Genomic DNA, 245,733 nt, shown 5'->3' with positions numbered 1-245,733 from the left:
GGAACCAGTGTCTAAAGTAGTGACAATTATCTTTACGTTTATTTTCCGGTTCAGCGGATAAATCCTTTAGAAGCTTTGACACCCTATTGCAAAAATATCTATCCCTTTCATTGCTTTTTTCTAAGCTATTACAGAAAGTAATTCCACCATTCGAAACTTTTACACTATCCAATTCTTTATATTTTTTATATGAAGGCAAATCTGGTAATTTTTCCTCCTATTAAGCAGGAAAAGATAATTGCATATATAATTATATGCCATCTTAAAAGAAATAATCTTTATTATTCTAAAAGTACATATTGTGTCAAATTAATAATCGATCTCAAAATGTGTATTATAAAAAATTAATGGTACCCATTTATTTTCTCCCGAAAGGGCCATCGTAATTTAAAGCATTTTTATGATATGTAATTATATAATTTTTTTTATATCACGTGTATTTACACGTTAGAAGATAATAATGCGTATTCCACTAATATAAGTGTGCATTTCTTTGTACTACTTTTCCAAATAAAGGATTAATTATTAGCAACAGCGCCGCTTTTTTAAGCCTTTCAAATCAATCTACTATTGTGCTAATAACACAAAATGAGCACTTTTAATTATAGGTAAATGCACAGAAAAATTGAAGAGCATGAAAACCTATATAGTACGTGAATATTGTGAGACATATTAATTTATAACATTCTAATTTAGTGAAATACCTACAATTTTTTTCATTAATAATTAATAATTCGCATTCCCCACAAGCATAAACAGTAATTCGCGTTGGAATATTTCCTCTACTACACTTTTTTACTTTCTAAAATTGGTTTATACAAAAATTATATTTTTTCTAATGAGAATATTTTCTTTTACTAAATCGTGAAGCGGTACTTTCTCATCTAATAGGATCACATTTTAATTATCGTACTAATTTGTTTTTTCACGAATTAATTTCAGTGGCACCTACGTTTACAATTTTAACAGTACAGAAGCTATGCCCTTTCCATTTCGAATAAATTCTGGTAAAACAACAATTTTTTTTAAAACATATCCCTCAATAATATCATGCAGTTACTTTTATCAATCTTTCTTTTTTTACTTCAAATTAAAATGACACTTTCAGAACTACCTCCAATTTTTTGTGATAAAAATGTATAAATAACGAATATATAAATAGCAGAAAAAAACGTCAAATATTTTAACGGTTTGTTGGAAAATCATGGTATACAAATTATTACAACAATTATTTGAAACCGTGAATTTTTTTCACATTTTTTCTCATGCTATTCAGTAATGCGGAGTGGCTTTATTATGAAAGTTCCGATTATTTTGCATTTTTTAGTGCTGTAAATATTAATTCTCTGGTAGCTTTTACAAATTAACATTTAAAAAAAATTAAATAATAAATTCTTTATATATTATTTTTAAGTAGAAATTATTTGAATCGTTTGTTTGATTGCAAATGCTTCCTCCTAATGATTTAATGTATCAAAAAAATAAAATTCTTATACGAAGAGGAAAAAATCCTTGGGACATGCAAATTATCACATATTTAATTAAGCCATTTAGGGGTATAATTTTCTATCGCAAGTATGTTCCAAATATATAGAAGCACTTAATATTCAAACGGTACAGATATGCAATTTATTTTAAGCTTAAAATAGACAATTATACGGAAAATGTTTTTGCAATTGTAAGGTCAATTCAGCATCAATTCAAATAATATATATTCGTAAAAAATTTACAGTACTATTATAAAAACCTGATGAATATGTCAACATGATAAGAGCAAAGATCAGTATTGATAAATATGTAAAGAATTATTTGTAACAGAAATAAAATGGCACTAATTAGAAATAATAGTATTTCTAAAAGGTACATTATTGCAGAAACTGAATATGACAGGGTTATGCAAGTAAATATACCTAATAAGTAATTTGTGTCTAAATATCAACAGCGAAAAAAACAAATTTGTTAAAATAAATAATAATTTAAAGAAGATTTTTTTTTAATTTATTATCAATACTAAAAGGAACATTTCAACTTTCATTGTTTTATTTGTTATTTTAAAGGATAAGCCCATTTTGCATTATTTAATTTTAAAATAACATCTTGATGTATCGCCATCTATGATGTACTCATATAATACATAAAAACGTTACTAAAGGTTCAAATCTATATTAACAAATTCAGCTCCTTTATAGCTTCGCATTTTTTTATTTCAATAGATACACATATTTATACACTCAAATGACTGGTTAAAACATACCTATTTATACCTCTCAATAGTGTTGCTACTTAAACAGAACAACATGTAACTTTTTAAGGTCATATTCTGCAGAGGTAAAATTATACATTTCAGATGTCTCTACCTATGTGAACAGATTATTTACCGAATTATTAAGGAAAAACTGCTACAATAACTAATAATGGTTAAACCATGGCTGAAGTATATTTTGAGGTTTCTAAGAGAAAAGAAAAATTGGATCAGGATGGTTGTATAGAGTTATTTTTTGATATTGAAGAAGAGATTAAAAAAAAAATTGGTGAATTAGAGATAACACAGGGAGAAAATCACATTCACCCAAAATGTCAAGAGATAGATAAATATTTACAAGAACAAAAAAATAGTCATAATGAATGTTATCAAGGTTCATTCAAAAGTTATGTCACAGATATTGAGAAAAAAACTAACGCCTTATTATCACAGTCTAGCGTATATTCTAAATATTGTATAAGTTCGACATCTAAGGGTGAAGAACATACTAAACCAAAAGTTGCAACAGAGGAATTAGGGGAAGAAAAAGGAAAGCCTGCATCAGAAAGAACACCTGTCAAAAATCCCAGTCAAAGAACATCAAGTTGCAGTGGTAAACCATGTAAAGACGAATCTTCAGAAAATCCACCGTTACCCGTAGCAAATCAAACAGATGGCCCTGGATCTTCAACAGGTAGTGCAACAATTACATCAAGACCCTCAGAAGGAAGAACCGTAACAGTTAATTCTCCTTCTGCTGAGTCTACTACGTATGAAATTGAAAAGGAACCTTCTGGTACATGTAAAGAAAAAGGTTGTCCTTCGGAAGACCTACCATCTCCAGGCCATTCCACAACTGAAGGAAGTGAAGCTCGTCCAACTGTTCCTTCTTCAGTAAGTGGTTCTGTTAACGAATATAATTCCGCATTTATCCCTCAAAAATATGTAGCAGGATTGAAAACTATTCATAGTAAAACTCATAATCGTGAAAATACTCAATGTGAGGCTACTGAAGATCAATATACAACTAATGGGAGTGATGACCCTGTTATTATTAAGCTTCATGATTGTAAAAATGAAAATATTGAATATACCATTTTAGAAAATCCTAATAATAAAACTCAGAGCGCTCTAGATAATTCTCAAATTATTCTTCAACCGGATGCTCTTCTTCTTCAAAGTCCTAGACGACAACAAACAATTTCTGAAAAATCGACATTCCCTGAAAAACAAAAATTTCCAGAACCAATCCAAACTAAAGATAAATTAGGATATGCTCTACCGCAGTTATCGGATTATGGTAAATTGAATATTGAAGAATTACCTGATTTACAGATAACATCAGATCATCACGTAACAGTGAAACAATCGGGAAATTCCTTTCCTCATGTTCTAGAAGGCTCTAAAAGTCCTTTAAAAAGTGTTCACACACGTGATGACACGGACTACGAAGAATCAAATTTATATATCAACGAAGATGGAAGTGGTCATCCTAATGGAGAATACCAGCAGAACAATGCATTTACCAGAAATAGTTTAGGTGAAACTTTAAATTCAGGCAACGGAATTGTAAGTAGTGAAGGTTCAATGTTTGAAGCAGCTGATGCATCACTTGAAGGACCTTCCCTAAAAAATTATATCACAATGATTGCAATGATATTGGGAGGAATTCTATTCTGTGCTCTTCTTTCAAAAGTAAAAATAAATCTTTTATATTGAAAATATGATTAAGATTTTTTTTAAGTATATAGTATAACTAAAACTTAATTTCATTTATTTACTCTTTCCTACATTACAGTTCACGCCTTTGGGGACGTTGTTCAGTAGAAAAAAAAAGAAAAAAAAAAAAGAAATTGAAAAAAAATTGCAGAGAATACTATCAGGAGAAGCAAGCATTGAAGAAAGAAATGTCTACATGCCGTACGGCCAATTACGATATTAACAATGTGGTGAAAACATATAAGTAACGTATGAAAATGTATTAACAAAATGTGGTGCACATTACAAGTTTGATGAGAGAAAAGAATGTGTTCATGATTTTGCCCTACAGATACAATATGAATAATTCAAATTTCAGAAAAAATTAAAGGAAAAATAGGTGTAAATAATCTGGATACACTAATAAAGCATCTTCCTAAATTGCTAGAAAAATGTGAATAATAAGCAAAATAGAAAAGTTGATAATAAAAATAGAGCTGGAAAAAATTAACTGAATTTAGAATAATATAAACGAAATCCAATTTTTAAATTGATTTATTTAAATATGAAGATAAATAATAGGGATATTAACTTATCAATACTGTCACTTTAAAATGAAGGCGAAATAGTCATGACATTTTCATGTCTAACTGCTATGATTTGTTATTTTCCCCCTACTTTTTTAAAATTTTTGATAAAAAAGAAATTTACATATGTGTTTATTCATACACATTACACGATCTTGATTTATTTAAACCAGACGCTGAATTTTTTTTGTTCTTTTTATATTACACATGAAAATATATTATATTAAGTATAAACATTTTATAGTGGCGTATACCAATTTTTTTAGTAAAATAAAAACCGTGATAAAGCTAATTTATCACGTTTTGGTTAATGTGCCAATAGTGCTTCTTACATGTATTACACTCATGCAAATAGTTATTCTACAAAATATAATTTTCCAAAGTCAGTTGTGTAACTTTGTGTCAATTATTTTTTTTTGTTTTTTTTTTTTAGTTATTACGTTTCAACATATTTTAACCATATAAACCTTATTAAAGAGAACATTATTAAAAATATACGTAATTTTTAAATACACATCTTTATGAAGCGTTTTATAATTATTGACAGAATTAATGTATTTGTTTAAAAGAAAACATTTCCTTGTAACATTTAAGTCTGCTCCTTTATCAGTAGTTCCTTCATAGTAGAAAGAAAAAATTACATTATATTTGCACATCCACAAAAAAGCTGATTTTTCCTGCTTTCGTAAATATAAAACAACGTTAAAATATGGAGTTAATTAAAACATAAAATTTATTAAATATATATAATGTAAAAAATGACTTAACACGATCAGTAATGGGAGAATGTACGAGTAGTATAATTATTAATAGCGTTTTACCCTTTTTAAAAAAAACGTTGCTATATTTATATAGTGTGGTAAGTAAAAAAAGGTGTTTCACTAACATGCAAATGTTTATGTTCATATTGACCAACATAATAATACAACTCTTAACAAATGCGTTAGTAATTTCAAAAAGAAACAATAAAATCGGAATAATGAACGCATTTAAAATATAATTTATTTATGTGCATTAAATGAGCATATACTATTCGTGCCTAAATTATGCTTCTTATTCTTCGAATGTAATAAGTGCGATTGTCGCTTGTAATATATATACCCCTTTTATAATGACAAAAATGTGCCTTTTCTAAAATGTATATTATTAAGTGTATATTATCCTTTAATATACCGTTTCTACATTTCATTATTTTCACCCTTATTTGTTTACATTTTACGTTGTAATAGCAGTAATTTGAACTAACAGGTAACGCTAACTTTTCTATAGGACAATGCAGATATTTTAGAACGTGAAATTTTTCCAAATGTAAGAAGTAATCAATTAGTACATAAATAAATAATTATAAAGCAATTTGTTTCTAAATAAATTCATTATAGTAAAAAGGGGGGTTATTTTCATAAAGGTTTTTTTTTTTTTTTCAATGTATATCATCCTATTAGTTAAGTTTTTACTAGAGCAACACTCCATAATATAGGGATGTGAAAAAAGGTGCTCAAATGAATAGCTGCTAGAGAAAAAGGAATTGTAAACGTAACTGCTGCAACAGAAATTTTATAGAAAAATCATATATAGATGAAAAGCTTCATTATACTTTTTACACAATCTTGTAAACTTGCTTTTGAAAAATATTTATAAAGTGATAAATGTATATATACAACTATGTTAATAATAATTGCACATATATCAGTTATCCCTAGTTTATTTTATTAGTGTAAATGTTAAATCGTTGTACATGCGTCATAAAAATGGTGATACAACTATATAACGTTTTGCCATGTTTTATTTAAAACATAGTAATACGTTTTTCTGTGTAATTTTTTTCTAAATAAAAATGATGGCCTTATGCTAATTGTGATGCCTTAATAGTTAGCTACATTTTCAATAAATTTATTGCAAAAAGGATCCACTAAAAGTTTTAAAAATAATCAGTAGCTATATATAACACATTAGCCTATTACATCATTCAAACTAACATGTGTGTATATTAAGAACCACACAAATTCTGTTACCCCACGTGATGCAAACTTTTACAAATATCACTCTCGTAACTCCAATGCACCTGGGGAAATGTATGCACATTTTATTATATAAAAATCTATTAAATATAAATTACATAACACGTTATAATCGTAATCGCATGTAGAAACTATGTTGTTCCAGAATTTGGCACATAACATATGTTTTAATTATTCTATCACCTTTTTGTAGTTCCCTTTATTGCACACTTCGCCCTTATGCAAATTTTATCATGAATTAAAAATTAAACCTTAAGAACCTAAAAATACCTGTAAATGTGAACAGTTTAATTCAGACTGTCGTTTATATGCTCTTTGTAGAAATGTTGAGACGGCAGTAGATACATTAAACGCTAGTGCAACCGTAGCAGATGAAAATAATTATGAAAATAATAAGCTTTCCACTTATTTAAATTATTGGATGCAAGAAAACGTAGCAAGACAATCGTATAGTAGCCATATTTTGGATTCGTTGTACACATTAATAAATAATTAAATGCTTTCAAAAATATAGAGCAAACATGCGAATCTATAAAATATTCTACTGATGACACTGCTACTAATAAAAATTGTTTTATTATTATGCTGAAAAAATATTTTTAGTTAAAATCAAATTCAGCGATATAAAAAATTTTGGAAAAGCACCATTCATTGAGTTAATTAAGAGCTATTCTGATTACCATGTTTCCATTTTAAGTACAGGTATTTACAAACAAAATAGAGATTATTTAACAAAATTAGAAAATTTTATGATGGCATTATCTCGTATGCCAGCACTTTTAAATTATTCACTAGAAGGTATCTTAGTACATTCTTTATTAGGCAAAAGTGAAGCTAAAGAAAAAAAATTGGAAGAACAGAAACCACAAAAATTATTAGACCATTTGAAATTGAAGCCATCAACACTATATACAATTTCTATAATAGCTTTTTTTTTATTTTTAATTTTTATATTTGGGGTTAATAAAAATATATTTTTTTTATATATATGTATAATATATAAAACATTTCCCCTATAATTATCATAAAATTAAATGCAATAAATGCATCATTTTAAATTCATAATATATTTTTATTTTTACTTCACATTAGTGTACCCCACTTGGATTTACATTAGGTTGTCGAAGAAAAAAAAAGAAAAAGGTGTATAAATACGAGCATAATACGAACTACAAATCTTTATCACACTCTCCCAATACAGAAGACCTACGATCACATAAGACTCCTTATCATATAGAATACCAGTCAGCATGAAATTAGCAATTAAAGTGTATTTTTCTATAAAAAAAATGTTTTAATGGCAATCATTAAAAGGGTTAATTTTGCTAAAAAATGAAAAACTATTATCAGAGAGTCAAACGAAAAATAATACAAGAAAATATAAAATGTAAGTCACAATACTATGATAATAATGCGTAATGGATATCCTAATTTAAAGCAATGATTTTAATTCTTTATTGTCATATATTATGAAAAATAGTAGAACCTATATTAAAAATAGCTAATACAGTATCGTAAAGGGCATTTCATAATATATCCTAAAGTTATTACAACATATTTAAATTAAAAATATTCTTCTTGATAAATAGATTTACGGAAATTTGTGTCACAGAAGCTAAATAAAAATGGCATATTTATAAAATTAATAAACGCTATAAATATATATAAAATGGAATTATCGTAAACGTAAAACATAGAAAAAATGAGCAATTATGCAAATAATGAGTAAATGCGATACGAAATTAAATAACTATCTAAATAATAAATATACTATAATATAACATGGTACGCGTTGTATTCCTTTTATTTTAATCAGGATTTTATAAAAAATCAGCTCATATCATAGCTCAAAAAAAGAACTACTTGCTGTATTAATGGATTAAAATTTTTGATTTTAAAAGTTGAATCATTTAAATGAGTGATTCTAGTGCACCCAAGCCTATATATCTTATTAATCATAGTATCTGGTAACCATTTTATAACATTTCCTCAAGGAAATTGTGCTTCCGTAGGCATATTCTGTTCTTTTATAAGGAAAAACTTGTATAAGTTATACGTGCATTATAGTTGTTGTAAAACACGTATTAATATGGACAAGTACATATAAGTCGACATTTTTTGACATGATATTTTAAGTTATATGTGGCCAATTATTTACATATGGAATGGTTTATTTTTAATTATCAAGAAGTATTCGCTTACAAAGCATGATGTGTTATATTTTTTCTAATTAAGCAGCTATGAAAAATTATAAAGATTGTAATTACTATTTTTTCTTTTTTTTTTTGTTATTAGTTCTACATATCTTTTTTTTTGTGCAATCGTTTCATTAAAGGGGTAAAATGTTACTGCAAAATTTTATTTGTTTCATATTACAATACGTATATTAGCCATATAAATGAAATCACAAGAAAAATTGATACATCATCCCGCTTACATATGCTATATTATTTGTTTTGCTATGATTTAAATTCGCAATTAATACATTTTACATTGTTTTATCATTTTTTTTTTGTATAACCTATTAACATTAAAGTATTACATGACATGTAAAAATATGTTACTAATTTTACATGCAACTTATACAATATAGTGCAGTAATGCTGTATTTATGAATTATATGATGTCTTTTAAAAAAATGAAAAATGATTATCCGCATATTTTTCATTACTGCCATATATCATTTGTAAAACACAATCATTTTGTTTTACCTATTAGTAATGACTCATTTTAAGGCACTTATAATAATTAAATTTAGCATATTTGTCAATTAAAAAATTTAAATTCATAATAATAGCTAGCAAGGTAAATCTTCACCTATTAGGTATACTAGTGCAAACATTAATCTACAACATTTATATAAAGCGTGAAATAAGGGATAACGCAAAATATTCTTTTAGCAATTTCTCACAAATAATAATTATCAAATTAGTATTATTACTTTATTAATTCGCACATATTTGTATGACAATTCTACTTTTGTTTCATATTCTGTAAACGTCACTGATTAAAAATAAAATGCCATCTTTTCGTGCATATTATCAGAAATGATGTAAAATGTAATTTATTATAGTTCTTTCTCAAATTCTATTATCAAAAAAATATGTTATTAAGTGTTACTAATTAAAATATATATGACAATTATTAATTACGCATTCAATATTAGAAACATAAAATTAACATACAGTATTATAAACCCCAAATTTGCTATGGAACAAAAGCTAATATTTTTACAGGAAAAAAATAAAGGACAAAAAAGTTAAATTCCATAATAAATATATACTTTTTAACATCAAATATATTTACAATACTACAATTATATAAAAATTTTCTATGATTAATTTCTAAGGGAAATTTTTTCATCAAACTATAATTTTATTTATCAAAAATTTTATTCATCTATTAATGTAACTGCTATTTAGGAACATTTTTCACATACAACTAATGTAATTCTATGCATTATTTTTATGAATAAAAATTTATAAAACATGTTCGATCATTTATATGATGTACAATGTAGCGTTTATTCCATATAGACATCTGAATAATAATAAAGCATTAGAGTTTTTTTTTATATATTTCTATTCCCGTTTACGACATTGAAATAATTAACTTATGGCTATATTATTAAAATATGTATACATAAATAATTCCGTTAAGTTGTTAAAAATGATTTACTTCAGATATTTTTGTGCAATATGTGAAATATTTGATAATTCCATTTTTGATAATCCCTCTGTGAAATATGTATTATAATATTACGATTCTAAACATGGGATGGATAAATAAATTATAAAAAAGGATAACCTAATTCGATGTTATAGCGACATTAATTTTTATGACGATTTTTTAATTTTCTGTAAAAATTTAAATAACAAAATAAAAATAAAGATATACATTTGTTTACTAAATTTGAAAATTTTTGTTTAATTAATATTGTTATTTTTAAGTCAATTCTAGAAGGGGGTTCAATTATTTAAAGTGTGAAAATATATCCATTCTATCTTATTTACGTTTATATTATGATCATTTAGGTTGACATATACAAAATATTTTATTATTTAAGTAATTAAATACTTTCATTTACGCATTTTAAAAAAGTTGAAAAATTAGCATTCTTACCATATAGAAATAAGTATAATGTATGACGCAACAATGCCATAATTTTCAGGTATTTAAACATATACCAAAATGTATGTATTGTTTTATGTGTTACGCTATATAACAAATTATAGAAAAAAAAGAGTTTTAACAATAATGTGATAATACACATGTATAATGTAATAAAAGCGACTACTTCAATAAAACTTTTTCTGAACAATTCAATAATTTTCATATTTCGTTTATGTACGTTTAAAGAGCATTTATATTTATATCTATATTTATATTTATACTTCCCCATTCTAACATGACATATTGTGTGTTATTATAACCATTCAGTGTCGTAAAAAATGTAAGAAAAACCTATATTATTAACTCTTCAATGAATATTTATGACTAACCAAAATATGAATTATTATTTTTATGAGAAAACTTATTCACAATTTGAGAGTAGTACTAACGCGAATCAGGACTGCATAAATAAAATTTTCACTTAAAATTTACTATTATGTGTACCTATATTAACTATAATTGTTTCTACTTTGTACTGTATTAAAAAATCTATATTATGTTTATTTTAATGAAAAATAAAAAAAAATAATTTATCATGTAATATGACAATTTGTGGGTTATAACACATACTTTCACTTTATTTTTCGCATATTTAATTATACTTATATAATGTGCATAAAAAAAAATTAATTATAAACTAAAAATAAGTTATCTTTTTTTACTAAGTTCTACTTATTATATCTTAGCATAATTACCTACCTTAACATATATGTAACACTTTGTACCTTTTATAAAATATATATGCGCAAATACCTTTACTATACTTACAATTACACTTAATAAACATGTCAACAAGTTTAGAAGATATAGATTTTGACAAGTTAAAAAAAAAGGTACAATTCGACAATTTATGAGAATATGTATATGTATAACTTCTATTAAATATTTCATTATTCCTGAAACTAAATGACAAAACTAACCTCAGAAAGATACTATAATCATCTATGAATTATTTAATTTTTTCTTATTCTTTAGTTCCATTTCTTGATGAATTTACCATTAAAAGAATTGTATGAGTTATTTTCTACATACGGTAGTTTTCCATCTAATGGAGATTTTTTGTGTAAGGGTCTTCCAAATATAAATGCTCCTAATACCTGTAATGTTCTTTCTCCCTGTATAAGTGTTCAAAATGTTCTTCCAAAATTAAACCGTATGTTTCCAGATAAACAAATAGATAATAAAATTAAGGTATGTGAACATTTAAACTACTGGATATATGATAATATAAAAAATATTGCCGACTGCAAAGAAGTTGAAAATTTTTATAATAAATTAAACACAATGAAGTCATCTTTTCTAACAGATATTCATAACTGTGAAATAAAAAATTTTGCAATTAGTAAAGACCAATTCATTATAAAGGAAAAATTATTCCTACATGCTGAAATTTTACACTGGATTAAAGAGGAAACAAAGTTTATTTATCCTAACGAACACAATTTGTACAATGAATACATTGATGAATGTGTTAATTTTTATAAGGCTCATATATGCAAGAATATTAGCACAATACAGGAAGAGCATACTAAAGAGTTGGCGATTTTTAAAAGTAATTTTGAAAGCGCAGTATCATTTTTAGGGGAAAAGGGAGTAAGCATAAATCAAGGCAAATTAGAGTGCCAAACGGTTTTGCAAAATCAGCAAGCTAGAGAAAGAAGTGCAAAAGAGGGAAAACAACAAGAAGGAGGACCAGAAGAACTAGCAGAAGATGGACAACGAGGAGCAGCAGGACCTAGTGAACGAGTAGAAGAACTACGTGGACCACCAGGACCAGAAATGCCACTACCCGTAGTAGGAAACAATCCAACTGACCAAGTTACTACAGATACGGCTGTTAGTGGAGATCTTCTTAAACCATCTATAACAGGAAAAGTAGGTACAATTGGCACTACACTTGCAGGATCTTCATTATTTCTAGTAATGATGTATAAGGTGAAAAAACATATTTAAAAAACATCATCATTATGTATGAATATTCATATTAGCTTGTGATGATAAGTTATTAAAACGAAATAATTACATTTTCAAATATGCCTACTCTTTCTAACATTAGTATACTCCTTTTGGATCATGGATAAATACAAGAGTACTAAAGAAAGATAAATTAATGGAAAATATGAACAAAAATAATTACGAATTACTACTAAACGATGTTGGAAATGATAAGACAAGTTTAAACGATCCGATGTATCACATAAGATATAATTCTTTAACAAATCAGTAATTTTTGCTTACCTCAAAATAGATATCTGCTTTCCAAAGCGTAATCATATTATTGAAATGCCGATTAAATGGTAATAAAATTATTAAACTTTATAGAAAAATAAACTGCATATTACTCGTATTATTTACTAACCAAAACATATCACAATGAATGATGTAGGATATGCTACAAAAATGTTAACACTTTGAAACAAATACATACGATTAAAACGTGAATTGCACTTCCATTAAAGATACTAATGATGATATATCATGTTGAAAATAGAATCATATACAATAAAATATACATGGTTAATAATAAATAGAGTTATAGATAATCGATAAGTATGATGTTCACCCCATCTTTCAAGCTTAAAACTAAATTAACAGACAAAGTATGTCAAAAGGAATTAATAAATGTTAAATAATAATGCAGCATTTATGATGTTTTACAAAAATTATGTGCATTTTTCATCTTTATTAAAAGAAATCAAACACTTTTATAATAAAATCGTATTAAAAATGTTAAATTAAATGGTAAGATAATGTCGATAAATTTAGCTATACTTAGATATTCTATAAATCCTATATTTATCAACCTCTAAAGTTTAAATGATTGAAATAATTACACAAAAATATATTGAAGATGTATCCAACTGTAATATTCGGATTATACATTAAAGGGCACAATAATAATTTATATAATACGAATACAAATAAAGTTTTATTTCCGATTCTGTAAAAAATGAAATAATAAAATATACTGTAGCTAAGGGATAGTGTACATTCGCTAACCAATAAATTGCAAAAAATAAAAATTACAGATACCTTTCCGCATGAGTGTAAAAAGTCATATTATTACTAAGGGTAAATAATATAATTAATAATAGTACTGTACCCTTTCTTAAAATGTTTTTCATCTAAACATATTTTAACATATATATATAGTAAAAAAAAATAGAAAATGTTCTCATTTATGCATATAATTTCAATAAATTAACCTCTTTGCACTTAAATATAAATTATGATAAATCATATATTTTTTCCGTAACATATATTTTATATATTAATTCTTTTAATCCATATTCATAATAGCAACATTTATTAATTTTACCTTTTTGCTATGTTCTATTACTAATTTTTATTGCTTTCGAACTTTTAAAATGTTAAAAATAATTGTAAATATCTTTTGCATGCAAAACTTAGAAACTTAGACCAAGCACATAATTATAACATAGATTAATACACTGTTGGCGATAAAAACGCAGTTATAATTTCTTTTCTTTTTTATATCATTATGTAGTTAATTCTTCTAAATTATTTACCACTACCCTTTTTAACGTCGAAGTAAAATAAAACTGAATAGTGATTATTGTAAAAAATTGAGCATTCTATTTAAAATGTAATAAAAGCATTTTTGTGAAAATAATTTTTTTGGTTAACTTGAAATATTTGCTGGATCTGCAATACATATATGTGACATTTCATAAACATTCACTAAATACGATTGGATAATGCGTCATCTCAAGCATAAATTGTAATTTTCTCCCTTATTATGCTATTCTTTGTAATCGAATAATAACACATAACCCACTAATATGTATCGCTAATTAATATATAAATAAATTTTTGTTTTTTTTTTTAAAATAATTAAATAATGCACAGTATAAGTAACAGCTATAATTGGTTATCATAGCAAGCGTAATATAATTTATTCAGAATGGAATCGTAATTCATTTAATAGGACAATTGTGAAATAAATTTTTAAGATTCCAGGAAAATTCTATATTGCATGCATATATCAATTACTATGTGCCGCCTTTTCATTTAATTTTTAAGAACATTTCTGAAATGTATTTAGCTTAAATTCTAAGCAAGCGCTATTTTTCAAATATGGAATACAATAATGATGTTTTCATACGATGTATAATAATTTAAATAATTCAAATCAAGTTTAAATTGTAGAAAAAGGTTGCAATTTCTTGATTATTAGTATGATCATAAAAATTTATAATGAGGTAATATCATTGCGTAAGGCTACCTAACAGTATATAAGAAATAAATAACATGTCAATGATATGTACAAAATAGAACAATGCTATATTTTTTTATCGTCTATTTGTTATACTATAAAGTGATATTTTTCTAAAGTGCACATAATTATTTTCAAAAAATATGTAATATGCTCGTATAACTTTTTTTACACAAAAATATTTTTTTTTATGACGCAAAGTTAATAACATGATAGTTACCCCTCTTTACACCATTTAAAATGGTTAACTTCATCAACACTCAGAATATTAAGGTATATTAACTATTTTATTGTTTTATCTTCTCCTAAATTTTATGTATTTATTTATAAAGAATATATTCCTAATTATATTACAACTGTTATCAATGGGTATATATATATGTGTGTTCCCCCGGAGGTATATTGGAGAGATATGCCAAATGCACACAAAACATAAATTATCCACTATTTACATATGTAGATTTTAAACTTATTTTTAAGTTATTTTACTGATAAAGAGATATTTACCTTTAGAGATATATACATCTATTTTAAGGCAAAACCAATATGTTTAGAATTATATGGCCTAACATACCATGCATATAAAGGTCACAAATATGTAAACTTTCATGCCAAATTGTTATAATTATTCTGAAATGAAAAAAATTATTATTTTATAACATTGAATTTATCCCCCGAACACATTTAAAAAGCGTTCCATGGATAAATCCCAAAATAAATAATAACCATCTTATCATCACTAGTTTATCCTTTTGGATGCAAAAATAATATTATCATTTATTTTATTTTTTATATTAATATTCTCATAAAAAATGCTTATCATATGCATAATGTAACATTCTATATACCGCTTTACATTTCATACTTTTCAATATGCATTAGATCTTCTCCCACACTCTTTATATGCTTTTTTTTAACATATTTTTAAAGTTAACATTTTTAACCTCAAATGGCAATAATTAAACCATTAAAATTTAAACATAAAAAAAGTCAATTCCTAAGTAGTAAAAAATATATATAATTTTAAAAATGTTAAACACTTTTTAATAATATATTCTATGAACATAATTCTCGAATTAAATGTGCAATTAATAAATACTTAGAATATAGAGTCAGTTATCCCCTCACAAATTTTGGTTTTTCTTCGAATAATACAACAAATATATTAAATATTCCTGAATTATAAAAATGTCTTAAATGATAATAAATTATTTATTAGGGGTTAACTATATTTATTTTTTATATAAAAAAATACATAATAAAATCGAAATAGCTTTATCTGTTTCAACATGTCTGTCCTTGTAGTAGCGTCAGTAATTTCCTCCTTCATTTATTAAATTGGTTATTCTTAATTATTATAATAAAATTGCCACGTTTTTAATTTTATTATTACCTTAATTATATGTATAAGCAATATACTTTTTTCAAGTGATAATAACGCAAAAGTGTATAAGTTAAATATTTTATTAGTAAAACACACCAAACAAAAAAATGCAGGTTTGCACACTTTCACAATTTAACATTTATACATCTTTAACCGTTATTATAGTGTCAAAAAAAAGATTTTTTTTTTTTTCTTCTACGAATTAGATATAATATTAACTAATTTTCTAAATATAATTTACAAAAAGAATGATAATATATATATTGAGCAGCTATGTGGAGAAACTTTTAACTAAATTAGAAAAATTAAAAAAAAACCTTTTTTTAAAACAAATATGTTATTCTACATTTAAAAAAAATAGAATATACACATAATGGTAATATTTTTAAAAGCTAATATAAATTATAGAACTAATTTTTACTACTCATTTTCTCCTTATTAAAAATGATTAAACATGACAACCATTGATAATGTCCCTTATTGTAGCTTTTTCATACGAGTAATTGTTTCGTCCCTATTTTATGAATAAACCTCACGCCCCTTGGTAAGCTACGCGTATCCGCTTCCTTTGAGTAGGTACTTCCTCATGTTCAAATTCTCGATATGGTAATCTCTGCTTGTGCTTAATATAAGTTTCTTCAACATTCTTTTTTCCCCTCCTTCTATTTCTTATCCAGGATCCAAATGGGGTAAACTAGTTTTCATAAAAGTAGTAAAAAATTTTGTATGACGCACATATTGTATTTATTTCTTAGCCAATGTAGTGCATCAGTAAAGAAACATAAATTGAGACATATATCGAGACGTAAAATACTTATACTAAAAAATAACAAAAAAGAAACTATGCCTACCTTATAGTAAATAAAAAAAATCAACAATGCTCCCAGCGCTAGTATAAATACCACAGCTATCCTTGTATAGTTGTTCTCCAACACATCTGCTTCCATTCCTAGGTCACTATCATAAATACTCCCTTTCACAGTTGTTATAAGAGGTATTCGTTCTGGCTCTTCATGGATTGGATTATCTCGTATCTTGCATAGTACATTCTTTCCATTTCCATTTGTTTCATATGGGCATTCAAGATATTTCTTCTTTCTGTATGCCTTACGTACTTCCCGTGGTACTTCAGTAAAAAGAGTCATCATTTCTGATGTTGGCCTGTCAGAATTACGCTGATTTTTATTATTCTGAATTTTTATTTCTGAAACTTTTTTGTAGGATGACATGTCAATTACAGATATATACTTGCCTAAATTGACTTTTTTAGGAGAATCTCTATGTGAAGTATTTTCTTCTGATTGTTCTGTGTACTCTGGAAGCAAACAGCTATAACCTTCGTGCTCATTGGTTGCATTATAAGTTTTGACACACCTTGCAGGCTTTACAATCATGCTATTTTCTAATGGAAATATTTTAGAGTCTACTTGTTTAATGCTTTTGGCGAAACGTTCCACTTCCGGGTCATCCCTAGCTTTCTTATTATCACAGTCTCTTTTAAGTATAATTTTATTAGGATTATAGATATCGTGGCATTTAAAATAGTCACAGTAGTCCCAATAATGGATATGATAATTATTGCAGCATTCTTCCTCCTTTACATGCTTGTCATATATTTTTCTTATAAAGTCAATATATCGATTATACTTTTGGCATTTATCTTTACTGGATGAATCTTTGAATTTAATTTTATCATAATTTCTAAAATAATCGTGCAGGACTTTCTGTTCTTTCCATTTATCCAAAGTATCATCAAAATAAATTTTGCAGTAATATTCTTTCTTACCTTCTTCATAGATCTTCGTTTGCACATCGCGAAATTTAGATATAAAGTCTGCATTTGTAAATTTTTGATTTCCTTTATTAATTATTTTCCTTGCTTCTTCATAAATCCAGTAAATAAAATGTAAACACATATCCTTACGGGTTCTTTCATCCTTCATTTTAGATATTTTTCTTAGATTTCTTTCAAATTTTTCGCAAAGCTTGTACTCGTCTCTATTGACATCATCTGAATTAAATGTAGCAGCACAATATTTTTTATCAACCTGTTCACCCGATTTAACATTTGAGCTTTCAACGACTCTATCCAATTCTTCATAAATACTGTATGAAGTTTCATCATTTGAAAGGACTTCCTGAATTTTGGAAAGGTAAACATAATTATATAAATGAATACCTGCTTCTATAAATGAAACTTTGTTCTATTTTTATATAGGCGTAATATAATATTTAAAATGTATCCCATTCATAATAACTCATTTAATACTAAATGTGAATATACCTCTTTTGCGAGGGTATAAAAATCCAAATCTTCATCAGACATCTTGGTATAATCCCAAAATATAATACATGATCACTTAAGCAGATATACATGTACGAAATATAAGTGCATGTTCTATTGAAACATATTAGGTAATCATTAATGTTAAGTTTAAGGACAAAAGTTAACTCTCTTCAGGATTAATCTTTATTTATCAGCATATATCTAATAACATTATTATATAAAGTAAACATTTTTAATTACAAACACATTAAATGTAATTTGGGCTTATACACCGAACCATGAAATGTAGCAAATATATGTTAAAATAATTATTTTATATGATATTCGGTTCGTGCGTATCCCATATGTTAATGTTTTAAAAAAAAAATTTTATGAAAATGTTCATAAAAGCAAAGTTCACAAACACGTTTTTATGTTTCCATCATCCCTTAACATATTGACCTATTCATCGATGTACATGTTATAGAGATATACCCATTATTCGATTTCACTTTTAAAAGCTTTATTTTTTATATTACTCTACGTAATTTTTTAAAATGGAAAAGTATCATTTACATTCGCTTTTATCAGAAGTTATCAATTTATTGAAAATATAAAAATTTTGATAAAGGAACATCTATGCAACGTAAGAGTATATACCCCCTGGAAAGAAAAGCTTTGTCACTAAAATAAAAATGTTTATTGTTCGATAAATATTACATCCATAATTGTGTTATTCAGTAAAGGTATACATAAATAATTCTAACCGCATTCCCCCTGTATTCTATTATCATTTCTCAGTAAGATAATAAATTCCTTTTACCAATGTTATATATTTTATCAGAAAGCATAAAAAGTGAATATTATTGCAAATCGTATTAAAAATTAACTCTTAAAAATGAAGTAAAAATATCTATTTGATAAGTAGATTTGTCATCACCGTCGAACTTACTATCCTAAAATAAAAAGGAAAAAATAATTTTCACCGTTTCGAATACCACAAAATTGTACTGTACATAACGGAGTAAAAAATTTATATTAAATGCAATATAAATTAAAGTTTCAATAAACAAAATAACGCGTTTTTTCATTTTTTAAATCATAAAACGTATGGGGAAAGTAAAATGTCATAATATGTAGTGCAAATCGAATTCTTTTTCCTTCATTGCATTTATTTCTTTTTTTTTTCCCTGCTAACTCTACTACGGAGTTATATCCTTTCTTAAAAAAAAAAAATAATAGAAAAATCAAATGTACATTTTTTATTCTTACAAATTTGAATGCTGAAATATGCAAACCCATTTGTGCATTTAACATTATATCAGCAGCATATTATATCATATTATAACATTTTAAACTGTTAATTATTTTATACCATACATAAAATACCTTTTGAAAAACGCTTTTAAGTAAAATGAATAATCATTTCTATTATAAAAAATTGTTTGATTTAAATTTTAATGAGCATGCCCATTTTTTGCATAACGATTTAATGGCTATTGTATTCCATTTTAAAATCGTCTACGAGGAATTGTGAACGTAACAACTTGTTATCTTCCTGCCTGAAATAATTGGAGATATGGCATAAGCAATGTACATAAATATAATTATAAATGCATGCATTCGAATGGCGACTTAATAATGTGTGAATCCCCCTTGTCATCATTTTGTTTATCATGCCATTCTTTATTTTTCACCCTCTATAAAAATGATGCATGCTTATGAAGAGAAGCGTCTAAACTGTAAAGGCACATTGCCACACAGTATATTTCATTGTAAACGCTTCGACGTTTCCTATTTTAAATTTGATTTTATCAATGTGCCTGCATTGATTAACTATTTTGTGTGTCACTTTGCGCATGTAAAAAATAGTAATGCATGCCAACAAGCTAGCTTTTTAAGTGAAACAAATTGGAAAATAAGAAATTATGGGAAAAAAAAAATGTGCCTATATAAATATTCATTATTACATTTTAAATGTACTAAAATGAGTATGCTAAGATGAATGGCCTAAATGTAAAATAAGTAGGGAAAGAAAACTTCTTATACATTAATTGGTATTTAAAATTTTCATAGGGAGCAATGTTTTCCCGTACATTTTATACTTATAATTTGGGGCGCCCACTTTCGTTGCTATAAATCAGTTCGGATTTTACGTGACATTAACAAAATTGATCCTCTTTATTACCTATTTGGAAAGGCTATGCACAATCTCCCTTTTTTGCGAATTTGAATACGCACATTCTGGGGTACCCGCTGGTATATCCTTACTAATCTCAATGCGAAGATTTCCCCTAAATTTTTTTTTTTTCCCTATCTTTTTACCTGACCATCCTCCGAATAATTTAAACTAAGTAGCAAAAATAAAACAAATAGCCATTTCTAATGGTCAGATAAGTAGCGACACTACACCCATGCGATATATAAAGCGTTTCCTCTGGTTTGGGGTCTTTTGGCAAGAATTTACATCCTGCGGTGGCTTCTTCAACTGCTTCTTCTATTCTTTTATGGGGGTACTTCTCTCCATTTTGAGCTTACAACCATGCGGGTGATTTATTAATGCATGGATATACGCAATGACATGATGAATAATCTGTATCGTTGCACCTGAACCAAGCTTGATGTAATAATTAAGAAATCGTCATGGTCACCCCCGATTCTGAAGCCTAAGAACCCACTGCTTCGTTAATGATTATGCTTTTCCTCACTTTTTACAGTCCTTCAGATGGTCCCAACATATGACAGTATACGTTTGACTGCTCCTCATATGAAATGCACATTACACCCATGGTCATAACAGCACTTCGCCTCATAATCTTTGCATATATCAGCTGTGCAACTTAAAAATTGTCTAAATTTATCTTCTCTATTTGCTGTTACAATTAATACCACTTTTTAAAATGCTATCATTTTTAAAATAACCACCCAAGCGTTTCCGTTGCGCTATCTTCTCCTTCAGTTGTTAAAAACCTTTAACATAGAAAAGAATCTGTAAACCATTCTTTTTCTTTTTTGTGCTCCCCTTAACAGTCTCCATATCTACCTTCAATTTTTTCGTCAATGACACTTTTTTAGCCACACCCTTTCGCGCATCCAATATTTGTAATATAGCCAGTTGTCCGCACTTGCTTTCTCATCAGCGACACGATTTAAACGTTTTATATTTCTCCTAATTAGGTTAAACTTTCTCTAGTAATGGGAGTTTCACTACTATTTTAGCGTTCCCCATGCAGTGTGCGTGCTTACTCTCCCTTCGTTTCGATATCGTGCAATTTTTCACATTTACCGTGCAAACTGGGCTTTCCTAAATGCGAACGCTTCTAATTTGTAATGACAAATAAAATAATAGAAAAGTTTACGAGTAAAATTTATTCACCTCATCTGAGTGGAGAACAAAGGAATTACATTTTCCTACTACTAACCCACTGCCCCAACTTAAATGTTATTAACTTATGGCTGGCATGGTGAAGCGAGATGGTATGCTGCCCAGCATGCGCCTCACTAAGTTTTATTCATTTTATAGAATGAAAAATATTTCATAAAGAGTAATTATTATACATAAGCTTAAAACTATGAGCGACTTGTAAGAATATGCCCAATGCTCACAGCTTTATCCTTCACTGTGCGAAAGATAACCTTTCATTTTATTAGCAAATTTAATAGGCATAGGTTAATAATGAAAATCCGGCAAATTGAAACCCTCTATATTGGGAACTCAAAGTACACAAAAAGGAAGTAAAAAGAAAAAAAAAGGGACAAATGTATAAAATGACTACTCCATTTTTTGACGAAAAATTTGCCGTATTTTTTCCTATTTAATAAGCGCGAATAGTCCGAACTATTCTGCGAATAAAAAAAAAAAATTTTTCACATCTGTAATTTTTAACCAGAATGAGTGCAACTCCGCACAAGGACACATCAGTATTAATAAAAATTTATCTACCTTTTGCGTAAAACTATTTTTCAAATATGCTTAATTTATCCCCGCACATATTATTAACATCATCGTAAGAAGCGTTTTGGCGGTAAAATTCGAAACACAAAAACTGCAATTTTGCAACATTCTTTTTATGGTAATAAAATTTGAGTAAAGCGTATGGAACATGTGACCAGCCATTCTGTCACTTTTTTTTAAAGAATTCCTTTACGGAGGTGAACCCTCGCGAAAAAGAATGACTCCAAAATGCGGCAAAAGAAATATGCAAAAAGTATAAAAATGTAGTAGGGCCCCTGCTACGTGTTAATCTACTTGGCCAAATTTGTACAGTCAAATAAATCCATTTTTACAGTTTTTAGGATTAACCGTCCACGAAATGTTAATTATTTTTAATGTTGATGAAAAAATGAATTTTTATTACCAGGATAGGTAGATAAAATGATACATCCCCGTTGTCTTTTTCGTCATTTAATCACCACAACGTTGAATTTTTTTAATGCGTGTTTTTCCATCCGTCCAAAAAGTGGAATATTTTTTTTTAATTTCTTCCACAGATTTAATCTCATTAAAAATAAACTTAAAAATGAATGCTGTCTAAGTTGAAAAAAAAAAAAATACCAAGTTACCCTTGTTAACATATATGCGCATCCAATTTTTAAGCAGCACCGTTACCACAGTTGCGAATAATTTTTAATCATAACAATTTTTTTAGCATAACGCGATAAAAGTTACATACCCCGCATGTTGCATTCTTCCTAATAGTATTTTTTGTACGCTCAGATTTTACCTTTTCCGATGTAAATATTCATATTTATTTATCCCCTGAACGTGTTAATCTCTTCAAGGTGGAATAAAAAAAAATATATAAAACCGTTGCAACGGCATGTTTTTAACTTGCGAAACGGAATAATTCTATGCTAGGAAAAAAAGTCCATAATTTTTACAAAAATAATGGTTCTTTATAGAAACATTTACAGATAACGCTGCTAAGCAAATCGCACTTTAGGAATCACCAAAATTGCGAAAAAAAATTATGCCACTCATCGGAGTTGTAAAAAGAACCATGTGACGATCATGTTCACTTGAATTCGATCGGATGTCTCATCGCTACATAATTGTAATTGTTTTTCTAGCAACCCTGCTATTGAAAGCGACCCCAATTTTTGCTGAACATTTCAAGGTGCTCATTCCTCCCCACATTGACAAAAAACCAGTTAGCCATGCGCGAAAAAGCTTTCTATGCTCAACTGCACCCTTTAATTATAGCAAAGCAGTAGGTACCATATAGACATATGAAGTCCTGCCATTTTTTCAGCGAAATACATGCCACCCCCATCTTAATTTCCCCCTTCCGATGATGCAACTCGCGCGAGGATGTCACACGAACCGGACGTAAGGGCACAACGTCGCCGATTAAAATATGCGTTCATGAGCCTTTACTTCCTACTATTCCTCAGCGCATCTGCGAATTTGCTCGCTTTTACATTTTCTCACTCCCCCGTTTAACGCTCTTTCCTCCAACCTTCATAGTACGAAATCTTCCAAAACCTGACGGAGTACCGAAAAAATGAAGGCCTCATCGATTTGAAAGAGTACACAGCGGAGACTTCCTTCTGCGGTGATCCGAAGTCACCCTTGAAGTCAAATTCTGGCGCGGTAGATATTTGCAAAAGGTTTGTAATACTCTTTAAGCGTTTAAACCCTAGCGAAGGCACCACTGCTGAAAGATCTGACGGCCACCCCGCTTCTTCAATTTCTAGCGCCACCCCCAAACACGCAGCCTTCTTGAACTACTGGTTGAGCACCCAATTGAGGGATAAAAACATCCCTGAAAATCTGAGGCCCCTTCTTTACCTACACCTGAAGACGCACTACGATAAGTTTAAAGGCAAATACAAATTAACGGACCAATTCCACCCCATTGAAAGTGCCCACTTGGAAAAACTTGACATACTGCACGAGCTGTATAGACAATACTACGAATTAAAAAATAACAAACTGGGAGGAGGAGAAAAAAAAGAAGGCGATAGGGATGAGGGGTGTCTGAATTTTCTCCAGAACTGCAAGGATAATTATAATAAGGGGCTGGAAAAATGCCTCCCCCAAGCTGATAACCAGTTCTGCATAGCATTAAACCGTTTTAGAAACTTATATGAAGAAGATAAGGCCTCCTTCTCAGCCGCCTGTCACAATAAAACGTTGCCTTCTCTGCCAGAAATAGCATCACTTCGGTTACCCAAGGCAGTAACTGGGGGAACTCCCAAAATAGGGGGTGACTTAGTTCAGGCGGAGCAAAGCAGTTCCACCCATCAACTCCCCAAAATAGTGGACGACGTGGTATTCTCATCATTTTTCTTTAACAAAAATACACAAATTATTGTCAGACCATCATCATTTTCCTTACAAAGCGTGGTCAGACCCCACCATCCTCTTCCTCACAAGCATGCATCACACTAGACACATTATATTCCCCCACACACCCCTCCTTCCTCTTAGTACCCCAACCTGTATAAGCTCCTACTTCTGCAATACACTTCCCTCTTTGAGTACGACGAGGAGAAGATAAAAAACAACTTAATGGAGGTTCTGCACGAATTTCTTAAATATTACAATCTGAATAGAGGGAATTCCAGCGTAGATTTATTTATAAAGGAATTCTTCTACGATTATTATAAAAACAAAAAGGAGGAATATGAAAAAATATACGCAGAATGTTCCAACAAAAAACCGCTAACCTCCTACTGCAAGTTGTACTATAGATGTAACGACCAGCTGAGGGACGACCTCTTTTCCATCAAAGAAGATGTTGCCAAGTACCTTGGAGACAAAGCTAAATCATATCAGCAGGCGCTTTCTGGAAATCCCCCAACTGAAACAGAGATGCATAAAATAGGAAGAAGTTCGCTTATATCATTACACAGATTCGCGATCGTGTCCACAGTGATAGGAGTGTTTTTCTTTCTATTCTCTATATATGAGGTTTGTAAAAATTGCCTTAAAATGTATATACTCTTCATGTGCATGTTATAAAACGTTGCTTGTGAGATTGTTCCTCCAAAGGGATGGTCACGAAAAGGGACACTTCTAATCGATTGACTTTTTTTTTTTCTTTCTTCAGTTCACCCCCCTTGGATGCTGGTTCCGAAGAAAATTCAACAAGACCAAACGGGTTGCTTATAATTTTTACATGCAACAGATTCGTTATATAATGGAAATGAATTCTCCATTTGAGGATGTTAGGCTGGATAGCAGGGAAGCCAACATAGGCTACCAATCCACGTGAGAGTTCCTTTGCGAGGGTGCAACGTGCAAAGAGAACAGCTCGAAAAGGAGTGTGGTCAGTGCCTTACCCATTCCCATAACTAATAACGTAAATACAGTACGTTACTAAAAATGTGGGTACATATAGCCCTCTTAAAAACGCTACACCAATTTTATTTCATCTTTATAATTTCCCTTTTTTTTGTAACGTTAAAATGTTGCTTATATTTTAACACACTTTTGTTTCCCCTTGGAGGGACTATCCCTTTTTGCCTTGACACATTTCTTACTGATAACACTTAAAATTTATACATTAAAATTCCGATTGACATTTGCAAAAGGCTCCATTTGGGGCTTAGCCTGGTGGATAAAATTATGCAGGCTAATTTTTTTGCCAAAATTTGATGCCACATCTATGCGGCATATCGCTCCAAACTCACTTTTCGCATCACCGTAAAATTAAAATTGTGAAATCTGCGCCACTCGCAGTTAATACTTAAACGAATAATCATTACTAATTTAGCGCCCTTCTTTTGAATGGGTTCATCTTGTGCAGCGGTCCAATCTGCATGCATTTTTCAGACGCACCAATCGTATAATATGCATCCTCATTTCGCTTTCCAATTGCTCCTTCTAAAGAGGATCACACCTTTACGTTGTTATAAAACCGACACAGCTTTGGTTTGATAAGTATGAGAACACTTCCTTACGCTCCCTTCAAACGGTAGAAAGGCAGAATGCCATCTTAAAACATCCATCGTGTTAAATGGCTACCAATGGTACCTTCCCCTGATACGAAATACACATCGCATGCACAATGGGAGCACCTTCTTACCTTCTAAATGTAGCACGTTTTGCCATAATGTATTGCACCATGTAGATAACCTGAATAGCCATATGTGAAAAGCCCCATCATTAGATCATCCTGTGAATGCACTCGTACCAATTTATGCCCACTTCGCTGGACCAAAGCTGTACCCCCCAACAATTACATTTAGCATATATACACTGGGTGATAGATATGCCGCGAATTATAAAAGCAAAAAAATGGCAAGAAAATCATCCTAAACGTATAAGCACTGTGCGTATGTCCCCACGAACGTATTGACACCAAATATTGTTCCCATTTATTGCACTAGCCAATTTCCACGTCATGACAAAAAAAAAAAATAAAAATGGCGCACCTGGTGAGCAGCCCGCGTGTTCACCGCAGCCACGCTGCGAATTCAATTTAAGAAGGTTATGTCACAAATTGTGCTTACTAAAAAATTGATAAAATAAAATTGAAACACATATTTTTTTTAAATTACAAAAATGATACACGATCGGTTGAGAGAAAAATTCGCAAATGCGCACCTGCATTTGTAAAAAAAAGTTCATTCGCACTTCTACAACTTAGCAATACTTCACGTTTAAATTGTGCGGTACTGAACACATTAACGCAATTCAAAATGGCCTTCCACCTCACGTCAAACTGTGCAACACATCCTCAAATGGAATGATAAGCCACGCGTAACCGCCTATTTTCAGCGTTAGCACTTCCCGGTCCTGGTATAGCTTCCCCCGGTATACCTTGTCCGAAATGATGCATAGCCATCCCACCATGTCCATTAAAGTGTTTTTTTCCTTGGAACTTCCTACTCATCCAGGACCCAACGGGGGTAAACTGATGTGGAAAGGAAAAGTACACAGCATGTATAACGTCCCTAATGTGTAGTTATAAATCCGTTATAAACGTGAAATACTGGTAGGAAAAAAGCTATATAAATTTTTTAAATCGAATCTCCTAATTACTTTATAATAGACGAACAGGGTCATCAGCACTCCCATTGATAAAGCACCACCCGTGGCAAAGCGGAACGTGTTCTTCTTTACCATGGTATCATCAATACCAAATAAATTCTTAAGACTAAAACTTCTAATCTCTTCTATTTCGGCCTGTGTGGGATACCTGCCTTCCCACTTTTTTCCAACAGCAGTACCAAAGCGCACATCTGGTTCTACACATTCTCCATTGAGACCCATTGCTATTTCTCCAGTAGGACATATTTTTGGTTCTTTATCGTTTTTTTGGATAGTAACTGCTACTTCCGTTTTAGGTTCTTCATTATCCACTTCTGCATCAGATTCTTCTCCTTCTTCCTCTTCTGTGTCTATTGGGGAACTATCATAATTTCCTTGACTTACATCGGGATAATAAGAACTTCGAAAGGAATTCGGGGATGATGGGTATACAGCACATCTTGCAACTCCACTACTATCATTTTCGTCTCTTTCTACATAATTACATACCAAATTATTGTATCCTAGTCTATTCACTAGATTGGAAGTTTCAGATTCAGCTTCATTTGGCAATGCGGGAATTTCGGCAGCTTCTTCGGTGGACTGATTACCATTGCATTTTAATTTAGACAGGATAACATCAGGATCGTATTTATCTTCACATTTAAAATAATCTTCACAGACTAAAAAGTTAGAAGAACAACAGTATTCCTCTTCCTTTTTTTTCTTATATAATTCTTTAATACTATTAAGGTACGTATAATAATCTGTGCATCCGTTTTTGTCCTTTTTCTTAGCATTTTCAACAATACTATCACAATTTTGGAAATAATCATATAAAATTTTTTCATCCCTCAACTCGTCGAAGTTACCTTCAATATTTATACGGCAACCATGAATTGAATGCATTAATGAACTAAAAATGTTAGAAGAAGCTTCATTGAATTCCTTAATAATTGACTTTCGATCATTCTCATAAGAGATGTTATTTAATTTTTTCCTAATTTCGTCATATATCCAATAAGTTAAATAAGAACAACGAGCACCTAGATTTACATTATTTACCACTAATGTACCTAATTCTTTAGAATTCTTTTCAAATTTTTTACAAAGATTTTTAACCTCATCATTGCCGTTATAAGATTTCACACCTGCACAGTTACCATCAGAGTTGTCAGTATTATTATTGTCATTAAATTTTTTATATATTTTGCTCGAAGGTAAATCCTTTAGAGAATTCTGAAAATAAAGTGATAAATTTTGTTTTTTTTTTACATAGCAAAATGCTTATCGAGAAAGTAAAAATGTTACGTTTTTTTTCTTAAAAATGCTACATTTTTTTTTCTTAAAAATGGAATGTACAAATAGCTCTACACTTAACAATTTTATTTTAGTGATGTAAGAAGACGTACTCCTATATCTGATAATTCTAAGAAGTCCAATCCATATTCAGACATGTTAATCAAACGAAAAAGTATTCGGCAAAAGAATATTTGTAAATGTAAAAGAAGAATAGCAAAAAAGCTAATCAAACTTCATTTGTTACTACGAACAAATTTGAAGATGTAAAAATATATTTGTCCGTGGTGATCGCTCGTTAATTCTTCTTAATGGCCACCGTGATTCAATTAATTCGTTATGATAAAAATATAGGAAGAAAGATTTAAACAGTAATGTCGCACTTACACATAAGTGTAATCCTTAAAGTGTGTAATATATTATGTAATAAGGGGTGAAAAAAAATTCAAGAGAAAGTGATACATGTGACGTAAAGACCATTTCGCTATGAACAAAATAGACGCTTTCGCAAAAATGGATCATTCGCTATATCATTGAAAAAGTGAAAGTGCTCATCATAGTAACATCATTTTAATTGCATTTTTTTTGTTGAAGAATTTATAAATTCTCTCAAGCAAATGTGTTATCTGGTATTCCCCTTATTTTACGCTATCGCGATTGTTTAACGAGTTTTGCGTAATAATTTAGCACTTTTTCCCTCTTAAAAAAGAATATTCTGCGTATTATTTTTTGCACACCGCGCAAATGTATGCGTCCAATTTGTGAGATTCACCATGTCTAATGAAATCGCCCATGCGGGAGGAATGAGGCACACTTGGAATTTTTACAGGGAGGGTAATTTTCCTCTTATTATATCAGAAAAATAATTAAAAATTCAAACGAAATGAAGTTAGCATAATTAATTTGCACACGTAAATTTGGGAAAACATACCTACGCAGGTATTTTTACAGTGCTCATAATGTGCAGATAAGGCAGGTCCATAAAACCCTGCGATAAATCCGACAAATCCGATAAATCCAATAAAATGGATGAATCTTCCCCTACATTTCACTTAAAAATGAACTGACAAATTATATGTTGTTTCAAAGTGCCAAGAAAAGCATAACGAATAATTCTTTCACATTTAATTAGACGCCTTTTTCCAGTACCACAAAAAAAAAGTGTGTGCAAAATGCAGCGAGCGCAACATTGTTAAGCTGTCAGTATATTTTATCCAATTTAACATTTTGCGGCTTCGTTAAAGATGCTTTTGAAAGGATAGGCAAATCATGAAGGGAACACTTTCTAGTGTCATTAACGCGTAGATGGAGTATGTACCTTACCCATTTCGACACACAATTGGGGGAAAAAATAAAAAAATAACATCGCAGTGCATCCCTTTTGAAAGTACTCCACGAAGGGACATACCCAACCGGCCTAAAAATGTAGATTGCACATTTCTGTTGTGCTAAATGTTTATTTTTTCCCTTTAAAAAAATTGTCATTTTAAGCTTTTTAAAAAGTTCAATTTTTTTCCACCTTTCGAATGTGTAATAAATTTGTTTCCACCACAATGGTGTAAAATTTTACACCTTATCTGATGTTGTCACTCCTGGAAATGAATTCAGCACGCACACTTCCCCCCCCCTTAAAAAATAAAATTTTACGCTTATTTGGGAATTTATTTTGTTCCTCCATGAAATGACTTATCAAGCAAAGGGTGCTTCCTACGCGGATAACACACCCTCTTGTCATAAACCTTTTTTGTGGCCGTGTACATCCCCTATCGGCAAAACTGACCATGTTATATATCACTGCGCAGGTATAGCTTCACCGCTTTGCCGCTCTGGGCGAAAAAAATAATTTCCCAATTTTTCATGAAGCAAATATGATCACCCACGAAAATTTATTTTACGTGCATAGCGAAATACGCGTGTTTTTACTTCATATTTTTACAGGTCACTCATAGCAATTTTTTACAAAATGTAATTTGAGCCATTAAGCTAATACAACGAAAATAAATCTTCAAACTTTTGCTAAAATGGCTGTTTATTTTTTTTATTACTCCGCAATTGAGCTAACCCAATTTGATCGACGCACGGGGGTTAGAAGCAATACATTCATGCTGAGCAAAGGTAAACTACGTTTTAATGGAAATATGTAGGCTTTAAATTTTCGCCTCATATAGCGGGGAAATAAGCCTACACATCCTCAATCAGAAATATCTGCAACATCCTAGTTGTTCTTAATAACACTTCGCCAGCATGTAGGCCTTACATATTCAGATGTACACATATGCAGAAAAAAAAAAATAACGTCAATATAGCATAAGGTAAAAACGAAACCTTTGTAGTAAATACAATGAGAACATTTTCCCTCCGCGTAATTGACAAAATGTAGCTTCCCAAATTAATTATGCTGTCGAATAAATTCCCGAGCATTTCCCCCGTAGTTAACATGATTATCATATTTTCCCTTTTTAAAAATGTACAGGAAATATATCTTCCAATTAATGTTGGTCATTCCTTCGCGTTTTTTTTTTACAATAAAAATATAATTTTTTTTTTTTTTTTTTTACATACCGGCCTGTCGTACCATTTATATGCGTTATAAAACAAGCAAATCAGAGGGACATTTTGGACTCATTTTTTTTTTCTTTCTTTCTATACATACTACCATTTCAATATTAAAATGAAAATACAAGTGTTTCCTTTTTCGTGTTAATTTTTTTAATTTACATTCTTCGCATCCATAATTTTTCCGTTTTTTTAAAAATGTGCCGTTTGTTCATTTTCTCCATTTTGCTGCCATAAAATTAATTTTTTTTTCTGCCTCATCTTTTTTGTCAAGTAGCTGATGATTTTTAAAAATTTACGAGCACAAATGTCCGTTTGGCATAAGCAACAATTTACGCAGTAATCATTTTTTTCAATTACCTCTTCGCTGTAGCGATTGAAGCATGCACATAACAAAGTTAATCGATGTAGTAAAAAACTTTTCACGTATGCATAAATCATGCGTTCGAAGGATCTATCCCTTGGCAGCTTCTTACAACGTGCACGTAGAGGGGAAAAGTTTAACTAATTAACTTTGCAGCAGCGCGGACAGGCAACTTCTAAGCAGCGAATAGACTTTTTTAAGCAAAAATATCTTTTAAAATTGTGCAGAAAATTCACTTTCAAGTTGTGAAAAATTTTCCCGTCATCTTTATATGCAATAATGTAAAGCGTAAAAAAGGGAAGGCATACTTAACAGAGCCAGGACAGATGAAAAAATGTTAAATTAAATATTTATTTGCCAGAATATCGAGGCACAGTTTTCTACAAATTACCGTGCTTATAAAAAATAAACCGCATTGGTATAAGACTGCAAATAAAAAGAGTTATGCTCTTATTTATAATGATATATGTGCGCTCTGCCCTGCCATTAAACGAAACAGAACAGACACACACATAAGCAAATGGAAACAGCCGTAACGAGTTCTGTCCGATGTGCTAATTCCAATTAAGTGGTGCATCGTTCCTCATTTTATTCATTTTTGTGTAGCATATGCGGGCTTACAGTTTGTATTTTTTTACCACCCATCTCTCTTAAAGACGCCCATTTGGACGTATGCCCATCTACGGCATACCTCCGTAATTCGTGAAAATACTGCAAAGGGTTTAACTCTACCTTTGCCAATTTGTTTATCTTTAAACTTTCATTTTTTTTTATCACTTCAGAAGACTGGCGCATTCACTGTTAAGCCATTCCAATGATATGTTAAAATTTATTTATTTATTTTTTTTTTGAGTACTTTTTTCAATAGTGTGATGTTTGCTTGCGTAAAGGTCATAACCCAACGCCGCGGTGCAAATTTGTCTACCGATGTTCAAAAATATTTTCCCAAATTATTCTTTAAAAGGGAGAGAAAAAAAGTGCAATTATAGAAAATAATTTAAGCAAAATGGGGAGAATACAAATTCAAAATTATGATCGGAAGCAAATTTTAAATGAACAGGAATGTCTAAATAGATATGATGAATTGGTAAAAGAAATTGAACCTATAATTGCCGAAGTTAATATAAATGATCCTGACGGTTTCGACAAATGGGAAGAAGTAAATAAACAAATACAGGAGAAAGAAAAGGAATTAAATCCATGCCGTGAAAAAGGATTCTTATCAATTTATTTATATGGTGATGAAGACATACAGGTTTTTAATAAAAAATGTACTGAAAATCCGGAATGTCCTAGTAGTCCATTAAATCCCAAAAATATACCTGCTCCATTAAAAAGCAAAAGTGTAGGTCCTTGTGAAGAAGGTGATCGGTGTAATGAAGGAGAACTAAAAACAACTGCACATGAAGTTAAAGCTGAATCAAGAGATGGTGCACTTACCTCTAACGCTGTAAAATTGGAAGGGCAAGACTCTGTAGAACCAGGTCCAAACATAGCTGAAGGGGAAGAATCAAAACAAGAACAAGTACTTACACAGACCCAAGTGGGGTCAAATACTCACGGGAGCGATGCTGGACCTGATAATAAAGCATCTGATGCAATGGTTGGTCAACCTTCTGATAAACCTGGAGAGAGAGAGGATCAACCACAAGTTCAATCCGCCGCAGCTCCTCCCGAAAATGGTGAGTTAGATGATCCTCCAAGTTCTGCTTCAGCACAATGTAGCTCTAAAGGGGATAATGATTTGACTTGTGCTCCTGAAGAAACAACAGTAGATGCAAACCCCTTTCTGATTAATCCACACCGTAATAATTCTTTAGGTAGTAGCCTTCCTGGTGATAAAGCAGTTGTTACGGAAACTTCTGGTGGTGCATCCTCTACTGAAGAAGGTTCTGCTTCTGGAGAAATGAGTGATTCAAATTCTTCTCCTACAGGTATTAAAAGTGAAACCTACAGATCGTGGTGATGCTGATGAGCAACATAATTCCGACACAGTTGGTGTTAAAGCAGCAGATCATGGTGAAAGAAATAGCCGTTGTCCTACTCGTAGTGAAAATGTTGGTTATGAAGCACCTGCTGGTGAAACTTCTTGTAGTGAAGAGCAAGTTAATGCATTAGCTTCTCCCCCTGATGGTGGCACCTTACTAGATATTATTATGCAATTTTTCAGTCAAACACCACAGAGAGAATACATCATGATGGGGTTAGCCCCCGTGGCACTCATCCTCCTATTGACGTTTCTCTTTAAAGTAAAGCAAAATTCGTTGCATTAAAAAAAGTGAATCGCCTTTTTTTAATTATATGTAGCAGTTATGTGACCGCTTTGCAATTCTTTTTTTCCTCACAGTACACCCCCATGAAGATGCTTTTTAGACAGAAAAAGAGCAAGAACAAAAAAATAGGGCAGAAAAAATGCAAAGGGTATTAACGGAACCTTCGTTTTCTAGGCAAGAAAAGAGTATCCCCTTTTCGTACAGCGCATTTGAATACTCTAGATAATTCCCAATTGAAGTGTTAAGCGGTGCAGCGAGAAGAAAATAAAAATTAAGCAAAGTGACAAAATGTGCCCATGTACCAAACAGATAAAAAGGAAACGCTCCAAATGTGTAGTGGCGGAGGTGCGCCGGCAAAGTGGATCAATAATGATATATATTCCACTTACATAAGGAGAGCTATACATAGATATGTATCCTTCCTCCATTATAATAGCAAATGATGACTAGGAAGATGTCACCTGGTTATGCAGTGCGCCCATTGCGAGATATGCACTTATTGTGCCTGTCCCTTTCACATTGTTAGCTTATAAAAAAAAAGGGAGGGAAAAAAGAAACTCTTATTTTTCTTATCCCGGGTTTATATTCACAAAAGATAGCACAAAATCGAATTGCTCTACCTTGCAACGATTTCTACATATGCGGTGAGACTCGCACTGTGGACGTTTCTCAATTGCCATCCTTTGAAACCTCCAGTATGTAACACATCCCACGAAATAGATTCATCACTCAGAAGTTAACAGCACATTTACGAATCAGACGATTGCATAGGCTCTGCAGGGTGCATAATGAAGGGATTTACCTTAACGAAAATGTGTTAATTTGTTTTTTTTTCCCTTTTTTTTGTGCTAATGTAGACCCCTTCGGAGTAGCCTATTTGACCCCTTTCCAAAACGTTTTCCTTTTTTTTTTTTTTTTTTTTTTTTGTAATTTTTGTCAAAGTTGTGCACATTTCTTCAATTTATTTTTCTTTCCAAAAAGTAAATGCTCATTAGAAAGGTCTTTCCCCTTTTTCCTGACTTGCTTATTTTGTTCCTCCAAAAATGTGAATGCATCTAAGGAGAGGCATCGCTGCGTAAGTTTTTCCCCATTTTTTAAGTACTTCTACAATTCGTTCCAAGCGAAGAGGCGTTACTCCCTCGTGGTAGCATCTCAAATGTTTATTTACACTTCTTGGCGTTTTTCAACATGTGCATGCTCATATGGGGGGGTTAACAAGCCTCCCACCAGAGCAACCCAGCACAGTAGTAACCCTTCAGTTACGTCAATGCAAATTTTTTAAGTTACACATTTGCACCATTATCATGGTCATTCATAATGTTCATTACGCTTTAGTGGACCCTTCTGGGGCGAAACTTTTAACTTATATGCGCTATAAAAGATGAAGAATGCGAAACAAAAAAGTTCAAAGGGATACAAACCGCTTATTTTACATTTGCAAATTTAACAACGGATCAGCCGCTGCAGAGGGGGGTCGCCCCATATCGAATGCGCAATAAGCTGAGTGGCACAAAAAAAAAATAAATAAATAAAATAATAATTCCCAAATGAGGGATTGACAGAGAATATACAGACATAACTGCATGCGATTAGGCCTTCGAGAAAAGGCACAATCCATAACGTGTGCGCTTCTAAGGCTAAACGCGGTTAATGTCTATGGCGCATTTGCCACAAAATGGGCAGGACGAATATATTTATTATATCGTTAATTAAAAAAAAAAAAAACACACATTTTTGCGGTTTTATATGCAGCAGGAGATGCTCTTATATTTTTTTTTTAGAATGATGCCTCTCCCTTTGTTCATTTATGAACTACTGCCGATGCAGACGGACACACAGATTCGGTGGCATTGCAGCAAGGGTCTCTTTACGCATCACTTCTTTTCATGCCCACGAATCGGGAAAAGGGCTCACAGATGAAGGTGACGGATGTATCGGTAAAATGCACACATGAATTCACACGCAGAGGTAAAGGACAAATTAACATGAAAAATTAGGATGAAATATTTCTACTACTCCTTATTTTATTAGCCAAACGGAGAAGGAGCAAACCATCACAATTAACCAATGTGAATTAAATTAAACAATTGCTGCTGTTTGGGACGAATCTATTTTGTGGGAAAATGGGGGGAAACTAACTGGAGCTTATTTTCCTTCCCTTTTCGTATTGTCTCTTCATTTTCTTTTCGCTTTCTTTATCAAGATAAAAACAATGCCTAAGCTAAATAACTTAATCAATATAATAGAAAGAGGACACCACGAAGTAGGTACTCCTCCAGCCACCATAGCGGGTATAGCGCTTATCACTCCTAAAATCAGCAATAAACCCAAAATGATGTAATAGATGGGAGATTTCTTCGAGCACTTTCTTTTTGGGCACTTCTTGCAAAAGTCCCTACTACTAATGGACTCAAATGAACAGCAAGATGCTCTTTTGTCGAGGCAAGAAAATATTTGCCCGCATAGCAGATCGGGCTCGCCACTGGATTCACCCTTCCTGTCACTGCGTACGCTTTGCTTGTCACTATCTACATCGTAGTCAACATGGGAATTATTTTCACTCCCGGAATGGTAATCCACCTTCTTGGTTACTTTCTTTTTTTTTCCATTTGTGCCCGTTTTTTGGTTTAATTTTACCGTCTTTAAATTTGTTCCTTGTTCATATTTTGCCAGTAATCGACTACTGCATGGGAAGAGCGGCGCATCTATCTCAGCGTCGTTCGAATTCAAAGATTGGTTAACATAACCCTGAAGGGTGAAGGGGAGGCATTGTCATTCATATCTTTATTGCCACTTTGCGAGGGTATCCTCTTGGGCGTTAAAAATATTTTTCCAATTCACCACTGAGGATTGTTTTACGAAGCGGCAAAAAGGCAGAGGTAGGCCGCCCCAAAGTATCCCCATTTCAGCGTTACCTTATCGCAGGAATGGCAGATCCAAATTAAGAGGACGAAAGTGGAAAGTTTCGCACAGGTGAGGAATCTGAATGCTTCTTCGAAGGGATACCTTTTCGCTGTTATCATATTTCGATTATGCAGATAATCTGGTTGTGGCTGTCTCTATTAATCTCGTTAATGAGCGTTTATGATGTCGCGGTTGCAGAGATTTTCCTCTACTGCTTTGTATTGCGGAGTCTCACAAAATTGTGAATGTATAGCGCGCGAAAAAATTAAAGAAAACGTAAAAATTAATAAATACATATAACATATACGTATGAGACGCACTTCAGTTATGAGATTAAAAAAGAGAAACAACCTGAACAATCACTTTCGTTAGTTCCGCTTTTGTAATGCAATTTTTTTTTTGCAAAACTGCAAATTATCGACAAAATGGCATAATTATAGCCCACAAAAAAAAAAAAGCAAATGTATTGGTTATTTACAACACAATAAATGAATTAGAAATATTTGTCACTAATGCTAATTAAAAAAAAAAAAAAAAATTAAAGTTAAAATTAATAGAAATTATATGCCTACTGTGTTCCCCCACATAAAAAAAAAAGTCACAAATATCCTCGCCACCCAGAATTTAACCTACCGCGTCGTAAACAGAACCGTTTCAACCATCTTAGTCACTTAAAACTTGTTTAATAATTTTAAATTGTGATCAAACCATTTTTGCGAATTTTTTCATCTTTCAAAATGAATTATCATCTCCCATTTTAACAACAATGATGGAAGAAAAGGAATGTTAATAAAATTTTGTTCTGCAGAGGGAAAATGTAGAGATCCAGCAGGTATGTTTCCGAATTCGCCCTTTTCTTTTATCAGCAATTGTGCTCACATATATGTATATACCTACATTGTAGTTTCCTTCTATTTTTACTCTTGCGAAGAAAACAAACGTTGCAAAGTCTCCTCTCCACCATGGAACAAAACAATATGCAGTTGCTATTTTGTCATTTTTCAAAGCATTTTCACCGTGTTTTAACTGTGTGCATAGGTTTTGCCTTTTTTAATATAGCATGCTCCCCTCAATGAAAAAAAAAATTGTTATGTGATTAAGGGGACCGTTTTTCCAACCGCTCATGCGATACAGCATTGGTTACATATATTTGCTGCACCAGGTGTCATACGGGGCTGAGTAACTTGTGCCCACATTTACTTATGAACAGATACATGCACAGCTTTTTCCATGTTCGGTTGGTTTGCTATTTGTGGTCCATTTATTTCTCCTTTTCTTTCGCACCATTTTGATATAAAAAAATGTGCTGATGGAATCCGTTCAGCCTATTTTTTCCTTTTCTTTTCTTTTTTCGGTGCAACGCAGTGACGGTCAAATTCGCATGACTGTAGCCACAAACTGACAATACTAACCTTTTAACTACGTAATTTTCTAACTTATAAAAATAAAAAAAACGAATGTATATTATTTCGCATGTGTAAGTAATCCCCGTTCTGACTTTCCACCAAATGTGGAGCAAACTTTTCTAGAGCGCCTACAATTGCAGACCCTTTGCGAACTTTATGGAAGCTCCATGCAAAACGAAAGGAGGAGTTTTTTTTTTCTTAAATCTTTTACCTCGCCATTTACGAGACCCACCGTAGGCAACTAAAACTGGCAATTAAGTAGCATAGCCGCATAGCAGCATAGCGGCTTAACACTTACGCGCTGCTTAAACATACGCGCAAGTGCGCTCCAATTCGCAAGGTATCATTACAATATGTGCCTAACAACGCGCCTTCATATTATGATGGCGCATGCCGGTGGCAGAAGCACGCCATACAGAGTCAAGTCGCATGGACAAGGCGTTATATTCACCCCGTAGGTACACACAAACGCGTAGCAGAATTTGCTACCTCGTAAGATCTTTCATTCGTGCACACCGCGCATGTGAAAACAGGACGGGGAATAACATGTGCCCAGCTCCGGCCTACATCCCTCGCAACGCGCGCAAAATGAGCTACACTGTTAGCCCTATCCTAATTTTACTGCTTCTCTCATGTGATGGCGGACAGCCAAGAACGTCATTATTCTTCTAACTGCTCAAAAAAAAAAAAATGCGGGTCACAGCGACGCAGCGAGTAACACTACTGAGATGTTAAATGTGCTTCCCTTTTCCGTCCCACTTTCGCAGCATTACCACCATGGGCAGTTCATCTCATCGGCAGGGGGAACACTTTCAAAAGGGGCAAACGAATGGGGGTAATTTTATACGCTGACTGTACTTATCGCTCACAAAGCTGCGACTACTTTAACACATCGCTGCTTAGCTTAACCGTATGTGGTAGAGCCCCTATCTTTGCCTTTATTTTGGCTCATCTCCGGTTGAATCACCACGCAGTAGTGTGTTGAGCGCACAGGGGATACAACCAAACCGTTGCATCCCTTTTTCGGCAAAAGGGAGAGGAGTGACAGTTTCTCCAGCTCACCAAAAGCACCGCCTCGCTTCTTCCCGCTTCTTCCCTCTTCTTTCCTCTTCCTCCCCACTTCACTCCACTGTGAGGTAAACCCATTTTATTCTATTCCAACGATTTCACACACAATTCATCAGTTGATCGCTAGCACATGAATGGACAACGATACGTTTTGCGCACCCCCAAATGGAATCCATGGGGAAAAAAAAAAAAAAACGTTACGTAACAGGGTATGGAGATAAATACGCAAACACCATTTCATGAATGTGAAATATAAAATGTAAACTCGTTCGATGAATAAATGAAAATTAGCTTTGAATGGAGAAAAAAAAAAAAAAAAAATTATACACAGGGCATAGATATAAATATATATATATGCAGGTATAAAATTACGCATGCAAGTGTATGTACGCAAACTTCATGCAGACGAATTGCAAAATGGATGGGCGTTATGCATTATGGGCATATTTCTGCCTCTCTCTCGCCTCGATTTTTTAATTTACCATCTGCCTATAGTTCCATGCTTCGTTAGTTTTACCATTCTTAGCGATGTTATCTCCCATTGGCAACTTCGTTTTCTCGATTTGCAACAAAATCATTTTTGCGCCAAAAAAAATGGGTGCGCTTTGCTATGCTTTCTTCTCACACACACAAAAAAAAAAAAAAAGGGGAACCATTTTCATTGAAAATGATTTTACATATTTATTTACTAAAAATATAATCATCTACATGTGAGACATTTAACACGGACAAATTGTGTTCTTCTTCGTGCGCATCCCTTAAATGTATATTTTTTTTTCCCCCTCTCTTCTTTTGCACAAAAAAGTGGTCAGGCGATAAGCAGTGTGAGTAAAGCATAACACAAGTTGCCACCATCAGAAGCACATTATACTCATTTGACAAATGGGAATTAAAAGGAAAAACGAGAAAAAGAATGGGCAGTGGTTACACTTCCCCTTACACAGTACCTTTCGCGGTGCTCGTTTTCTGTGCGGAGGCGAGTCGTCCAAGTTTTGCATGCCCATATAAATTGCACATACACGTAATTACACATAATTACACATACACGTAATTTACACATATACATAATCATAATTATATACGCAGGCAAACGGGGCATCCTCCGTTTTCTTCCCAGTCAAATGGAACAAAAAACGCCCCCCCCCAAACCTTACCTCATAAGGCAAACACAAATTTACTCATTAATTAAAAGGGGACTATATATATACTCTCCCCCAAACGTATCCTCATAAAGAAACGTCCACCACCAAACGTTTTTTCGACGAAAAAGTTTTAATAAGATGAGGAACTTCAAATGAATGTGATATACACGCATGTGACGCCATCTGCGCACTATGCAAAGAGCCCATTTTAACAAACCACAAATTGGTCACTCTTGTGCAAACCACAAATTGGTCACTCTTGTGCGCCGACTTACTCATTGTTTATGAGATTCACCGTGGGGAATTCCTTCTGGAACCAATACTTCCAAGTGCCCACGTGGTATTTCTTCCACTCAATATCTTTTTGCTGCTTTAACAATTTGATATCATTCCAGATGCTCTCTTCTTCATCAGTTAGCATATCACTGGCTGTGTCTTGCCTTTTTTCTCTCATGTAATCCAAAAATTTTGCAAAAATTACATTGCTTTCGTTAACTTCTGCTTGTCTAAACGCTGTTAACATTTTTATTAGCTCAGACCAACTGCTCACCTTATCCCCAACGACGTTGTAAGAATCGTATTCGGTAATTAAAGTATCACATATTCCTATGATCACGTTAAACCAATTTTTTGTTTCAATAACGGCTAGGTCGTTCCACTCCTTCTTCAGTCTATCTTCAAGGCTGAAACGCTCGTCGTACCTGGAATACGATGGGTCTTCATTGGAATAATGGGATTCTAAATTGTTGCGACCTGAGGAGGATCTTCTACGATCTGTGCTGCGCCCACGATTGTTGCTGCGTCCATAATTGTTATTACGTCCGTAATCGCTACTTCTTCCACGCTCACGACCACGTCCTTGATCGCTGCTTCGTCCATGATCGTTGCTTCTTCCGTGATCGCTGCTTCTTCCGTGATCGCTGCTTCTTCCGTGATCGCTGCTTCTTCCGTGATCGCTGCTTCTTCCGTGATCGCTGCTTCTTCCGTGATCGCTGCTTCTTCCGTGATCGTTGCTTCTTCCGTGATCGTTGCTTCTTCCGTGATCGTTGCTTCTTCCGTGATCGCTGCTTCTTCCGTGATCACTGCTTCTTCCGTGATCGCTGCTTCGTCCGTGATCGCTACTGTTTCCACCATCGACGCTGCCTGTAAGATCTACGCTGCCTGTAAGATCTACGCTGCTTCCATTATCCGTGGTGCTTTCCTCTTCTGCGTCGTCTCCCCTCTCCGGGCTGCTTCCCCCATCTAGGGTGTTTCCAACTGTTGTATTCCTCTCTTCGTTTAAAAGCTTTTCTGACAAATTTCTATCGTAGCTCCTGCTGGGCGGTCTGAAGAACGTGTAGTATCCATTGCTGGAGAGGCTTCACGGGGAAGGAGAACACGTAAATGAAAAGGTAAAGAAATGCAATCTGTTACTTTCAGGCAAGGGTGCGAAAATTACACGCGTATTTGCGCGTATTTACGCCTATTCACGCGTACTTCACGCGCACTCATAATGCGCCAAATGCCAAATATGCAGATCATGCCGCATATTCCTTTTTTTTTTTTTCTCGCTATTCGTACCAGATTACACATAACATAAAGATGAAAAATTTGGAAAAGGGCCTCGACATCGTGCACAAATTGTTGTTTAAAAGGGATAAAACGGAAGTGGTTTTTAATTTTATTTTTTTTTTATTTTACTTAACTTTTTTTACTTTATTATTTATTATTATTTTTTTTTTTCTTCCTTGACTATTGCTTGAAGGGGAAGCTAAACTATTGCTGCTTATTCCCATACGCGCGTGACGTGCCGTAGATTTGTTTTACGCTAATACGTGAACGTACAAGAAAGAAGCTGTAACAAAGCATACAACGCGAACAAAAAATTGCCAGTTAAATTCTCCCTTGCAATTTTTTCCTTGAAATAGGAAACCCAGTTCTGTTTAAAAAAATTCGACATTAATATCGCGAGTTGGCTATTTTAGCAGTGATACGAAAATTGTATTTTTTTTTTTTTTTTTTTTTTATCTAGAATAGCTATTTTCTTTTAAAAGAAAAAGAGCAATCAATCTTACGCTGGGAATGAAAATGTATTGTCGAAATATCCGCTTCACGGGGTAGAAGCGTAAAATTAAAAAAAAAGAAAAAAAAGGAAAAAAAAGTACTCCGATATATGTGCTATACGTATGTATATATAATGTTACTCATCCGTGCCGCAATGATTGCATGTCGCCCCCCCATCAATATTTTCTACTAGCAAAGCTCTAAAGAGTGATACAATGTTCCGAGAAGTCCAGCCTTTTTAGCTTCTTTCACGGAAGCAAATGTAAAATACATGTAACAATTTTAATTTACGTGGGGAAAATAATTCTACCGAACAATCGCCAAGGGTCTTCGCAGAAATTTTCTCTTTTTTTTTTTTTTTTTTTGCGCTTTACTGCGTATTTAAGTAAATAAATAAGCCGTAATTATGTTCTTCTCATTTGTAGCTATCTTCTTTAAAAATTGAAAACGCTCCTTTGCGAAGCGGCTCCTCCGCGGAAGCACTTACGACATTCACCACTGTATTGCATTTTAATGTGCATTTTGCAGAAAGGGAAATATTTTTTTTTCTTTTTTTTTGTTATAACACTGTGCCGCATTTTAGCCCTCCTACATGCGTTCCTCGAAGTCACTTATTTTACATGTACAAGTCCCTACCGCGCGATTGCATATGTATTTATATAAATCATACGCGTATGCAATTTGTTTGAAAACCGTTACGCAGCTGAAAATGCGCGCATATGTACTTCTTCGTAAACACATTTTTCTCTCTGCACTTGTTATTTTTACTGCCATGGAAAGGCGTTCCATTGGGCGTGCGCGGTAATCTTCGCTCGATTATCTTCACTTCTTTTTTCCTTCGCCTATCTCGCCATGTAGAAAATAACAGAGTTATTAACTTAATTGGGTCAATTTGTGCTACACTCGAAATGGGCCTCTACAAATGTAACTTCTCTCGTTTCAATTTTTTTTTTTTTTTTTTTTTGAAGTGCAATTTTAAAGAGAAAGGAAAAAATCGGCTGACCTGCGGCAAGTAGAACGTCATTTTTGCTCAATTTAAATGGCCATTTTTTCTCTTCGCATTCTGAATAGAAGGATACTCCTTATACAAGTTAAAAGTACCTCCGCGCACACATACATATAAACATTCCTGGGTTATAACACATATGTATGTATATTTATATGTATATTCGTTTATGTGGGAACCCCCCACTGGGCGATAACCATTTGGTGCAGCCTTCTCTTGCGTCATGTGAACGGCCGAAAGATCACGTAACACTCAGCTGATGTGCAAAGTGGAAAAGTAAAACACGAATGGGTCAATTACGTGGCGGATTTATCCTAATGCTACAAGCAACATTAGTTGAGGGGTCCTCTAAAAGGCAGCCTCTAACGCGTCATAGTTTAGGATCAACTCGATTGAGCAGTCCTACTGTGTAAGAAATTAAAAAAAAAAAAAACTCCGCCAATGTTGCTACTTCCATAAAAATGGTTAATTTTATATCTTATATGCCCAAAGGGGCTACTACGATAAATGCGCAAAGGGAGATAGCTGCACACAAATGAGAGCGAAGTGTTCCCCTAAGGAGGCCTCATCTATTCCCACGATAGGCAGCCTATTCCTGCACTCTCCTTAGCTTATGCAGTTCCTAATCGTTGCTATACCACCCACGGGGGAAAGGGGTGCAAATGTAGACATTTTAGCAGCACATTAGTATCTCTTACAAATCTCTCTAACAGTTTTCCTTTTCCTACAAAAATGCACATTTTTTTTTTTACCTCCTTTCGCTCGTCCCAATAGGTATAATTGCAATGTTTAGAAAAAGAGATACTACTCTCCCTTTTTACTAATCGTGTATCAATGAAATAGGAAAAAGGGACCTTTATCAAACGTTAGGTCGTTCCTTTCTGTGCCATCCTTTACGTTTTTATTTTCTTGCGTGTGCCTCTTGCTGAAAGAACGGCGCAATGGGTTGTAATGACATTTTTGCAGTGATCGCATTTCCACCCTGTAAAAGTCACACTCATTTTATACACTGCTTGGAATTTACCCATCGCTTAGAGCAACAAAGAGAGTACAAAATGAGTCTTTCCCTATCCCCGGAGAGAAGGGATCCTGAACCCACGCCACGCTTCAAGTCAGCTTGAGCTACTGCACCATCACATCAAAGTAGTGTGATCCTATGGGTGATAAAGCAGGTCCATTCGACTTTCTTAATCGTACGCTTCTCATCACATATGAAAATTGTATCCCTTGGGGGGAGTCCTCTTTACAAGATCATTTCCCGTGAGGGAAGCAGATAAAATTCACAACACCCACTTATATGATCCCCATCCGTGGTACGGTAGAAAAATATGCCTCGTCAAAACCCCCCCCTGCATGCAAATATTATTCGCGCCTACCCGTCCTAATTTGCTTAACGGTACGATTGCACTGCTTTACCGCATCGTTAAGGTGTTCGGCAGAGGAGGGAAATACCCAGAGGAGTAATTCAAAGGCACCCCCTCACGTAGCAATTGTAAGCTGCTTTTTTTTGCAGAAGGTGCGCAAATGCAACAAATGCAACATCGATGGAGAATCTCCCCAATATGGAACCCTCTATGGGGTAGAGGCAAAACTTCCCTCAAAATGAATCCTCTTCCAAAAGGAGACCTTTCCAAATGGGATCCCCCAAACGATCTCATCTTATACCCCATGGAGAGTACCAAAATGGGAGCAAACCCCACGGGTGAATCTCTACGCCGAAGGGATTAAACCCCGATGTGCCTTTTCCCCCGGTGCTACCCACATAGGTACCGCCCACTTCTGCGGGACAGTCCACCCGCTCCAAATTTCATCAGGCATCATTTAAAAGAAGTTATAAAAAAGTTAGGGTTGAGGATTAGGTTCAAAATTGCTAGCTTAATTCTAAAGTGTAATAACGCGTGTACATTTTTAGGAGCATAAACGAGGCTTATACATACAGGCGAAAACATTCGCAAGTGAAACAACGCACCATTATATATATCACCTGAGTGTTTTCATGGGAAGGAAATATGTTTGCATATATACGTCTTCATCACATACATACATATATGTATACATTTACATTTTTTTTTTTTTTTCCGCATGCATGCGCTACCTTTTCCTGTGAATTTTTCTTCTTCTCTGTCATGTTGGCGGCATTTTGAACGAAAAAATGGGAAGGGCAAATTTCACACCGCAACGAGTAAGTAACGTAAAATGCGTGTAATTAAAAACGGGGAATGCACGCACGGTAGGTATGTAAATATATTCGCATGCATAGTGTCCGCTTATGGGGAGCAAAACTGAGAGCCGCGAAAAAATCACAAAAAAGCGACGAAAGTGGTGCGAAAAAATTGAAAATTTACACGAGGCTGCTTCTTCACTTTCTTCACTTCACCCATTGAGCTTAAAAGGGGTAACAGCCTTACGGGGGTTACTCATAATATATATATTTCTTTTCTTTTCTTTCTTTTTTTTCCCTTTCACGTTTGCCCTTTTTGTAAGCTGCTTCTAACACTATTGTAACAACTAAAATGTGGACGTAACCTGTTTGCCATGGGGTCAAACAGGGCCATTTTTGCATATAGAGTAAAAAAAACGCCTACTTCTTATCCTTCTCACGCGTGGATCAAAGCAATAGCACTAACTACGTTTTACCACCACCCCCTGGGGCACACATTACAAGAAGGCTAGAGGAAAGGGGGCATATATCATTCTGCAGATGTTTCCACAGCAGACAACTCCCCTAGAGACCACCACATCGGCTAAGGCACCACAAGCAACAGCAGGGGCGGAGATAGCGGCGGCAGCACTAGCTGCTCCCGCTGCTCCCGCGGCAGCTCCAGCAGCAGCACCGACAACACCTGGAGTAACAGTACTAGCAAGTGCAGGAGCGCAGGCGAGCGCAGCTGGGCCACACATAGTCATAGAAATGATCATCCATAATAATACCAATAAACTGGTGATGGAAGGTACTAGTAAAATCATAAACATAATCTGCTTCTTCATCTTTTTTCTAAATTTTTTCATATTACTTTTGAATCGAGATTTCATGTGTAGGTATTTTATTTTATACTTCTTCAACTCATCCACCAACATCTTCATTTTTTCTCTCTGTTCTCCCTCCAAATTGGCATCTATATAGTCCTTCAACGCATCATAGTCGAATGATTCCTGTTTTTTCAGATGAGACAGAACCTTCTTCAACACCTTCCTTCTAGAACCTACAGAATCGAGACTGTCGAGTGATCCTATGTAATCGTAAAACTCTCTTCTGCTTCTTTCTCCTCTTTCTCTATTTATTCTAGACGTTAAATAATTTTGTAAGTAACCCTCATCTTCTTCATTAAAATCGGAGATGATGCTATCCGTGTCGTTACTCGTAACGGTGGAGGATGTATCATCTGAGAAATCACGTCCGTCATCGGAGGAGGCATATTCGGACAACATTCGTCCGCACCTCTGGGAAGAGGTAGCCTTCACGGCGCTCTCATCAACGGTGCACTGAAGGGAAAAAAAAGGGGGGGTGCACGCATGCAAAAATGTAAAAATACACACATATGCGCAAAGCACAATTAACTGGTAACTCCTATCATATGACGCAACGCTGCTGCCAGCTTGCCGCTCTCCGCTCTCCTCCGCGTGTGCTTACTCGGCCTGGGGTTTGCCAAGCGCAAACGAAAAAGGTGAATAAAAAAAGTTGGATGTAAGAGGGGGTCATCATCTTTTATTAATTCGCTATGATCAATTTAATTGTGTATTTTTTTTTAATTAATCATTAGAAAATTTTTGGCTAGCTAAGCTCTATTTGGCCTATCGACGCGTCGAACGAGGGACCACGTGAGTACAAACTTGGCCTAATTAGCTGCCCGTATCAATTTAGAGCATGGCTAAAAGAGTCCGAAGCGCTCTCTACGAATTCAACCTCGAAAGAGCTCACAGGAGAAGTGACTTCCTAACTGTGGGGTATCAATAAGGAAGCTGTGAGAACAAAAAATTTGCTAAAAAGTGGATCAGCCTGAAGACGGAGAAAAGATAATACAGTGAAAAATTGCTATAGAAGGGGAAGGGAAATTAAAATGTATAATATATACTATTTTATAAAACGCATATTATATTCACTTTATTTCTCTTATTTTGGGCGAACTTAAGTTTACTCGATTAGAAAGGGGAGCTACTAAAAACTGCGATAAAACTTTTGCGGGGTAGTAAAATGTAGTTAGGAAAGTAAAAAATACGCAAAGTGGTATTTTTTCACTAAAAAGTTTTTTTCGCAAAAAGGCTACTCTAAAAATATTTTACCACAATATTTGCAATTCGGTGTTTTTTCTTTTATTAATTTCGCGCTGGCAATGTTATGTTTGGCATACGCCGCGCAATTTTTTCCTCTTTTTTACTATATTTTTTAGTACATTTTTTAGTACATTTTTTGCTATATTTTTTGCTATATTTTTGCTTATTTCATCGTTTTCGCTCCGCCGCCCATTTAAACATGCGTATGGCAATATTATGTATATACAAGTGCTGTGCGCACGGAAGAAAATAGTACAATTTTCTTTCGCGGGAACGTAAAATAAATACAATTTTTTTTTGCGGAAAAGCAGTACAATTTTTCTGCGGGGAAAAAACGTCCAACGCGTACGATATTGCCGAGGGGGATAAAAAAAAAAAAAACGCTGACATGTACAAATTGTAAACGCGTAAAAAAATAAATATAATGTACGACGCGTTAGTAAGTTATTTTTCTGTATGTCCATTTATTTGCAATCTTTTGAACCTCCATAATGTCGATTTTTTTTCCCGCGAATTCACCGTTTTGCTAAAAATAAAAACAATTCTATTTTGGTAGAGAAATCTGAAAAATCTGCTTTTGTAGAGTCCCACTTGGAACACAAAACGGTTACCCCGTTGGTCAATTTGATGATCCCCCTTTTAACACGATGAAAAAATATTTGCGAGTAGAACCCCTAACGACGTTTGCAGTGTACACTTTTTTTTTTTTTTCCTACAAATTTGTTTATTCATTTTGCGTACAGTAATATTTTACGCACGTGGTACAAAATTCACCATCGCTTAAAATGTACATGCCAACGGATGAACAGAAAGAGGAAAAAAAAAAAAAAAAGTACGTCAATATTTGACGCTATAAACATATAGGGGGGTCAAAAATGAGCGAGCAGTATAGATATACATGCACGTTTGCCATTTTCATTCAAAAGGGAAAAGAAAGGAACTGAAAAAATGTCATCATTATTCTGTTCCTTTCTAATTTGCCTCTCCACTATGAACAATAAATTATCCTGCCAAATAGCATACACAAATTAGCCGTAAAAAAAAAGGACCTTTCCTTGTGCTAATTTTTTAACCCTTTTGATAAGCGAATAAGGTTAACGCCTTAGGGATTATGCAACCCTCTGACCATCTCCATCTACGTACCTCTCTAAGTTTATCATTTTTACCATGCGCGTAAAAATGTGAGGGCTCATTCTTCGTTAACCGAAAAGAATGTAAAACACAACTAAGTTGCAATCTTTTAGGGGTTAACGACAAAAACGCAAACATGAATAGCATAACGCACATTTTGATTCAAAGTGCAGATTGTAAAAGACTTAACTTGCATTAAAGGGACATGTTCTGTGCAACCGTTGAACAGGCGGTTTATGCAAACCCCATTTGTCGTACGAATTAAAAAAAAAAATCCCCCTCCTATTTGTTTCCTACCAATTGGGCAAAAATTCGTCACAATGATGCTTCTCCCCGAAAAACTGAAACTTCCTAATTGTGTTTTTTTTTTTTTTTTTTTTTTGCCTTAATGAGAATGCCTACACGACAATGGAGAACACTGAAAAGGTGCTACTCCCTCTTCCTTAACGAACCCCTTTTTTGACAATAAATTCTCTCGAACAGGTGGCATTGCCCCAGTTAAGGTACCCCTTTTGAATTATGCAAATGGGGCGATTTAGGCCGCTTTGCGTTTTATACCACACGGGAAAGACCCCAAAAAAGGAGGGGCCTTCCTGTTTTCCCTAAAAAGATATCAAACGAGCGAACGATTGAACCCTTGGGCTATAAATGCGAAGGGGTATGCACACCGGCCTACGTTAAGCCAGTCTGATGTAAAAGGGCAACTCCAAATGGGGTGATTCCCTAATGACGTTTCGTTTTCCCTCGTGCCGTTGAATGCCTAACCTGTGGCGTATGCCCAGCACGCTCGTAAAAATATGCATAACTTTTGTACAAATAAAAATGACTCTCTAGAAATGATGAGGCGTGAAATGCTAAGCGGATCTGCTATGGAAGATCCGTGTGTCATTCAAAAAGGGCAATTTTGCAACTGCGTTATGGGGGCCACCGTACAACCCACAAGAGGAGAATCCTCTGGGTGTATATCGTATAACACTTCTAAACCAAAAACGGTTCAGGTGCCACATTGACTCACGGGATTCTTCTTCTGATATATTGTGCCCTTTTTAGGTTCTTTTAAAAAAAATGATTCTACGCCAATCGAGGGGCAATTAATATAAACCTACTACTTGGACACCCTTAGAAAAGTAACCCATTTATCAAAATATGAAGAAGCTGCATCACCTTCCCACTTTCGCATACATATCATCGTGCATGATTCAATCCCCACGTGGGTGTTATTTCTCCCTTTTCTCGAAGAGACCTACGTAGATGAACTAGCAGTAAATAGCGGTACTACGGCATATCCCACTGAGTTATAAAAAAGTGAAAAACAAAATGACCATTCTTCCACAACGTATCCTTCTTTACTGCCGCACTGAAATGGAAAAACAAAGTTCGGCATCATTGGCGCTTAGCATATGCTAAATAAAACTTGAGGGGAAATCCCCTTAACGTTGTTAATTTTTTTTCATTTTAAGAAGGCATTCCCTGAACCTCCCCCTATTATTAGAAGATCCCTACTGTGCGCAAAAGGGATGGCCAAATTTTTCTTTGAAAAAAAGTACCCCATAATGCTGTAGTGAACATACCGTTAGGGATAGACTAAACAGTTGTTACCTCAACGCGCAGTGCGGGCAGCAGTTCTGCATGCAGGTTGCGGAAATTTATTTGTACTACTTTGTTCACCAACTCTTTGTTAATTTTTTTTTTCCAATTTTGGGGTTTTCCCCGTTCGGTAATTTTTTAGTAATGCCTTTTGGCATGCTTTAAGGAATAATAACTGCATTTATAGATGTTTAAAAAAAGTTAATAATAGCGCTTCGTATGCCGGGGATTTTTCTTCCTGATGGTAAATCGTTTTCGCTGTTTGTTACCCCTGTGGCTATTTGCAGCCGCAGAAGTGGTTCCGCAATTTTACCATTCTTCTTATATACTTGCTACCCAAATATGGATTGTCAACCCACCCCCGCCAACCATTTTTTTCCATTTACGCGAGACATACCACTAGGGGAACGTCCAGTGTGAATTATTACGCGTTTTAATTAAATGGGACAGGTGGGAGACAAAATTGAAGCCAACATTTTTATGTAAGTGGCAAAATTGCGGGAGGAAAAAACAGGGCGACCGCGGAACCGCAATGGCACCAGGGGGGGAACTGTTTTCCCCCCTTTTCGATTTTTAAAGTTCCTATTTCCCCACTTCGCGCAAATCAGAAAAGAAAGGATTATTTTTTTTAGGATTAACGTGCGAAGTGGAAAAATGGCGCAAAATTATCGCAGAATTATCGCAGAATTATCGCAAAATTATAACAAAATGGTCAATTTTTTTTTTTTGCGCGCGAATTTATTCCCCCCGCTGTCGGTCCTACCTTTCTACTCGCAACCCCTTTCTGTTCCCCACCGCGTTAGTCAAACTAGCTCGAAAAAAAAAAAAATAAAATAAAATAAACTTCTCCTTAACCTTCGCAATGACCGCAACTGGCATGTCCACCCCTCCCAGCATAATAGAATAAAATAGAAATGCTCTGCTCCGCGAAATATTTCTCTCCGTCTTTTTTGGCCCTTTTTTTTTAAATTTGCTTTCTCCTCGGTAGCAGCAGGTTTATCTTTCGTCTGATTGGTTCGAGGCACAATTGTATTATCTACCTACATAGACATATTTCCGCCAACGTGGTTGCATTCCCACAAAGGACAAAATTTAAATCGCGCACAAGTTCGCTCGAGCAGCTCGCCCCCCGTCTTTCGTTTAGCTAAAATTTGAGCTTCACTAAAATAGCCGCTCCAACACTTCTTTTTTTTTTCTCCCCCATTCTACGTAATACTGTTAAAATTGATTTACATACAGGTTTAAATTTCCGTGGAGTTTTTATCTGTAGCGAGACAGATAGGTACATCCCTCTGGCAAGGTGACCCCCCTCCTCCCCAATAGCGTTAAAAACGAACCGACCATTCTGCCATTTGGCAGTATAATCATCTTTGCAACAGAACACGTTAATGACAATTTTGGCTTCATAATACAAAACAGAGAGGAAAAAAAAAAAGATGGGCATAAATCACCACAATGAGTCTACCCGCACGGTAGGGGCAACCAGCCAGGCGCAAACTCCCTACGTGATATCGCAAAACAGTGGGAAGGAAAAAAGAAACAAAATTTTTCTTCCCCAGATTGTTAAAATTACCCCATTTGTAGTGCTCATTTGGGCGTGCCGCTTCTCCAGTGAGGTAAGAAGGACAGCCGCACTTGAGACATTCACATTTGCCAACCCACATGTAGCCCACCTCCTAAAAATAGCCACCATTTAAGCGTAAAAGGCTAAACTTGATAACACTCCGCCCCCTCTTTAACTCTCCCCCTTCAGGATGACCTGCAAACAACCTCCCCATGGGAAAATGTCAGGAGGTGTTGTGAAGCCCCCTTTTCCCCCGGAAGACCATCTCGGGTGCTAAAAAATAAACCCGAGCCAACAGCGGAAGAAATTCTAAGCAAAAGGAATTGCAAAAAAAGTAAAACCAAAAGTAAAGACAAACATATGGAGCGAAAACTGAGCGCATTTCTAAACGAATATGCCAGCACAGATGAGCTGTACGAAGAAGAATCCCTATACAGCTTAACGAAGTGCAACTGTGAGGAGATGAACGCACAGACAGACGACGTCTTACGGAGGTTTTACCCCCATCACTCGAAGAAGCCCAAATTGGGCTTCATCAAAGACCTGGTCATGCTAGTAACCATCGGCATGCTAGTTGGGGCTATTACCTGCGCAGCTATGAGTATCTGGGTGCCCGTTTTTCCCCTAATTTTGGGCTTCCTAGTGGGAATCAAAGCGGTAGATGCTGTTAATGAAAGGTAACCAGGTTAGGTCATTCAAAATGGGAAGATGTTTTTACGAAGGTTCTCGCATCCCATAGTGCATGGCTAAAGGAGACACTTACCTTCTAAAAAGACATTTTAAAAACGCATTTTAAAAACACATTTCTCACGTCCCTCCAAATGGGGAAAACAGTTCCCAATTTGTCATCTCTCTTATAATGCTACATATTGTGTAGCTTACCCTTTCAATAGAAATCACCCCCCCCCCCCGTTAATTTGCTTACATCAATCTTTTCCCCCTCTGTTCGAAAGTACATTCCAACCCAGTGCTTCGAATTTATGCACCGCTCTACATATCCGTATAAGTGAGAGAGAAGCAGGAACTCCTGCCTGATCAGACACCTTCTCAAAAAGGAAGTCCTCTCCATTCTTTCACCAATTCGCAAATAGAGGGAAAGTGAAAGTGTTACCCTCAGTGCATTTCTCATTATTTAAAAAATGCCTCCCCTTTTTTGCTAACTTCGTTTCATACTGCTGTTTGAGTGCAAACTTTTCATCCCTCATGGTGAAAACACAAATTTGTTTAACTGCAATTTGCTTGCCATTTAAAATGGCCAACCAATGTCTTTCTCAAATGGTTACCCTCGAATAATGTAAGAAGGAAGGGCCAAAAAAAAAGTTACTCTTTTTTAAGCACTTTTTTCTCCCCTTTTGGTAGGCTCACCAAATGTATGCGCACAGTGGGGCCTCCCTACGGGGCAAAACTTACCCCACACGTATGAGAGCAATGCGTGGCAATCTCTCCATCTAAGCAGAAGAGTGAGAAGTTTTCCCTCCAGTTGGAATGCTCAACAGAGTGTTCGTAAGATCCAAATAGAGTGTATATACTCTTTACGAAATTTTGGGGGAAAAAAGGGGACACCTCTACCCTACCATTTAGGGACTCTCCCCAATGATGAAAAGACAACCCCTTAAGGGACCTTTTATCTGCACGTTGATTCGTTGGCACACCTAACGTGGGGCCAACTTCACAACATCACCTTGCACGAAATGGTAGAGGTAATAACACCCCTTTGAACGAGCCAGGCCAAATGGGCTATACTACGCCGCTACAACTGTAGAGCAAAAAAAAAGGGGACTATATATATAAACACTCCCAATGGAGAGACGAAAATACCCCCCCAAATGACCACATCCCCATAACTGGGCATTTTTTACTACTCCAAATAAGAGGTTCACGATCTACCTCTTCCCTTTTGCCTTCTTAATTTTCTTTTAAATATGCTGCATGTGTAGTTCTTTTTTGTGTTTTTTTTTTCGATGTATAAATTAATTATGTATCATGAATTGTTAAAAATGGTCATAACAGGAATTGCAAGTGCATGCATGGCTCACTCGTTGGTGTAAATTGTGAAGCGTATTTGTAGCATATAAAACAAGGCAGTGAAATGAAGGCATGGCGGATGCAGTGGGTGAGTAGCAGTGAATGTAACGATGTATGTATAATAGCTATGAATGTAGTATAGTGGTGAATAAAAAATGGGGCACGCAGTGACGAAATAAATAAACAAAAAATAAAAAATAAAAAATACACTGAGTAAGCAACGTACAAAGGTATAAAATAAGATAATATAATATAATATAACATAATATAAAAATATAATCACATGCTCTGTACATGTTTTTTTTTCTTCAACAGGGTGGCGATAAATAATATATATATAAATATAAATACATCTGGGGGAAGGAATGTGCCTTTTTTTTATCCCCTTCAAAATGATCATTTTATGAAGTATTTTCTTTTCATGCAAAAATGTATGGAAGTGAAAAAAAAAGTATTAGGCAGAGGAAAACGGATCGCGCGATGGAAGTATACACGTGCGTAATTTCTTTTTTTTTTTTTTGCACAGGTGTACACTTGCATTTTTATATGTATATGGTATGGTTTAAAAAAACGTCCCAGTTTGTCATCTATATGCACAGATGTGGTGCCTTAATTGGTCGGTCTCTAAAAAAATCGTTCACCCCTCGCCCAAAAGGCGCTGTCGTAAGAAGTCCATTCCCATACAACTTATATAGCACGGGCAAACGGAGCACCTCTTTCCAAAAATGCCGCAAAACGTTCTCCTATGACGCGCTTTCACACATGCGGTGAGGCACTGTGTGCCAACGTCAGCAAAGCAGCGTGGGTTAGTTACACATAATGCGCAATCGGAACTCTCCTCCCGCGTTTCTCTCGTTAGTTGATAGCTTCATGGCAAAATTATTCAACAGGGCGTGGCTGGATGGCGTGCGCAAAAGCGCCTCGTTCTTCTTCTCCTATACTTATACGGCTTAGAGTTTGCTGTGTTTCTTCATCTTGTAGGTCAAGATCTCCATCCAGATGCTCTTCATTAAATCTCTGAGCTCATCCCACGACTTTCTCTTGGCATTAGCGAAGTAAAGGAAGTCCCATCTCTGGCATTGTCCCTTGCTTACGAAGGCGTAGAAATCTTGGAAGTCTCCTCTCTCTTTCTTAATCAACTCGTCGGTCATGTTGTAGTGTGCCCTCCACCAGTATTTCATTCTGATTGGGGTTGGTAACAAGAGAGTCTTCTGCAAGTATTGGGAGTATTGCATAATGTACTCTTGCATCTTAACGAACTTCTTTCTTTCGAAGGAGAGTATCTGGTTGAAGAGAACGAACATCTCCTTAACGGTAGCGTTTGGTCTCAAGTTTTTAATTTTGCTGTTTAATTCCTCTTCGGTCATCTGCTCTTGTAATTCAGCTCGGGTGCATCCGAATGGGAGTTGTTCATTGTCACCGTGGGGTCCGTGTCTTCCGCGTCCATCGTGAGATCTTCTCATGAAATCTCCTCTGGAGCCAAAAGCGTCGTCTTCCATTTCGAGTCTTCCACCTCGTCCTGGTTGACCTCTTCCTCCTGGACCTCCGTGTGGTCCTGGCACGGGGGGTCTTCTTCCATCTGGGAATTTTCCTGGTCCACCGGGGGGGCCAAATCTGCCTTCATCAAAGAATTGGTCATCATGTCTTTGATTTCCTCTGGCAGGATTGAAACTTCTTGGGTCATCACCGGCGTCTCTTCTACCTCTGTTTCTTGGGTCGTTAACATCATCTACGCTTCTATGAGGAGTAGCGGAGTGAAATGTGTGGTCGTCATCTCTTCCTCCTCTTGGTGGGACGTTAAATGGGTTGGCACTTCCCATTCTTCCACCTCTTGGGCCTTGGTGAAACTGTTCTTCATAGTTCATCGCAGCAATTTGTTCACTTCTAATTGAACGGTTATCTCCTCCTCTGAATGGTCCATTAGGGGGATATGGCATATTTTCATCTATCACTCTATTGGTTTTTGAAAAATGGAAGGATCTGTCATCACCTCCTCTTCCGTGGTATTCATCATCAAATGATTTTTCGCTACGTGAGTAATGAATTTCACGACCGTCATCTCCATAGCGTCTGCCGTAGTCGCTTCCGTATCCATCGGGGCCATTGTAATCGTCAAATCCGCCTCTTCCTCTTCTGTCATCAAAGACTCTTCCGTGTTGATTGTGTCTGAATTCCCTTTCGTCTCCGCTTCTATCACCTCTTGGATCTGGACCATAAGGACCTTGAGACATGGTTCCTTTTAAGCCATCATGGTGTCCGGGTTGATCGGGATGAGATCCGTCATGAGAACCATCATCAGATCCATCATGAGATCCATCGTGATGATGCTCGGATGGTACATTGGGTTTAATAGGATCGTTATCACTCTTATCATCCTTCTCATCATCAGGTTTGACTACGTGTTTTCCAGCGGGCCTAATCACATTACCCTCATCATCCTTATGTTCACCATCTGAGTTACCAGGTGTTTCAGTGGTTGATGGAGGGTTATTGGGATCATCGGGATTTTCAGGACTTGGAGTCACGCTGCTGTCGTCACCCTTACCAGTGTCATCACCATCAGGCTTTACGGGAGCTGGTTGATCGGGCCTAATAACATTATCCTTATCATCTCTTTGATCATCGTATGCAGGTATAGGATGAACGTTATGATAAGTATTTCTATCATCTGGACCAGATCGGTATCCGCCGCTTCTTTCATCATAGTAGTCTGGGTTTCCACCTCTCATTCTTGGGTTATACATGTCTTCCTCCTCTTGCCATCTGCTTCCTCTTCTTCCTCTTGGGTCGTAATCGTAATGGTCATCACGGTAGTACTCACCTAAGGATCTGCCATTTCTGCTGACTTCTAGGCTGGAAGAGTTGTTGTTCTGAAAAGGGGTAGCAAAGGGGTGGCAAATGAGTAGCAGGTGCGTAGCAAGTGGGTAGCAAATGGGTAGCTCCTATTAATAACTACCCTGTAGCACCACGTCATCCGCATAAGTATGTATACATATGCATGCAAATATCATGCCAAGGTGAAAGGGGCCAAAAGTTGGCCAACACATCATCACTCGGAGATGCTTCCTCTCATCCTCCTCTCTCCCTCACTCACCTGTAAGAGCACAACGATAACGCCAAAGATGAACAAGACTTTGTATGGCAAGGAAGCAAGATTGAAGTCGGCGAAGCTCTTTCTGCTCTTGCATTTGTTCCTCCTCCCGTCGGATTTGGCTACAGTCTGGTTGTTGGCATCGATGGCTTTCTTAATATCAGCAGGGGATGAAGTCGCTGGAAGGACGATGATTGGGATGTTGCAGGGACTCATTTTGGACTATCACGGGGGGAAAAAAAAGAGGAAGCAAAAAATAGGTGGGTAAAATGTATATATATAGAGAGCGAGATATATAAAGTATATTTTATATGCAAAGGCGCTGAACTTGCACGAAGGCTTTCTATATACACTTCTAAAACTTTCAGCTGTATCTATATTCAGCGAAAAAGAAGTTTCTTTATATTATATGCTTACGATAAATTAGCTCAAGTGGGAAAAAATATAAACGAAACTGTATTGAAAAAATACAACGATTGTAGGTAAAGTAGTTTTTTTTTCTCAGTTTGAGATAAAAAAGTTTTTTTTTTTTGTTATGAAAAAAGTATGTAGAACTGGAAAGTTAAAATGTTTTTTTAGTATTTGTTTGTTTATTTGTTATTTTATTTATTTTTTTATCTACTTTTAAAAACTAGCAAAACTGATGTTTCATTTCAATTGCTATTTTTGCAAAAGTATTGTTTTAACTTTGTGTAGCTCTATAAAATATTTTTTATTTTTTAATATTTATTTTTTAATATTTATTATTTGTTATTTATTTTTTATTATTTGTTGGGGTGAAAAGATGTTTTTTTTTTTTCTCTTAACTTTTAAATAGCTAAACTAAACAACAACTATAGAATTTAGATACTTTTTTTTCTATTTCGAGGTAAAAAAAAAATATTTTTTTTAAAAAAAAGTAAAAATTATGCAAAATTATGCAAAATTATGCAAATTTATGCAAAAGTTATGCAAAAATTATGCACTTTTTTGTCGCATTTTATTAAAAGCGTTAATCAAACCTCTTTTATTCACTTTTAGTTTAATTATTTGGTGATCAGTTTTTTTCACTACTGCATGTTTTAATTGTTATTCTTTATTTTTTTTAATTTATATGCAATAAATATAGGTACAAATTATATTTTTTTTCTTTTTTTAACGTCACTTTTTAAATATGTACCCGTTAATAAATTAAAAAAATATTAATTAATAAATTTCGGGTACAACATTAAAGGCAAACTGCATCATAAAACTATTAGAACAAGCACTTTCTTTCCTAAAATTGTACGCAAAGTGATGCAGGTGACGCGTGCTGTAGCGTCACTTTTGTCGTTTTTAAATGCTTAGTGGAGTAGGAATGCCGAAAACGATATGCACCACGGAGTAAAAAATAGAGAAAAGGAGGTTTCGCGTTGCATTTGCAGTAGGGCAACATGTATAAAATAATAAGTGGCAAAAAAAGTGCATAAAAAAATACATTAAAAAAAAACGAACTTAACTAACTAACCAATTAATTAATAACTAATTAATTAGTTAACCAATTTTAATTATTTACCTCTGCATTTATGCATTTAAAGTGGTATAGATACGCCGTCGGATTCGTATTTTTTTTTTTTTTTTTGCAACGGGCAATTGTTTGCTTCATTTAGGGTTATATGCGAGGTCGCTGTACTTTTTTTTTATCATATTGGTGATGTTATATACATCGATGCGCTTCTTTTCTCTTCTACAACACAAAAATGATAAATAAATTGCTTTTTTTTTTTTACCGAGAAACGCAAAATGTACGATTAAAAGAGTAGAGTATCGTTTATGTTGTTATATTTTATGCTAACACTGTAGAGGCATATCATATAGGGATACTTTTTTTTTTTAATTTTGTGGGGCCATTTTTACCTAAAGTGCGGTAACTCTTTTGCGAGTTTTGGGGGGGCCCCATCAGGAGTACCTATCTATATAACAATATATAATATATATATATTTACTTGCATTTATTTGTTGTCCCCCTTGGAAAAAAAGAAAAAAAAAGTGGTCCAGTCACCACTCATCTGTACAATCGGCTAGCATACGTTCCCATTAAACAAACACCGGCACCCCTTTTCTTCTTTTCTCATGCCAACCGTTACGCAAAAAAAAAAGGAAATAAATTTGTACATAAATAATCGCGCAGCATTATGCGTTTATTTTACATTTTACCTACTTGGTCGCCTTATTTTTTTTTGCTGAAGGGAAGGCAAAACAAAACTGTGGTCCCACTACCCATTTTTTTAAGAGCAAAAAATGGGCCCCCCGTTGTGTCCCCTTTCGGCATTATATATATATCCCCCCGGGGATCACAACATTTAATTTGCAGCCGCGGACTGTACCACTTCGTACCTCCCGATCCCCTTATCTCCTTGCGCCTTTCCCACTCGGGAAAAATTTCTACCTCCATATAAATGCATTATATAAATATATACATATATATATGTATACATATATGCATTATATATATTTTTTTTTTCGGGGGACGCACTTCAAATCTGCAAGTGACGCAGCTAGCCATTTTAAAAAAAAATACAACATACCCGCGTATAGTTCGAAGGGCGCTCAGTTCGCTGTACCTTCGTCGCTATTCCTATTTTTTTTTTTTTTTCTTTCCGCTTTAATTTCCTCGCAAAAAAACGTTTCACATACTTCTGTAACTCACATGGGGCTAAAGATTAATTAACACGAAAAGGGGTAATGGGTAGTGCGAACCGGTTGGCAAAATGGGGAAAGAAAAAGAACCCCAAGTTCTGCATTATTAAAGTTTGTTCCCACATAGCGGCAGTAGGTTTGCCCATTTGTGACATCCTTCGAAGCATATCTTCTCATTTGATGGGCCGTTCACCTGGCAGTATCGGCACAATGCCAAAGGGGATAGGAATTCCTCTTCCTCCCCTAGTCCTGTCAGTGCGAACATATTACATAGTAGCCCCTTTTTCTCTAACCTTATAACTACCCTAATTAGTATACGCTCCAAAAAAGGAGCTTTATATATACCTCTCTGCAACACGGCAAGAAACACTTTATGCCTTAACTTATCACCCGTTTGGCCCACCTATCACAACCCACCATGGCAATTATCAACCATTAGGCTTACTTCAAAGGGTCAAATAATTAACTCTCCTTCAGCAGTGCTGTGTATGCTTCGCTCGTTCCGCCTTGCATATACATGCCTACCATCACAGCAGTGGCCTATGCTGACGAAGCGAAGTTCCCATTTTTTCGAGTGACCCCCCGATAAGTGTTAAAAAAATGGTGCTGCCTAGTTGGGAGCTTCTTCTCACATGCACTAACTCGGTTACAAAACAGGGCATCCACGGAGTCGCCTCTCCCATCATACGAAGGAACTCTTATGGGGGGGGGGTCCCACTTCACTGTTCATATTGTCAGCTCGGCTGTTTGCCTCTTAAAAGTAAAATCTGCAAAAAATGGGTCTCCCTGTTATTGCCTCTCACTCCGCAGAGAAGCTTACCCCTCCCACTCCATGCATCAAATAAAAGTGTTAAACAAAATTTATTTCTAATCTGCTGACCAAACGTAAGTCGAAGCAGTGCTGAGTGAGTGACCATACCAACAATTTCGGCACACCATGTTTGCTTGTCCGGCCCAACCGCGCATGCATAACAATGGGGCGAAATTTTATCCCCTGGGGGAAAACACCATACACGATATGGTCGAACCTTCACTTCAGGGGAGAGCCCTTCCCTCATGCCCATCCGCTTGGCAAGCGCGCCCCCCCTTTCAGCGGCAGTGGGTGTTTATATACCATACGCACTTCTAACACTCACCACTGCCCAGTATGAACCGTAACTGGCACCAATCCAAGGGGCCCCCTCCAACGGTTCACATCGAAGGGGTGAACAGCTCCACGGCAAAGGGGGCCAACCCACACATCGTAGCTGCCAATGCCACGCATCACCAATAAGCTTCCCTCATTGTAATAGTGTAACAATGTTATACTGCCCAACTGGGCGGTCACTTCTAACCAAAATTGATCCTTTAAAATTGTAAGGCGGGCTGCTGCCACTCCCTGCGAAAGCGCACAGCTCGCCGCTCCGAGTTGAAAAAAAACTTTCCACCAAGGATGAGCCTCAATAGATCGTAAGACAAAGCTTACTCTCATATTTACAGCACCTGGAGGAAATCAATGTGGTCTACAAACGAAAAAAACTTTCCTTATGTATTCTCTACAGTTAAAAGCTCATCCGGCAGGTTGTGCAGAAGAACTGCACAGCTAGCCAAAATTCGCCCTAAAGGGATTATTTATGAACCGATACCAAAAAGGGTATATGTTCACGTATATTGTCCTTCTTCTACGATGGTAAAAAAAGTGGTGTAAGGAAAATCAGAAACAAAATAATTAATCAGCAAGGGTTCTGGCTTAAGAGGCGTTCAGCCATTATCCTACAGACTTAGCTTCGCAATACTGGTTTGTCAACCAATTGCTGTACCAACTGTCTGAGCCATCCATTCCTCTCGTACTGAGATGGCTTACTGGCACATTTCGTTGGACGGTATAGCATCCGTCATTTATTATACATTCATCAGTAAGGATTTCTTTTTAAAGGTGACTCCTCTCGTGAGGGTCTCTCATTTCAGGCACTCGTTCCTCTTAGCGGAGTGAACAATCCGACACTTTGAGATTTCTTCACCTCAATGTTAGGAAGAGCCTATATTCTAAAAATCGGTGAAAAACAAAAAGCCACGTCGCTACAACCGCTCGGCAGCCGCAATTCAGTTATCCCTGTAGTGACCTTTCTGAGATAAACCCTTTTATACACTTGGTGCATTTATAAGGAGCTAATTGGGCCTTTCTTTAAGTGTAAAAAGGGGGGTATAAATATCCCGCGGGGATGAGTATATGCATGATGCACATCGGGTGATGGCTACATATAGAGGCAAGCATTTCCGATTTCTAATCCGGTCTATGGGAGATTTCTGTTCTCCCTGAGCCTGCCCCCGACTGGTCAATCTGCCTTTTGCACTCCTTATCAGTCGGACCCTCGCATCATCCGCTCGCTTCACCCTTCACCTGGATGGGTCCCCGTTCGACTGAGGGGATGAGGGGGGAAAAAAAAAAAAACAACCACAATAAAATGGCTACTCATTTTTTAACCCCTTCCCCATTTCACATGCACACATTTGCGCACGTACGAAGAAAAAGCATCCCATGGCAACTTCTACCGAACAGCGTTGCGGGCACTCCCCTCCCAGTCTTTTCTAACGGGTTAGCCGAACAGCCTCAAAAGTAGTGGTATTTCACTGGCGTATACTGCACAATCTCTCCAGCGCGAAACTGTGCTTCTACTCCCACTTATAAATTTACTCGCTACACCTCTTGAGTCGTTCAGCAGATCCAAGCAAGAGCCAAGTCACACACACAGGGTCTTCTATATCCTTTTTTTACTGACATTCCAAGCCCGTTCCCTTGGATGTGGTTTCGCTAGATGGCAAGGATTTTTACAGCACAGGGATGAGCGCGAGATATACTTTTCGGGAGAGATTCTACCCCCCTCTCTTGCACATTCGGGTGAGGTTACTCCAGTCAAATTCACGTATCAAATTGCGAAGGCAAAATGGCACAACTCTGACTGGCATAGGAAGTTCACTTGTTTACGAATCCTGGCCTTTGCCACGGAGAGGTAAAACACACAGGGAGGCACAGCTACACTTAAGGCATAACCTAATATGCAAAAGGGTATATGCGCACCTGTGTGCACCTAAACCGCTTATGGGGCGTATCTGCCAAAATGATATACCCTAAGCATCGGACAGAAACGGTCATTCTTTAGATGCGAAAAGCACAATGACACATGAGTTTCCTAAACAACCGGGTAGATTTGTAGATTCCCCCCCTATCTCTTTTCATCGTTCCGATCCAGCCCTGATAACGCGTAGCAAGCCTCCGCATCAACAGTAGGAGCCATAATAATACGGGTCATAATAAAACTCTACTCCCCATGTTATTTTTCTCCAACCATATCCGCATCGCTTAACCAGAATGGCGAACGGCGCTGACTGGCTATAAAAAACCGACGAACTGGACGGATAGAGACCCCTTTACATGTCCCTTATACCTGATCCCAATTCTCTATGTTCCACTTCGCCCTTTTTTATATATTGTCCCCGTTCCTACGCTTAGCAGGGCAAACTTTGGAAAAAGTTACGGCCGAGGGGGGGGGAGCGGTCAATGGTAAGAAGCGGTATGCATATCACTACAGTATGCACACAACTTCTCAACTCCGACCGCTTCCCCTCCTCCTCCCTTTTTTGCTCCCCTGATACGACTTGCCCTCTATCTATGTGGTAAACATTAAGGCCTATGGCTATCAACCGTTCGTGAAAAAAAATTCCTGCCCACAGATACTACTTCAATTTAATTAATCGAGCACACGAATGGGCGAGGAGAGAACCCCCTCACCGCGCATGGTACCGTATACCTGAAAGGGGTGCATCTACAAGCGGCAAATAGCCCGCAGGTCGATAAGCGCCTAGGAACCCCAGACAGGTTACTTATAGTAACACGATTCGATGTTTTACAATCTCTATCGGTGAATACACGACGACCCTTCCCAAATCGGATAATTCGACTGCGCATATGGCACGAAGAGGTGCTCCATACTGCGAATTATGCCACAAAAGTGCGCACTAAGGTGTGGGAAAGCAGCATGGGAGCGGGAGACAAGTAAACATAAAAGAAAAAAATAAAGAAAAAAAAAATAAAATGAACGAAGCAGCAAATCATTAATAAAAAAAAAAGGCTTACAAGAGAGGAACAACATAGAAGTAGAACACTTCAGAAGTAACCTCGTGCCTATGCTTAACTTTATTTATGACATCCATTCATTTTTTTTTTTTTTAATTTATTTTTTTTTTTTTTTTTACTTCTCCTTTTCCCTATCCCGTTCCAAAGGCTTAAGCGAAAATGGCCTCACTATATACATAAAATGTGTTACAAGATAACTTGCAACCATTTTGCAATAGGATGCACTCTCATCTACGCAAAGTTTAAGCAACCTTACTCCGAGATTTCGCTCCACTAATATGTTGAGGGCTACGCGTCAAGGGGCGAGCGCCAGTTGAAGCAACGTAAAATATGACCATTAAACGCCCGCACAGCAGCAAATAACCTAACTATCTAAATGCCCGCACAGCAGCAAGAGGTATATAAAATACCAATTGCCCGCACAGCAGCAAGAAAATACAACTATCAAATGCCCGCGCCGCAGCATAAAACAGCACATTAAACACCGCCACAACAGCACACGCACCTATCTGCACACCGTGGGAGAGAATCACCTTCGATAGATTTTGAAATTATAAAAATAATCCTGTCGCCAGCTACAATACGAGCTCGAAAAATCAACTGCTCAGGGTTTGTAAACCTGATTTCCCCGCGAAACTGAAAAAGGAGAAGAAACACTCAGCCACGGTGCTAAAAGGATGTCCATGAGGAAAACTTTTGCGCCTAACGGGCATTTCGTGAAACCTCTCCCGGATACTCACAATTGCATTCTTTCCTCCCATCTTCTCCCGAAGAAAAAAATGGGAAAGAAAAAACGATTTCGGGGGAGCGGCTACCATGTTGGTTCCATAAGGAGGTTATGGCAATAGGCAATTGGAAAGTTCTTCCGTATAACAGTACGATCTCCTATTACACTTGATAGGCCCTTCAAAGTATTTCATTTGAATATTTGCTACTTCCACCAAGATCTGCACTAGGGATATGTTCCACGAATACTCACGTATTTCGCTTCTTCACGACACCCCACGATTTTCTACTCATAAAAAGTTGCCAAAAGGACACAATAAATTGGAGCGGCTTTGCTTGGAAGCCATTTCACTTTTTATGGCCCGGTATCGGTAATCCGCTTTAGCGCCATCCACTTTTTCCTGGGCAAATCCATTCGGCAGGTGAGTTGGCACACACTCCTTAGCGGATCTCCACTTCGAGGAGCACCGCCCTGCTGTCACCACGAATCAACACCGTTACTTAATTTGGATCTAATGAGCGAATATTTAGGCACCTTATCCGGGCATTAGGTTCATCCCTCATTGCCATTTTTTGTTTACCAAAATTGGCCCACTTGAAGTCTCGTATTAGGCCATGCGCAAGGGGAGCGGCTAAAACAGGGGGGGGGAAAAAAAAAAACGCCTCCAAAAGAAGCCGCCTCTCCTTTTTCCCACTCTTTTTTAGCCGCTCCCCTTTGCGAGTTACCCATCCGACAGGGGGGATAAAAGTACACGCCCGACTCCAGCGATCGTGAGAGATCTTTCGAAAATAACCAGCTAATAGGCTTTTCAGTCAGGCATCGCGATTTCATACGCTACATATGCGCGTGTGCCCCTAAAAGCGCGCTTTGGTGTGAACTACCCCAAATGCGCCAACGAAATAACAACCCTCCCAGTCGAAATTAATGCGGCCATTCGGGGCTTCAACGCGGTTTTTAGTTCAAAGCCTCTCGGGTCCTAGCACACATGCTCCTACGCAAGTCAGGAAGGATTACATAACGCTGACTGGTCGTATCTGTAAGCATCAAATTCCACTGCCCGCTTTACCGTGCTGCTTCATTAGCAACACACGAGCAGGGACTTCAAATCTACAAGGGTGATCGGTTAAAACCACAACGCGCAAACTCGCTGGGTCCGTTTCGCTGTGCTGAAAAAGCACCACACTACTAAGCACCGCAGACATATGTTTAATCAATTCATATATAAATATATGTATCTCCACGTTCGCTTGCATATCTGCTAGACTCCTTGGTTCGCCTTTCAAAACGAGAGGGTTAAGGAAGACCTTTTTAGAAACATCTTAAAAAGTAAAAAACGGGACACATTCGCGTACACAGTTTCTACAATTTTTAAAATCGCCCTCAGTAAAGGGGGGAAAACGTGCGTACACAGCTGAGGGGAAGCATAAACAGTTCTTCAACTGGGTGGCGAAGCCGGCAAATACCCATGAGAATAGTGCATTGCATCGCATCGCATCACATCGCATCACATCGCAAGGGTCGATTGTGCCGCCCCTCCTTAGCCGGGGGGAAAACCGGGGGAGGGCGCGAAAAAGGGAAAAAGAAAAAAAAAAAAAAAAAACACACATATGTACATACGTATATACATTACAGTTGGGGGGAACTCCACGCGAGGTGGAAAACTCCCCAGCAGTAGTGTATACATGTATGCACATATGTATGCCGCTTTCCCCTTTTTTTCTTTTTTTCTTTTTCGCCCCGCACCCCCGTGTCCGCTCCACACTCTGCAACGCCCCCAAAAAAAAACCTTCACTGATGTTTCTTTAAATAAGGTGCACCACTCCACAACCCCCGTCATGTCTCTGTGCCAGGGATCCCACTCCGAAGTGTCTCGCGCTCGGTGAGAATACAAATATGCTGCGGAAAAGGTCCCGCAGGGAAATGCATCTCACGCTGGAAGAACCAGTCCCAGTGAAAGATATGACACCTGTGAGAAGTGCATGCCGAAAGAAGCAGAAAATGATACACCTTACTTTTTCTCTTCCTTAATCCGTTCCACCTTAACGATTTCAGGTACTATTTAATCGCTCATTCCTGAGTACTATTTCATCTTTCCCTCACGGTACTTGTTTGCTATCGGTCTCCTACGCATATTTAGCTTTATGTGATTTAACAACTGCCATCCCTTTTTAGCAAAAAAAATGGGTTGAAAGAAGGGGGCGTACCGCCGTGAAAGCCATGATACTATCCTACCTTTACTCCCCCTGCACACTCATCGGTACAGGCAAATTATCGGAGCAGGACAGACCACAACCCACAGCACCACCCAAACAAAAAAAAAAAAAAAAACCTTCCCTTGCACCACACATATTAGTGTTCCAATTTCGCGAACACGACTCTTAAATGAGAGATGCCCTGGAAAATAAAGAGATGCAGAAATGGAGAGTGGGAAAAGAACGTTTTCCGCTGCGCCCCCCAGATCTACACTCTTTTATATATACTTGCAAAAACTACGGGCCTTTCACCCTCTGTGGGAATGCGTTCCTGCAATCATTTCGTTTTTTCGCAGGTAAATATGGGGGAAAAATTCCCAGGACGTTTACTGATATGCTACATGTTCATACACACAATGGTGCTGTTACACATAATCATCTCTCACTTGAAAACGCTACAACTCTTTGCAGGAAGGGGGAAACCACCCGTAAGGCCCCCTTCCTATGGAAAGATTTTCAGCTTGAGCTTTTCCTCGTTCACTCGCCGTTACTAAAGGAATCATTGTTATTTTCTTTTCTTCCGCTTTTTTTTTCATTTTGGCGGATTCGCCCTTCTGCCTTATATTTTGAATGCTTTTTTTGTATAGGTATAGAAAAACGGTTGCTACAAATACCGTGCATTTCCATTCGTGCTATACGCCAGAGATCTAACTTTGAAAATGCACATTCATCTTTTTAAAAAAAAAATGAACATGTTGACGACACGGCTGACCGTTTGCCATCAGCTCAACTGAGTAAAAGCGACATTACGTTCCTATGTCACTTCGAATGGAGCAGAGAGACAGGCACATTTCCGGATGGGTCATCGCGCTCAGATTATCCGGAGAAAATGAATCCTCCTTCAAATCAGAGACGCTAAAACGTACATCCGAAAAGTGCTGCACTGGACCATTCGAGAGGTGACACATTACTAGCTCTGCCGCTTTTACACAGCGAAACCTTTGGGTACTAGCTACGAGCGTATGCCGCTTCCCAAAGCAGAAGCTCCAATGCTGACTGAGGTGCCAGAGAGGGAAAAGAAAGGAGGGCACCCACGTTCTGGGTTCAATACCAGTAAGGTGAATGCAGCTCCCCCTTTTCAAACTCGCCTCAGCCAACCCTGGGTCCGCCGTAGCACATATGTATTGGATACACATGGGGCAACAGGACTACTAAAAAAAACTTTCCCAGATTGTTTGTCAGCCACAAAACACCCGGAAGAACTCATTTCAAACCCACTGCACACAAAAGTTTCCAAGTCTAATGCAATCAGAAATGGCACGAGCATGTTCACAGCGGTCCTACTCAACTTCGTGCGTGTTATCAAGTTGAGGAAACAAAAAGTGGAAGCAAAAAAAATTAGAAGAGGAGAGCAACCTGATGGGAAGATAAGAAGCGAGACCCCTGAGCGTCTGTCAAACTTGCCCACCAAACAACAAACCTTCTAAAATTTCTCTCATACCCACAGTTCATAAACCTCGCCCCAATCAATTTAGACACGCATATATCCCTACAACTGGTATCCAATATTGATCCGAAACATGAAGACTTACATACGTAAGATTTCTATCATGCTCTGTAACAAGGAACATTTTTGACGCCTTGGAAATTAAAATCCGGAGAAAATAAGATCCAATCGCTTATGGGCAGTTGCGGGGAATTCTTCCTCCCGGCGGAAACGCTCAAGGGAGCATTTATTACTTGGGAAAACGCCAGTGCGTGAATGTGGCTTAGCATTCAAAAATGTGCGCACAAGGGGTGGGAAAAAAAAGAAAAAAAAAAAAGAAGATAAGAGAAGCTCATACGAATGAAATTCGCACTTACTCACCTATCACTTCTAATTCCCACTCTGATTTCCCTCCCCCCTGGCGCAAACTTATAAAAACAGAAGTATCACCAACTGCTGTCCTCGGCTACCCTCCTTCAGCAGGACTGGTGAGCATTTTCATTCTTGCATTCGGCTTAATAGATGATTCACGGAGAATATATACGAGAGAGTTCGAATTATTCACATAATACGTGTCACATGTATCGCGTTTGATTGCGGCCTTCTTCGCCGTAGGAACCAAGACATCCATCGCTAAGGTTGTTCAAAAAAAGGATCCTCCACGACGGGGTGAGTATATATACACTATTACTACACCACTGCGTGTCGGAAGAGACTAATTCTAAAAAGGAGAGTTGCTTTTTGCAACATGCAAAGGGTTGATGCGTTTAAACTAGTTGAAGCGCTTGCGGTATAATACCATTCGTGGGTTATAAAACATCCACATCGCTAAGAAAATATATATATGCTCGTTCGTTGGGTACCTTTAATTTTTGCCCAATATACATATGCTTTGTTAAGAAGCTTAGGCGACTTTGCCATTACCTTTACAGCTGTCCGTTTCGTACATCTTATGAGCAGCTAGCAAGCTACATACATATCAAACAGTTCATTTATCCGTTTCAGTGTGCCTTTTGAAAAAACCTAAGTGATCGGTTGCGTCGTATCGATTCAAGGGGAAAAATAAAAAATGGGCCTTTGCATTTTCCACTATTCGTTTTCCTTGCCTTTTATATGACCTTTTAAAAAAGTTACTCAAGAGGGATGCGTAAAAGCGTGCCATCAGCATTTCAGGCAGCTTCACCATTCCACTCTTTGGAAGTTCTCTGAGTGTGTTTTGCCGTTGCGTCGTACTAATTTGGCTTTACTACTGCTACTTACTTACTACTTACTTTACTACTATCGTTACTTTACTATCGCTACTTTACTATCGCTACTTTACTATCGCTACTTTACTATCGCTACTTTACTATCGCTACTTTACTATCGCTACTTTACTATCGCTACTTTACTATCGCTACTTACTACTTACTTTACTTTACTTTACTATGGCTACTTACTTTCCAAAACACAGTCACGACATGATCATGCAAGATATAATTCGCTAAGCTCGAGACTATTTCAATTGTACTACCACAGTCACCTAATTGACGTCTGCCTCAAGCTGCTATGCATTAAAGAACCTGAGGACTTCAATTCAATTTTTTTCATTAGGTTATATTTTCAACATCAATAGTGTACCTCTCGCGAATGCATTATTTTTTTTATGGTGCCCCCACGAGCGCCCATTTCTTCCAGCTAGCCATGCCTGTTCTTCAACCCGCAAAATTGCTTCCCCCATTTTTGGTGATTCCCACTATCTGTGCAGTGCGACCTTTCCAGCCTTCCCAAAAAATTTAATAATTCCCCATCAGGGGAGCGCCGAAGGCACGCCGCTTCCCACTTGCTAAGTCTGTTTCCCCCCATAAGGAAAAAAAACACTCCAAAGGGTCCCGCAAATTTAGCGCGATTCTCACGCTCAACACACGCGCTCACTAAATATGTTCCCAATTGTTCCCCCTTCACACTCGCATTTGAAACAAAACAGTGTACCAAATAACGAAAAAAAAAAATGATAAATGTACCTTTTTTCGCTTTGTTGCCATCCCTTTTGTGTACCTCCCAAGTGGAAACCCTCCAACGTTTTAGCGGCCAATCATCATTCCCCCGCGAGGGTCATTCAAAACACACCCTCTGATATGGTAAAAAAATGGCGAAATGGTCCCCTTCAAAAAAATGCCATCCGACTGAAAAAAACGCTTCATTATAGCCTCCTTAATGGGAAGCAAAACATACTCACCATATGCATTTTTTGAAAACGCTGCTACACAAATTATGTCACAATTTTTTTTTTGTTTACGCCTCTCCCAAATAAGCTCAACTCGAATAACTCTCTTTAATTATCGAACACAGGGGGAATCACACTGCATTGGGGAATTCTCATTTGTTGCGCTTTGTGACTCCCCACAAAAAAAGAATTAGCCTCCCTCTGCCATCCCACCAAAGTGGACTTCTCCGCCGAACGGTAAAAATTGCCCCACTCGTAAACTTACAACGCACAAAAAGCTGACACTATAAAAAAAGGCCCATAACACTTTTACATTACAAGCGCTCCATATGTTTCCTTCTTACGACGCGAAGAAAAGCTCGCCGCCACTCTGGAGAAAAAAAAATTTACAAAAAATGGCTAGTCGTCTAAATCGTTCCAATGGCGTTATCCCCAAATGTACCATTCGAAATGAAGGCAATCTCCACAAAATATTTTGACCCATGTGAGGAGAAGCAAAAAGGTGCCTTCACTTGAATTCGTTTCGCTTCTACCCAGAGGGATGGGCCATTTGGCGCACCCGTCAGCCCACTGCTAAGTCGCCACCTGGAGGACAATCAACCAACTGTTGTATGTCCTCGCTCTCTGCAAAAACGCATTCACCCCTGTGAACATAACTCCATGGGAGAAAACTCCCCCTCGTTCATCGAGCAGGCGTTCGCGCCATCCACCCCAACTTCGCTACCCCGAAGGGTTTAACTATACATAGGTAAATGCCCCAATGAGGACGGAATGAACTTACGAGAAGAGCCCCTCATCAGGCACTCTCGCAGCACTACCTCCTTCACTGGGAAGCTCCCTCATCGGAAATGACCCAAAAATGGGGGTGGTAAAACCCTTTTGGTGGACCCCATTTCTGCTGCAAAGTGCGTAGACGTGTATAATGTTCGCCCCAGTTGGCCATCCCACCGGGGGGTTACTTTCCCAAAGGGACGCAATAAAAGAGCCAACAGGAAGAGGCAAATATATATGCCTTCACAAAATGGGGAGAAGTAGATCTGCTCGCTTCGAAGTTTCCATCGTCCAACCTCTACTCCCCTTCGTCCATCCCCCCAAAAAAGGACCCCCACCGAAGGGTCAACCCACTTCTGGGAATAAAACTCCCACAGAGAAAAGTAGGCCCCTCCAGGTGTTCCTCTCACCAAGGGGGAAGCATTTTCCACGTGAGTCTTACCTCAAAGTGGACCCCTCCCGCGACCCACTTCTTTTTTTTTTTTTTCCTCCCTTGTCTCTTTTCAAAACCTACCGCTTTAGTATCTACTCTAGTTTCTTAGTTACGCATGTACATGTAAATTCGCTCTTGCGCACATTCGAATGCACCCAGGTGCTTCCACCAAAGGGCGCATGGTCGACACGTATACGCTCGTGTGCAGATGTATATACACGCACAAATGAAACTCTTTCGAGAGGAGATGCAGTGAAGATTGGCCATGCGGAGCCGGCTTCTTGCCTTGTAAAAGCGCATCCCAGTCTTAACATGACTCGCGGCAGGCGGTCTTCTACCCCACCAGCGAGTTTGAAACGAATGGGTTGCGGTGGCATCTTCGGACATCTTCACCTGCCCACTCCGAGCCGCCTCCTGGTGCACTCCACCCACTTCAGTCCGTAGAGTCGCTGTCCCCCTTGCTGCATATTTTCTCCTTCACCTCCGCGGCCGCAGGGATCACAAAGTCCCAGGGCTTAAATATCACGTTCGCGCAGTTCTGGTCGCCGATGGCACATCCTCCAAGCAAGTATGCGTTGTCCCTGTTCCCTAGGGCAATTCCCACTATCACCAGTTTGACATTCCTCTCTCTGTAATCTTCCACCACGTCAGGGATGAGGCTCTTATTCGCTCCATAGTCAAATCCGTAGTAAAACAGGACTACAACTTTCGGGGCATCCTTCCTGGTACCCTCTCCAAAAATGACATGCTCCAAGGTGTGTTCCAATGCGTATACGTAGAGCGTATCGGGTCTGGTCCCTACGTCATCTATGGCTCGAACTCTCTCAATCAACTTATCCTTATCTTGACTAGCCTCATCAGTGAATGGGACGATAACACGTGGGTCTCGAGCGAATAGCACTACGGACATGTGGGCCTTGTCCTTACTCACTCGGGCATTCCTAACCATAGATTCTAAAAAGGGGATCGTTCCTTTCTGCCAGTAATCCTTCTGAACAAAGCTAGACTCCTCAACAACTAAAGATATATCATAATAGTTATCACAATAATTTCCTGGGCTCGCTCCCCCATCAGTGCATGACCCTGGGGGGGACTGCGGTTGAGAACCTATGTTGCTGTTACAAAACCCTCCATCATCAATTTCTAAGTCTCCTTTAATGACATATTTAGTGACGCACGTTATGACCTTTTCGTCGGAGCCCTCTTCGCCGCCAATTCTGGGAACAGAATTGTGCGACACAAGGTTTATTTTTGCGGACACGGAATTGTGGACAAGGGCCAACAAGAGGGTCAAGCAGGACACGGCGTGTGCGCCTTTCATTTTGCCTTGTTATTACTTTATTATTAGCCTACTATTAGCTTACTATTACTTTATTATTTTTGTTTCCACCTTTGATTGTTTATCCTCTCCGTTTGTGTTGCCCTCTTACGGGGGAAATTCCAACTGCCTTAATCGTAAAAGTGGGTGGCGAAAAAGTGGCAGCAGTGCGGGTCAACTTGGGCAGGATTGGGTGAACACTCACGCGAAGGTGAAAAAGTTAAGTAAACGAGAAAATGAAACGAAAAAAAAATGAAGCAATTGGAAAAGACTCCTACAAAGTGGCGCTCGGCGGATAGACACTGTTGTGGAAAAAACGGACGGGAAACACAAAAAAATTGAAGCAGATAAAATTGGAATAATTGACAAAATGGACAAAACAAAAAAGTTAAATTGAAAACAAAAATAAACTTTAAAAAAAAAAAACTTTTATAATTAAATTAATATTTACATGTTCCTTTTTTACCACGCGTTAACGAGTTGATAGCCATTTGTCTTCGCCCAACAGACCTACAACGCTTTTTTTTTTTTTTTTTTTTCAAATTTTAAAATGTGCATATGGCTTGTCTAGGAATAAAAATTGGCTTGACAAAAAAGCTCGACGAGCCAGCTAGCTTTTTTCCCTACTTATAACTGTATTTTTTTTTTTTTTTTTTTTTTTTTAATTCCCGATTGGCTACTTCAAAATGGCTAGCTACACCGCTGAGTTACAACTTATCCCCACTGTAAACGCATTTTGTGCCTCTTATCAAAATGGCAGTAAGAAGAATTTCCCCACCTCTTCTTTGAACAAATATCCCTCCCAATTCGGATTAAGTTCTACAAAACAGAGGCGAACTTTTTCGATCGCAAAATGGACGTATGCTGCCGCCCCTCTCCCCATTCCCTAACTGTTAACAGTTTAAATTATACCTGTTTATCAGCTCACAGTGGGAGAACAAACTTAGTGTTGCCCCGCGGAGACAGCTATGTTGGAAAAAAAAGACAAGCATGCCAATTGCGAATTTAGGACACCTCCCCCCTTATGCCATTCTCACCAATCGTTTTTATGCAAATTTGTGGAATGTAATAAAATCTATAAGAAAGCTTCCCAAAGGGGGGAAGTATATCAGGACAGGTTAAAAAAAAAAAAAAAAAAATGCCAAGGATAATCAACAGAGTGAATCAATCACGCATAGTCAGATAAGTATCCCTCTCAACACGGACAAAAAAAGGGGCATATACCTCTTGCAAATGGCGTTTACTCTTCACTTTTTTTCTTCTTTTTAACACACTGTGTTTTTTGAATAAAACTCGAGGAGCAATTGTAGGTACTCCTCGCATGAGGGTCTTTCCTCAGGGTCTATGCTGAAACTCCTCTCCAACAGTTTGTGCAATTTGGGGTGGAAGCAGTCGGGCACGTTTGGCTTCTGCTTTTTGACCAAAATTTCTAAGACAACGTCTGAGAAGGGAAGGGGGGGGGGGGCACATGCATTCACGTGAGTTTTACGAGTTGGGAAGGACGAACATTTCACGTGAGCAGTGCGTCGAAGCATATAGTTTACGTCCACTCGTTTTCCGTTCGCTCACTACACTCCCGATATCCCTCCCGCTTACCTTCCTTATGCTTTATGTGCTGAAACGGAATTTGGTTGGCGAAAATCTCAATGAGGCAACACGCCAAGCCCCAGATGTCCGACTTCTCACTTATGGAGTTCTCTGCAGGGGGGGAAGAAGGCAACATGTGAGGATCGAAGTAGGCACCGCAAAGAATAGCAAAAGGGAGAAAACAAATTACGAATAGAAACATCAATGGGTGGACATATCTTGGCTCATTAAAGTGGAAGGCACTCCCACGAAGGGAAGGAGCCAAGAAGAGAAGAAGCAAAGGGGGGAAATCCCTCACGAATGCCTTCTCACAAATCCTCACAAGGTGAACAAAGCGAACTGGCTACTATGTACCACATCATGGTGAGCATAGGCACGCCGCTCTCACACACGAACGGCCACAATTCCCTCATGAGTGCTACCTTCGATGAAACACTCCGGGGCCATGTATCTGGGGGAGCCTCCGTTGTCCTCCAAAATTATTTTCCCGTCTGCGTTTAACTTCCTCGTTTTTCCAAAGTCGCATATTTTTAGGTTATACTGCGGGGGTGGGGAAGCGCGGCAGCAGGTGACACGGCATGAAGTGGGGAAGTGCACTGAGGGGGAAGCGACCATCGATGAGCGGGCGACGCTCGAATGTGCAATGGGAAGCTCTCTTCTCGCTTTCCATCGCTCTCCACCGCTCCCCTCCTCTTAGGCTGTCCCCCTCCGGCTTACCTCCTCGTCGAACAAAAAGTTGCTCGTCTTCAAATCCCGGTGGACGAACCGCTTAACCGAGTGAAGGTAGTTAACCACCTGCACGAGCTGGACAGCCATCTGCAGGCGAACCTCGTAAGGCACAACCAGCGTGCCGTTGTACAGCATGTCGAAGACGTTCCCTCTGGGGATGTACTCCAGGACGATGCCTATGAAGGCTTCGTCTATGCAGACTCCTGCGAAGGGGGCGGGTGGGAAACGCATGAAGCTACGTTGAACCCGCTAAGCGGATAAGCGGTTAGGCGGCTAAACGGATAAGCGGCTAAACGGCTAAACGGATAAGCGGCTAAACGGCTAAACGGCTACACAGCTAACCGGCTAAACCGCCAATCAGCTAAACCGCTACACAGCTACACAGCTAACGCGCCCCCTACCGTAATACTTCACAATGCTCTCGTGCGAAACGGAGCGGTACGTGTTCACCTCGCGCGCGATGGACCGCATGCCCTCCAGGGACATGTGGATGTGGGACTTCTTCACGGCAACGATTTTGTTCTGCCACAGGGCCTTGTAAACGGTGCCGAAGCTTCCCTCGCTGATCATTTCGATTATTTCGAAGCTCTTCCGTTCGATTATTTCGCTAGCGGGGAGGTCGAAGTTGAAGAACCTTCTGTCCCCCTTGAAGAATATGCTCACCGCGTCTTCTTCCGCTGCGGCGCATTTGGCAGGGGAGGCTTCCACAGGGGGGGGTATCCCCTCGTAAGTCAGTACATCATCCTCTTTTGCGTCTTCCACTACCTTGCCGCTGACCACCTCTCCCTCCGCTGCTACCCCCCCCTGCTGGAACCCGTCCAAGGTCCTAATTTCCCTCTCCATGTTCTTCACCACAGAATTGTAGAGACTATCTTGCACTTCGCTACTGACGTAGGAGGGCTCATCGCTAGGGGGACTACCCGGGGTGCCATCACTTTTGTGAGGCCCCTCCTCCGGACACCGCTCCCCATACTCAGTAGTGAGGCTACTCTGTTGAGAATTTACATAGTCCACCAAGCTAGAGCTATGGGCACTCTTCGACAGACCGCTCTGTAAGCTGTTTTCATAACAAAAGGTGTAATTCCTCGAGTCCATTTGATCTCCAGACATGCGGTCATCCAACCTGGAGTTGGAAGCGGAGACATATTCTTCCCTCTTCCGTTCATCGCATGATGAGGTGTTTCTTATTGTGTGATCTTCTACCTTCTTCCCAGTCGAATTGGACGTCCTTTTTTTGCCGCTAGCAGGGGGTTCTTCCGCAATCGCGTGGGTGGATTCCCTTTGCAACTTTGGATCATGCGCCCCATCAGATGTGTCCCACCTCGCAGGGTTAGCAGCTTGACACTTGGGAGACCTCCCCAATGGGTTCTTCCTCCTATGAGCAACCGTTTTATCCTCGTGGTTGCTCTTCGAATTGGCGGCAACCCCTCCAGGAGGGTACCTCCCCTTTTTCAGTGCCTCGTTGGTAGACACCAGATCCCTCTTTTTCCCCCCCCCTCCGTGTAAATTACTTCTCTCACCATACCCATTCTCACCTCGCACATCAACTGCCTCCCCGTTTGGAGCAAAAATTTCATGCTCTGATAGGAACACCTTACTGTCCTCCTTTAGAGTGTTACTCCGATTGTAAAGCAGGTTGGCCATTTTCCCCTCCACCTCTAGGGTAGTGCCCATGGAGAGGTAACTTTCATTGCTGTTTTGGTGGGAGGTGCTCTCATCAACGCTGCAGTAGTGGAAGTATGTATTCGTGGAGACGCTTCCGTGAGCATTCCACCTTTGCCCTTTGGAGAGGGTCCCTTCCTCGAAACTGACTTTCTTTTCATAGTTGGCACTACCAGGAGGGGTGTGCTTCCCCGTCGAGGGGAGGCCCCCACCGGTTTGCTGCTTTTTCTTCATACTGGACGGATCGCTCTCCATGACCACGTCTTCTCTTATCTGTGCTGGCGTACTCCCCATGGTGGGTCTACTCCTACATATCACCCTTTTTGCTTTCCCCTCAAAATATGTACTCTTTTTCTGATCGTTCCTGTTGGCTGCTCCCTCCACATGCGTGTCTTCCCTTTTGTGAAGCTGCCCCACGCGTATACCACTTCGCAACGGATACTCCGTCTTTGAAGCTGGTCCTATTTTTGCTCCCTCTTGAAGGTTTTTTTTTCCCCTTTTGCCACTGCACCGGTGGAGATCTTCCAATGTGCAATTTTTAAACAAACAAGGTAAGTACACCTCCCGAAGACGCACACTGAGGGTTTTTTTTTTTTCTTCCTCCCCTGTTTGGCCGTCCCCCCAATGGAGCACCTCACCCAGTACAGATGAAACGAATGCCCACAGATACCCGACCCACAAATCAACTGCACAGGAAAAGCGCCGTCAGATAGAAGAGAGATAACTCCAAGTAAAATATAAGTCTCTCCACATGTAGCATTAAATTTTCAAAATAAATGACGAGCATTTCGATCCCAAGGTATCTAGAGTAGCCACATCAGGCTGCTCGATGCAGCTGTGGGGCAGTGGGTGAGGGTAGGTATATTCGGGGGAGGTACCAAATGGCGGACGTGTGCAGGTAGCAGTTGTGCAAAGGAGAAAAAAGGACACACTGAAGGGAAGTCACAGAAAATATTAACCAAATGTAAGCAAAGCAATGTTTATTTTTTTTTTTTGCTCTCCTGAGGACACGAAATGGTTCGAAGTGGATACTCTCTACGTAGAGGAAAAAGTGATAAGCGAATGTACTCGGGAGAAACGAACAGGGAAGTATGTCAAACGAGAGGAAGTAAACCACAGGGGTTGCGGGTGGTGGTGGTTAAGCGGAACTGCAAAGAGGAAAGAAAAAAAAAAAAAAAAAAAAAAAAGCTAGTTACAGCCACCCGCAAGGAAGAGTGAAGTGTAGATGTGTGGGATGGCAAGTGCCGACTAAAAGGGCAACCCAGTTGGTCAACATGTCGAATTGGCCGAGTTGGCCCTATTGACCGAGTTGACCGTGTTGGCCGAGCTGACCGAACTGACGGACCTGCCCGTGTTGACCGCCTCGGCTGAGCTGACTAGGGGGCAAACCAATCATTGCTCAGAAGCAGAAAAAATACACCCATGCATGCATGCACAGAGCGAGCGCGCGGGCCACCGCTCCTGCTGAGCAAAGCGGAACACGCCAAAGGAGAGTACACGTAGGCAGGTTCAACCGACTCATCTACATTAGCACACAATTAGATGAAATGAGAAAAAAAAATGATCCGGCAGAACGAGAAGAAAATTTTCTTTTCATGTGCGACTTATTCGCCATTTTGCTTTCTCTTTCGCGGTTTTTTTTTCCCCCCTTTTGTGTGTTTTTTTTTTTTTTTTTTTCTGGTGACGCTAGAAAAAGTCTAGTGCTAAAGATTTTTTTTTTTTTTTCTCGACTGCTTAGGTGTAGAATTTGTGGAATTTCAAGAATTTCTAAAATTTCTATAACTTCTATAACTTCTATAACTTCTGTTTTTTTTTTTTTTTTTTTCTCCCATTTCAGTCGGTTCTTGCGTGTACTACCCCATTACACATTTGAAAGAGAAAATCGTTGAGGGGAAAAAAGTTAATTAAATTTTTGACAAATGCAAGGTGCCATAAGTGGACCGAATAAATGTTGCGCGGGGGGCCGCCAAAGATACCGCTTCGCCGGGCGGGTCACAAAAAATGAGAAGGGGGAAAAGGGGACAAAAGAGGGCCAAAAAAAGGCAAAAAAAGCAAACGCCAAATAAAGCGGCACACCACAAACTCAACCTCGGCAACACGCAACAATGCGAAAAAAAGGGAAACGTTTGAAGGGCGAACCCCCCCAAAGAGTGTTCACAGAAAGAGCGTTCACCCAAACGAATGGAGGTAAATGTAGGGGAAAACGCCCCTGCGCAAACTCGCCATGCGGGCGAAGCCGTCTCGGCCTTACCACCATTTTATAGCTGACCTCCTTGCCGGGGGGGCATGTTCGCCCAATTGTTCCTACAATGTTGGAGGGTCTCCTTAGGAAAAAATTATTTTTTTTTTTTGCCTTCAAATTAGATGAGGGGTGCACCCCTGCGGCTGGACTTCTCCGGAGCGATTCTCCGGAACGCTTCACCGGAACGCTTCTCCGAACGCCTCCCCTTGACTGACAAAAAAACACACGAACAGTTTTTTCCCCGTCTGGGCGTTCCTCGCATGTCACTAGCCAAAAGTGGTACAACGATGCTGCCTGCACCGCTAACCCGCGCTAACCCGCGCTCACCCCGGCTGGTCGCCCAAGTCGACCGTCTCGACCAAATACTCTGGGTCGTAGAAGAGCTTGTTGAACCGCTCATCCTGCAGCAGCTCCTGGGCCTCCACGATCGCCTTCTGCTTTTTCTCCACCTTTTTGTTCACCCGGGTGAGGAGCTTATCTACGTAGTCTCTATTAACCAGGACGCTTCTGTCTGGGATCCTCATCTGCTGCCTCTTCTCCAGCCTCCTTTGCACAATGGCCCTCTTCACTTGGTTCAAATTATCTGCCTCAAGGACGCTCTTAATATCTGTGTACATTTTACACGGCATGTAGTACCCGTGCAGGTAGGAAATCAAATTGGGCGTTCCCCTCAGGTGGCTTATGTTCATCCTCTCCACTTGCTCGTTCGAAACGAAAACGTAATCGTCAAAGAGGTCACTCGAGTTGGCATGACGCTCATCACCGTCGTTCCTGCTGCTGTCATATTTTTCTCTCTCTTCCAATTCCTCCGTGATGTTATCCAGAAAGTTGCACCACTTGGGGGAGATCCCAATGTAGGGGATGAAGTACAGGGAGACATTGGTACTATCACATGGGATGAAGCAAAGTCCCGAGTTTTTATAAAAGGTAAACGAATTGATGCTGATCGTATCGTTTCCAAGCAGCTTAAACGCGTTCGTTTTCTTCGCCCCTCCTTTACCCTTTCCACTTTCGCTCTCCCTGCTCACAACATGGAAAGAGAGCAAATTGGGGTCGCTCTCGCTGTATATTTTGATGCAGTTCGCGTCTGCCGCTGCGACGTACTCGTTGGACGCGCTTCCCCCCGACACGGGGGGGGCACAATCGCCACTGTGCAAAAAGCGCTCATCCGCAAGCGTCCCTCCGCCAACCCCGCCGCGCCTCCTCCCAATGCTGACGAACTCGATCTTCTTAATCGCCAAATCGTTGCAGTGGTCCTTCACGAGGAGCGGCCGGCTGTGGCGAATGTCGTACAGCTTCACGATGCCCTTTTCGGTCCCCACGCCCAGCTTGAGCCCGCTCTCGGAGAAGCACCCAGCTGTGAGTTCCTCCCCCTCGTGGACATCCATACAGGAAATGCTCTTCTTAACACGCTCATCCCAAATTTCTAGGAGGCCACTGGACCCACCCGTCGCCATAACAGGCAGCTGCACATTTAGGCATAAAAAATTGTTCTGTTCATTTTTGCTGCTCAGGGAGTGCTCAAACCCACCCCTGTGTAAATTCAAAACGTAAATTTCATCAAAAGAGGAACAAATGTATAGGTTAGAATTTTCTTTATTGTAGAGTAGGTCCCTCCCCTCCCTTGGGATCCTCATTTTGTGGTACTTCCCCGCTGCGTTATGAAATTCCAGGTGCCTGTTTTTGCATAAAAAGGCTAGCTTTTCATAGTTACTACTGAGGAACTCAAAACTTACGACCTCTTCGTCGAAATGTCTCCTATGCTTTATAGACATTTCTTTCGTATCATATAGACCCACTTGAGGTGGGTACATCCCACTGATGCAGATGTACCTCCCGTCATCGCTTATCTTCACTTGATCACTTTTTTGCGAAAATTCTAAATCGTGCAGAATTTCCACCGAGTTTTCGCTCCTCTCAATCGACGCATTCTTCCTTCTCTTTCCGCCAGCTTTCCCCGCGCCGACGACGCCACCACTCTCGGGACTCACCCTCCCGGAGGTTAGCGAGTATATTTTAATCCCGTTGTTAATGAACGATTTGATCATCTTCTTCGGCGCTCACATGGGGGAAATAAAAAATGACAAAATAGGAAAATAATAAAATAACAAATGAGAAAAATGAAATGCCAACTTGTCACCCAAGCGCCGTCATAGAGGAAGAAAAAAAATGCAAAAAAAAAAAAAGAACAAAAAAGAAACGCTTTGCTCAATCCCGCTGCATAGCTGCAATTTCAGAATAATGCAAAATTCTCCCCACAGTTTCGCCGTCACTTTTTTTCTTCCATTTTTGGTGATTTTTTTTTTTTTTTAATGCCCTAACGGCACCGCGCAAAAGGTATGAAAGAGCCCCTATCCAGAAGGTTAAAAAATACGCACTTTACGTTGGAACATACGCAAAAGGTTCCAAGGGGAGGCGTTTTTTTTTTTTTTTTCTCCCCATCATGGTGCCATTTGATCGTTTCCTCATCCGCGTAGTGTCCTCCTTTTAGGATTAAATTGGGACTTCTTCTCCCACTACAATTTTGCTCATTACAGGGAAGGAACAAATTTGCTTCTCCCCCTTTTCCGCGGTAAGGAGCGACCCCCCCATTGAGCGCATCCCCATCTGCACGAATGAAGCTGCGCCGCACTTTTTTCCCATACCAAGGGGAGCAGACGGAAGGAAAAACAAACGAACTGACGAACGAACAGCAACGGGGAGTAGCCACCCCGCGCTGCTAATCTAACCACCCCTTCGGTTCTGCCAAACGCGACCATAACCCATTGCGACGCGTCAAAATTGTACAAATTTACCTATTTGATAAGAAAAAAAAAAAAAAAAAAAAATCCCCCCTTCGGCGGCCCCACAACTGGGGAAGCACCAACGGGGAAAATCATAAAAATAAAAAGAGGTGGTACAAAAAACATATCTTGGCGGCGCCACCGCATAGAAAGAGGCGACGCTGGACCGGTTGCTCTTCCCGTGTGGTTAACGACGAAACGGGGGAGGCGGACCGGTTAGGGAAACCCATCCGCCTGCGCGCATGAGTGCTTCAACTAATGCGATGCCTCCGCGTATAGCATGACTCCTTGCATGTTATGCCTCGCTTGGGACATGCCTCGCTTCTGACATACCTCCGCTCCCTCCCCGCCTACTTCGGGGCGAAGAAGAACCAGTGCTTGGTGTAGAGCGTCAAATTGGGCATCATCACAAAAATGGGGATGGTGAAAAAGAGGAACGTAGAAAACTTGGGCAGAAACAAAATGTCCGTTGAGCTCATATTGTTGCTATTATAGTTGGAGAACAAAGACAGGGGGAGCATATTCACGATGTTTAAGGAGTTCATATTTGAAATATATTTATTGTCGCTGGGATTTTTTATTGGCAGGCTTCCTAACCGTATGCTGAATGGGGTATATCCGTAGCTCTTTTCTTCTTCACTTTTGCTTTTCTTTGCGGGCTGGCTTTGCTGATATATGTACCGCATCAGCGGGGAGGTGTACGCTCGCTCTTCCAGGTTGATGTCCATTGGGGCTGCATAGAGGGGGGGAAAAGGAACACCACATGTTGGGAGCATGCATACTGGGGTGGAAGCGATATAGCCCTCTTTTAGTTCCCTGTGGAGTATGCCTATACGAATGTATGGATTTCTTCTCAAATGTGCATACGCCTGGCGGTGCCACGCCACTTGCGGTGGGGCCCTTCTGTTGGTCTAGCTCGGCAAAATAACAACAGAGGGGAAGCGCGTAACTGTAGCCCTACCTGAGCTGCTGTGTGATAAGAAGTGGTGACAATCTCGCTTCGCGTTTTCTTCTCCTCTGGGGTGAGTCTCCTTTCAGGCCTTACGAAGAGGATCCAACTGCAACCTCTATGTTGTGGCTCGCCCCGCTTCCTCACACTATCAGCTTCAGCTGTGTGTTTCTTCCCTTCCCAGGAAAAAAAAAAACGCCGCGATTATTTCTCACCTTCGTTGTGCACTTCTCTGACCACTCCAGAAGTTAAATTCGACCTCAACGTGAGTGAAGCAGCGGCTTGCTCTGCTGGGTGGGGGGGTCAGCTCACTCCGCTTATGCGGTTAACCCGTTTTACTGTAGTTTTGTTTTTTCCCCAGTTGAGCGGTGTGGAATACCCAAATGCGAGTCGAAGTGGGCCCCCAACCATACGTTCGTTCCACTCCTGTGTGTGTTTTGCCACTTCAGGGAAAAAATAAAAAAAATGAAACATACAATCTGTGTTCACTTTGCTGGAAGGATGTACAAATACGGGATGGCTATAAGATGTGTTTTTTCTTCTTCTTCTTTTTTTTGTTTTTTTTTTTGTTTGTTTTTTTGCAGGCGCCCCTTTCAGGGTGTAGCTTGAGAGAATGCACTGTGTATTGGCGGCCCCTTTTTTTTTCAACCGATTCGCGTTATTATACTTCTTCCCCAGTATAGCACATACCCATAACGTTTTTTCAGGAAAAAAAAAAAAAAAAAAAAAAAAAAGTTAAGCTAAAACGTGTTCTTCAGTTTGCTAACCCGTTGAGGAGCGCTTCTCCATGCTTCTCCATTTAAATGCTTCACCTTCTCCGCCTTTTAAAAGATCGCTGCGTTGCGTTTGCCTCTAGGATGTGGCCGAGCGGGCGAAAACGGAGGAAAACTTCACCCACACGAAGATGAATACGTCGACGTTCCCCCACGTCAACACATCAGTGCCGTACCTACGTAACGCTTCTTCTTTCTTCTTTTTTGCATACGCGTTCGCCCACCGCACATCTCCCAGTGTACTCGTTACACTTTCACATTCGCTCCACATGCACGAGCATGGTTGACAGGTAGTGATGTGTTCGCAGCAGAGTTTGCTTAACTTTTTCTTTTTGCCACTCCTCCCAAATAAGGCAAACTACGCGGGGGGTACCTCTTCAGATGGCACATCGTTTGGGAAGTTCCTTCTTCGCAGAATCTGCTAGACAAGGCAGTTATGAAAAAGAAACAAAAGAAGAGGAAAAAAAAGTGAGTCATTTCCCATTCGTGCGATTAAAAGAATGCAAAAATTTACTTTTCAATTTTAACCTTCTCACAAGTGTATGAACAGTTCATATTTTTTTTTTTTTTTTTTTTTTTTCCCCTCTGCATACGTAAGCGTAATCATTTGCATGGTTAGCATGCCTACTACGAAATGTTGGCATGTTAACCTAATTTGTGTCCACTTGGAGAAGGTACAGAAAGGGGCAGCCGCTACCACTTCCTCTACCGCCACTCTACACCTGTCCCACTTCACCATTTGAAACGAAAATTTTGGCCTTCATTCCGGTCAGGCGATAACATCGCACATGTGTAGAAATCCTCTCAAAAGGGATTTTTTTTTTTTTTTTTTTTTTCTCCCCCCATGTGTGCCAACCTAGCCATGTGTATGAAGCGGCACTAGGAGTGTTTAAATCGTCTTTACAAAAACATGGGGAGTGTATGACGCCCCTGAGATCTGCATTCCTCGACGGAGATCACACTCGCACGCTGCGACGTGAGAGGGTGGGGGGGCACATTCACGTGCGCACATGTTCATATGTTCGTATGGGTAGGCATGGAGGCGTCCCCAAATTGTCTTCCGCCCGAAAAAGGAACACACGGAGGTAAAGTCCCGCAAAACGGATGAGAACTCCAACTCCAACGCTGCAGAAGGGGGGATTAACCACGTTGTGTTGCTCCCCATTCGACGCGTCGCATCCTACCGTGAGAAGCGTTTTTCAATGCATATATAAAACGAAGTGCGAGAGTTTTTTAATTTCCCACATGCATATTCTGCCAAAGGATGAGCGCTAATTTGTCTCACTCTCCTTTCGCTCCACAGGTTGGCCAGTTTGTGGTACCCCTTTTTTGGAACCCCTTTTTTGACCCCTTTTTTTGACGCCCCTACTTTTGCACCCATTTGTCTATCACCTTCGCTGTTCTACTCCCTCTTTGCCTCCCCCCCCCGCAACAGCGCCGGGGGGACATTCCTAGAAAGGTGCTCGTACCAAGTGCTACACCTTTTGGGAGACCCACAAGGAAGTTTGCCCCCGTTTCTACACGGAAATGTGAACAAAGGAGGGGCAGCCGAGCTAATCGAGCACACGAGATAAATCAAACAGGGAGGGCGCTTCACTCAGTGGTACCTGCACCTGGCAGCGATGAGGAGTGCCCCCCGCTGGACGCACAACATGAGGAGTGCCGAGCGGGGAGGCAACGAGGGAAGCGATCCAAGAGAGCCAAGCAACTGCAGCTCGCGCGGGAAGGAGAAGAAGAAGGAGAAAGGGGAGAAGACGGAAAAAGCGGAGAAGGCGGAAAAAGCGGACAAAACTGATAGGAGGGACAAAACTGATAGGGTGGAGAAGGACACGCGTAGGAAAACCCCCCAGTGCGCAGGTGAACTGTGCGAAATCCTCTCCTCCGATGGCAGCAACGAGCAAATTGAACAGGACGCGGACAACTTCATCATAGTGGAGCTCATTTCCTACATCGGAGGGAACTCCAAAATTATTACCTACTACCCGAGCACCCGCGGGAGCAAATCCGGGCAGAACAAGTACCTCCACCACTTTTACAGCAAAAAAAGGATCAAGCTGTATCTGTGCCTCCACAAAAGGAGCAACGAGATTTACATATACGAGGTGGAGTCTAGGAAGGTCAGGCGGAGGGAGACCCCCCCGGGCAGTAGTGCCAATGCAGCGCCCGTTCCAGAAGCCATCTCTACGAATAGAGGAGAGATGAACCAAGCGAGTGCATTCCTGCACGGCGCAAATGTCAAAAGCGAGCCACCATGTGATGCACCCCCACCTCCCAATGACGAGCATAATCCCATCATCAACGAGTCTACCTCGTCCTGCAAAGAAGAACCAACGCATGAGTGCAAACCAGGGAAGTGCAAAACAAAAGAGGAAGATAAATCCACCTCAATGATGAGCGAAAACCAAAACTTCAAAGAAAGAAGCAACAAAAAAATGGTTGTTACCAAACTGTTTGATAGCGTCCACTGCAGCTACGATTTGTCTACCGTCGAATTTACGAAGCTGAACAGCCCAGATGATAAAACGCTAAACTCGTTGAAGAGCATTTTAGAGCAAAAGATTAACAAAAGTGAGAGGAGGGTCTCCGATGCGGGGCATTCCCAGGGGGGGGCCCCACTGGAAGAGACCTCCCAAAAGGGGGACACCCAAAAAAGGGGCAACCAAACAGGGGATACCCAAACAGGGGCCCACCCAATTGGCAGTCACATTGCTGATACCCTTTCGAAGGGCCCTCCGCCGAGTGACCATTCCTGCGCCAAAGCGGACGAGGCGGGAAAAGACATGACCCGTTCAGGCGACAACGACAGTGCAAGTGACAGCCAAGTTAAAATCCTCTTTCTTCTTTTTCGCGAGCCAGCAGATATATACATGAACCAGTTTGCGGCGTTCGACCAAGGTGCGGCAAGGAGATGTCACCTTTTTGTAGTAGCGAGGGGGGAGAAGGTGCAGATGTGCACACTCCAGTAGATGGGTCTGTCCCCCCACACGTGATCACTTCGTTTGATTTGCTGTTTTATTTTTTTTCTTTTTTTTTTCTTTCCCCCCCCAGGCAGCGGCGAAACGTGCACGAGGGAAATCAGTGGGTTCTTGAAGGACGAGCAGCAGCGGCTCCTCGAGCGGGAGTGCGCGCAGGCCAAGCGGGCAAACAACTACGGAGCGCAAATAAAACAAACCACACACGACCAAGTTCCCCAAAGCTTCCTACAGAGCTACGAAAGCGACGTGAGCATTTACAGCAACGATCTCTTCTTTAGCGACTCAGAAGTAGTCACCAGAGAAGAGGAGCTCAACACGAATGAGAAGAAGAATAAGAGAAGCTTCCCTGTGTACACTCGAAGCAATTTAAAAATTAAGTGGCTTCTCCTCAACCTAAATTTAACAAAAGAGGAAGAAGTGGTCATAGAAAAATATGTCCTGTTGAAGAAGGCCAGCATTCTCAGGGCCACCAAGTCTACCCACGACTCGAACGACCTGCACTCCAGTTTTTACAAAACGGAGAAGAAGTCCAACGAGGAGCAGAGGAAATCACGTAGGAAGGAATCCCACTTGCTTAAGGGAGACCCCACTTGGAGTGGCAGACCCTACTCCACGCGCAGTACCCGCAAGGGTAACTCCCAAGCAAGACAGCAAAAGAAGGACAGGCCAGATGAAAGCGACACCAATGAGGCACACCACACTCAGCTAGCCACGAATGATCGAGACGACAACCACCAGAGTGAGAATACCTTAAGGGAAAAACAAAAGGGGGAAGACAACAAGTTAATATTTACCTTTAAGTTTGAAGAGGACGCGGAGAAGGCCAGACAGGCAGGTGACCTCCACCATGAGCAGGTCTCAGTGGAGCACAAAATGTCATCCCATGGGGGGGAGATAAACAGGGGAAACCAAAACGACCATGCTACTGAGGCTGATCCGAGTGTGCACGAATCGGATGCCTCTGTTGAGCCGGTTTTTTGCTACCCCAGTGCCAGGACCTCAAAGGAGAAGGCCTCCCTCCTCGACGACGCCAGCACCTGCCAGGAACCTAGTCGCGCCTCCAAGGTATGCTCCTCTTACTCCTATCTGGACCAAGGCTCTCAAGCATTATGTGAAGCGGCCACCGACGACAACGAGGAGGAGACGCTAAAGGGGAGGAAGAGGAAGATAGATGAGCTGGGAAATGCTAACCAGGTGCAGTGTAGAGAGAAAAAAATGCTGCACGTTCTCCCGGAGGGGGAAGACTACGATGATGACTTTCCCGAGGAGCGAAACGGTGAAGGTGTGGCTTCCGAGGTGGGAGCGTCAAACGAGACCTCAAACGAACAGTCAAATGACCCGACGAATGACCCGTCGAACGACCCGTCGAACGACCCGTCGAACGACTCCCTCGCGAGCGGCTCCGCACCCAACCACTCCAGCAACTCCAACGTGAGCTACACCTCCGAGGCGGACTGCAGGTACAGGCGGTGCGCCGACTCGGTGGAGGAGGTCCCCCCGCGGGAGGGGGGGCAGCCCCTGCAGAGTGGAGGGCAAACGGGTCAGCAACAAACGGGCCAGCAACAAACGGGCCAGCAACAAACGGGCCAGCAACAAACGGGTCAGCAACAAACGGGTCAACAGCTGCCTACCCGCGCGGGCGAAGCGGTGAACAGCTCCCTAACGCAGCAGTGTGACGGGTTTGTGGACAGCTCTGGCGGCTGCTCCGAGGGGGAGGGCTGCCTCAAGGGGGATGCTGGCCGCGCTGAGAGGGGCGAAGGTGGCAGCGGAAAAGACGGCGAACGTGGTAGCAGCCGGGGGGGCGAGGAGACGCTCTTCTTCAAGCACAAAGTGAGGAGCCTGTTCGACGTCATCAAAGTGATATGCTGCAACTTCGCGCGGCACTTCAAATACAGCAGCAAGCTCAAGTTCTACGTTACGACGTTTTTAAACTTCTCCAAAATAGAAAAGACCAAACTGCAGTTCATGCAGAAGGAGAGGATACTGGACACGCAGCTCCTCAAAATGCACATGCACAAAAAAACGGAGGACGTTAACAACGCCTGGAGGATCAACACTCACAAAATGGATCGGCACAACTTGTTCCGCTTAAACAAATTCAAGTACATCGACGACTCGATCATCGATTTCTTCCACAACTATATTTACTCCTTTGTTTTGAAGGAGGGAAGCAAAAGGGAGGAGGGAAAAAACGAGGGGATACCAACCGACAGGGGGGGAAAAAGCGATGGGATACCAACCGACAGGGGGGGACAGAACGAGGGGAGACAGAACAAGGGGATACCAACCGACGGGGGGACGCAAAACGACGTTTACATTTTCAACACCTTTTTTTACAAAAAAATTGAGCTGTATGAAGACACCTGCAAGGCGTACCTGAGCACCAACAGGTGGATTCAGAAGCTCGACAGGAAGGTCTACGAATACACCTACGTCTTCGTCCCCATCAACATCAGCAACACGCACTGGTCCCTCGTGCTGCTCTACTTCCCCTTTAACGGGGGCCAGGCGGGGAGAGAGCAGCGACAAGAGGGGGAGAAAGAAGAAGAGGGGGAAGAAGAGGGAGAGAAAAAGAACTCCCCGGTGAGAAGCTCACCCAGTGGAGACTCCCCGATGAGAAGCCCCTCTAGTGGAGACTCCCCGAAGAGCGACCCCCCTAGTGGAGACTCCCCGGAGAGCAACCCACCCACAGACCACTCACACCCCACGTTTAGGAGCAAATCCTGCGAATCGTTCTTTTCCAAGAGGGGGGCCCACTCCAAATCGCGTCTGCCCAAGAACCGCACCGCTCTGCTGAGGAATTACCTGCAAGGGAGAGACAACCCGGGTCATCACCATGAGAGGAAAGAAGGACACCTCTACAAGGATGTAAAAAGCTCAAGTGATTGTGGGGACGACCACCACACAGGGTCGATCCCTCCAAAGGGAGACATGACCATCCGTTTGAGAGGCACAAATAAAACGGGTTCTCCCCAAACCTGCAACGATGCTACAAGTAAAGTGAAGGATCCACCCAAAAAGGAAAACGTTAAAGTGGCCTACATGATTTACCTCGACTCGCTCTTCCCCTCCATCAAGGGGAACAAAATTCTGCACAAGTTGAAGAGGTACCTGGAGCACATGCTGCAGCGGGACTGTGCATCTCCCGGGGGGGTAACTACGGCACTGGGGGAAGTAGGGGCGGTAGGAGCAGCCCCCTCCGCTTCCGCGAACACTGCCGCGAACACTACCGCGAACTCTTCCCAGAACCCCTCCATTTCGCATAACCCCTCCAGTGCCCCCCCCCCGCGGATTTTCTTCAAATTCGTCTACCCGAATGTCATCCCCAAGCAAACCAACACATACGACTGCGGCATTTACATCATCCAGTTCGTTTTGCATTTGTGCCTGAACAAGCACCTGGTCGAAAGCGAGCTGATCAAGTCGTGTCGGGAGCAGGGGAAGGGCAGCCCTGCCGCTGACCGCCTTCGCTTCGGCCTCCACAACCACCGGCGCGATGGCGGGGGCTCCTACTCGAGGCCGTGTGCGGGGAAGCCCGCCCCGTGGTTCTCCCCCAAGGATGTCAGCTTGAAGTAGGGCAGATCAAGCGTCGGTGGGGCATAGTAGCCTTCCTCCAAGTGGCCTTTTCACCATCCGATTAGCAGCTTAACCGCTTATCCGCTAAACCGCTTATCCGCTCCCCCCCCTCACAGGCGCAAGCAAATGAAGAAGATGCTCCTCTACATGAAGAGCGTCGTCGACTGGAAATCGGACCGACACGTCCAGGCCCTCAATTTGCTTTTTTTGAAGAGTCACAGCATGGAGGGCAGCAGGGCCAAGGTGGAAGACTCCTCCAGGTGAGTCGTCTGCTAGGAGGGGGGGCTGCTCCTCCCCTGTGCAGACACCTGTGCGTAGAGACATACATACGTATGTACTTAACCTGTGTGTTGTTTTTTTTTTTTTTTTTTTTTTTTTGGCAATATGGATGCCTACTCTGCGTTTGCCTTCAAATGTGGGCAGCGTGGAGGGGGGCCCGGACCCCCAACTGTACAGCCACGCACATTTGAAGGCAAACGCAGCGGCGTAGATACTCATCTGTGTGCCCACCCGTGTGTTACACCCCTTATCGCCTCGTTTCGAGCTGGTCGTGGAAAGGCAACCGGCGCGCCCCTAACTCGAAGCAGCCGCGGCTGGCGCCTTCCCAACTCCATTGCGCTTTTTAAAAAAATTTCAAAATGGGACAAAAGGGGGGAGAACGAAGTTGCAGTTTCGCTTTGAATGTGCAAAGGGGTGAAAAAAATAAAAAATAGAATAAAAAAAAAAAAAAAAAAAAAAAAAAACAAACGTGGGGACATCGAAGTGGAAAAAAAAAGAAAAAAAAAAAAAGAAGCAACCGCATGAACAGTAAACACGCATGATTACAATAGGATGGGTTAAAATTTACTTTTCAAAATTTGCCAATTTTTGGAGGTACGAAATTACATGATGGGGGAGGTTTTCCCATGTGGCAACCCGTTCAGCCACGCACGGTTCCCCACTGGTGGGGTGCTCCGCGACGCGGCGAGAAACGGGCGGCTAGGTTAAAAGAGACACCATGGTGAGTGCACACATCGCGCGGTTAACCAAAAAAGGGGGACACAGGGGAGGGAGCCCGCTGCCGCAGCGGCTTCACTCCAACGATAATCAATCGTATGGCCATCCTGCCGCTTCGCCGCTTCACCGCGAACGGTCAAGCCGTGGCGCAGTAGAGCACGAGCTCCTTGTCGCCGTCCGCCTCCGACGCGTAAAAGTTGGCCAAAGTGACGAGGATGCCCGGCGCGATGAAAAACACGGTGCCCTTCTTCACGCCCTTAATGCTGGCCTTCTTCTTATCATTCTTCCTCCCCTTAATCTTAACGGTCCGATTGCTAGACAAAACGATACACGACGTAAAACTGACGTCAGAAAATAAAAAAGTAACACTCTCCCCTGGTCGAACAGTCAAAAATAAAATTTTAAAATATTTCATTTTGTAATAACTATACGAAATGATGTTGTAGTTTATAAATTCCTTTTCCAGAATGATGGGGAAGTTACTCTTATAATTTACATATTTTATAAAATTTAATTTATCCATTTCTTTGTTGGTGAGTCCTCCTCGGATGACTAAATCAGAATTGGTCATGCACTCCAGGCAGTGCCCCGAAATGTATGAGTGGATAACCCCTGGCTTGATATACACCACATCTCCATCCTTCAAATTTAGCTGCTGCAGAATGAAAACGAAGATTCTCCCTCCATCGTTAGGGTAAAATTTAGAAACGTTGTGAAGAATTTCAAAAATATTGCCAATAATAAAACTCTCCGTATCGGACTGGACATCTTGGTAGTTTTTTTTCTTGCAAACGTCAGAGTAAATCTCCTCTGGGCTTTTATTTGTCAACTCCTTTTCCTTCAAAAAGGACTTATACTTTTCATTCTTCGTTGCGATGTCATTAACGCATTTGCTTAGCACCTCACCTTCGACCAGCATCGTTCGGTAGACGAGGTACTTAAACATGTGCTCGTAAAACGATTTGATTTTCTTTCTGCTCACCAGCTGGGCTGCGCACTGCAGGTCCTGCTTCTTCTCCGGGTGGGGTGCAGCATCGGGGGGAGCAGCGTGGGGAGCGCCGGGGGAAGCGCCCTCCTCTTTCACTCCCACTTCTTCTTCTTCCACTCCCCTGTTTTGCTTCTTCACCTGCCGGGGCGCGCTCTCCACGCCGCGCGTCTCCTCGGGGTCCCCTCCCGCAGCTGCAGCGGAAGCAGAAACTGCATCTAAAGCCGTGTCCTCTCCCGCTAGCTCCGCCTTGCTGCCCACCTCTATCTCCACCTTGCTGCCCGCGTCCGCCCCCCCCTTGACGTCCACCTCCAGCTCCTCCTCCTCCTCATCATCGGACCCACTCAGCCCCGCGGCGCCCCTCCGACCGCCGCCGCTATTTTGCAGCTTCTCCTTCTCCAGCTTAATCAAATTCCCCAAATTCAGATTCTGCTCCAAAAATTTTTCATTTTTATAGAAGCCCAAAAAGAACCCCTCATCAAAAACGTACTTTTGGATGCACTCCGCGTAATTGTCAATCACCGAAAGGACGTCGTAGGTCTGCCTGCTGCCCCTCTTCAGGGAGTAGCTAATTATGTAGATGTAAATACGCGCCAGCATCTTCATGAGCTCCTCCACGTGCTCGTCCTTCTGCGTGTGGAACAGGTCAAACAGGTGAAAGATGTCTTTTGGTTGTTCTCCTGTGGGGGCTACTCCCTGCACGGCTTCCCCCATGCAGTTAACACTGCCGGAATCGGCGCTGCCCCCCCCAGCGGGCTTCTCCCTCTTGAGGAAAAAATCGTGGAGCTCCCCCACGCTGGTGACCAAAAAGGCAATTTTGAAGATGTTCATAAATCCGCACAGCAAACTCATGTCCTTAATACAAACGCACATCTCCGTTTTGAAGACTTTATCCTTGTAAAGCACCGGGTTTAGCGTATTCAAGTACAGCGTCTGCACTTCGTTCGGGTGGATCTGTATGCTAAGAGGCTTCGCAATGGAGAGCAACTTAAACAGATAGGGGAAGAGCGTGTTCTTATCTACGTCCTCCTTCACTAAGTCGTAATTTTCATAGAGGGAATAATTCTTCAAAGAGGAAAACTCAACATCCGAGTACCTCTTCACATCCGTTTCTTTGTTCCGAACAACGCTGTTGACATCTTCCGATTTCGTTGAGTTCTTTTTATTGTTATATTTATTTTTTGTGTCTTCAATTTTCTTGTAAAAATATTTTGCAATTTTTCCTTTTTTTTTTTTCTTCGTTTCGTATATTTGGAGAAAATCTTCAATTTTTATAAAACTATTTTTGTAGAGTACCAAGTTGGGTCCCTTTTCGTGGTTCCCGATCCACAGCTCCGCGTACTTTGGCTCGGGCGCGTCATTCGCGTTGGCTTCCTCCCCGCTGCCACTGGGTTGATCGCCACTGCCACTGGGTTGCTCGCCACTGCCACTGTTTGGCTCGCTCTGCTTGCTCTTCTCCGCTGCAGGGGCAGTTTCCACCCCCTTGGCCACTTCCCCCGCCGCTGACGCAGCGGAAGCTGACGCTGCGGAAGCTGACGCCGCCCCCTCCTTCTTTCGCTTCTCCCCCTCGCCATTCGGCGCGTACTCCTTTATGTGCTCCGCCTTGTCGATCTCCTTTTTCACCAACTCGAAGTTCTCCTTCACGATATTCTTCATCACGTCGTAGACCATCCCGTCCTTCCCCTTGCCCCACTCGTACTTCTGCACGTAGGGGATGCACTCGTTTATGCACAGCTTCCGGGTCTTCATTTTGCTGCCTCGTCGAATGGGATGTTCTTCCGCTCAGCGGTTTGTTAGCCGCACGCACGGGGAAATGCAGACGTGGCCAACTTACAAAATGGCGAAAGTAGGATCCACAAAAAAATCGTCCCTTTAAAACGCACAATCGGACACACTGCTGGCATCAACGTGTGTGGCCACGGCACAAATGCACGTGCGAAAGTTGCACACCGTGGGGGGGTATATATATATATATATATATGTTTTTTTTTTTTTTTTTTTTTTCTCCTGTGCTTCGTCGAGGTGGAAACCTAACTACACAACATAGCCGCGAACGTTGCCAAAATGGGGCTCCGCGCCGGTGGGAAGAACCCCCCCTGTCCGCTTCACACTACTGCCACTCACTCACTCTCTCGCTGCGGAATGCCCTCCACGAATCGGCTGAATCTCTCCGTTCGCGCAGGCCCCGGCGTCCTGGAAGGGGGGATATCTCCCCTTAATCCACGTGGCTCGCGCGATTCACTCACGTGCACTCGGAATGGCGTCAAGAGGAAGGAACACAACGCGGGGTGATGCCAATTGGGAATTACTCGTGCATTCGGGGATGGCCAAACGGACCGTCGCGCACGGACACGCCACAAAAAAATAAAAAAAATAAAATAAAAATAAAAAATAAATAAATATACAAAATAAAACAAAATAACAACTTCTGCCACTTAACGGTTATCACATTTTTATCATGAAAAGTGCTCTCCGAAACGGCAAGTTAAAAAAAAAAAGAATAGCATTGACACATGCAGGCGCGATTACACGTGCCCGTCGGGGGGCCGATCTGGACACGCGCCCAACGCGGAGGCACGAAAGGAAGCGGTTATATTCACCCTCTCGTAGGTACATGTAAACCGTTTAAAGAAAACGTGCCAAGCGGTTTCTACCATCGCTTTTGAAACATTCATGCACGCGGGGTGTGTGTATTGGGGGGTATACTTCCCCTGAGCACAAACGTACAGCCGTACAGACAGACAAACACATGCGGAGGATTCACCAGGGGACCGCTCCCACCCTCACGTAACCGCACACTCTTACACACTAACGAAAGGGAGAAGAGCAAACGGTTAACGAATTCCACTCGGTTATTTGGCAAACGCCTATTTTACTCTCATGTTAAGGTGCCAATTTGTTGTTCCTCTTCTATTTTTAAAGAGACTGCTCTCCATACACGTGTTCCCTCCTGGCATGCCTCTTCCCAATCGATTGGCCAACGGGCTCAAAGGTGTTCATAGGTGCCACAAGACGGGCCCCTCCCACTGCGGTGCGTTTGGGGCCCCCGTCTGGTTCTGCTACACCCAATGGTGGGGTTCTCCCCTTCGCTACGCCGTTCCTGTGATTTATTTCTTCTGCAAATTTGAGGGGAGTTCCCCGTTGGCTCAGCGGAGGCAAAGCGGTACACCGGCTAATGAACACTGCATGCACAACTGCGTTCGCTTATTTATTTGTTTTTATTTTATTTATTTTTTTTTTTCCCCTCGTCAGCATGCAATGAGGGTACCCCCCAAACGTAGCTGCGAACACCTGTTTGTCGCTCTTCACGAGTTGCCACAACAGCTGCGCCTTCGCCACAGGGATGTATCCTCCCCACGTGCACAAAAAGGCGGGTAATTATATGTACTGCTCGCGTGTACGAGGATAATTACACAAACGGGTACACGCGCGTCGCAAATGTTACAAATGTTAGAAGAGTCTCTCTTCCTTTGTCGCTTGGCCGCTTCGTTGCCGCTTCTTTGCCACTTCTTTGCCACTTCTTCTTCGCCACTTCTTTACCGCTTCTCCGTTCATGCTTCTTTTTTTTTTTTTTTTTTTTTTTGCCTTTAATTTTTTTTCATCCTTTTCGCTGCCATAAAAATGTTAATAAAAAAAACAACAAAAGGAAATATACGTTATAAAAACGTGTTATTTTTTTTTATGGGTTACACTTGTATGTTTTTCATTCACCTTTTCACTTTTTTTTTTTTTTTTTTTTTTTTCCTTTTAATTTTGTGAGCGAACAAAACGGGGGGTAAAACGCGTTTCGTAAAGCATCTTTCCCCTTTCTCCTTTTCCTTCCCCGTTTCTTTTTTTTTTTTTTTTTTTTTCTCAAAATTGTGTGTTCCTTTTTTTGTGCTGTGCTGCTGCGTTTTTAGCCCTGCAGCCTTTTTTCTCCCATGCTGCTAATTTTTTATTCGCCTCGCTGCGTATGCCTCTCCGCGTATAACTCACCGTGTATACCTCACCGCGTATACCTCTGCACGCGTGTATTTTTTAAAAAAGGAGCGCGTTGAAATTTCGACCCTGCCTCCGCCTGCCTGGCGACGTTCCCTTTGCGCTCGCCGCGCCCAGCCACATGCAAGAAAATATACATACCTACATACGCACGTACGTGCATCCATATGCGTAGCGCTTTGCTAATCCGAGCGGGAGCAGGCAGTCACAGTGGCCTACTGCAGAGGTGCCGCACGTTCGCCCACTCACGCACGCACAACACGGGCCATTTTTCTCGTACAAATGAACCATTCCTTTTTTTTTTTTTTTCCTTTTTTTTACACTCCCAGTATGGATTGGTAAGGCGAACTTTCCGCGTTTCTTCTCCCACCACATTCGATGGTGCCCCCCTTTACAGTTCCCTTTCGGTCACATGTGAGAGGGCAGACCCACCGATGTGGCTTTAAACGTATACGAAGCAGAAGGGGGGCTACTGCCTCCTTTTCTACCCCGTTAGAGGGGTAGTCACGTGAATGAATACCTTCCCTAGGCGTTATTTTCTCCGTCTCTTTTCTCCTCTTTTTTTCTCCCCTTTTTTATCCTTTTTTTTTTTCCAAATTGAGATCCCTTCTTCATACCCCCCTACTTCCTCCTCCTCCTCCCATTTTACGCAAAATAACGTGCATGTATAGAGGGTCCTTTTTTTCCTTTTCGGGGGTGTGGTGGGCCCCAAGTTGTGGCCATTTAGGGTTGCTATTTGTGAGTTCCTTTAGTTAGCTCACCCGGGGTGCGCGTTTCGCTAGGCGGGGAAACAGAACGCGAAAAGGAAGAAAAAAAAGATAAAAAAACACACAAATATGTGTATATTTATATACATGTGCACACCAACCAACCGTGCGCGCGTGCTTGCCTGCCACACCGCATGCATACATACTCGCGCTTAACCTTGCATGCGCATGTGCATGCGCGGAGGGCCACACCTTAAGGGAAAAAAAAACTGCTGTCGCGCGACGTGGAGGCAACCTGGCCCACCTCCGCCTAGACTGCACATAGCCGAAAGTTCGCGTTCCATTTTTGGGGTGAAATTAAGGGGGAAGCGCTCAGGTGAACAAGCTATCAGGTGAGCAGCTGAGCGGCCACCCAACTAGTTCCCATCCGATCTGCCGCTCGACAGATCTGCCGCCCATCCGATCTGCCACCCAACAGATCTACTCCCACCTGAGGTGCCTCCCAACCGGACAGCCCTCGCGTGCGAAACAGCTGAGAGCCTCTCCTCTCCAAAAAAATTCTACACCTACACATACGCGTCACTCGCGCTATTCGCTCTACCGCACACCAGGTGTGCCAACGTGGTGGGAAGACTGCCCCCACATATGCAGCACGCAGGGGGTGCGAGCGAAGGGCTAAAATGAAACCCTAAGCGGGGGGAGAAGCAAAAATGAAAGAAAAAATAAAAGCAAAAATAAAAATAAAATTATCAAATAGTAAAACTGCTAACGCGTAAAAAAATAAAAAAAAAATTAAAAACTCGCGAAAGTAAATTAACGAAAGAGTAAAAGCCAGTTAACAAAAAAGTAACTCCCTTTCTCCAAACTTTTAAGTCCTTTCTCCAAACTTTTAAGTCCCTTCTCCAAACTTTTAAGTCCCTTCTCCAAACTTTTAAGTCCCTTCTCCAAACTTTTAAGTACCTTTCTCCAACCTTTTAAGTACCTTTCTCCATTCGTTTTACCCCCTTTTTTGATATATTGGCAACCCCGTGGACACCCGAAAAATTAAAAAAAAAAAAAAAAAAAAAGAGGGTCTCCCCGGAGTTAGCCTCTTAACTGCAATTGTGTTTGTGTAAATTTTTGTTTCCACCTGGGCACACTCCAGTAGTGTGGCAGTAGTGCGGCAGTAGGGCTGTTACCCAGCTGGGCTCCTGGCTCCTGGCTCCTGGCTCCTGGCTCCTACACCAGTTGCCCTTCTACACCAGCCGTACACCCGTGCTGCTTCCTTAATCGTGCCCGCTTGCACGTTGCGATGCCTCTCCCCACCGCAAATTGGCCGAACGCACGTGCGTCTACATAGTAGGCCAGTCTACCCTTCCAGCCTCTTCAAGCGTAGACCCACGTGGTGGTGCCCCTTGCATGTCTCTTCATTTCGCTTCGAACGGAACCAGCTTGCACATCACACACGTGCATACACATATATGCATATATATATTACTACACATATATATGTTTTTTTTTTTTTTTTTTTTTTTTCTCCCCTGGGAAGACTAGAACAATTCCCGCCGCGCATACCCGCGTCGGTTTCGTCTCCTCACCGCGTGCAGTGCCAAGTATCCCCCACCTACTTTGCCTCCCCCGTCGCAAGTTCGCTCTTTTGTTTCTGTTTGTCCCCTTCTCCCGTTCGTATTACTTCCTTTCAATTTTAATTTAACAACGAATTAGCGCATGTGATTGTGCCTCCTGTTTTTTCCACCCTGCGTAGTTGCCCCACGCACTCCCGCCTGACTCCTGGTTGGGCCACTCCCCTTCACATTTTTATGTGCCCTCGAGGAGTGGCAGTATTACACCGCGCACACGCGAGGGAGTGCTGGTAAGTGGGCATACCTGGGGAGACCCCATTGAGGAGACCCCTTGGAGGAGACCCCTTGGAGGTTCCCCTCACAACTTGCATGTGTGTGCCCTGCGCCCCCCCGTAGAACCTCCCCCACGTATGCAACTGGCGCCACTTCCAACGCGTTAAAAAAAGGGAAAGAAAAAGGAAATAAAATGGAAGGAAAGAAAGAAAGAAACAGGAGCGCGGAATGCATCTCGTACGCCGCACACCGCTTTTAACCTTCTCTTTGACGCTCCGTTATTTGAAATAATTTTTTAAAAAAAACGAGCAGCTCACAAGTTAGGTTGACGCGTTGCGTTGCGTTGCATGCTCGTCGCTTTTTCGTTGCATGTTTGTTTCATTTTGGTTTCACTTTCGTTTCGTTTTCCTTTCATTTTCTTTCTTTTTTTTTCCTCCCCGTGACTACCCTTCACGCCGCATGCCTTGCTGCCCGCCTTGCTGCCCACCCGGGGTGAACCCTCATTTCCACGTAGTCCCTCCACCACGTGGAAATTACATGTTCAAGAGGTTATTTCAAAGCAGCTCTTCGAATAACAAAAAGGCACGAGGTTTCTTCCCCCCCTACGTTCTTCATTCTATTTTTTTTTTAACCTTAACTTTAACTTGTATTTTTTACTTACTTTTTGCTTTCTTTTTTACCTTTTTTTTGCCCATTTTATTACCCCCTTTTTTGCCCATTTTTTTGCCCTTTTTTTTACCCCTTTTTTGCCCATTTTTTTAATTTTTTCTCCCCATTAATTGTACTAACCCGTTCACTGTGGCCTAAGTATGCTTAGTCGAACCACGCGTGCTTACCTTTTTGTGCGTTTCCCCGTTTCATGTGGTTAACAAGTGTGTGGGGATTGCTTGTTGCCACAGGGCTACTGTTTCTACGGCTGGTGTTACCCGTGGCCTCTTTTAACCGCTCAGCTTTCACGTTGCGCTTTGCACGTTTGCAATTTCGCTTTGCAGTTTCTCTATACACGCTTCTCTCTGCTCGCTACATTCTGCTATCCCCCCCTGGCGCGCAAGCCAGTGTAGATACATTCTAATAATCACCGCACTTGCCCTGCATTGTACGTACACACCGCGCGGAGGGGCTGCCCAAGAAGAATCGCCCCCACAACAGCAGCACACATGTGCGTATGCATGTAGTTACACAGGCTGTGCACACGTAGAAGAAGGAAGAAGAAAAAAAAAAAAAAAAAATAGTAGTATGAATAGTAGTAGCAGCAGGAGGAGGCACCCCACTCCCACGCTTCTACACGTAAACGACCCAGCAGAAACATTCGTCTAGGGTCCCCCCATGCGTATGCACATATATGTATACCCACTCGCTCGACCAGTTTAATGATTACACAAATTAGCAGAAGGAAAAAAAAATTGCTCATGCGGGTATGCTGCCATATCTTTACTGTGGTATGCCCAACGCGACGAGAGTGTGAAAAGACTCCTTCGCCCTCACGCCAGTTTTTATTTATTTATTTATTATTTTTTTTTTTTTTTTGCAAAGTGTGTAGGGGAGCTCCCCTTTACGTGTCACCATCGGCAGGCGCACCTACATGCTTATGCACACGTAGGCTTAACCTACCCCCAGTTTTGTTTTCCCACGGACATGCGTGCAGGCGCGCCTCCCCCGTAGAACAGTCGCTTTCAAGCCGGCTATCCCCCATCCTTTTTTTCGCGTTTCCGTCCATTCGGGTGGGAGAAGCGGCGCCCCCGAGTAGGAGAAGCTGAAGCGAAGGGGGCCAGTCGGACGGACCCGGCGGAACAGCTGTGCAGGCCAGCAGCTAATTAACTGAGCAGGGTCTCAGCGAAGGGAGAAAAAAACACCAACATGCGTACATACGTACATACATATGTGTTTGTGCCTGCCCGCTCGCCGATCCCTCTCGGACGGAGGCCATTCGTTAGAACCCGCGGCCGCTAAGTGACGCATGCCGCCTCCCTTGCGCGCGTTTGTTTAGACAACTTCGCCTCAGCTCACAGCAGCGCAATTGCATGTTTTGTGTATTTTGTTCCCCATTTGAGGTGCCCAATTGAGCTCCTGTTTTGCCTTTCCATTTTCCCCCTATTTGCCTGGAGCGCCTTTGTTTTGTACCCACCTCGAGCGAACCCAGATTGGTATTTTTTTTTTTTTTTTTCTTTTCTTCTTCCTTTTTGCCCCATAGTTGCCCCCCTCTTTTCAGAACAATCCGCAGCGTAATTAAAATTGCAGCCGTGCTGTCACATCGCCCGAGAGAAACGCCCCCCCTGGTGCACCTTCACTGAGTGTCCACTACTGCAGGGTAGCTGAATAGGCAGCCAGGTTAGCAACCCCCCACATGGTGGCGAGCGGGGTGGAAGATGCGATCGGACCCTTCACTTCCCCCACCGCGTTCCTAACGACATCCAGTTAACCATCAGAGCAACCCCCTTCGCCTGACCGCATGCAAATGTGATTGCTCTCCATTTGGGAGGCAACGCAGATTGGCCTATTGCCGCACAGTTTTTTTTCCCCCCCCTCCTTGGTTTCATGCCCAAAGATGGAAGGCACAACACCTGCAGATGGGGTTCGCAGCCAAGTGACACCCGCGGCAGATCGCTCCCTCCTGAATGTCGCCAAGAAGAAAATATTCAAGTGCAGAAAGAGGGGTCCTACAAATGTTGGGGGGATAAGGGGAAGGGCGAGGCTACGCCATCGAGAGGGGAAGACGAACGGGGGGAGGAATAAAGAAAGAAAGACGCCGCAGAGAGGACGTCGGATGTTCACCCCGATGGGCCGCAAACACAGTGCCGCAAAAATTAAAAGGGGGAGAAGCGACTTGTGTAAAAGGGTGCTGCGGGGGAGGAACCCATCTGGTGTGCATTTGCTGGATGGCTCGAAGGAGGGGCCAATGAGGGAGAAGAATAATAGGAGGAATAATAGGATGAAGGATACGAAGAATTATAGGAAGAATAATAGGAGGAAGAGTAGGAGGGCCCAGCCCCCCCGTGGAAAAGGGGAACCTCCCGAGCTCATCTCGCTCATCCACAGATGCGTAAATCGCGAAAGAGGAGCTTTACACACAACGGCGAGCTTCGTCCCTTTTTTGAGCTCCATTTTTGCCACCCCCATAAGACAATTGGCCGAGCAAACAAATGAGAGAGGAAGCACCCACAGTGCGAAAATAAACGATGCTGCGGTGAAGGTACAAAAAACAGGGGGAAGGAAGAGGCACCACTCGGAGGAGCCCCCCCATTGCACGCACAGCAGTGCCCCCCGTGAGGGGGATGCAGCCCCTTCGCTAGAGTGCACCGCTGGAGGGGGAAGCGGCACTCGAGAGGGCGCGGTGAGTGGCGGCTCCCCCCGTGACGAGCGCGAACAGGGGGGGAAGCAGCCCGAGGAGAAGGGCCACACTGGGGGAGGAAGCGGCGGTGGGGAGAAAGGCGATGGAGGAGGACGCTCAAATGGTGAGAGCGACCAAAGCGATGAAAGTGATGGAAGCGATGAAAGTGATGGAAGCGATGGAAGCGATCAAAGCAGCCATAGCAGCCATAGCAGCCGGAGCCGGGAGGGCCACCCCGCGCGCGACTCCCAACCCAGCAGCAGCTTCAAGTCCAACCGAGCCAGGCACCCAAAGGCGAAGGTTCCAGAGCAAGTGCAAATGTCGAAGCGCACCCCCCGTAGGAAGAAAATCATTGTGAGCTCATCCACGTCGAACGATAACGAGTCTTCCATTTACAACATTTTTGAGGAGGACTTTAGCTTCTTCTATCCGAATCAGTCGAACCCGTTTAGCTACTGCAGTAGTGACAATCGAGATAGGACGGGCCAAACGTGGGGGAAAACACCCCCCTCGCATGAGGTTAATGAGGCCCCCCATTCGAAGGGCAGGACGGACCACCTCTACCACGTGAAAGGAGGGGCGGAGTACACTCAAACGGGAGAGGCAAGTCAAATGGGAAAGTTTCAATCTGTGTTGGCGCCGCTAAATGGAAGTACCTTTGAGGGGGTACTCAACCCAAACGGGGGGAAGACCAAAAAGAAGAAGAAGAAAAAAAAAAAGATGCACCTGATGGATGACCCGGGGGGGAGTACAAATGGGGAGGATAACCCGAATACGAATAGGATGGGCGAGAAACCCCCCGGGGGGGCTTCACCCGAGGGGAAGACGCGCAAAGGCGCCCAAAGGAGTAGACACCCGGGCAGCCCCGAATGGCACTCGGACCACTACGCAGCGAGCAGCTCCAAAAACTCCCTTTCGTTCAGCGAACAAGTAAACATCTGCGATAAAAGGAACGCCAACATCTTCCTCTACAGAAAGGAAAACATCCTACGTTTGAAGAGAACCCACGATGGGAAAAAAAAAAAAAAAAACTACAACGATATCATTTACCACATAGATACGATTGTTAATGTAAACAGGAGAGTCAAGGTGGTTATTATAGGAGCGGGTCTCTCCGGACTTGCAGCTGCCTACGTTCTGCTCAACCATAACGTCGATGTGACAGTGTACGAAGCGAGGAACCGAATCGGTGGCAAATTTTTTTACTCTTCAGATGAAAAGAAAAACTACTTAGGAGAAGTAGACCTGCTAGTCAATCGGAACAACCCCCTCATCAATTTCTGCCTTAACAAGAATATATACCATAAGGATGTGAATAGGCATTTATATAAACACTACGTCTGTTATAAGGGGAAGAAAATCTATAAGCACGAAATGAGGAGCGAGTTTTTCAAGGCCCTTCACAAATTGAGGTTCCACTACGAGCAGCTTTTTAATTCCTCCTCTTTCCACAACATGAAGGATAAGAAGGTCCTCTTGGGTATGTCACTTGGGGAAGCCATTCGAACAGAAGTTGCCAAAATGAAGAGCGAAAGAAATCCCAAAAGTCTGCACGTCCAGATGTATGCTTCCTACGTAGAAGCCACGGCAGGAATTAAATTGGACCGCCTCTCCATTCAGTACCTCTTCTACGACCTCAGCTTTCTGGATGTGCTCCAGACCATCTGTTGCAACTTTGAAATTGCAGAGATATTTAAAAAATTAAAAAAGAATATCCTCATAAGGAAAAATAAAATTGTTAATAAGATATATGCCTACAATGATAACATCAAGGTGGGCTTTAGCAATCACGTAGACAATAGGCTGTATGACTACTGCATTGTGACCGTTCCCATTGGGGTTTTGAAGGACAGCGCCAGGTTTTTTGGCCGCACCAGGAGGGGGAGAGGCCACCCTCGGGGGAAGCCGCCCCCAGTGGGGGAGTTAAAACGGGGTGGATTGATAAGCCACCTTGGAGGGATGAGCCACGTTGGAGTGATAAGCAACTTTGGAGGAATGAGCCACCTTGGAGGGATACCCCCCCTTGACCACCCCCCCGCGGGGGAATCAAACCAACCGCACAGGGGCGATCATCCCAAATGGGCCCCCCCCCATGGAGAGCCAAACAGGGAGACCCCACGGAGGAAAGCCCTATCACTGCACCCACCCTCGGAATCGCACAGCGCGCCCCCCTGGGGCAAAACCCCCAACCAGAACGCGTCCACCTCCAGTGACTACCTCATCAACAACATAGACGTCACCACGAACGAGAATAGAAGCACCTGCAGACTCAAAGGCTCCAGCAACAACGGGGTGCTCTACTTCAGTGGGGAAGGCTGCGCAAGTCCGGCCCGCTGCTCCTACGAAACGAACAGCAATCGTAACGTATTCGCGGCGGAAAAATCAGGCGAGTTTTTCTGCAGAACCGTTTGCAGCAAGGGGGATAGAGACAATGGTCCAAATGACTGCTCACTGCAGAATGGTCCAGTGGAAAGTCCCCACAGCTCCAGCAAGCAGGGGACCCTGTCGGATGGGAAGGACACGCACATCTTCAACGTTGGCAGCTGCGCTAAGTGGGAGAAGTACACGAAGCCCTTTTCGGGGGACCGCCCAGCCGGGGGCGCCATCAACGTGGATCGAGCAGAAGGGAGAAGGCGAAACGGGGGAGGGCGAAACGGGAGAGGGATTAACGGGAGAGGGAAGGGGAAGAAACGCCCTAAGGGATATCCCGGGGGGAAGCCACATGGAAACCCGAGGGGCCACCCCAACACCACCGTGAGGGACCCGCCCAACCAGGAGGGCACGGGACTCATCGAGTTCGTTCCGAAGCTCCCCAAGTGGAAGACAAACAGCATTCGCCGATTGGGGGTCTCCAAAAATAGCAAAATTGTCATCACGTTGAAGGAGCGCATTGTGGAGAGCACCCAGAATGTTAGCATTTTTTTCGGCCGCGCAAGGGCGAAAGGGGAGGGGAGCAGCAGGAAGGAGGCGCCAAAGGAGGCGTCCAACAAGGAAGCGCCCAACAGGGGTGACTGCAACCCAGATGACCGCAACATAAGTGACCGCAACACAGATGACCCCCTTGCAACTCCCGCCTTCACGCCAGACCGGGGGAGCAGCAACTCCTGCCTCGCTAACGTGCACCCGGCGAACAACGCAGCGATGGGAAGCTTCCTCTCCACGGCGGTGTCCAATTCGAGGGAGGAGGAAAACGGCGAGGGGGAGTTTCCCCCCCTGCAGGAGAGGAAGGAGGGGCTGCCAGGAGTGGAGACCCCCGACGGGGGAATGCCAATCGGGGAGGCATCGAAGACGATTGAGGAAGCATCGAAGACGATTGAGGAAGCACCGAAGAAGGTTGAAGAAGCACTCCACTGTGAGGGCACCCCCCCAAATGGGCAGATCCATAACTCCAGCCATGTCTTCCGCCCCCCCCTAAAGCGCACAGACGATTGCAGCTTTATGGGGTACCTCAAGAGGGAGCGCCTCATCAGCGGGGAGAAGTTCCGCTCCACCTACAGCAGCCACGTCGAAACGAGCAAATGCAGCCGCGTCGAAACGAACAAATGCAGCCTCGTAGAAACGAACAGGTACAACCACATCGTCTTCTACAGCGCGCACCCAGTGATCGCCCTGTTCCTGAAGAAGAAGTACCGGCAGAAGGTGGCCCAGATGGCCAAGAGAAAAGTCATAAGCGAGTGCAAGTCCTTTCTAATGGACCTACTCCCGGGGATTAAAATCGAGAAGATATGCTATTACGACTGGGTGGGGAATAAATTCTCTCGGGGGGTAAACTCATTCGTTGGAAGGAGGACCCTTCAGATTGACAAGGACATTCTCTCCTTTCCAGTGAACCGACTGCTATTCGCGGGGGAGCACACACACAACAGCGGGTGCAGCTCTCTTGTGAGTTCCTTCCTCAGTGGGAAGAGGGAGGCCTACCGAATCATAGAAAAAATGAACAAGGCTGTTTACAAGAACAAATTGGTGAAATGCTTTTACAGCAGGGAGACCCCCGGGGAGGTGGAAGTGCCAAGTGGGAGGTGCACCATCACCGTGGAGAGTGGCACTCCACTAGGGAACACCGTATGCGCCATTGGAGGAGATAACCTCGCCAGTACACGCGATGGCGAGATGAGACCGTCCGAGCAGGGGTGTACCACCCCTACCCATACCCAGAAGGGGTGCACCAAACAACCACAGTACCCCTCCTATGGAGAAGCTAAAGGACCCAAAGAAATCACCATCAAGGATACGGACTCGAATTACTTCCTCTACGTCTACGACGATGAAGTGATCGGATTGGAAAAAAAAGAATACGACGCCTGGTTCCACAGCGTCAGGTGCATACTCTGTAACGAAAGGCAAACGGTTAATAGGCTATTCATCGGGGTGATTAAGCTGAAGCATAAAAACGGCTCCTACCTCAAATACACCTGCCATAAGGACTGCCTCTATTATAACAATTACACGTATAATCATGTGTATGGGAATAGGTACTTCAATCTGACTGTCCTTTTTAATTTTCTCTTCTACAAGAGGTGCTCCATCTGCCTTCTTAACTTCCCCTCCCTGAAGTGCAGCCTAAATAACTGCAATAATTTTCTGCACGTGAACTGCGCCAGTAGCTACCTGTCCTGGCCCAACTTTAGCAAAACCAGTCGACACGAAATCCTCTATTGCTACAAGCACCAGTACATGCACGGGATTCATCACAACTACTATGAGGAGGAGGGCGGCGAGAGGCTCCTCCGCCTGCTCAGGGATAGGGGCACTCGCGAGGCACAGCCGCGGCGCAGGGGGAGCAGAAGGGGGAGCGGAAGCGGGAGCAGAAGCGGAAGCGCACGCGGAAGTGCACGCGGAAGTGCACGCGGAAGCGGCGACAACTGGGATGAGGACCGCCCAGATGGGTGCAGCGACGGGCAAGACCTCTACAGCGACCGGTGCAACTACCGCTACACCGACTGCCATATGGACCGCCACACCGACCGCCATGCCGATTTGAACTCCCTCCTGCTGCCCCTCCACGGGTGCTACACCCCCCTCGGCGAGGGAGCAAGCCAAGCCAGCAGGAACAACGCCGCGCCTTCCGCCGCCCCTGCCCCCTTCCACTACAGCGACAAATTCTACGACCCCCCCAGAAGCAGCAACCGTTCGAAGTACCCCCCCATTGAGGAGCTCACAGATAACGTGCATGCAAACATAAGCAAGTTACTGAAGCACTATAGGGACAAACACGACCAGAGCTCAGACCAAATCGATTTGACATCCACTCTTAGAAGCTTCAGTTATGTGAACGAAAATCTATACATGTATGTAAAGAAGAAATACACGAAAGCGTTCCCTTCGTCCGATCCTTTAAATGCTTTGCTTCGTGAGCCACCCATCAAGAATGAGGCGAACCCAGGGGAAGTGTTAAGAGGATTGGATAGGGGCCTCCTCGGGCTGAGTTACCTAAACAGGGATGTGTTTATGCTGAATGGGTTGCTTAAAATGTCACTTCTGCATGGGGGGGGATCTTCCTCCCAACCGGATATGATGCTTCCAGTTGCAGGCAGGTACGAGGGCCTTATGGAGGAGGCCTTTTCGCAGCACCTGTGTAGTTACCCGGAGGACACGGCTGCGCCCTCGGTGGGGACGCAGCGCCATGGGGGAGGCACTCTGCGCGGCGGCGAGGAAAGCGCAGCTAGTGCAGCGAATGCAGCGAAGGACACACAGAACACCCTACTCAATGGCACACAAAACGACGTACTCGATGAGGCCCACCCCCGCGAAGACCAAGCGGCGAAGAACCACTTCCCCCTGGGAAGCAGACAAAGCGGCGCCTTCATCTCCGAAGAAGATTCGGCCATCCTAAAGGTCATGTGCGAACAAGGGATTTTTGGCACCCCCAAAGACGATGGGTTTTGCCAGCCCAGCAGCAGGAACGTGCAGATCGATGGGAACTCTACGGGAGCGGAAGGCGAAACTGAGCGGAGGAATGACACCAGCACACACACGCATGGGGGGATAAGAAGAGGGGACTCTTCAAATGGCCTTCCCAGCGGGTTAGCAAACCGTGATGACGCAGAAGTGAGGGAGCAAACAAGACAGAGACAGGCGCAACAGATGAAGGATGCCAGCCAGAGGTGCAGCTCGCACGACTACCGCGAGTCTGCCAGCCAGAGGTGCAGCTCGAACGACTACCGCGAGTCTGCCAGCCGGAGATGCAACTCGAACGACTACCGCGAGTCTGCCAGCCAGAGGTGCAACTCGAATGACCACCACGAATGTGCCAACTTACCAGGGGTCATGCCCCACGTGGACAGCGCCAATTACAACCTCATGTTCCAGATGCTCTCGAACTACTTCCGAGAAGTGGGCCAAGCCAAGCGGAGGATGATGGGGGGCGCAGCGGATGGGCGGATGAGCAGCTTAGCGGACGACGGCCACTCCAACTGGGCGAGCGGCGCGGGGGACTCCTTCCCGAACCGACCCCCCAAGGAGGCGCAGAAACGAACCGGCGGCGTCATCAGCTACCCCCCGAACGTGGCCCACAAGGAGAATCAAGTGGACATGGAAGCGGAGCAAAATGACCACCGCTTCGCTAGCGAAAGGTACTCCCACCAGACGAACCCAATCAGTAGGCACAGAACACACGACGAGGCAGCTACCCGGCAGATGCTCATGCGAGGGGAAGAACCCAGTCAGCCAAAAAAAAAAAAAAACGTGCCAAATAACAACAAGCTGGAAATGCTCTACAAATTATACCTCGACCAGAACAACCTGAATTACTCAGATGAGAATGAAAATGAAAATGAGTCCTCGCCCAAGGGGACTGGCAAAAGGCTCTTCCGAAATAAGTTGCTGGAGAATTACTATCACATCTTGAATGGCAACTTGAGGAGGGAGAAGATCCAGCGAGGTGGGGCGGACGCGGAAAGGGGGGCCCCCCTGGAGCACCACCATACGCATCACGCGCAGCACACGCAGCACACGCAGCACACGCAGCACACGCAGCACACGCAGTACACGCAGCACACGCAGTACACGCAGCATCATACGCAGTATCGGACCCTGCAGGGGGGGGTGCCCCCAGTGGCGCAGCAGATGCAAGCGGCAACCGAGCTGAGCAACCAAGACAATCGACGGGCAGACAGTTCAGCCACCTCGCGGGGTAACAACGCAACCGCCCCGCAAAGGGAAGACCTTCCAGAGGAACACTCCTCGAGCCGAGCTGCCCACCAAAGAAACGTTAAGAAAAACCAAATGATGGAAAGCCAAAACCAAGGTGTAAGGACCCACTCTCAAACAGAACCAACGAACTATATAAAAAGACAAACGCTGCAGCACGAGGAACAGCCGACCGATTACAAGGGAACTCTCTCCATTCACACACAGAACGAGAGGAAGAACCAATTCCTACCCCTTGACGGAGTGACGAAAACGAGGAGACAAAAGGACATGGACCAAGGGATACACTCACTTGACGAAATAACCGAGGGAGCCCAAAGGTGCAGTCACAACAGCCGTGCTCTAGGAAAGGAGAAAAAGAAAAAAAAAAAAAAAAAAAAAAATTACACAAGTGCGGCCGACCACATGAATGAGCAGCTGCTGCTCAACCACTTTGGGGGCGTCGAGTCGGTTCGAATCTTCAACAGCCTCAGCCGCACGGAGAAGGAGCAGCTCATTTCGATTCTGCTGAATGTGAAGGGGGAGGGGGGCGAAACTGACGAGGTGGACGAGGTGGACGAGGTGGACGCGGCGGATGAGGATTACGCGAATAACGCAAGTCACTTGAACCACGCGCATCACGCGTATCACGCGTATCACGCGGAGGGTGGGGAAGACCCGGACGAGATGGAAATCCGCGAAGACCGCGAGCAGCAAAGGGAGGAAACCAGCCGCGGAGCCAACCACGGAGCCAACCCCTTCTCCCCGCCGACCCACACCAAGAGGAAGCCGCCGAGAGAGCAACACGGATCATCGAACGGGAACAACTCGACCTATAACATGAGAAGGAAAACGAAGGGCGTGGCTTCTTTATCATTCCCGTCTGAACAACCAACTGATGACTACTACGATGATGTGGAGGGGGCGTCTACGGATGGCGGTCCATCCAATGCGGCATGCAGCGCTGCCCCACCAACCCACGGTGAACACATAAGGAGGGACCCACCAAGTGGAAATGCCAAGGAAACGAACGAGAAGGAAGCAAGCATGAGCAGCAACAAGCAGAAGGGAAAGATAAAGAAAAATAACGCCTCTTCTCGGGGGGGAAACTCCTCTAATGAAAAAAAAAAAAAAAAAAACCTACACGCAACTTCATCAAATGTGAGTAGCCTCGCCAGTGTGTTAATCACAAACAGGGGGAGAAACTACTACGGAGGGGTGCTCCCCTTCTACATGTTCGAGGGGAACAAGGAAAGGATCCCTGCATGGGAATATGATTATCACATGGGGGGGGACATCCCCAGAAGCTACTTCACCAGGAGGAACTCCACGGCAAATGATGCCACCTGCAGCGAGTTAGCCACGTACCAATTCAGTCGAAGCGATAGAATGCACAGTGACCAGCATGACGGTAGACCGGCCACCAGATTTAGGGGCAACCTGACTAGCTACAGCGACTTGGAGAGGCACTCCCTACTGAGCGGGAGCAGAAGCAGGAGTAGAGGCAGGGGCAGAAGCGGGCTGTTTGGGGGGTACCACACCGATAGGGCGCCCAGGAGGAAGCTCGCGCACGTGGGCAACGCGGCGACGGCCACCGCAGCGGTTGCTACGATCGCTACCACCGCTGCTACACCGGGTAACCCCCTTGACGGAGCTAACCCGAAGGAACAGATGCACACCTCGGAGCGCGCCCCCTTCGGTGCACCCCCACCGGAGGAACCCAAAAGAAACGACGAAAAGGAGACGACCCCCAGTGGAAGTAACCCCAGCCAACAAACGCAAGCCTACCCCAAAGGAACCAACACAAAAAGGAACCATCACCATTTGGAGAAGTTGCTCCACCTGATCCGGAGCAGCCCACACATGCGAACAGACAAAGAGCAAGCCAAACAAATTAACAGCATCCTTAGCGAATTTGCAAACTCTCTTAACACCGAGAGGGACCTCAATCAAAGCACCACCACCACTGCTGACGACTCACAGATGTGCATGTTCAATGGGGGTCAGGAGTTCACCCAGGATGCCACACAAAGAAGAAACAACAACGTGAGCAGAAGGAAAGACCCAGACTACAGTTTGGGGCCGCTTATAAATAACGTATGTGATGGTGGAAGGGTGATGGGGGAGACGACTGGGGGGCTTGTCGAGGATGGAGCGACACACCCAGGTATGATGGAGAGGGGAGCGGCACACACGGGTATTATGGAAAGCGTAGCTACACACACGGGTGTTATACAGAACGGGCCTGCCTGGAGATCATTTGACCACCACAGAGGAGGAGAGGACAACCCGAGCTGCTTCACGGGGGATGGCCAGGAGGCCCAAAGAGGAACATCAGTCGCACCTGGGGTAGCTCCACTGGTAAACGCAGACCAAACGAATGAGGCGCACGTAATGGGTAGACACATGAATATGGCCGGCTACCTCGGTGACTGGGGGAACTCCAGCAGCGCGGACGCGGCGAACGGTGGAAATGTAGTCAACACTGGAAATGCCGCTATCCCCCCCAACCTGCCCGGCGAGGACGGGCGAAGCAAAAGGAACAACTACCAATTGGCACCCGTGGAGGGGCTCCACAGCGCGTACGATGCAGACCTCAACCACCTCAGCAACAGCCTGATGGGCACGCAGGCCACCTACAGCATCATCAAATACAACTTAACGAAAAACAACCTCATCAACAACGTGCTGAGTGACATGAAATCAAACCTCTCCCAAAATAATTTGATGAAGACCTCGAGCGGTTGTGCCTACCCCGGTGCGATGGAGGACGCGAAGGACGTCTCCTTTTATCACTCGAAGAAGAGGCGCAAGTTGTAGCGGCAGGCGGCGTGCTTGCAGTGATCCGCGGCGGGGTTGCAGCACGTAGGGCAGTTTGTGTGTGCCCTCCAAATAAGTGCTACGATGTTTGTTGTTTCTTCGCCCACTATGCCATCACCACTACGCATCACCGTTACGCATCTCAAGCCATACATCCCGGAAGGCACCTCCAACGCGTACCCTGCGCGGTTTGCACCCTTAATCGGTGCACCACCATCACCATCACCTGCGTCATCTGACTGCCCCCGCGTCCTTCGTTACATCGTTTGTACCTTTTTTGCAACCCTATTTACGTTCCCAATTGGCGCGAAATATTTTGCCTTCTGCTGCACCTCGGTGGGTATAAGCAGTGGTGAAGTCTCCATATTTGGGGGTGGCTCTCCTCTGAATTATCGTTCCCACCACCACCCCTGATGGGCACTCTTTCACGTATTCCCCCATTGGAGTCACCACCAGCTGTTCGCTTTTTAACCGCCAAGTGATCAACTCACCAATGGGCCACCATTTTTTTTTTTTTTTTTTCATAAACACAACCAAACTGTATAAATAGCCCCTCACTCCTAATTCTTCTTATGCAAAATTAAGAAATGTATCCTCCTCCCCCTTCATACAACACTGATTAACGGGTAGCGAATGCGCGAGGCTGCAATTTTTTTTTTCCTCGCCCGTCCCGCGTTCGTAGGGCGCATGCGGCGCAGCCCCAAAGGGGAAAACATAGGCATACCGCGCATGCAACATATAAGTATGCCAATCATGCAACTGGGCATACCTCCTGCTCAACATAGGCGTGCCGCACATATCTGTAGATGCTCCCTTCGCGTGGGGGGAACCCCGTGGAGGCCTCCTTTTCGCCTCTACCCCCTCCGTAAAGCACCCAATGTTTACTTTAAAAAATGAGGAGGCGAGAATGGCAGAAACGAAACACGTGCGGGTATATGTATCCCTCTTCTACGAAACGAATGCCTGGCACATCGGTGCACTGTTTAATATTGCCCTTTTTGGAAATTTCCCCCTTTTCGAACCGTCCTAGCTGAGGGGCCACCGTTCCGCAGATCACAGGGGGGGAAAAGGCTTCTAAACAACGCAGCTCTCCTATGTAACATTTACATGCAGGCTTTTCGCAGTTACAGGGGTGACGTATCACCATTTTGTTGTGGGTATCCTCGCGTGGTATGCACTACCGTTGGGGGGGGGAAAAAAAAAAGGGGGGCCTACCTCTTTCCTCCGTGTAGAAATAAACATATAATTATTTGCCCATCGTTTTGTAGCAGTTTGCCATGTTTTGCAGTACTTGGCAAGAGTTCACCGCAGTTCGCTGCAGTTTGCCACATTTGACCCATTTTGCTAAACTGGCTACCCCCTTTTGTCGTTTTTTTTTTTTTTTCTTATTCACGCGCTTTTACAACCCCCCGCGAACTCAACCCTGGAGGGAATTTTCCACAGGAGCGTCGCGCGCCCTTTACACATTTTCCACAATCTTAAAAATGCGCGGAGGGGAACAGTGCACGGCCCCCACAGGCGCAGTTTGTTCATGACCCTCTTGGCTGCATTGGCGGTGTTTGGCCGCACTGACTGCACGTTGGCAACATTTTGGAAAACCCTTATGGGCCTTCTCTAGTGACCCCTTTTATGGCCATTTTTTCGACTTCCCATTTTCTCATATAATTTTTTTTTTTTTTTCCCACCTTGCTGGTCATACATTTCTGCTTTTTTTTTTTTTTTTTTTGACCCCTGTTTTGGCTTGCACAACCGCGAACCTGCGTGGCTGCTCAGGTTTCCCCAAACTGCTTGACCTGTTCAGGCAAAAATAGTGAAAATAGCTAAAATAGCTAAAATAGTTAAAACATTTAATGTAGTTAATGTAGTTAAGATTGCCAAAAAAAATAAAATAAACCATTTTAACTACGCTCAGTAGGACGTACGTTTTACCTACATTATTTATGTACATGTATGCCCACGAGTAGGCGGCAAAACATTTGCCCCCCTCTACAAACCCCCCACTTGAGTGTTATTTTTTTTTTGTTCGGCTCTCGCGCCCGCCGACGTAGTGCTGTACGCGGCGAATAAGGGGGCTGCTCTCGCGCCCGCCGACGTAGTGCTGTACGCGGCGAATAAGGGGGCTGCTCTCGCGTGTGCGTGTTCGCGCCCCCGCCTTCACCAGTGGGCATCCCGCATCGAAGGGACCCCCCGGTTGAAGAAGTGATCCGGCTACGTCAGCCAAGTCGAGGTTTGCCAAGCCAGTTATAGGCGAGGTTAACCAAGTTAGTTATACGCAAGGTTAGCCAAGTTCAGGTTAACCAAGTCGCTTATAGGCGAGGTTGCCACCCCCCCTGCCGCACGAAACATGGATGTGGAGGCGCGGAGCCCGCTGAGCCGCCCGGGCGGCCACGACGAGGGGCAGTTCGACCGCGAACTGTTCTCGAACAACAGCATCACGTGGAAGGAGAAGTACGAAGAGACAAAGGAACTCCTCAGGAGCTACAACCTGTTCTCAGACCACCTCATCAACTACAGCGTGGACTTTTACTTCAACAAGTTGGGGTTCAACAAGTTCCACTTTGAGGAGACGAGTCCTCACCTCATAAGCAAAGTAGTGGTGTGCATCATAACGGCCAAGATAAACGAGCAGTATTCAAGCGACAAGTACTTCCCAACATTTGAAGAAAAGCACGACAATGTCATATTCATAATAACGAGGGTGTTTGCAAATGATAACAAGACGAGATTGAATTACAAAATGGAAAAGAAGATCGAAGAGAAATACTTCCACTTTAGCGACATGTCTAAGGATTGCTACAGGATGAAGAGCTTCCGATCGGTTCACTCCGTGTTTGATAAAGAACACACGTATGAAGAGCCCCTCCGCACGTACATCTTAGAACTCCCAACGTACAGCGAAGATATTATTAGTGAAAATGAAACGGACTTGGAAAAACTGATGGATGTTAATTTTTACAGCTACATTAAGGGGAGCAAGAGGGAGAAAATCTACTACGAGCTGAACAAGGCAGTGCTGTACGATTTGACGGGACAGTTCATCCAGACGCATTACTACACCACGTCGGTGGACACCTTCTCTTTAACCATTGCTGTGAAAAGGAGTAACGTCATATCGTCGATCTTTTCCCTCATTGGAGATTGCTTAAATATGCACAGGTGCTTCTCCTACTCCAAGTACGTAGAGCCGCTGAAAAACGGAGTCCTCCTGATCATTTTAAACGTCACTGTAGTTACCAACTCGGGGGAGCATGACAGGGGGGTGCAGAACGCCCAGCAAATGCTGCAAGTCTTGGAGGGGAAGATCCACAAAATTGTGAAATCGCTAAAAACCTTGTGCCTTTTCAACGACTCCAAGTTTATACAACTCTATGTTAAGCGCATATTCACCGCAGAGGAGTGTGCCTATATTTTTTTGATAATCAAATTCATCACCTTCTTTTCGACGAACTCCTTTTCGAGCTACAAAAAAGTGGAGCACGCCCTGCACCTGAGGAACAGCGCGGATAGCAGCAGCGGCAGCAGCAGTAGTGCCATCTTGAACGACTTCTACATCATCAAGGAGAAGCTCAAGAGCTCCAAGTACACGAAGGAGGAGATTCTGAGTTGCGCCCTCAGCAACGTGGGCACGATTAAGCGGCTGTTTGCCAACTTCGAGCGGAAGATGAGTCGCGCGAGCAGGTATGGGGGGGCGTCATCGGACACGCCTTCCGATACGCCTGTCGACACGCCGTCCGACACGCCTGCCTCTACACCCTCATGCCACGCCGCCAATCACGCCGCTCATCACGCCCCCCCCAAGGGGACGAAAGACATCGTCGACGAAATCGAGGACAACCGGCACAAGAACATCCTGCAGTACTTCCTCCTGTTCGAGAAGCACGCAGTCAAAACGAACTTCTTCCACACGCACAAAATCAGCTTCGCCGTCTCCTTTGACGGGGCGCTCCTCAAAGACTCCATATACGACGCCGAGCCCTACTCAGTCATCATGATTTGCGGCCTCCACTTCGTTGGCTTCCACATCCGATTCACCAGGATCTCCAGAGGAGGAATCAGAATCGTCATTTCGAATAACATGAATTCGTACATGCATAATTACAACAATTTGTTTGACGAAGCGTATAACCTCGCCTACACGCAGAACTTCAAAAATAAAGACATCCCAGAGGGAGGGAGCAAGGGGATCCTCCTCCTAGATGCAGACGTTTGCAATGATGCCAATACGAAGTATATAAAAAATTTGTGCTTCTATTCGTATGTCAATTCTATACTCGATTTGTTGACCGATGGAAGGGGGGACAGCACTCACTCGTTTGGAACGGGGGAGGGGCAGCTGCCCTGCACTTCGCTCCACTCCAGCGTGCAGGAGAAGTACAACGGTGCGGGCGCGTTGGCGGATTCCCCGGCGGGGAGGCAGCCCTTCTCCTACGCCAACGCCACGGCGGAGGAGGCGGTGCGCCAGATCATGTGCGGAAAGCGCGGGGGGGGAGCGGTGGAAAAAAGGGAAGCAATCAACGTGGGTGAAGCGGGTGAAGCGGGCGAAGTGAACGAAGCGGGCGAAGCGAACGAAGCGGGCGAAGCGAACGACGCGGGCGAAGCGAACGACGCGGACGAAGCAGTCAACGCGAACGACCGCTCTGCCGAGGAAGACCTGATCTTCCTCGGCCCGGACGAAAACACAGGGTCGGACCAACTCATGGACTGGGCCTGCATAATCGCAAAAAAGAGGGGCTACAAATTCTGGAAGACCTTCTCCACGGGGAAGCTCAGAAAAAACGGAGGAGTCCCCCATGACTACTACGGGATGACGACCCTAGGCATAGAAACGTACATAAAGAAGCTCTGTGAGAAATTGAACCTGAAGGAAGAGACGATAAGCAGGTCCATCGTTGGAGGTCCTGATGGAGACCTCGGAAGCAATGCCATTTTGCAATCCAAGACGAAGATCACCTCCATCATTGACGGCTCGGGGGTTCTCTACGACAAAAACGGGTTGCATAAGGAGGAACTCATTCGGCTAGCCAAAAGGAGGAACTGCCCGGGGAAAAAGCTAGCCACGTCCTGCATCCTCTATAACGAGGAGTATCTCTCCAGAGATGGGTTCAAAATATCGATTGAAGATCACAACGTAGATGTGTTAGGGAAAACGATTAAGAGTGGACTGGAGTACCGAAATAACTTCTTCCTTAACCCACTGAATGCATGCGATTTGTTTAACCCCTGTGGGGGGAGGCCCCACTCCATCAACGTGTTTAACGTCAACAGCATCATCATTAATGAGCGGTGCATCTACAAGTACATCGTCGAGGGGGCAAACGTGTTCATCTCGGACGATGCCAGGAAAATTTTGGAGGCGAAAAATGTGATTCTCTTTAAGGACGCATCTACCAACAAGGGCGGAGTGATATCGAGCAGCTTGGAGGTCCTGGCGGGGCTGGTCCTCTCCGACCAGCAGTTCCTCCAGATGATGTGCGCCCCCGACAGCGACATCCTGCTGGTGGACGAGAACGAGCTCACCTTCATGAACCTCAACCAGAAGAACAACCACTCGCTGTCCTTCACGCGGTCGATGCTCATGGGGAGGAAGAGGCACGAGCAGGGGGAAGGGGAAGCGGCAGACGCGGCAGACGCGGCAGAGGAAGACGCTGCCAAGCTGGACGACAGCGTCTCGCCCTTCTACAAAGGGTACGTGCGGGAAATCCAGAAGAAGATCGTCCGCTACTGCGAGCTGGAGTTTGAGTCCCTCTGGAGCGAGTCCAGGCGAACCAAGACGCCCATCTCGCAGGCCACCAACATTCTCTCGAACAAAATTAGCGAGCTAAAGAAGGACATCCTCTCCTCGGACACCCTCTGCACGGACCGCAAGCTCATGAAGAAGGTGTTGCGGGACGTCATTCCGGCCATCCTCCTCGAGAAGGTAACCTTCGACCAAATTTTCGAGCGGGTGCCCTACATCTACCTGCGCTCCCTCTTCGCCGCCGCCCTCGCCTCGAACTACTACTACTCGCAGCAGTTCCTCAGCGACCTCTCCGTGTTTAACTTCTTCGAGTACATCCGCCGCCTGCAGAGCGATGAGTAGCGGGTCAGTTAGAGAGGGTCCCACCGTCGTAGCGGGGTCGCCGAGGGAGGGTCCCACCTGCAGAGCGATGCCTGGTGAATGCATCGAGGGAGGGTCCCACTTCCATTCCGTGAAGGAGCACCCCTTTTTATTTTTCCCCAGCAGGGGGAGGCATGTTTCCCCCCATAGTGCGTCACTAAGTGTAAGTTGAGTGTAAACTGTGTGTATGTTGAGTGTAAGCTGCGTTTAAACTGCGCGTAAACTGCGCGCCAACTTGGAAACTCGAGCGTCAAACGGAACGGCTAAGTTCTAACACAAAAAAAAGAACACTGGGTCAGCGCGGAAGAGCGCACTCTGAAGTGAAGCGAAGCCCCGTCTCGCGAGGCGAATGACAACCGCGGCCAAAAAAAGGGAAAATGAAAAGGAAAAAATTTCACGCACCACCCGGGGGGGCACTATCACATGGGAAGCATGAAACAAAAGTTAACAAAAAAATAGCTTAAAAATTGCTGAACAAAAAAAAAGGGAAAAAAAAAGAGGAAAGAGGAGGAAAATGCGAAAGAGGAGGGAAAATAGGAAAAATGGTAAAACGTGGGGAGAAGTTCCCCCCTTTTGGTTGCCACTAATCAATGCATTTTGATGTGCCTCCCTTTTGACAAGTGGGCGTCGGGCCCTCAACGAGGCGGCACAAATCAACACGCCGCTCATCCTCGCCGCCCATCCTCGCCGCCCATCCTCGCCGCTCATCCTCGCCGCCCATCCTCGCCGCCCTAGGGGTCACTTCTTATTCTTCTCCATCATCTCGTATTTGAGCTTCACGGCCAAGTCCCTCGCGAGGTTGAAGCCGTAAATGCGCGGGGAGAAGCCCCTCGTCTTCCGCTTGTCGTTCTCCATGTACATGACTCGCCAGAGTCTCCTGTTGGTGTCGTACCTGCGCAGGGGGGGTTAGCGGCATGGGCAAACGGTATAGATGCAGCGCGGCAAACGGCACAGATGTAACGCGGCAAATGGCACATATGTAACATGGCAAGCTGCTCAGACGGAGCGCTGATGCAACACCCCTACGTACCACACCCCGGAGACCTTCTCCCCGTTCTCGTCGTAGGCACCCGTGACCACCTGGTCGTCTCCGTCCTTCCCGCCGCGAGACCTCCTGGACCGCTTGGGCTTCGACTTGGCCTCCTCATTGGGGTTCTCCTCCCCCATATCGCACAGAGGGAACTCATCGTCGATGGTCTTATCGGACGCGACCTGCTCCTTCACGTCGCTTCCGCCATCCTGTAGGAATGTTTCTTTTGGTTTTCCTCTTTTCTTTTTCGAGATTTTTAGTTTCACTCCATCCTCTTCATCCTTGACGGCTGCTGAATTTGAGTTCTGCTGGTCAAAGAACTCCACCCTGTTGCCTATTTTAACATCGTTTAGGGGCCCCTTGGGGGGGATGCTGCCTTCGTCCCACGAGCACACAGCGTTCCTCGCTGCACCGTTGGCGGCTTCTCTTTGTACGTCGTTCAGCGGTGTCCCGGTTAGCCCTTTCCCCGTCAGCGACTTCTCCATGAGCGGCTTCCCCATCGGCGGCTTCTCTATGAGCTGCTTCCCCACGAGCGACCTCCCCGCAAGGCTATTCATGCTGCTCACCAGCTTGGAGCTGTCCCCGAGGCCATTCGCCAGGATGGGGTCCACCCCATTGCTGCTCAGGATCACGCCGCTACCCTTCTCGTTGCTAACCTCTTTTGCAATCTTGTTACTGTAGAAATCTCTGTGTGTCTGCGGATGGGCGTACATCACCGCTTCGCTGGGGAGTTCTGCTCCTTCCAACTTCTCCTTTTGCAAGTCTTTCGGTACGCAGAGCTTTCCGGGCGTCGCCACACCCAAGGGGTCCACGTGATGTTCACCCCGTCCCTCTCCGATGTATCCATTTTGGCAGCCCTTCACAACACCTCCACACACCTTCGCCACGACGCTACTGCCGCTCGGTTCTTTGCTAAAGGGGGGCAATTTTCGCCAGTCTCCTGTGACGCGGCCAGGAACGTCAACGCGGCCAGGAACGTCAATTCGGCCAGGAACGTCAATTCGGCCAGGAACGTCAATGCGACCAGGAACGTCGATGCGCCCAGCAACGTCTATGCTGCCACTACCACCACCACCGCAAACGTCGTGACTCCCCAGGGTGAGCTTCTTCCCCTCTGCGGGCAGCGCGCGCACCTTCGCACGCTCTTGGATGCCTCCCTGGGGGGGGTTTTCTCGCTCCTTCCGGCTGCCCAACAGGGAGTATCTCCTGCTCTCCCCACCCCCACTGCTGCCGATGCCACTGCCACTACTGCTGCTACCATTTCCGTTACCGCTACCGTTACCGCTAACCTCCACGACCCTTTGGAGCACCCCCCCCGCGTTTATCCTTCTGCGCTCACTCTCCCCATTCATGGCGTAGCTGACCGACCGAATGGAATGCAGCTTCGCGTCAGACACCGTCCTTCCAACGTGCCCATACACATGCCCCATCTCACTCCTCAGCACCCCCCTCCGCATGCTGCTACTCGTGGCTTTCTCCCCACAGCTAGCATTTCCTGTGCAGGCACCTTTGTCGGGGGGTTTCCCCACAAGCCCCCTTCGCTCATACTCTCCACTCGCATTTACATTTACATTTGCATTCACATTTGCATTAAAACTGAAGCTGCTGTTGCTCAGCGGGGGCCACTTGGGCTCCACCTTCTGCGTGCTGCTCTTCCTATCGTTGGTCACTTCCACTCGGTCGGACGCCTCCACTGCTGCGGGGGGTGGGAGCTCTCTTGGGGGCTTCATTCCGTTTAGCGGTGACACGGCTTCTGCCACGCTGGGTGTCTTGATCAGCACCTTACTGGCCGCGCTCCTTGCGACTGCATACCCATCGCTCGCCAGGGGGAAGGGCTTCTGCGCTTGGCTATGCGGGTGACTGGGGGGGAGCGGGTTCCCCGGCCCATTTGTGAGGCGGCTCATCGAGTGGCTCTGCACACGGATAGGTGCAATGCTAGGCGATATGCTCTGCCCCTCGGTCCTGCCGCTACCACCACCACCGCTCCCACCTGGGGGGCCCGCTGCCAACCCCCCCTTCGCCTTCTTGCCTCCCTGCAGGGTCTGCGAAAGAGAGGGGACCTTCCTCTTCATGCCGCACGGGTGCACCGCCACGGGGGGGAGCCGATTCTCGCTACTTCCAGTGCCTACGCCAATGCCACCTCCACCCGGCTTCTCCCCCCACACACATGCAGGCAATTCCTCCTTGTAGCTGCCTACACCTCCAATCGCCTGAATTTTAAAGCTCCCCAAGTTGTGTATTCCCCTCTCATCTACGCACCGTTGCAGAGGGTCCTTTTTCACCTGCACAGCTGGGGATTCACTTGCATAATAATTCCCCTTCGAATGGGAAGTCCTCAATCGGAAGGAGAAGTCATCCCTTGGGCCACCACTCTCCACCGTTTTGTTAATCTCCCCCCTGCCAAATGCTCCATCGGGTGTTCTACTGTACCCCTTAATCACAACATCGTGGTGGTCTAGTGGTTCACTCAAATTTAACGTTTGATGGTCTTTTCCTGCTTCATCACTGGGGGGGGAATCACCAAGGGGACCTACCTCCTGGTTGCCATTCATCCTAACAGGTTTGCTCATTCCGTGGTGGAGGTACCCCCCGCTGACCGCTTCTGTCTTCTTCCCCTCCTTGTGCACATCAAGGGAGGTAGCTACGCACAAGTTAGCACCTTCCATGTATGTTTGCTCCGAGGAGTTATTAAGCTGAGTCGCTCCTTTCCCATTTAACCCCGCATCTGCCACTGGTCTCACCTGACCGGTGCTGCTGCAGCCCGTCGTTGATGCGTCTTCGCTCACCCGCTTGGCGCTTCCGTTGCTACCATGGCTATGCTTGCTGAGCCCACCGTTTTGGGGGGCCTCGTTTGTAAATCCCCCAAGCTCATCCTTTGCACCCCCTTGGTTCAACTGCTCCATCGTCTGCAAAGAAGTCACCCTCTTCGCTTCCCCCCCGACAGCGCTACCCACAGCGCTATCGAAACTTATGCCTCCATTCCGTGGGAAATTAAAAGCGGCGTTGCCCGCGCCGGCCTTACTCCCCCCCTCCGATGGGGACGCATAGGACATGCTCACTTCGCACGTCCTCTTACTACCATTGCTTGCAACTGGCTCCTTCACCCGATCGTTAACTGGTGTGAGGTGCCCCTCCTTAGATGTTCCCTTTTGATTTTGCTTCTTCGTAATGATCGTTCCTTTGCCCAGCGTACTGACATCGTTGCTTGGCTTCCCCCTGGAGGGGTCGCCAGGAAGATCCTTCCCATTCACCGCGTCATCACTAGGACCTACCACCACACTATCGATGCAGGTGACGTTTCCAACGATGGTGCACCTTACACTGGTCCCCTTGCTGCCCACCATTTCACTCGCCGTTTTATCTGCTCTTGCCTTCCCCTCCAGGAGTTGGCGGTTCAGACTGGAGTGCAGCAGGGTCTCGCTCATCCTCGCGCCCTCCGCGGGGTGGCTCACGCAGGTGCTCACGCCGGTGCTTCCCAAGCCGTTACCCAAGCTGCTCACCGCGCTGCTTCCTCCTACGCCAATGGGCCCACTTTCAACGGCACCACTCACCCCCTCACCTCTCTGCACCTGCCGATGCCCCCAATGCTGCTCCCCCTGCCGCCCCTTGTAACGATTCTCGCCCGGCACGCTGCCTCCCCTCCCGCCGGAGGTATGTCCACCCACGTGGTAACTACCCCCCACGAAGTAGCCACCTCCCATCCCCATTCCTCCTCTTCCACCGCCGCACGAAGTGCTCCCATCATTATTATTATCGTCGTCTCTCCCCCTCCTGTTGTGAAAGTTACTCTTGCTCTCATCGTAGCAATGCCCCACGGAGATGCTGCCTGCACCTGGGCCTCTGCCATCCTCATCGTTATCCTGCCCGCTCGGTTCACCCATGCCGATGTGGCTGTCGTATCTGCTGCCCTGCTCACCCATGCCGAAGTTGCTATCATATCTCCCGCCCTGCTCACTCCCTCCCAATATGGCATCCCTCCCCATTTGATTCGCAGCGCCCTTCCGCCTGCCCCCAACATTGGGGGCTCCCCTCACGCTGCTGACCTTCTTTCCGCTCTTTAAGTTCTTTTTCGCCCTACTTCTGGGGGTCCCACTCAAATGGCTATAATGCTCCTTGCCGAACACCCCCGACTGCATCACACTGCCTTTAAAGCTCTCTTCACCTGGTTGTCTCTCCCCAAACACGTTGCCATTCCCATAATGATTCATATCAACACCAAACGGTCCACTCATCTGTGCGTGGTCATTGGCACCGTTGAACGTGTAGCTACTGCGTGAGAAATCTATTTTACTTGTCGCTTCATTCTGAATGTAGGGCTTCCTTGTGTGAGCTTCCTGTGTGTACCTCTGGTCTTCTGCGTTGCTCATTCTATAGACACCCGTGCTGTTGCTGCCCGACCCATGGGGGGGCATCATTCCACTCGGTTTGTCAACGCTACTAGCGGAGTGGAAGCCGCCGTACGGGTAGAAACCTCCCCCACCAGCAATTGAGGCAATCGAACCAATCGAACCAACAGAAGCGACAGAAGCGACAGAAGCGACAGAAGCGGCCGATGCAACCGAAGCAACGGAAGCAACAGAAGCAACCGATGTCGTGGCAGGTGGCGCGTTATAGAACGACGGCTCCTTAGACATGCTGCTCACTTTTTGCACGCTTTTTCTCGCGCCCGGTTTCTCCTTCTTACTGAAGCCCTTGTTGGGGGTGTTCGCTGGGGTTGCTCCTCCGGGGAGGTTGTAGGCCGGCTGGTCGTATCGGAGGGGGGTGCTCACCTGGCTGCCCACGTGGCTTCCTAGATGGCTCCCAGCATGGCTCCTAACTTGGCTTCCTAGATGGCTTCCAATTTGGCTTCCCATGTGACTGCTCAGTTGGGTGTTAAAATTGTTACTCATCTGGCTGTTCATCTGGCCGCTCATTTGGCTGCTCATCTGGCCGCTTACATGGCCGCTAATCTGACCGCCAACCTGACCGCTAACCTCCCCGCCGACGTAGTAGCCGGGCACGGCTGCGTCCACCATGCCGATCTTGCTGTACCCCTCCTTCCCCTTGGCCTTCACCCCCCTCATTTGTCCTTCGCCACTAAACAGGCCATCGTAGGTGCTGCCCGAATCCCTCTGCTTGCTTCTCCCCTGTGAGGTGTGCTTCCTCGGGCTGGGCCTCGCCTGATTCTTGCTGCCTCGGATTGATCCCACCGCTCCCATAGCTCCTACCGATCCCACAGCTTCCATCCTTCCAACCGCGTGCAGGTCGAAGCGGGGGTCGCCCATCTGGAGGGGAACACCGCGCTGCGCCTCGTGCATCTGCATGGCGCTGCCGCACCCCTCGCTGGGAATTACATTCACAAGTGCAAGGTTCGCCTTGACCCCCTTCTTCTCTCCGGCGTTCCTTCCTCGCCCGGATTTCTCCTTCGCACTTTTGGCGGGAGAGTTCGCCTCATTTTCCTTTATGGGCCAAGTTACACCCAACATTTTTTCATCCTCGTTGGCGGCATGCGCGGCACCTTTGTTGCCTTTCTTCCTTCCGACGGCCCTTCCGAGAGGAGGACCGCCAGCACTCGCGTTGACGCTCCCACTGTTGATGTTCCCACTGTTGATGTTCCCACTGCTGACGTTCACGGCGTGTCCCCCCACATTGCTGTGACTACCCTCCACCCCCTCACCATCCGGGGGAACCAACACGACGTCCTCAACCTTAGCGGCTGCCCCATGTCGCCTGTACTTCCTCTTCTTCTTCTTTTCATGTTTAAGGAGCAGATTCAGCCCTTTCTTCAATTTTCCGTAGATTACCTTACTTTTCAGGTACCGCCTCGAGGGTGCACTATCTCGTGGGTCGAGAAGGTCGACATGTCCAAAAATTCTAGAAAACCTATTATTAGAACGCTCAAATATTCTATTCTTTGCCAACTTCTTGTTTTGGTGCTTCTTCCTAGACATGTTTAGATTCCGATTCGTGAAGGGGTAAAAAATGTCGTTCATGGAAAAACAAATTTGCCTTCTGCTCATGAAGGTGTTAATGATTAGTTCGAGTCTTCTCTCTTCTTCCGCGTCTGCCTCTGCGTTTGCCTCTCCTGCGTGCCTCACTGCATCGTCGTAGGCGTCACTGCTCGCGCACGCTCTCCCATTCTTCTCGTGCGCTTCTCCATACGGGTTTGTCGTCTTCCCCCACTCTGAGCTGTTCACTTCGCTGGCCCCCTTATTTGGTCGCTCCCTTTTCTCCTTCACCTTTCGCTTCCTGCCGGAGGGGTCTTCTCCCTCCGCGGCGGCTTTCACGTCGGCACTATCGGAGGCGATTTTCACATCGGCACTATCAGGGGCGGCTTTCACGTCGGCACTATCGGGGGCGATTTTCACATCGGCACTATCAGGGGCGGCTTTCACGTCGGCACTATCAGGGGCAATCTTCACTTCGGCGCCATCTACAACCCCTGCCACTGCTGAACCACCTCCAACCGCCTCCCCCGTGCACTCCTCCCTCACCTCTCCAAGTGCACTTCTCTCTGTACCATCGCCCCCCTCTGCGGGTTTCTCCCCCCCCTGCTCGATTGGCCGTTTCTCCCGTGCGTCCTGCTCCGCTTCGTTGCTCATTTCTAACTTCACCTCAGTTGCGACTCCTTCCTGCACCTCGTTCGTCGCCCCTTTCTCTACCCCGTTTGCCGCCCCCTTCACCACCTCAGTTGTCTCCACCCCGTTTGCCGCCCCACCACTCTTGCCCCTCCCCCGAGAAGCACCCCTGGGCGCGCCCTTCACTGCCCTCTTCTTTTGTCCCTTCGAACCCACCACCGGATTCGCTTCGCCATCCTCCTCCCTCTCCAACATCAACAGCAAGCTGTTCTTCCCCCTCAGCTTATTCTTCTTCTTCCTATCCTTACTAAACATAAACTTCCCCAAAAAATAGTAAACCAGTTTGATCATATCTTCTTCCGAGTAGTCCTCAACAGCCTGAACATGTTCAGGTAAATCTGACTGTTTTGGTAAAATGAAACTGTCTGCTCTATTGCCCGGGTTGATTCGTTTGTATGCTTTCACCCCATGGTTCTTCCCTTGCCCGGGGAGTTTCTCCACCTGGTCTTCATTTGTTTCGTGGGATGCCACATTCACCTCGGCACTGGCAAAGGGGACGTTCTCACTGATAGCAGCTATGTTTGCTGTGTGAGTAGACGCCGCCGTGCGGTTACTCTCCACCGCTCTGGTGGCTGCCGATGCATCGTTCGCACCCGACGCTGGGTTAGAAACCTCGGGGGCCCCCACAAAGTGCGCACCCTTCCTTCGTCCACCGGCACTGACGTTACTGAGAAAGCTCTCCGAGGTACCAAAAGATATTTGCTTCTTCTTTTTCTTCTTCTTTTTATAATTATATTGGCTCTTTACCGAGTTCACATCTAACGCTTCATGGCTACCACCCTCGAACCCGTTTTTAGAATCGCTACCCTTGCATCTAGCATGACTCTCCACATTAGCTAGCTCCTTCTTCCGCAGGTAAACCGTCTGGTGGTAATTCCTATAGGCGTACAGCAGAAGCTGGAACTTTCTGAAGGGGAAGTTGTGGCACATCCTTTCCTCGTCTATGTAGTTCTCGATCAGGAGGTTCATCTCGAGGCTGTCCATCTTCGGCGGTCGGTTGGGCTGTCACGTGGGGGGTCGGCTGGTCTATCACTTGGGTGGTCACTTGGTCTATCACTTGGGCGATCGGCTGGACTATCACTTGTCCTATCGCCTGGTCTATCACCTGGTCTATCACTTACGTTATCGCTTAGAGTGGGCCGCTTAAAGTTGGCAGTTAAAGTGGACAGTTAAGTCGGCCTGTTAGGGTGGCCGCTTTGAGTGGCGGTCTCCTCTCTGCGCCCGCCAACGAAGCGGTGGACTGCAATGGCTAATCCGTAACCGCTAATCGGTAGGGGCCGGGGCGCAGAAGCACCGTGCCAATTCATGAGCATCCCTGCACCACCCCCTGGCGTTCAAGCGCGTCGCCGTGTCAGCGGGGGAGTCAGCGGACTTGCCAATCTGAGGGACAACCTCCGGGACACTCGCCTCCCCCGTGCCAATGCGCAGATCGCCTCGGCGCAGTGAGCCCCAGGGAGGTTACACAAAGGGATGGAAAAAAAAAAAACAAAAAAAAAAACAAATGTGTTCGCCTGGCATGTGTGTTCACCTGGCATGTGTGTTCACCTGGCATGTGTGTTCACCTGGCATGTGTGTTCACCTGGCATGTGTTCGCCTAGCATGTGTGTTCGCCTGGCATGTGTTCGCCTAGCATGTGTGTTCGCCTGGCATGTGTGTTCGCCTGGCATGTGTGTTCGCCTGGCACGTGCGCTCACATGTGCGTTCACATGTGCGCGTGTAATGCCCCTTACGAACACTTGCGCTCACGCAAACGCACAGTTTTGCCTTCGGAAAAGCAAACATATACATTTGGGGGTACCCTCTCCTCATTTTCACAAAAGGGTGACGCTCACTGTTCCCTTGACTCTTTTCCCTTCGCATTTCATCTCCGCTGCGTTAACTTTGCACGAAGGAAAAAAAATCCCCTCAGGGGAAATTCTGCCCGGCGTGAAATTTTGCGCGCTTTGGAAAAAAAAAAAAAAAAAAGGGGCGAGGCGGGGTGGCGCACGTGGGGTGGAGGCAGTCGAGCGGGCGAAACGGGGAGGACGAGAAAAGGAAGGAAAAGAAAAAGAAAAAAAAAAAAAAAAAGAAAGGAAAAACAAAACAAAGCGAAGCAAAGCAGCGAAGTGGGAAACTCACGTGGGGAATTAAAAACAAAGTGAGTGTGCCGCCGTGGACTGCAAAGCGGAAGAGGCGTCCCCACAAAAGGATCGTCAAATGGGCCACCAAAGGGGGAGACTCCCGCGTTGGGGAAAATGCCTCCCCGTACTGGGGGGTAAGGAGGGGAGTACTACCCAACGCACACACCCAAACGGTATGTTCTCCCTTCTGGAAAAAATTCTGACCCGTTCAGGCGATCTTTCACGTGACTGCTACGACCTCCCCAGGGGTGTGCACTTCCACCAGGGGTAAGCATCACATAGGCAGGCGCGGAGAACAAACAGTCGTGCAACATGGGAGACGTCTCCCCTCGTCCAGGCACAGCAGTTCAGTAGAAAAAGGGACAGCTGCGCTGTTTCGCATGGTAGCCTCTCCGCATCGTCGCCACTTCTCACCTTCCACATGGTCGCGGGTGAGCACACACACCAGCATGTCTACGGGAAGGGACTCCACTCCCCCCAACCAAGAAATTAGCAGCCCATGCGAACATCTTGGGTGGTTAAGAAGGGGCAACACAAATGGGCACCACCCCCGTTGCATCTTCCGTAAAGTAATTGACTTCTCTCCTTGCCCCTCAGCGGAGTTTCTTTTTTTATTCCTTTACGTAAGGGAGGCGTGACCGGTACATACATACAGGCATAAGCAGATAATCATGCAGACACACATGCAGGTAATCATGTGCTGGTGGACACCTCGCCAGCGTAAAGATTGCAAAACACAAATGGGCGGAGCCACCCACAGGGTTGACTCTCCACTGGTGGTAACTAAGCGCCAACCGCTCTTCCAGCTGGGATAGTATCCCGCAAAAAGGCGGACCCCCCAAAAAAGCCGTGGCCCAAAGGAAGATGCACACAGGTGTCACGCTGAGGGGTGTACTGGGTAGCGGCACAAACAGGTGACCCACCCCCTTCTCCGGTTAGCGTCCTTTCCCCTTAACCCACGTTGATATCCCCCCAAAAAAGGGGGCGTGGGGTTGGACCCCACTGGGAAGTCGGCCATACACACGCATTTTCACATCCCATGCAAAGGAAAAAAGAAATATAACACACATACAGGGGGGGGGTGCTACCCCAGCAGAGGAGGAACAAAAGGGAATACACGCAATTTGCCAAGTGTGCAATTTTCAGGCGAATGAACATCAAGTGGGATGCAAAAAAAAAAAAAAAAAAAGTAAAAAAAAAGTAAAAAAAAAGTAAAAATCACGTCGCAGCTGCTTCTACTCAAAATGAAATTCCCCAAGGGGAATCCTCCACAAAGAAATGTGCACACACAACAACGCCTTTGCTTGACTGCCTCAAAGGCGAAGTGTATTCTTTCCTTTTCTGCTCAAATGCGTTGTGCTGTGTGGCACTCAATCAGTTTTTTTGCGACGCGCCTTCAGGCGAGGGAACAACAACAACGCGTTGAGTCAACACTGGCAGATGTGCGAAGGGCGAACTGCGTAAAGGAAAAAAAAAAAAAAATAAAATAAAATAAAATAAAATAAAAATAAAACACATTATAGCGTTACACCATGTGGTTCAGTTTTTCCTATTTTTTTTTTTTTTTTTTTTTTTTTTTTACTCCTCTGAAGGCCGGACCTGGTGAGTTCCACGTCGATGCACACGTGGAATGCCACTTTGGGAGGCCAAAGCGGGGGGCGCAGATGGCGCGGATGCCGCTTTACATTTCGGTCTGCTCACAGTACCAACATTGGGGGGGGACCACTCCGCAGAATGTGGCCAGTCTTCCCCAACGATGAGAGGCCTCCCTACCACATTGTGCATACACACACAAGGGTTCAAAAACGCTGCTCATTAAGTGGTCTCACCTCAGTTCCTCGCCATGCAGAAGTGGTCTTTCCGTTTGCCTCCATAAGAAAAAGCCTCACCACTTGGTCGATCGGCCCCCTCTTCTTCGCATTTTCTCCTAACGTCGCAGATGTATCTTCTGCTTCTCTCTTAAGAGCAGGGGCCCCCTCTCCCCCTGAAGGTACGCTTGAACAAAAAAAATTATACCAACGCGGAAGCACTGCGTAGTGCCTTTTCAACGTAAGGCCCCTTCATATCTCTCGCCTACCTGTGCATCTACCAGTGCATCTACACCCGAACCGCTCACCCGTGAACCGCTTACACCGCTTACACCGCTTACACCGCTTACACCGCTTACACCGCTCACACCGCTCACACCGCTCACACCGCCCCCCCCCCGCGCTTGCACAAAACTGCTGAAGCGATTAACCCCATTCGCTGCTTTCCAAAATGAGATGCTCATCACTCACCCGTCCTGCTTTTACCCTCCCATGTTTTCAATTAATTTTGTTGCCAATCTGATTAAGCCAAGCAATTTTTTTTTTCTCATTTTTGAAGAGATACACGGCAGCCCGCTCCTACCTCCACTTGTTCACTGCGCCAAGTTGCCTTCCCTGCCAGTGGCCGCCGCCGTTCGCAAGCCGCATAGCGGGAGCGGTAGCCATACCGGTCGCGATACGAAAGAGTAACCGCTTCGTCCTGTGCTCCTTTTCGTGGAAGGCCCGCGTAACCACTTCGCCGCGTTTCCGCTCCTCCGCGTAGCCACTTCACCGCGTAACCATGGCGTACCACCTGGGTGCCCCCTTCCCCAACTTCACCGCCAGCGCCTCCAGCGTGGAGGGCCCCTTCGACCTGTACGAGTACGTGGGAGACATGTGGTGCATCCTGTTCAGCCACCCACACGACTTCACCCCCGTGTGCACCACAGAAATGGCAGAATTCGGAAACATGCACGAGGAGTTTCTCAAGACAAACTGCAAGTTGGTCGGCTTCAGCTGCAACTCCAAGGAGTCCCACGAAAAGTGGATCGAAGACATCAAACACTATGGGAAGCTCAGCCAGTGGAAGATCCCCATTGTATGTGACGAATCTAGGGAACTAGCCAACAAGCTAAAAATAATGGACGAGAAGGAAAAGGATATTAAAGGGTTGCCACTCACATGCAGATGCGTTTTCTTTATTTCTCCTGAAAAAACTGTAAAGGCAACAGTGCTCTACCCCGCAACCACCGGGAGGAATGCCAGCGAGATTTTGCGAGTCCTTAAATCGCTGCAGTTGACGAGCGAACAGCCCGTGGCCACCCCCGTGAATTGGAAAGTGGGAGACAAGTGCTGCGTCCTCCCCACCGTGGCGGATGCAGATTTGCCTGCCCTCTTCCCCAAGGGGGTGCAGAAGATGCAGCTACCCTCGGAGAAGCCCTACCTGCGCTTCGCCTCGCTTTGAGGAGCGGCTAGTGCACTCCACTCTCGAGGTTTCCGCGGGCCCACTCACAGACGCATCGAATGCATTTTTGAACGGCATACCTTGGCCACCCCCACGAAGTACTCATAACGAATTGTCATGCGAGACGCACCTGTCACAGGTGGGGTTATTTCCCATCGGGGGGAAAAAAAAAAAAAAAAAAAAGAAGAAAAAAAAGAAGATGAAAAAGAAGATTAGGGAGAGTTTCCCCTTTTGGGGGAGTCAAACGGGAAAAACAAACATACGTTGGAAAAGGCACTCATCGGGAAAAGCAGATAAAGCAGATGTGCATGTTAACGTGCAAGTGCACCTGAACGGGTTGCGCCTTTTCACCCCGCGCGTGCACGTCGAACACTACTGCCGCTACACCCGCTATGACCGCCGCGCCGAGAGGTAGCGCAGCACGTGGGCGTTGTCGCCGTAGAGGTGCTGCAGGCCGCTGTAAACCGTGAGCAGCTGCTTCAGGATGAGCAGCAGCGCGTTCCGGTGGTCCTCGGCCGCCCTCTGCGGTTTCTGCTGCTGCTGCTGTTGCTGTTGCCGTTGCTGCCGCTCCTCCCGGGTGCTTCCCACCCCGGAGGAGTGCCCCCCCAAGTCGGCATTCACGAAAACGCTAAAGTGACTTGTAAAGATGGCATTCAAATAGCAGAGGTGCAGGTGGATATGCTTCAGCGTATCGTTTAAAAGCAGCACCTTAATGAAGTTGATGAGCAAAAAGACAAACGGCTTCGTAAGGATCTTAACGCAGAGGGGTACCACGTGGTAGGGGGTCCTCTCATACACCTCCACCATGTGCTCGTAGCTGTTTAGGGCCAGACACAGGAGGAAGGCCTTTACGTATTCGTTCCTCCTCACGGCCATCCGCAAGTTAGGGACATTTACGTGCTCCGTAAGGTACTGCGGTTCGTACAGCAGGGGAGCCACCAATCCTCGGTAGGTAACTCCCCCCAGGGAAGTGGCGTCTGCTCCACTTCCCTTTCCCTTTACGCCCAATCGCACCGGAAGGGCGTACTGAAACTGGTGATCCTTCGTAAAAACGTAGAGGCCCCCACTACACGCCACGGCCACGTGCCTATCATCTCCGGAGATGCTCACCGCATGCAACGTAAGTTTGCTCTTCTTAAACTTGCTAACCACGTGGTGCTCCTCCAAACTTCCAGGCAGCATTTCGTTCCTTCTCTTCCGATTAGCCACTCGGTACTTATCTGTAAGGATATCCCCCTCCTCATCACTGAGGTCCAGTTGGCATATGTTGGTGCCCTGCGCAGTTAGGTACCTCCTGGAGAGCTCCCTCCTGATCCCATCCACGCAAAAGTTAGAAGTCACATCTAACATCTTCACCAGGACGTACAGATTAGTATCGTAAATATATAAAGAGACGCTGCAATTGGCGCACCCAATTATGTAATTGCCATTTTGCACATAATCCAGAGCGGTGAAGTAGCAGCTTTGATTCACCACCGAGTTTATCCCCTCATCTTCCAACTCATCTTCATAAACAGAGTCATCACCTTTTGCATTTCCGCTGTGACTTCCATTCGATACGTTCTTCCTCTTTTTCATTCTGGGGATGGACGAATACTGCTGCCCGATGAACTGCCCCCTTTTAATATCCCTCGCTCCTTCCACGGTGCCCACAATTTCCTGCGCCTGCACATCCCAGAAGAGGATCTTGCAACTCATCGTGCAAATGGCTAATATGTCGTTTCCCCTGGGGTCGAAGCACATGTAGGACACGTCGTGCGAATTGACCATCTCGTCGAATTTGCTCCCCTTGTTCCTTCGAGCGTACAGGTCCCACAGAAGCACCTTCTTGCTCCACGAGCAGCTAGCTATTACGCCTTCGTTCTTCAGACTGGTGCTGAAGCAGACCCTGATGATTGGGGAGTCGTGCCCGTACAGCTTGTCAATGCATTTAGCCGTTTGCACGTTCCAAATGTACACGACGTACTCGGCGCCTCTCCCCCCCGCCGCGACGATGTTCCCGCTCAGGTTCACGCTCACGCAGAGGAACTGCACCTGCAGCTTAGCGGCGGGAGGGGCAGCGTTAGCGGAGTTGGCGGCGCGACTGCCTCTCCCGCCGCCAATTTCCCCCTCGTCGAGCTCCCCCGCCGCGTACACCTTGAAGTTGCGGTACCTGAGCAGGTCGAAGGCCCGCACCGTGCCGTCCAGCGAGCACGACAGGAAGGCGTTCCCCTGGGGGAGGAAACACACATCCGTCACCGCATCTTGGTGCACGGAAAACGTCACGAAGTTAATGTAGCTGACGTAGTCGTACAGACGGAGAGTGCCATCTTCGCTCCCCGTGACGATGACAAATTTGCTGGTAAAATTCTCACTCTCGTGGTAGGCACTGGCGCTCTCTGCTACGTGGCTGCCTATCTTCAGGTGACTAATGATGGGGGAAAACCTCACACACTTGACGTTCCTGCTGGTGGTACTCTGCTTCATAATGTAACTTTCGCTCTTCCACTCCCACACGATCACCGTGCCGTTGTTGGCCTCCGCCAGGGCTATCCACTGCCCATCGCCGCTAATCGCTATGTCGTCTATGGTGCACGCGTTTATGCTGATCGTGTACAGGGAGGTCATCTCGGGCGCGCTGTAGATCCCGAAGCGCCCGCTCGAGTACGCGATCACCGCTAGGCAGTGCTCCCGGTTGAAGCACGCGCTCGTCACCTCCTCGTGCTTCTCCTGGTTGCAGAAGTAGACCGTCTTCTGCCGCCACCTCCGTGTAAACGCCTTAGAGAGCGTAGCGGGGGGGGCAGTCACGTCGGCCAAGTCGGCCACGTCAACCGCGTCATCCACGTTCACCGCGTCAACTGCTTCCCCCGCTTCGCTCGCCGCTTCCCTTGCTTCCCTCGCCGCCTCCCCGTAGGACCAGACCAGAATGAGGCCCGACTTGTTCACACTGAAGATGAAGTCCCCGCCCCGGGCGAAGAACGCCGCCACGATGGTGCTCTTGTTGCCGCCCAGCACAGTGGGCCTCACCTTCCGCCTCCTCTCCACGGTGTGAATCCGAATGGTTAGGTCATACGAGCAAGTCAAAAAGAAGCGGTCGTCCTCGGACACGTCAATCCAAGTGACATTCAGCGAGTGGTAGCAGATGTCGTTGTACTTAACCAACCGGTAGTTATTCTTCCTACTGGGACTCTTCCATATGACTACTCTCCTCCCGATGCCAAGCAGGAAGTACTCCCCCCTGTGAGTGAACAACGCGCAGTTTACACAATCCTGTTCCTCTTGAGGAGACAGCATGTTCCCATAATTAAAAGAAGTTACAATGCCCGTCTTGGACTTGAAAAGGATTCTACAAATGATCTGGTCCCTTAGCAAATTTAAAACACACCCGTATGCGAACTTATCTATCGTTATGGCGATTTCCATGCTGGGATGAATTACAATGTGCCTCAAGTCATTTCTCCCCTCCGACCTTAGCGTGCTGCACTTATTATCGTTCAGGTCGTAGACATTGATTCGGTTGTTCACTGGCACGAAGAGGGAGTTGCCATCCCCGCTGAAGCGGATCTTCCCCCCGGTGTACACGCACCCGCAGATGTTGCTCAGGCTGTAGTTCAGCATGGTGCCTCTGCGGGTGGGGTGCGCCTCCAGCCAGGTGCATACATGTACGTACGTATGTACGTGCGTATGTATTTACGTATGTATTTACGTATGTATTTACGTATGTATTTACGTATGTATTTACGTACGTGTCACTCATGCTGGTGCGCGAAGAAGGAAACGAATTCACCGCACGCACGTGTCCGCTTGGCTCAGCTCGCCCCTCCTTCGCCGCCGGTCACTTTTCACCTGTAGCACGCTTGCTCACCTTAGGGGGGCGCGCTAAACGTACAGCGACGCGGTACAAAATCGGGGCTGCATAACGGCGAGGCACAGCTCCAAGAAAATCGCTTCCCCCTCAAGCGGAAACTAATCTACGATGAAGTGAGAACGACGCTCAATCGTTGGAGACTGTCGGACTGTTCTTTCGCAACAAAAAACAAAAAAAATAAAAATAAAAAAATAAGGTGATGCTCCCTTCGCAGCTTGTTGCGCTTACAGGCCGGAACATAAACCCCACCTCTCTCCACGTAGAAACAAACAAACAACTGCCTCGTTAACGCTCGAAAAAATTGAAGAACGCTTTTCCCCTTCTGCCAAGCAGCAACGGAGTTGGTTTTTTGGCATGCCTCATATGGGGCGAGGTCGCGCCGCGTCGTCGTCAGGGGTGGGAAAACTCGCGTTTGTCGCCAATGCGTTGCCGATGCGTTGCCGATGCGATGCCGATGCGATGCTTCCTATGCTTGCGATGCTTTGCAGATATATTTTTTTTTCTTTTTTTCTCGTGCCGACCGAGCGATGCCCCCGGAAATTTCCCCATCAATGTCATCACCCCGGTGCGGAAAAAAAAAAAAATACGCCATCCGGGGAAGCACGAGAATGGTTCATTGGGCCTTGCATTTACGCTTCCCTTTCCGCTGCCTCTTCAGCGCCCTCGTGCCTTTCTGTTTTTCCCTTTTTCCCTTTTTCCCTTTTGCATTCTGCCCCCCACGAGGCAACGTTTTGCGCGTAGGCCCCGGCCCGATTCCCCACAATTTTTGCATGCCCAACCTTAACTCTGACTGACTCGAAAACAACGAGGCGACGTCATTTTTTGCAACATTACGAGTGACACATGAGATCGTCACCCCCAGCGGCCCCTTCAGAATTCGCGATACCTGTAGAGTCGCTCCGCTTTCATTTCATTGTTTTTTATTTCTACCCCTCCATGCAGTGTTTGTTATCGTCATATTTGCTACATCACGCATGACACATGCACGACGCTTATCTAGCCACGATTGGCAGCACTCACAGCAACGTCAGTGCTAGCAGTAGTCATCGTAACAAACAGACGCTGAACAAGGCGATCTGTTTGTCCCTCCCCCTTGGCGCAATTCAGACCCTTGCGGGAAGGCACACTTCGTCTTCTCATCTTCTCACCTCGGCTAAACGAACAGGTGATCACCAAAAGGGGAGAAACAAAAAAAAAAAAAGAAGCGTCGTACATGGAAGATCGCCTCCATTTTTGCCTGAACAGGTCAGAACTTTGTGCATGTCGCTTCTCCGTTTCTACGCTTCTCCCCCACCGCGCATCCAGGACGTTTCCCCAGATTCATTAATTTCCAAAGTGAGACTCGTACCAGGTGATGCCTGTGTGTGTTGTGGAGTGAAGAAAAGGGGAAAAAAAACTGAACAGGTAGCCAAAATGAAAAAAAACCTGAACAGGTAGCCAAAATAAAAAAAATACCTGAACAGGTAGCCAAAATAAAAAAAAAACATGAACAGGTAGCCAAAAGAAAAAAAAACACCTGACCTAATTGGGGAAAAAAAAAAAAATAATAATAAAACAGCAAAACTGCAAAATTGCAAAATTTCCTCGCAAAAGGGACAAACCACTGCAACGGCGGAACAGCCCAGGAAAACCGCACTACTCACTTGACGAACAACGCGCCACATAAAAAAAAGACAAAAACGCACGCGCACAAGGGCGACCGACTACACCACACATATGCACCCCAGGAGTTGCAAAAATATGAAAATTATAGAGCTGAGCAGCTGCAATGTAGGTACCATCAATCATTTGCCAAACGGCAGGCCTACGCGAGAGCCAGTGAAAGAGGGGAGATCATCGGACAGGAAAGGGGAACAACACGTTGTGAATAAGAAATCTCTCCATGTAAAGGTGAGCCGTGTACACAGCGGGGGGGAAACTTCCCCTCATGCAGCTCCCCCCGAACGGAATACCCACACGGATGGAAAAAATGGGAAAGATAAAAAGGGACCAGGCCCACCCAAAGGAGAGGCAAACCCATCAGAGGGAAGCACAACGCCGACTTCAAAGCCGCCTTCAACGCTCACTTCAACGCCGACTTCAACACCAACGATGAAGATAGGGGAAAAACCCAACGTGGGGACCCCCCCCCGGGGGAGACACTCAAATGGTGAGCACTCTAAATGGAGACAAAAAAAAAATGGCCAAGACGCACAGGAAAGTGCAAATATCAGTGAGGAGAAAAAGAAGAAAGGTAAAAAAAAGAAAAAAAAAAATGATCCCCCTCCTGAAGGGGGTAGACGCAAACGTTTGGACAGCGTACCAGGGGATGGGTCAAACCGCGTGCACCATTTGAAAAAAACATACACGTTAATAGAAGGGGGTGCCTCTCCACAGCATTTTGGAGGCCTCACCGAACTGGAGGAGGACAGTTTCGAGGGGGCCCTCTCCAGTGAAAACTCGAGTGCACCATGCGATAAGGCAGAAGCAACCAATTGCAGCTTTGGTGCGGATAAGATGAGTACCCAGGAGACACCCCCCATGAGAGAGTTACCAAGGGGAAATACAACCAGGGAGAACCCGCCCAATCCTCCTAGCGGCGAACGTAGAGTGGAGAAGACCCCCAACTGCTGGCAGAGTGAGGTGTACAAGACCGTTGGAAGAAGTTGCAATGGGGAAGCGAGCAGGACCGCTACCAACATGGGGGATGCCAATCAGGGCGCTACCAACGAAGGTGCAACCAACGAAGGTGCAACCAACGGCGTCACCCATGGTAGCTCCCCCGTTGCTGAAGAGCGCCCCCCGGAAGGCCAGCACCCAAAGAGGGACACCCCGAGCGACGGTGCTAACAACGGGGACGGCGAAGAGGGCGACAAACGTGCGTCCACCCCCGCAGCGGCAGGCCCACCCAAAAACGAAATTGAAGAATTAAAAGGAGAAATAAAAAAAGAATTATACAACAGGTTAAGCATCGCTCTAGACATCAACATGAGTCTTAACGAAAACGAAAAATATTATGACCTTTTTAAAAAAAAAAAAAAATTCCAAAAATACATTATGAATAGCTGCAAATTTGTTATAATCCTGGGGAAGCACCTGAACCTCTCCTTCTCTACCATTTCAATCGCCCTGTATTACCTGCACAAGTATCACGAGAAGGTTTTGAAGAGGAAGAAAAATGCGCTGCCCTACTTGGTAGGTGGCGCTTGCATATTCCTGGCATGGAAGATGAGGGAGGATATGGAAAACCTGAGGAAGTCGAAAAAGCTCTACGACATTCCGAAGATGATTTTTAAGTTGCTTAATTATTTTGACAAGAAAAAAAAAATAAAAAAAAAAATGAGGGAGCTGCAAGTTGGCATGGTGCTGAGTGGGTGCGCCTACCGGAGGTGGGAGGACCTTTCGGATGAGCACACCCTCGGTTCGACCGCGGGGGATGTTAGAAGCGTTAGAAGCGCGAAGAATGCGGGAAACGCGACAAACGCGGGACACACAGCAAAGGGGGAAGGGGCAAGTGCAAGGCGCCGGGGAGAAGAAGCCCGCCCCCCGGGAGAGGCATCCCAAAGAGGGACTCCCCCCCGCAGCGGGAAAAAAAAGAGAAAACTCTCCCCCAGGGGAGAGGCGAAGAGGTCCTCCGTGGAACCGGGCCAAAGGAGCAGCCTGCACCGAGACCTGGCCCAGATAAAGCGCATCATCAACGCGGGCTACGTCTCTGATGTGAATAACATAAGCCACGCGAGCGACTGCTTCAGCGCGTACCTCTCCGAGTGCAACAGTGGGGACGTCTCCGAGTATGAGGTGGGGGGTGCAGATCTGCGCGACGATCCGCGTGATGAGCGGCCTCCTGACCAGCGTGATGAGCTGCCACCTGACCAGCTTGACGATCCGCGTGATGAGCGGCCTCCTGACCAGCCTGATGAGCTGCCCCCCGACCCGCGTAACGAACAGACGTACCTGACCCGCTTCCAACAGCTGTGCAAGCGCGAGAAGCGAAGAATCCACATCTCGGCCTCCAAGTGGGTCCTAAACAACTCGGGGCAGAAGCTCCAGCTCATGCAGAAGGTCCTCATTTACTACGAAGGGGAAATTCTGAAAAGCATTAACTACTTCCTAAAGCCAGACAGATTTTCCTTCGACTTGTTGCCATCGTTCGTAGCCAGCTTTGCAAACATCATGAAGGGCTACGTGGAGCAGGACGAGGTAGCCAGTCTGCAAAAAATCGCCTCCCTCAGTGTGCTAGACTTTTATAAAACGCCTCTCTGCTTGGTCTTCACTTCTAAAGAGATCATGGTGGCTTGCATCCTCCGAGCGTACACGTCGTTGAAGTGGATCTGCGGCCAGCTGGACCTGCGGGATGGGTCTCTCCAGGGTGAGTCGTTGCGGGGTGGCGCCATTGGGCAGCTGGCCTGGGCGTAGTCACCCACTTTAACGCGCTTAGACCGACTGTACCGCTTCACCCCCCTTCGCCGCTTCCCCCCCTGTAGATTTCGAAAAGAAGGCCACCCTCTTCACCCAGCACGTCAGTTTGAAGAACCCCATCAGGTGAGTTCCCTTCCCCAGGAGCATCGCCAATTCGGGGCCACACAGTTACCACTCGTTTGTGGTGACTTCTCCCCCCCTACTGTGCGAAGGTGTGCAGCTCGCCAGTACGTTCACCTCATGTTTGTCCCCCAACTTTATTCTCTTCTTCTCCCCCCCTGTGATAGCATAACCCGGGTGAAGATCGCGATGCGGGAAATCAGGCAGTTGGGCGAGTGACGCGGCGGGTGCAATCAAAAAGGAGAAGAAGAAAAAGAAGAAGTGGGTCCCGAATGAACCCACACATTGGTTGCTTTGAACCCAAAAAGACAAACCCAGCTGGCAGGATACCCCCAGCCCTAGGGGCGGAAAATTTCGCGCGACAGCGGGTTGCAGTACTGCCGGTAGTCCACCTTCCCCTCGAGTCGATGCCGCAGGACGTTGAAGTCCGGCGCCAGCTGCTCAGAGGTCCATGCGGCGAACTGGCTCTTCTTCTTCTTCTTCGCGTCGATCCGTGTGAAGCGGCAGGAGCTTTCCTCCAAAAAGTGGTACGTCTGATTGGCCGTTTGGGAATTCCCCAACCCAATTTGGCGAAGAAAGAGTCTCTTCACTTCCCCGTCTCGCTTTTGCAAATCTATCATTTGGTTGAAATACGTTTTTGTATAATGCTTGAGGGAGAGGTACTCTCTGGAGAGATGTGCGTGATTCCTCTGGACTTCGTTTTTTATTTTCCGATCGACTAGCCAAATTTTTTTTTTTTTTTTTTTTAAATTGTGCTCCAACGTGTCGTACTCGTCTAGGAGGAACCTCTGCTCAGATTCAGACCTTTTCATTTTGCTCTTTTCGTCGCTGCAGGTGGGAGCGTTGGGATTTTGGAGGCTTCCCAGAGGGAGCTCCTTATACTCGTGGCTTTTATACACGCAGTGCATGTACAGGTCGGAGAGCCCCTCCTGGAGGGAGCGCGCCTGGGTCGCTTGCCTGAGCAGCAGCTGCATGTTGTTCGGCCCCACACTGGGTGGGGGTAGCCCCGTTGGTGGCGACACCCCAGTTAGTGGCGGCACCCCACTCGATGGCGGCAACCCGAGCGCCGCTCTCAACACACCCATGACTATCCCCCTCACGATCGGCATCGAAGCGGGTCCCTCCGCGTCCTCCCCCGCGGCACCTCCCCCACGCCAGCTGCTATACAGGAAGAAAAAAAACTTAACCATGTTGGCATTGAAATAGATTGGGCAGTACCCGCGCGGCGATTTCCCAATCTGGTCTTCCAACCGCTCCAGCTGCAACCGCTCCGGGCGATCCGATTGATACGGCTTCTCCATCTGCTTCTCCCCCCTTGCAGGTCCTTCGCGGCACCTCCGTTTCGACCTCTCGTACGCTCTCGAGTAATAAGGACAGGCGCCCGTCCCCTGAACCACCCTGTTTTTTATTTGCTCAATTAGCTTCTTCTTGAAAATGGGCCTGCAGTGTGTCTTCCCCTCATCATCTACAACGGGGGAGTCCCCCACATGGGGGATGCAGACACGTTTAAACCTTTTCGCTTCTGCATCACTTCCACATGGGTGCCTTACCCTTAGAGTAGGACGCTTGCCGTTTTTCCCTCTCCTCCCAACAAGGGAGCGCCCACTCATCAGCATGTACTGATAGGGAGCTCGGTTCAAGTTATAATAATTTAGGTAGGGCTCCAATGCGAAGGACATCTTCTTGTGGCTCATATACTGGTGGGTGATCTTCTGCACGTCCTTCTCCACTGTGTAGGGGTTAACGAGGGGTGCTGCGCGTCTCTGCACGGTGTGGTTGCCTTGACCCACCGTGCGGCCGCCCCTCTCCACTTGACCGCTTCCCCCCAGCGCCGCGCACAGGGCGTTTACATGGCTCATATACACCATACGCACACTGTACCGCTCGCAAAAGCAGTAGTAGAGGAGGAAAAACACGTCGAAAAAAACCCTCAAGTAGTTAAGGTAATTGTACGTCGCTATGAACCTCCACACGCGGAACCTAAAGATGTTTTTGTTCTTGAAGAAGAAGCGGAAATCCTGTCTGTGCGCGTCGTAGAATCGGTAGATGTGGGCGATTAGGTTCAGGGACCGCTCGAAAGGGGGTAGCACGGCGGCAGCCGCTTGGTTAGGCGGCCTCCCCGCGTGACTCGCTCCCCCGCAGCTCTTCAGCAGCAGCGCCGCCAACCCCGGCGCTACTCCTGCCGCCCCTCCAACCGCTAACCCTGCCGCTCCTCCCGCCGCCAACCCCGACGCTACCTCTTCCGCTAACCCTGCCGCTCCTCCCGCTCCCCCCGCCAACTGCGCGAAGCGGCCCTCCCAGTCGTGCGCGTTGTACAAGTTTCTGAAAACGTTGGTGGCGCTGAAGCAGCGGTAGAACTTCAGGTTGCGCAGCCTGCTGGGCGCGACGCTGTCTCCCCGTCTGGCGCTTCGGCTAGCGGTTAGATGAGAAGTCCGTCTAGCATTTCGTCTAGCAGTTCTCCCTTCAGCTCGCCTATCGGCGCGCCTCTTAGCTTGCGCACGGGAGAGCCCCCCCCCCAGGAGCGACTCCGCCCTGGCGCAGAAGCGCTCCAGCGGGAGGACCCACCAGAAGGGGCCGGCGCCGGCCAGTCGAAAGAAACTACGCCCGTGCACGTACGCGTCCAGGTCGTGCGCGTGCCGGATGTCCTGCAGCTTGTCCTGGGCCACTCCCAAAAAAAGGTTAATAGATTTTTGCTTCTCCAAATCGTTGAACGAGCTAATGTAGTACCGCTTGATAGAAGTCAGTAGCTCCTTCGACTGGACGAAGAAGTTGTTGCTCTGCCCCGGGGTGTACTTCTTATGCGCAGTAGAACCCGCGTACTGCTTCGCTATGGCGTCCCCCAGCTCTTCATACATCTGAGATAGATGCGCCACGTGGTTAACACATAGGGCCTTCATCTTGACGCGGAAAATTAGCTTCAGAAAATGTACCAACATGTACATCTTCAGAAATAGCTGAGCCGCATTGGTTCTATCGAGACAGTCCACACAATTAAAGCGAAGGACCCCCCTCTGGATGACTACCACTTGTCCATTCCGGAGGTAGAAGTACCCCACATTGCGCTGGGAAAAGTTAAAAATGATTTTCAACTTCTGCAGAGTGTACTTGGTGCCGATTTTATAAGCCTTCCTCAGGTCCAAATGTCTGTAGATGATTCTAATGGGGGGAGGCAGGTCCCTATTAATCACTCCAATGCATGCTTCGTACTCATTAGACAAGTTACTCTCATCGCTCTGCTTCTTCTTGCTCAACAGGTTAATGGCAATGATGGGGTAGCCGTACCTTGCGAGGAGGTGCCTGAAGTGCCTCTTCGTGCAGGTAAAAAACGCGTCATACTTTTTGCATTTTATTTTGGGCCTCTTCAACAAATGGTAGTTAACCCCTTGCGTCCAGAACACAGGCACGGACCCTCTCAATTGGACGTACGAAAGAATGGCAGTTTCGTAGTTCCTTTGGAATAATATTAGCTCCGTTTCCACCTGGTTAGCTGCATACCCCTTGGCATTGATGCCCCTCTTGCGGTACCTCGTCCCAGCGTACTTGTTGCACCTCCTGGCGATGAACGTAACATCTATCGCTTTCCCTTCGCAAAGAAATTTTGACTGAACATAGAACCCACTGATAGTTGGCACACAGATGAATACGTTTTGTCTAACGAACGCCTTACAGTGGTAACCATTCCACAGGTACTCATTTGCGTAGTCCCTACTGTGGATGATCCCCCCTCTGAGGAACTCCTTCTGTAGGTAAAAATTCACCTGCACAGAGCAAGGTAAATTGTACGTATAGGAAAAGTATATATGCTTATGATTAACGCTATTGTAGAATAACTGTACCAACTCATTTTCATCGTTGAAGTTTCCAAACACGTCGTCTCGGAAGGGGATCAAGAGGACCGACTTGACGAGGTACACTTTGTGCTCATTCAACAGGACAGCTACTCTCTCCTTCTTCGTGATGACGTAAAGGTAGGGGTAATTTAAAAAACGGATGCATCCCAGGATGCCCTCACATTTGCACACGTACTCTAGCCCATTCTTCCCCACGAAGTTGCGATAGGAAGCCTTTCGGTGTATTTGGAAGTTCCGCTTCACTTGGACCTCTCTGCTCCGCGCCACCTCCGTTACTTCGTACGCCTCCTGCTTTTTGTTTAGCCCCACGAGGAAGAGCGAGTCCCGGCTCCCGTACACCTTCACCTTCCTCAGCGGTTCGAGGCTCCCCCCCTGCATTGAGAGGGGGAGGCGGCGTTCTGCGTCACTTCTGCGTCACTTCTGCGTCACTTCTGGGGGTGCTCACCGGGCGCTGCGCGATGCAAATTGAACACTACATACTGCTTCATGCATGCTGAATGAGGCATACTGCTTGATGCATACTGCTTGCTGCTCACCGATCACCCCTCAATAGTTGCTTCTTTTTTTTTTTCTTCCTCTTCTGCTTCTTCTCCTCCTTCCGCCCCGCCGAATAGCGCACCCGCCGCTCCCCCTCGCGCCGTCCACCAACAGAACGCTCTTCCGTAAAAGCGCCCCGAAGTTGCTCCCCCATGTGGAGAAGGCCATTTGAGGAGAGCCATTTGCGAAGAACCGTTTGCGAAGAACCATGCGCCGTAGCTTCTTCTCCCTACCTTCCCCCCCCTTAGAGGAAATCCCCTCCTCGGGGGTCTCCCCTGCCGAACTTCGAGCCAGTCTATGCGCACCTCACGTCCAGCGCGGGCAAGCGCCATCGCCCAAAAAAAAAAAAAAAAAAAACACTCACATGTGTATGCATATAAAACAAACATGCGTATGCATATAACTCACATGTGTATGCATATAACAAACGTGCATGCGCACCGCTGCACGCGCCCAAGGGGCAGGTGCCCCCCCCGGCACCTGCGTTGTGTAGAGAACAACTTCGTGCGTCATTTTCCTCGCGCGGCGTTCGTGTTGCACCCCCTGCCGCGGGGAAGTGGGGCGAAGTTTGGCCCCGCACAGCAGACAGCCATCGCCCATCCCCCCGCGCTAGTCGCCTCCATTTGGACGTCCAGCTCCTCAATCGATGCTACAAAGGGGAAAGCAGTGCAGTGAGGGGATGCCACTGTGTGAAAGTGCTTTACATGGCTGCTTCCCACCAACCCATATGACCGGGTGCACGCAAAAATGTGCCGCGTCCCCCACGCAGGGGTAGCTGTCATGCACGGGCGTTGCATACGTGTGTCTGTGCCACTCGTCCGTTCTGTGTAAACACACGTATGTGCGTATGCACGTATGCATGTACGTGTGTGTATTTGTTTTTTTTTTTGTCCTGTCTTCCCATCTTGTGTTTTTTTTTTTTTTTTTTTTTTTTTTTTTCTTCCCACCTTGGTCAGGCAAAGTTCACCCCGGAAACGGCCTTCCAATTGCTGCCGCTGCCGCTGCTCCTGCCGCTACCCGCACGATGATCAAAAACATCTTCAGTGAGTACCTGAAGTCGCACGAGGGGCGGCGGACGGACCACGAGGCGCTCAGCAAGGTCGCCAGGGATTGCAAGGTAGGTTGGCCAGGCAGTGAGGGGGGTGCACCGCCGCGAACCCTGCAGAGAAGCGGGGGGCGAAGCTTACGGAGCATCCTACAGAGCAGCTCCGCGCGGGGTGTGCCTTAGCAGGGCGTCTTCCCAACCGGAAGCGCTCATCAACCCGTTCGGCAGCTCCTCCAACTGCAAACCGCTTCCCCGTCGAATCGCTTCCACGTCGAATCACTTCCACGTCGAATCACTTCCACGTCGAATCACTTCCACTCCGAACCGCTTCTTTACCGCTTCCACCCCGCAGAACAACTACACCTCCGACTGGCGATGGTTCAGCATAAAGTGCGAGCGCATAATTGAGCACGAGCTACAAAAGAAGTCGCTGCGCGAGGAAGACCGGAAGGCCCACGCGTACAGCAGCTGGGTCAAGGAGGCCCAGAACCTCGCGACCTTCCGCTCCTTCTTCCCCAAAATACTCCTCAGGGTGTACAGCAGATGTGATGACCCCAACAAGTTCTTTTCTAAGCTCGTCATCCAGAAGTTCGACGCCGTCGTGGTGGGTGAGAGAGGCCGAGAGGGGCCACTTGAGGGCCTCCTTGGGGACACCCCCTTGTCTCCACTCCTACTCACTTCGCCTCACTTCACCTCACTTCTGTCCTCCCCACGCCGCCTCATTCCTCCCCACTTCTGCCCCCCCTCAGTTCTTCTGCGACGCGAGCGGCTTCTCCAACCTGGCGGAGCAGCTGGACAAGCGCATCAACGGCACGGAGCTGCTGGGCAACTGCCTGAACAAGTTCTTCAACATCCTCATCAAAATTATTGACTGCTGGGGCGGGGACATAATCAAGTTCAGTGGCGACGCGGTGCTGGTCATTTGGCCTTTGAGGTGCAGAAGACCACGGGGGGGGGCGGTGCAAAAGTCCGCGGGGAGCGTGTCAGGGGGGGAAGCGCGTGCGGAAGAGTCAGTCGAGAGAGTTCCCCCGCCCCAGGACAGCGCATCCCCCGCCACCTCCACACGTGCGGGGGAAGGGCCCCTGCCGCAAAGCAGCTCGGACTACTACCCCTCCGACAGCGCGGGGCACAACAACGCGGGCAGACGCAGCGCAGCAAAGAGGCAAAGCCAGAAGGAGAGGGACGCAAAGAAAATCTGCCTCCTGGCCCTGGGATGCTGCGTAGACATACACAAGCTGCTGAACAAGTTCCCCACGCCAATCGAAAACAAATACCTTCGGGTGCACATCGCAATCACCTACGGCAAGGTCAGCTTCCTCCAACTGGGCAACGTGCTCAACAAGAGAGACTACCTCCTCTCTGGAAAGCCACTAGAAGAAATAGGAGTGGGGGAGTCCCTGGCCCGAAATGGAGAGAGTGTCCTATCCCACAGGTTCTATAACAAAGTGAAGGACAAAGTTGTGGTGAAAGAAACGGCGAAGAAGAAGTTCCTCCTGTTTGTGAAAATGAGGGAGGAGATAGACATGCGCGAGTTGAAGAGGGGGTACGAGCGGGAGGACTGGCCCGCGTCGAGGGGGCGCTCTGGGGAAGTGCCCAAGGAAGTGCCCACCGAAATGCCCACAAAATTGAGCAGAGAATCGTCCAGAGAAATTACCGCAAAATTGCGCAGCGAAATGGGCGGAGACCCGGCTGGAGAGCCGCCCCCCCCCCTGGCGCACGACCACTTCTGCTCCCTCCTGAAAAGCTTCATCCCCGACATAGTCTACCGGAAAATGTCAATCGGCTGCAACGTCTTCCTAAACGAAATTAGGAAAGTGAGCATCATCTTCCTTTCGGTAAAAGACATAGACACCTCCACCATGATCGGCGTGTACTCTGCCCATGGGATTATGAAGCTCACGCAGAAGGCAGTGTTCACCATGGAGGGTACCATTAACAAATTTATTTACGACGATAAGGGCATTCTCATCCTCATTATGTTTGGTCTCCCTCCCTTGTACCACTGTGATGACTCGGTGAGGGCCCTTCTCACTTGCTTCCGCTTAGTAGACGCTTTGAAGTCCCTCAAACTGAATGGAAGCATCGGCATCTCCACTGGCAGAATCTGGTGTGGAATCATTGGGAACAAAATTAGGAAGGAGTACACTGCCCTTGGAGACTCAGTCAATGTGGCTGCGAGACTTTGCTGCAAAGCGGGGAACAAAGAGATTTACGTCGATGAGAATACCTTTAATGGGTGCAAGCATTTTATTTCCTTTCAGAAGCTCATCTCCATCAAGGTGAAGGGGAAGAACAAGCTCATTAGGATTTACTCGCCCATAGGCACCATCAACAGGAGGTCTCCCCAGCTCGGCTTGGAGCAGGGCGGCGCGCATGGATACTTCACCGATGAGGAGTTGCAGGCTGGTGCGGAGGAGCCCGCCGAGGAGGGGGCTGCCCCAAAAGGGAGCGACAAAAGAGCGCACCGGGGGAGCGGAAGCGATAAGAGAACGCAGCGGGGGAGTGGAAGTGATAAGTGTACACAGGGGGGAAGCATCCAGGGTGTGCAGCTTCAGAGCAGCCAGGGCGTACAGCTGGAAGGCGGGGTGGACGCCCTCACCGCGGAAGAAGCCACAGATGTGAGCGAAAGAGCCTACATGGCCGACGCCCTTGACGCAGCCGACGCCGCCGAATTCGAAGTCACCGACTTCTCCTTCCTAAACAGGAACTACCTGCTTCGGTACTACGAGCGCACGTTCCGCCGCAGGCTCAAGCGGCTGCTGGGGAAGAAGGACTGCCTATACTACTTGCGGCAGTGCGCGGGGGAAGACGCGGAGAAGCTCACAGGGAAAGACGCGGAGAAGTTCACAGGGAAAGACACGTGGAAAGATGCTTTTCACGCCGCTTACGAAGCCACCCCGTATGGCCAACTGAAGGCCGGCACCCCCCTGGACTACAACACCCACACGGGCCCGCTCCTCCTGCACGAGTACTACGACCCCCTCTACTGCGATTTCACCCAAATGCACAACGCAGGGGGAGTGCTCTTCCTGCAGGGCAACGAACACCTCGGCATCTTCGAGATGATTACACTCATCTCGAGGAAGCTAAGCAACTTCAAATCGTTCAAAATAAGTAACATGCCTCACTCCCTCTACATTAACATAACGAATCCTTTGCTCCCCTGGAAGATGCTCTGCAACGATATGCTCCACCTGTGGAGTGCCTGCAACATGAGGAAGGCAAACGCGCTCATGGGAGATGAAGGCAATTACAACCTACTGCGCGAAATTACGCACCCCTCCTACCACTGGTACTTTGGATGCATGTCCAGCGTCGTCGACGAGTTGGTTATCCCCCAGCTGGGGCACTCAGATGGGGGGAAGAAGCAGCGGAGGGAGCGGCGGAAGAAGGAGAAGAAGAAAACAGACGCTCGTTCGAAGCAAAATGGAGCAGTGCCACCCCCCACGCAGCAGCCCACTGATAAAGACACAGACGTGGGGACGGGGGACCCCACTGATGAACTCACCTGTGCGGACACGCAGGCGCGACAACCGGGGGAAGGCACATCTAAAAGGAAAATGAAGAGAAAAAAAAAAAAAAAAAAACACAGCAATGGATGCTCCACCAACAGTTGCCCCAGCAGTTATGGAAGCGGTGGAAGTGATGAACGCGATGGACACGGTGAACGCGGTGGACGCGGCGGACGCGGCGGGAGGGACAGATCCAAAGAGCGCACGAGGAGGAAGAAGCAGAAGAGCAACTTGTGCAGGCGGGTCCTGACCGCCATCGACCACTTCTTCAGTAGGCCCACGCGGGAGAGGTGGCGCCGCCCTGGGGCGTTTCCCAGCCGGGGCCTCGCGGGGGACGCGGGGGACGCGGGGGGCGCGGCGGAAACCCAGGCCGTTCCGCAGAGGGACGCCCAATCCGCCGCCCAAACGGCCAAAACCGCCCCCCAAACCGCTCCCACCGCTCCCACCGGGAGCTGCCGCTCCGCAGAGGTGCACCCCGTGTTCGAGGCCGACGCCAAGGACAACCGAATCGGGATCATCAGCTCTATGGTCTACTACTTCTCCCTGCACGAATACACATTCATCGTGTTTAACTACCGGGCGGGGACCTCCCTAAACATCACGGGGGACGAGAGCGCGTGGGGCATCTGCAAGAACATTGCTAAGCTGGCCATGTATAAGCGAGCCAAAATTTTAAGTAGCCTACAGAGGGGCGTGAAACACTGGAGGAGGCACCACTGCAGGGGGTGTAACTACTGCAAGGGAGTTGCCCAGGTGGGGGCGGCCAGTCGAGGTGATTTTAGGAGCGATTTTAAGAGTGATGTTAGAAGTGATTTCCATGGCGATTTCCATAGCGACTGCCGTAGCGACTGCCGAAGCGACTGCCGAAGCGACTGCCGAAGCGACTGCCGAAGCGACTGCCGAAGCGACTGCCGAAGCGACTGCCGAAGCGACTGCCGAAGCGACTGCCGAAGCGACTGCCGAAGCGATCACCGCAATGGCTGCGCTGGGGGTGGCGAAACCCAAAGGCAGCCAAACAAGCCAGACACCCCCGGCGACATAAACATTGTGAATCTGTTCAGAGAGGAACGAGCCAAGAAGCAACACGCAATGAAAAGGAAATTCTACAAAACGCTGTTCCCAAATATAAACGATAACATCCTGCTGTACGTGGCTGAGCAGAAGATGAAGGAGCGATCCGAGGGGAGAGGGCACATCGGGGGGGATGCACTCACTGGAGGAGTTACACACAACACGAGTGACACCCCACTTGAGGAAAGGCAGCTCACCAACAGGATGCACTACCCCATGCAGGGGAAGAAGTCCCCCCTGTGTGATCCCACCTTCAAAGGAAAACACAAGCCATTGATCTTCCTCTTCGTCAACGGTATGAAGAATGACTCTATCAAAATCAGAGCCATACGAAAGATAAAAGAATTTGCGGAGCAGTGCAACGGGTACTTAAAGCTGGAGGAGCTAGGTAGGGAGGGTCTATACCACTTCGTGAGTCTATGCCTACGTGTGAAGAAGGAAGAGCTAAACAAGGAGCTCATCGATTACCTCCACAAGACATGCTTCGGCATCCCTAAATTTGTGCAATACACTCTCTTCTATCTGTTAAGCAAGAGGTACATCAGGCTGTATAGATACGCTTGCCGGGTTGAGGCGAGTGAGTCTGCTGGTAAAGCGCCCGTCCAAAGGGGCACCTCCACCAACGGGGCATCCACCAACGGGGCATCCACCAACGGGGCATCCACCAACGGGGTATCCACCAACGAACGCGACCCCACTGCGTACACCTACATCAATGAAGCCACCAAGCAGATCATTACGCAGCAAAATGGCTTCCGAAACTTCCAGTTCTGCGACGAGACCGGCAGCGCTAACGGCAGTGATGATCGCAGCAGTGATGATAATGAAAGTGATAATGGCAGTAATAATGGCAGTAATAATGGCAGTAATAATGGCAGTAATAACCCCAGTGACGATCGCCGTAGTGGCGATAGTGCCAATCGAGAGGCCTCGCTCAGGGAACCGCCTTCAAGGGAGAAGCGCAACCCAACCGGGTCCCTCCAGAAGGGGTGCACCTACAGAATAAGCGTGGTGCGTGACTTGAACTCGGCTCCCTTGGTGCCACGCCTGGTGAGTGGGTCTACCCAAACGGACATCTGCCAAATACGTTACACGTTTGCTCCTCAAGTGAACAGCCTAACCCCTCACCCCTCATGCCCACTTCAAACGCTTCCCCCCCACGCAGACGGCCCACTGCATGTCCCTCATCGATAGCCTGAACCAGGAGGAGCTGCTGCTGGCCAAGCTCTGCTCCTTCTTCAAGCAAAAATTTAACATAAAAAAAATGGAGTGCATATTCCCCAGATACATCTCTCGATCAGAATTGAAGAGAACAATTAAGGAGCTCATCAAGAAGGGCGTCTTCCAACTCTGCGAGGAGAGCAGAGCGAGCCAACCGCCAACGGACGACGTGAACTCCATACACAACATCAATTTTGTCTACAGGGATATTTACAACCTGATAAATGACGTCACTGCGAGGAGGCACAAGCACCATTCGGTGTTCAGGAGGAACTCCGCCACCCCAGACGAGGCACTGTTCTTCTGCATAATGAATTTCTCGCTCAAGAAGGTAACAAGGGAGGGGCGGGCGGATTAAAAGAAATGAAATGAAATAAAATTGGCTGAGGGGTGCGAAATGCACACACTTTTGGGGAGGAGCTACAGCGGAGCCCCCCCTGTTGTGTGCAACGCGGTACATATGTGTATTCTACTCATGTGCACTTCTCCACATGTGCACTTCTCCACATGTGCACTTCTCCACATGTGCACTTCTCCACATGTGCACTTCTCCACATGTGCACTTCTCCACATGTGCACTTCTCCACATGTGCACTTCTACACTTGTGCACTTCTCCTCATGTGTATATTTTTTTTTTTTTTTCTTCTTTCGCGCGTGTGCCCCCCGCAGGTGCTGAACGATTTGCTCGAGAACGAAGAAAAAAAGTACATCCAAAAAATCTACAAGAAGTATCTGGACGAGTAGATGAAAGGTACGTGCGTGTGCAACTGTGGGCCGTAACATCACTTCGCTTTAACTTTTTCTAGCGTCAATTTCCAACCGCGTTGATTTTTCCCCACTTGGCTACCCCATAGCGGCGTTGCTCCCTTTCTCAGATCGCGCGAAAGGGACATGTTTATATATATACATGTACATATATATATGCGTATGCACTTGCACTTCCCTGTTCACTTCCCCTTTCGAAGCTTTCCAATCTGCCGCAGACTTGTCTACACCCTTGCACGCACAAGAGGAAATGCGCTCGCATTAAAACCATTCCATGCACACAATTGACTAGCCACACATTTTTACCTGAACCGTTCAGGAAAAAAGTTCATTTCTGCTGCACATTTACCTGACCGATTATGAAAAAAAAAAAAAAATTATTTAAAAAAGGCAGCCTTTGCATGAACGAGTCAGGCGAATTTGCCCCACTGCGGCAAAGCGGCGTGGTCACTGATTTGCCCACCTTCTCGGAGGCCCCGGAAATAAGCTCCAAAATTTACGACCACATCCTCGAGTTGGACTCCCGCGCGGGTCAGTCGCCGCGGCGCCGAGTGCGATGTGTAGCGGCGCTTTGGTGTAATCGCTCACCATTGCAACATCGCTTTGGTGTAATCACCAGCCATTGCAACATCGCTTTGGTCTTACCGCTCACCATTGTAACGGCGCTTTGGTGTAATCACCCACCATTGTAACATCGCTTCTGTCTTACCGCTCACCACTATAACGCTCTCTCCTTTTCTTCACCCCGCTTACCTTCCCACTACGCGCAGAAGCGGGAAATTCAGTCCGCTCCCGAGGAAACTGCGCCCAAGCAGGTGTGGAAGCCTACCGAAGCAGCCACGAAGTGAATGGAAAGCCACATTCGAATCAAAATGACGGAGTGGGCGAAGAACAATCCTTGGGGGAACCCCAGCATAACCACACCGCGCTGTCAAACCAAAGCTGCGACGAGCTACAAATGGTTGCGAAAAGGGGATCCATGCAGGTAATATAACTAAACAGTGGTGCCAACCGAATGATTACATCCCCCATTATTCAACACGATGATTGCGTTGAAAAAAAAAAATACAAAAACTGATTGCCCCATTTTGGAAGGACCTCATCCTGGACACACACAGAAATACGCTGGAGCACAAGCAGACCAACTTTTTATGCCTCGAGGAGATTTTGAAGAAAATGGACCTGCTGCTGCAGATGCAAATGAAAATGAGCCAGTCGGTTGCTTCCCACCGGGAGGAGCGCCAGCTGCTGTTTCAGCACCTTTACGAGGTAGCGCTTAAGTGTGCCTTCCCATTGGTGGCGCTTAGTTGTATCCGCCCATTCGTGGCGGACAAGCGTATCCTCCCATTCGTGGCTACTTCCCCCCCCCCCCCTGAGCAGCTGAAAAAACAAGTCGCCGACAAGGCCTTCAACTCGCTGTGCAACAAAGACCTCGCCAGGAGATACGTCGAAAGGGCTCACACGAAACAACAGAAAGAGAGCGCATTTTCCAAAGCAGAACCCACGTGCGGGGAGATACAAAGGGAGAAATATAACCCATTACAGAGCTGGGACGTGGCCACAAAGGGGACCAAGAATACCCGTCTGTTCCTTTTTCACTTAAATGAGTTGGAAGAATGCGTGTACTCCTTCACTCATTTTTGCAGAGACGTGTCGACTCGGATTTGTCCTCCGCCTGAGGGGGGGCGTGCCTACTCGGATTCGCTTGAGCAGGGGGTACGCACATAAACAGGGCGGTGGAACCGGGAAAAAGAAAGCAGCACATGCTATGCTTCCACTTGACTGAAACAGTTTCACCGCTACACCGCCGCTACACCACCGCCACCCCCTTAGCAGTTTTTCTCCTTCCTGCGGGACCCCCAAGCAATGCGACTAATTCGGGGCCTCGAAAAGAACTTAACGAAGATAAAGAGCATGAGCATGCAGAGCTAGCTTCCGTTCGCCACCGTGTGCCTGCGCGGGGTTGCATTCACGCAGAGGTAGCACGAATGTGTATACACCTGTCCCATCGCGTGCGTAAAAAGAAAAAAAAAAAAGAGACAAAACGGATCCACCCATTACTCATTTTTGCATGAACATCTGTTCCCAAGTTAGACTGTCTCTCAATTGGGGATTTTTTTTTTTTTTTTTTTTTTTTTTTAAATGAGAGGCCGACCTCTCTGGAGGGATCAACCTACTGCTGCGCTTTCCCCGACTGAGTGGTTTGTGAGTGGTTTAATCGTTCGGTGGAGCGGCGATCCGCTTCTCCACTAGAACGATGTCACCTCATCACATTTGAAACGTCTGTGCCATGCCGACGTTTCTCCCCCCCGCTTCGGGTGAGGTAAGTCCCCTTCAGGGGCATCTGTTCCCTCAAAGTGAAGGTCTGCCCAGTTGGAGGGACACACCCATCCGGATGGCACCCCCCGCGAAGGCCTTTCTTCCCGTTGCGCTTCTTCCCTGTTTTGCTTGCAGCAGTTCGGAGCGTCCCTGCACTATCACCCTTCGCCAAACGGGTACCACCGTCCCATCAGCGCACATTCACAGGGTGTGCATGGGGGGAATTTCAGCAAATAAAGAAGTGGCAACGCGGTAAAGATGTGCAGAAAAATTTTATCTCTTCTAATGTGAAGCTCGCTCCACCGTTTGATCCCTCAAGTGTAAGAAGCCTTCCTCGTTTATCTTTTTTTTTTTTTTTTTTTTTTTTCACAAGGGGGGGATGTATTCATACTGAAGTGACGGGACAGGCGCACGCGGGGGCGGCTTCACCGCGGTGAGGGGACTCCTCTGCGAAGGGACGCCCTTACGAAGGGACTCCTTTGCCACCCCCCGCGGAGGACTGTTCGTTCGCTTGGGGGCGGCTCTTCCCCACGCGAAACATATGCGTGATGCGGTCGCCGTCGCCCCAATTTCACCTCGCACTGGCACACCGCGTGTGTGTACGTGGCATGTCCATAATTTTACCATCGGGATGCTCCACAAAAGGGCTGCCTCACAAAAGTGCCGCTCCACATGCGCGTGGGGCGGCTCCCTTCGCGAAGAACTCCTCCGTTTTTCCTCCCCAAAAATTTGCGCCCACTGGGGGGACCCACAAACGCGCGAACCCCTCCGCCATTTCCTCCCCCCAGTTATATTCACTTCCCCAAAGTGGGGAAAAAAAAAAATGAAGAAAGGCAACACGAAGCAAAGTGAAGAAAAGCAAAACGGGAGGAAGCCATTTTACACACCACAAAAAAAAAAAAAAACACAAAAAACACAAAAAATATAAAAAATGTAAAAAACGCAGAAAATGCAAAACACACAAAACGCACAAAACGCAGAAACGCAAAGCGCACGAAGCACAAAAAAGCAAAAAAAATAAAAACACGAAAAAGCAAACAGCATGATGACATAACGTAACATGGCCAACGCGACGAACCAAAACGCACATGCACCTTTAACGGCCGCATTTCACACATAAGATGAGGTCACTTTTCTATGCTTGCCAAATCAACAGTTTTCTTTCCCCTTAGCCATTTGTTTAGTAGCCTCAAATGTCATTCGTACGTCTTACCCCCCACCCCTGTTCTTCTTCCGCCGCTTCATCCCCTTAACTTTTTTTTTTTCCCCCCCTCTGTCAATATGATGCCTCACTTTTTATGTAATTATAAATTTCCAAATTAATGTGTTTAAGTAAAAAAACAGTCAGGATCGTTTACCCCTGCAGAATTCAATAAGGAGAAGGAAAAAAAAAAAAAAGAAAAAGAAAAGAAAAAAAGAAAAAAAAAAAAACGCTAAGTTGAAGAAGTTGAAGAAGTAAAGAGAAAAGGAAAAAAAAAAAAAAAAGGAACCCCCAATTTCGCAGAAATGGAGCCTCTACCAAACCCTAAGAACGATAGACAAGTGAAAGACGTGGAACCCCCACCAGCTAAGGTAACAATTGGAGCGGCCTATCTCAGCGGCGCCCATCTCAGCGGCGCCCATCTCAGCGGCGCCACCTCTGCGGCGCTTCGCCTTTGTAGCTGCGCGGTGAATGGACCTGTGCGCGCTGCGAACGAGCTAGCCAGGTTGGCGAACATCCAGGGGGAAAAAAAAAAAAAATCCACGTGCAGCATTTACGCAGCGGTGCGTAAAACGCACCAGTAGGGATAGCCAGGTGTAACTCCTACTTACCGTTGCTCTTCACGTGGCGTGGCCCACCAGAGGGAGATCCCACGTAAACTGCTGCCGCCAACGGGGTGGCCACCTCCGGGTGGATGCAATCGAGGCGAACGGGGATGGGGATCTCCCCTATCGCGCCGGATGGCCATTTGGAACGCACAGTGCATCCGCGGCAGCAACTTCATCGCCACGGCTCAGCTGACATGATGGTCACCACTGCGCTAACCTCACCACTGCGCTAACCTCACCACTGTGCGAACCTCATTGCCACTAACTTCTTTGCTAACCTCACCGCCAACCTCACCGCTACCCCCCAGCCGCTGAGCCTGGAGCTGCTGTACCCGAACGGCACGGACGAGCCGCCAGACTACAAGGCGCTGCGCGACCACCTGAAGAAGGAGGGGCGCATCCGCAAGGAGGACTGCCTAGACATCATCAAGAGGGTGATCGACATCGTGAGCAACGAGCCAAACCTGCTGCGGCTCCAAGACCCAATAACGATCGTGGGGGACATCCACGGCCAGTACTACGATTTTCTGAAGCTACTGGAAGTGGGAGGAAACCCAGATAACACTCAGTTCCTTTTCCTGGGCGACTACGTAGACAGAGGTTCCTTCAGTATAGAGGTCCTGCTCCTCCTCTACGCCCTCAAAATTAATTTCCCACATAAAATATGGCTCATAAGAGGAAATCACGAGTGTAGGCAGATGACCTCCTTCTTCAATTTTAGAGACGAATGCGAATACAAATACGATATGGTTGTGTATTATGCCTTTATGGAATCCTTTGATACGATCCCCTTATCGGCTGTAATCAATGGGAAGTTCCTAGCCGTCCATGGGGGGTTGTCTCCTCAACTGGTACTCCTCAATCAGATATGTTCCTTCACGAGATTCCAAGAACCCCCACGGTCAGGGATTTTCTGTGACATTTTATGGGCGGACCCAATTGACGAAGATAAAGAGGAGCATACCATTCAGACGGAATCCTACTTCCCCAATGACATCCGAGGGTGTAGCTACTTCTTTGGCTATAATGCTGCCACCACCTTTTTAGAGAAGAACGGGTTACTCTCCATTATAAGAGCTCATGAGGCACAGTTGGAGGGATACAAAATGCATCAAACCAATTTGAAGACCGGCTTCCCCATAGTCATCACCATATTTTCTGCCCCTAATTATTGTGACGTTTATAATAACAAGGGGGCTGTACTCAAATTCGATAGCAACACGTTGAACATCCAACAGTTTAGCTTTTCCCCCCACCCGTATCACCTCCCCAATTTTATGAACCTCTTCACCTGGTCTCTCCCCTTTGTTAGCGAGAAAGTCACAGAAATGCTCTACTGCATTTTAAACTCCAGCGTCAACCAATCGGATGAGGGGGTGAAGGACGTCGTGCTTCCTGCGGAGGTCCTCCAGATTATTAGCTACATAGAGGAGAACAATGTCAAGCTGGAGGGGATGACTCTAAGTGGTGGTGGTGGTGCTACTGCCGGTGCTGCTTCTACCGGTGCTACCGAGGGGTCCCCCTCCTCACAGAGGAAGGAAGCCCTTTTCAAGGAGGGCTGCTTCCACAGTGGGGCATCCAAAGAAGGGGGGGCATTGGGAACAACCTCCCCCGCTGCCGCTACTGCGACTACGCAGCAAATGGCCGCCCAGGGGGAGCAACCGGCCCACCTGCACACCGATGACGCGCAGGCGTCCAAGGAACGGTCCGACGCCCTCAGGAAAAAGGTTCAGTCAGTTGGTCGCCTGATGAGAGTGTTTAGGACGCTGCGCAAGGAGAACGAGTTGATTGTGCAGCTCAAGGGGTGCAGCCCCGGCTACCGCATCCCCGTGGGCCTCCTCCTGCAGGGCAAGGAGGGGCTGGAGAACGAGCTGGAGAAGTTCACCAAGGCCAAGCAGATCGACAGCATAAATGAGAAGCGGCCGCCGAACGAGTAGGGGAGCGGCAGAGCGGCAGGGCGGTATAGCGGCGGTTAGCCGCTGCGGTCACTCCGCCGCGAATCGCGCGCACCCCCGTATGTGTACGTCTCCCCCGTTGCTAATTTAATTTAACTTAATTTAAATTAATTCATTTATTTATTTATTTAATTTAATTTTTTTTTTTTTTTTTTCTTCCCCCACGGGTGCGCCCCTGTGCCTTTGCAGGGCGTGCGGTTCGTCTGCGCCATCGCTTCGTTTTGCTTCGTCTGCTTCGTTTTGCTGCATCGCTTCGTTTTGCTCCGTCTCGCCTCTTCACTTCCTCACTTCCTCACTTCCTCACTCCCTCACTTCCGCTGGCGCGCAGGCGCATGTGCCTCGCCCCCAACTTCCGCGCGCCGCACGCGCACCGCTAATTCGATTTAGAAATGTTTGCCAGAGAAGTCGCCAGGCCAGACAAAGGTGTGGTCTGCACTCCGGGGGGAATAGGTCTCCCAACATGGCGACTCGCCCACCTACAGGTTATACGCGTAGACGAAGGAGTTATAGTTCTGCACGGGGATGTCTTCCTTCAGCCGTGGGTCTCGCTTCGTGCCGTCGTCTGGGGGGGGAGGCGCGATTAGCATGTGGTTATCAGCTGAGTAGCAGCTCAGTAGCAACGGATCAGTAGCCAGTTCACAACTGGCGGGGCTCACCCCATATCCGCACGGGGTGCCCGTCGATGAAGATCTTCCCCTCCAAGTTATGAAAGCACTTGCGGTAGTCGTAAAAGAACAAGTAGCTCTGCACATGGCTTGCGTGCCTCGTGCTATTGTAGTAATTTTTTTTCCGCTGGCACAACTCTAGGGAGAGCTCCGGCTGCAGTAGGCTGTCCTTTATCCGGTTGATGTCGGCCCGCCGCTTTCCCCGTTCGTCTCCCAGGGGTGCATCTTCATCCGAATGGCACTGCACATTTGGGGTTCGCTTGGGGAAAAATATTTCCTCCAGCGGGGAGTACTCGTACCGCTTCGTCGGCACCATCGCGGGGGGGGAGCGGCGAGGAAGCGAGGGGGAAGCGAGGAGGAAGCGGCGAGGTTGCCTGTCACCAGCTGCCTGCCACCTGTTAAACGCTCGACCGACGGTTCACTCGCAGGTCCACCTCCCCACACATGCAGGTACTCACCGGCACAATTTTGTACCGTTCGTCGGTTGGGCAAATTTTATCTTATCGCCTCTCGTGAAGCGAAGGGAGGAGTGTCTCTCCCGCGGTCACCCGGCTGTCTCTCCGCGCCCGTGCCGTTTTGCGCAGCGGCAAAAAGAAGGGCAAAAAGAAGGGGCAAAAAAAAAGGCGCAAAAAAAAAGGGGAAAAAAATAACGAAGCAGTTAGCAAAAAATTGACGACGAATTTGCAAAAAACTGTGAACAAAGTTGCGGAAAAATTGCAGCAAAATTGAGACGATTTTCCAGCGAAGGGGCAGCAAAGGGGCAACGCCGTGACAGCAACGCGGCCGGCGCAAAGTGACCGCCCAGGGGCGTCCCACTTCACAGGGCAGGGCGGCCACACGAAGGCATCCCCAGGCAAACTGTTTTCTTTTTTTTTTTTTTTTTTTCCCAGCAGCTTGCAGGGCTGTACGTCCACTGACTTGCACGGGCGGAACGCATAGTTTTTTTGTCCCAGCCACCTTCCACTTTGGCGGCCACCCAAGCGGAAAAAAAAAAAAAAATTCAACTCCAGGGAAGTGAGAAGTTACAGAGGGGTGTCCCTCCCCCATTCAACTGTGGCGAAGCAGTCAACCGCGGAGTGATCACCCTGGTGAAGCAGCCAATCACAGGCAGCCAACCCCAGGCAGCCAACCGCGCTGCCCCCCAAAATGGGGAAGAAACGGTACGCGTACCTGCAGCTCTCGATCAACGGAATCGTGCTAGGCAAAGTATACATCCAGCTGTTTGACGACGCGGAGGTGAAGAACTCCGTAGACAATTTCCTCTCCCTGTGCAGAGGCAACAGGCACCACAGCATGTTCACAGGGGAGCCCCTAACCTATAAGCACTGCGTCATTGAGAAGGTAAAGCAAAATAAATGCATAAAGAGCGGCTACCTACGATGCAAAGTCACGCATGATAGCAGTGGGAAGGTCATCCCTCCTTCTGCCCGGATTAACAACCAGGGGAAATACGAACAAGTGGAATGCATTTTTGGCCCGAATTTCAAGAAGGAGAGATCCCAAAGGAGACATGCAAATGCAGGGCTGCTCACCATGGTCCAGGTGGGGCCCAAACGTTGCTCCTCTGTCTTCAAAATTACGCTCGGATCTGTGAGTAAGTACAACGGAAGGAACACCATCATTGGGAGAGTCGTTAGGAACATGCACATCTTGAGGGCCATCGAGTTGATTCCAGTCACTAACAAATTCGAGCCGAAGATCTGCATCTACATTAGCGATTGCAATGAGGTGAGCGAGGCCCTCTTCAGGGGGGAGCGCGTGTCCTCCAGGCAGCAGTACATCGACAGCCTCTTTGCAAATCTAGGCGGCAACGAAGCGAGAGGGGCTGCCGAAGAGAGCGACGGTAGCGACGGTAGCGGCGGCAGCGGTGATGATGATGATGGCGGTGGTGGCGGTGCCCTCAGTGGGGCCCGCGCGCGGGGGAAGCAGGCAAAGGCGAAGAACACAGAGAAGCAGAAGGGGATGGAGCTGCTCAATCGGATCCTCGCCGACATCGACGCGCTCACCAGGGGGGAAGCGGTGCAGAGGGCAGAACCCGTTCAGAGGGTAGAACCCATGCAGATGGTCAAATCCGTTGAGAGCGTCGAACCCGTGCAGAGCGTCGAACCCATTCAGAGCGCCGACCCCACGGAGTGCCCCCCGCGCGGAATGACCGACAGGGAGAGGAGGCTGCTCGAAATAAAGCTAAGGATAAACCAGTCGAAGGGGCTGAACGAGGTGGAGGCCACGCGGGGTACCTCCGCAGGCAAGACGGACGAGTACGCACGCTACCACTATGAGAAGAACGCCAGTGTCACCAACGCGTGTGGGAAGCGGCCAGCAGGGGGCGATGAACCAGGGGGTCCACCCGCTGGTGATGCTTCCCTTACTGGTGATGCTCCCCCCGATGGAGAGGCCCTCCCCACTGGTGACGCTTCCATTACTGGTGACCCCCCCCACAGCAGCGGCGACGATGGAGAGGACCCCCCGGCCATCTACACAACCAGCGCCGCTCAAGCGAAAGGCGCCTCCAAAAAGAAAAACAAAAAGGACCTACTCGAAGTTGACAGGGATTCGCGGTTTTTCAAAAAAATGAAATTCAATTTCTCCATAAATAGGAACCTATATGAAGAGAAAAAAAAAAAACTGGGGGAAAGTTTCTACGGAGGGGACTTGCTCGCTACGGACTCGTCCAAGTGCACGGAGAGTGACAAGAACAAAGTGATCAGCTTCTGCCGGAAGCAACAGGTCGTCCGCTCGAAGCTCAGTCGGAAGAGGCAGCACGAGGATGGGCTCTTCAAAAATTATATCAATAGGAGGAACAAAATGTATAACAGGAAGCTCGACCGGTACTTTAACCAGCACACGGCCGAGATTAGGCAGAACTTGGAGCGGGGCGGGTAGAAGCAAGAAGTCAGGTGGGAGGCGGCGATGTCTCCATGAGGGTAGCGGGAAGAGCGCCCCTCAGATGGAGAGTTAAGCAGAAACGTGAAAGCGCTCGGATTGGTCCCTCCCGTAGGGGGGTGCCCCACCGAGTCAATCCGCTACCACTTCTCTAGCAATCCCCTAGCGCCTCCCCACCTCGCCGCCCCCCCCCCTCATAGCTTGCTCCTGTTCTTGCCCCGCTTCAGCGTCAGGATGCGCGCGATCTCGAAGGGGTTCCTTACCAGCGGAGAGACGATGTTACCCACCCGGTTGGACACCCGAGGCGCGACCAGCTTGGCGTGCGCAGAAATGTCATTCACCTCTTTATTTAAATTTATGTTAAGTGTCCTCTCATAGTCATTCCTCTCATAAGGGTACGGCACCTTATCCACAAGGTATTTTGCAAATTTTTTATCCTTCCTATTAAAAACGCTAATGGTGTGAATTGGGATCTTTTTCTTCCTTTCGATCAACTCCTTCTCCTTCATAACTTTTTTCCTTTCCAACTCGAGCAACGTTTCGTAGTTACACCACTCCCGTTCGCTCACCCTCTCCGTGGTGACTCTTTCGTCTTCGCTCAGCTGCAGCAACTCGTCGTCCTCCCTGGGCACCTTCCCCTCGACTGCCTCTGGATTCAAGTTCACGTAGTCCTCGTACACCTCATTTTCGAAGTTATAAACTGTGAGGTGCTCTCCCGAGTTGGGCGCTGCTATCCCTTCGTCCACCGCTCCCATCGCGTCAATCGCGTCGATGTCGTGGAGGTCCCTCACCGCGGGGGGGTCTTCCCCCAAGGGGGACTCACCAGGAGGGTTCTCCAGGGGGGGCACCCCCTCTGCCTCCTCTAACGGGACCACCTCCTCTGGCTCCTCTAGCGCATCCCCCCCTGTGCCCAAAATGCCGCCCTTCCGAAGCGCGTTGGCCAAGTCCGCGTCCTTCGCCAGCTGCGCCCTCGCCTTGGACGCCTCCTTCTCGCTCGACCTGCGCACCTCGTTTGACAGGCCCAACTCGCGCCGAGCCCTCTCCGCGTCGCTGCCCTCATCGGAGGAGCAGCTCGCCATAGGATCCTTCTCATCCGTCTCACCCGTCTCACCCTTCACCCGCTCCACCTTATCTAGCAGCCTCTTCCTCTGCTGATACACTTCCTCGTCTCGTTTCCTCTCCTCCGCGTTTTTCACAAAGGCGAATCGCTCGAGGTTCCTCTTCTGCAGTTCCTTCCTCACTTTGCTCTTTCTGCTGAGGGGGGAGGCGTCAACTTCGTCACCTGATAGTTGATCCTCCTCACGGGGGCCGCCACCCCTCTTATCATCGCCGCTACCCCCCCCGGCCTCCTCCTCCTCCCCCTCCACGACGACCCTCTCGATGATCCGCCGAAGCATGTTCTTCTCCTCCTTCTCCGCCTGGAAGCTCCTGAGCATCTGCTTCTTCAGCTCCTCGTTCTTGTACCGATTGAGTAGCCGCACCGTCTTCCTCTTCTTCACATTGCTTATGAGGTTCCTCTTCTGCGCGTACTCCTTTTCATAATTGGCCAGGCTGTCTGCCAAATCAGGGTGCTCCAGTTGTAACTTGGCGAGGATCCGTTCCTCCTCCTTCTTCTCCTTCATCCGCAGGTGCCTTCTATACGCCTTAGACTTTATTCTCTTCTTATATTTGTTTTTTCTTTCCTCCTTCTGGAGCAATGCTTTCAGCTGGGCGATTTTTTTTAGCTCGTCTCTTTTCTTCTCCCTCTCCGTCTTCAGCACGTCGTCTGACACGATGAGCATTTTGGACGTCCTCAGATTTTTTTGCATCTCCCTTTCGAATTCGAGCGCCGTCAGGGGGTCTTCAGGAAAAGCGGTGGAGGGGGCGGGGGCGCCATTTTCCTCGCTGCGTACTTCGCCGCCTACACCTCCATCTACTTCACCGCCCCCCTCGCCGCTTCTCTCCCCACGCCTGCGGAGGAGGCCCTTGCTCAGGAACTCCTCCGAACTCACCTGCCCCTTCGCACTCTTCCCCCCCTGCCCGAAGTGCACCCCCTGCGCGTTATGTATCACGTAAAAGGACCTATTCATTTTGTTAATCAACTCGACGTTCTTTACGTATGCCAACTGCTCATTCATTTTCTGCTCCTCCAGGACGGATACATGCGAGCGGGACTTCCCCTTCTCAAGTTGCCCCCTCGTCAGCATGTTTATGTCTTCACCTATTTGCCCCCTCAACAGAACATCATCGCCGTAGATCAAATCGTCCAGGTCCACTCGTTCGGCTGGTTTTTCAATTTTGTATACGTCGTCCCTCTGGGAGAGGTACTGATACGACTCTGCCTCTGCCTCCGCCTCCGCTTCTTCCGGGGGGCACGACCCACTTTCCTGCTGCTGCTCCCCTTTTGTGTTTCCCTTCCCATGAGATCTTCTCCTCTTCGGGGCTTCCTCCCCCTGCTCGTTGTACTTCCTCAAAAACTGTATGAAGTTCTCCGAGGGGTCTCCCTTCTTGGCCGCCCCCTTCGCCGTCCTTTGGGGTTCCTCGCCTTGGAGGGGATCCAGCCCGTCCAGCGTTTCCAATTCTGTTTCATCTTCCTCTTCCGCTTCTTCATCCTCCTCCGCTTCTTCATCCTCCTCCGCTTCTTCATCCTCCTCCGCTTCTTCATCCTCCTCCGCTTCCTCACCCTCATCAGTGGGGTCCTCCTCGCCACCCCCACTATCGCTCTCCCCCTTCTCCTGGCTCATTTTCCTCTCCCCTTTCTTCCCCAATTTCTTCCCCAATTTCTTCTGCCCCTTCCTCTCCAGTTCCCTCTTCACCTTCCTCTTCATCTTCCCCTTGAGGGAGGGGATTTTGCCCCTTTCTATGAGCCTCGCCATTTTCGCCGCCGCTTTGCTCCCCTTTTTGCCTTTGGCTCGCCTCTCGCCCAACCCCCCGCTCAGCGTCGTCGAGGCGTCCTCCAGCCCCTCCATGGATGTATTTTCCCGCGCGCTTAAGTTTGCGAAGCCTTTTCTGCAAATTTTCCGGACGATCCACCTCGGCTTAGGGTCACTCTGGGGGGGAGGAAGCAGCGCAAGTAACAAGCTAGCCAAGTGGAACCATAAAAAAAAAAAAAAAAAAAAGCAAAGAAGAAAGAAGAAGTAAAGAAGTAACAAAGAAGTAACAAAGAAGTAACAAAGAAGTAACAAAGAAGTAACAAAGAAGTAACAAATAAATAAAAAAGAAGTGAAAAAGTTAGAAGCAAAAAAATAAAAAAAAAACCAAAAAACATATTAATTTAATAACCAAACGTGCTTACATCACATTGTAGGAACGTTCGTGCCAACACGCAGCTGATTTTTTCAACTCGCGCGAGTCGGAACCCCCGATCGGGGCGCATGCAGGGAGCGAAGCATACCCATTTGTTCTATGGGAGGCATCTCATTTTCCCGCTTCTCCCACCGTGCGTTTGTTCCTCGCGCTCTTCTTGCATTTTCAGGGAAAAAAATTTCCGTTTGCCTCTCACAAAATGTACCCTTCGCGTTGCAATGCGAAGCAAAAGAACGTACAGATTAGCCTCATTACAGAGTAGCACCAGAGGGAGGGACCTGGTGGAACAACGGGACACCTCACATGAACAGGGTGGGAAGAGACCCCTGGGAGAAATACCATCTTGTGAAAACAACCGAAGGGGAACCCCCACTAGGGGAGGAATGAAAATCCACCTGCGCAGAAAATCCCGCCAACCGATCAGCGACCTATGTTGTGGTAGAATTGCCTTTCTTGGGGAACCCCACCTAGTTATTTTTTTTTGTGTGTAGTTCCTCCTCTTGGGAACGACGTCTTGCATGGGAGAAGCCTCTGGGTCATCGGAGGGGCTTTTCCCCCCGCGCGGTTTAAGCACTCCACCGTTGAGCGGGTATGCAAAATGTTGGGCGGTTCAGCCGGACAAAAAGGTGAAGAGAATCGAAGAGCAAGAAGAGCATCACACAGCATCGAACAGCAGGAAGAGCAGCGAAACCCACTTGCATCCAGCCAACCGACCATGAGTGAAAGAAAAAAAAAAAAAAAAAAAATTCTCTGCCCATACAAACGCGAACAAATTGAAGGAACCAAATTGGCGGAAAAAATAAAAAAAAATCTGAGCAGTTACGAAAAAATTAAAAATAATTAGCCGCGGCGAGGCGAACGCGCAGGTTGGCCTGCGTGGGTGGGCTGATCTGTACGGCTGTTCTCTGCAAGTGACCCGCTCCGCTGAACCGGTGAACCGCTCAGCCCAACCGCTCCGCCGCTCCCCGCTCCCCGCTCCCCGCTCCCCGCTAATTCGAATTGATGAGGCGGAGCGAGTCCTGCAGCGCCTTGGTGTAGTGGTTGACCGCCTGCACGATGTCGTCGTCGGCCGCCTCGCGCGCCTGCGACTCCAGAATCAGCCCGTTCTTGATCGTCGCTATTTCCTCCATGACAAAGTTCTGGAAGTTTTCGTTCTTTCCCTTCCGCTCTCGCTTGACCTCCTCGATGTACGAGACGATTTCCTGGTACTTGCTGTCTCGGACGTTCTGCGGGGGGGGTGCAAAGGGGGTAGCGGTTTGGTTGGCGGCAGGGTGAGCATTAGTGAGCAGTTGGCCACGCCGCTGTCTGCGCCGTTGTCTACACCGCTGTTACACCGCTGCTGCGCACCTTCTCCGTGGCGATCCTGGCCTCGGACCTGCGCTCCAGCTCCTCCAGCTTCCTGCAGATGCTGCTCTCCTTCTCCTTGTTGCTGGCCTTGTCCTGCTGAAAGGCGGCCTGCAGACTGGCGAACTCACGAGCAATGCTGTTGTTCCTCTTCTCTAAGCCTTGGACGCACTTCACCCTCTCACTTTCTATATTACTGGCAATGCTATCTACCTTACTGTTCAGAGCCTTTATGGCTTTTTCAATCTCCCCTACCTTATCCTGCACCACATGCTCGATCTTCTCTTGCACCTTCAGTATCTCCGAGGAGAAGATGCTCTGTATCGCTCGGTTGTGCTCAATCCGTTTTTTAATTTCGCTGTTTAGGTTCCTTTCCAATTTATTAATAGCTTCCCTAATGACAAAGATTTTTTCCTTCTCTACGTTTTTCTTCTGTAAAATTTCGTTTTTGATTTCCTTTTCGAACCCCTCGATCTTTTCGCAGAGCCGCTTTATCTTTATCTTTGTGTTGTTATTGATGCACTTCCCCTTCGCTTCGACGGACCGCTTGGTCACCTCGGCGAAGAGCAGTCCGCCGCGGCGGTTGCCTCCGCCGTCATCGCCGCCAACCTCACCGCCGTCATCGCCGCCATCATCGCCGCTTCCCCTAATCGCCTTCTTCAAGCTGCAGCCTAGACTCGCATTCCTCTGCGCCTTCCCCCGCTCGCTCCGCAGCTTCGCGGGCTTGAAGAAGGAGCCCTCCTCGTGGAAGGTCCCGCCGCTCACGTGAGTACCGGCGCTTACATGCGTTCCTACGCTTACGTATGTCCCCCCGCTCACATGAGAACCGCCACCCATGTTTAGCGCCAGGCCAGACTTACCCATCGCCCCCTCCGCAAACTCCCTCTTCAGCACCCTCCCCCCCTCACAGTAATGCATAATGTCGTTTTTCGTCAAGTTGAGCGACTGGTTGAAGCTTCTATGCCCACGAAAGGTGTTGTCCTGCAGGGGGGAGTTATCCTGGAGGGGGGAGTTATCCTGGAGGGGGGAGATGGCCTCCAAGGGGGAGCTGCCCTGCGGCTTGCACGCGCGCACCCCCTCCCGGGCAGCTCTTTCTTGTCCGCTCTTTTTTGCCTTGCTTCTATTCACGCACAGCTTGGTCTGGACCTTCCGCAGCTCGCTCCGCATACCGCTCCTCACATCGCTGCTGACGTTGCTGACGTTGCTAACGTTGCTAACGTTGCTAACGTTGCTGCTTCTCAGCTCGTCGCCGCTCAAAAAGAACTCGCTGCCCTTGCGGGCGATAGGGCCCTCCTTCTTTTTGCCTGCGCCTTTGCTGTACAGGGCCTCCCTCCCCCCGAAGTAGTCCCCCAGGTTGCCCTCGCCATTGCTGCTTCCGCTGCCGTTGCTGCTGCCGTTGCTGCTGCCCTTGATGCTGCCTTTGCCTTTGCCATTGCCGCTCCCCCTGCTGCTGCCATTGCTTCTCCCCCTGGCATGGCCATCCTCTTCGTCCTCCTCAAACTCGTCGTCCAACTTAAAGTGCCCCGCGCTGCCCCTTTCTCCAGAGCAGTACCTACTCCCCTTTCCCCCCTTTCCAAAATTGTGCACGCTCTCCCGGCTCTTGTAGCAAGACTCGTTGTCGTCCGACTTCTTCTGAGACTCCGTGTCCCTCTTGTTGCTGCTGGAGGGCTCCTTCATTTCGAACATTTTTCTGGCGCGGCTGGTGAAAGAGTCTCCTCCCGCAGTGGCGACAGCTGCAGTGGTAACAGCGATGGTTCGGACTCACTACCGCTCTTCGTGTAGTGATGTGTGTGGCAGCTTCTCCAAAACAGGGTCTCCTAGTGTGTGCGACGTGCCTATCGCCGCTGTACCTTTTTTTTTTTTTTTCCCGTTCGGGTGAACTCCAATCTGGCAAACGCTTCGCCGGATGATCACACAGGGAAACCGCTACAAACGAAGCGTCTTTATATGGTGCGTCAAAATTGCAGAAGTTGAGGCTGTTTCACACTCAGAAATGAGTTCATGAGCACCCTCGAGGGGGAACTTACGGTCAGGTGAAAATACGCGGCTAACTTGGATCCTTTGGCATTCCCCCAAATGAGCGAACTACACTCATAGGGGGGGAAAAAAAAAAAAAAAAAAAAAAAAAATGATCAACGGGGATGCAAAAAGGGGCAATCACGTGGACGAACAGTTACACGCTGTCTCACCGCAAAGAAAAAAACGCAAAACAGCTTTCACTTCAAATGGGCGACGGAGGGGAATTTTTTTTTATCCTTTTTGCCGTCTTTTTTTCATTGCCATGGCAGGCATAGGTGAGTCCCAGTCCGTGCGCAGCGCGCTTGGCCGTATTTCTGCGTTTGGTCTGCCGGGGGAAGGCAAACTCAACTGCTCAGAGACATACAAACGTTTGCACGCACAAACGGGCGACGAAAAATATTATGGCCACTCCCCACCAAGTGGAAACATGCGCGTATCACTCCTCCCCTAGGGGTGTCCAAAAAGTTGCCACAAAAGTGTCCAAGTGAAGCACCGCACGATCAGTCAAAAAAAAAAAAAAAAAAAAAAAAAAAAATAAAGCGGTAATGAAAAGTGTTAACAAAAAGTGGTAACCTAAAGTGATAGTGCAAATGACACGTCCATACAGGCAAAATAACTCCCCCTCTTGTCGCCAATCTGAACAGAATAGTTGCAATTTTTTTTGCGAAGAATGCGTCTTCGGGTTAGGCGGGAGAGGACCCTCGCGAGAATTCCAGCGCTTGCCCCCTGTGTGCACATGTATGTGCGTGCAGAACAGCACACCGCGTGTAGCGCCAACTGTGTGCCGTCTTCCCCAAACTGAAAGTGTCACTTCCCCCCTCTCGTGCGAGTTGCACCTGTTGTGAGAGGTGTGCGTACCGCTTGACCGTAACGCCCCAGAAGGGGAAGCTATCCAAGGGTGTGTAAGACCGACCAAAAGTTGACCCCCTCATAAGGAAAAACAACCAGGTTTCTCTTCACACATAGTAAATCGGGTGAAGCAAAAATGGACATGCCTTTCACTTACGCGGAGAAGGCTGCATATGTATATAACCCTCCTGTGTGTAATTCTTCACAGGGAGTGGGGGGGGTAAACCCTCGCAAAATAGGTCAGTACCAACCGGGGAACAAACCAGACAGACAACACCCATTTTTTGACTTTCCCTTTCCTCCTCCCCTAATGGGTCATTCCCTGCCAATTTAGCCTACACCACAGAATGTTCTTAAAACCGCTCTGTGCTTATGCGACGGGGCCACTACACTTTTTTTTTTTTTTTTCCTACTGCGTTGCCTGCAACTGTGGTGCACAGGCATACCTGCAAGTGAGGAACGGATTTCTCCTCACCAGTTGGGAAAGCATTCGACGTGGAGGTGTTTAGAAGCGTTAGAAGCGTTGTGGGTTTCCCCCCATCCGCAGCTACGCAGCAACGCAGCAGAAGAGGGGGTTCCCAAATGGGGTTATAAAGGGAGACGCTTGAAAAAGCGGGAAAGCTTGAATGTATTTTTTTTTTTTTTTTTTTTTCCGCTTCTCCCGCACAGCGTGGTATGTATCTTTCCCGGCAAGATGCCACTGCGCGGGAAAAATAACTACGCTTGTGGCGGCGCCCCTCAAAAGTGCGCAATAGCTAACGTCCACGCGTGGAAGCAGATTGGCAGCTCACCAATTTTGCTGATACGCAACTATGCAGTTTGGCAAACATGTAGATGCGCGTGGTGCCCCTTCGCAGCTCTTCCGAGCGGCACACTCTCTTGGCCCCCTCCAGCTAGCCATTTTGATTTTTTTTTTTTTTTTTTTTTTTTTTTGTTCATAAAAAAAAACGCGTCGGTCAGGCAGAACGACAACCTGTGCACGTACACTTCACCGTTGCGCGGCGAGCGAACTTTTCTCCTCCCCCATCCCTTTCACCATGTCACTCGAGTGAGGAAGTTGACTCCTAATACCCCCCGACTATGGACATTGATCTCACAGTAAAGACGGTTGGAAAGCTGTCGGGCCACAGAGGTTACATTATGAGAGCTGTTCACGCTGAGCGGTCGGCCGCTCCAAACGTGCACATGATATGGCGCACACAAAGCTTGCTCAGTTGTTCACTTGCTCACGTTTTCGCCTGATGGCTTGCCCGCCTACCCACGCTGCTCTTCCGAAACGTGTGACTTTTTCCCCCCTTAACGCCCCTCCACACACAGCGTGCGTGACGAAGATTATATTTAGCAACGATGAGAACCACATCGTCAGCTCCAGTTTGGACAACACCGTTTGTCTCTGGAATGTGAACAAGCAGCTGCACATAAACACCTACAAAGGTATTGCTCAGTGGGTCACTACTCCTTTTGTAAGGGCGTCCCCAGTGACGCTTCCCCATTTGATGGTCTCCCAAATGGTACACCTCGCTTCCCCCCCCCCCCCTGCAGATGTTCACAAAAAGGGAATAAACGATATCGCCCTGTTCAGGGACAATACGAAATTTTTCTCAGCAGGTGGGTCTCCATACGGGTGCCCCAACAAAGTGCGGCTTCCCGACGGACCACCTGTTGCGATCATCCTCCCTGCTGACCACCCATATTACTGGCTTCTCCCCCGTTCACATGGCAGGAAATGACGCCCACGTTTACCTTTGGGACACCCTCTCGAACAAGGTTTTAAATAGGCTCCACGTGAATGGTTACTATGCAGTGAGCCCAGGCGGAGAAGCACCGCTAACTCTGTTTCGCCTGGCACTGCTAACTCCGTTTCGCCTGGCACCGCTAACTCCGTTTCGCCTGGCACCGCTAACTCTGTTTCGCCTGGCACCGCTAACTCTGTTTCGCCTGGCACTGCTAACTCCGTTTCGCCTGGCACCGCTAACTCCGTTTCGCCTCTCACCTCCTAACTTCGCCCCCCCCCAGACAAGGTTAACGCAATCAGGCTGAGCCTGAACGAGAAGCTGCTCTTCTGCAGCCGAGGCAACTCGGTCAATGCGTACGACTTTAGGGAGAGGGACTACAAGAAGAAGAACACCCCGTTGCAGGCCTTCAGTGACGCGAGGGACTCCATCTCAGAGTAAAAAGAGCGAAGTGGTTGCGAGCCCCCGGGGTTGAGCAGCCACGTGTGAGTGTACCAGCCTACCTCTGCTAGGGCTACCTCTGCTAGGGCTACCCCTGCTAAGGTTACCCCTGCTAAGGTTACCCCTGCTAAGGTTACCCCTGCTAAGGTTACCCCTGCTAAGGTTACCCCTGCTAAGCCAACCTCTCATGAGCCAACCTCTCATGAGCCAACCTCTCATGAGCCCACCTCTCATGAGCCCACCTCTCATGAGCCCACCTCTCATGAGCCCACCTCTGCTAACCCCCCCGCAGCATCTTTCTGGACGAACACGAAATCTACACGGGCAGCATCGACAACTGGGTGCGGGTCTACGACCTGCGGATGGGGAAGCTGCTCAGCTACGACATGAAGTCCTCCGTCCTCAGCATCGACGTGACGAGCGACCGGAACTACTTCTGCGTGAACGGCGTTGACAACAGCGTCAGGTTGGTGGAGAAGAACAGCGGTAAGGAGGGGGGCCGCGGCAAACGCGCACTTGGGAGTGCGCCGCAAACACCCGCGAGTGCGCCAATACTTCAGTGCCTGTACCGCCCCCCCCCCCCGCAGGAAGCCTCCTCGGGCTGTACAGAGGCGACTCGAACAACTCCCACCGCAGGAACATCAAACTGGACAGCCGAAACAAGTTCATCCTCTCCTGCACGCACCACAACGATCTGCACATCTACGACATTGTTAAGAGCAACCTCATTAACAACTGCACATTCTACAGAAACGTTCTGTATGAGCAAAATCTTGACATCTACAAACAAACCTTCTGCAAGGTACCCATAGGGAGACCTACCTACTACGTAACCGTCAACAAGCACATGGTGAAGGAGAGCTTCTACGTGGAGAAGGAGAAGTATAACGCCGTGCTGGAAAAGTACAAACGGTATGGGAAGAAGACACACGGTCCTTCTTCCTTCGACCGGGACTTCCAAAACGTAGACAATAAGGTGGTTTGCGGGGATGTGGACGGCACCATCCACGTGATGCAGCTGTACTACGGCTGAAACGACACACACGAGCGCAAACAGAAACAGAAGCACACGGGGGGTAACTCTCTCCGGGGAACTCCCAACCGGTGTTGCCCCCCCGGTCTGACCCCACTTCGTTTAACTCGTTTCGCCGATGAAGCAATCCACGGGGGGGCCTCCCCAGGTGGTAAAGCGAATGAGAGGAAAAGGGGCTGCACAGGTGGTTCACCTCCTTCGTAAGTATGACCCGTTGGGATTTTTTTTTTTTTTTTTTTTCTCATTTTGGAGGAACCACTGCGGGGGGGAAAAAAGTCACCCATTTGAAGGGAGCACAAAACGTATGCAGCTGTTTCGTTTGCTTTTTGCTTTTTCCTTTTTGCTTTTTCCTTTTTGCTTTTTCCTTTTTGCTTGCTTTTTTTTTTTTTTTTTGGGGGCCGCCTCTCCCCTGTGCGTATTCCCCGGTGGTTCCCCCTCGTTAACCCTCGCTTCCCCCGCTCACCTCCACTTTGCTTGTTTTTTTTTTTTTTTTTTTTCTGAGCAAATGGCCAGGCTGCGTTGGCAAACGGCCGCCTGCACCGCGTGGTAGACCAACTCCCCCCCACGGTGGAGTCACCCAAAACGCGACAAATCATTTTTTCACGCGAAGGAAACACATGCTCGTGTTGCACCTACGCGAAGAGTGTACAGCTAAAGGGGAATTTTCCGCAGCGTCCTGGTGACTTACCGCTCGAGTGAGAAGCGGCCAACGGAGATTGTTTTTCCGCGCCGGGAGATCTGCAAAGGTTTGCCGATTGGCCGGCTCGCACGTGGAAAAGGCGAGCCACACGGTAGGAGGCGCAGTAGGCAGCGCAGTAGGCAGCGCAGTAGGCCACACAGTAGGCCGCTAATCAGGCCGCTAATCAGGCCGCTAATCAGGCCACGCCAACCTGCTGAACGATCCTCCGCAGCAGGGGAGTTTCCCCCGTTCACGCGGCCGCCAATCTTTCTGCGCACGGTGAGGGGTACGCGCAAAGGGGTACCAGTGTGCCGCTTCCCTGCCGCGTTACGGCCGCTTTTCCGCCGCTAACCCCCCGATGAGGAAGTGCCCCGGGAGGGCGAAACGCAGCCGGGAGGACAGCCCCGACCGGGCGTGCATCACGCTGGTGCGGGCGACGCTGCTGCCCATCCTGAGCATCGACAAAAATGAAAAGACGACGCTGTTCCACCCCTTCAAGAGTCCCCTCCCGGGGTTCGTCAGCGACAGGCGCCTCTATGTGCAGAAGACCCTAGGCGCAAAGGTCAGGCGAACGGGGTGGCTGAACCTGATGAAGAACTCCATTCCGAGGCGGTCGGACGAAGCGGAAGCGAGTGAGCAGAACAAAGCAGATGAGATAAAAAACGAGTTTGTGCCGCTCATCCTGTATGAAAGTGAAAATAGCAAAGTGGAGGTGGATCCCATATTGGCTCAATTTCTTAGGGAACACCAACGAGAGGGAGTCACCTTCGTCTTCGAATGCTTAATGAATCTAAGGGACGATAGGATAAGCGGGTGCATCTTGGCAGATGACATGGGGTTGGGGAAAACGCTCCAAAGCATTTCTGTCTTATACACCCTACTGAAGCAGGGGATAGATAAGAAGCCAGCCGTTAGGAGGTGCCTCATTCTATGCCCAGCTAGTTTGATCAACAACTGGAATGACGAAATTAATAAGTGGCTCCCTGGCAGATGCAACGTCACCTGCGTTAATGATAATGCGAAGGAGAAAATTGTGAGCAAATTGGAGGGGTTCAAATACGACCAGAAATCTACAGTCATCATATGCTCCTATGAATGCTTCCGCATAAATAACGACTCGTTGGACAAATCGTCGATTGATATGATCATCTGTGATGAGGCACACCGATTGAAGAATGATAAGACGAAGACGTATATGAGCATTTATAAGTTGGCTGCTCGGAAGAGACTCCTCCTCTCGGGTACTCCAATTCAAAACGATTTAAGTGAATTTTTCGCGCTCATCTCTTTGTGCAACCCAGATCTCTTTGATGATACGAACTCGTTTAGGAAGAAATATGCCAACCCTATTTTGATTGGGAGAGACAAGGACGCCACGGAGAAAGAGCAAGAAGTGGCATCGGAGCGACTAGCCGAACTGTCAACGATTACTAATAAGTTTATCCTCAGGCGGACCAACAATCTGCTCTCCAAGGTCCTCCCCGTGAAATACCTTATTAACATCTTTATTAAGCTGAACCCCATCCAGGAGGCCTTATACGTCTTATTCCTGAAGGACAAGCGGATTCTGAAGAATGAGCAGAGCACCAATAAGGTGAACGTGCTCATCAATATTAAGAAGCTGGAGAAAATCTGCAACCACCCGCTGCTCCTCAACCCCAACGATATGAAGGACGTCGGCCACGTGTCGCTCGCTAAACTCATTGAGGACGCGGCGAAGCAGCATCAGGGGAAGCGGCAGGCGAAGCAGGAGAAGGCGGAGAGGACGGAGAAGCCACCCCTGGAAGGACACCCACAGGGGGACCGCGATCGAGACCGCGACCGAGAGCGCGACCGCGACCGCCGAAGAGCCGTCGAAATGGACTACGACAAGCCGGTGAAGAAGCTCCTGGAGGAGTGCAGGCGAGACACGCACAGATGCTACTACAACATGTCGTGCAAATTCCAGCTGCTCCACTTCCTCCTGAAAACCATTAAGCAGAACACCACCGACAAGGTAGTCATCGTAAGCAACTACACACAGACACTAGATTATATGGAAATTCTGTGCAAAGAAAATTTCTATAAATTCGTTCGCCTAGATGGAGGCATCAGCATCAAGAAAAGGCACAAAGTCATTAGCGACTTCACACATTCTTCTGACATTTTTATATTCCTTCTTTCGTCCAAATCTGGAGGGTGCGGCATCAACCTGATCAGCTCCAACCGCCTCATCCTGCTGGACCCCGACTGGAACCCCGCCAATGATAAGCAGGCTCTTGCCAGGGTGTGGAGAGAAGGGCAGAAGAAAATCTGCTACATCTATAGGCTCTTCTGCACAGGCACCATTGATGAGAAGGTATACCAAAGACAGATTAGCAAAGATGGGCTCTCCTCCATGATTGTGACGAATACAAATTTCTCCAAAGATCAACTGTCGGATGAAAATGTAAAAAAACTTTTTAATTACAAAATGAATACCCTTTGTGAGACCCATGATAACATTGAATGCACTAGGTGCACTATCAGAAACAGCACCGAGAAAGAGGTAGAAAACTTCTCGGAGCAACTGGAAGATTTTGAGGAAGAGGATGTGAACACTTGGGCGCACCACCAAAATGTGGAGAGCGTCCCGGATGAAATTCTAGCCAAGGCGGTCAAGGCCGCCACGGATTATAAGCGAAACGATATGAATAACTTCCCCGTTTTGAAGAAGCTCTCCGACCTGTTCGTCACCTTTGCGATGAGCTGCAAGATTGAGTTTAGGGACGATCTCATAAAGCAGAAGGCGCAAAAAGCGCAGAAGGGGGAGCGGACGTGCAGGCCGGGTGCAGCGGCGGACGGCCCGGTGGAGCAGGACGAGGAGGCGGACTACGAGGGGGAGGACGAGGAGGAGGAAGAAGAGGAAGAGGAAGAGGAGGAAGAGGAAGAGGAAGAGGAAGAGGAGGAGGAAGAGGAGGAAGAAGAGGAAGAGGAGGAAGAAGAGGAGGGCGACGAAGCCGAAGAAGAGGATGACGAAGATGATGAAGCGGAGGAGGAGGACGCCCCGCCCAAGCGCGCCGACAAAACGAGCAAACTGGAGTACCAGCACAAACTGATGGAGATCATGGAATACCAGCGCGCGCGAAGAAGGGAGAAGGGCGCGGGGGAGGCCAGGAAGAGGTCCGATGAGGGCGAAGGGAAGCGGGACGGCGGAGCGAAGCGGGAAGGTGCAGCGAAGCTGGAAGACGGGGCCAAGCGGGAGGATGGAACCACGCGGGAGGATGGAGCCACCCGGGAGGACGCTCAGCAGCAGGCGCCGAGGGAGACGCCAAGGGAGACGCCGAGGGAGACGCAGCCTGGCCAGAAGCAAGACGCCAAAGTGAGCGGCAAGGCCAAATCGCAAGAAGGTGCAGGCGAAGAGGAGGACCCCGCCTCCAAGAGAGTCACCCGAAACATGAGTCAGAAGAACTTGATGGAGCTCCTCTCGCAGGATGAGGAGTCCAAGGTGACTCTCTCCATGTCGGAGGACCCGGACGCGGATGCGGACGCCTCCGTGGAGAACGTCAGCACGGACAGTTCCTACTTCATATGATGGAGGGGGTGGCGGCGGAACAGAAGCGGAATGGAAGCGGAATAGAAGCGGAATGGAAGCGGAATAGAAGCGGAATGGAAGTGGAGTCGAAGCGGAGTAACACCAAACGGGGGAAGGAACCACCCCGCAAATGTGCATGAACGAAGCGAAAAAAAAAAAAAAGAAAAAAAAAAAAAAAAGAAAGGAAAACCCCTCTGTGCCTTAAAAGGTGTAGAAGCCATGTAGGTTTGACTGCACACTGAAAAAAAAAAAAAAAAAAAAAAAATTATTTGGCTGTACAGTTAAGATGTTTTTTTTTTTTTCTTTTCTCCCTCAAGCGAGAATCAAATGGGGTGAAAAGAAAGAAAACAAAAAGGGGAAACACAAATGCGCCATTCAGTTGTAACCACTGCGCTGTCGCGGGTTGCACGATGAATAACACCCTTGTGTGTGCATCCGCAGTAGCAGCTGTTCCCTTTTTGGTGCAAAAAAAAAAAAAAAAAATCCTCACATGTGTGTGGGGGGAGCATTAATAAAAAGGTGGGCCCTAGGTACCCCTCGCATACTACATTCACCGCTGCAACGGTGGCAGTGGAGTCCGCGCGGGGGGGGGAGATAATCTGTTCCCCTCCCCCTACTGACAGCACGTGCACCACGGGGTGTCCCCATGTGGTACGCAGAAATGTGTGCGTCGTATGCATAAGCCCTTACGTGTACTTGTAAGTGACGCCCATTTGCCTGTGCCTATTTGCCTGAGCCTATCTGCGCGTAGAGCAACCTTTGCTCCCCCCCCATTGGGTATGGGCACACCCGTTCGTATTCGCCAAGTGGCCCGGCCAACGCGGTCGCGATCGCTGCGGCGGTGCACATACCCGCGCTCGTGAACGTCAGTGCCAACGTTGTGTTGACGTTCGCGTGCCTACAGTTGGGGCCCCACTTCTGCGTTTCCTTCCGGGGGGGAGGTCCTCGTTTGCAGCCCCCTTCCCCCAACTATTTTTTTTACCCATTTATTGTTATTTTTTTTTTGTTACGCGAGTGGTTCACTCGGCAACTGTTTTATGGCTTTTTTTTTTTCTCCACAGTGTATTGCTCAACCTGCTTTGTTATATCCCCTTGGTAAGTTTTTTTTTTTTTTTTTTTTTTTTTTTTTTTCTTCCAACTTTGCGCGAGTTTTTGTTCCCCTTTTTAACAGTTGTGTAATTTAGCAGATTTGTGTTTTTTATTTTTATTTTTATTTTTATTTTTATTTTTTTATTTTTTTATTTTTTTTTTTCCAAAGAAGCAACGCTTTGTTAGTCACAAGAATGGTTTCCGCGAGGCCACTCGGCTAGAACGACGCTGGGTGTAGAGCTCGAGGCGACGCTCCCCGGCGGCGGCGACGGTGGAGACGGCGGGGACTGTTTTTTTATTTTTCGGGGAAGAAGAGAGCCCCGCGCGGAGTGGCTCCTTTGTGAACTCCGTCACTTCTCCCCTGTTTGCTTCTCCCTTTTTTGTTTTCCTTTTTTTGGTTTTCCTTTTTTTTGGTTTTCCATTTTTTTGTGTAACTCTTCGCCTAGTTTTTGCCTAGTTTTTCGCCCCTTCTTGGTGCGGCATACCCAGCTGCGCGCAGGGGGAAGGGCGCAATCGGCTGCAGACACGTAGGTGGGTGTCAAGTTGGGCACCCCATCGTGTGGCCAGTTGAGCATCCCCTTGTTTGTCAAGCTGTGTACCCCCCCCCCCCCCCGCGCAGGCGCAGCGTGCCGAGCAGAGGCTCAGCTCTCCCCCCGAGTTGAACGAAGAAAAATTAGGGGGCCAAGTTGGAGCGGCGTGAACGGGGGAGACAGCGCTGATCAGTCAAGTAGCAGTAACGTAGGGGTGGCTCCTCAACCGCTTAACCGCTTGACCGCCCCGCCAAGATGAAGGGGCGCGGCGAGCGGAGAACGAACATCGAGCAGGTGATGAGCGACTACCTCATCAACCTGAGCTACTTGTACAAGAACTCGCAGTCGCAGTCGCAGGGGCAGTCGCTGAGTGACCATGAGAGGGGCGAGGGGAAGGTGCGCAGGGCGAGCAGCTCCCGAGCGGAGCTGATTCGGCCGGAGGGCCTGCTCGCGGGCAAGAGGGAGAGTGGAAGCCACGAAAGAAGTGGTAACGGACGGAGCAGCCATGAAAGAAGCGGCAACGGGAGGGGCAGCCACGGACAGAGCAGCCGCAGCAGCAGCTGCAGCGCCAGCACGAACGACGGGGAGTCCCCTGAAGGCGCCAAGGGCAAGGTGACCCACTACGACCAAATGCTCAACGCCATCTTCCCCCCGAGGGAGAGGGAGATCTACCTCCACCTGAGGAAGGCTCTCCAAACGCAAAAGCACTTGGCAGATGTGGAGGCCTGCGAGTACCTCTTCTGCTACCTCTTCGTGCTGGCCATGAAGAAGATGTTCTACACGATCGTTTTGCAGCGGAGGGGGGAGCATGAGGAACGGAGTGCGGGTGAGGGGGGCCCAAATGAGTATAAAGGAGGGGACTCACGTGTGTGTAAAGGGGAGGACCCAAATGAGTATAAAGAGGAGGAACCAATTGAGTGCAAAGGGGAAGACCCAAATGAGTGTAAAGGGGAAGACCCAAATGAGGGCAAACCGGACGGGGGAGAGCCAGAAAAAGCTGGGGCACAACCGGGAGATGACCCCCCTGGAGGAGCCCCCCCAGAGAAAGCGCAAACGGAGAAAGCGCAAACGGAGAAGGCGCAAACGGAGAAGGCGCAAACGGAGAAGGCGCAAACGGAGAAGGCGCAAACGGAGAAGACTCAAACGGAGAAGACTCAAACGGAGAAGACTCAAACGGAGAAGACTCAAACGGAGAAGACTCAAACGGAGAAGACTCAAACGGAGAAGACTCAAACGGAGGAGCTGCTGGAGGATGGCTGCGACAACTTCGGAAGGAACTACATCTACCTGCTGCTGGAAGCGCTGCGGAACAACAAGGCATATTGGCTGATCCCTCTGAGCGTTCTGTCGTGCGGCTACCTCTGCTACAGAATGAAGGGGAGGGTAGCTGCCTGCATCAACAGCTATTACCTCAACGTAACGAAGTACTTCACGAGCATCTTCCCCACCCCAGGGGTTCCCGGAGACGCAGCAATTTCAAAGGATTACAATCACTTCTTTCATAACATACAGAAGAACAACGTTCGGACGATTCTGTTTAACCCCTCCAATAACACCTTCACGTACCTCCTAAGCAAGGCGACTCTCCCCAAGGGGGGGGCAAATATAAATATATTTAACTCAAATAGGGTGGCGACTCTCCCGTCTCCATCCACCCAAGAAGAGACCAACAATGTGTATACCATATTTTATAACGATTACATTATGAAGTTTTTATTAAAAAATAAATTCTACGAAAATGTTGAGATCAAATTGGATGACAAAATGATGAAGATGTCCTTCGCAGAATTTATTAAAAAGAATCTCCTAGACATTGTAACGTATGGTCTCTCCTTGGCTACGTTCTTCTATCTCTATGAGCGCAATTTGTCCCTTTCATCTCCTTTTTCCAGCCCAGATTGGTCCCTCCACAGCAGAAATAGGTGTAACTCCCTCAGTGATGTTATCCTAAATGATAGTACGAAGAAGGACATAAAGGGAATTTTATTTTTTCTTTTATTTTCGAAAATGTTCCCGGAGAGTTCCCACCTGTCTGGCTACAACACCATTCTGTTTACGGGAGAGACTGGCACGGGGAAGAGCCTACTAGCCAAAGCGATTGCCAAGGAGCTGGACGTAGAATTCATTCACCTCTCGGGATCCACCTTCATAGAGCTATACATCGGCAACGGGGCCTCCAAACTCAGGAGCCACTTTAAGAGAGCCAAACGCACTTCCAAATCGGTCCTCCTCTTCATCGACGAGATCGACAGCATTGGATTAAGCAGATGCATGAACCACGAGGGGGGGGGGAACAACGCCAACCACGAGTACACGCAGACGTTAAATCAGCTGCTTATAGAAATGGACTCTCTGCATGAGTATAACCGGGAGCAGCTCCTCATGGGATCGCGCGGCCGCCATAGGGGGGGGGGCTTCCTTTCCGGTGTCAGGAGGGCCTTCATGGAGCTCCTCTCTCCAGGTGCGCAGCCCGCAGACGAGCGCAGCGAGGGGGGCCCCCACCCAGAGGGACGCCGCCACCCCAACGGCTACGAAGTGATGCAGTACTACCTGAGCAACGACTTGACGCTGCAGGAGGTGGAGGAGCTCTTCAACCTGAGGAGGCACCGGGCGGGCAAGTTCATCCTCTTCATCGGGGCCACCAACCGCTACAAGATGCTCGACCCTGCCTTGGTGCGCTCGAAGCGATTCGACAAGGTCATTCACTTCCACCTGCCCAACCTGTTCACGCGCCGGAGGCTCTTCGAGTTTTACCTCGCCAAGTATGCAGCGGCGGCGCCAACCATGGGAGCGGTGCCAAGCACGGCGGTGAGGCTCTCCCCGACGCCGCCGCTCTCCTCCCCGATGAGGCACAAATTCGGCGGCCGCTTCAACGCGCTGCACCCCGGGGCCGCGGACAAGTACGAGCACCTCTTGAAGTCGCTCAGCAGGGGCGGGGGCGGCGATCAGGAGGGCAGCTATGGGGAGGACCGCTATAAGGAGGGTCGATATGGGGAGGACCGCTATAAGGAGGACCGCTACTCGGAGGATCGCTACCCGGATGGCCGCTACTCGGAGGACCGCTATGCAGACTGCCCCGTCGACACGCTGGCGCTGTCCCTGCTGACGACCCTGTTCAACTGCGCCGACATAGACGAGATAGTGCACTCGGTGCAGATGAAGAGCCTCACGCGGAGCGGTCAGCAGCGCCACCCGCAGAGCTATCAGCAGAGCTATAAGCAGCACCCCCCGCACCGACAAAGCCACAACCTCGGCAGCGCCCTCTTCGAGGTGGTCGACTCAGCCCTATTTAACAAATTCACGCACGACAGCCACGGGGAGAAGCTCAGCGCCCAGGGGAGCAAAACGGAGACGAGTGGCTCCAACGGGGGCGCAAACGGAAAGCTCAGCGGCAACAACTGGTGCACAGATGCAGACTACGACGACTACCTCTCCAAGTTTGTTCTCTTCTGTAACGATGAACTGGAAAAAAGGATAAACGGCCAGGAGAGTAGGAGGAACGAGCAGAGGGCAGGAGGGCACGAAGGACACGGGGGACACTCGCATGGGGAAGCACTAACGTTTGAAGACCTCCTATTTTTTAAGGACTTCGAAAAGCTGAAGATAAAGATTTGGCGAGACGAGGATATGAACTTCCTCCTTCAGAATGGCTTTTGCGTCAACGGCGGGTTTGCTCCGCCCGGCAGGAGCTACCACCTCTGCCTCTTGTGGAGGTCCATCGAAAGCTTTTACGCGGCCCTCCACGCGAGCTGCCGCCGGGCCGACCCCTAGAGTAGAAGCGGTGGAATTGATTAGCGTGATGGACGTGATTAGCGTGATGAACACAGCACTGGCAGAGGCAGCACCACCGCGTGTAAGAATCTACCCCCCAATCGCACGTGTGCCCACCGTCCACACTCCCTAGTGTTACCCTACCGCGAAGGGGAGAAACCCGACGGATGGGACCCCTTTTCTGTTTACACTGCGCTGTACGTGGGCCATCCCCGCTGGGTAATTTTTTCCGTATCTTCCTCCGCGCGTCGCAGCTTTGCCTTTTTCCATCTTATCATTTTTTCACTTTATTATTTTTATTTTTTATTTTTTTATTTTTTTTTTATTTTTTTGGTTTCCCGGCGCCTCCCCACGGTCTCCGCCCGTTTGCCGTGACGCCAGGGGAGGGCACACTCACCTATGCAGTGGCAAAAAAAATGTTTAATTCCGCGCAGACACGTCTAAGCAGACGCATCTGAGCAGACGCATCTAAGCAGACACATCTAAGCAGACACATCTAAGCAGACACATCTAAGCAGACACATCCATGTATACCTATGTGTCGTGGGGGCACCCCCTTTAAATGAATTCTGCCCCCCGCGAAAGTTCCCCACTTCGCAACGCGCAGCTTTACCTCTTCCTTTGAGCAACGCTGAGTGGAGCTGCTAACCGTTGTGACCTAACAGAGTTGTTAATTTTTTTTTTTTTTTTCCCCATCCCCACTTTTAAATATAATGCAGTAAAGATTCGGGGTGATGTGCCGACTGCGCATATGGATTTGCCAACCTGAATCTCCCCCCTGGAGAAACGGGTGTAAAAATGTAACCCATTGCCATCCCCGTTGGTGCTCAAAAATTTAAAAAAAAAAAAAAAAAAAAAAAAAAAGATTCCCCCGAAGATAGCCGGGTAGATGCAACTTCGTCGAGGTGAGAAACGTCATCCCTGTGTGCACCATCTGGGGTGTGGCCGCCAACTCGCCGAAAAGAATTTTTTTTTTTTTTTTTTTTTTGTTACCATTTTGCGCAAATTAGCAGCCACAGTTGTGGAGAGTAGTAAACCCGCGCTGCGCTCCCGCTGCGCTTTCGCTGTTCTCCCGCCGCTCTTCCGCTGCTCTTCCATCCCACTTCGCGCGAAGATGCGACCACTTTCAAAGGGGCCCCTCCGAGGCGACGCGCCCAGGGTTCGCTTCCGCGCCCCAGCAGTGCGACTGTTGACGCAACAACAACGGGCAGCGAAAAAGGCCCGCTCGAGGGCGAAGCGACCGATCCATCTAGATGCCTACAGCCACGTGAGGAACTGCGTGTTCGTCGTAGAGGCATACCTCCGCCGGCTGAGCGACTTTATAAAGCTTTTGAAATGGATGGCCGTGGTGGAGCGGCACCGGGCGCGCGCCGAGAAGGCGCTCGCGCGGGCATCTGGGGGGGGTAACCATCAGGGTGGTCAGCATGGTAATCCCCCCGCTGACCATCAGGGTGGTGAGCAAAGCAGTCCCGCCGCTAACCATCAGGGTAGCCCCCCCGATGGAGTCGCCCAATCCGTATGTAGACGCACTGGCGGGGAAGCGGCTCTCCTCCTTGACCATGTAACGACCCAACTTCGGCTGGTGGGAACCGGGTCCAGTGCATCACAGGCACGCTTCATCAAGCGGTTTAAGCAAATGAGAAAGAAAATAAAGATGCAACAAATTTACGTAGAAATCATTTGTAGAGAGATCAACAGAGAGTACCTGTCACTTCTGCAGGACTTGCAACGTGTGCTTGTGAGGGTTCGCTCGGTCAGATGTCGGGGTGCATTTATGGAGGAGGCACCCACGAACGATCATTGCAAAGACGAATGGGGAAACTACCACCACACCATCGGCCATGTCCACGCCAGGGTACTCTTTTCCTTCAAGTTGCGGGTCGAAGCGGTGTTAAATTTCGTGTGCAACTTGTGCAGGCGCGTAGATGAGGAAGTAAACGGGGGGCTGCTAAGCCTCTGCTCCGAGCTGCTGCGCCGGCACGACGTCTCTTCCCGTCGCCTCAGGTAACCCCGCAAGGGAGGGAGCGATGAAGCAAACGAGGAAGCGGATGCGCGGCCACCACTCTGCTCACTCGCAACTTCTTCCTCCTCCTTGGAAAGCTACCCAGTTGCACTTACCACTTTACATGCTTGCCCAAGTGCCCCCCCCTATCACACCGCTCATCCTCTGACCCCCCTTGCAGAAAAAGGATGAAGCACCTCTCACGGAAGCTAAAGGGAGTGTGTGCCCCTGCGTCTGGGTAACCCACACAGTATACAGAGCATATGCAGCATACAGAGCAGTTTACCGCTGGGTTCACCCCGTTTCGATGTGCCCCCGCTCACCGCCCCCTCCTCCCATCACCTCCTCCCTTGCAGCTGCCCAAACGGGGCGAGTGACAAACCGCTCACCTGCGAAAGTAAAGAGGAGGAAGCCGTGGGGATGAACGACGTCTTGGGGGGGGAGGGCATACACCTTCATGGAGACAATCAGATGACGCCTCCCCCCACGAACGTTAGCCATCCTAGCGGTGGCAGCATCATCAGAGGGGCCTCCCCAATCGGTGCACCGCCCCTCTGTGTAGAGAACCCCCACACAAGTGTAACCCATCAAGGTCACTCGAATGGTCAGCCCATGGGTAGCCTTTCTGAAGAGGAGAAAAAGAATTTCCATTTGATGGGAGAGAAGCAGCCCAGTGGAACCCCCCTGGAGGGAGAAGCAGTTGCAGATGAGAGCCTCGGCAACCTCCTAAAGTAAAACCGCCTTCCCCATTCTACACGCAAGTGCCTCCACCGCTACTACGCATTATCTGCACACACATACAAACAGAGTTACAGCGTTAAAGTGGTTCTCCTTCCATTTGGTGACGTCCTCTTTTTAGGTTTCTCCTTAGGAGGAAGGGACATCCCATCGGTCAGGTACGTCGGGGAGGAGTTACCACTCCCATCCCTATGATGGGTGTGTCCAAACATGGGGTGGAGATTCACCTCGCAGGGTTAGTGGCCCCACCCCTGGTGACACTTCCCCAGACACTTCCCCGGACACTTCTCCCCCCCCCGCAGATCTGCAGAACCTACCGTCAACTGAGCAGGCGCGTCCACACGCTACATGACCACACGATGGCGAAGCGGGTATGGCTGGAAGGGGCGGCGTCGGGGAGGCCCCCTGCAACGCCCCCACTCGGCTGACTCTCCTAACGCAGCTAACTCGGCTGACTCAACTGACCCTCCTAACTGTGCTAACCATCCTAACTTCCTAACTCCCCTAACGGTGATGACTCCCCCCCCCAACCTCGCAGGACCCCCAAACCAGTCAGCTCACGTCGCACCTGCTGGAGTGCCTCGACACTGCCCTCGCGTTGAACTCCTCCTTCTACGTCAGTTTGAAACGTATCATGCGAGTAAGTACAGGGGGTAAAAGGGAAGGGGAAAAAGGAAGAGGGAAGCGCGAAGAGGGAAGCGCGAAGAGGGAAGCGCGAAGAGGGAAGCGCGAAGAGGGAAGCGCGAAGAGGGAAGCTCGAAGAGGGAAGCGCGAAGAGGGAAGCGCGAAGAGGGGTAACAACTTCCCCCCTCCCCTGCTTCCCCTCATCTCTCCAACCCGTTAAAGTGATGCCCCTCTTCTATGCCGCCTTATCTGCACATCCTCACCTATGTAGCAACCCCTTTAATGGTTACCTCCCTCTTTCTCTCTCTTCTCTTCCACTGCAGAATTGCCATCTATCTAGGGACCCGAACAGACAGGTGAGTCATCAGACCATCCGGTGGGAGGAAAGAAAAACGTAAAATGACCTTCCCCAATTGATTAGCCCCCCTGCTGATCGGCTGATCGGCTGATTTGCTGATCCGCTCAACCTGACGCAGACATACCATTCATTCTTTTTTCTTTTTTTTTTTTTTTTTTTTTTTTTTTCTCCCCTTTTTAGAAAAACGTCCTGCTCGAACTTCACCTCCTGTGCATTTCTCAAACGGAGAGGAGCCACCGCCTGGTGGAGAAGTGGAAGAGGCGCGTGACTCGCTTGGCCGGGGCTTTTCGCGGGGCTGACTTTCTGCCCGCGTTCATGTAAGGCGGAGGGGCGTCAGTCTGTTTGTCAATCCGTCCGTCCATCCGCCGTCTGTTTGTGTGTGCACCCGTTTGATGTCGTCATTGTTGCTGCTGTTTCATTGCCGCATATTTTGCGGCATATTTTGCCGGCTTTTTTTCCGCTTATTTTGCCGCCGCTTCTTCCGCTTCTCCCCCCTGTTCATCTCCTCCCCGACACTCCAACCGCAGGGCCCACTTGAGCGCCCACCTCGGGGCAAAGAGCGCAAGCTGCCTCCGCGCCGCAGCGGGAAAAGGACATCACAGGTGGGTACAAAAAAAAGGGGAAGTTTAAGCGGACGCCCAGTAAGGCAGTGGGTCACCCCAGTAAGGTAGTGGGTCACCCCAATAAGGCAGTGGGTCACCCCAGTAAGGCAGTGGGTCACCCCAGTAAGGCAGTGGGTCACCCCAGTAAGGCAGTGGGTCACCCCAGTAAGGCAGTGGGTCACCCCAGTAAGGCAGTGGATCACCTTTCGTCTGCCTCGTTTTGCACCACCTTCTTCCCCTTTCCCTTTATCTTTTCTTTTTTCCCTTCCCCTTTCTCATTTCTTCTTCTCTTTCCCCCCCACGCAGCCACGTGAACAGCCGAACGAGTAAGCCATTTGCATAAAAAAAAAAAAAAGGAAAAACGTGACGAAACGACGGGGAAAGAAGTAACGAAAGAGCAAGAACCCTTTTCACCCTGAAGAGGAACTTCCCCAGTGAATGCCCCCGTAGGATACCCCCTCCCTATGTAACCAACAAAGGCATAATTCTCCCCCCCAGACACCTCCTCATTTCTCCCCTTTCCGAGCAGCCATAACCTACAGGTGGAGAGACTACATAGAAATTCGTTCGGATTTGGACCCTCCGCGGGATGATAGAAGCGGAAAAACGAATCAGGTAAGAAGGGGTGGGTGTTCATTCACAGGGCTGCTTAACCAGTTGCCTCATTCTTCCCCCCATGAAAAGGGATTCCTTTGTCAAGCGTCTTGTTAGTGTCCCCTTTTGGGTGGTTCTACCCGTCTGCTGTGTTGGCACTTCAGTCAACTTCCATTTTTTTTTTTTTTTTTCCACCCCCAGGAGATCCCCACGATGATGGACGTTATAGCCCTTCCGTACGACGCGTTTTTTAGGTACCTCCTCTTTTTTCTGTTTGCTTCGGTTAAGCAGTGCAGCGCGGGTGTAGTAGCGCGGATGTAGCAGCGCAGGGTTGGTGGTGCCCATCCGCCCATCTGCTCATCGATGATCCCTTCACGGTTACCCCCTCACCCCACTGCAGAGACGTAGGTGAACGGAACGGCGGCCAAGCCAACCCAAGCAGACGGTTCCACCTGGAGATGAAAAAATTCTGTGCAACTTACAGATACCCGGACGGCGGCGACGAGGGGAAGGAACACCCGACGGAGGAGTTAAGAAGTAGGCGCAGAAATGAACGGCCAGCTGGTCCCCCGCCGAGGAAGCGCTTCCCATGAGCACGTGAATGAACCGTACTGCGTGATGGAAGGTTGCGGAGGGCCAATCATGCTGCATTGCACGATGACGCAGTTGTGAGGAGGGGAAACTACACCTCCTCCCGCTACACCTCCCGCTACACCTCCCGCTACACCTCCCGCTACACCTCCCGCTACACCTCCCGCTACACCTCCCGCTACACCTCCCGCTACACCTCCCGCTACACCTCCCGCTACACATACACAACTGTTCACACCTCCAATGGTGATTTGTGTAATTGCTTCGGATGGCCTCTCCTCAGGGGGGGGGAGGACTGCCCAAGTGTGTTCATTCGTGTGAAGAGAAAAAAAATATTTTTTGTTTTCTCCTTCCATTGCGTACTTACATAAAAGTGTGCATTTGGGTCATCATCGGTGAATGGGGTAGGGGGAGGATAACTCACTTGACATTTGGCCAAAGAGAACATAGGAGGGGGGCGGGATGCTCCGCCGCTCGGCCCACTCCTCCTCGGGGGAAGGAACAACGTGTGTACGTACAGGCAGGCGGTACTCCCGTGGGTGTGGCGCCAGTGTACCCCTACATCTTGGCGTGCACCTGCCCGTTGCGAAGTGCACCCTGTTAGATCAGCAACAAAAAAAAAAAAAAAAAAAAAGAAAAAAAAAAAAGCTGCAAAGGGGCTTCCAACATGTACGGATAAACGCGCAATGGGTGGAAAGAAATTTTTTTTTTCGCGTGTTCCCCCTCCGCACTTGTGACCGTCCACCCCGGTGCGAATTTATTTCTGTGCACTTAAGTGTACATCCGTGTTGGTGTGCATGCATATCTGTTCTGTGTAAGTGCTCGAAAGTGGGCACAGGTGCACTCCCCCCTCTACCCCTGCATAAGAGCGGAGGCTGCACGTTAATTTGAGTAGTGCCGCAATGCAAACGCACATGTATGTACGCTTACGTGCGGACCCATGTTCTCCTGCGAGCTTCTTTGTGAGCACCTCGAGGCAGATACAATCGACCGATCTTTTTTTTCCCCCCCCCTACGCACAGGAAAATGCACCATCGGAGAACCCGAAGCGGATGAGAAAATCGCGCACCTCTTGAGGAACCCCCATTTTTTTGAAGCCAGGCGGAGGGACCCTTCCGAAGGGGAGCCACCGGACGGAAGCGGCCTCGCCGACACCCGGGAGGGGGAAGCGGCTGGCCAATCGGTCGATCACCAACTGGCAGATCAGCTGGATGGCCAGCCGGATGACCGATCTGCTGACCAGCTGGCTGACCGATCTGCTGACCAGCTGGCTGACCGATCTGCTGACCAGCTAGCTGACCGATCTGCTGACCAACTGGCTGACCGATCTGCTGACCAGCTAGCTGACCGATCTGCTGACCAACTGGCTTACCGCTCTTCTGACCAGCTGGCTGACCGCTCTTCCGACCAAGCCGACATGCCCGTCGAAATAGGGCGCATCCTCCAGAGCGATTCCCTGAAAAAGATTAGTTGTCTGGGCAATGTGGGCGACCAACTCTGCTTTGGCGACTGCGCAAAGGAAGGGAGTTACTCTCGCGACGTTATTGATGAGAATCCACCGCCTAACGTAGCGTGCACAGAAGAGAAGGACGTGCGAGCCCCCGCGCGGCTGGCCACCCTCGGGGATGACGCGGTAGGGCAAGGAGTGGGGGCAATGGAGGAAGTGGTGGCAGAAGCGGTAGAAGCGGCAGAAGCGGCAGAAGCGGACGTGGGCGCAGCAGACGTGGGTGAAGACACTGGCGCACCGCCAGAAGCAGACGCCACCTACGCTGACGCTGACGCGGCCGTCGCTGCCGAGGGCGCGCTCCCCATAGAGGAGCAGAGCACCAAGTCGTTCGACGGCTGCAGCGAGTTCTCGCTCGACGGCGTGAGTGAGGGCGTGCTGGACTACATTAAGAAGACGTATGACCGAAGGAGGAAGTGGAAGCTGAGGGGGAGGAGGAAGGGGCGGAGGAAAGCGGTAGAGAGGGGGGCGGCGGAGGAAGCGGCGGAGGAGGAGGTGGAGAAGGATGTGGAGAAGGAAGAGGCGGAGAAGGAAGTACCAGAAAAGGAGGTGGAGAAGGAAATGCCAGAAAAGGAGGTGCCAGAGAAGGAAGCGGTGGAGAAGGACGACGTGGGGAAAGACGCCGCTAACGAAGAGGCTCCCAATGAAGAGGCCCCAAAACAGGGGGTTGCAAACGAAGGAGGTGCCAACGAAGGAGATGCGAACAAAGTGGCCGCCAACGAAGTCCCCACCAACTCGGGAGAGGCCAACTACACGTACACGGTGCCAGACAAAGACGACTTAGATGCGATCGTCCGCAGCTCCATCAAAACGTACAGCTGCGCCCTCATGAAGAAAATCCTCCTGCAGGGGAAAATCTTTATCACCCACGATAGCGTCTACTTCATGTCCCTCTTCGACTCCCTCTTCTCTAAAATCTCCATCGTGCGAATTCCCTACGAGTCCATAGAGGCCGTAAAGAAAATCAGCGTCTTTAACTTCATCCCCAATGCGCTCAAAATTGTAGCGAAGAACAAGTCGTTCGTGTTCACCTCCTTCGTGCACAGGGACCATGCGTATGACTTTATCATGGACATGGTGCGAGACAACAGGCTGGCCAGCCAGATCCCCAAGAAGGGCATCGTGCTGTATGGCGGCGGGGAGGAGGAAGCGGAGGAGGGGGAAGAAGAGGGAGAAGAGGAAGAAGAGGGAGAAGAGGAAGAAGAGGGAGAAGAGGAAGAAGAGGGAGAAGAGGAAGATGATGAAGAGGCGGAGACAGAAGAAGCCGGAGCGACGAAAGAGTCAACCCCGAAGAAGAAACGCCCCCCGCGGCGCGGCGAAGTCAAAAGTTCGAGGCAGCATGACGAGTCCATTTACAGCATCACGCCCACGCAGCACGACCTGCTGATGAACGACCAGCCCGGGCGGTCAAAGGGGTTAGCGGAGGGGCGAGCGGACGAAGGGGAGAACGCAGGAAGAGCCACCCCTCCACACACACAAAAAAATATCGTCGTAGAGACGAGAAGCCAAACTGTACAGCCAAACATCACAGTGAAGGAGGAAGAACTGCTGAAGGAAAACCACTTCATCAAATGCAACCACCACACGGACAGTCTACACATAAATGAGGACTTCAAAAAGATATTCTACGACATCTTCTCCCAGTTTGATGATCAGAACCCGTTTGTGAAAAATGTTAAGGACAAGAATCCGAACAATTTAAGTTATGAGCACTTGAGCAATTTGAAGGAGGAGCTACAGAGCAAGGGACACCTTTCCTACGAATCCGTTTACAACATCGCCCTCTTTGATGATGACAAGAGAGTGTTTGGCATGCCCGCACGATCTGATGTGAAGGAGCACTTATCTTTTTTTTTTCTCCAAAATGTTATTATCGTGCAGAAGGGCGTTGTTCTTCTGTGCAGCGTGCCGCTAGCCGGGTGCTTCCGCACGGTCATCACGCTCACGCTGCACGGTGTGCTCCAGGGGGGGGAGCAGCCTCCAACGGGGCAGGCCTCCAACGTGGGGACCGCCAACATGGGAACGGCCAACGTGGGGACCCCCTGCACACACATCGACTTCGCCTACGACATCGAATTTGTAAAGCACACCTTTTTTAAATACCAAATAAAAAACAACGCCCTGCCTGAGCTGGAAATCTCCGTCAACAATCTGAAGAGGTACACACAGGAAGCGATTGAACGTAGGTATAAACAGGCCGACGCAACAAACAGGGATAATCACACGCAAACGGAGCACTACACCTTTGTAAAGGACTACGTCGATATGATGGCCATCGGTGAAGAGAAAATTTTAAAAAATGCCAACAGTACGGGGCCCGCGGAAACGGCTGCTCAGTCGAAGGACAGCGCTTCTTCAGCGGAGTTTAATCCCCTCTCGCAGAGTGTGCGCCACAGACTGGGTAAGGCGTTCCCCACAACGCGCTGTGTAAGCGGGTGTATAGCACATGTGCGTTTATGTATATCAATTCGCCCTATTTGTGGCCCTCACTTATCGCTCTCTTTTCCTCTCTCCCCCCCCGCAGTCGTCCGGAGCCTCCTGATATCCATTCTCGCAATCGTGATGTACAAACTAATTGAGCTAATTTTCCAGTCGGGAAAAATGCCTCATTCCACAGTGGGATAGTGCTACGGCGGTGTGGGTTCAACGTATGCATTTTCTTTCCCCCATCTTTGCCACCCTGATTGGTGTTAAACGGTCATGTTCTCACTCGCCAATGTTTATTTTTTTTGGACATTTTTTTTTTTTTTCTACCATTTGCACATGACCTGTTCATATTATTTTACGATTATTTTTTTTTTTCTACCATTTGCACATGACCTGTTCATATTTTTTTACGATTTTTTTTCTTTCCTACCATTTGCACCTGATCTGTTCATATTTTTTTTGGACTTTTTTTTTTGTGTGAGCGTAGCCCAGTGAGTGGCTTACCCGTTTGGTTATTATCTCCCCCCCGAGACGCGCCCCACGTGTGTCTGATTCTCCCCCACACTGTCTCGCAGCAATGCTTCATTTGATACCTACGTGATGAAACGTTTTTCCTGATGCTTTCTTTTTCTACGTGCAGTTGGTCATCCCGTTGCTCCCCCCCGTGTTATGCTCCCCTGTTGGGAGTTGATTTCCGTTGGAGGAACGCCTCGCAGAGGTGCATCACCCCCTCCATGATGATTGAAACGACCGACTGTTAATTAACGTTTGTTCATTCCTACGGGTAAGGTGAGCTGGCTAAGCTGAGCTGGCTAAGCCAAGACGAGCCCGCGGCTCATTCGTGGTGTGCTTCACCCCGTTTGGGTTTTCCCCATCAGATGTGGTCAGCCCATGGGGGAAATGGCTTTTCTCCGAGCTGCGATCCGCTAAGGCGCGGGGGTTTCCCCCTAACGGTGAAGAACTAACTAGCGGTCGCGTTTCAAGAGGGAAAAAAAAAAGCATTATGGTAGAGGCTATCTGCTCTTCCACGCGATCGTGCGCTACGCAGAGCAGCAATGCGTGAGAGGCGCGTAGGCGAACGCACAGAAGTGTGGCTGCCTATGCACGAATGCATCAACGCACACACAGGTGTGGCTTGCCGCGCAACCGGGGGAGGGGTGGGCCCAGTTCCAGGGACGCAGCAGGAAAAAAAAAAACTTTCTCGAAAGGGCAACCCTCCCGAGGCTTGTTCAAATGTGTGCGTTCCACATAGAGGCTAAGCCAACGCGACTGCCACGTCGAGGTGGGTGACGCGACGAAAAGAACGCCCTGCCAGAGTAAACTCCCCGGAAAGAAAGCGCAGCACGAGGTCCGCGCAAGTGCAATTGCAAGTGCAGCGATTGCGCAAGCATTTTTTTTTTTTTCTCCGCGCACCTTTTCCAAGCTTCCCTTTTGCCTGGTCCCCCAACTCGCTCATTAATTTTCCCGCTAGTTTGTATCCTCATTTTCCCCTTTTGAAGATCCACGTGAAAGCCCCCTCCAGCAGTAGTTCACTCGCCGCGGCGCTACGTACGCACGAGAGGGGAGAAGCTAACCCTGCCGCAGTTTCGCGGGGCCCCCTGTCCCTTTTGTTTTTCTCACTCGCTCGCGGGTTTGTGTGTTGCCGTGTTGATGCTGGCATGTTAGCGATTACACGTTAGTGATTACACGTTAGTGCTGACATGTCGATGCTGACGCGTTAGTGCCGACGCGTTAACGCCGACGTGTTAGTGCCCCCTCACCCGCGCGTGCACACTCCAGGCCTGCACACGGGCTGAGCCCCCCGCGCGCTCCCCACACCGCACGAAGTGGCCACCGCGTTGTGTCCCAATAGAGTGATAACCGCGTCGCGTCCCACAAAGTGACGGCCGCCCCACATCCCAATAGAGTGACCACCGCTGCGCTTCACCGCTGCGCTTTACCGCTTCGCCTCCCCGCCGCTTAACATGCCGAGGGAAATCATCACCCTGCAGTGCGGGCAGTGCGGGAACCAAATCGGCGTGGAGTTCTGGAAGCAGCTGTGCAACGAGCACAACATAGACAGGGAGGGGATCCTCAAAAATAATAACCACCTGAACGAGGACCGGAAGGACATCTTCTTCTACCAAGCGGACGATGAGCACTTCATCCCGAGGGCTCTCCTCTTCGACTTGGAGCCGAGAGTCATCAACAGCATCCAGGCGAGCGAATACCGGAATTTGTATAATCCAGAAAACATGTTCATTTCTAAAGAAGGAGGAGGAGCAGGGAACAACTGGGGGTGTGGGTACAGTCAAGGACATAAAGTAGAAGAAGAAATCATCGACATGATAGATCGGGAGGTAGATAATAGCGATAATTTGGAGGGCTTCATTTTATCTCACTCGATTGCTGGAGGGACAGGGAGCGGGATGGGAAGTTACCTACTGGAACTTCTAAATGATAATTACTCCAAGAAGGTCATTCAAACCTTTTCTGTGTTTCCTCTCCTGACGAATGAGAGCAGCGATGTAGTGGTGCAACCCTATAACAGCATCCTCACATTAAAAAGATTAATTTTAAGTACAGACAGTGTCGTAGTCATAGACAATACTTCTTTAAATAGAATCTTTGTAGATCGATTGAAGTTAAATAACCCTACCTTTCAGCAAACAAACACCATCATCTCCAATGTGATGTCTGCATCTACCACCACGTTGAGGTACCCTGGTAGTATGAACAACGATATGATTAGCCTCATTTCATCTCTCATTATAAATCCCAAGTGTCACTTCCTAGTCACTTCTTATACACCCATCACCATCGATAAGCACCTCTCCAATGTGCAGAAAACGACGGTACTTGACGTCATGAAGAGATTGCTTCACACGAAGAACATCATGGTGTCCGTGCCAGTCAGGAGGGGCATGTACATCTCCATCCTCAACATCATCAGAGGGGAAACAGACCCTACGCAGGTACACAAGGGACTGCAACGGATACGCGATCGGAAGCTGGTTAACTTTATCAAGTGGAACCCTGCCTCTATACAAGTCACTTTGGCCAAACCGTCCCCTCACGTCGTCTCCACTCATAAGGTCTCCGGACTTATGATGGCCAACCACACCTCCATTTCGACTCTCTTCGAACGCTGCGTCACTCAGTTTGATAGACTCTTTAAGCGAAGGGCCTTCTTAGAAAACTACAAAAAGGAGCCCATGTTCAGCAGCGCCGACGGCCAGGGAAACTTCGAGGAGATGGAGTCCTCCAAGGAGATCACGCAGAATTTGATCGACGAGTACAAGAGCGCCGAGCGGGACGACTACTTCAGCCACGCCTACCTCTGAGGGGGGGGGCGGCGTGACGGCGGTGTAGCGGCGGTGTAGCGGTAGCGTTGGAGGTGGCGTTAACGGTAGCGTTAACGGCAGCGGTATCGTTAGCTTTTGCGGGGAGGGGCTCTCCCATGGGCCTCCCCCGATGGGCCGCTCCCAATTTGCCGCCCCCAATTTGCCGCCCCCAATTTGCCGCCCCCAATTTGCCGCTTCTCTGTGTGGCTCCCCCTTTCCTGCACGCGAAACTTACCAACCGTTGGGTGGGCGCCCAGACGGGCCCACTCCGTTTGTTCGTTTTGAAATTAGCACCCCCTGCGCTGGGGTTCCCACCCTGGAGGGGCGGGCCGTTCCTTACAGTGCGTCGCAGGAGGGAAAAAAAAAAAAGCAGCACGGTGGCGGTGTAGAAAGCAGCAAGGTAGCGGTGTAGAACGCAGCACGGTGGCGGTGCAGAAAGCAGCAAGGTGGCGGTGCAGAAAGCAGCAAGGTGGCGGTGTAAAAAGCAGCCAGGTGGCGGTGTGCAGAACGCAACCCGGTGGCGGTGTAGAACGCATCCGGTGTGCCACCACCTGGGGATGCACCCCCACACATGCCGCCAGCACCCCCTACCACATGCAGCCCGTGGAGGGCAGCATGATCGAGGGGTAGACGTAGTCGCGCGAATTAACATCGCAGGAGAGGAAGTAGGGCTCCTCGTACTCCACGCCCTTGCTGGTTATTTTAACAATTTGGATTTTATTAGACGCCGTGGCGTCCCGGTAAAACAGCACACGCAGGCACTCATTCAGCAGCGTCTTCGCCTCCTCCTCAGTCATGTAATCCTTATAGCGCTCTCGAAGGAGAGTCAGCGCGAAGTAGCGAGCGTACCCAGTGGTCATATAATCTCCCGCGAACTGAGTCCCATGCATGTCAACGAAACCGATGTATAGGTCCTCCTTATTGATTTCCTTATACTCATCAGTTGTGTGCTTCCCCGTGTAAAGCAGCACGTCCTTATCATTGTCATCGTATTCTTGCGAATTTAACCCCGCAACGATGATGGTATTGAAGAGGGGATCTATTTTATTCTTCCGGTTATAAAAGAGTCTACCCACATAGGCATGATAGTACTTGCTATTGTGAAGGTCATATTTGCTCTTCTTGTCCATCACATTATTTACGTTCACTCGGGTGAGGGTCTCGTGAAGGTACTGGGCGTCCGCCAGCTCTCCGCTGAAGCTCATCACCGTCTTGTTGTTCACTTTGAAGATGCGCTCCACGTTTTGGAACTTGGCGTAGCTCCCGTAGCTCGCTAGGGGGAGGCGGTGAAACGGGGGAGGTTAGCGGGGGGTTGGCGGCGCGATTGGCGTGAGATTGCGGCCAGGTTAGCCGCGCCATTGGCGACGTTTGCGGCGTGACTGCCGCTCGTGTGCACTTCCGCTCGTGTGCACATCACGCGCCCCTACCCTTCTTGTCGGCCGCGATCAGAATGCCATGCTTGTACTTGAGGGCGATGACCGACGTGCCGGTGACCACCGGGCCCAGCGTCATCCTGGCTCGGGGGGGCAAAGGGGAAACCGCAAATCAGATGGAGAAGCGCCTTATAGGCAAATTTTGCGGTACGCTTAACTGCCCTGCTAGTGGGGTAACACCGCGTGGGACGTATCCTGTTGGGGCAGATCCTTCAAGCTGGTTCGTCGAGATGGATCGAATGAGATGGGAGAGGTACAAAAGAAAACTCTCTTCGGGCAGACTCGCCTGACTGCAAATGTTACATCACAACGTGTGCGCCTCAGTTGGGAGTTCACAACAGAGGGGGGAGAAAAAAAAAAAAAAAAAAGAAAGAAAGAAAAAAAGAAAGAAACATCGCACAGTTGGCATAAATCACTTGTAAGCCTTTACCAAAGGGGGTCTCCTAAAATGATTTTTTTTTTTTTTTTTCTAGCGCGCAGGTTTAGCGGCAAGCGGTGAGCATCGAACGGCGAACGGCTCATGCGTTTCCAGATCGCGACTTGGGCACGTGCACATCGACGGGGGCGCCGATCAGCCGATTAGCCAATCAGCAGCTTGCCGCATACCGCTCACCGCGAGCAGCAAAAACGTAGCATCCCTCACAAGGAGAAGCGAAATGCCTGAAAGGGGGGTGCACTCGGGAGAGACCGCGCCCTCAAAGGAGTGTATTCCCCCCCCCAACCCAGAGGAGATGTTTGCCCATTTTGTGTGCGCCCCCGCCGAAGGGGTTAAAGACGGGCAAATTTCGCTGCCTCACGCACAAACGGGGACCACCAGGCCAGCAGTCACCTTTGGCTGTTTAACCCCTTGGGGGGTGTGAACCTCTCTCAAGTGAGGGCCATCATACCGAATGTGTAATCATACGTGGAGGCGCTTTCGCCTGACTTGGTCATACAAAAAAGGGAGGAGTGACCATATTGATGGGGAAACAATGATAGAAAAAAAAAAAAAAAAATCGCTATGGGGGACTCTCACCTCGCCGTTTGTGTATCTCTCACATGGCGAGGGTAACATCTCCGCATGGTAAAATGCCCAAGAAGGAGATGCTTCATTTGCGCATTTCCCACGTGCTGTGTTCCCCCAAACGGAGAAAGAACAAATAACACGGGCATACTTACGCGAAGCAGCTCCCCCTTATTGCTATTTCGAAAAAGGGACCTACAAATGGCCGCATGACGAGGTGCTCACCACTATTGGGAGTATTTCACCCCTACGCATCGGCGTGGAAACAGACCTGCTGGGCAGAGATGTTAAACCTGTCCTATGTGATTCCACCCAAAGGGGGCAATCAACAGAGGGTGGCGGGGGAATGCCTTTTCTTTATGTGGAGATCCCCCCACGGGTGAGCTGAGCGTAGATAGCCGACACGACGATGTAACCTTTTGGTTGGCGGTTCGTATGGCCATACAAATGGACATGCAAAAAGAAGAAAAAAAAAAGAGAAAAAAAGTGAACGTTAATTAGCCATACCTGTAGAGAACCTCCTTGTGCCTGCCCAAACCATCACACGAACTGGGTGGTATTCACAAGGAAGGTGCCTCCCTTCGCAGCTTTTCACGCAACGTGCGCTTTGCTCTATCACTTCAGGCGTTTCAACGGTTGTGAAGCGAAGCGGTGTATGAACCGCTTCTATGCGAAACGGACTTGCTCATTTTCTTTCTTTTGTTTTTTCCTCCTCACGCAACGTTCCTCCCTGCAGCAGTGCGCGCCCGTGTGGGCCATTTTTACGGCGGGGAAATATACCCAACTGCGAGAGCCTCCTCAGGGTCAACGAAATGATGATAACAAGGTAAATTAAAATGACCATTCGTATTCATCAAGTTGTTTTACGTTCAGTTTGTTTTTGCTCATCATAGGAGGTTCAACCATAAAAATGGAAGGATCAACGAAAAAAGAAAAAAAAAAAAAAAAAAAAAAAAAAAAAAAAAATTAAATATATTTTACTTCGCCCCACTTGCGCAATTGCGTACGCAAAATGGCGCGAAAATGGCGTGAAAAATGAACGAAAAAATCGCCCCGCTAGCCAAACTGCCACAGCGCCGTCGATATATATCTCCTTCTAAGGGGGAGTGCAACACCGCTTTTCTTTTCTTATCTTTTCTTTTCTTATCTTCCCCCCTTAGTGCGCACGAAAAGGATTTAAAAAAGAAAAAAAAAAAAAGAGATAGCCAAAGTGGGGATACAACTCCTGTGTGGTGACATCAAAGCATTCTCGCAAACCCTGTATGCTCGGAGGAGCCGCTCATTTCCCACTGACTCCTTTGCGCGCCACCTCGACGGGGGGCAAAGTGAGTGCCGGGGGTCACGACAGGGCTCCCACGAAGCGCACCCGGGTTAGCAGCTATAGCGGCTGTGAAAGGGAACAAAAAATTAGCAAAAAAAAAGGGGCAAAAAAAAAGGGGCAAAAAAAAGCAAAAAAAATTTAAGGAAACAAAACAAAACGCACGTTCCTTTTTTGCGCCACTTCTTTTTGGCCACTCTGTAAACACTCCCCCACCTTCGCGAAGGACCACCTGAAGGGGTTGTTTTCTCCCCCCCCCTTTTGCAAACGTCGCGTAGGGGGCTGCCCACGTTTCGCGCGAAAGTGATCACTCGAGGAGAACAGTCCCTCATTTTGCAGAGAAGCTGCCCACAGCAAAGCCACCCATGCCACAGTAGAGCCACCCCTACCTTACCTACCCCCCGATGAGGGACACCCCCCAGTTGATCTTCTTCTCACGAGGCGGATATGCCCACCGAGGGACTCTCGCATAAAAACAGTTTTGCTCCCCTTGTTGGGAAGCCTCTTCTTCTGACGGGCGAGGTTAATCAGCTTGCCATGAAGGGGAGGGGGGGGTACACATAACGATGGCGGAGAGAGAGTGTTAGCAAAAGGAAAGCAATTCACGAGGGTTTTTTTGCAAACCAAAGGAGATTTGCCTGAGTAACTCCAACGCATGGTGCACCGCTCCACCCACAGACAAACATGCACATGTTTCACATTTGAAGGTGCGCTCACCCTTAAGTAGAGCGCCTCCTGCAATCGTTTGGCCAACGGGACCCCTCACCAGAGAAATTCATCCCACAAGAATGAGCGATTCATCCGATGGGGAAGATTCCTCTGGGGGGGTAACCCACAAGGGTGACGAGTGCAGGAAGAAAAGGAGAAGGAGAGAAGGGGGGAGATCCAGGGAGAGGAGGGGCACCAGCAGGGGCAGGCGCGCGAAGAGGGGGGCATCCTCCTCATCAGCGTCGTCAGCGGCGTCATCTGCCTCCTCATCTGCCGCTTCACCTGCCTCCTCATCTGCCGCTTCACCTGCCTCCTCATCTGCCTCTTCACCTGCCACCTCCTCGGCCGCCCGATCGGGGAGCTCCCCCGATGAATCTCCCAACTCCGTGTCGTCTTCGCCAAGCGAGCGACGCAGGGGGAAGAGGCGCAGTGGAAGAAGTGGAAGACGTGGAAGCAGCGAAAGAAGCGAACGCAGCGAAAGAAGCGAACGCAGCGAAAGAAGCGAAAGAAGCGAAAGCAGCGAACGAAGCTACTCCCACCGCAGCAGTGAAGAGCGGGTGCGGGAGAAGGCCAAGCGAAGGAAGTCCCACCGAAAAGGGAAAGACGGAAGGTCGCACCGCAAAGAGAAAGAGGGAAAGTCGCGCCGACGGTCTCTCCAACGCAGGAAGAGCAAACGGAAGCAGACTGATACTGATGTGCCCGCCCCCCCGTGCAGAAACACCCTCACCGTTAAGGAACTTAAGAAGGAGAGGGAAAACCTGATGCAGAAGCATTTCAACTACACAGACGAGTGCAACCCGTTCGGAGACAACTCTCTCTCCACGCCATTCGTGTGGAAGCTAAAAAATAAGTACGAGCAGATTAAGCATGACCGCAAGGTGAAGGTAACCACAACGAGTCTGCTGCAGAACTCTCTCTCGAAAATAAGCGAAATTGAGGAGGTAAAGAAGAGGAGACAAGAGAGAGACAACGAGAGGGCCTTGCTGGAGGACTACCGTCTGCAGCTAGAAAAGCAGAGGAACCAAATTAACATTAAAGAGTACCTACAGAAGGAGCAACTCTTTTTCATCAATCAGCAAATTAAATCATCGGACAGTAGAATCGACCACAACCTTCTGCAGCTGCCTGACGTGTTCAGGTTGGCTGCGAAGATTGTTAATCGGGAGCAGGTGAAGAGGGTGCGTCCGGCGCTCTACCGCGTTCCGTTTCATGTCCTCTTGGAGGGTAAGCTTCGAGGGGAGGCAGAGGTGGATGCGGCGGTGCGGAGGAAGCCCCCCCATTAGAGTGCACCCCCTCGGTGATAAGTGCAACACGCGCTGTTCATCCCCACCTGCCGCTCCCCCCCCCTCCGTGATGATGTAAAATGAAAAATAAAAATGTACATTTGCTAGAGCAGAAGGGATAGACACACATGTTGATCCGTTACGTCTGAGAGGTGGAGTCACGGCAGTGTATTGCTTGGAGCGAGATGGGATAGGCAGTTATAGGGGGGAAGAGATGGGGAGGAACCTACTCCGGGGAGTGTATCCCCACGTGGTTACTCATGCGTTTTGCTTCCAACCCCACGTGGCTACTCACCGATTCATTTTGCTTCTTATCCCCGTGCAGGCCAAACCGAGCGGGAGCTGGAAAACTGCGCGAAGCAAATAAAGCTGCTGCTGCAGCATGACGAGCTGGAGAATGGGGGCAAGTTTAGACGCTACTGGGAGTCCCTCCTCTTCTTCTGCGAGCACTACCTGGGTCAGTTACACCACAAGGAGCAGCCCGCCTCCGAAGCGGAAGAACGCGAAGTGAAGAACGTACTTAGCAAAACGGAGAGGCAAATACAAGCCTTCCTCGAACACAAAAACTACGACGAGTTAGTTACATATGAAGAGAAGATTAAAGAAAAAGTCGTTTCGCAATGTGAGGAGGTGACCGATCAAGTGTATTGGAATCGCGTCCTCCTGAAGATCCCCTTCTTTAAGGCGAAGAACGTGCTCGTCCATTTCCATGCCAAGCTGCGCAAGAGGATTAGCCTCACCGGCGCCCACTCGGAGGACAGCGACAGGTGCGTTTGGCTTTCGCCCCCGTCTTCGCCTGTCCTCACACCGCTTCCAAGCGAGAGGCACACATCTTTGCACACCGCTACCCCCCGGGGCAATTCATTCACGTACTGCTTCGCATGCGACAGCGAGCAGTAAACTAAAGAATTGCCAAATCAACCCGACGCGGCTGCCTCGACGACGGCAACGGCGACGGAACTGACCCCCCACCAGTTTTGGAGGAGGCAGTCGCGTTACAAGGCGCGTCGAGCGGGTCGCTCAACGGGGCCGCCCTGCATGGGGCCTCTCTACAGGGGTGACCTCTCTCGCGCAGCCCATGGCCCATTCCCTTTTACGCGCCCCCCCGAGCCTGCACAAGTGCATGCGCATTTACATGCATGTTTACACGTATACGCTCGTTTATCTGCTCCCCCCTCCTCCCACTTCCAATTACAGCCAAGCGGAGAAGGCGCCTCGCCGCGAGCACCCCGCCGAAGAGGACGAAGCTAGAGGAAAGGCGGCAACCACCCTGCCGTTTGAGTGCCACAGCCCGCAGCTGATCCACCCGGAGAGCCTCACCCAAATGGGAATCCCAGCCGAAGCGCGCATCTACACAGCGGAGGAGGAGCTGCAGGAGAGGGGCCAACTGAACGAGGACATTTGGTGCACATTGAGGAGGCAGGGCGGAGGGAAGTCAAGCAGTGGGGGAAACAGTGGGGCAAACAGTGGAGACGGCGCAGGGCACTTCCACACCGCCCAGGCCGACGCGCACAACTCCGCGGAGCAGGCCCTCCTCAAGAAGCTTTTCACGAAAGACCAAGAGGTGTATAACCACTTCGTGCAGAGGGAGAAGAGGAAAGGCCGCGTGGGCGAAATAACAATGAAGGACGTATCGCACCATCACCACAGCGCAGGCCACTCATCCCTGCCCAACCATTTAAGGAGCAACCTGCCGGTGTCCCCCTCCTCCCTCCTCATAACCAGGAAGCCTCTCTACTTCAATCGAATCAAAACGTCCTTCGACTGGAACAAATATAATAAGACGCATTATGATTATGAAAATACCCCCCCCAAGTATATTTGCGGCTATAAATTTAATATATTTTATTTAAATTTGCTTAATAAGAAGGAGAAGCCGTCGTGGAAGCTCCACCCTACCGATGATGAGAGTAAAGTGCTAATCGTTTTCCACGGAGGACCTCCCTACCTTGATATAGCCTTTCAAATTGTTAACGCGGAGTGGTCGTACGACAAGCACAGGGGCTTCCGCAACGTCTTTGATAGGGGCATTCTCCAGCTGTACTTTAACTTTAAGAAGAAGCGGTACCGCCGCTGAGGGGGATGCGCGACCCTCCATTTGAAGCGCCCATTTGAAGCGCCCATTTGAAGCGCCCATTTGAAGCGCCCATTTGAAGCGCCCATTTGAAGAGTGAGTTTTTTTTTTTTTTTTTTTTTTTTTTTGTCTCCCTCCTCCCGTTTGCATTCTTCACCGCTTCCACCATTTTTACATTTTTTTTTTTTTTGTGTTTTTTTTGTCCGCCCTCGAGTTGGCGTCGCTGGGGGGGCCGCCAACCCACATGATTACATAACCGCGTGACGCATTTAAAAAAGGATAAATTCGATTAACAAAATGGCCAAATGGGCCAAATGGACGAAGAGTGCATGTTGCATTACATGGCGTGATATCCCCTCTGCGGGTGGAAGCGGCAAAGGGGGAGGAGCCGCAACGGGGAGAATCACCCACCTCTTTTACGCTTCGCCGACTACGTTAGGAAGAAAAGAAACTCCTTTTCAATTGCCGCGATGTTTTTTCACCCCGCGGGGATGCATGCCAAAAGGGGCATTTTTTTTTTTTTTTTTTTTTTGACATGCGTAGGATATAAAAAAAAAAAAAAATGCCCCCCTTGGTGAGCATACAAACTGGCATATTAAAAAATAGCGTGACGATTTTCCAAAAAAGGAACCTCTGCAACTTTTTAAACGATCGCGAACCCCCTCGATGACGCATCCGAGGAGCAAACCGCCTTTTCTTTTTCACGTCGTTCCGCGGTTGGAGAGCGGACCTGACGCGTTCGGAAGGGCCAAGGGAAGCGATAAAAAAGCACCCACGTCTTCGCTGCGTTCCTTCGACTGACCGCCCCCCCCCCCCCCCCTGTGGTAGAACCAGCGCAACCGTAGAGGCTTCATTTTTTTTGCAAGTTCGGCCAAGCAGAGAAGGCGACGAAGAGCAGAATAGCTCTCCCCCATTCTTCCTCCTGACTTGTTAGGGGGGGAAAAAAGGATGAGTCCCCCGGAGGACTACACCATCCAGGTGAATGGGAGCTATACCATTACGATGAACGGACATAACTGTGGCAGTGACGGCGGGGCTGCCACTCAGAGGGAGGAAGCGTACCGCTCGGGTCTACCCCCCACTGCAGGACGAAGGATGGAGGAGGCGGCCACCCCTTTTGATGGGACCCATACGGAGGGAGGGAGCGCCAACCCGCAGGGCCCCTCCTATAAAATGAATGACAATGAGAGTAACCACGTGAAGACCTGGAGAGGAAATAATTTCCCCTCGCATGAGTTTCCCCATAAGCAGTTTCGCCGCTTCCGTTATGGATTGACCAGAGGGGGACGCGCAAATGGGAAATTTTATTTTGCAAATAAAACTCTCCATGTGGCGGCGCAGCGTGACGCCTCTTTTTTGGTTAAGCACCCCCAGCAAGGGCACCTCCGTCGGGGGCAAAAGAGAAACTGGGCCGGGGCGCCTCCGCGCTGGCTCCCCACGGAGAAAGAAGCAGAAGGGGGGGAAGCAGCAGAGGGGGAAGCAGCAGAGGGGGAAGAGGCAGAAGAGGAGAAGGCAGAGGCAGACGCAGAGGCAAACGCAGAAGAGGAGGAAGGGGAAGAACCCCCGAGCCAGCTCCCCCGGGACCAGAAGCCATGGCGCAAATCGCAGAACGAAATGGTGTGGGACGTGCTGAGGGACGCCGCTGAGTATTTTAGAAGTTGCAGGGGGGCCAGGGCGGGCGAGGCAAACGAGTCAGACGAGACAGACGAAGCAAACGAAACGGACGAAGCGGACGAAGCGGACGAAGCGGACGAAGCGGAGGGAGACGCAGACGGCGTGGTGAAGGACTCGCTAACTTCACCGCTAGCTCCCCAGATGGCTTCCCCCTTAGCTCCACCGCCACCCCCCCCCGGGGGACGCCCCTGCTGCGTGTGCCGGGTGAACCCACACAAATACAAGTGCCCCTTCTGCGAGGCGCTGTCCTGCTCACTACCCTGTGCGAAGAAGCACAAAAAGTTGAAAAAATGTAAAAATAAATTAAAAAAAAATTTTAAAGTTCAAAAAGTGGCCAAGAAAAACCTAAACGAAAGCATGCTCCACAAAGACTACCAATTTCTCCAGGGGGTGGAGTCCATTATTCACGGAAATGATCGGTTCCTCAGGATAAAAGAAAATGAAACGACGACCATATGGCTGTACAATCATAGTAAGTTAACTAGCGTTTTAAAAAAAAGAAAAATATTTTTACTGAAGGCACCTCTGTATACGAAGCTACACCAAGGGAATAGAACGACCATTCGACAGGATACCATTTTTTGGATGGTCAGAGTCACCCTCGTGAATGACTGCCTCTTCGTCACCCACCAGGACGTCAGTGAGGACACCCCCCTTTTGCAGCTCCTCAACTTGTCTCTAGCCAAAGTGCAGAAGAAGAGAAAACCCCTCCGGGTTAATTATCTCGACCATTTGAATGCCATAAGGGTCTCTCTCCAAACTGCTCAGGTAAATAGGGGGGCCGAAAAGGCGGGCGCCCTTTTCTGCGTCCTTCCAACCATTAGGGACGTCCTTCGTGGCCAGACCTTTTATGAGTACCCGCACCTCAGCTTTGAGGTTCCCTTCCGGGACGGCGCGCCCGTCGCGAACCCCGCCTACGAGCAGGCCACGCGCAGGCAGCAGGGGGGCGCGCCTGAGGAGGGGCAGACCAACCAGAGCAGCAACGACGTAGCTGCGGAGGAGGGGAGGACAAATGAAGACACTAACCAAGTGGGAGAGGAGGAGCAGCGTAACAACGCAGATGATGAGGAGGGGAAGACCAACCAGGGTAGCAACCGCGCAGTTGATGAGGAGAAGCAGGCCAACGAAAGCGGCAACGACGTAGCTACGGAGGAGGGGCAACCCAACCAGAGCAGCAACGACGTAGCTACGGAGCAGCAGTGTAACCGCTCAGCTGATGAGGACACCCCCAGCCAAGCGGATGCCCCCACCTGTGACAAACAGGCGAAGGGGCAAACACACGTGGAGGAACAAAGCAACCCCCCACCGCAGGTTTGAAGGTGCCTCCCCGGGGGGGGGCCTCCCTAACGGCACGTCTCCATCTGCAGCAGCGGCACCACGTTTGTATCTCCACCCAGTTGCTTTAATTTTTTGTAATCCACTTACCACCCGTTTGATCTGTTTCAAATTGGTGCCTACGTGATGGGCGCCTCCGCATCGTTGCTGCGTGGCTGTTGCTGCGTCGCTGCTTCGCCGCTTCGCATGTGATGTGCGTTCATTTGTCGCCCCCACATTTCGCACAACCGACTTAACCGCGAACTTCACCACTTCGATTGCCACCATGCGGCAAAAAATAAATAAATAAAAAAATAAATAAACAAAGGGACCTCCGTTCCCTCCCCCTTTTTAAGGACGCTAAGATGTGTGCACCCCTCTGGGGGAAATTCCCCCCGAAGGCAGGGCGAACGGGAGTGCCTCATCATCTGCATGAAAGGATGCACATAAGCGCACCTACATGGGAAGCAAAAAAAAAAAAAAAAATGGAGAAGGTAGAGAGGCAGATGCCGAAGCGGCTGGAGAAGCGGATGCGAAATGGCGAAAAGGACTGCTCCACCCCCGTGCGCATACCTTTGAGGGCCACGGATGAAGTGACCCCCGCCGGGGGGGAATAGCAAGAACCGCCCGATCTTCACTCATCGGATGTCCCCAAATTGGTGGAATGGAAGGGGGAAAGAAGAAAAAAAAAACAAAAAAAGGGGCAGCAGTGGGGATGTGCCAACGGGGGTTCTTCGCGAGTTGTGCGGCTGCCCCATTTGCCTTTCGACGGAGAATGGCTAGCCAAAGTAGGAGCCTCCTCTCTTCCCCCCTCTCCTCCGCTAACCCTCCGCTAATCATCCGCTAACCCTCCGCTAATCATCCGCTAATCATCCGCTAATCATCCGCTAACCCTTCGCTAACCCTCCGCTAATCCTCCCCCAAATGAGTGGCAACAGCGCGCGGAACTATGAAGGGGCCTACGCTCGTGCTGCTGGCGTGGGCGCTCCTCTGCCTGTGCAGGGGGGGTGGCGGCGTTGCAATTGTGAGGAGTGGGAGCAGCGTCAGCAGTGGGAGAAGTGGGGGAAGCGCTCGAAGTGTCAGCCGCGTCAGCCGCATCCAAAGTGTCAACCGCGTCCACCGCGCCAACCGCGTGCGGCCGCGGCGGGGGTTCGTCCCCGGGGGGGGGGACTCCCAAGGGAGCTGCGCAAAGCAGAGGCGCCCGCGCCGCCCCAAACTCAGAAGGAACCACCTACACAGCACCAGCGCAGGCGAAGGATTTTCCAACACAGTCCACCACGATGTGAAGAAGAACACAAAAAACTACTCGGAAGATGGCCCACCGGCGTCTTTCCACAGATACAGTGAAAATATGAAGACAAGGAAAAACGTCCACCCGAGTATCCGCATAACCCAATTTGACAGAACGTTTATGAAGTGCAAGGAGGGGTACAACAGGAGGTACTCCCACCTGAAGGACAGCGAGCTGTTTGGCAGCTTCCGCTTTGTTGGGAGGCAAAAGAAGGGAATCACCTCTCCGAGGTATTATCTGCCCAAGTACGTGGAGCGGCCCAATTACCACCGCACGGGCACGCCTGTGTACGTGCCGTATGGGAGCGGCGGCCAGAGGAGCGGCGGCCAAATGAGTGGCAGCCAAGGGAGTGCCGACCAAAGGAGTGACTTCAATGAGAGGGGAAAATCCCCCCACCCGTATGGCAACGTCAAACGCGAGGAAGAAATCGAAACGATTAGGAGCAACTGCCAGTTCGCGCGAGAACTGATGGACGACGTGTCCTACATCATCTGCGAAGGAGTGACGACGAACGATTTAGATATTTACATCCTAAATAAGTGCATCAATAATGGCTACTACCCCTCTCCTCTGAACTACCACCTCTTCCCAAAAAGCTCCTGCATCTCAATTAATGAAATCCTTTGCCATGGAATCCCAGATAACAACATCCTCTACGAAAACGACATCGTCAAAGTAGACATCAGCGTCTTCAAAGATGGCTTCCACGCGGATATGTGTGAAAGTTTCCTTGTTCCTAAATTAACAAAAAATGAAAAAAAAAAAAAAAAAAAATTTTACGATTTTATATATTTGAATGATAAGCTCCGGACGAGACACACCAAATTCATTTTGAAGTACCACTTTGACCTCACGACTAACAAAGTTGTGAAGACGGGAAAGCACTGCTCCATCAAACGGATCAGGTACGACCCCCCCAACTCGAAGGACCGCCCCACTGAGCAGCACCGCTCCTACGACGATAACAGCAATGCGGTGATGAGCAGCGGCGACTTGGGGGGGAACGCACCCTTCCCCGGGGGGGATTACCACAACGCTGCTGATGGGGGGGCGCTCCCGGGGGAGGACCTCGACGAGCTCGAGCAGTTCCACAGGCAGTACGATGAGCAGGTCATCTACGATAAGCAGCAGAGCAGCAGAACGTATGAGGACCTCCAGAGCTACCTCTACAGGCAGAGTAGGGGCCCCCCAAGCGATCATGGCAACCGAAGCGATCATAACCGGTTCGCCTTCTTCGACAAGAGGAAGCCGGGCGTGGACGAACTCAAACGCCTTATGCGTGAAAAAAACTTGGACCTCATAAGAACCGCCCACGAGTGCACCATGGAGGCCATCCGCGTCTGTAAGCCCGGTGTCCCCTTCAGTGCCATAGGGGAAGCAATAGAGAGCCACCTAGAAAGGAAGAATAAGGGCCACCTACGCTACGCAGTGGTCCCCCATCTGTGCGGACACAACATAGGGAGGAACTTCCACGAGGAGCCATTCATCATGCACACACGGAATGACGACGACAGACTGCTGTGCGAAAACCTCGTGTTTACCATTGAGCCAATTATTTCCGAGCGACCCTGCGACTTCATTATGTGGCCGGACAACTGGACGTTAAGCAACGCCAGGTATTTCTTTTCCGCTCAGTTTGAGCATACCATCGTTGTGCGGAAGGACGGCGCGGAGGTGCTCACCGGGAAAACGGACCGCTCTCCCAAGTTCGTTTGGGAGTGCGAAAAGGGGTAGCGCGTATGAAGTGGGCAGGGGTGCCCACGCAGCGCTGATCTGTCTCCGTTGCGTAGCAAGCGTGTGACGCGTACCACTTACCACGTCCCGCTTCTTTTTTTTTTTGTAACTTTTTTGCTGCCCCCCCGCGGGGAAAACACCTCCAACTGGTTAGACTGCTCCACCTCTCGAGCGACACTTCACGTCATCTGCGATGTGCAGCTGCTCCGATGCAAAAGGACAAACATGGGTTCCCATCTACATGGGTGGAGCAAACGGACCCACTTGACCATCTGGTATGCTTCATTTCCCACTCGTTGCACTTCTCCCCCGCAGAGCAGCTAGTTCAGTTGGCTCGCCGCGGGGCACAGCATGGGGCTGCTTCCAAAGGGGGGGAAGTGAGACGTCAGCAGTTAAACGTGATACGTCAGAAGTGATGCGTTATAAGTGAAACGTAAAACGTGTGGGCAGGCAATCGCAACGCATGCGTACACGAGCGACTACCCGTATGTGCCTGTGCGGTTGTTAGCTCAGTTGGGGGGAGTGGAAGAGAACGGCCACGCGATGGGAAGCGTCGTAGAATTGGGAAGACCAATCTGTTTCGTTTCGCTTCGCCTCGCTTCTTTCCGCTTCGTCACTGCCGCTGGGCTGTCACGTGCAGGGGGAGGGTGTACATGACAGGAAAAAAAAAAAAAAAAAAAGCAAAAAAAAAAGAAGCAAAAAAAAAAGAAGCACAAAAAAGGGAAGTACAAAAAAGGGAAGTATAAAGGGGGGCATAAAAAAGAGCATAAACAGGCGCACAAAAAGGCGCACAAATTGTGTATAAAAAAAAAAAAAAAAACGAACCGTGCATAACGCGCGGGCACAAAAATGACGCACCGCGTGACGATTGAAAATGTCGCGGCGAAAGAGCCAACGCGAAAGCTGCCTACTCGTATGCTCTGCTCTTCCCACGCAATCGCTCAGTTTACATTTGCGTATCCCAGCTTACCCTGCAAACGCGACTCCTCCTTTATGCGCGCTGCGCAGAAGCTGCCAATTTATTTTTGCTAACCTGGAGGTATCACCCATTCGTACGCCCCTCATTCGAAAAAAAAAAAAAAAAAAAGCGAAAGGAGAGAGGAGAAGGAAAAAATGAACGCCACGTGAGGGATAATATAACGTGCTGCCTTGCGAGGTTCCTTTTTGACTCCATCTCGGGCCCACTGGGCATACCCAATCAGACCGCTCTAACAGCACCTACGTGCATTTATGCATCGACGGACGAGCGCTGCTGGTCGAGGCGAAGTTCGTGGCTAGCTAGCCTACACACGCGTGAGCGCATATTGCAAGCGCAGTGCATGTACCTGTGGAGGGGGCCACCCAGCAGAAAGGGGACCCTCTCCACCAAGGGAAATAGCAGCGAAGTGACGGCGAAGCCAATACACTTGGTTTGGTTGACGCCTCCAATTTGGTGTGTCCATTGTAGGCGTGTGAGCTCCTCCCCAGGGACGCCACCCCCCGACGGCAAGCCGAGGTAGACATGAACCGCCCAAGTCGGGAGGGAGTCCATCGTGAAGAAGCAGAAAAGAGGCGGGAAAGTGCAAAAAACGCGAGGGAGTGGAAGGAGAAGACACCCACGCAGATAAGTGGAAGACCCCGACACAGATAAGTAAAACACTTAGGGGGAGAAGCAAACGCGCTGCGGAAATGGACCCCCCCGGGAAGGAGGCCAAGGCCAGGGGAAGCAGAGAGCCATGTTACGACGAATACCACAACGAAAATCTGCTGCATCTGCAGAAAGAACCCGACCCAAATAATAGAACCCACGTGCTCAAACGGGTTCGTGGCAAGCGGTGGCAAGATGAACGCACGTACAGCTCCTACGACGCATTCCCCTACGGGGGGGTCTTCTACCATGACTTAATTATAAAGGACGTGATAACGTATTGCTTCAAGCGGGGCGCCGACTGCGTGGATGGGCCGTCCGCGAAGCAGTCAGCGAAGCAGCCCGTGACGCATTCCACAACGCATCCCACAACGCATCCCACAACGCATCCCACCATGCAGTCGCTGGCCCCACCGCCCCCATACGTGTACCTCGGCGCGGGCATACTGAAGGAGACGCAGAGGAAGAAGCACCGGGAAAAGAACCGGATGGTTTTTATTTTTTGCCTTAACGAGGCGGTGCTCAGAGGGGGCGGCGAAAGAACCCGGAGCAGCGAGGGGGCCGCCCGACGTGGGAGGCATACCGGCGGGGGGGTCAGCCACGCAGAAGGAGCGGAAAAAGCAGCCGCAGGAGCGGCGAAAGTAGCCGCAAACCGGGGAACACATCGGAGGAGGCAGAGGGAGGAGAACCGCCTCCGAGACATAGACGACGTCCTGAATGGAAGGAGCTCCCGCCAGAACCCTTTTATAAAAACCAAGGCGTCGCTTCTATGGGAGGATGTGAAGGACCGGGAGGGGGGGATGTGCACAGATGTAAACAGAGACAAGAGAAACCTCCCCTTTGAGTCCCTCTACTGGGAGCCTGCATTGGGGGGTTCGCCCAGTGCCCGCAGCGCTGGCGAGGAGGAGCGTAGTGATGACAGAAGTGGCGGTAGTAGTGACCGCAGTAGAGACGGCCGTAGTGACCCCTGCCAGTCCTCGGGCCGCTCCTCCGGGGAGCTTTCCGACCCCCCAGGGGAATACTCCCCGGAGGAGAGCCCCTCGGACAGCTCTGACAGCTCGGAGGAGGACTCCTCGGAGAGCAGCGATCAAGGTGGACGCCCTCGGCACGCTCATCACACGTGGCACCCTCGGCAGGCCCGTCACGCTTCCGACCGACGAAGGAGAAACGCGTATAGCGATCGAAACGGCGTCTTCATGCTGAGCGTGCTGCACCACCAGAGCGAGGTCTACTCAGTCAAGTGGAAGGAGAGACAAAACGACCCCTTCTGCGTAGTGGCCTCCATCTGCCTCGACGGATACTTATACATCTGGAGGGAGCACACCAACAGCCAGAACAAACTCACCTTTGCATCCGTCTGCCGAGTGTATGTCCCCTCGTTTGAGCAGATGATATGGTATGTGAAGTGGTGCTGGGTAGACAAGGACACAGCTAGCGAAGATTACTGCCGCTTCTGGAGCAGCAACAGAAACGCGAACATCGCGAAGAATGAATTTTTGATTGTGTATGGGTCTCGAAATGAGTCGCGTGCGGGTGGGGCTGGGAGGAGCGGCTTCCCCCTGGGGCGCGACGAGGGGGAGCGATCCGCCGTCCCCTCCGCCACGTCTGCCACCCCCCCCTCCGTCTTCTCCATCTACGCCATCTTCAACCTGCACAGCCACCACGCCCACGTGAAGAACATCCTCCGCTACGAGAACGTCCCGATAAGCCTCAACTACGAGCACGTCCTCCAGGCAAAGCTCAAGTATGGCTCCCTCAACACGTCCCTCATTTCGGTTTACACAGATGACACCTTCCTCCCAGAAAATGAATACCACATGAAGTTCGGTCAGTGGAAGATTAAAAAAATATGCCCCCTCTCGGATTCGCTCTTGCTGGAGAGGGGTACCCCCCACAGGGGTGTTCCACGGGAGTTCCCTAGCTGGGACCACGCGGATGTGAGCGACGACTGCTCGCTCTCCTCCAGTGGAAGCGGGTCCACCGCAGATCACAGCGAAGGGGGGGTTAGCAGTTACGGCGATTGCTGTGATGGCCATTATCAGGGCGACTCAGCTGCGCATCACAACGGAGGGGCGACTCCGTGGAGACCCCCCCGCCGCAGGAACAACTCCAAAGAGAACGACTTCCTCCTGTTTAGGAAGCTCTTCAGCACAGTCAGCAATTTGATGCCTCCATTCTCCCTCACCATCTCGACATACAACGGAGACGTTTACAAAGTTATGATCAAGCCGAGTGACATTTGGATTAAAAAAAAAAAAAGCGTTAGCGTGAGGTACATGCTGCATTACAGGGCATGCGAACCGTCTCCCAAATGGGAGGGGAAAAAGAAGTACCTATCGGGTAGGCGGCAGCCCGAGGAGCCGATCCTGCAGGATGACTGCGAAATGTATTTTGACCCCAACCATAATGTGGCCCTCGTGCGGGAGAGGCGGACGGGGAGGCTCTTCCTGTACGATTTCGACATGGGGGGTAGAAGCGGGGCTAGAAGCGGTAGTAAACGCGGGAGCCGAAGCAGCAACCTCTTCCTGGATGTCCGGCACTCATTCGAAAGGCACCGCAACGATGACGGGGCGACCCCACTGGAAGGTGCCACAGTTGGGAGCGGCACCAACAGCGGCGCTAACAAACCATGGGGAGCCTCCCCTTCAAGTGTCAACCAAATGGAGGGCACCACAGAAGTGGATCAGACGCAGAGCACACACAAAGCACGCACGAATCACCCCCCTCATAACTGCGCCTCTACCGAAGGAGCAGTGGCAAAAAAGAGAAGAGCATTCACCCCCATATGCTGCCTGAACAGCATGTACATTGACAGGTACTACCTATTGAAACATAAGGGAAGTGACTCGCTCAGGAGGAAGACTCATTTTGTCTATTCCTACTCCTACCAGATGTGTAGAATCTACGAACAAGTGAAAAAGAACCCACATCTGTTCATGTCGACTAGCCAATTTTTAGAAAAAAAGAATACAATCCCTTTGGCCTACAAAAGTGAGCTTATAAATGCTCTAGATTCCTTTTTCGTTCTCATCTGTGTAGACAGAAAGAGGCAGTGCATTTTTGCTCTCAAGTCGGAGACAAGGGACGTCGTTCATAATGCCAAAATGCTTTGCATCTTTGATGAGAGCTCTCCGCTAATCGGCTTGCAAGGAGGCTCTCCCCCCCCGAACGAACCGAACAATAATGTGTATTTGAGCAAAGTGCAAGAAGACATATGCAGGGCAGAAGGAGGGGTGCCTTGCAAAGTGACTGGGCACGAGATAAGTGACTTCCGCCTCCACAGCAGGAACGGCCAGAACTACCTGTTCCTCATCATTAAATACGGCTACATCGGGAGCGGCGGGTACGGCGGCTCAGACATTCACGGCAGCTGCTGCACCCACGGGAAGGGGACCAAGCACGCCCACCTGGTCGCCCTCGCAACCGTGCACATTCAAAAGGAGAGCTTGGTCTACGTCACCTTGCGCCTGAACCAGATGTTCACCTTTTTCCATTCGCTCGAGGAGAAGCTCCTGTTCTCCTACGTCCACGTCTCCTACCAGGGGAAGTTTATTGTCGCCACGAATCATGCCCTGCAGGGAGAGGCGCAGAAGGGGAGCGGCACTCACGGGGGTAACTACCCACCGGTGGAGGGGCAACCACAGGGAAGTGAAGAAGACGGTGCTGTTTGCCACCATCCGGAGGAGGTGCTCTCCGTTAGGAGGGGACTCCTACACGTTAGACGCTCCTCCGGGGTGGAGAGGCAATACGTCTTGGTGCTCGACGATGCAGATCCCAAACAAGAAGGGCAGAACAAACCAGCACAATCCAACGAAGTGGTCAATCTGTATCTCCTCTGCACGGAACGCAGATGCGTCTCCCACCATGTGCAGGTTAGAAACGTCCCCGACCTCGTCAACGTAGTCGTCCAAGACAGCCACGTCGTCCTGCTCACCAGGAGGAAGCTGCAAATTGTGGACCTCAAGGCGGTGTGCAGCGACTTGATCGGCATGGAGGGGGAAAACAGAGAAGAGGACCGCATCGGAGAGACTAACATGGAAGGAGCCAACGGGGAAGGGGCCACCATGGAAGAAACCTACGTGGCGGATGGACCCCCCCCCGCGGAGAGCGCAAACCGCGTAAACTTCACTTCGATCCCCCTGCCGAAACTGCTCGCAAATAAAAAAACAAAATTGTGTATGACCCGTTCAGGTGAAAAAAACACACATTTTTTAGTAGCCAGTTTTTTGGTCAATTTGAGGGAGCTTCACCGAAAGAGGAGACACCGGAGGGGCAGCAAAAGCAAAACATGTAATGGCAAGGTCACCCACGACCGGTTCGCACGCAAAAACTGCTACATCTCCGTGGTCCTCTTCTGCGATGCATCGAATGGCAACGAGTGGCAGGTGTTAAATTATGGGAGGCACCCCTTCCTCCTCTCCAAGCAGGTGTTCCTGTTTGAAAGGAATTTGTTCCTGCTGGGCGGGGTGCAGAAGAGGAGGGGCTTCCTGTGGGGCCCGAGCGGGGGGAAGCTGCTCCACACCGCTCACGCCGCTCAAACCGCTCGGACCACCCGGTGGCGCAAAATCAACCTGTGCAGCGCACTGAAGAAATGGCAAAGACGAGGCGAAGGACATGTCCCGGGAGAAGCGGGTGGGGCGGGCGGAAAAGGGACTCCCCCCCCCAGAAAGAGACATCACGTGTTCTTTCACCCCCTCGGGCTGTTACACTACATAAAAATGGGTCTCTTTTCCCACGTCTTTATTGCTATGAAGTTACTCCTGAACCTTTTGCTAAACAGATTTTACAGTTACGTTGAGAGGATCAAAATTAGAAGTGACAGCTCAGGAGAGGGGGGGGGTCTTCCTATTAAGAAGCACTGTGCTCTACACGTCCTACTGAATGATGACCGTTTGAGGAAGTCCGTTCGGGAGAACTTCGGAGACATTTCCACAGTACAGAAGAGCCACTTCCTTTTTAATGTTAACTTCCTCACCACTGAAATGGGGAAGCTCAGGCAGGGTACGCAAGGCATGGTTGATGGCGTCTCTGGGGGAGATGCAGCTGGGAAGGAACAGGAGGGGAAGACTCTCATCCAAGGGGGGAATAACAATGGAGATGCAGCTGACCAGAAGGACAAATCTATGTACCTGTTCGAAGTCGAGTCCGTTTCGTTGGACGATTTTAATTTAAATTCTGACGAGGAGGAGGAGTCTTCCCCGTCGAAGCAGGGGGCGCAGCGGGAGAAGGCCCCCTCGGGTCGAAGCGGTAGCAGTGATAGAAGTGGTCGAAGCAATCGCAGCCGGAGTAGCGGTCGAAGCGAAGACGAACGGGGGCGGGCGCAGCGCAGCTTCAAGGCCAACCTGAAAGCCGCCAGCGTGATTGACTGCCAGCTGACGGCGGAGGAGGTGAGGCTGCTGCAGATCCTGCTGCTGCACGTGAACGTGCCCCACCTGAGGGCCTTCGACCAGCTCCTCCTCTTTTGCGTGCTGAACGCGTTTTGCCTCAATTCGGGGGAGGGCCACGCCGGCCGCAGTGATAGCAGTGGCGGTAGTGGCAGCGGTAGTGATAGTGGCAGCGTGAGCCGCGTTAGCAGCAGTGGGGGCGACGACTTCGGCAGCAGCCACCCGTCGGAAGACCCCGCTGCGCGCAGGTGCCACTGTGCGCACTTCGGCCTGCACCTCCAGAAGGAACTCATCAAAACGGAAAGCATGCACCTGGGCGACCACGTGCGTGGGAGTGGAGACGAGGCAAAACAACCCAACGGAAGCAACATGACCCAAGTGATCCTCTTCTTCTACCGCCTCTACATCAACTGCTGCCTCTTCCTAAACGTCCCCCTGGAGATTCACCACCAGTACGCCTACCTCCTTTACTTCGTGCGCGCGAAGGTGGCGGCGGAGCTGAGCAGCTATCTGGAGAATCTGCAGACGCACTACAGCCACTCCTTCCGCGTCCCAGTTAGCGCCGGCGATTTGGGCGCCGTCGACCTGTTCGACATGGGTGGTGCGGGCAGCGGTGCGGGAGGCGCTGCGGGAGGCGGTGCCCACTTCGAGACTGGATCACTTCCCCACGGGCGCCTCATCCGGTGGAAACGCAGAAAAAAGGGCCCCCCCCAAGCAGAGCTCAACGGTGTGGCAGTCGCACAAATGAGCAACTTCAAACTGGTGGAAGAGGAGGTCCAAAGGTTTTGCTTCTTCCTTACGTTCAAACGTATGAAGTTGTTCTACGCTCTACACGATAGGGACAATTTATTTTTCATGCACGAGGTGCTGACGAACCGGACACTCAAAAAAATAAACAGCCTCAACGTCGACGATAAGGAGAAGCAAAATGAAGTGAACGACTGTTTGGACTTCCTAGCGTTGCTCTACTTAGCGAAAAACGAAAAACACAAGCTGATGGTGCTATACAAAATAAAGAAGCAACAGAAAATTTTTGAGTTCCTCTCCAATGACTTTTCTTTGGAGAGGTGGAGCAACGCCCTCATGAACAATGCGTATAAGTTGATGCAAATTAAAAGGTACCACCTGGCCATCGCTTTTTTCATTCTTCGTGGGGATATGAAAGACGTGATTGATGTGGCTCACCAGTATTTGAAGGACCCTCAATTGAGCGTCTTCCTCATTAGACTCGTTTATGCCTCCTACGTAGAGAAGGGGCACTTCCTGGGAGGGAGAAATAATGCTACCCTTTCGGTGAGCACGCCGTGCATCCCTCTGGGGGGAAGTGGTAGCGTCTTGGAGGACTCCAGCGTGTCCGCGGTGCAGGGCAGTGGCTACCTCCCCTCCAGCGAGGCAGGCGAGGCGAGCGAAGTGGGGGAAGTGGAAGAGGAACGGAGCAGAGAAGTAGAAGAGGGACGGAGAAGAGAAGTGGAAGAGGAACGACGCCACTGCCTGGAGGAACCGCGCCACTTCCTGCAGGAGCCGCGCCACTTCCTGCAGGAGCACTTGAACTACATTTTTGCGAAGAAGCTCAAGGCCGACCACGATGATGGGGCCCATGGTAGGCACCACCCCCCCGAGAGAAGCTACCTCGACGTGATGAAGAACATCCTCCTGGGAAACTACCGAGAGGTGCACTCCAAATGGAAAGAGACAAAGAGGCACGATTTTCTCCTGCTGGTTTTGAAAAATATAATTGTGGGGAGAATAATGCGCCAGGAGGGAGGGCAGGGGGATGCCCCGAGGATGGCAATTCTGTGCCGGGATGGCCAAGCTGATCGCGGCGAAGGAGAAGACGATCAAGACGACCAAGACGACTGCAACTTCCGGATGAGCAAAATCGAGTGCTACTTCAGCTCCCTCCACTTTTGCTCGCAACGAATGAGCAACCTATCGTTCGTCTTGCTCTTCATATTTTTCCACAACGGGGACAAAGACGAAGAAGTGATGCCCCTCCACGAGCGGCTCAAATTCTTCCTGTGCCTCTCCTCCGAAGCCTACTTGGAGACCTTCCTCGGCGCAAATAAGTTTTTGTTTGAGGTTGTTTATGCCTCCTCCTGCGAGAAGGGGCCCCGGGTGGGGAGCGGCCACCCGGTAGTGAGCATCGAGCGAGCGGACAGGGACAACCCAGTCGACTTCACTCAGTCGTTGAAGCAGTTTGCGCGGCTGGTGCATTTGCTCTTCGAGTGCATCAGCGGTGGTACTAGCGGTGGTACTAGCGGTGGTATTAGCGGTGGTACGAGCGGTGGTAAGCACTGTGAAGTTAGTTGCGACCAGGATGACCGCGCAAGTTGCAATCGGGATGGCCGCGCAAGTTGCAACCGGGATGGCGGCGCCGTCGAACCCGCACCCGCCGTGCTGCGCCTGATGAACAAGCTGAGGGACGTCGCAACGAAGGACGCCTGCGCCAGGAGGCGAAACCTGAGCCGATTCCTAGCCACCCTCCTGCAGAAAATAAGCGGCATGAGCGGCATGCACGGCGGACAGAGCACCCAGCTGGCGGTCAACCATTATATGTTTTACGAAGCTGCGAAGAACGGAGGGAGAGCCCCAAGTGCCCCTCCCCCCACCAGCCTCTACGTAACCCTAAACAAGTACAATAGCCTCCTGACGCACTTATTTTTTCACTTCTTTACCCTCCGCATTGTGGAAGGCGCCCAGAGCGAAGACGTCATCCGGTTCGTCCTGGACTACATCGTGTCGATTCTCTTCATCTACGTGAATGATGCCGTTCGGGTTCTGTTTAGCTTTGCAAGAAATGGGAAGTGCGGAGCGGCGGGGTCTATACACGAAGCGGCGTCTCTTCCGAACGAACTGCTCTCCTCCCTGCACGCGCCCTACCTGCAGATTGTCCTTTTACGCGTGGGCCTTCGCAACTGCTTCGCCCGGGAGGGAAACCACGAAGCGCATGCGCCCAGCAGTTTGGAGAAAGACTCCAAGGCAGATTCGCCTCCCCTGTGTGGGCCCAGCACCGAAGAAGAGACCCACAACGTCTGCATCCACGTCGACCGAAAGTTCTTTTCCTATCATATTCACCTGCTGGACCTCTTCCTCTGCTACCTAACTGTGATGGTGATATGCCTCCTCATGCTGAACAGCCACTACGGCTTCTTCCCCAGTGGAGAGATCCGCGTGGATAAGCAGAACACTCAAAGGAATGGGAGAAGAACCCGTAAAGGGAGACACTTAAAAAAGCTATTCACCGTCTTGCACCTACTACTGAAGAAGATTAAGAAGCTAAATTGGGCAATTGAAAATGTGTATAAGGGGAACAGCACCATCGGTACAGCTGACCTGCTGGTGGAATTTGTTAAATGTGCCTACCAGAGTGGGAGGAAAGGGAAGCTGTCTCCATGGCTACACATGAGCTGTGGAGAGGATACTACCCCCCTTGGAGGGAAGCACAAGAGGAGAAAAAGAAACAGTAATGGCAAACATGACATGGGGATGCCCTCCAGTGAAGCCAGAGACGTGACTCTAACTCCCTTGGGAACAGCCCCTCCTAGTAGGAGCAACCTCCAAAGTGATAACGTCGTAGAAACGCAGATGAGCATACGGTCGTGTGAGTACGTGCAGAAGGGGAGACTCTCACCTGAAGCGGCGGAGGCCACGGGGGATTTACCATTTGAGCAGTTTTGCGTCGTGAGCATCTTCCTCTCCACCTTCGAACTGCTCATCGGGAACTTCCACATCTTCGCGTACAAGGCGAACGTCTTCACGCCGCAGCTGCATCCGCGCGGGGGGGGCGGTCACGCGGTAAAGGGAGGTCATCTGGTAAAGGGAGGCCATGCGGTAAAGGGGGGCCATGCGGTAAAGGGGGGCCATGCGGTAAAAGGGGGCGACACACATGGCAAGCAGGGCCAACCAGGGGGAAATCGCCAGGCGAACCCCTTCTACCACAACACGTGCGTGCTTCTCCACCACGTGGACAGCCTGTGCCAGGTGGTGAATAAATTCCTCCTGCCGCCGATGAAGGAGCTGCTGTTCAAGTCGGCCTGCAACATTAAGAGCACCCTGCTGACCTTCCTCTCCTTCCCTTTTTTCTTTAACAAAATGAAGACCAGGAAAAAGAACCAAGTGTTGTGCGAGCACTTTATCGATTCGCATGTCTCCCTCTTCTACAGCAAGCCCCTGTACGCCATTTGGAAGATAAACGGCTGCACCTACAGGTCCTTCCTCCTCTTCTTCAACAAGAGCTTCTACGATTACGTTGATTCGGTGAACGACGCGGTGAGTGCCTGCAGGGGGGGACAGCCAGCTGAGCGGTCCCAGCAGGGACAACAAGGTGAAGGCTTGCAGAAGGGACAACCAGGTGAAAGCCTCCCCCTCCAGCAGGGCCAACCCACTGAGCGCTTCCAGCCGGGCCTACCCGCTGAGCACGCCCACCTAAATGAATACTTAAAATTCCACCAGCTCTACAAGGAGGGGTGCAGACTGACAGAACAGGACTGCCTCGCCATCCCCTCTGCCAACGGGGAAAAGGGGAACCTGGCTTGCAACCAAAGTAACTTCCTCTTTAAGAGGCCCAGAAGCTACGACCGCTTTTTTTCTTTCACGTCCAGAATGAGTTTCTTCAAAAAATTAAAGCGGGGTGCTAGCGGAAGTGGCAGTAGCGGTGGGGCTGCCAAACGAGGGGACAAAGAAAGAAAGAGAAAAGCCCTTTTGGGGAAAAAGGCAAACAGGGAAGGCACCCAGGAGGGGGAGTACCGCCACGTTAACTACGACAGCCTTGTTAAAATGAAAAGCGACCTTCTGAGGCAGGAGACAGTCGAGACGGAGGGGGGGAGCAGTCAGGACGGCAGCGAGGTGGATGAAGATGAGGAGGGGTGGAGCCGCGCAGTGGGTGCTACGCGAGAGAGGAGGGGGGGCCGCCCCGTGGGTGCTACGCGAGAGAGGAAGGGGGGCCGCCCCGTGGGTGCTACGCGAGAGAGGAAGGGGGGGCACAGCGGGCGCAGCAGCCAGGGCAGTGTTAGCGGCGCAGTTAGCGCACTTGGCGCAATTGGCGCAGTTGGGGCAGCTCCTGATGAGCGAGGTGGTCGCGGAGCCCACTCCAGAGCGCCCCGCGCAAAGGCGAACAAGGAGCAGCAGCACCACCGGGGCCCCAACCCGAGAAGCAACCCCCCTCAGAAGAGAAGCCACAGAAGAGGCAAAACAGAACAGAACAAACTCCCGCACGTCATCCCCCTGTCCTACCTATTCAACAGCATGAGCGATAGGCATGTCATCGAGCAGCAAAAAATGGACTGCCACAACAGCACCATCCTTTACATCCACCGAAAGAATAAAATAAAAAAGATTTGCGTACTTGACCACTTGAAGAGGCTCAATAAGAAGTGCAGATTCATTAACTACATTTCTCATTACGATTTGAAGGGGGAGGACAGGAGAGCCTCCAGGGGTAGGAGCGGCACCGGGAAGAGGAAGCGGAAGAGTGGCGCCAGCCTAGGGGGGGAAGGTATCACCGAAGGTGTTACCACTGCAGCGAGAAAGAACCCCCACAAAGGCGAATGCACAGATGGCAACCCTCGCTTGGGGGGAGACCGCGCCAGTCGCAGCGTCGAGGTGGGCGTGCCCCCCGCCCCAAATGGGGAGCGCCCTTGGCATAGCTGCTCCCTCCAGGGGGGGGGCGCGAACGCGCAGAGCGATCAGATGTGGAAGGCGGCCACTGTTGGGGGAGGCGGGCGTGAGAGCGGCGGAAGAGCGGTGAAGGAGAGGACCCCCAGCGGGAGTAGTCGTGGCCACCGCCGCGCTGACCGCCGTGCTGACCGCCACACCAACCGCGCGAGCGAGAAAATCCTCCTGGACATTGACCTGAACAAGCTGCTGTACATATACAAGTGCATGCACATCCAGTGCATGCACAACCTGACCCCCCTGTGCTCCTACCTTAGCAGCTTCGTCCCCAACGACTGCAGCATCACCAGCCTCTTCGGCAACAGCTATAATAGCCACTTCGTTAACAACCTGTTTTTTCACAACCTGTTTTATGCGTACGACAATACGATGACCCTTCTGCTGAGCTCGAACCACGTGGGGTCTATTTTCTACGGGGGGGGCAACGCAGATTGGGCAGCAGATTGGGCAGAAGATTCTCACAAGAAGGGGGATGGCCAATTTAGAGGGAAGACTGACAGTAGCAGGAGGGACTCACTGAAGGAAGGCCATACGTCTAGCCGCCCATCCTCTCAGGAGGTTGCTACATCTTTGCGGGACGGCCCCCCAAGTGGGGACTCCTCTCCTCCCCCTCATGGGTGGCACGCATCGAACGGGGCGAAGAAGGCCCTCCACGCAGTTGGTAACGCCGCTGCTAACCCCGCTGGGGAGGACCGGCTGCGAACCAACGTGGCCATCTCGAAGACGGCGCAGAAGTACATCGAGACGGTCATGCTGCTCCTCCACAACAACGTGACGCTGAACGACTCGGAAAAGATCTGCCTGACGAGAAAGGGAAAGGGATGCAAAAATAAAAGCAAAAATAAAAGCAATAACAGTAGCAATAACAGTAGCAATAACAGTAGCAATAACAGTAGCAATAACAGTAGCAGTAAGAGTAAGCAAAACGAATTTGCGCACCTGCAGGAGTTCCTCGAGAGGAACGCAAACACCTGCGTCAGGAGAAGGTACAGTTTCGTCAACCACCTGTCAAGTAAAAAGGAGAGTTGCTTTTTCTTAAAAACGGGAGCCATCATCTCGCACCCCTTCCTCCCTGTCTATGCACTTGTAAATATAAATCACGAGAAGGTTACCTCGTCGGAACAAGACCAGCTAGACAAGCGTCGCTTCCAAATAAGGCTCTGTACCTTTTCAGCCAATTGTGAGGGCATCTGCTACAGATACGGAATCATCAGTAGCGTCTCTTGGAGTTCCAACGGCAACTTTTTGATGGTTTCTGATGAATGTGGGCACTTATATATTTATAATATTTTTTTGGGCAGCTTCGTAAACCCTAAGGTGGTGCACAACAGGGTGGGCAATGACCCCAATGCAGATCGGAATGGAGCTACCCCTTCTGGGGGGAGAGCATACCGGCATAGGAGGGGTAATCTCTCTGATAGGGGGGCCACTCCTGCCTGCGCCAGTGCGGGTGAACACGAGGGGGGCTCCCGCCCCGATGAGGAAGGCGGCTACGATGAGGAAGGCAGTTACGACGAGGAAGGCGATTACGACCATCACTATGAGGACTACTACGACGACTACTATGAGGACGACCACTACGATGACGACCACTACGATGACGACCACTACGATGACGACCACTACGATGAGGGAGACTACTCCAATGGTGATGACCACCACGGAGAGGAGCCCGGGGGGGATATCGCCTATGCCCGCCCCGACGAGCAGGGCTGCCCGCTGGGTGAGGAAGCCCCCAGTGAGGAGAAGCCCAGCCAGAGGGGCGCAGAGGAGGGAAGGGGCTCCCAGGAAGGGCAAGCCTCCCAAAATGGGAAGGCCTCTCCAAATGGGAAGACCCCCCCAGAGGGGAAAAGCAAAAAGAACGAGGAGAACGACGAAGGAGCCAACTTCGGGAGCAAGATAAAGGAGGGCAACAAGAAAATAAGAAACTTCTTTAAGGACAATTTTTTGAAGAACAGTAAGAAGAAGGCCCCGGGGGACGGAGGCGGGGAGAGGAAGGTGCGCAGGCGGCGGAGGGTGAGCAGCCGGTGGGGAGCGAACAACCGGTGGGGGGCCCGGCGGTGCCGCAGGAAGGGCAGCTACATTATACGCGAAGCCATGTGCGTGGTGAAGCTGCACGACGAGGTGGTAGACGTGAGGTCTCTGGACGACTCCGCCTTTTACTTGGTGAGCATTGGCAAGGGGGTGAGCCCCAGCTCGCTGAGCAGCCACACGGTCTTCATCGACGCGGACTTCGCGAGGGTCGACGAGCATTTGAGGCGCAGCCAGGAGGTCGCCGAGGAGCAGGAGAGGCAGCACGGTGAGCGGCAAAATGAGCGGCACAGTGAGCGGTACACTGGGCAGCCCTCTGATCAACTGCTCACCGAAGAGGGAAACGCCCTCGGCGGCCCCCAACTCAGCGCCGCGCAGGAGGAGCGCCCCAGTGAGGCCAACCAAAGCGCGTCCGTCTCGAAGCCACCCCCCGCTGAGCTCTTCCAAGGGGAGGCGGCTCACCCGGATAAGCAAGAACAGTTCCCACCACACCAGCGGGAAAAGAAAAAACAAAACAATCGCCACCCACAAGCAAACATGATCCAGAAGAGCAAAATGAATCACATCGATGCGTTCTTCAACCTACACGTTTTTAAAAAGAAGAGGACCTTCTTCAAATCGCCCTTCTTCCATTTCGATGCTCATAATGGTATGTTTTTTAAGAGCAACAAGAAATTGCGAAATGTTGAAGACCTGGCGGACACCGTGTGTCTCTGCGTTTGGGACCTCTGTTCCATTTTGACTAACGAGGAGAAGCTCTTCTTGAAGGGGAAAATGCCCGTCGGGGCATCTGACGTGGGTCCCAACTCGCTCGGCGAAAATGGAGCCACGATCAGCGGTGGTAACAACAGCAGTGGCAACTGTGGCAACGGTGGCCACTGCAACAGCCATGCGTATGGCAGGAACGAAGTGACCCATCGAGGGGGTGCCAAGAAGCTGGAGAGCAGAACCGTTCTTCACCCTACCCTCGTGTGCATCATCGGCAACCTGCCTGAGAGTAAGATGCAGGCCAACAAAAGGAAAAGCAACGAAAGCGGTAACTCCATTACGACCTTCTGCACATGGCTATCATCTCGGAACCAACTCTACAAGGTAGTGAAGGACCCCTTAGAGGGAGAGGAACACAGATTGGGAAAAAGCGATCGGAGGGAACACCCCTCGAGGGGGAACCATCAACTGAGTGCAACACTCGAAACACCAAAGAAAAAAGGACTCTTTTGGCACCTGTTCAACCACAAGGTGTGCTCGAATAACTTCTCCCAAGATGCCTACGTTTTTTATGGCGACCAGCTGGGCTACATCCACGTGGTGCATCTGCAGATCTACAAGGAGGTGCACTTCTTCCGGGCCTTCGACGTGCCCATCCTCAAGGTGTTCGTCTGCAGAAACCTGGTCACCAAGCTGCTCGTCCTGGCCGACGCCCGGGTAAGGCGTGGCTGTGTGGCGGCGCGACTGCGGCGGTGTGGCGGTGGTGTAGCGGCGCGACTGCTACGTTGCTGCCATGTTACTGCCACGTTGCTTCTACATTGCCGCGTTACCGCTTTGCCGCTTCACCGCTTTACCTCCCCCCCCCTGCAGCTGCGCATCTACCGAGTCGAGTCCGCCCTCGAAATAACGCTCATCAAAGAGGTGCAAATAAAGCACGACGTGCCCCCCAGCAAGTGCATATGTGAAGCGAAGATAAACGAACTGAAGGAAAAGAAAAAAAAGGGGGACAACGAAAACGACGGGGTCTCCATCTTTAACCTTTCCTACTTCCTCTCCTCCAATTACCCCAAGAAGCAGAGCAAACCCGGAGGGGACGACAAACTGAGCGGCGGAGGGGTTAGCGGCGGAAACGGCGCAAACGTCGGAAGCGTCTGCACGGAGCATGCCAATGCTAGTGGCGTTGGAGGCGGCCTTGGGAATGGAAGCACCGCCAGTGCGGCGGCCAACCTTGCCGGAGGGGGCAGCACCAGCGGGGTAGGCGGCATCGCTGCTAACGCGAGTAATAGCTTCTCGGGGAAGAACAACCCCCCCCCCCTGGGAAACCACTCCAGCGCCCCGAACGACTCCCCCCAGAACCCAACCCTCGCAGAGGCGAAAAGCGGCTCATTCACGCCCCTCCCAAGTGAAGAAAAGGGAAAGGAAAAACCGACCACCACTACGTTGAAAGAAAGTAGCAGCACAACACCCCCTAAGGGGAGGAAAAACAGCACCTCCTCCAATTCTTTATGTCCATTCAAAACGATCAGTGACAGTGAGGACGAGGCAGATGCAAACAGCGACAAGGATGCCTACCAGAGCGTCATCATCGGTGGAATCAATTTTGGCTACCTCGGATTCAATTTCTCTAAATTTATGATTAACAAAAAAAAGACAATCATCGTGGACGCCTACATGCTGTCGAACTCCCACCTGGTGACTGTCTCCAGCAACGGCACGCTCACCCTGATTAAGGTGTGACCCCGGGGGGGTATCCCAAAAGGGGAATACCCAAAAGGGGAATACCCAAAAGGGGAATACCCAAAAGGGGAATACCCAAAAGGGGAATACCCAAAAGGGGAATACCCATAAAGGGGGGAGCCAGCACGTATACACAATGCCCCTTTAATGCCCATTTATGTTCCTCCAAATGGCACTTCCCTGGCGACCTTCGCATGGCCACGTCTCATTGCACCTGTGGGAACCCCCACCGCGTGTTTTTCCTTTACGCGCCTCGCGCGAGGGTGCGTCGAAAAAGAACTGCGTCAACTCAAATGGACTCCTAAGACCTGTGCTCAGGGTGCAGCCCTCCTCCCTGGTGGGGCAGTTTGGCAGTTAAGCAGGTTGGCAGTTCGGCAGTTTGGCAGTGGCACAGCTCGGCTTCGCATCGCCAAGCCTGCCCCTCATGAAGTGATACACGAAGGGGCGCCTGTTCATCTTCAGCACCCAGTCGTTCCACCTGCGGGGTAGGGGGAAATAGGCAGTGGGTAGGAGCGTGCGGTTAGGCGCGGCTACATAGCTACATAGCTACTTAGGTGTGGCTATATGGCTTCTCAAACGCAACTGCGTGGACTGCTGCGGGGGCGCCGCTTGCCCCCCGGTTGAACCCAACTTACACGTCCTTCCGCATCTGCTCGACGATGCACTTGGCGACCACGTCCCGCTTGAACCGCAGCACCTCCTCGCTCTCCTCGAAGCAGATAGGGGGGCTCTGCGGGGGGTTACACACCTTCTCGTTATACGCATTGAAGAAGGGGCAAATGAGCATCAAGCCCTCCGCGGGGAACAGCGAAATGGGCACATACTCCCCCGCGTTCAGGCAGTAATAAATGGAGTTAACGCACGTAGCCTTTCGGAACGTCTCCACAGACAAGGTCAGCATCTTTCTAATTTGGTGCATTAAAAACGATTGTCCTAAAATTTGCACCGACACGAAATTGTGGTCGTGCAGGTTGACTGTGCTGACTTCTAGGTACTTAATGAATCGGAAGGTCGTCTGCTCTGCTTTGCTTTTGGTGAAACAGTGGAAGTTGTGGTAGCCTGCGTAGCTCTGGACGATCTCGAAGAAGGCGTTCAGCTCCTCCTCCGTCAGCTCTTCCTTTCGCGCCTTCACGGTGAGTATGTCGTCCCACCCGCCCCCTTTCGCCGCGTCGTCAGAGGTGGTTTGTTTAGTGGAGTAATCTTCACCCTTCCGCTCAGCCGCGTCATCTCCACCGCTTTGCTGAGCAGCGTCATCTTCACCCGTCTCTTCTGCCACTTCATCCGCACCCTTCTGCGCAGCCGCGACATCTCCACCGCTTTGCTGAGCAGCGTCATCTTCACCCGTCTCTTCTGCCACTTCATCCGCACCCTTCTGCGCAGCCGCGACATCTCCACCGCTTTGCTGAGCAGCGTCATCTTCACCCGTCTCTTCTGCCACTTCATCCGCACCCTTCTGCGCAGCCGCGACATCTCCACCGCTTTGCTGAGCAGCGTCATCTTCACCCGTCTCTTCTGCCACTTCATCCGCACCCTTCTGCGCAGCCGCGACATCTCCACCGCTTTGCTGAGCCGCTTCGCCTCCACCCTTCTGGGGCCCCCCCCTTCTGCGCTTCCCCCTCCGCAGCTCCTCCACGCGCCCCTCGATCACCTGCAGCGCCTCGCCAAACACATCCCTGTACTCATCCCGCACAGCCACCTCGCTCAACACGCACACGGGGAAGAGGTATTCATACAATCGGAAGGAGCAGAACTTCCTCGCGTCGAAGCTCTTCGTCACTCTGTGCATGTCAAAGCAGCGGATGTCTTCCGGCAGGTGCTCGTTCAGCAGCTGCCTAAACTTTTTTTCCTTTTTTGTGCGTTCCGCTAGGGCGGCGCTGTGGGGGGTGGCTTCGTTGGTGGTGGCACTCTGGGCGGCTGCTTCGTCGGTGGTAGCCTCGTTGGTGGCAACCTCTCGGGAAGCGGCGTCCGCGTTTGCCGCGACTACACCTTCCGCGTCGCCATTCGCTCCCCCGCCGACCGCCCCACCACAGCTCAGGTCCACCTGGTAGACGAACACGTTGTACAGGGCGTGCACGCCGAGGTCCGTCCTGGCGGAGCGCGACTGGCAAAAGTTGAAGTTTTTTCTGCGGCCGCCTCCCCCCACGGCGTTCATCTTTATGAGGGTCCTCTCGATCTCGTTTTCGATGGTCATGCAGTCCTTCCCCTGCCCCTGGCACCCGTGGTACCTGCTGCCCACGTACCCAACGCACAGGGCGTACTTCTTCAAGTTAGGGGGTCTCTCCCTCGTCTGGCGTGCTTCCTCCGTTTCGCGCGTTTCCCCCGTCTCGGCGCGCCTCTTCTGCCCCTCCAACTTGATCCTCTTGATCCTCTCCTTGTTCTTCTGGTAGTTGTTCATCCGCTTGGGGGCTCCATCCTTCGGTTCGTTCTGTAGATGGGGGGGGTGCATTTCGCAGAATTGAGATGTGTCACTAGCGCTATGCTGCACAGCGCTGCGGTGTGCTTTTTCTTTTTCTTTTTCTTTTGGAGGGCACGTCCCCCCAGGTACTCATCATACCATTGCTCAAACGGACAATCACTTAGGACAGAAGTTTTAATTGTTGTTCCTCTTAACGGTCCACCCCTCGACCGAGTGGGTTTTTTTTTTTCCTTTTATTTTGACTTTGCTGTTTTCCCCAACTGGTTCGTATCATCTGTGCAGAACATGTGGTATGTTCGCTCTGGGGTGGCGGAAGTGTCCTTTGTTTTGTTTTGTTTTTGGTATTCTTTTTTTTTTTGGTATTCTTTTTTTTTTTTTTTTCTCACCCCCCTTTATGCATGGAACTGTAAACCTTCGCGACGCGTCCCAACTGTGGAAAGGAAGAAGCTGCCAGCTGGGGAAGCGATGCCGCTGAACGGTTGCTCTCGTGAGATCCTCCCCGCCGAGAAAGCAGTTCGCTTACACGATGCAAAAGGGGAAAACATATAAATGTATTATATATATATATATATGTATAAATAAAGGAGTGGCGAAACGTCATCATTTCAAAGCCTTCTCGTGGGGGAAAACTGTCACCTCTGAGCGACTCTCTCTTCGCTCGTCACGACTGCTACGCCGATGGGCCCCCCAGCACAGGGCACTACGACAGCGCCTACGCGCGAGAACCTCTCACCTAAAAATGGGTCCTCAAGCAGGGCAAAACGGGGTAAGTGCATTCAAATACTCCCACAGAGGGGTATCACCCCGATGTGAGGTGCCCTCGAGTGACAACCTGTGAGGTGGGCAGTCCATATGGGGACTTCCTCCTTTTTAAGTCCTACACTGCCGTGGAGTGAAAGGACTTACCATTTGATGCGCTTCATTTACTTTCCTTTTTTTTGGCAACGATGGGCAGGGCCCCCTCATCGGAAGGTGTTGACTATTTGGCCCATGGGGGAAAAAAAAAAAAAAAAAAAAAAAAAAAAAATCACAAATTTAGAGGGGCACAAATTACGCGGTACACAAATTAGGTGGGGCCCAAACTGCGCTGCAGCTAAAGCCGAGCTGTGCGGGCAGCCACTTTAGGCTTCGCAGAGGCGCATCAGAGGCTTCTCAGCAGCTCCGCAGCGGCTTCGTAGCGGCTTCGCAGCGACTTGGATCAGACGGGAAAAGAAGCCCCCCACGTATGTATATGACCGCACGCAGGTTGCACACCTCCTGGAGAGAGTTCATTGCGCTCCTTCCCTCTTAACGAATTATAACAGCCGTCCAGCCAAGTGTAGCCCACTTGCACAAGTTAATTGCCTGTCCGTTTAGCCCATTCGCTCGCACCCACCAAGTGTCACTCCTTAACGCTGCTCTCAAACAGAAGACAGGGGCTCCACAAGCAGCCGCTCGTCTGGGTCTGCACGCTTTTCAAGAGGCTCTTACGAGTGGAGTGGCTCTCCCCAAGGGGCTTCCCACAGGTTAGCGTTCTGCCAACCAGCATGGTGGTTGTGCAAAGCGCCTTCCCGTTTGCCTTCCCGTCTGCCTTCCCGTCTGCCTTCCCGTCTGCCTTCCCGTCTGCCTTCCCCTTTGCCTTCCCCTTTGCCTTCTCCCACGCGCAGGCTCCTTCGAAGGCATTCCGCCCCTTAACCATGGAACAACTTTTGGACCTCCTGAAAATGTTAACTCTGCTTGGCCGCAGCGCTACGTCCCTCTTAGGGAGCACTCCTGATGGTCGAGAGGAACCACTTGGCGTTTCTTTTTTTTTTAATAAGCCTCCTTCATCTAGTGCACCCGGATGATGTGCCATTTTGGTGATCACTTTTCTGCCTCCACTGGGGGTGGCACCCCCCTGAGTGAGTATCCCCCCACCGCAGTCACTTCTTCCCCGTCGAAAAAGCAAACTGTTGGTCCTGCTCAACAGGCGTGGAATGCACTTGGCATGGTTTCTAATCAAGTGGGGAGAGGGACTACCATCACACATGTTAAGTTTCTTTTTGCAACTGTCTCCCTCCTCACCAAAGTTAGCACATCCTCTCCTCTGCGGAAAGAGGCTCCCATGAATGTCATTCATGGAGACTGCTCTGAAGAGGTAGTTTTTTTTTTTTTTTTTTTCTTTAATTCTGCTTAGGAAGAGGTCATCCAAAATAGGCTTAAGTTCCACCCCCCCTTCAGTCACTCGTAAGGGTGAGCGGTCGTGATCTCTGGGGGCCTTGCCAACTGGGGAACCACAACAAGCCTTTCCTTCTTCGTCATCTGGGTGTGCGTCTCTCCTCCTATCCAAGTGAGGTACGTCCTCCTTCACATCATTGGTGACCCTTTCTCCTTCCCTGACGTTCATCACCTCCCTTTCGTTACATTTAAAAAAAAGCAACTTACCATTTCTGCCGTCCGTTTCGTCTTTGCTCCACGTAATTTGACTTCTCCTCTGAGGGGGGGCGTTATCTTCACTCTGCCCAATCGTTCGTATCTCTAGTCCTTCCTCAAGGACCCCCCCCATGTGATCACTTCCATTTGCGGTTGCACTGTAGCGATGATTCCCAGGGGGGTCCCCCTCCGGGCTGCCGCCAAAGAGGCTCCTTTTCAAGCTGACCCGATTTATCCGGTGGTTTTCCACGTACTGCTCCAAGTTAAGTGAAAAGGAAAACTGTCCGCAGGCGGGGTCGCCTCCCTCACGTGGGCTTCTTCCTTCCTCACCGCTACCGCGGCTGCCGCGGCTACCGCTGCTTAACCCCCCTAGGGGGAACTCCAATTTGTCTGCACAATACGTCTGGTGAAACTTCTCCACATCGTCTGCAGCGAGCGAGTCCTCTTCCGATCGCTCCTCCGCCCATTTCACTTGGTCACCCCTTTCGCGTTCAATCCTTGTGCTACTTCTCTCGCTCGGTTCGTCTGTCCCTTCCCCCCACTCCGCACATTGCCTTATGCTTCTCTCCTCTTTCCCCTGGAAATGATATCTCTCCTGAATAAGCCCCTCCAGCGGAGATACCTCTTGGAAGCTTTGCCCTAAAAAGAGGTTGCTATCATGAACGTTGCTTCTTTGCCTAACTTCCATAAGGAGTGCACCTCGAGGGGGGGGCACCGAGATGACTGTTCCTTCTCTTCCATCTTTTAGCGGTTCATCAGACCACTCTCTTTTCTCTCCTTTTTTTCTCCCCCTTTTTGTGCCCATCTTTGGGTCTACTTCTCTTGGGGGGTCTTTTCCTGCAGGTGTTGAACCCATTTTGGGAGTTCCTCCCTCTTGGTGGCACTCTCTGGGAGAGACCATCCCCGTTTGACTGTTTGGCGTGGCCCTCTTGGCGCTGTTGGTTTCCCCGTTCTTAACCTTTGCCTTCTTAACCTCCTTAACCTCCTTGGCATCCCTGACTGGCTTCTCCGTGGGGGCGCCTTCCCCGCAGTCGCCCCCCTCAGCCAAACCTTCAAAGCAGGCTTGCGTTTCAGGAAGGACCTCCCCCTTCACCCTGGCCCCCCTTTCTTTCCCCCCCTTCTGCAGTCCACCTCTTTTCCCACTGCTAACACCTCTACCCCCTTTAGCGCCTTTTTTCTGGGTGCCCCCTTTCTTCTTGGTTCTTCCCCCCGGCGCGGCCCCACAAAGTGAAACACTGCAACCGCTTCGGACCTTCAAATCGGCATTCCTCCTCTCCGGAGAAGGCACCCATTGCTGTTTCACTCTCCCCACCACGTCTCCCTCGTGCGGACTGCACGTTAACCTGTTGACATTCTTTCTCCCCCTATGGGTGTCTGTGTCTGTAGGTCCCTTTTTGGTTTTCTTCCTAATGAGCATTTGCAACAGAGCATATGAAGGGACTTTTTTTTTTACTTCCTCATCTTTCATGTTCCCCTTGCTATGGTGCACTTGACAGCTACTTCTCTTCACTTTTTTTTTCTTGTCTTTCTCAATCGAAGTTAATTCACCGTGGTGATTCACTGAGGGGGAGCTCTTTGGTGGGGGGCCACTCCCTCTCGGTGCGCCTCCTCTTCCCCCCGCTTTTTCCTTTTCTCTTTCTCTTTCACGCGGGTGTGCTGCCTCTTCGGTGTGAGTACCCACATGGGGGGTCACCTTTCTGTTCGCGCCGTTCGTTTGTCCTGTGGAGTCGTCAAAACGGTGTGTGCTATTCTCCCCCTGATTTTTTGTGGAAACGATTTGCTCGCAATGTTGGGGCGGCTTCGCTGATCGGTTGCGTTTTGTCTGTCCAGGAATGGCTTTCTTTTTTACCACCTTTATTTTTGACTTTGCTTTGGGTTTTGCCTTTTCCTTCTCCTTCTCCTTCTCCTTCCCCTTCCCCTTTGCTTCTCCCTCTTTGGGTTTTTTTTTTTTTTTTTTCCTCCTCTCCTCCTTCACCGCTGGGGGATCCTCCCCCCCACTGCCTGTACATTCTTCGCCGGTCCACTTTGTGCCGATCCTCTTTGGAGCGAGCTGCTTCACCCCTGCGTAGCTGATGGGACCACCACTGCTTTTCCTCCCCATAGTTTTGCGTCTCCGCTGCGCTTCAAATGGGAAGTTGTTCCCAATTTGGGGGTTCTGTTCAACACCGTGGGGGTCCCTCTGCTCGCCATGGAGGTAGCAATGGCGAGTTTCCTCTCCATCTGTAGACACTCCACAAGGGTGATTCACTTGGAGGCTTTCTTTTAATTTCACTGATGTTCCCTCCATTTGAGAGATTCCTACCAACTCGAGTGGGACTCCATTTCGGGTTCTTCCACCGCTGCTGTTTCTATGGCACGTATTGTTAATCCTCTCTTTCGGATCAACAGGGGGTACTACAGACACCTCGCTGAGATTTCCCACCCCCTGCATCCCACCGTTCAAGTGCCTCTCCTTGATCACCAAACAATTAAGGTCTTCCCTTTGAAAGAACTTTCTACGAGGGCACTCCCAAAGGGATGCTGAAGTGGAGTTGCTCCCACTGTCAACGTTGAAGGGGGGTGTATAAAGGCTCCCCTCCTCGTGGTTTAAAAAGGGATCTCTTAAACTTTCCACATGGTCACCTACATGAGCGTCATTTGGCTTCCTGCCCATTTGTCTCTCCCCCTCATCAGCGCTACCCCACAAGGAGTGGTTTTTTATTTTAATGTCACTGCTAAGATGGTCTCTCTCCCTTTTGAGTTTTTCACCTCCCATGGTGAGGTTATTCCCTTTAGAGATGGCCGCCCTACTTCTCCGTGAGATGCTCCCCACTTTGTGTTGCCCCAACTGGGGGGTGCACCACCCGGTGGGTTGCTCATTTGCACGTTCGCCATCGACGTAGTGATTGGCTTCCACCCCAGGTGTGCCTTCCCCATCCGCAACCGGGTCACTTGCAGGATGAGCACCTGTCTCCACCCCTTTTCGCGGGTGCGTTTCCTTCCCCTGGTCTGCATTTACCAAATGGGGAGAAGTGCCTGGCAGGTTACCTTCCACATATGTGTGGCGCTCTATCGGCTGTCCCTCCCAGCTGTTGAAGGTGCATCCTTGCTCTCCTTCAAAAGTCTCCTTCGAATTTATCCTCTCCATGTAGCCATTTAGTTTCATCTTTTCCGAGTCTTGCGAGATGAGGAACAGATCGTCACTCATGTTTAGGAGGTGATCATCACTGTGGTGGGACACTGGAGAGTAATTAACGTGTGGTTCCTCTTCTTCCATATGTTTTGGCACCTGGCGTGTCCCCCGTTTAGAGGACTCTTTTGCCACTTCTGTACCCACATGATCTTCCGCTTCTTCAGGAGCAACCCTCTCATGGAGGGGAAGCCCTCCCAACCCCCTTAAATCTACGTAGTTATTACTGTAGCATATTTTTATGCGCAAATCGTTCGTAAGTATGAGGGGGTTCAAGGCTCTACTCTCCTCTTTCTCACTCAAGCTGTGTGCCCTTCTCTTTCCACTTACAACGGGTTCATTTGGCAGAGAGGTGACCCAAGGGGAGGACTTGCTCTCCTCAATGGAACTACCAGATGAAGAGGAGACCCTCCCCATCATTACATCATCACTGCTCTGCGTGTTGGTCTTGAAATCGTTCCTTTCTGCTCCCTGGGCGAAGTGCGTAAGGTGATCTCCACATGGTGCGCTCACTTCGCAGGTGTTGCTTGATGGGGGTGGGTGAAACGACGAGTCGTCCCTCTTCTCACCTTCTTGCACACCTTCAGGTGCGTCCCTGGAGTGCTCCCCTGATGGGCTACCCACATAAGTGTAGACGTGCGTGTTCGTAACTCCGCAGCTCATCTCGCGCTCCAACCTTCTGGGAGAGCACCCCCCCCCTGTGGTGATCCCCCCCGAGAGTCTTCGCCTAAAGCTGCGGAGAAGTTCCTGCCGCTTGTCCTCTATACGGCTTCTCACGGTGGCGCTCGAGTGCTGTTCCCCTTTGGCGCCTTCCCTACCGCTTTGCATGGCGTCTTTCCTCCCTCTTTCTTTAACGTTTTCTTTCTCCCTTCTGGGGGAGCCGTCCCCCCCCATGCCGCTCTTCCTGCAGCTTCTCTTTTTTAAGAGCATCTTCCCACTCCCCGTAATGTTTCTTCTGAGACTGGCACTCCCCCTCCTTTGGGAAACTTCTCCCTTCTGCTCACCCTTCGCCGTCACGCCGTTCAGCCTCCTCGGTGGCTTTCTCACCACGTGTTTAATTTTGGTGGGCTCTACCCGCTTGTTCGTAGCGCTTTTCCCACTTCTTACGCTTCCCCCACTTGGGGGCTTTCCCTTGGGGATGCTTCTGACTCTCCCCGTGGGAGTCCTCCTGCTTACACTTCTGGAGAGAGACCCCTGTTCGCGCTTCTTCCATTTTGTCTCACCGCTTAGAGGAGCACAATGGAAGGGCAGAGGAGTTCCCACTCTGCTGGTCCTTCTTCTCCCGAAGGACGATTTGCAATTTTGTGTATACCTAACGCAGTCGTTAACGTTTATCTTTGTCTGCTGCTTCATCCTATTTCGGCACCCTTTCGTGGTGCCCATTTTGCAAGCACTTTTTAATTCGCTCAGGAGGGGTCCTTTCCAGTTAAGTGTTCCCAGCGCGGTGGGTTTTTTCTCGCTGGGGGATTTCGCTGAGCTGTTTGCAACTTCGTCTTTCTTCTTCACCCTGTGTTGGGCGCCAAGAGGGGGGTCCAGGCGAGGGTCCAGGCGAGGGTCTAGGCAAATGCCTACTATACGTGTACCCTTCGACGTGGCAAGCCCGTTTTTCTTCCTACTCTCGCACGTCTTCTTTCTTTCCCTTTCGGCTTTTCCAAAGGGGGCCTCCGTCTTCTTCACTGGGTTTCTCTTCCCCCCCCTTAGGCTAAGCGACTTCGCCTCGCTCACCACTGCCATGTTTGTCGCATCCCAGTTCAAAGTCCCTTCCCCATCAGTGTGCCCACCTTCCACTGGTAAACCTTCCACTGGCCATCCTTCCACTGGCCATCCTTCCACTGGCCATCCTTCCACTGACCATCCTTCTTCCTCCCCCCATGGGTCCAACTCGCTGATAGAAAATTTGGGACTTAGATTTACCTCCTGCCAGTAGGTATTCGCCTCCCTGGGCGCCGCCTCCTCTTCCTCGCGCTGCTTGTGCTGGATGCGGGTGCTACGTCCGGTCATGTCTCTCATTCATCTTCTGGGGGGCACAAAAAAGGGGTAACAACAAATGGGCATGCAAAAGGCATGCAAAGCGCAGAAGCAACGAACGAGGGGGCCCCTTGGCGGACACCCGCCGCAACTGCGTCAATTTGCGCACGCGGGAAACTTCGCTCCCTCCTGTGGGGCCACAGTGCTCCGCTGGGAAATCGCTTAGGACTTCCTCCAGGGGGCAATTGACAAGCTTCGCCGGGAAAGCGAAAAAGGGGAAAAACATCAAAAAAAAAAGGACAAAAAAAGGGACAAAAAAAGGACAAAAAAAAGGAAGAAAAGAACAAAAGAACAAAAAGTAAAGAAGAAATGAATAACGGAAGAACGGAATGAGCGCGGAGGAAAAAAAATCACTGCCGCGCGAACGCTCCTATGCATGCCGCGTCTCGTGAGAGGGGGCCACTCCTGCCGTGGAAAAAAGTGGGACACGCCATGGACGCACGCAAAGGCCAGTTGTGCACCCCGCGCAAACGGTAATCACCGCGACAGTGGCGGCGTTGGGGTAGGGGTCGCTACTAAGCGTCATTCTACTTTGTGGGCCTCTCTGGGGTTGAGGAAAAACCTCGCCATGTTGAAGGGACAGCAAAGAGTGCTAGAAGGCATACGCGCAAGTGCCAAACGCACAGGTGGAAATACATGCACCTCATCTTATGCACCTTTCACTGGAGCCGCACACCAATTGTAGGCCGTGGCGCGGCACAGCTGGTGGGGCGTTGCCGCGGCCAATTGGGGCAGAGCCAGTTGTGGGCCCGCAAAAAAAAGGAAGCAGATTACACGGGGGGGCAGCCACATGGGGGAAATTCGATAGGCAAAGCGAAATCAAAACAAAAGTGCAAAAGCGCAAAAGTACAGTGGTGAGGAAAAATAACGCGAGCGGGGCGCAGAGTTAACTGTTGCGATTCGCACGTGGCAAGTAAATGCCTGCCGAGTGATGGGCCCCCCCAAAAAAAGCGACAGGAAAAGCGCTTCCCCAAGGAAAAAAAATATATACATATGACCCACATGTATATGTATTTTTCCCCCCTCTTTTAACTTCCCTTCTTTTGATCCCCCGCTGACGCGCCTCAAGAGACGCTCCCCCCCCGCAGCATCGCCGAGCGGAAATGCGAGAAAAGGCCCCCCCCCAAATTGCTCGCCGCACCAAATTCCCACACTTTGCGATACGCCTCCGCAACGGAGAAGATGAAAGGGAGTGGAGGAGATGACCCGCACGGGGATGGCCAGGAAGGGGAAAGCCCCAAAGGGGGAGGCAGCCCCAACAGGGAGGGCCCAAAAACGGGTTCCCCCAAAACGGGTTCCCCCAAAGCGAGTGCCCCAAAAGGGGAGGAAAACCAAAGCGAGAGACCCCCAAACAAACGCAGCAAAGGCAAACAAATCGACCAGCTAATCATCGAAGAAGCAGACGAAAATACAATCATCCCCTATTACCTATCCAACCTACTAACAAACGCATCCAACCCAGTGGTATTTATGGACGTAAATTTGGGGAACCATTTTCTAGGCAAATTTAAATTCGAGTTGTTTCAAAATATTGTCCCCAAAACGAGCGAAAACTTCAGACAGTTCTGCACAGGAGAGTACAAAGTGAATAACCTCCCAGTGGGATACAAAAACACGACGTTCCACAGAGTCATAAAGGAGTTTATGATACAGGGGGGGGACTTTGTAAATTATAATGGAAGTGGGAGCCTAAGTATTTATGGGGAAATTTTTGAAGACGAAAATTTTGATGTAAAACATGACCAGGAGGGATTGCTCAGCATGGCGAATAGTGGCCCGAATACAAATGGGTGCCAGTTCTTTATCACCACGAAGAAATGCGAATGGCTGGATGGGAAGAATGTCGTTTTTGGGAGAATCATAGACAGCGACTCTTTAATTTTGCTCAAAAAAATTGAAAACGTCTCTGTCACGCCGTACATTTATAAGCCCAAAATTCCGATCAACATCGTCGAGTGCGGGGAGTTGTAATGGGGGGAAGAGAGGCCACGTTACAGCGGCGACTGCTATGCGCGTGGAGGGAGAAATTCCCCCCTTTGTTTTTTGTTCCCAACTTGGCTTCGCGCGTTGCGCAGCGTTATGTTATGTTGTCATTTTATTTATTTATTTTTTTTCCTTTTTTTTTCCTTTTTTTTTCCTTTTTTTTTCTTTTTTTTTTCTTTTTTTTTTCTTTTTTTTTTTTTTTTTTTTTCTCGTCCATTTTGGAGCGCGGCACCCCCTGGGGGGCCTCCAAAGACGCAGTTGCAAACGCCTAAGGTATAAATAAAAAAGGGAAGAGTCAACGCTCTGCTGACAGAGCAGTCAAAGTTCAGCTAACGCTTTGTCTTATGTTACGCACGCACACAAAAAAGGAACCAATGCGGGCACGTCGCGCCGCTTCGGGGTTGTACAAAAAAAAGGGCACACGGGGGGGAAAGAAGTTTGCGGTGAAATGGGTGTCGAAGTGGGCGCTGCGGCAGGGGCGCATTCCTGCACGGGTACCGCTCCCACACACCCCGCTGCCTTAAAAATTAAATTTAAAAAAAATCGCACACAGGGGAGAGTGCACACCATTGGAGGTTCGTACTTCACGTGCCCAAGCTGTACGGATGTATCCCTTCCGTGAGAGCCTCACCCGGGCAACCGGCTGGGGGCACTAATTGTTAAACCATTCCTTGGCCTTCAGAAACACCTCATTACCAGCCGCAACGATATTGGAGAGGCCCTCCCGGGCAGTCACCTTCAAGCCCTGCAAATTCTGAATCGTCTGTTCATCCAAATTCCACACCCCCTTCCTGTTATTAACATTTCTATTAAAATACTGGTCAGACGAAATGCTATTCGTTATGTGTACATTTCGTATCACGTCGTCGTCGTTTTGGTGCCTCTCATCGTAGAAGTACTGATCCGACCGTATGCTCTTGCAGTCTTTAAATTTGTTTAGCTTGGAATCGCCTGTTGAATTGAAGTGGCTGCTTGCATTCATGCTGCTTCCGTTCATGCCGCCTCCGTTGATGCTGCCCCCATTCATGCTGCTACTACCCATGGGGTTATTTCCTCCAATGGCGCGACCGCCTGCGTAAAATGAATCCACTCCGGAAGCATATCTGACGTCATATCCCCCCACTGCGCTCTCGTTCTTGACGAGACTTTGCACACCGCCATACCCAGCAGCGCCACTTCCTCCATGCATGCTGAACGCCTGGTTGCTAACACCGGGGTGAGCGCTCCTCCCGTCCCTCACATTCCCCTTCCCGCTGTGCTCAAAGATCGTGTCATCAAAGTTGATGTCAATTTTTTTGGCCTTGAAATTTTTGTTGCACGTGTTGTACATCATTTTTTCTTCGATCAGGTGGGTCGGCGCGAGGTTTCCGCTGGGGCTGCCACCGCAGATGCGGCCACTGGGACTGCCACCGCTGATACGGCCACTGGGACTGCCACCACTGATAGGGCCGCTAACCTGACCGCCAGCCCCGCTCGCCTCCCCCCCGGGGAGCTCATTTGGACCCTCTATCTTCCTCGCGTCGTCGCTAACCAAGTCGATTAGAGGCTTCGCTCCGGACAAGCTATTCATCTGGCTGACATTGCCACCATGCGGATCCGCCCCATCATTGCGGTCCTTTCCCTCACTGCCATGCGTTAACAATGCCTCCTCCAACTGGCCGTCCAAATACATTTTATATTTCAAACACGCATGCGATGAATAATCAATCATGCTACTGTCCTTGTTCATTTTTAAAAATTCACTTGCCTTTAAATTTCCTCCCAAACACATCCTAACCAACTGCTTTGCCGTAAACTTATCCATTCCTGTTGATCGCACAAACGATATGTGCGTCCCCAATTGCCTATGTTTACCTGAACAGTTCAGGCAAATAAATATCGCATACGTCAAGGACAGCCATTTGGGATTTTTATTACCGCAGTCGAAGCATATTTTATTTTCATTTTTGCTCAAAATGGCTTTAAACGTTTTGTCCTTTAGGACATCCAGGACATATCCCCGGTCGTCCTTTTCATATGCCAAGATCTCTGTAATCATGTCCTTCTTCATTGTCGCGTGTGGAACGTTAAACCGGTTTCCAGTCGAGGGCGTTCAAAATTAAAAAGCTAATTAATCGAAAATGGCTAGCTGCGATAAAAAAAAAAAAAAAAATACGTAGACACATGTACAGCTGTAAGCACATGCGTATGTGTATGTGTATGCGTATGCGTATGCGTATGCACTTGTACACACCCGTTCGCTCGCGCTGTTGCATACCTTTATAAACCTGTTTTGGGCAAATCTCCCTACACACAGTTGAACACACATATATTTGCGGATCGCTGGGGGAAAACAGTTATGTGCTTTTCCACTTCGATGGGCCAACCGCCAAATGTACACATATGTGCGTACACATTTGAGTCAAACGAACGGCGCGCGGGGACATGTGCCACGCGATGGAGGGGCGAATTTTTATTTACTGTTTACTCTTCAGTGCTGTTAAACTCCACGAATGCTTTCCCTTTGTGTGTGCGTTTACGTCAACGCGTCTCCCTTTCGTTTTCTTTTCGGTCGGCTCGGCAATTCGGTACACGTGAATATGCCTCCTTTTAGCGGTTGGTTATTTTGAAATGGTTCAGCTTTTTGCGAAATGGAGCGACGAACGTGTGTGTTTTTTTTTTCCTTACTTTATTTTATTATATTTTATTATATTATGTTTTATTTTTCTCTTCAATTTTCGCGGCCATTAAATTGGCACAGGTCACTGAGTGCAACGCGAAATGGCACGTTCATGTCATCGCGCTGGGCGATTTATTTTAACCATGTAAGGCGCGCGGGCAGTTGCAGCTGCGCATGTGCGTGCGTGTTGTGTACGTATTGTACGTATGTACTACATGTGCATACCTGCACGTGTGTACTTTTTGCCCGTATCGTATGCGTACTTTCCACGCGGCGCGTTTTTATAGGCGTGCAAAGTACATAAACATATTCGCCGCGTATGTGAGATCAAACTGTTCACCTACGCGGGGGGGTTACATGCCCGTAATGTGTATACGCGTACATAAAGAAAGCGGAACATAGCACTTGGCGTGCTTCACTTCATCCGATCAACTGAGTCGCTTTTAAATATGCATTTACGCGAAGCTGATTTTGCGAGAAAAAAAAAGCCTCCTCCTTTTTTCAACGCAGAGCTATTTTCCCCTCTGTTCATTTATATGCGGGGGAGGGGAAGATAAACTCAGTTGAAAAAAAGGAAGGCGGGATGAACTGGGGAGGAGCAAATCGGAAAAAAATGAGGAGAGGTAAATCGTAAACGAATGAGGAGGAGCAAATCGTAAACGAATGAGGAGGAGCAAATCGGAAACGAATGAGGTGAGGCAAAACGGAAAGCAATGAGGCAAATCGGAAAGGAATGAAGAGAATCAAATTGGAGCGAAATGAAAACATGTACAGCGGAACAAATTGCGGCCGTACAAAAATGTTTATCAAATGGTCATACATTTCTCGTATGTAACTGCGCTTTGCCATTCACTTGCGCGATTGATTGCTGCCTTTGGATGTACCACTCGGCAAATGCTTATGCCATTGTGCCGCATTGCATTGTGAAGCGTATATACAAACGCATCGCTTGAAAAAAAAATTGCAGCGCGCAAGTTGGGCGGCGGCAAATGAAAAAAAAATTAGCGGCAAAATGTACTCCGCAAATGCGCTCCAGAAAATGTTCTTCGAAAAATGCTCTTCACAAACTGCTCTTCGCAAAACGTACTTGACGCAACATATATGAAATCCCCAGCTGAAACACCAGGTGACGAATTGTGACTGCCTTCCGATAAAGGCCAACGGCAGTTCCTCTCTCCTTGCGTAGGACCATCCCACAGCAAAACGTCGCTTAACTTTTTCTGCGCACGTTATTTAGGAAGGGCAAAAGTGACCTTTTTGCCTTGTCGAATTTTTTTTTTTTTTTTTTTTTGTGTACCTCCCCTGCAACATGCCCTTCCACATACCAAGGTTTGTTGTTAATGTAAAAAATGCGGAACGAGCAGCGGCAGCCTAAACGGAGGACGGCAAACGGAGGACGGCAAACGGAGGACGGCAAACGGAGGACGGCAAACGGAGGATGGCAAACGGGGGACAGCCATGTGGGAGTCCCTCCCCCTCCGGCATACATTTCAAACGTGAAAACCGCACCTTCATCGTACGACGTAGGTGGGTACCTACATTTTAATGTTCATCCATGACACGAAACGATGTGCGCCTTTATTTTATTTTTCATTTGCACACCAGGTGTGCTAGTTGGGTTTTGTAACGAACGTCCGCGGGGGGTCCCCAGTTCATATGAACACTTGCACATGTAAAGTTGATAAATGGGAAAGGGGACCCCCATGTTGTGACTAAATCGCGCGTCCGTGGGAATTATATGGGCGCCGCGACGAAGCTGCGCTTTCGAGCAGATATGAAGTGCAGCAAAAGGCGAGGCAAAACTAAGGGGACACGCTCAGGGACGGCTACACATTACGCAGAAACTTCAAAAAAGATTTGATGCTATCGTTGAACTTCTTGTTCTCAATCAACTCGATGTCATTGTGCTTGCCGCCGACAACCCAGTAGGGATGCACCTTCAGTTTGCACTTTTCATAGAGGCTCTTCGGGAGGGCAAGTGGGAAAAAAAAAAAAAAAAAAAATGAAGCGAAACGAACGAAACGAAATTAAATGAAAAAATTGTGCGTTACGCTTCCCTGGCACGCGGAAAGGGGTAAAATAAGCAACCCAACAAACGCGCGAATGAGTAAAGCGAGCTAATCGTGGCGACTTTCACGCGCGGAACAAAACGACGCGCAGAATTTTGCGACCCAAGCGGGTGGGCACACCCAGCTTTGTTACAAAAAGGAATCACACATATCGCATAATACACTGTAATTTGCGCAATTTTTCCCCCTCTTTTTTCTCCGTTCCGTTTTTACCAGTCCGTGATAAAAGGGGACTATCTTGTCGTCAGTGCCATGGATGAAAAAGGCGAAGCAGGGAACCATGCCGATCTGGGGGGAGTAAAAAAGACATCGGTTTGGTGTTTTGGCGCCTCGGCATGTACACCCATGTGTACATATATATGTACATGTATATATGTGTATGTTTAAGTGTATGTGTGCAGATCCTCGTGGGACGCGGCACACGTGGAGCCACTCGTAGCAGCACCGGGGGGGGACGTACCTTCTTTATGTTGCAGAAAGAATCGAACGGGAGGATAAACCGCGTTTTAAAGCAAATGTTCAGGAGGGACATTAGGGCGCTCTGCAGAATTATACCTTTTACCTTCCTCGTGATGGCTATGTCGATCGCAGCGCACGAACCTAAAAGGGGAATAAAAAAAGAACACTCCAGTTTGCACGTGCGATTCGCTCCGTTTTGTCATCCCCATCTGCACACAGTGCTATCTGCAGCGTGACAGACGCAGTGCCCTCCTCCGTGCCTTCTCATATTGCAAACCTATGGACTTCCCGTACAGCACAATGCTCTCTGGCTTTATGTTTAAGACGTTCACCATGTAGCTGCAGGAAAAGTGAAACGAAGGGCGGAGCGAATAAAGCGTTACAACAATCATGAGTACAAGTCGGAGCGCTTTGGAAAAAAAAAAAAAAATATGACTTACTCATACACCGCTCTTCCACTTTGGTACATACTCTTTTCGTTGGGCGTTCCGGTGCTCTCTCCGTATCCTTTTTTTTTGTTTTGTTTGCGCGTCCCATTTTGTGAAGCAAAAAAAAAATATGAACAGTTAAGGTGGGGAGGAGCATAAAAGGGTAAAGGGGGTATCAAAATGGGGAAAAATGCGGAAAATGTGGAAAATGCGAAAAATACGAAAAACGCGCAAAACGGAATCAGTGATTGCAAAAAAACGTGCACAGCGCAGATCAAAGGTCCGCGCCTCCACGCGCATCTCCCACTCCGTCTTTTGGGCCTACCGGGGTAATCATACAAGAACACGTTCACATTCCATATTTTGGACGTCTCGCAAAAGTAATCATATAACATGTAGATGTTCTCACCATTGCCATGGCTGAACAGAATGGTTAGTGGGGCTTTCCTACGGGGAAAAAAGGGAGCGCCAAGTTGTTAAGAGGGTGTTCTTTTGGCGACGGGCGGAAAAGGGGCATACGAAGAGGGCACCCCGTAACGAAGCGTAACTGCCCAATCGTGCACACACGTATGTATGTACGTATATATACATGCATATACACATACGCGCGACGCACCTGTTGATGAAGTGGGCCGCAATTCTATCCCCGCTCTCCGTCTCAACAAAAATAAAGTCCAAGCGGAATTTTTCGTAGCACCCCTCGACGGGGTTATTAAAAATAAACCGATTCAGGGTGTTCCCCATAATGCCAATGAACGGAGGAAGACTCTCCTTTTCTCTCTCCGGGTCGTAAATATTGGTGCACAGAATTGTGCCAAGTACACAGTTGCTACTCTTCAGAGCTGTTTTTTTTTTTTTGTTAGCCGAGTCCCTCTTACATTCTGCCCATCGTTACTTCGCACCGTTCATGGTCAACGGGATAGATGCGCGGGGAAGGCGGCATACCTATGCATGTATGTATCTACCTACCCACATATGTATGCACGCAGGAATGTGCCAACTCTCGCGCGCGCGTACATCTAGATGCTACATAATGAGCACTAGGCGCCAAGCCAACACTGCCATACGCTGCACAGGTGCTACGCCGTTAATCGTGGCCCAGAAACGCGGTATGAGGTATGCGGTAGAGTACCTCCACTTGCGAATCACCCAAGCGTCAAAATGTTTGTGCATCTATACATACGTACATACATCTATACATATATGCATCTATACATTTGTGCATACATATATACATTAACTTAGTAACCGAAAAAGTGCACTTCCTACCGCTCTAACGAGGAAGCACTCGATTTTTAAAAAGTTAGGAACAGCTGGCGTAGAGTTGCACCTGCGTCGGGGGAAACCCTTTCGTGCGCAGCTTTGAGGAAAAGCATGGCATTCTAAATCTTAAAATAGCTACGAAAAATAGAAGTACCATTTTCTCGGCAACGATGAGGAATTCCCATTTTGTGCGAACTGTTAATGTATTTATATTCGTCGGATCGAGAATTTTTTTGTGCATCCAGTGAATACCACACTGGTACATACGTGTATGTATACACAAAGAAAAAATTAAAGAAATGTGCGAATAAGCACTAGCTGTGTGGTACACCCGCTATGCTAACATCGGATTGGCGTTCTTCTTAAAGCGTCACGAGCGCATTTGTTAGCGTGTAAAAATGAGAAAAAATAAAAACGAAAAAAGCAGAGAAAAGGAAAGAAAAGCAGAACAAATGTGCACATCACGCATAACTGCAGCATTACTGCAGCATTCTTCCAACTGCTGCCAGCAGTTAGAAAGAAGAGGAATACAATTTTCGGGAAATGTTCCCCAGCCCTGCACACTTACGACTCGAAGAGGGTAATTTTCGATTTTAATTTGTTTCTCCGATTTATTTCAAAGTTAAGAAAAGCGAAACAAGTTACCCATTTTGTTAGGCAATACCAAAATGTATACAAAGGGATGCCCCTTTTTCTGAACGCCCTACTTCCTTTCACTTTGTACTTTTAAAACTGCGCCTGAGTGTGCTCTTCCTTTTTATCCCTTTCGAAACTGAATTGATAAAGCCGCACTATCGTTATGACTGTGTCCGTATTCAAAGGTGTGGGTAATTTCTCTTCTCAAAGTTGCAACAGAGGTAGCCAGACCAGCACGCAGAGAGGGTGGGCATAAATATGCCAATATGAGCAAGCCATTTTTTTTTTTTTTTTCAAAAATGTCATGAACGAGTCATGTAATTTTTATGAAAAATATGACACGTGCAGGTAAAACGGCACGCCGCGCCAGTAGGAAGCTAAAATGTTGCTCAACCCGTTGTCTTTTAAGATAAAGGGAAGGGAAAGAGCTATTGCACGTCAGCAAAAAAACAGCTATTTTCATGTTAGCAAAAAAACAGCTATTTTCATGCTTGCAAAAAAACAGCTATTTTCATGCTTGCAAAAAAACAGCTATTTTCATGTTAAAAAAAAAAACTACCATCACAGCATTTTTTCCTAGCACATGTCAACAACAATCCCATGTGTTGTGCGCAACGTCAACGTTCTGCTTGTGCGTTTTGCAAACAGGGGAAACAAGCGGAATACACATGCGAGCGCACATATGCACGTTGTACACGAGTACGTTTGGAAACTGGAAAAAGCGGTTCCAATTTTAAGGCGTGAAAGATTAAACTGTGAAAA

At 47.6% G+C, this 245,733-nt stretch overlaps 44 protein-coding genes and 2 non-coding genes across 46 annotated transcripts, besides 160 other annotated features; 22 read left to right on the top strand and 24 right to left on the bottom strand.

Moving 5' to 3' along the window:
- Window positions 1-2,425: 2,425 nt before the first annotated feature.
- On the top strand, window positions 2,426-3,961 carry PVX_093730 (hypothetical protein; the record flags this gene model as incomplete). Its single annotated transcript, XM_001608565.1, has 1 exon — window positions 2,426-3,961. The coding sequence occupies one exon, from the start codon at window positions 2,426-2,428 to the stop codon at window positions 3,959-3,961; it is 1,536 nt and encodes a 511-aa protein (XP_001608615.1).
- A 7,542-nt stretch (window positions 3,962-11,503) lies between these two features.
- On the top strand, window positions 11,504-12,945 carry PVX_093725 (variable surface protein Vir24-related; the record flags this gene model as incomplete). The annotated part of the gene is made up of 3 exons (XM_001608564.1): window positions 11,504-11,551; window positions 11,694-12,653; window positions 12,775-12,945. 3 exons carry the CDS (start codon window positions 11,504-11,506, stop codon window positions 12,943-12,945), a joined length of 1,179 nt encoding a protein of 392 aa, XP_001608614.1.
- Window positions 12,946-16,871: 3,926 nt separating this feature from the next.
- PVX_093720 (variable surface protein Vir24-like) lies at window positions 16,872-18,665 on the bottom strand (the record flags this gene model as incomplete). Its single annotated transcript, XM_001608563.1, has 3 exons — window positions 16,872-17,033; window positions 17,191-18,477; window positions 18,624-18,665. 3 exons carry the CDS (start codon window positions 18,663-18,665, stop codon window positions 16,872-16,874), a joined length of 1,491 nt encoding a protein of 496 aa, XP_001608613.1.
- Window positions 18,666-19,230: 565 nt separating this feature from the next.
- Window positions 19,231-19,267: a microsatellite.
- Window positions 19,268-23,638: 4,371 nt separating this feature from the next.
- Window positions 23,639-25,572, top strand: PVX_093715 (variable surface protein Vir5-like; the record flags this gene model as incomplete). The annotated part of the gene is made up of 3 exons (XM_001608562.1): window positions 23,639-23,722; window positions 24,073-24,954; window positions 25,039-25,572. The coding sequence occupies 3 exons, from the start codon at window positions 23,639-23,641 to the stop codon at window positions 25,570-25,572; spliced, it is 1,500 nt and encodes a 499-aa protein (XP_001608612.1).
- Window positions 25,573-27,267: 1,695 nt separating this feature from the next.
- PVX_093710 (variable surface protein Vir24-related) lies at window positions 27,268-29,042 on the bottom strand (the record flags this gene model as incomplete). Its single annotated transcript, XM_001608561.1, has 3 exons — window positions 27,268-27,429; window positions 27,540-28,824; window positions 28,998-29,042. 3 exons carry the CDS (start codon window positions 29,040-29,042, stop codon window positions 27,293-27,295), a joined length of 1,467 nt encoding a protein of 488 aa, XP_001608611.1. The 3' UTR covers window positions 27,268-27,292.
- Window positions 29,043-32,810: 3,768 nt separating this feature from the next.
- PVX_093705 (variable surface protein Vir18, putative) lies at window positions 32,811-34,232 on the top strand (the record flags this gene model as incomplete). Its single annotated transcript, XM_001608560.1, has 5 exons — window positions 32,811-33,278; window positions 33,307-33,486; window positions 33,761-33,909; window positions 33,975-34,053; window positions 34,152-34,232. 5 exons carry the CDS (start codon window positions 32,811-32,813, stop codon window positions 34,230-34,232), a joined length of 957 nt encoding a protein of 318 aa, XP_001608610.1.
- Window positions 34,233-35,085: 853 nt separating this feature from the next.
- Window positions 35,086-35,151: a microsatellite.
- Window positions 35,152-36,252: 1,101 nt separating this feature from the next.
- On the bottom strand, window positions 36,253-37,100 carry PVX_093700 (hypothetical protein; the record flags this gene model as incomplete). Its single annotated transcript, XM_001608559.1, has 2 exons — window positions 36,253-36,825; window positions 36,993-37,100. 2 exons carry the CDS (start codon window positions 37,098-37,100, stop codon window positions 36,253-36,255), a joined length of 681 nt encoding a protein of 226 aa, XP_001608609.1.
- A 3,768-nt stretch (window positions 37,101-40,868) lies between these two features.
- PVX_093695 (hypothetical protein, conserved) lies at window positions 40,869-42,207 on the bottom strand (the record flags this gene model as incomplete). Its single annotated transcript, XM_001608558.1, has 2 exons — window positions 40,869-41,955; window positions 42,158-42,207. The coding sequence occupies 2 exons, from the start codon at window positions 42,205-42,207 to the stop codon at window positions 40,869-40,871; spliced, it is 1,137 nt and encodes a 378-aa protein (XP_001608608.1).
- Window positions 42,208-45,454: 3,247 nt separating this feature from the next.
- Window positions 45,455-47,914, bottom strand: PVX_093685 (hypothetical protein). The gene is made up of 2 exons (XM_001608557.1): window positions 47,278-47,914; window positions 45,455-47,129 (listed from the first exon to the last, which is right to left on the bottom strand). Exons 1-2 carry the CDS (start codon window positions 47,347-47,349, stop codon window positions 46,305-46,307), a joined length of 897 nt encoding a protein of 298 aa, XP_001608607.1. The 5' UTR covers window positions 47,350-47,914; the 3' UTR covers window positions 45,455-46,304.
- Window positions 47,915-50,140: 2,226 nt separating this feature from the next.
- Window positions 50,141-50,170: a microsatellite.
- A 3,930-nt stretch (window positions 50,171-54,100) lies between these two features.
- Window positions 54,101-58,354, bottom strand: PVX_093680 (Phist protein (Pf-fam-b)). Its single transcript, XM_001608556.1, has 3 exons — window positions 57,734-58,354; window positions 57,320-57,538; window positions 54,101-57,095 (listed from the first exon to the last, which is right to left on the bottom strand). The coding sequence occupies exons 2-3, from the start codon at window positions 57,530-57,532 to the stop codon at window positions 55,176-55,178; spliced, it is 2,133 nt and encodes a 710-aa protein (XP_001608606.1). The 5' UTR covers window positions 57,533-57,538; window positions 57,734-58,354; the 3' UTR covers window positions 54,101-55,175.
- Window positions 55,624-55,704: a microsatellite.
- Window positions 57,748-57,769: a microsatellite.
- Window positions 57,877-57,904: a microsatellite.
- Window positions 58,147-58,172: a microsatellite.
- Window positions 58,355-58,750: 396 nt separating the features above from the next.
- Window positions 58,751-58,771: a microsatellite.
- A 2,049-nt stretch (window positions 58,772-60,820) lies between these two features.
- Window positions 60,821-60,877: a microsatellite.
- Window positions 60,878-61,388: 511 nt separating this feature from the next.
- PVX_093678 lies at window positions 61,389-67,638 on the bottom strand. The gene has a single exon (XR_003001213.1). It is a non-coding gene; the product is annotated as a large subunit 28S ribosomal RNA (ribosomal RNA).
- Window positions 61,571-61,691: a microsatellite.
- Window positions 64,578-64,599: a microsatellite.
- A 1,436-nt stretch (window positions 67,639-69,074) lies between the features above and the next one.
- Window positions 69,075-69,140, bottom strand: PVX_093677 (the record flags this gene model as incomplete). Its single annotated transcript, XR_003001212.1, has 1 exon — window positions 69,075-69,140. It is a non-coding gene; the product is annotated as a 5.8S ribosomal RNA (ribosomal RNA).
- Window positions 69,141-69,624: 484 nt separating this feature from the next.
- Window positions 69,625-69,664: a microsatellite.
- A 2,672-nt stretch (window positions 69,665-72,336) lies between these two features.
- PVX_093675 (von Willebrand factor A-domain-related protein, putative) lies at window positions 72,337-73,224 on the bottom strand (the record flags this gene model as incomplete). The annotated part of the gene is made up of 1 exon (XM_001608555.1): window positions 72,337-73,224. The coding sequence occupies one exon, from the start codon at window positions 73,222-73,224 to the stop codon at window positions 72,337-72,339; it is 888 nt and encodes a 295-aa protein (XP_001608605.1).
- Window positions 73,064-73,108: a microsatellite.
- Window positions 73,191-73,257: a microsatellite.
- A 700-nt stretch (window positions 73,258-73,957) lies between these two features.
- Window positions 73,958-74,017: a microsatellite.
- A 469-nt stretch (window positions 74,018-74,486) lies between these two features.
- On the bottom strand, window positions 74,487-77,493 carry PVX_093670 (protein kinase, putative; the record flags this gene model as incomplete). Its single annotated transcript, XM_001608554.1, has 5 exons — window positions 74,487-74,662; window positions 74,818-74,919; window positions 75,231-75,348; window positions 75,526-75,740; window positions 75,939-77,493. The coding sequence occupies 5 exons, from the start codon at window positions 77,491-77,493 to the stop codon at window positions 74,487-74,489; spliced, it is 2,166 nt and encodes a 721-aa protein (XP_001608604.1).
- Window positions 74,908-74,957: a microsatellite.
- Window positions 77,494-79,183: 1,690 nt separating the features above from the next.
- Window positions 79,184-79,215: a microsatellite.
- Window positions 79,216-79,336: 121 nt separating this feature from the next.
- Window positions 79,337-79,373: a microsatellite.
- Window positions 79,374-79,764: 391 nt separating this feature from the next.
- On the bottom strand, window positions 79,765-81,489 carry PVX_093665 (hypothetical protein, conserved; the record flags this gene model as incomplete). Its single annotated transcript, XM_001608553.1, has 1 exon — window positions 79,765-81,489. The coding sequence occupies one exon, from the start codon at window positions 81,487-81,489 to the stop codon at window positions 79,765-79,767; it is 1,725 nt and encodes a 574-aa protein (XP_001608603.1).
- Window positions 81,460-81,497: a microsatellite.
- A 54-nt stretch (window positions 81,498-81,551) lies between these two features.
- Window positions 81,552-81,583: a microsatellite.
- Window positions 81,584-82,344: 761 nt separating this feature from the next.
- Window positions 82,345-83,399, bottom strand: PVX_093660 (hypothetical protein, conserved). Its single transcript, XM_001608552.1, has 2 exons — window positions 83,186-83,399; window positions 82,345-82,957 (listed from the first exon to the last, which is right to left on the bottom strand). The coding sequence occupies exon 2, from the start codon at window positions 82,950-82,952 to the stop codon at window positions 82,575-82,577; it is 378 nt and encodes a 125-aa protein (XP_001608602.1). The 5' UTR covers window positions 82,953-82,957; window positions 83,186-83,399; the 3' UTR covers window positions 82,345-82,574.
- Window positions 83,400-84,905: 1,506 nt separating this feature from the next.
- Window positions 84,906-85,068: a microsatellite.
- Window positions 85,069-85,088: a microsatellite.
- A 510-nt stretch (window positions 85,089-85,598) lies between these two features.
- PVX_093655 (hypothetical protein, conserved) lies at window positions 85,599-90,497 on the top strand (the record flags this gene model as incomplete). The annotated part of the gene is made up of 2 exons (XM_001608551.1): window positions 85,599-86,841; window positions 86,995-90,497. 2 exons carry the CDS (start codon window positions 85,599-85,601, stop codon window positions 90,495-90,497), a joined length of 4,746 nt encoding a protein of 1,581 aa, XP_001608601.1.
- Window positions 88,909-88,928: a microsatellite.
- Window positions 89,028-89,052: a microsatellite.
- Window positions 90,498-91,629: 1,132 nt separating the features above from the next.
- Window positions 91,630-94,227, bottom strand: PVX_093650 (mannose-6-phosphate isomerase, putative; the record flags this gene model as incomplete). The annotated part of the gene is made up of 1 exon (XM_001608550.1): window positions 91,630-94,227. One exon carries the CDS (start codon window positions 94,225-94,227, stop codon window positions 91,630-91,632), a length of 2,598 nt encoding a protein of 865 aa, XP_001608600.1.
- Window positions 93,527-93,554: a microsatellite.
- A 3,186-nt stretch (window positions 94,228-97,413) lies between the features above and the next one.
- Window positions 97,414-97,437: a microsatellite.
- A 1,436-nt stretch (window positions 97,438-98,873) lies between these two features.
- Window positions 98,874-98,921: a microsatellite.
- Window positions 98,922-99,049: 128 nt separating this feature from the next.
- Window positions 99,050-99,075: a microsatellite.
- Window positions 99,076-99,670: 595 nt separating this feature from the next.
- Window positions 99,671-99,694: a microsatellite.
- A 234-nt stretch (window positions 99,695-99,928) lies between these two features.
- Window positions 99,929-99,950: a microsatellite.
- Window positions 99,951-100,837: 887 nt separating this feature from the next.
- Window positions 100,838-100,887: a microsatellite.
- Window positions 100,888-101,894: 1,007 nt separating this feature from the next.
- PVX_093645 (hypothetical protein, conserved) lies at window positions 101,895-112,274 on the top strand (the record flags this gene model as incomplete). The annotated part of the gene is made up of 1 exon (XM_001608549.1): window positions 101,895-112,274. The coding sequence occupies one exon, from the start codon at window positions 101,895-101,897 to the stop codon at window positions 112,272-112,274; it is 10,380 nt and encodes a 3,459-aa protein (XP_001608599.1).
- Window positions 106,019-106,043: a microsatellite.
- Window positions 106,362-106,412: a microsatellite.
- Window positions 106,432-106,457: a microsatellite.
- Window positions 109,607-109,627: a microsatellite.
- Window positions 109,629-109,650: a microsatellite.
- Window positions 110,008-110,068: a microsatellite.
- Window positions 111,204-111,245: a microsatellite.
- Window positions 111,366-111,395: a microsatellite.
- Window positions 111,473-111,497: a microsatellite.
- Window positions 111,919-111,943: a microsatellite.
- Window positions 112,275-113,037: 763 nt separating the features above from the next.
- Window positions 113,038-113,077: a microsatellite.
- A 300-nt stretch (window positions 113,078-113,377) lies between these two features.
- Window positions 113,378-113,398: a microsatellite.
- A 424-nt stretch (window positions 113,399-113,822) lies between these two features.
- Window positions 113,823-113,846: a microsatellite.
- Window positions 113,847-114,497: 651 nt separating this feature from the next.
- Window positions 114,498-114,599: a microsatellite.
- Window positions 114,600-114,618: 19 nt separating this feature from the next.
- On the top strand, window positions 114,619-118,353 carry PVX_093640 (NAD-specific glutamate dehydrogenase, putative; the record flags this gene model as incomplete). The annotated part of the gene is made up of 1 exon (XM_001608548.1): window positions 114,619-118,353. The coding sequence occupies one exon, from the start codon at window positions 114,619-114,621 to the stop codon at window positions 118,351-118,353; it is 3,735 nt and encodes a 1,244-aa protein (XP_001608598.1).
- Window positions 115,657-115,693: a microsatellite.
- Window positions 116,314-116,348: a microsatellite.
- Window positions 118,354-119,109: 756 nt separating the features above from the next.
- PVX_093635 (hypothetical protein) lies at window positions 119,110-127,002 on the bottom strand (the record flags this gene model as incomplete). The annotated part of the gene is made up of 2 exons (XM_001608547.1): window positions 119,110-119,263; window positions 119,402-127,002. The coding sequence occupies 2 exons, from the start codon at window positions 127,000-127,002 to the stop codon at window positions 119,110-119,112; spliced, it is 7,755 nt and encodes a 2,584-aa protein (XP_001608597.1).
- Window positions 124,998-125,026: a microsatellite.
- A 3,440-nt stretch (window positions 127,003-130,442) lies between the features above and the next one.
- Window positions 130,443-131,552, top strand: PVX_093630 (1-cys peroxidoxin, putative). The gene has a single exon (XM_001608546.1). It carries the CDS (start codon window positions 130,728-130,730, stop codon window positions 131,388-131,390), a length of 663 nt encoding a protein of 220 aa, XP_001608596.1. The 5' UTR covers window positions 130,443-130,727; the 3' UTR covers window positions 131,391-131,552.
- Window positions 131,553-131,780: 228 nt separating this feature from the next.
- On the bottom strand, window positions 131,781-134,987 carry PVX_093625 (hypothetical protein, conserved; the record flags this gene model as incomplete). The annotated part of the gene is made up of 1 exon (XM_001608545.1): window positions 131,781-134,987. One exon carries the CDS (start codon window positions 134,985-134,987, stop codon window positions 131,781-131,783), a length of 3,207 nt encoding a protein of 1,068 aa, XP_001608595.1.
- Window positions 131,974-132,059: a microsatellite.
- Window positions 134,988-135,793: 806 nt separating the features above from the next.
- Window positions 135,794-135,855: a microsatellite.
- Window positions 135,856-137,328: 1,473 nt separating this feature from the next.
- Window positions 137,329-139,762, top strand: PVX_093620 (hypothetical protein, conserved; the record flags this gene model as incomplete). Its single annotated transcript, XM_001608544.1, has 2 exons — window positions 137,329-139,585; window positions 139,701-139,762. 2 exons carry the CDS (start codon window positions 137,329-137,331, stop codon window positions 139,760-139,762), a joined length of 2,319 nt encoding a protein of 772 aa, XP_001608594.1.
- Window positions 139,763-140,093: 331 nt separating this feature from the next.
- On the bottom strand, window positions 140,094-143,984 carry PVX_093615 (phosphoinositide phosphatase SAC1, putative; the record flags this gene model as incomplete). Its single annotated transcript, XM_001608543.1, has 1 exon — window positions 140,094-143,984. One exon carries the CDS (start codon window positions 143,982-143,984, stop codon window positions 140,094-140,096), a length of 3,891 nt encoding a protein of 1,296 aa, XP_001608593.1.
- Window positions 142,661-142,688: a microsatellite.
- Window positions 143,985-144,476: 492 nt separating the features above from the next.
- Window positions 144,477-144,524: a microsatellite.
- A 250-nt stretch (window positions 144,525-144,774) lies between these two features.
- Window positions 144,775-144,819: a microsatellite.
- A 30-nt stretch (window positions 144,820-144,849) lies between these two features.
- Window positions 144,850-144,886: a microsatellite.
- Window positions 144,887-145,167: 281 nt separating this feature from the next.
- Window positions 145,168-151,737, top strand: PVX_093610 (hypothetical protein, conserved; the record flags this gene model as incomplete). Its single annotated transcript, XM_001608542.1, has 5 exons — window positions 145,168-145,260; window positions 145,541-145,792; window positions 145,938-150,821; window positions 150,937-151,323; window positions 151,663-151,737. The coding sequence occupies 5 exons, from the start codon at window positions 145,168-145,170 to the stop codon at window positions 151,735-151,737; spliced, it is 5,691 nt and encodes a 1,896-aa protein (XP_001608592.1).
- Window positions 146,722-146,768: a microsatellite.
- Window positions 147,090-147,127: a microsatellite.
- Window positions 150,190-150,285: a microsatellite.
- Window positions 150,825-150,868: a microsatellite.
- A 2,723-nt stretch (window positions 151,738-154,460) lies between the features above and the next one.
- Window positions 154,461-154,559: a microsatellite.
- A 599-nt stretch (window positions 154,560-155,158) lies between these two features.
- Window positions 155,159-155,185: a microsatellite.
- A 398-nt stretch (window positions 155,186-155,583) lies between these two features.
- PVX_093605 (serine/threonine protein phosphatase 2b (catalytic subunit), putative) lies at window positions 155,584-157,823 on the top strand (the record flags this gene model as incomplete). Its single annotated transcript, XM_001608541.1, has 2 exons — window positions 155,584-155,649; window positions 156,195-157,823. The coding sequence occupies 2 exons, from the start codon at window positions 155,584-155,586 to the stop codon at window positions 157,821-157,823; spliced, it is 1,695 nt and encodes a 564-aa protein (XP_001608591.1).
- Window positions 155,651-155,670: a microsatellite.
- Window positions 155,959-156,008: a microsatellite.
- Window positions 157,080-157,200: a microsatellite.
- A 494-nt stretch (window positions 157,824-158,317) lies between the features above and the next one.
- On the bottom strand, window positions 158,318-159,191 carry PVX_093600 (hypothetical protein, conserved; the record flags this gene model as incomplete). Its single annotated transcript, XM_001608540.1, has 2 exons — window positions 158,498-159,191; window positions 158,318-158,403 (listed from the first exon to the last, which is right to left on the bottom strand). The coding sequence occupies exons 1-2, from the start codon at window positions 158,820-158,822 to the stop codon at window positions 158,318-158,320; spliced, it is 411 nt and encodes a 136-aa protein (XP_001608590.1). The 5' UTR covers window positions 158,823-159,191.
- Window positions 158,470-158,493: a microsatellite.
- Window positions 158,494-158,521: a microsatellite.
- A 457-nt stretch (window positions 159,192-159,648) lies between the features above and the next one.
- Window positions 159,649-159,668: a microsatellite.
- On the top strand, window positions 159,653-161,389 carry PVX_093595 (cyclophilin, putative; the record flags this gene model as incomplete). The annotated part of the gene is made up of 1 exon (XM_001608539.1): window positions 159,653-161,389. The coding sequence occupies one exon, from the start codon at window positions 159,653-159,655 to the stop codon at window positions 161,387-161,389; it is 1,737 nt and encodes a 578-aa protein (XP_001608589.1).
- Window positions 160,222-160,252: a microsatellite.
- Window positions 161,030-161,056: a microsatellite.
- Window positions 161,044-161,126: a microsatellite.
- A 194-nt stretch (window positions 161,390-161,583) lies between the features above and the next one.
- Window positions 161,584-164,337, bottom strand: PVX_093590 (hypothetical protein, conserved; the record flags this gene model as incomplete). The annotated part of the gene is made up of 1 exon (XM_001608538.1): window positions 161,584-164,337. One exon carries the CDS (start codon window positions 164,335-164,337, stop codon window positions 161,584-161,586), a length of 2,754 nt encoding a protein of 917 aa, XP_001608588.1.
- Window positions 161,824-161,885: a microsatellite.
- Window positions 163,895-163,956: a microsatellite.
- Window positions 164,338-165,621: 1,284 nt separating the features above from the next.
- Window positions 165,622-165,683: a microsatellite.
- Window positions 165,664-167,704, bottom strand: PVX_093585 (SF-assemblin, putative; the record flags this gene model as incomplete). Its single annotated transcript, XM_001608537.1, has 2 exons — window positions 165,664-165,900; window positions 166,022-167,704. The coding sequence occupies 2 exons, from the start codon at window positions 167,702-167,704 to the stop codon at window positions 165,664-165,666; spliced, it is 1,920 nt and encodes a 639-aa protein (XP_001608587.1).
- Window positions 166,085-166,104: a microsatellite.
- Window positions 166,797-166,817: a microsatellite.
- Window positions 167,057-167,083: a microsatellite.
- Window positions 167,324-167,492: a microsatellite.
- Window positions 167,705-168,041: 337 nt separating the features above from the next.
- Window positions 168,042-168,083: a microsatellite.
- A 955-nt stretch (window positions 168,084-169,038) lies between these two features.
- Window positions 169,039-169,065: a microsatellite.
- A 522-nt stretch (window positions 169,066-169,587) lies between these two features.
- Window positions 169,588-169,611: a microsatellite.
- A 355-nt stretch (window positions 169,612-169,966) lies between these two features.
- PVX_093580 (mitogen-activated protein kinase organizer 1, putative) lies at window positions 169,967-172,093 on the top strand (the record flags this gene model as incomplete). The annotated part of the gene is made up of 7 exons (XM_001608536.1): window positions 169,967-170,018; window positions 170,204-170,320; window positions 170,429-170,494; window positions 170,610-170,678; window positions 170,903-171,056; window positions 171,353-171,546; window positions 171,648-172,093. The coding sequence occupies 7 exons, from the start codon at window positions 169,967-169,969 to the stop codon at window positions 172,091-172,093; spliced, it is 1,098 nt and encodes a 365-aa protein (XP_001608586.1).
- Window positions 170,060-170,109: a microsatellite.
- Window positions 170,135-170,176: a microsatellite.
- Window positions 170,539-170,636: a microsatellite.
- Window positions 170,629-170,675: a microsatellite.
- A 998-nt stretch (window positions 172,094-173,091) lies between the features above and the next one.
- Window positions 173,092-173,148: a microsatellite.
- Window positions 173,131-176,325, top strand: PVX_093575 (DNA repair protein rhp54, putative; the record flags this gene model as incomplete). Its single annotated transcript, XM_001608535.1, has 1 exon — window positions 173,131-176,325. One exon carries the CDS (start codon window positions 173,131-173,133, stop codon window positions 176,323-176,325), a length of 3,195 nt encoding a protein of 1,064 aa, XP_001608585.1.
- Window positions 173,220-173,291: a microsatellite.
- Window positions 174,535-174,558: a microsatellite.
- Window positions 175,511-175,570: a microsatellite.
- Window positions 175,993-176,045: a microsatellite.
- A 1,849-nt stretch (window positions 176,326-178,174) lies between the features above and the next one.
- Window positions 178,175-178,197: a microsatellite.
- A 2-nt stretch (window positions 178,198-178,199) lies between these two features.
- Window positions 178,200-181,715, top strand: PVX_093570 (AAA family ATPase, putative; the record flags this gene model as incomplete). The annotated part of the gene is made up of 2 exons (XM_001608534.1): window positions 178,200-179,066; window positions 179,142-181,715. 2 exons carry the CDS (start codon window positions 178,200-178,202, stop codon window positions 181,713-181,715), a joined length of 3,441 nt encoding a protein of 1,146 aa, XP_001608584.1.
- Window positions 179,291-179,320: a microsatellite.
- Window positions 179,737-179,774: a microsatellite.
- Window positions 180,564-180,587: a microsatellite.
- Window positions 181,716-182,552: 837 nt separating the features above from the next.
- Window positions 182,553-182,639: a microsatellite.
- Window positions 182,640-183,288: 649 nt separating this feature from the next.
- Window positions 183,289-183,314: a microsatellite.
- A 396-nt stretch (window positions 183,315-183,710) lies between these two features.
- Window positions 183,711-183,743: a microsatellite.
- Window positions 183,744-184,684: 941 nt separating this feature from the next.
- Window positions 184,685-184,705: a microsatellite.
- Window positions 184,706-184,959: 254 nt separating this feature from the next.
- Window positions 184,960-184,986: a microsatellite.
- A 568-nt stretch (window positions 184,987-185,554) lies between these two features.
- Window positions 185,555-185,734: a microsatellite.
- Window positions 185,735-186,295: 561 nt separating this feature from the next.
- Window positions 186,296-186,385: a microsatellite.
- Window positions 186,386-187,480: 1,095 nt separating this feature from the next.
- Window positions 187,481-187,500: a microsatellite.
- Window positions 187,501-187,737: 237 nt separating this feature from the next.
- Window positions 187,738-187,757: a microsatellite.
- An 884-nt stretch (window positions 187,758-188,641) lies between these two features.
- On the top strand, window positions 188,642-191,353 carry PVX_093565 (hypothetical protein, conserved; the record flags this gene model as incomplete). Its single annotated transcript, XM_001608533.1, has 2 exons — window positions 188,642-191,129; window positions 191,253-191,353. The coding sequence occupies 2 exons, from the start codon at window positions 188,642-188,644 to the stop codon at window positions 191,351-191,353; spliced, it is 2,589 nt and encodes an 862-aa protein (XP_001608583.1).
- A 155-nt stretch (window positions 191,354-191,508) lies between these two features.
- Window positions 191,509-191,583: a microsatellite.
- Window positions 191,584-191,640: 57 nt separating this feature from the next.
- Window positions 191,641-191,681: a microsatellite.
- A 52-nt stretch (window positions 191,682-191,733) lies between these two features.
- Window positions 191,734-191,757: a microsatellite.
- An 835-nt stretch (window positions 191,758-192,592) lies between these two features.
- Window positions 192,593-192,626: a microsatellite.
- A 37-nt stretch (window positions 192,627-192,663) lies between these two features.
- Window positions 192,664-192,760: a microsatellite.
- Window positions 192,688-192,744: a microsatellite.
- Window positions 192,761-193,119: 359 nt separating the features above from the next.
- PVX_093560 (tubulin gamma chain, putative) lies at window positions 193,120-194,478 on the top strand (the record flags this gene model as incomplete). Its single annotated transcript, XM_001608532.1, has 1 exon — window positions 193,120-194,478. One exon carries the CDS (start codon window positions 193,120-193,122, stop codon window positions 194,476-194,478), a length of 1,359 nt encoding a protein of 452 aa, XP_001608582.1.
- Window positions 193,622-193,685: a microsatellite.
- A 587-nt stretch (window positions 194,479-195,065) lies between the features above and the next one.
- On the bottom strand, window positions 195,066-195,990 carry PVX_093555 (proteasome beta-subunit type 4, putative; the record flags this gene model as incomplete). Its single annotated transcript, XM_001608531.1, has 2 exons — window positions 195,066-195,751; window positions 195,906-195,990. The coding sequence occupies 2 exons, from the start codon at window positions 195,988-195,990 to the stop codon at window positions 195,066-195,068; spliced, it is 771 nt and encodes a 256-aa protein (XP_001608581.1).
- Window positions 195,991-197,719: 1,729 nt separating this feature from the next.
- Window positions 197,720-197,746: a microsatellite.
- Window positions 197,747-197,848: 102 nt separating this feature from the next.
- Window positions 197,849-197,870: a microsatellite.
- Window positions 197,871-199,020: 1,150 nt separating this feature from the next.
- PVX_093550 (hypothetical protein, conserved) lies at window positions 199,021-202,300 on the top strand (the record flags this gene model as incomplete). The annotated part of the gene is made up of 4 exons (XM_001608530.1): window positions 199,021-199,550; window positions 199,605-200,164; window positions 200,549-200,990; window positions 201,421-202,300. 4 exons carry the CDS (start codon window positions 199,021-199,023, stop codon window positions 202,298-202,300), a joined length of 2,412 nt encoding a protein of 803 aa, XP_001608580.1.
- Window positions 199,281-199,314: a microsatellite.
- Window positions 200,735-200,771: a microsatellite.
- Window positions 200,854-200,881: a microsatellite.
- Window positions 200,936-200,993: a microsatellite.
- A 291-nt stretch (window positions 202,301-202,591) lies between the features above and the next one.
- Window positions 202,592-202,622: a microsatellite.
- Window positions 202,623-203,004: 382 nt separating this feature from the next.
- Window positions 203,005-203,038: a microsatellite.
- Window positions 203,039-203,392: 354 nt separating this feature from the next.
- On the top strand, window positions 203,393-205,563 carry PVX_093545 (hypothetical protein, conserved; the record flags this gene model as incomplete). Its single annotated transcript, XM_001608529.1, has 1 exon — window positions 203,393-205,563. The coding sequence occupies one exon, from the start codon at window positions 203,393-203,395 to the stop codon at window positions 205,286-205,288; it is 1,896 nt and encodes a 631-aa protein (XP_001608579.1). The 3' UTR covers window positions 205,289-205,563.
- Window positions 203,587-203,760: a microsatellite.
- Window positions 204,133-204,229: a microsatellite.
- Window positions 205,375-205,396: a microsatellite.
- A 215-nt stretch (window positions 205,564-205,778) lies between the features above and the next one.
- Window positions 205,779-205,805: a microsatellite.
- Window positions 205,806-206,636: 831 nt separating this feature from the next.
- Window positions 206,637-208,310, top strand: PVX_093540 (methionine aminopeptidase, putative; the record flags this gene model as incomplete). The annotated part of the gene is made up of 1 exon (XM_001608528.1): window positions 206,637-208,310. One exon carries the CDS (start codon window positions 206,637-206,639, stop codon window positions 208,308-208,310), a length of 1,674 nt encoding a protein of 557 aa, XP_001608578.1.
- A 423-nt stretch (window positions 208,311-208,733) lies between these two features.
- Window positions 208,734-208,808: a microsatellite.
- Window positions 208,809-209,978: 1,170 nt separating this feature from the next.
- Window positions 209,979-225,846, top strand: PVX_093535 (hypothetical protein, conserved; the record flags this gene model as incomplete). Its single annotated transcript, XM_001608527.1, has 2 exons — window positions 209,979-224,450; window positions 224,604-225,846. 2 exons carry the CDS (start codon window positions 209,979-209,981, stop codon window positions 225,468-225,470), a joined length of 15,339 nt encoding a protein of 5,112 aa, XP_001608577.1. The 3' UTR covers window positions 225,471-225,846.
- Window positions 210,140-210,172: a microsatellite.
- Window positions 210,324-210,364: a microsatellite.
- Window positions 211,429-211,470: a microsatellite.
- Window positions 211,901-211,942: a microsatellite.
- Window positions 213,007-213,047: a microsatellite.
- Window positions 213,199-213,231: a microsatellite.
- Window positions 214,563-214,637: a microsatellite.
- Window positions 217,566-217,592: a microsatellite.
- Window positions 217,975-217,996: a microsatellite.
- Window positions 219,142-219,238: a microsatellite.
- Window positions 219,611-219,784: a microsatellite.
- Window positions 220,333-220,366: a microsatellite.
- Window positions 220,749-220,779: a microsatellite.
- Window positions 222,378-222,435: a microsatellite.
- Window positions 222,490-222,517: a microsatellite.
- Window positions 222,600-222,636: a microsatellite.
- Window positions 224,057-224,090: a microsatellite.
- Window positions 225,501-225,522: a microsatellite.
- Window positions 225,625-225,651: a microsatellite.
- Window positions 225,847-226,101: 255 nt separating the features above from the next.
- PVX_093530 (pseudouridylate synthase 1, putative) lies at window positions 226,102-227,865 on the bottom strand (the record flags this gene model as incomplete). Its single annotated transcript, XM_001608526.1, has 1 exon — window positions 226,102-227,865. The coding sequence occupies one exon, from the start codon at window positions 227,863-227,865 to the stop codon at window positions 226,102-226,104; it is 1,764 nt and encodes a 587-aa protein (XP_001608576.1).
- A 1,402-nt stretch (window positions 227,866-229,267) lies between these two features.
- Window positions 229,268-235,692, bottom strand: PVX_093525 (hypothetical protein; the record flags this gene model as incomplete). Its single annotated transcript, XM_001608525.1, has 1 exon — window positions 229,268-235,692. The coding sequence occupies exon 1, from the start codon at window positions 235,454-235,456 to the stop codon at window positions 229,268-229,270; it is 6,189 nt and encodes a 2,062-aa protein (XP_001608575.1). The 5' UTR covers window positions 235,457-235,692.
- Window positions 229,686-229,749: a microsatellite.
- Window positions 230,611-230,707: a microsatellite.
- Window positions 230,627-230,683: a microsatellite.
- Window positions 230,745-230,778: a microsatellite.
- Window positions 231,614-231,637: a microsatellite.
- Window positions 231,690-231,730: a microsatellite.
- Window positions 231,788-231,862: a microsatellite.
- Window positions 235,614-235,633: a microsatellite.
- Window positions 235,693-235,870: 178 nt separating the features above from the next.
- Window positions 235,871-235,890: a microsatellite.
- Window positions 235,891-236,656: 766 nt separating this feature from the next.
- PVX_093520 (cyclophilin, putative) lies at window positions 236,657-237,445 on the top strand (the record flags this gene model as incomplete). The annotated part of the gene is made up of 1 exon (XM_001608524.1): window positions 236,657-237,445. The coding sequence occupies one exon, from the start codon at window positions 236,657-236,659 to the stop codon at window positions 237,443-237,445; it is 789 nt and encodes a 262-aa protein (XP_001608574.1).
- Window positions 236,986-237,075: a microsatellite.
- Window positions 237,446-237,636: 191 nt separating the features above from the next.
- Window positions 237,637-237,816: a microsatellite.
- A 293-nt stretch (window positions 237,817-238,109) lies between these two features.
- On the bottom strand, window positions 238,110-239,507 carry PVX_093515 (GTP-ase activating protein, putative; the record flags this gene model as incomplete). The annotated part of the gene is made up of 1 exon (XM_001608523.1): window positions 238,110-239,507. The coding sequence occupies one exon, from the start codon at window positions 239,505-239,507 to the stop codon at window positions 238,110-238,112; it is 1,398 nt and encodes a 465-aa protein (XP_001608573.1).
- Window positions 238,385-238,411: a microsatellite.
- Window positions 238,666-238,686: a microsatellite.
- A 120-nt stretch (window positions 239,508-239,627) lies between the features above and the next one.
- Window positions 239,628-239,660: a microsatellite.
- Window positions 239,661-240,056: 396 nt separating this feature from the next.
- Window positions 240,057-240,082: a microsatellite.
- A 649-nt stretch (window positions 240,083-240,731) lies between these two features.
- Window positions 240,732-240,818: a microsatellite.
- Window positions 240,819-241,227: 409 nt separating this feature from the next.
- Window positions 241,228-244,598, bottom strand: PVX_093510 (hypothetical protein, conserved). Its single transcript, XM_001608522.1, has 8 exons — window positions 243,689-244,598; window positions 243,398-243,519; window positions 243,085-243,151; window positions 242,922-242,983; window positions 242,646-242,785; window positions 242,399-242,473; window positions 241,529-242,080; window positions 241,228-241,487 (listed from the first exon to the last, which is right to left on the bottom strand). Exons 1-7 carry the CDS (start codon window positions 243,814-243,816, stop codon window positions 241,943-241,945), a joined length of 732 nt encoding a protein of 243 aa, XP_001608572.1. The 5' UTR covers window positions 243,817-244,598; the 3' UTR covers window positions 241,228-241,487; window positions 241,529-241,942.
- Window positions 242,784-242,807: a microsatellite.
- Window positions 243,597-243,634: a microsatellite.
- Window positions 244,051-244,080: a microsatellite.
- A 575-nt stretch (window positions 244,599-245,173) lies between the features above and the next one.
- Window positions 245,174-245,196: a microsatellite.
- Between the last annotated feature and the right edge of the window lie 537 nt (window positions 245,197-245,733).

This window comes from Plasmodium vivax, chromosome 1 (assembly GCF_000002415.2).
Source record: "Plasmodium vivax chromosome 1, whole genome shotgun sequence".
NCBI classification, from domain to species: domain Eukaryota; phylum Apicomplexa; class Aconoidasida; order Haemosporida; family Plasmodiidae; genus Plasmodium; species Plasmodium vivax.
The sequence above is the reverse complement of the archived record's forward strand: the minus strand, read 5'-3'. Positions and strand labels throughout refer to the sequence as shown.

What these genes read in the sequence shown, in the direction of transcription:
- PVX_093685 (XM_001608557.1), bottom strand. Translation starts at nt 47,349, where the DNA reads ATGATGACCCCCTCTTACATCCAACTTTTTTTATTCACCTTTTTCGTT. An exon ending in CTTGGCAAACCCCAGGCCGA is followed by an intron (nt 47,130 to 47,277) that starts GTAAGCACACGC and finishes TTTTCCCTTCAG; the next exon opens with TGCACCGTTGATGAGAGCGC.
- PVX_093680 (XM_001608556.1), bottom strand. Translation starts at nt 57,532, where the DNA reads ATGAGTCCCTGCAACATCCCAATCATCGTCCTTCCAGCGACTTCATCC. An exon ending in TTATCGTTGTGCTCTTACAG is followed by an intron (nt 57,096 to 57,319) that starts GTGAGTGAGGGA and finishes ACCCCTTTTCAG; the next exon opens with AACAACAACTCTTCCAGCCT.
- PVX_093660 (XM_001608552.1), bottom strand. Translation starts at nt 82,952, where the DNA reads ATGGACATCAACCTGGAAGAGCGAGCGTACACCTCCCCGCTGATGCGG.
- PVX_093630 (XM_001608546.1), top strand. Translation starts at nt 130,728, where the DNA reads ATGGCGTACCACCTGGGTGCCCCCTTCCCCAACTTCACCGCCAGCGCC.
- PVX_093510 (XM_001608522.1), bottom strand. Translation starts at nt 243,816, where the DNA reads ATGGGGAACACCCTGAATCGGTTTATTTTTAATAACCCCGTCGAGGGG. An exon ending in GCGGCCCACTTCATCAACAG is followed by an intron (nt 243,520 to 243,688) that starts GTGCGTCGCGCG and finishes TTTTCCCCGTAG; the next exon opens with GAAAGCCCCACTAACCATTC. An exon ending in TCCCCTTTTATCACGGACTG is followed by an intron (nt 242,081 to 242,398) that starts GTAAAAACGGAA and finishes GCCCTCCCGAAG; the next exon opens with AGCCTCTATGAAAAGTGCAA.